The 234,620-nt window shown below is 34.9% G+C and overlaps 4 protein-coding genes across 8 annotated transcripts; all 4 read left to right on the forward strand.

The window, feature by feature from the left end:
• Positions 1-92,228: 92,228 nt before the first annotated feature.
• On the forward strand, positions 92,229-140,085 carry LOC120774434 (proteoglycan 4). 2 transcript variants are annotated; one of them, XM_040104074.1, is made up of 5 exons: positions 92,229-92,407; positions 92,696-92,837; positions 128,139-129,067; positions 131,780-135,642; positions 139,008-140,085. In XM_040104074.1, the coding sequence occupies exons 3-4, from the start codon at positions 128,139-128,141 to the stop codon at positions 135,246-135,248; spliced, it is 4,398 nt and encodes a 1,465-aa protein (XP_039960008.1). In that variant the 5' UTR covers positions 92,229-92,407; positions 92,696-92,837; the 3' UTR covers positions 135,249-135,642; positions 139,008-140,085. The 2 variants fall into 2 exon arrangements, with proteins under 2 accessions (XP_039960008.1, XP_039960009.1); XM_040104075.1 differs by lacking the exon at positions 92,696-92,837.
• Positions 140,086-147,668: 7,583 nt separating this feature from the next.
• LOC120773976 (regulator of G-protein signaling 7) lies at positions 147,669-158,964 on the forward strand. 2 transcript variants are annotated; one of them, XM_040103223.1, is made up of 7 exons: positions 147,669-149,801; positions 155,876-156,147; positions 156,240-156,423; positions 156,484-156,764; positions 156,840-156,953; positions 157,669-157,794; positions 157,864-158,964. In XM_040103223.1, the coding sequence occupies exons 1-7, from the start codon at positions 148,578-148,580 to the stop codon at positions 158,189-158,191; spliced, it is 2,529 nt and encodes an 842-aa protein (XP_039959157.1). In that variant the 5' UTR covers positions 147,669-148,577; the 3' UTR covers positions 158,192-158,964. The 2 variants fall into 2 exon arrangements, with proteins under 2 accessions (XP_039959157.1, XP_039959158.1); XM_040103224.1 differs by having other exon boundaries at positions 147,670-149,801; positions 155,900-156,147.
• A 4,618-nt stretch (positions 158,965-163,582) lies between these two features.
• On the forward strand, positions 163,583-167,032 carry LOC120773811 (flexible cuticle protein 12-like). Its single transcript, XM_040102918.1, has 2 exons — positions 163,583-163,719; positions 166,825-167,032. The coding sequence occupies exons 1-2, from the start codon at positions 163,583-163,585 to the stop codon at positions 167,030-167,032; spliced, it is 345 nt and encodes a 114-aa protein (XP_039958852.1).
• An 11,259-nt stretch (positions 167,033-178,291) lies between these two features.
• Positions 178,292-232,207, forward strand: LOC120773977. 3 transcript variants are annotated; one of them, XM_040103226.1, is made up of 3 exons: positions 178,292-180,998; positions 230,970-231,321; positions 231,418-232,207. In XM_040103226.1, exons 2-3 carry the CDS (start codon positions 230,971-230,973, stop codon positions 231,652-231,654), a joined length of 588 nt encoding a protein of 195 aa, XP_039959160.1. In that variant the 5' UTR covers positions 178,292-180,998; position 230,970; the 3' UTR covers positions 231,655-232,207. The 3 variants fall into 3 exon arrangements, with proteins under 3 accessions (XP_039959160.1, XP_039959159.1, XP_039959161.1); XM_040103225.1 differs by lacking the exon at positions 178,292-180,998 and adding an exon at positions 224,033-224,412; XM_040103227.1 differs by lacking the exon at positions 178,292-180,998 and adding an exon at positions 229,129-229,177.
• Positions 232,208-234,620: the final 2,413 nt, after the last annotated feature.

Consider the following 234,620-nt stretch of genomic DNA (forward strand, 5'->3'; position numbering starts at 1 on the left):
GTTGTCTCCTTTGCTTTACTACTTGCCTACTTCACTATTTTAATTGCATTTCGTAGTTGCACTTGCAAATGGCTTATTTTGTTAGTTGCACTTTTAGCTCATAATGTTCCAGCAGCTGGTTGGATTTTACTTAGACGCTGTTTTTGTTGCACTTTTGTTTATAACAGCAACAAAAAAGTCACAGTTTTGCAATTATTCGCCTAATGGTTAGTATTTTATTCACCACTTTTGCTTCTGAGTACCGTTGCTTTTAGCATTTTCTCTAGTAACTGCCAAAGGCCGTTACTACTGATGGCATCTACAGTTATAGCTGGTTGCTTTTGTTAGTACATTCTTTCAAAAATCAACAGCAATAAATCTAATGCTAGAAAATTTCCATGATTTCCATACTCATTGTATTTTTACTTACTTCTATCCCCAAGCAAGCAATTTGGCAACATACTTTCATACACCCACACACACAAACAGAAATTGCAATTTTTCCATTTTTGTCGATTTTTCACAATTTTTACATAATTGTCTTGATCCTTGTTCGTGTGTTGAGTTATGTGCGCCTGTGGTCTTGTGGTCAGTTGAGCAAACAGTATATAAGCCACTCTAATCGCTCCAATAAAAATAAACTACATGTAAAACAAATGATCTTGTTTTGTGTATGCTTTTGTGGAACTTTTTTTTAAATATTTTTGTTAAGCTTTTTTTTAATAAATTTCTCAAGCTTTTTTTTTAATATTTTTCTTAAGTATTTAAGCCGTTTTGTTAAGCCTTTTGCTACTATAGTTAAGTATTCGTTTTATTTAGTTCACTCTCTCGCTTTGTTTGACGCTTTGCATTGTTTAGTATGTGGCTCAACGGTTTACTAATTAGCGTCGAGTATATTCATTGGTGTTGTTATTATTATTATTGTCGTTGTTGTATGGTTTGTTGTTCATTTTAGCTACCGTATGTAATATTTGGTTAAACTAATGTTTTGTGTGTCTGGCAATTTCTCACTTCTCTGACACTTTTGAAGGTGTTGATATATTGATGAAATATTCGCGAGTGGCATACCTGTAGGCTTGCTTCACTTGTCCGATCAATCTTCGTGACTCGAGCAGAATTTCGAAATACACTTGTGTGTAATTATTTGAGCAAAGACAGTGCTTTGAATTTTATAAGAAAATATTTTTCTTCAATGCTTGTACATATACATATTTGTCATATTTTTTCAAATAGTTCATGTATACATTCAAATTGAGTAGGGCTGTAGTCCTTAAGAATGTTAAAAATTGGGGAAAAAATATTAATAAGATGAAATCCATTGTAAAAGAAAGATAATATGTGTAACAAGGTTGATTTAGCTTAGGCTAAGAGGTCGATCCTACTCGATCAGCTTGGACAGTTTCGTACGCCGTTCTGTGGGGGTACCTAAAAGCTCTTATATAATAGATCACAAGACTCTTACAAATTGACAAAACGCTTTGCGCCTAGCATAAATTTGTTGAGACGACTAAATCGCACGAGGGGTGCATTGGTCGATTGCTGGAACGCAAGATGTCAATGGAGATTAAACTCGGTCCCATTTCGATGTGAGCGGAGCAAGGGTGCCGCCTGTGGGAGTGAATTGTCTTCTTCTCTATGGCAGTAGGCATCGCTTATGTGGTTATAGCCGAAAATTGTCACCTTCCTGAAAGAAGCTGCACATCGTATCCGAACGTCTACCGCTATCTTAAGAGCAGCCACTTCTGCACTTGAAGTTTCTTAGCAAGTGTAGCCTTTTCGCTAATTGACTTGACGAGTTCATGGAGTTTATAGAGTCAAAACATCGTCTGTGGTGAGAGTCCCCACCTTTTCCCTCTAGCTCCTCTACAGCAATACGGTGTAACTGATGCCTTTCTTATCCTCTCCTCAATATTTGATCGTTATGAAAGCTTTCTATCAAGGAAAGAAGGTGTTTCACCTTATCAACAGGGTGAAGACGTGAATCTCCGAAAGACGGAAGAGGCACGTTTAGGATCTTATATCTTCTCTATCTCTTTAAGTATTATCATTTCAGTTTTACTTGGGTCGATGACTAAGCCGCTTTCATTCGTACCCATTGGTAAGGTTGGAAAGTTTGAGGTCGGGAAGTATAAGGGATAAAGAGCCCTTTCACCTTTTTCACATAACTTTAGAGTTTGAACGTATTTGTCTACTCACTTAAGGGAAGATTTTCTATGTGTGTATAGAAGTTCTTGAGTCTGTGAATTGGGATGATGATTGCGATATTGATAAAATTGGGTAATTTTCGGGAAAGAGTAGTTTGTACTATGAGCAAAAAATTGTAAGATTTTGTTCATAAATTTAAAATTTTTAATTTATTCTTCAACATCTATATCGTTCCTCTCAAAGTAATCCCCCCTGGCCCTATGCATTTGAACCTAGAAAAAAAATTACGATGAAGGGATTTCATGCGAAAAGACATTAAAAAGTCTGACTATTTTTTGCCCACAGTAGTAAGTGAATAAGATAACGGTTTAGAACAGAAATTCCGCTTTGGCTTGAGTAGCAGGAGTGATCGCAGCGGTAGACTTTATTTTTCACACCCAGTCAAGTTAGACTTCGTAAACTAGTAATGTCGAAACATAATAAAGTTTGAGTAAAAGAGTAGTATGACTAAGCATTCTGATTGATGCTTTTAATATTACAGTTCCAAGCCAGAAAAAATTCGCTCTAGAAATAAATATTACAAGACACGAATGTATATTTAAACTAATATTTGCTATGCTAATTGTTCTGTAGAACAAGTGTTCAACGTCAGTAGAAATGTACGATTTAATCAGGTGTCAGCTGTTTGTCAGCAGTCTTAAGCCTGAGTTGGCATTTCTATTGTTCATACCAATGTAATTTCTCGGCTATATGCCATTTTGTCGGTTATAAATTCACAGTCATTTATTTGCAGTTTAACAATTCCTAAGAATTGCCATTAAATACAATTTAAACCTTATAAAATTGGTTTGCGTTATAATTGTCGGTGAAATACTTGTGTTTCATAACAGACTTTTTGCTGACTGAATGCATTTGAAATATATGTATATAAAGGCACGTAGAACGAACCCGTTTACGTGAGAAACAAATCTATTGCAATTATATGATTTGTCATATCGAATTCCAAGCTGCATTCAAGTACAATAACTTGTCTATATGTGTCAAAGCAACATACATATGGTATGTTTTCTAAATGCTTGAAAGGTTTGGGCCAAGAAATGGCTATGTTATATAGACTAGAAGTTATTGAAAGTATATAAAAATGAAATTATGTAAATTACTTATAATTTTTTCTAAGTGAATAGGGTGCCTGATTTAAAATTTTACATAATGTATTTTCACTGCAGAAAATTAAGCACACACTATAGCTACATTTCATTTTGGTGAAAGGATAATGATATTATTAGGTTATGTTATTATATACAAATTGGGTTCCAAAGTAAACAGGACTTAAAAAAAAAACAGATCACATGTTTTTTTCAGCAAAATCAATTTATTTTATTCAAAATAGTCTCCTTCTGCTTCAATACAGCTTTTTGCACGGTCCAAAAGCATGTCGAACGAGTTTTTTAGCTCGTTGGCCGGTATGGCCGCCAGTATGCCGGTGCAAGCCTTTTGAATGGCCTCTACGTCTGCATAACGCTTTTCTTTCATGGGCAAATGCATTTATCCGAAAAGGAAGAAGTCCCACGGTCTCATATCAGTTGAAAACGGGGAATGGTTAATGGTTAAAATGTGATTTTTGGTCAAATAATCGTCCTTCGAATGTTGGATTCTGAGCATTTTTTGATCGTCAGTCAATTTGTGCGGAACAAACTGTGCACACAACTTTCGTAAGCCCAAATGTTCGTTCAAAATGCGATAAATCGATGTTTTGGAGATGTTCAATTCTATTTCCATGAATTTCAATGATGATTTCGGCTGATTTTTGATGAATTCACGCACAGTTTCGATGGAATTTCCGGTGATCACGGATTTTGATTGACCCACTTGTTGATCGTCATTTATGGTCTCACGACCACTTTGAAAACGTTGAAACCACTAGCGCACTCTGCTACGGGATAGGCAATCACCGCCATAAACTTGTTTCATCAATTGAAACGTTTCCGTAAAAGTTTTACCAATTTTAAAACACAATTTAATGTTGGCTCTTTGTTCGAAGCTCATTTTCGCACCGATAACACAAACATACTGGCACTTAAAATGCAATAACTTTACTTTCAATTGATAAAATGTCATGAAATTCTCACCGGAAAATCGATAAAAATAGCAGATTCTAACGCACCAGTCGACATATTGATAGCGCCACCCGGGGGCGCTAGATCCAAAAAGTTCTGTTTACTGTGGAACGCACCTTGTATTACGAGTATTAGCTTACTAACTCCCAATTGATTTGCAGTGGAAAGTAAAGTCTAAGGCTTCTGAATCACTTCTTCTGTTCAAAATTGCAAATGTTTTTTGTATTTTTTCAAAAAGATATTTTATTTCTACGTGCGTTGCCTTTATATTTCGGGATTTGGAACACTAGTGTAGCATTCTGGAAACTCACAATTTTGTCATAAATTTTGACATTTTTGATAGTTTGCATACTCAGAATATTATGACTTACGAGCGCTATTTGTGTGGCTTACAATAACTTAAAATGTTCTGCTTTACCAAAAGTTGAATTAAAACTCCACCATTCTCACGCGATTATTTTTTAAAACTTTCGACGTGGATTATCGCATCAAGAGTGCACAGAAGAATTTAATTCCATTTTTGACCATGAAGCACCATCAAGGAACAATGTTTATCGATGGTATCGTGAATTCAATCGAGGTCATAGATAACAGGATTTACGCATTAGAGAGTGGCGAATCGCACTAACTTTACCAGCAATTTTTATAATAAGAAGCTGGTTAAGTTGTTCACAAGGGTAAAAGAGGTACAAAACCGGTTAGAAAAATGGCTAGTATATATATGTATATGTACCCCCACTTTAATAAGACATCCGAATAATCTCTTGTTTCGAAAGCAAACCGTTAACTTTGTTATTGCTTTCACATATAGAATTTTGGGCTTGAGAGCAGCACCTGAGCAGTGAGAGAATAGGCGAATCCAAGACGTCTTATGAATGTAGTAAAATTAATAAATAATATAATAATAATAAATAGTAGAACAATGTTCAATTTTACTGGTAAATAATACATTAAATACAATATTTGATCTAATTTGACACAGGCTGACAAAAGTAAACATTTTCACGTATTTAAAAAATCTTTATTATCTGCTAAATATGCACAAGCATACCAATGCTCAATCCAATTTTTCATACACTCTTTAAAAGCCTCATGGCGTTCCTTGAAGCGAATTTTTCAGTTTCGAAAACAGGAAAACGTCACTGGAAGCCAAATTCTGGCGACTACGGTGCCTTGGCGTTGACTCCTGCTTCGTGTTTGCACAAAAAGTCTGTCGCAATCGATCTAGAATGTGACGGAGCATTCAGGTCTTTTAGTACCACTTTCGCATTGACACGCTTTATACCCAAAACATTAACCAAAAGTTTTGGATCGATTCATAAGTGATGTTACGTTGATATCCTTTGTTATATCTCTGATGCCTTCATGACAATTTTCAAGCACTGTTCTTTTAACTCTTTAAATGTTATTAAAAGAGAAGACATATCGCCCGCATGGTATAAGTTTTCGAAAACACTTCTGCAACATTTTCAACAGTTGCATACTCATAATTTCACCAAAAACACAAAATTTCAGCAAATTCGATTCTAATCTTTTTCCAAGTCTTAAATAAGCAGTTACTAAACAGACACTAATTGTTGATCAATATCAAACTTCTCACGAAAAAAAGATTTTACCAATCTAGAAGAAAGGTTTAATCCGGGTTCTATTTGATCAGCTGGTAGATATTTTTGTAGAAATGAAAGTCAGAAAAAAGTGATCTTAAGAGAAAAACTGTTTCGGGAAATAAATTTTCATGTACTAATAAATACTCTGAGACGCTAATCTTCATTTACTTTCATTTTAAATTTTCGAATAATAATATTTCTTTATTAAAATCTGCCATTTTATATTCTGCCTGAAACATAGATGTCGAACCCATAATCGTCGCACAAATAATGAATTTGCCATACACAAGCACCTGCTGCGTTCAGCTATTCACCTAGAAATGTCTATGTTACTTATTTTTTATTAAAAACAAAAGACAAACATTTGTTATGAAATGCACCCACCCATTTGAATAAATACACACGCTGGATTTTACGTGTCTATTTATTTTCATGCACATTGAGCACGTTGAGCACCTTGAGCTGATGGCAAAAAAAACTAAAAAAAAAATCAAAGAAAAAAATTCGAAAAAAAGAAAATCATTTGCTTGCAATTAATTTGCAGAAAAATAATGTCAATAATGGTTACATATGCATATATATATTAGAAATAAATTGCAAAACAAATGAATAAAAAAAATAATTAATACGAACCAATAAACACAGCATCAATCAAGCGCACCAAGCGTGATGCTCTAATTTGACAAAACGCTCACATTGCTGCACAAGACCCAAGACCCGCTGCCTCGCTAAATATTTATGAGTGTATAAATATGGTTAAGTACACGGCTATAGTTAAGTCTGCATATATGTTGAAGTGTGTGTGCATTTGCGTTGCCACATGCAACCGCAGCCGGGCGATGTATTTCAATGCCAAGCGGCAGCCGCACAGCAGCGCCACCTCAATGGACGAGTCGAGTCATTTGAGTGCTTGGATATTGGTTGCTGCTAAATGCGATCATCAGCGAACGATGTGGTTGGCGGTTAGCGTTTGACGTGCTACTATGCGCAGCGCGTCCTTCGTCGCACTCTTTTGGTCAAAATGCGATAAATCGATGTTTTGGAGATGTTCAATTCCATTTCCATGACTTTCAATGACTAATTTTTGATTAATTCACGCACAGTTTCGAACGAAGTTCCGGTGATCACGGATTTTGATTGGCCCACATGTTGATCGTCATTTACATATGCCCTCACGACCACTTTGAAAACGTTGAAACCACTCGTGCACTTTGTTATGAAATAAGCAATCATCGACATAAACTTGTTTCATGAATTGAAACGTTTCGGTAAAAGTTTTCCAATTTTAAAACAAAATTTAATGTTGGCTTTTTGTTCGAAGCTCGTTTTCGCACCGATAACACAAACATACTGACACTTAAAACGCAATAACTTTACTTTCAATTGATAAAATGTCATGAAATTCTCACCGGACAATCGATAAAGATAGCAGATTCTAACGCACCAGTCGACATATTGATAGCGCCACCCGGGGGCGCTAGATCCAAAAAGTTCTGTTTACTGTGGCACGCACCTTGTATTACGAGTATTAGCTTATGCAATTGATTTGCAGTGGAAAGTAAAGTCTAAGGCTTCTGAATCGCTTCTTCTGTTCAAAATTACAAATGTTTTTTGTATTTTTTGAAAAAGTTATTTGATTTCTACGTACGTCGCCTTTATATTTCGGGATTTGGAACACGAGTGTAGCATTCTGGAAACTCACAATTTTGTCATAAATTTTGACATTTTTGATAGTTTGCATACTCAGAATATTATGACTTACGAGCGCTATTTGTGTGGCTTACAATAACTTAAAATGTTCTGCTTTACCAAAAGTTGAATTAAAACTCCACCATTTTCACGCGATTATTTTTTAAAACTTTCGACGTGGATTATCGCATCAAGAGTGCACAGAAGAATTTAATTCCATTTTTGACCATGAAGCACCATCAAGGAACAATGTTTATCGATGGTATCGTGAATTCAATCGAGGTCATAGATAACAGGATTTACGCATTAGAGAGTGGCGAATCGCACTAACTTTACCAGCAATTTTTATAATAAGAAGCTGGTTAAGTTGTTCACAAGGGTAAAAGAGGTACAAAACCGGTTAGAAAAATTGCTAGTATATATATATATATACCCCTACTTTAATAAGGCATCCGAATAATCTCTTGTTTCGAAAGCAAACCTTTAACTTTGTTATTGCTTTCACGTATAAAATTTTGAGCTTGAGAGCAGCACCTGATCAGTAAGAGAATAGGCGAATCCAAGACGTCTTATTATGAATGTAGTAAAATTAATAAATAATTCAATAATAGTAAATAGTAGAATAATGTTCAATTTTACTGGTAAAGAATACATTAAATACAATATTTGATCTATTTTGACACGGACTGACAAAAGCAAACATTTTCACGTATTTAAAAAATCTTTATTATCTGCTAAATATGCACAAGCATACCAATGCTCAATCCAATTTTTCATACACTCTTTAAAAGCCTCATGGCGTTCCTTGAAGCGAATTTTTCAGTTTCGAAAACAGGAAAACGTCACTGGAAGCCAAATTCTGGCGACTACGGTGCCTTGGCGTTGACTCCTGCTTCGTGTTTGCACAAAAAGTCTGTCGCAATCGATCTAGAATGTGACGGAGCATTCAGGTCTTTTAGTACCACTTTCGCATTGACAAGCTTTATACCCAAAACATTAACCAAAAGTTTTGGATCGATTCATAAGTGATGTTACGTTGATACCCTTTGTTATATCTCTGATGCCTTCATGACAATTTTCAAGCATTGTTCTTTTAACTCTTTAAATATTATTAAAAGAGAAGACATATCGCCCGCATGAGATAAGTTTTCGAAAACACTTCTGCAATATTTTCAACAGTTGCATACTCATAATTTCACCAAAAACACAAAATTTCAGCAAATTCGATTCTAATCTTTTTCCACGCCTTTTTTCGCGTCGTAAATAAGCAGTTACTAAACAGACACTAATTGTTGATCCCCATCAAACTTCTCACGAAAAAAAGATTTTACCAATCTAGAAGAAAGGTTTAGTCCGGGTTCTATTTGATCAGCTGGTAGATATTTTTGTAGAAATGAAAGTCAGAAAAAAGTGATCTTAAGAGAAAAACTGTTTCGGGAAATAAATTTATCATGTACTAATAAATACTCTGAGACGCTAATCTTCATTTTCCTTCATTTTAAATTTTCGAATAATAATATTTCTTTATTAAAATCTGCCATTTTATATTCTACCTGAAACATAGATGTCGAACCCATAATCGTCGTACAAATAATGAATTTGCCATACACAAGCACCTGCTGCGTTCACCTATTCACCTAGAAATGTCTATATTACTTATTTTTTATTAAAAACTAAAGACAAACATTTGTTATGAAATGCACCCACCCATTTGATTCAATTTTACATGTCTATTTATTTTCATGCACATTGAGCACGTTGGGCACCTTGAGATGACGGCAAAAAAAACTAAAAAAAAATCAAAGAAAATAATTCGAAAAAAAGAAAATCATTTGCTTGCAATTAAATTGCAGAAAAATAATGCCAATAATGGTTACATATGCATATATATATTAGAAATAAATTGCAAAACAAATGAATAAAAAAATAATTAATACGAACCAATAAACACAGCATCAATCAAGCGCACCAAGCGTGATGCTCTAATTTGACAAAACGCTCACATTGCTGCACAAGACCCAAGACCCGCTGCCTCGCTATATATTTATGAGTGTATAAATATGGTTAAGTACACGGCTATAGTTAAGTCTGCATATATGTTGATGTGTGTGTGCATTTGCGTTGCCACATGCAACCGCAGCCGGGCGATGTATTTCAATGCCAAGCGGCTAGCCGCACAACAGCGCCATCTCAATGGACGAGTCGAGTCATTTGAGTGCTTGGATATTGGTTGCTGCTAAATGCGATCATCAGCGAACGATGTGGTTGGCGGTTAGCGTTTGACGTGCTACTATGCGCAGCGCGTCCTTCGTCGCACTCTTTTGTCATTAGAGCGCTATAAATATATATATTTTGTACGTATTTTGTATGTTCTTATTTTTGCCAATATACTTTGCGGTGATCTTGGTTTGCTTTGTTGTACTCGATTACGCTGATGCTGATTTGGTCCAGAAATGGTGCAAAGCGTAAAAATAATAGCGTGCAATTATCTGTAACAGATGCATATAGGGAGTGCATCTACATACGTGCGCATTGTGGCATTACAAATGCCTGTCGGAAAGTGCTTTAGTCTAAAACTATAATTCGGATTTAAATCACTAAGCACCGAATACTGCGCGATCAAGCCATTTTCAGTGAAAACAGTTTGCGAATTTAGTTTTGTCATGTTCTAGGAAGTATCAGTTGATACATTCTTTACTTTTCGAACTGGTACTAAGTAGTATATTGTTCCTATTATGTATACCGACTAGCGTGAACATGGGCCAAAATTTGCATGAAATATCGCAAACCGATACTGAATAACATTTTTCGTGTATTATGTATTACTACTAACGTTTGTGATAGTATATAGAATAATACTGTGTAGTCGAAAAAGTCTTTTCGTGTTTCTAATCAAACTTCAACTTACTTTTTTTATAAATATTTATAATGACTTTAATGAACCAAATATATACCATTTTGGTCGACCATTTTTTGCCATTTCATTATTCAATCAGTGCAAAACATTTCTGGTTTCTCGGCGAAAAACTGAGACAAGTAATTTTCACAGTCTTCTCTTGAAGCCAACTTTACTCCATGAAGGGCATTCTGCATAGACCGAAACAAATGGTAGTCCGATGATGCAAGGTCAGTGTTATATGGTGGATGCATCAAAACTTTGCAGCCAAGCTCTCCCAGTTGATACCGAGTCATCAAAGATGTGTGTGGTCTAGTGTTGTCCTAATGGAAGACGAAGCCCTTTAAGTTGATCAGTTGTGGCCGTTTTTCTCGGTTGTTTGCCTAAATCTCATCAGTTGTTGACAGTAAAATGTAGAATCAATCGTTCGACCAGGTTGGAGCAGCTCATAGTGGATCTCTGGATCTTTTTCAATTCCACCGATATGCTGAGACCTTTCGAGGCGTCAATCCTGTCTTTGCGACCATTTATTGAGCTTCACCACGCTTGGACCATGATCTTTTTCGCACGTTATTGTCGTATTTGATCCACTTTTCGTCTCCTGTTACCAATCGCTTCAGAAATTGTTCGATTTCATTTCGTTTCAGCAAAGAATCGCAGATATTAATTCGGTCTATTAAACTTTTCACAGACAATTCATGTGTTACCGAAACATCGAGCTTCTTTTTGCAGCCAGCCTTTTTTATATGGTTCAAGACCGTCTGATGATGAATGTTAAGTTCCTTAGCGATGCCATGCCTACTTATGTGACGGCCCTGGTCAATCTTTTCCATAATATCATCGACTTTTTCAACGATAAGTCGATTAGAGCGAGGTGCATCTTTCACATCGAAATTTCTAGAACGGAAGTGAGTGAATCATTGTTGTGCTACACGAACTGATGCAGTATTGTCTTCGTAAACTTCACAAATTTATGGCATTCTTCCCTTTTTTATACAAAAATTTCAAAATATAGCGGATTTCATTATTTTCACTCGTTTTTGAACAGCTGTAACTTTTTTTCAACTTCCCCGAATTTAATTTTTGGTTAAATGAAGCTTAAAATCTCACCTTTCCAACACTTTATGATATGACACAATGTGATTGGTAGCACTGGGTATATACGACTGTAAGGACATGTATTGACAAAATACGAAAAGACTTGACTACCCAATATATTGGTTACTATATCTGATAGCGATTTTAATTTTTTTTGATGATACGTTATTTTGCATATTAGGTGACAATTTTTTTTTACCAAAGCCAAATCCAACCAAGTAGTCTCTTTAACTACAGAAACTGCACAGAACTACAGAAAATGACCCAAAAACTGCATATTTTCATACATTGAAAGATACTTCACTATTTTTTAGTTTTGTTCGAGATCGAAATCACTTTTTAGAAATACATAACAGCTGCTATTGCGATTTTGTCGCATTTTTCCTATATGAACTGCAAAATAATCTTACCAGTTTCAATTCCAGTAGGGTATGCTCTTCGGTTCAGTTGCTGCTCTGCAAATGTCTTGTGTGTCTACCATCTGGTAAATTTGCGGACGGTTAACGCTTTGCCACCTTTATGGCCAACCAATATGAACGGCACAACGTATGGACTATTCGGCTGCTTAGCCTTGTTGTTGCACTCTTAAAATGCCGAAGACTTTCAGAATATTTATGTTTATTTTTAACAATTCTTTAAAACGTAAATAAATAAATAAGTGCTAAGGAAAAAATAAAAATTAAGAATAGTAAAAATACTTAGTCGCCAGTACCAAAGCCATGTTGTTGGCTTGGTCCAGTGACTCCAACGCCTGTGGCGCGCGGCAAACTTACATTGAACTTAACATTGACTGCATGCGACTCACAGTGAACTCGCATCAAGCTCTACTACACATGCATGCAAACACATATTTTCGTTGTTGTTTTATTATATGTTATATAAATAAATAACTTTGCACACAGAGACAAATAGTTTACTAGTTGTTGCTTTAGTAATTTTATTTTAACTTTAATTTGCTATTTAGTTGCCGTGTGGCAGCCGTACCTATATCGGCACACACATATGTACATGTATACATATAGTACTAGTGCCGTTTGGTCACTGTGTTACGATTCTGTTTAGAATGAGGTCTCGGACATGACATTGTACCTTGAAATTGAAAACGCTTGTCAAATGGAATTGATGTCTGTTTCGTGTTTACTAAAGATACTCAGTAAATATATATAAATATATATGTATAATTCAGTGACATACCTTATTGGCTTGTAACCCTGTACTTGCACAGACTCACATGCTAACTTGTACCTTAAATGGTATTCAACTAATTTTCGTTTTATTTATTTTGCATTTGTTTTTGTATATTGTTGTGTTTCGTAATCTGAAAAGTGGTTTGATTTATGTTGCACGGTATTCTTGGTTCCTTTTTTTGTTTTTTTGCTCTTCTCGTTTCTCTGGTCAACACCCATTTCTTGTGAAAGCCTGTCAGTGTTCTTTTTAAATTAGATATTCATTGGTTGGTGCGGGTGTTGTCAGCAGTGTTTATATGTATTATGTTTATATGTGTTTGAATCGTTTATAATGCGACATATCATTGCCACAATCCGCGCAAGGCACGATTTTCGACTTGAAAAGGAATTTGTTGTTTTTTTTATTCTTTAACACTTAATTCAGATTGTTTAGCAATAATACGAAACAATCATATTGTATCATTAAATAATTCTATTTAGAACAAATGAGCTTTAAGACGCATTGTAGTTGAATTTATGGCAAATTTATGAATAGTGCATAATGTCTGGTCATTTTAATTTATCATTGAATAATAATTATGTGGTGAAACTATTAAGAGCGTATATATGACTTGGGTTCCAAAGATATGAAACTTGGATTTGGAATATTTCAAAGACATGAAAAATTAGATGACTTATGCTACTCGTATACCACCTGATCAAATGTGGCTGATAAAAAACACAAGTTTTCACGTATTTTAATAAAAATTTCTATTATCGCCTACAAAATTAGTTCCTTTTGACAAACTTGTCAAGGATTAATCAAAGTTTCCACACAGTTGTTATATCAAAAGCCTCGGTTGAGATGGCCCTCAGTGCCTTCGGTGAATTTTGTTTTTTTCGGTTTCGCCTCATTTCGGCTAGATTTTTGGACATGACGAGGAAATATTCGTAAGCCCATGTTTCGTGACCAGTAATGAAACGTTTGTTGTCCTCAACTTTGCCGCCTTTTACTCGATGTCTTCCCGATTGCTCCTCTACAACAGTATAAGGCGACCGATGCCTTCGTCAATCTCTTTTCGATGTTTGGGTTCCATGACAGCTTCCTATCAAGGATAGAGACCCCAAGTACTTCGCCCTGATATGTCGGTTGAAGAATAGAGTATCCCAACGAGGGAATAGTATTAACAGGGATTTGGTATCTCCTAGCATTATAAATAAAACTAGTTCAATTTTATTAGGAATTATGGCTAATTCATTTCTTTCTGATCACTTGGATCCCGTAGATTAAATCGTAAACTATGCTCAGAATTTGTTTCTACCAAAAGAGCCACGTCGTCTGCGTAGTCAACCCCCCGGCAGCCTCGTTCCTAAAGTTCCTTCAAAAGCTTGCCTAACCACTAAGGTCCACAGCAAAGAGAAACGGACTCCACCTTGCGGAATGCAGTAACTCCGCCGCAACCATTCTGACGCACAGGGTACAAGAGGTGAATATGCTGAAGATGTGCTTTCACTTCAAACTTTTTAAGAGGTCCAATAATCGGTTCACTCGATATCAAGAAATGTAGGCACTGCTTAGGCTTTATGGTATCTACTCGTATAAGGGCTCCATGACTCAGCCATGACACTACCGAGTGCAAGGCCTGCTGAGCACTTATAGCACGTTCCTTGAAATTCGACCCCTAATGTACACGTCCATGAGACTCTAGCGTTTTTAACAGAAATAAGACTCTAACCTGCCTTCAAGCCACCGAAATGCGACCTAATTTGACGCGGATGGGAGTTAACCAACTGCATGTTACCTTGGTTGCAAGCTGAAGATGTGCATGTATAATGGCGTCAGGTCCCTGAAACCTTAAATGGTTTTAAAGAGTTCATAGCCCATGTGGGGCGACGCTCGTCCAGAAGGTCTAGGAAAACTTTACAGCATTTTGGAAGCTCTCCAAGGGGTACTTCTTCCGTAGATAGGTTTAGCGGAAAGCGTGCTCGCAGCCCAGTTTCCAGACCCTTCTCTCAGATACCTTAATGGGGTAGGATTCTTTACGCCTATACCTAGAGAATTCATGACAGCCCTTCTTCCAAGTAGCTAAGCCATATTGAACAGTCTTGAAGATCTGGTTTCCGATAACTCCGCTTTCAATGGTCGCACTGGAAGACAGCATTTAGTTTCGACCTGTCGCGACCGGAAGAATAGGCGAAGCTTATTTCGTAAAGGTTACGATCTGTGTTACTCCAGTTTCTATAAAGTTTTCTGACCGAACCTGCCCTGTCCAAGTTAAAATAATATACCTCGATCAGAGAAAGAATGGTCTCTATTCAGATATTAAGGTAGCTATTTCCCTTAATGCCGAAGTGAGGTCAAAGACTTCTTCTCTGGCAGCAGTTACAAAAGAAAGGAAGTTTTTGAGAATTACTTCTGCGTATCAATGGTGCTAAACAATCACATTTTACCATCAAATGCGTTCAAAACCAAACCTACTGCGAAAGAAATATTACCAAAATATCATGTTACACTACTTAATCGTTTCTAGCTTCTCTGTACACAATATTTGGGCCATGATATTGTATGGATATCTCATTCAAGTGGCATAATCGCTTACTATTCTATTTCTCTGATATTATACCAGTCTATGTATTGATACCAGTTGTTTGTTCGGTTGGCTCTTAAGGCGGTTCCTTTTCCTGTGAGGTGGGTTCAAGATGTAGGGAGTGATTAATTGAAATATAAAGCTTTATGTGTCTTTTCCATAGAAATGAACTAAACGATGTACTTGGGGATCTTTATAAAATTATTAACTTTTTGTACTCTTCTGTTTTTGCATATTAAATTTTAAACTGTAGTTAATATTACTATTTTACGCAATTGATTTTCTTATATATTTTTACTCCCAACAAATATCTAAGAAAATACTTAAAACCTCATATACTAGAGTATTTAGAGGATATATGTATGTATATGTACATTTACATATCAGTTTTTTTACACACTACTTTGGCATATTGCAGCTTAATATTTGTTTAAATGTTGTTTTCAATTCGTCAACCATTCACTGATTTTGGATTGATGATAAATTTGGCTGCTTCCGCCACGCTCGTTCAAGTGTGAATGCATGTAATGCGCCTTGGCAATGCGCTGAAGAAATAAAAGCGGCAAAAAACATAAACTAATAAACGTACAACAAATAAACACGATTGAACAACAGTTAAAATTGTGAATACAGTTAAATAGCGCTACCGACTATCAACTATCTTTCGATTCAATTGGCCAATCGATCAGTTGCAGTCATGTGACAATTGTTTTAGGTTTTCCTTTTTTCGCTTTGTGGCAGATTTATAACAATATAATAAGCTAACAAACACATGTCATACATATTGTGGCCGATGTCAAGCGATAACTGTACAAGTTGGCATTTTCAAGTGTCCGCAGCAAATCGCATTGCTAAACTGCATAGACACATACATGCATACTAAACAAAGTTTTTAAACTAGATATTCATCACAATCGAAAAGCCTACATATTATTTCCATTTGTCTCGGCGAGTTGTTCTTTTCGCCTTTGTTCGCCGACGGATTGTGTTTTTGAGCTGTCCACTTGCGCTTCAATTGCTTTTTTTAGTTAATTAATCATTTAAAAAAATTGCATTGTGCCTAATAGGCGTAAAATGCTTGAGAATTGTGTAGCATAATCAATAAATGCCAATATTAATACACTTTCGATTATTGGATTGTATTTAGTTGCTCACGCCTTTGTTGGTGTGGTTAAGGCCATGTGAGTATTACGGCCCTTAACTTGAACTACACTGATTTAAAAAAGATCAATAAACATTTTCTATGCACTTCAAAATAAATAATCAAACAGTTATTTATGAGGTAATTGCGTAATGATTAAAAATTACAGTTTACTAACCCCCGTGGGTAGAAATCAAAAGCTGCTAATGGTTTTCTGTGTGTAGCTGTGTGGGCTTTTCTTTCGATCGGTTTAACGATCTAAATGCATTAGCAAACCAACACTGAGCAATAAAATTTACAGAAATTAATTGAATTTGGGCGGAAAATTACAAAGGGGTTATATACAGTTAGAAAGCCGAAAAAACATAATTTTTCAGAAATGAGCCGGGGCGTTTTCGAAGGGCAATTTCCGATCAGCTGCGATGCTTTGCCGGAGCCGATTGACCCTTCTTTGGAGTCTTTTGAGGACTTCCACGTAAAACTGGGTGTTGACGGTTTGTCCAGGAGGAACCAATTCACGGTGGACGATGCCTTTGATGTAAAAAAGACAATGAACATCGTTTTTCCTTTGGATTTGTTCATTCTTCCCTTTTTTGAACGAGGAGACGCCGGCGTGTGCCACTCGGAAGATTACATCTTTGTTTTAGGATCTGGCAAGCCTGCTTGATCATATTAAACGTCTCTGTCGCAGATTTACCGAGTTTCATACAGAATTTAATCACGTACCTCTGCTCTAACGAACACTGCATTTTTGGCAAGTACCACTCAGAGAAACACGTAGCGCGAAAATGTTTGTCCTGAACCTCCAGGTGCTCGGAGACAACTGACCAGCCGCTCGTTCGTTAGCTAGGAACACCCTCTACCGAATCCAGTTAGTGCGCGCACGCTCTGAAGTACAATCGCGGAAGAAGTCCTATTACTTTCCGGACAAGCCCTGTATATTAAAACGAATATTATAAAATATTGATTCCAAAATCGGTTCATGAAAATTGTTGTCTCTTTTTCTTTGGCACTACAATCGTAGGCTGGTCTGGATCGTGAGTACAAAACTACGCCGGTTGTCTCTATACTTTGCTAGTCACGCCAGTTATACATATTAAGACCAAACAGGTCCCTATGCACTTGCTGCTTTCATTAGAAGCGCAGGCGCTTTTGCTTCCGTAGTACACCCAAGGCACTCGAATCGAAGGAGCCTTTCGCTGACCTAAGTTACATGATTTTTATGAACTACATTCGTTTCGCTGTAAATCTCATACAGTTGGTGATCCATCGTCTGCGGTATTCATCGTTAACGCCAATGGCTTCAAAGGCCTTGTGAACAACAGTTCTTTCGAATCATCTAAGGGATTTTCATCTCGATTCATCATCGTACCTGTTTCTGTGCCTCATAATACGTACGTAATATGTACGAGAATATTAACATACTTTTAGAGCGTGATCTTTCAGAAATGGATTTGTTCAATTGCCCACCAATCGCAATGTAGCACCTGTTATCAAGAGTATTCTGTGCTTAATTTCCAGGTTTAGATTGTTGATTGTATTTATGTTGGTTTTGAGGCAGACAAAGTCTTTCACTTTTTCAAGTCTATAGCTGCCAACAATGACGTAGTTCCTAAGATGTGAGAACACTTTGTGTGTGGCCTTTAGCTACTTTATCTTGGTCTTGTTCACAACAAGATTAATCTTTTTCTCTTCGTTTTTTAGGCTAGAAAAGGTTGTGTAGACGGCTCTTTTGTTAAGTATATGGTGTCAATTTGGCACCTATGTAGAAAAAAAGTAGACCACCGGCGTCCATGATTCCAGCAGACTGGCTAACCTTGCAAAAAAAAATGGCATATTAATTTCTATATAGACAGATGGCTATCGCCAGAACTAGAATATTTTACAAATCTTAAAACGTAAAATTTTTTAAATGCTTTTGACCATTAAAACCCACAATTTCGTGATTTTTTGCGACAATTTTTTACGGAAAAAAACGGTTCAATATTTTTCGAAAAGCCTAGGTTGGTCGATAGCCACATGTGTGATAAAGTGTCATTAAAATTTTAAAGAAATCGATAGACCATTTTCTGAGAAATCGTGTATGACAGTTTGAAACTTACCTTACCAGAAAATTCTATGAATGCTTTAGATTGGATTTATGCAAAAATAATCGATTTAAGCCTTCACACGAGATGACCCCTTTTATTAAAGAGGACATTAAAAAATTTTTTTTAAATTGATGCTGGAATAAGTGCTTATTTTTTAATAAATCATTACTCCCCTAATAAACACTGGCAATAAATTAAGTGGAGAAACCCTTTAGAGGTTTTAAAAGTGAATATACCTAAGACATCTTTCTAATTCTTTATAAAAGCCTTGATTTAACTACCTCACGATTTTAAACTAAGGATCATAATTTTTTTACAAATCAGAATAAACACATATACATATATGCCTGTATATGTCTACTTATCGATTTCTGTCACGATATGGCGAGTAGCAATTGTTTACGAATTCCGCAAATGGAAACAAAGGCATGGCAAATGACTCGCTATTAGTTATATGTATTTTTCGCTAATTAATCTGCAATTAAGAAATAACGGCAACAGTGAAAAATTGCTTGTTTATGCCAGTATAACAGTAAAATACATGCAACAAAACGGAATGAGAAAAAATAAATGGCTAAAATTAATTTCATAAATGTCTTAAGACATTATTAATTGGCCGTGTGTTCAAAACGGATTACAATTTTTTCCAATGTTTTATATTTGAAATGCTGAATGGACTTTATTTGTGTAATTAGTTGCTTTGAATTCAGCCAAGAATACATGTACAGGTATGAGAAATATAAAACTCAAAATAATGTGAAATATGTATATTAGACTTATTTTTGTTGTTTTGTGAGGCTAAATAAAAGAACACGAATTTTAATGAATTTCTTAAATTAAAATAATAATAATAACTGTATTTTAATTTTGAAGCGGTAGAAGTCATAACATTATAACTTATTTTTAACATTCTTTGGGCGACTTAAAAGCACAGAAATTCCAAGAATGTGTTTTACAAGCAGATTTTAATATGTTGTATACTATAGCTCATTATATTGAGAAATATGGTTTTGTTTTTTTAAGATTTGATTATTGGCCATAGATGTTTTGCGATATATGTATGTATAGAAATATAAAAATAACTTTTTTTATTAAATCTATTCAGTTTACTTTAATTCGAGATTTTGTCTAAATTGCCGTTTGATGCATCATGATGTTCAAAATAAAAACATGGATTAATTACAATATTATATTATTAGATATTTTATTAAGGGGGTATTCTGGTTTAGAAATCCTAAGAGTATTTTTCGAAATTCAAATTATTTTCCGATTTACAGCTCATTTTGTGACTCCGACTCCGACTGCGCGCGACTAGTTCTCAAACTTTAAACTCGTTTTTCTTATAACTACTAGAAACGGTGTGCATGATATCTCAAGTTCTACTCAACCGATTCACATGCAATTTCGAAATATCGCACTACGAAGAGCTTTCGAAAGATTTTTTTTTTTCCGAACCGCAAAAAAACGGAAAATACGAAACTTTTTTTTCAAACCTCAACCATTTTGTAAAAAAAAATTTTTTCCAAAAACGTTTCTTAATGCGATAACTACACTTTTACTCTTAACGGATTTCGAATAAATTTTCATTTTAGGTCACGGAAAGGATTTATGTATATCCTGCACACCAGGACAAGCCATTGTTTCATCAGTCTCTACTTCGCCGACCTGCAGTTTTTTTTAATTTAATTTTTTTTCTTATATTTTTTATGTTTTGTATTCTTAGAATATCAATAAAAAGCATGTAAAAAAATGGATAGTCAAAATAATTTTTAATTTTTTTTTCTATCGCGTCAAAAAAATACCTAAAATTCGGGCTTTTAAACCAGAATACCCCTTAATTAATTCTGTATACATAATCCCTGGAAGGGCATATTCTTTCACATAACTTCAATATTTCAAAAGACTTAAGACACGAACCCGATCAAGAATTTCTTTGAAATTTATTCATTATCATTTGTTTATTTATATAAGAAGAGTACACAAAATTAGTTAAAATTTTTTTTCATAGCGTTTTATGTTCTTAAAGTATAGGGGGGGAAAAGGACGTGTCCTCATCGCCATGATTGTGGTCATCTGAAAAATAAAGCAGTGATGGATTCTTGTTTAGTCCGAATGTCACTATCTCTAGAAGTTGTGAAACTGAAGAAATATTTTTTTTTTAAATAGCGGTCATAGTTTGATTTTTTCACTAATTTTTTAACTTTGCCGATTTTTTTTAATGTTTAAAATTTTCATTATTTGTTGTTTCATGTAATCTGCTCATTAGAACTTTAGGTATCATCTCTACCACATCAAAAAAAAAAAAAAACAGTTTCGAGAAAAAGGCGTTTTCAGCTTCGTCCACAATTCAAAACTTCAAAAAAATTTGAATTTTGAAAATTTATTTCTTTAAACTTGAACTTATTTCTTTTTATACTTATGCAATTAAATAAATAAATTTGAATGATTTTGGTCGATCATTTTTTGCCATTTTTCCGCAGAGACATTATTCCATCAGTGTGAATTGAAATTTCCATATTTACAGAACGGAAGCGAGCGAACCATTGTTGTGCTACACGAACTGATACAGCATGGTCTCCGTAAACTTCACACAAATTTCATTGGTGGCTTGCGTGGTATTCTTTCCTTTTTTATAAAAAAATTTCAAAATATTTCTTCATTATTTTCACTCATTTTTGAACAGCTGTAACTTTTTTTCAACTTTTGTTAAACAAAGCTTAACATCTCACCTTTCCAACACTATATGGTACGACACAATGTGATTGGTAGACTGCAACGACATCTATTGACAAAATACGAAAAGACTTTTTCGACTACTCAATATTTACAGCTACTTGTTTGTTATACAAAAGAAAATTCTTCATATAGCTTGCATTTTTTTCCAGTACAAACAAAATTTTCCACATTGAACTTGAATTGGTGCTAATCAACCGTCTGAAGCAAATCTTTTACTGACAAAGTGTTTGCAATTTTTTGCCAATGCCATATTATTTTCATTTAGTTTGAATAATGTATAAAACTAATTTAAAAAGTTTCATTCAACAGCATGTAAATTCAGCCACAACTTTGCCGCTATCTAAAGCGTACACCACACTGCTGCTAATGATATTTCTATTGCCCAATTAGTTGCTTAAATGGCAACGCCATAAGTGGCAACAATGACACTGCACACAGTTTGAACTTGGCCTTTGTTCGGCCAGCCAGATGAATGTGCATATAACGGCCTAAACAAAAGTCACGCTGCCTTCTTGCTGCTTACCACTTGTGGCTGAAAGCACCAGCATATCACCTGCCAAGCAGCAAATAATGCTTAGAAGAAGAAAATAAAATAACTGTGCAATGAAAAATTAAACTCAACTTGCAATAATTGCAATTCACTGTGGGTATTTTATGCTAGGGCGCGCCACATACTCGCCTTCCATCGCTGTCACTAATACAATGCGCTTAACCATCACGGTGTATGTAGGCTTGTGTGTATATGCTTATATACAGTTATGCTGCAGCAGCATTGGCAATTCATATATACATCATTATCACCTGTCAGTGAGCGGTTGCCTCGTCACCAGCAACGCTAAAGCTGCCATTTACTTGGTGTTTCACAATTTTTCGTGTGGTTTTTGTTGTTGTTTATAATTCACAATTCATTTGTGCAAATCAATCGCGGGATCTGAGTAATGTTACAATTTGCTCACCTTCCGCACCTTCTACGTACATTCATGTATATAAAAGACACGCCAATTTTTCTGCCTCCGTTCAATGTCTTCGGTGGATTTCATAATGGTTTTAGTGTGAGTGTGAGTTTCTAGTTTGCTTTGCAGCCATTCAATTTGGTTTTAAAGAATTTCAGTCAATCAAAACTAATCAAAATTGTACCGCTTTGTGAGCGGATAGACATACTTGTATATGTATAAATATATATGCTTACCGAAATAACTTTATCTGCTGTTATAGTCTTGCTAATTGTGTTGCTGAGTAATGAAAAGAATGTTAAAAGTAATTTTTGATCAAATTGTGTTTCCATTTATTGCACGCAACAATTTTAATTGGCGCCGCAACAACGACACCTTAGTAAATCACGAATATATAATAATAATGAAAATGCGAAAAAATGTATATGATTTTTTTTACATAAGGTGTTGATTTTTATATAAAAAAATTAAAAAAAAAATTATTTTGTAAACAAAAACAAGAAAAAAATTAACTGAGGCCTATCTCAGCTAAACTAATACTCACAGCTGCATTTTCCTGACATAAAATGTAGGGTAGTCGAAAAAGTCTTTTCGTATTTCTAATCAAACTTCAACTTATTTTTTTTTATATTTATAATGAACTTTAATGAACCAAAAATGTACCATTTTGTCGACCATTTTTTGCCATTTTTCCGCTAGAGACATTATTCCATTAGTGTAAAACTTTTCTGGTTTCTCGGCGAAAAATTGCGAGGCTCACAGGCTTCTTTTGAAGCCAACTTTACTCCATTAAGGGAGTTCTGCATTGACCGAAACAAATGATAGTCCGATGGTGCAAGGTCAGAGCTATATGGCGGTTGCATCAAAACTTCCCAGCCAAGCTCTCCCAGTTTTAGCCGAGTCATCAAAGATGTGTGTGGTCTAGCGTTGTCCTGATGGAAGAAGACGCCTTTTCTGTTGATCAGTTCTGGCCGTTTTTTCCGATTGCTTGCTTCAATCTCATCAGTTGCTGACAGTAAAATGTAGTTCCACCAGGCTGAAGCAGCTCATAGTGGATGATTCCTTTTCAATCCCACCAAACATTCAGTCAGCGTAACCTTTCGAGGCGTCAATCCTGGCTTTACGACCATTTGTTGAACTTCACCACGCTTGGACCATGACCTTTTTGCACATTATTGTCGTATTTGAGTTTTTGTCTTCTGTTACCAATCGCTTTAGAAATGGTTCGATTTCATTTTGTTGTAGCAAAGAATCGCAGATGTTTATTCGGTCCATTAAATTTTTCACAGACAATTCATGTGGTACATAACATCGAGCTTTTTGCAGTCAGCCTTTTTTAAATGATTCAAACCCGTCTGATGATAAATTTTAAGTTCCTTAACGATGTGATGGCTGCATTTGACAGTCCTGGTTAGTCTTTTTCATAATTTCATCGAATTTTTTCAACGTTAGGTCGACCAGAGCGAGGTGCATCTTTCGCGTCGAAATTTCCAGAACGGAAGCGAGCGAACCATTGTCGTGCTACACGAACTAATACAGCATCTTCTCCGTAAACTTCACACAAACTTCATTGATGGCTTGCGTGGCATTCTTCCCTTTTTTATACAAAAATTTCATATTTCAATATAGCGAAATGCATTATTTTCACTCATTTTTAAACAGCTGTAACTTTTTTTCAACTTCCTCGAATTAAATTAATATTAGTTGTTTTGTTAAACAAAGCTTAAAACTTTAGCTTTCCAACACTATATGGTACGACACAATGCGATTGGTAGCACTGGAGATATACTATAAAATCTGACTGACAAAATACGAAAAGACTTTTTCGACTACCCAATATTTTGATAGACCAGTTTGTATGAAAGCTATATGTTAGGGTGATTTGATGTGCACAATCTATAGCAGTACTTTGGAAAATAATCTATGCCAAATTTCGTCCGGATAACTTTTAAAATATAGAATTCCATACAAGGACTTGATTTTGAACGGTGAGCTTGTATGGCAGCTTTGTGCTATAATGATCCGATCTAAACAATTTTATCGGATATTGCAGCATTGCCTCGCATAATATGCCAAATTTCAGGAAGTTATCTTGACAAAAATGAAAGTTTTTTATTATACAATGAATTGAGTTTGATAAATATGTAGATGGTTTGTAGGGTAGCTATATCCTATAGTGCTCTGATAACGTCGATTCTAACAAATGAGCACATTCTTTGAGAGAAAAAGAATTTCCGTTCGATATCTCAAACACTGAGGGAATGTATGTCGTATATACAGACTGACCGACGGACATGGCTACACCGACTTGAGTCTTTACGCACCATTATTTACATATATATACATTATAGAGACTCCGACTTTTCCTTCAGGGTATTACGAACTTCGTGGCAAACTTAATATACCATGTTCAGGGCATAATTATATGTGTAACTTTGGTAGCTTAACTACATATGATACAGTGATGTAAAAGTTTGCGCATGCGCACAGTCGAAAACAATGCAATTTGCGCAATTGTGCAGTCTTTTATGCCTTTCAGGTGTTTTTCCGCAGTGCCTTTCAGCTATTCAGCTGTCGAAATTCGGAAGCAGCTCCCATTGGAATCGCATATTGTGATAACTGTACATTTCTATGGTATTTTCATTGAGAGTGCATAGAGATATGTACACATGTATGTATGCATCGCTTATTGTTATACATTAATATTTTGCGTTTTCATAAATCGATTGGGTAGTTTTCAGTTCATTGCCTTCAGCTTTCGGTTATTGCACTCCAAAGCACTCAAAAATTGAAAGTGTGTACATTTTTTTTGAATAATAGTATATTTGAGATGGTAAATATGAAGCCATAATTTGGTGAAAATAAATTCGGTAATACTTTTTTGGATATTCATGAGTAAGTCATAACAAAAGCTCAACTCTTATGTCTGGCAAGTTAGGCGAAATTTTCTTTTATTCATATAAATTATATGTATTTTTTTGTAACATTTTATGGTAGGCGTTGAATTTCCGTTCAATATTTCTCATCTTAATCTTTTAGTAGTTGAGTTGCCAGCCGCCATTTCGCACATATTATTAATTACTATCAACCCTTTTTACAGTGGGAAACTATGTGAAAATCAGAATCAACTAATCTTGAACAGTAGTCCTACACTATTTTACAAATTTTAGAGTTTAAATACTATGTAAACGGTGATCCATCTCGAGGTTCTCTACTTTTTTAAAGAAAAATCACAAAAACTTCAAATTTAATGAGAAATGCTTATTATCATTCGAAAGAACATTCTTTCGCATTTATTTTTTGAAGATTATATCTTTTAAATGTTGACCGCGGCTACTTCGCAAATGATCCTTCCGTTGAGTCCAATTTTCGATGACTCGTTCGAGTATTTTGACTGGAAACTTGCGAAAGATACAGGTGATGTTTTGCTCCATGCCTGAATTGAAGTTGGATTGTTCGCATAGACTTTAGAAAGTCCATATATAAGTCATATCCCCACAGGAAAAAGTCTAACAGTGCGATATCAGACCATGTTGGTGGTCAATCGATTGGCCCAACATGTGATATTATATTTTCATCGAAGTGTTCTCTCAATAAATCTATTGATTGATGCGATGTGTGGGAACTGGCGCCGTCTTTTTGAAAAAAAAAAATGTCGCCCAGATCACGAGCGTCAATTTCAGACATCAAATAGTCCGTTATCATGGCGCGATAATGATCGCTATTAATGGTTAAGTTCTCACCGGCATCATTTTGAGGAAATATGGATCCATGATTCCACCGGTCCACAAACCATACCAAACCGTTGGTTTTTTTTGATGAAATTGCAGCTCTTGAATCTCTTCAGGTTGTTTGTCGAAATTTGGCTCAAAAATATCAAGTTTACAAAAGCCCATAGAGCGAAGCGCATGGGAAGGTTAAGCGGTTTTAGTTCTTGCACAAGCTGTATTTTTTACGCTTTTCAACTTTTGAAATGAACGATGCAAAATACTGTTATAGTATCTAACTCAGGCTTTTGGCAACTGAAGATCAGTCGGTTTTCGCAATGGGGTTGTAAATGCTTATAGTTTTCAATCGGGAAAATCTGTGCTTTAGCGAACATGATCACTTGTCGTTTTGAGTTTTTAATCTTTTCTATTGATTCAAATGAATTTGACCCTAAATAACAATTGTGTAGTTATGTGTGAGGGTGTACAATTAAGGGTTGTTTATCAATATAAGTGTAATTATAACCTGATTGTGGGTTTTTATTCTCGTTGATATGTGGATGATTTTGCTGCTGTTGTTGTTATAATTCTGCTGATGCTGCTATTCGCCTTTTTGTCCATCCGCGTTCATGATTATTCCTATTTTTTGTAAATTTTTTGTTGAGTTCTCTTTAGTTATGTTGATGTTATTGAATATTTTTTTTCATTGTCCTCTAATTCGTATTTAGATAAGTTCGGAGGACAATGCAGGGATGTGTGTGTATTCTTTGGGTTTAAGTTGCACAAGCACCGGTTAAAGTCCAACTGTTGTCGGGGTCCGGGTTTCATTACTTTTGGGTATACGTCTGCCCCCAGTTCCATCATGATTTTTTCATTCTTGTGGAATATAGGATCGACTAGGACTAAGTAGTCGCCTTTATTAACGATTTCGCCACTTACATCACGATTGTAAGGTCGGCTCGGTAAATCATGCGTTATAAGGCAGTTGACTTCGACATGCCAGTCGGAATAAGTTAATGATCCTATGACGATTTTGCATAAACGATGAGAGTCGGTAACCTCAATCTCTGAACCAGCTCTCTTTTATTGTCATCTTTATTTAGATTTTAATGGCATCGCCTATCGAAATGTGTAAGTTAGTTACGCCATTAAGAAATAATAATCTTATAAAACTTCTAAGTAATCTCTATGCTCTAAAAAATTTATTTTAAAATATTTCTTAAACATTTTTTAACATCATCTGTGAAACAGGATTTCAAGTAGGATTTTTTTGTTTTAAATACCAAATTATATCAGAATTGTTAAATAATAATAAAAAAAATAAAATTGTTTAAGCAAATAAAGTGCAATAATAATTCAACACCGTTCACAGAAATATTTATTTCATTACCGAACATAAGAATCAGTGATTTTCCCACATAAATTCAGTCGACCTCATCCACTTATTGACAGCGAAGTGCAGCATTTTGTTAAACTGTCATTTCAGTCATGACATTGATTGTTTCCCACTAACCAAACGCTTAGCGATTCAATTCAAATTTTTTCACTGCTCTGCATAATTTTCCATATATTTATATTCAACTATAAACGAATATCAGTATATGCATATTAATGTTTATATTTATATATACATACCGAGCAGCGACTTATTATTATACATGCAAACCGATGAAGTTTAAAACAATTAAATCCTATATTAGCAGCAACAAAACGTTCAAAGAAATATTGGGGGCGAAACAGCATGAGAATCCAAAAAAATGGAAACTCATGACAACTGAATGGCATTTGACAGGCGAATAGTTGCTTATAGGCGCGTCCACAGCCACCAGGTGCCAACGAGTAATTTGCAGTTGGGTGTTAACATTGCGTTGCACACTTTTCAAGTTCATATAAATTAAAGAAATATTGTACATATAATACATCATATATACATATACTCTACGGAATTGACTTACAGTACAATAAATATGTATATAAACATTGCTTTCTGGGAGTTGAGATAAAAATGCAATACGTAGTAACAGCGGGGGTCTTGCCAGCATTAATTTAATTAAAAGCATATACATAATCGCATTTAATATGACTTGACTCAACATCATGCTTACTCATATATGTACATAAGTTTGCTTGTATAATTGCACGTATGGATGATTGTATTGTCTGTAATATGCACAATTAAGTACGTACATATATTATTTATTATTTATTCGATTTGACATTCAATTAAAATGCGTGTTTTAATGCTGATCAATGCTGGTATTTACTGAAACACTGCTTCGGTGTGGCATATTATCAAATTAAAGAGTCAGGGTTTGGCCCACGCACTGCGAAAGAAATTTTGCCAATTGTTGTCATTAGTAATAACAATAGAATCCTTGTCGGGAGCACGCATACTAACCTTTACAACGAAAATAGTTTTGATGATGAGTTTGCTGCAAACTGTGACAATTTGTATAAATACAGATATATACTTATATGCATATAACTCGGTGAACGCCGGTTTTTCCCACCGCATATGCGTCATTGTAGTTTTTACAACAAATAGAGAGCAAAAGAAAATTGGATTTTCTATGAATAATTGTGGTTTATTTTTTGCGCGTATGATTTATTTTTATACTCTGGGTTTTCTAAAAATGTTGCATCACATGTGACTAATTTAAGCTAACCTGGTGGTATGAATCGTACTTCGACTATTTTTTTGCATGTCTATGACTATGTTTGTGAAAATTTTTTTTTTTTTTTTATTTAAAGGCCGATCCATTTTGAGGTTGCCTACTTTTTTTTAAAGAAAATATCATTCGAAAGAATTCTTTGCCATTTATTTTTTGTTATTATCTCTTTCAAATTTTGGCCGCGGGTACGTCTCAGATGATCCATCCGTTGTGTCCAATTTTCCTTGACTCGTTCGAGCATTTCGACTGGTAACTGACGAATGACACCGATATCACGAGCTTCAATTTCAAGCATCAAATTGTCGGTTATAATTTCGCGATAACGATCGTGATTGACGAGTACGTTCTCAACGGCATCATTTTGCAAGAAATATGGAATGATGATTTCACCGGCCCACAAACTACACCAAACCGTTGTTCCTTCTGTATGAAATGGCAGCTCTTGAATCTCTTTAGCTTGCTTTTCGTTCCATTGAGCCAGAAATGGGCCACATGGCTGAACAAAATTTAGCTCGAAAATGTCGGATCTTTTTCGAACTTTTCAAGAGCCAATAGAGCGAAGCGATGTCGCTTGGAAAGGTCAAGCGGCTTATTTTATATGCTTTAAAGTTAAAGATCTCTACGTAAAATCAGCCAAGAAGTTCCATGCGTCAGTCCGAGTTGCTGTCAACGGTGCCGATCGACTCTGGACGGTCTTCTTGTAAACTCTCAGCTACGGGTGCTATGTTTTCCTCACTGCGTGTGGACGTGGTCTATTCGGTCGAATATTAATCAATAATGAATACTGGGTCTCAAGATGAGTGATGCTGTTGCGAGTAGTACGCTCAGGAGGCCGAGTTTTCAGTTTAAATGTAAGAAGTTGAAATTTAAGAAGTAACAATTTATTTGAAAGTAGATTTATCGTTATCAGAAATTGAGCAATGCGAACACTAAACAGCGTTTTGTTTTGTTGTAGTCAATGGAGTGCCGCCGCATAACAAGACCTGAGTGCCAAATGCCTCTAGAAGTACAACTAAATCAACGTCGGTGCGCGCTATTTTCAATAGAGCTCTCTACTTTTGCTTGTAGAACACATTGTGTTCATTTGCTGCACTGGTCCCTGCCGTCACTGCCTTGAGCGCCACCATCGACACACAACACCGGCCACAGCATCGGCAACAACGCCTTGCGTGACCCTCTGAACTGCTCTACATTAATCCGCCAGCCTTCTTTGCGGTGTGCGCCTTCAACCTTGCTTCGTTAAGACTATTCGCGTTATTTTTTTCTGTCTTAAACAATATCTTAGATAAAATTAGCTTTGCTTGAATTTATTTATTTCCATTTTCCTACGACTATTTCACATTGTCCGGTTGGGGATAAATATTTCAGTGTGATCGGTGGATACTTTTCGATTAACTTTTTATTTTCTGTTGTTGTTGTTTTTCTTCTTATTGTATTTGTTTGTAGTTGCTATAGTTTGTGTATATATTTGCTTGCCTTGTATGTTTGCTTCTTGCGCAATTCTTTTGTTTGTAGATTGTTTTATAAAATTAAAACAAAAAAGGAAAAATTGATCATAGCGATAAAATCTTAATTTTCTACTCGCATACTATCTTACGGGCCAAATTGTTGCTAGTTAATATTTGACTTACTTTGCTGCGCCTATTTTCTGCAAAACACTTCAAATTTCGGTTGCTTTCAGTTGCCACGTCCATAGGAGATTAAAATATGTTGTAGCTGATCTGTAAAAACAATTTTTTTTTTTTACAAATTACTTTCATTTATTACACGTACATATGTAGGTACAATAGCGTAAGCGAAATTTTATCGATTTTCTTTTCTTTTTTATATAATTATACTTGAAATTTCATAATTGGGATATAGGTCCAGCAAATCTAGAACTGGAAGTAAGAAATATAAATAAAATACCTAAAACCGTAAACGTATGAATATTATTCTGCCGAATGAGCATATAAGGTCTATTAAAAAGAAATCCATTATTTTTGAATTTAGTTGAAGGTTTACTTTAGCATAGGCGGAAATAACCGAAATGGACATCGTTTTGTCCGACAATTTGAAGATAACTTTCCTTTCCATTGGAAAAACTGGGACGGTAAATTTCCACACGCTTCTCTTGGAGCTAATTTTTTTCCAGCACAAACATTCACCACATATGTATAGTAAGAGGTAGTAATATTTGATACCAGATGTAATCTATAAGTTGGATCCATCTCAGCCATCCTTCCGAGCTTTTGCCAAGTCATTATCAATGTAAGTGGGTTGGCATTGTCCTGATGGAACACAATTTCTCTCCTCTTTGTCAAATTTGACCGCATTTGAGCCATTCAGATGGGCCAGTTGTTGACAGTAGAGGTCTGAATAAAGAATACCTCCTGGTCTTTGTAACGGAGTGGCGGTCTTCCTCTTCCTCTGCGTCCCCCGGCAGCTCAGAGCTGGAGTCTTTTCATCTATTCGTGTAATATGACCTATCCAGCGCAGCCTGTTATTCTGTGTTAGATTTTGATGCTGGTTCCAAGGTAGACGAAATTACGACTTCAAAGTTAAGACTGTCAACAGTGACGGGTTAGTCAAGTCGCGAATGCGATGACTTGTCTCGATCACAACCAGACCCGTACGCTTCGCTTCCTTATCCAGTTTGGAGAAAGCAGAACTAACGGAACGGTTTTTTAAGCCAATGATTTCGATGTCATCGGCGTACGCCACTCTTGTAGAAGATTGTACCTTCTCTATTAAACTCTGCAGCTCGAATTATTTTCTCCATAAATATATTGAACAAGCTACCAGATAGGAAATCTCCTTGTTTGAAACCGCATTTGGTATCGAACGGCTCGGAGAGGTCCTTTCTGATCTTGACAGAGTTTTTGGTGTTGCTCAACGTTAGCTTACACAGCCGTATTCGCTTTGCGAGAATACCAAAGAGGAATTTCCCTTTCGTACTGTCGAAAGCGACCTTAAAATCAACGAAGAGGTGGTGAGTGTCGATCCTCTTTTCACGGGTCTTTTCAAAAATTTGGCGCATGGTTAGTATCTGGTGGGCTTTAATCTTTTATACATTACGCTCGATGTTGAGGAGGCTTATCCCACAGTAGTTGCCACAGATTGATGAGTTTCCCTTTTTGTGGATTCAGCAAAGCACACTTAGGTTCCAATCGTCGGACATGCCCTTGTTCGATCATATTCTACAAAGAAGCTGATACATGCTCCTTATAAGTTCTTCGCCGCCGTATTTGAATAGCTCGACCGGCAATCCATCGGCCCCCGCTGCTTTGTTGCTCTTCAGACGGGTAATTGCTATTCGAACTTCTTCATTATTGTGCAATGGAATGTCTGCTCCATTGTCATCGATTAGGTATTCGGGTTTCTGACTTCGTCTCGGTAGCCAAAAAACATCCGTGTGAAGTCAAGCTGAAATAAAACCCCCCTGAGGTTGTGCGCTGGGTTTGGGACCCGCCACCTAAAAAAACACACCCAATAAAAAGGACACAACAGCGGATGAGGGGATCAGCTCAAAGTAGATAATTCCCGACCAATTTCACCATAAAATCCACAAACCTTTCCTGACAGTCAGTTCTGGCTTGATCACCGTTACATATTACTATCTTTTTATATACATATGACTCACCTCAAGACACCATGGGTCAACGTTATTTTTCTTCACTATTGTCACAAAAATTGTTTTTAGCGCTATTCTCACATTCAATTGTCAGTTATCTAATAATAAAAGGGCTAAGTATAGTTTATGTTCACATCAAGCTCATTGACTCAATTTATAATTTAATTTAATTGGGTAATAGACCTGTGCGAACATAGCATTAAATGTTATTATTGTTATTATTATTTTTTTTAATTTAATTTTTATTTTTTTTAAGCTTTCTTTTTTTTGTATGTTCAGAATGCTACAAACTCAAAGCTTTTTTCACAGCTATCTAAAGAAAATTCCTTTGTCAATTTGTTCATAGTATTAGCCATATTAATTAGTGTTCAGACAAAGCTATGTTTACCCCCAAATTAGCCCAATCACCTGTTTTTTTTTTTATTTTACAAAACTGTGTTTGTTTACGTAAACAACTAACTGTAATAAACATTTTGCCAGCCTACTTACATACTTACTTATGTATGTACGTACATACATATATTTAATTACCATACTATTACAACTGTATTAAAGCATAAACAACACATAATGTCTAATAAGTGCTTTCCGAGCATATTTACACACTTTAAATCAAGTGTTTGCTCACCTTCGTTGTGTGAGCCGAAGTGGCATATTACTTCGTTACATTTTTTTGTGTGTAATTGTGATTATGAACGTTTGCAGCTTTATTACTTAATTTACTTAATCATTGCACTTTTACCAGCTATTAGTGCACTTAAGGTTTTTTTATGCTTTGTGAAGTACTGCGTTTATTAAATTTTTATTTTTTTTATTTTTTAGTTTTTTTGTTTTAATGTTTTTCTGTGAGTGACTTTGTATTTTTACAAATGAGCCGCGCGAAAATGACTTTTGAACTGTAACGCGAACGCCATTGTCCACTAGACAGCTGCGGTCTCTATCCCTTTTGTTTAGACGTCAAACCGTTAAATTTTCGGCATTCGGCTTTTCTTATGTGTTTAATTCAAGCGTGCGTTTCGGCTTTGTTTTGTGTGACATTTGAGATTTTAATTTGCTTTTTAAATTTTGTTTTTGTGCACACAACCTTGACATAATTTCTTGCTTTTTCTTTCCGCCATTTCGGTTTGTAGTTTGTTCGCAGTCAGCTGGTTTTTGTTATGTCTAATAGACTTGTACATATATATGCTCTACTACATAATTACATTGGCTGCGGTGTGATAATCGCAAGTGCAGACAATGCATTAGATATGGAATTTCTTAGTTATTAGGACAGTATATTCACATACATATATATATCTAAGTAAAATAATTACATACATATATTAAAAAATTAAATATTTAATATAATTTGTAAAATTATTGTTATCTTTCGTTTCAGGCAATTCATTGGTTGTTTGCTGCATAGTGATTTTGTGCGCAATTAAGTCATGTAAGTCCAAAAAATCTTTTTAAAATTACTGTATTTTCTATCCACCTATGTGTATATCATATCGAAATCTGAGCGATTTACCATGTAACTGTTCTTATCGACATTCTTGATTAGCTCAATTGCCCCCCAGAGAGCATAAATGCTAACTTTCGTTTCAAGAATGAAATCTAAATTGACTTGCATGTTCCGATAAGCATCAGCTCTCAATTCCAATTTAATTTGCCAGCTGCCATTTACATACATAGTTAGTTAGAAAAAACTTTAAATTTAACTGGTTTTGTTGCCTAAAAACAGTTGTTGTAGTGATTTTGTTTCGATTTTGGGCGATAGCCATTGTTGGGTCACTGATTTACAAGATCCTTTTATGTATGAATATTTAAGAGTCTGAAGTGTAGCACTAAATTGAATTAGTGAATGTTTAGCAATACATTCATTTCAATATCAATTAACTAAATTTGAAGTTTTAAAGGAAAAAGATTTGAATATGTATCGTATTGTATATGTATGTATTAAGTATGTATTAAGTAAATTCCAGTCAGATTAAACTATTATTTATTACTCCAAAAAAATGGCATTTTTTATGTAGACTTGTTTTTGTAGCGGCAGAAAATATTCCTAAAATTATTTCGAGGAATGGTGCCGAGTATACAGTCCTTGGCCGGATAAAAATCCGTTCAGGTTACTTAGACCCGACTATCGTGTGAACGATTTCTTGAGAAAATTTGTTTTTCGACACAATAAAACTAATTTGTTAGTTGAAGCCAATAAAAATTACACAATCGCAATTTCGCCTACATGTACTAAGCGTCAGATCCTGTGTAGAACAGTTATCTTTTTCAAGTGATAGATTATCTGACGTTTAGTAGTTCTCAATTTCCCCAATGAGGCTTAAATTATAACCTATCGGTAGAAAAATTATTATTTTTTTATATTCATAAAAGTATTATTAAGTTTAAAACATTATTCAAAATTTCACATCCTTGGCTGTTACGATATTACCAATCTCGGATCCACTTCTCTACCACTTTCCGCTTCTCGGTGATCTAATTAACGGGTTTTTCAATAAGATCGCTATTTTTTTAATAAAACAAAACCGGTTTGAGGTATCAATGAAGTTCTATATCCTTGTGAAAGTACATTCGATGCCATTATGTATGGAACTCGTTTGCTTTTGCATGGCCACCACGGGCCTGCTTGCAGAAGTCCAGACGGTGAACCAAATTTTTAACGGTTTTCAAGCATCAATAATAAGTTCATCAATCGTCACTGACTTGCTGGCATAGACCATATACTTGACGTAGCCCCACAGGAAATAGTCTAACAGTGTCAAATCTCACAACCGAGCGGGTCAATTGACTGAGCCATTTCGTGACATAACATTTTCACCAAACTTGCTTTTCAATAAATCGATTGTGACTTTTGCTGTGTGTGTGACATATTGTCCAAGTTCATATCTTCCAATTCAGCCCAAAAATTTTCGGTTATCATTGAGCGGTAGCGATTTTCGTTTACAGTAACCTGCCGGTCTTGATCATCACGGAAGAAGTACGACCCAATGACGCCGCCGGCCTATAAACCGCACCAAACGGTAGTTTTTTCGGGATGCAATGGTGACTCATGGAGTACGTGTGTGGATTGCCTGACCAAAAACGCATATTTTGCTTATTGACGAAGCCTTTCGCTAGTAACGGGCCTCAACGCTGAAGATGATTTTTCGCTGAAAATCCGGTTTCATTTTCAAGTTGTTTCTAAGTGAACATACGACGATTCGGTGGTCTTACGTCAATTTGATCTTGTAAAGATGTAAGCCAAGATCTTTTCACAAAATTCGCCAAGACGACGTCAGAGAGATGCACAACGCTTGAGAACGACAGGTTTAAGGTCGATAGATAGAAACCCTGGTTCCTATTAGTAAAAACTGTAGCTGTTTATTTTCACGAGCTTCTCTTAAGGCGAATTTTTTACCAGCAAAATCATTTGTCATAGACAAGAACAGGTAATAATCACTTACTTAATATCAGGTCTGTATTTTAAGATGGATGCTTAGGAACCTTCTAACCGATCTCTCGGAGCTTCCGGCGAGTTAAAATCTATAAGTGTTTCTTTCCCCTCGACAAAGCAAGTCCACTTCAGGGCGATTGCTTCATTCAGGTATTTCGCTATACTTCATACATTAAAGAACTCATGCCGAAAGCCAAATAGAATAAAAAAACAATGAATTTGTCATTTTTGTACTAGCAATTTGCACAAAAATTTACATAAAGACTGTAATTGCAGCGAATGCAAATGAAAGCGATTGCATAATTATTAACATTCCAGCGAGGACAGACTCCAACTCCAGCGCACACTAACTTCTATCATAAATTTGTTTTTGTACGCCAATTTTGCTAGTTAAAATAGTCATATATCAACGCCAAAAGCGCCATCGTTTAGCGTCATAGTTTCGACTGTCGTTATTGCAATCCCAGTGGGTGCTGTCCAAATATTTGCAATTGTGTCGAGCATAAACGGAAAATACTATATTTTAAATTGGGCTGCACTTATGCATTCTTACACACACACATATATAAATACATATACAGGTATGCAGAGGTGCATTGATTGGTGCTGTTGAGTGGGCGTAGTTTTTGACTTGGCATGCAGTTTTTGTACATATTTGATGGCAATTTTACTGCTTTACAAGAAATATTATTTTTTCAGTTTTTTTTAGTGGTCTGTTGTTTCAGTCTTTTCTTACGAATTGCACTTTTAACAAAAATTTTGCATAAACCTTAAAACTGATTTGTTTTTATATGTTTTTTGTCTCATTCATTTGCTTGGTCTGACACATTGTCTTGCCATCACCCACGGCTGCCGCGTGCAATATGCACACTTTCCATGTTTGTGCACCTTTTTTGACCAGCATCGATCCGAGAATTTTAACAAATTTTCATTTTATTTTATTTGTGGTCAGTTGCTTGGTGTTATGCCTAAATATTATTTAGTCTAAAGCATGTAAAATGTGTTTGCCGCAGGTGATTTTTTAGTTTATGGAAATTTGTTTCGTATTTTGTGCTTTTTATGGTAGGTGTTTATTGTGCGATTGTTTGACAGGTCACATTAAATATGCATATTGTTTGAGATTTTAAGTGCTGGTTTTTGTAACAACGACAAAAATGGGTGTGATGAATGTGTGGCATCTACAGGTTAGTTTAAGTTTCTATAGCCATTGTGTACTAAAGTTGTATGAAAATCAACCAGTATTAGCTTACTAAAAATATATATATCAGCTGCAGCAGTTCAAAAATGGTTGAGAACTTAAAAAAAGAACTCAGTTATTGGATAATTTTCCACAAATAAAGGAAAACGTTCCACGTAGCATCTAGTAAAGTTGTGGAGGATGGCAAGAGAAGGCTTTATGGGAGCCGGTGTCAAAATTGGCCGAAAGGCCTTTAAGTGTAATCACATATCTTCGGAACTACTCTGCCGAATTCAACCAAATTTGTTGGTAATATTATCCTGACACTTCTATGACACAGTGCGAAAATGGGCTATAAGCTCGTCTGCTTACCACATAAAACTTTAATTCTATTGGATTCTCTCACTTTTCTGTAAACAAATCTGGCACTAATCCGAATAAAACTTTTTAGAAATATCGTCTTGAAGATATGCTATCTCAAGTCAAAAAATTTTCAAACTCGGACCATAACTGGCCAAGCCTCCAGAAACCGAATTGTGGGCCCCATTGCCTATGATTGACTTTTTATCGAAAATACTATAGTGTAAAATTGATCGACGAATTACCTCAGCTCCCATATATTAAGTCTAATGATTTTCCTTATCCTAACAAAATGATATGAATAATTTATCGGTCAGTGTGTGAGTTATATGAGGTATGTTCATAAAAATAACGTTAATTTTGAATTTTCGCGGGATTTGGAGAGTCCAGTTGTCATTTTTTATTATTCTGATACATGCCCTTGAAATCCTAAAGTAAGATACTATTATCAGCTGTATTCATTGCTTAGTTTGCCTATAGCAGCTGCTAAGGTTAGATGTGGTTTTATGAGCTTGGCGATTTTCATTCGTTAAAAGAAATGGATGAAATGGAGACGATTGAGCCTTAGTTTCAAAGTGATATCCATAAGCATATGTTTCGTCACACATTTCAATAATTCTGTATCGTCGTTGACTTATTTTAGTGATTCCTAAGTAACTTCCATTCGCAAAAAAAATTGCTGCCTTGTGTTTTATGTCTACACAATTCGAAAAATTTTCATGGCATGTGCCAATCAATATGCCGAAAACGTCAGGAGCTTCTGTGATTGTTATTCGGCTATTATTCATAACCATTGCTCTCACTTTTTCCACGTTTTCATCGGTTGTTAGTGTGCTAGGGCGTTCGTGGTACTCGTCATCTTTATGTTGGATTTATTTAAAAACTCTATATTCTGATGGTGTAAAAATATATACATATATTACCATAGTAAATTTTCTGAGGAGATGCAAAAAGACCCTAGAACGATTCAAAAGCTTTATATCGTTCCACATTATTTCGTAGAAGCAGCTGTTTAGTGTGGCATTTTTTTGAAATATATATTAAATGTGTATACATGTAGAAGTTCAAACGCTGAACCCAATTTTCGACGGTTTTCAAGCATAAATCGGTCAATACTACTGCAATTTCTCGTGCGATATTCGTACAAAGTTCATTAATCGGCGCTGGCTTGTTGGCATAGACCATAAACGTGACGTAGGTCCATAGGAAATAGTCCATGAGTCCAATTGACTGAGCCATTTCGTGAGATAACACGTTCACCAAACTTGGTTTTCCATAAGTCGTTTGTGAAATTCGTTGTGTGGCGCCTGTTGGAACCACATATTGTCCAAGTTCGTATCATCCAATTTGGGTCAAAAATATTCGGTTATCATTGAACGGTAGCGATTCCAATTCCCAGTAACGTGTAAGCCTTGATCATCGCGGAAGAAATATGGCCCAATGACGCCGCCTGCACATAAACCGCAACAAACCGTAATTTTTTCGTGATGCAATGATGACTCATGGGGTACGCAACGAAGCCATTCAGCCAGAAACGAGCTTCATCGCGGAAGATCATTTTTCGATGAAAATCCAGATCATTTTCAAGTTGTTGCTCAGCCCAATTCACGAATATACGACGATTCTGGTGGTCAAGCGACTTCAGTCAGTTTGATCTTGTAATAATGTAGGTCAAGAACTTTTCGCAAACAACGCCACAACGACATCACAGATATGCCACACGCTTGGGAACGATGTGTGAGTGACTGCTTTGGGTCTTCCTCAACTGATGCGCTAGCGGCAACAATATCTCAACACTACGGGCACTTCTTTGTCTAGCTAGTGAGACAAACATGGTGGGAACATTTTGTACAGTGCCTGTGGATTCAAACTTCCATTAGACGCTCAATTTTTGATCTGTCAGGACGATTATGACGATCATAAATTGGACGTAGGTCTCTTTAAGTTGAGGCCACTGACTCCTAATATCGGTAGTAAATTGGAATACATAATTTTGACTCGTTGTTGGATCGTATATTTTTTAATGATAAAATGGCCAAGCTTGTTGAAGAGAAATATCAAAATAGCGGGAAAAATATGGCGTCGTTTGCTGTCCCTGTCGGTCTACTTTTGTAACGTCCCTATTGAAAACCCCGTTATATGTACAGTTATTTTTGAAATTTTGAAAAATCTCCAAACGAGAAGCGGTAGCCAAAAAAGCAGAGTTTAGATTCTAGTGAAATACAAAATATTAATAGACAAGCATTTTTAGGTTTATAGGGTTGTGAAATTTTTATTTGATGTGTAATAGTTTTATTCGAAGTAGGGTGTCTTATGAGTTTTCTAGTAAACCGCTAAATTTAAACTAAAAACCGAATTGCAATTTTTCACATTAATCTGAATAAGAGTTTTTTTTACCACTTATCTTTTCTAACACTGGGATCTGTTACCACAAAGAAGAAACGCATCGAATGTGTGTTGATTTCAGAAAGTCTTTATCCACTCGGGCAACTGGTTAAAGCAGTGTATTTAAGATGGTTAAAATGGTTAAAGTTTAAATGAACTTTTCTAACATTGTTATTTGGGCTATCTGTAGTGAATTGTGGACCAGTTTACAGAATATAAGACTTCTACTTATAATAGTATCAAGTTCTCTATTTATTTCTTTTTTTTATTTTCAATAAAATATCATAGCTTTTTCTTCTGGTTTTCTTTCTTATGCTTTTTCTGGAATCTAGATCTACTTCAGCTCTTTTAGTTTTTATTCTGCTATAAATCATTGAATGCTTTTCATATTTATATTTATATTTATATTTATATTTCCTTGTTTAAATTGTATCCTTAGGGCTTCATTTAAACCCGTGTTTGCAAACGATCACTTGTCTAACCGCCAAATGCACATGAGATCGCCCGAATGCATTTGCGAATTTTCTATTTTACATGTGTCAATTTATTTGACTGTGAATACACATAGATACTTGTTTATGCATATGTATACACAGGCATGTACACTTGTATGTTGTATGCTTGTGCATTGAAAATCAAATTGACTGCTAAAGCCTTTTTGTTGTCGTAATTAAGTGCTAGTTTATGTTGTCACGCATTTTTACGAATTTTTTGTTTGAATTTCTTAAAACAGTTTTTCTAGCCATTTTTGCGCTGTTGTCAGTGCTTGGCCACATAGCGTTGGAACATTTCAATTTGCAGCAGTGCAACTGAAAAACCATTGCGACAAACAAATGCACACTTGCGTATTTTTATTTTACAGCAATTGTATTTACTTATGTCCGATTGTGTGCTTATATGTGGCAGCCAGTAAACTGTGGCAGGTAATATGCAAATGACAGCGGGCAGCCAACGGGCGCATGTGTGTAAGCCAACAGTAGACGCGATGCCTTTCGTTTTGGCCAAACGCTTGTTGTGAGGTCAAGCGTGCGTACACGAAAATGCGTGTTGAACGGTGTTGCTGCTGTGAGCTACATGCATTTGGAAACATATACACAACATTTACGAATGAATACATAGCATTGCATGCGTGTAACATTTATTGGGTCAAGAAATTTATAAAAATTGCTTAATCGGTAGGGACAATTGTGACATAAGTAATCACAGTAATCACAGAGTGAGACATTTTTCTATACTAAATTTACCCCTATTGCGGAGGGCTACTGAAGCCAGTGTTGTTTGATATTAGAATTTTTTTTAGAATCTGTGTGTATGACAGCTATATGATATAGTAATCCGATCTAAATAATTTCTTCAGATTATGTAGCGTCGCCTTGGAAAATAATTCTCGCCGAAGTTGGTGAAGATATCTCGTAAATTAAAATTGATTGTGTTCGTTTAGTTTGTATGACAGCTATATGTTATAGTAGTTCGAACTGAACCATTTCTTCAGTAATTAAAGCGTTGCTTTAGAAAATAATCCATGTAAAATTTTGTGAGTATGTACATATATTTAAATAAAAAAGTTTTTCATACAGACACTTAATTTTGATAGTTCAGTTTGTATGACAGCTATATGCTATAGTGGTCCGATATCGGCGATTTCGCCAAATAAGAAGCTTCTTGGAGAGAAAAGGGTGCGAGCAAAATTTCAGAGCGATATCTCAAAAATTAAGGGACGATTTCACGTATATACTGATAGACCCGATTCAGGGTTTAAAAGTATGGTATACTTACTTTCCAAAATAGTGCAGGGCTACGGCTAAAGATCAGTTTCCTGATTTTGACATTTTTACTTACTAACAAAAAGAAGTGATAGTAATCGATATTGCATCAAAACTTCCCAGCCAAGTTCTTGCAGTTTTTGCCGAGTCATCAAAAATGTGATCTAGCGTTGTCCTGATGGCGAAGCCTTTTCTGTTGATCAGTCGTGGCCATTTTTTTCGATTGCTTCCTTCTATCTCATCAATTGGTGTAGAACAAATTGTTGGACTAGGCTGGAGCAGCTCATAGTGGACCCACCCAACACTCAGCATAATCTTTCGAGGCCAATCCTGGCTTTGCAACCATTTATTGAGCTTCACCACTCTTGGACCATGATCTTTTTCGTCTCCTGTTTTCATTCGCTTCACAAATAGTTCGATTTCATTTTGTTTCAGCAAAGAATCGCAGATGTTAATTCGGTTCATTAAATTTTCCATAGAAAATCGAGCTTCTTTTGGTAGTCAGCCTTTTTTAAATGGTTCAAAACCGTTTGATGATGAATGTTAAGTTCTTTAGCGATGTCATGGCTGCTTATGTGACGGTCCTGGTCAATCTTTTCCATAATTTCATCGACTTTTTCAACCATAGGTCGACCAGAGCGAGGTGCATCTTGCACATCGAAATTTCCAGAACGGAAGCGATCGAACCATTGTTGTGCTACACAAACTGATACAGTTACGTCTCTGTAAACTTCACAAATTTCATTGGTGGCTTGTGTGTTATTTTTCCCTTTTTTATACAAAAATTTCAAAATATAGCGAATTTCTTCATTATTTTCATTCATTTTGAACACCTGTAACTTTTTTTCAACTTCCCCGAATTTTTTTTTTAATTTTTTTGGTTAAATGAAGCTTAAAATCTCACCTTTCCAACACTATATGGTATTACAGAATGTGATTAGTGCTGAGATATACGACTGCAACGCCACCTATTGACAAAATACGAAAAGACTTTTTCGACTACCCAATATTAAGAGGTGTTGAAGCAAGGGGTATGAATCTATTTTTTCTATCCAACTTTATTAAACATGCCATTGAGCTTACAAAAAAGGCTTATTTCCATTCTGATACAATACAGCAGGTCCTAAGCCATTTTAATAATCGCCTTTTCCAGCAGGCGTCGAAGGGTGAGGATGGTTCTAGAAATTCGTGATTTTTCAAACGAAGGAAAAACGGATTAATTAGTTTTTGGACTCTGAACTGATTTTTTTATATTAATTAACCAGAGATTAGCCTAATACTTACTTATTTCCACTTTAAAATTTTCGAAATTTTTGAAACTTAATTCTTTTATTTATTAATAAAGTTTAATATAAAATTTCAACTGATTATCATTTGGATAAAAATGCCGTAAGAAATAAAAAGTAAATAAACAAGTTTATTGACCCAGTCGGCAAACCAAGGTTGCTAATAATATAACGGTACACAATATTAAAATAAAAAATACATGCGTTTGCGCTTTTTGCCCATATGCTTATGTGTTTTCTATCAAAACTTGAGTTTTGCGTGTATTTTTCTTTCTTTTTCGTTTCATACTAGTTATTTCCTTTTGCTGTCTATTTTTTAACTAATCTAATAAATTATCTATAACCGTTTACGAATAATTAGTTTGTTTCGCACAAAGTTTGATGGAAAGCAAAAATACCGGTGGTAAATATGCATGAATATATAATTTAATAAACATAAATGGAAATCTCGCGGCGAACGACAAGCATTTAATCAGTTGAAGCACGCATGCGCTAAGTTCAAAGCTCTTTCCGGTGTTTCACACGTTTCTCATGCATATTTGCATACTCATTATGAACATATGTTCGCTTGGAAGCAGCTATAGATAGATGAATATTTATATCTGATGACAACAGTAATTTAATTAACACTTTTTGCAATACAAGAAGAGTGATTGATAAACATTTATTTTCAAATTTAAAGTTGACATTTGGTACAGAGTTAGTAGTTAAAATATATGTTTTAGTGGCTCGTTTCTGGTAATTATTATTAGATCCTTAACGCTTGATACAATTTCAATACGCCTCGCTATTATAACAATACTAATATTTTTATGCCCACCTGTATACTTCTAAAATTGTTGTATAACCTAGTCTACTCCTATCATAGGATTTGTTAAAACCTTAAAAAGTTCGGCTTTATGAACAATAACATTTATAAAATATCAATTTTTTAAATATAGAATAGAAATTTAGCTTTTATGATCCTATGTGGATTAAATAATCATTTGCTAGCGAGTATTCTAATTATACTATGTATTAATTTCCTATATCTTCATATCATTTCCTTCTATGTCCTCAATAAACTCATGGCTGAATTCTTTAAATGCAAATTTTTGGTATACGCACCCAATCATTCCTTTTACAACCTTCACACTATATTATGTTTTCGAAGTTCCTGAGGTCATTCGACACATAATAAGGTAAAACGTGTTGAGTCGATCCATACCAGTTTTTGGGAGCCTTTACTATTTCTCTAACTACAACATTATAGTTTTAGGGCACACTTACAGTCCTCGAAACACTTTTTATAAGTACTTTTTGGGACAGCCTTCAACTCGTTCAGCGAATTTTGTTTTATCTCTTCGAGCGACTGAAAATTGGGGCCAAATTTTCTGAATTTGGAGGGTGAACGATGTATTCATTGCGTTTTTACCTTTCGGTCACAAGCGTCGTTCGATGCAATGGTGCATTAGCAAACGCCTAAATGTGTCTAAACTCCTTATTGACCGGAACAAAAACATGGTTCACCAAACCACTAATATCGAAAAAACAATGAGAATCACGTTAATTTTTGAGCGGCTTTGGCGTGGTGTTTTTTTTCGGCTCGTTTTTTCCCTCAATTCCGATGATTGTTGATTTATTTGCTTATCAAACTCACAAGTCTCATCGGCAGTTATAAGTCTCTACATGAATTTGGGATCGGATTTCGCATGATCAAGTATATTCTAAGCGAGCTGTTCACGATACTCTTTTTGAAAAAAGCTTTATTGGAACGAGTCTAGAAAGCACGTGTTTCATACCTAAAATATACACCAAAATCATTCGAATCAAGAGGCCAACTCTTCCTAACTTTGGGTTGCTAAAATCGAAAATGATAGTAAGAATAGATTCCATCAGGAAGATTTTTTATGTTATGACCAAGGGTAACTCACCACCATTTTTACGAAAATGACGAGAATAGCTGTACATGATCGTGGTCAAATTCTTGAACTCAAATGTTTAATCTAGACACGCCACAGACCTGTTTGCACATCAGTCGCAATTTTTTCTAATATTATATTTTTATACTCGCCCGGTGTTTCAAATAGCATTATATAATGGTAGAAGGTAGAATTGAGCTACATAGCTAAGCTCTTCACACATGGAATGAACCTAATTCTTAATTTAGCCAAGCCACAAACCTCATGATTGATGTAATCTTCCTATCATCCCTAGCCTTAAAGCGACATAGATATTCTTTTGCTTTGTCAATAGTGCTTTATGGTAATGCTTAACTGTAAATTGTACAAAACAGGAAAAAACGTTAACTTCGGCTGCACCGAAGCTAATATACCCTTCACAGGTGCATTTCTTTTAGTAACTATATGTTCAGTTTGTAAGGAAGCTATATGCTATAGTAATCCGATCTGAACAATTTTTTCGGAAATTATATTATTACCTTAAGTAATTTAGTAATCCATGCCAAATTTCGGGAAGATACCATGTCAAAAGCAAAAGTTTTCCAACTTGATTCCTATCGTTCAGTTTGTATGGCAGCTATATGCTATAGTTAAGCGATCTCAACAATTTCTTCGTATATTACATTATTTTTCTAGAAAATAATCTGTGCCAACTTTTGTGAAGATACATTGTCAAATGTGAAAGTTTTCCATAAAAGAACTTGATTCCGATCGTTCAGTTTGTATGGTAGCTATATGTTATAGTGATCCGATATCGGCAGTTCCGACAAATGAGCAGCTTCTTGAAGAGAAAATGACGTTTACAAAATTTCATACCGATATCTTAAAAACTGAGGGATTAGTTCGTATATATACAGACAGACGGACAGACAGACAGACAGACAGACGTACATGGCTAAATCGACTCAGCTCAACATACTGATCATTTATATATATACTTTATAGGGTCTGCGACGTTTCCTTCTGGCTGTTACAAACTTCGTGGCAAACTTAATATACCCTGTTCAGGGTATAAAAACGGGCCTGTAATTTATAAACTGCCCCCTCTTAGTGGACTACCTCTAATAGATGTGACGCTTGTTTATAAGACAATAGTTTGCTTTTAAAGGCAAGCTACTGAAATTTCACACGCAAAACAAACGCGTTTTAAATTATATACATACATATATACATATGAAACAACATAATTAGCTACATAAATAGCATTTAAATGCAGAAAAACTCACAATATTAATAAGCATAATTATCCATGCGGCGCTCGTCATGGGTAAAATACCACACGCACTTTGGCTCTTAATGAGAAAGTTCACTCAGGTTGTTGTTGTTTTTGTACTTTTTATGTTAAATCAATAGAAGTCAAGCAACAATTTAACAGTTACATATTTATAAAATTTTATATTTCTCTGTAAGTATGTTTATATGCAATTATTGCCTTCAATTTCCACAATTGTCTTCGCAGGCGATTTTTTCTTTTGTTGTTGCTATTGTTGCACTTTTTTGCTTTCTCAACGATTTTGTTATGCATACGTGCTCATCTTTACATAATAATTCATTATGAATGCAATTTCTGTCGGCAATTTTACACATTTTTCTGGCTACTGCACACGCACACACACATCCACGGGTAATTATATACATATATACATATGTGTGTGTGTACAAACGCTCGTTTATGAGCTTTTGCTTTTGGCACTTGCATTTTCTATTTCTGCTTTACTTTCGTTTTCATTTTATTTTATTTCCATTATCTGTTCGCTTAATTTGCTTCAACGTATGTATGTGTAGGGTTGTGTGTATGGTTTTTTCATTTCATTTTCATTTCACCGGCAACGCTTGCGTTATTTTGCTATGAGTTTTGCGGCGATGTGCACATGTTTGGCATAATTTACCATTTAGTGTGTCTACGTGCAATGTTTACCGTTGCGCCGTTGTTGTTGTTGTTGCCACTGTTACGAGTGCGTACAAATAGTAGCAGCTCATGCGCATGCTCATCTGCTGCTAAGTGCCCAGTGTCACATAACAATGCAGTGCCATGAAATGTTATCAAATATTTTGCAATAATGTGCTTTTTCTTTGGCTTCGTTTTTCCTCGCTTATACACTTTCTTCATAGTCGTGCTTTTTGGCAGGAATGTGCATTTGTAGACACTAGTACTTGTGTTATAGGCAAATGAAGCTTGAAGCTAGGAAAAAATGCTGTGCAAATATGTTTATTTTTTTTTTTTACTCGTTGCTATATAAGTATTTTTTTGTACATTATTTTAACTCTAAATTCTGAAGAAGGTGCGATGAAATATGAAAAATATAATCAATATAGTAGTTAGATGGTAAAATTAGTCATTAGAGCTGCTCACTATACCTACAATGGCAGGGAGTTGACCTCTAAACTCTATTCCAGCTCCCTGAGTAAGTTTCTGTAATAAAGAAGCTTGTCAATATTATCATTGTTTGTTCAGTGTCAGTACCTTGCTTTTGTCGTGTAATCTTATGATGGTCAGCACATATAGAAAACGAATCGCGATCAAATATCTGGAAAGGGTTTCCGTGTATTTTTTCCATATAATCAAGATATGTATAGTAGGGTGTTTTTTTTTTTTTAGAACAATTAATTTTTTTCAGTACCATTATGACATTTCTTTGGAAATACCCAAAAAAAATTCCCTAAAAATTTGAGCCCTTCATATTAACATCTATTATTTCGCGTAGAAAAAAAAGAAACAGAGTACAGTAAAGTTAAAATTTATGTACATAAACTATGTTAATACTCATACAGAACCTCACATAATCTTCTAGGTATAAATTCTGCAAGAGTTTTCTCTTCAGAGTTATTTTGCTTTATTCTTCAATTTTAATTTTTCGGTCAAGGTGCTCCCATAGATGCTCGTTATGATTAAGGCTTGGGGACTGCGGAGAGTGATCCAGGGTTTTTGGACTTGTGTTAAGGATCGTTGTCCTGTTAAAATATCCATTTTCTTGATAATCCAAATATTTTCAAAATGTTAAAATAATCCATTTTGTTCATCGTGGACACAATAAAAACTAAATTCCCAACACTAGATGCTGCCATACAGCCGCAGACCATAACCGATCATCCACCATGTTTTACGGTGTTGGTAACACTTCATCAAAGGCTTAATTTTTGGATCGCCAAGTTTTAGGAGGTTTTTTCGATCCAAATATTTCGAATTTTCTTTCGCCCGTATACAAAATGTCTGATTTATATACTTTTTTTTGCAAATACCAAGCTTTTGTGTTGTTTCGCCTTTCATATATACGGCTTTTGTGTGATACTCGTCCATGGAAACCGGTTTGGTGCAATGTTCGCCTTATTGTACTGGCACTTACGGGTCTACCGGATAATCCTAGAACTTTGACAGTATTCTAGCTAAGGTTATTACTCAAAAGCAATGAGAAATATTTTACGTTTTCATAGATTTTTATGTCTTTATTTTTAATTTGTAAAACCTAAACCTATCTTTCGACTAAGTCATATATTTTTCGGCTCATGGATCATAGTTTAGTTCGACTTCTGGAAAACTTTTTTTTATCTAATACAGGTCCAGATTCAAGACAAAGTTGATTAGATTTCTGATCATTACAGTTATATAAAAATCCATATAAAATTAAACTTTGAAAATAAGTCTTTAAGCCTACTCTGTTAACTCGAATAAAATTCTGTTCTGCTGTTCTTGATGATACACCTAAATCAACGCCTTGTCTAAAGCAATTTACAGCGTGAGTTATAAAAGTAGTGTAGTTATAAAATGTAAATTCTGCCATTATCGCCACTATTATATTTACTCGTAGTAATACCAAAAGTCTTTATAATCACCAGCAAACACTCATGTATCGAACATGCATGCCTCGTACGTTGTGGCAAGCAGCTATGCACCAAAATCGCTCAATTTGCTGTCAATCGATCAAGAGTGCGGAGCAGACAGGCGTGCCGGCGATCAAACAGTTCGGCTTGCATTTTATCACCGTTAGATACATTTATTTACGCTTTAATTAAATCGCCACTTAATTACAATGGCAATTAGCAACGAAAAGTTGTTTGTGCGCGATAGTTACAATGCAAATTTGATACCGTAAAAGAACATATTAGATATGTGTATGTACATATGTATATCTTAAAAAATGTTTAAAAAATGCCAAAATACATCGCCAACTGAATCTCTGGCATTTTACAGCTATTTGTTGATCAAAACGCCCGCGGTCAATGATACAATTTTTTTCGCTCTCCAAAGAGTTGTACTAAATAATCTCCTATAAATTAAAAACAATTGAGAACAATTAAGAAAATACAGTGTTGGTGAAAAAGTTTTAATTTTTCTTTCTGACAAATATTCTAATACATTTTATTTCATAACAATTGGCGTGTTTATATGCAAATTAATTGATCGATTAATTAGTAAATTGTTCAGACACAGCAACTGAAAACTGATATTCTGACACAAGTGCTCAATTGCAATCATTTTTCTTGCTTAACAATATATTTTTGATTATGAATTATTAGATTACTTGCAAATTTTGATCATACGAATGTTAAGGCGACATCTTTTTGTTTGGTAAAAGTGCAATAATCAGAGGAATTCGTATTCATTTTTATTGTTTTTTTTTTAATTTTTTTTTAATATTTTTACATTTTTTTTATTTTTATTACACTTTTATTGTTCACATTAGCAATTATTTTGTCTGGCTGACGAATTCATATTTATTAACTGGTTTGTTAAAGATGATATTGACAAAACAGGTACTGGAATCCAAATTAAAAATTATTATCAGACCCAGTTGTGTATTAAAAGCACGTTCTTGAAATAAACAAAAATATTAATTGTTAAATTGATTTAGAAAAAATTTCGATTTTCAAACTTAAGGCTATTCGTATTGCTAAAAATTAAATACTAAACTTAAGTCTTATTTGTTTATCAATTATCAATATTCTTAATGACAGTACAAGGTACTTTCCAAAGTAAAGAGGACTTTTTTAAGCTAGCGCCCCCAGGTGGCTTAATTTGTATGTTGAACGCTATCTGATATCATTATCGAGTGGCAATTTCATGACATTTCATCGATTGGAGTCGAAGTTATTGCGTTTTAAGTGTCAGTATGTTTGTGTTGCCGTTGCGAAAATGAGCTTCGAACAAAGAGCCAACGTTAAATTTTGTTTTAAAATTGATAAAACTTTTACCGAAACCTTTCAATTGATGAAACGAGTTTATGGTGTTGATTGCCTATCCCGTAGCAGAGTGCATAAGTGGTTTCAACGTTTTCAAAGTGATCGTGAGGACATAAATGACGATCAACATTTGGGCCAATCAAAATCCGTGATCACCGGAAATTCCATCGAAACTGTGCGTGAATTAATCAAAAATCAGCCGAAATCATCATTGAAATTCATGGAAATGGAATTGAACATCTCTAAAACATCGATTTATCGCAATTTGACCGAACATTTGGGCTTACGAAAGGTGTGTGCACGGTATGATGTGTCATACGTTTTAAGAGCGGTAGGGACAAAAAATTCAATATCTTTGGAATGGTATGAATGAATAAACATTTTTTTGCTGATTATTAAAGGTGAATAGTTTCCGCGTTGTGTTACATACTTTTCATTTTCATTTTTTTAGCGTGAAGAACACTTAAAAAATTTCTATTGTTTAAAAAAAAATTATGGAAAATATTATTATTTAAACAATTAGATCATTAAAAAAATATTTATAATATAGCGCAAACATTTTTGTTTGGCCTCTCAAAATTTCATCGATTTATCTCCAGTAGTTTATGAGAAAATAATTTTAAAATTTTATCGTGCTCTAAATTTCAACCATCAATATATTTAACAAGAAAGAGAATATTGACGAAATATTTATACCCCGGGGTATACGTCTGGTCCCCTTCCTTATGAACTGCTAATTTTCAAAATCGGAGATTTTTCGAAATTTTCATGGACCACTTGATGTGGCTTGACCCATAATTTTTTTAATAAATTTATTTTTCAGATAAATTAATTTTTTGGAATTTTTTTTAATGATGTATATGTATATGTGTATAACAAGTGCCAAATTTTTTTCGAAATTATAATTTTTTGTTTGTACATAAAATCTCAGACTATTCGGCCATTGATCAATATCAAGACGAACAGTTTAGTTTCTATTGGTAATGTCGATGCTTCTCGAACTAAATATTTTTGGAGACTGACGACAACTTTGATTGACTTTCAGACGCCCTATCATCTTCAGCCATGAAAACAAGATTATTGCCTTTAAGCCACGCTGGGTAGTTTTTACCTTGTATGGTGGAGGAGTATCTTGCTAGAAGATATAATACTCTCCATACGAGTATTGCTTAACTGCTTTACTACACCTTTTAAAGAATCCACTGCCGCAGTTTTAAACTCTTTTTCACAGAGGTGAAGATTTTTCATACTTTAACAGATTACTCCTGTTGGAGTTTTTCCTATTACATTTATTAAATTTTTTCAAGAGCGAACATTTTTTTTATCTGTAAAAGGGTACTTTCATTCCCGTTGATCGTGTGCCAATGAAGAAATAAGCCATTTGCACCCGTTGAGTCTAATTTGATTCAAGCACGTTGCCAGCGGATGACCAGTTAACCGGTTAGCTTTCATGTTGAGATCATCTAGAATCAGTCTTACATTGATATAGTCGATATATCTTCCAGTTATTCCGCAATCGTAATTTGTGTAAAGGTCTTGCTCGTTTACTATGCGTACTGTAACCCTGTTTTCTGGCACAAAACGTTTTGTTTTTGATGACCTTTTGTGAAAGGCAGCGTCTTCGCTATATAATTATTTTGATTCACATATTACTTTTTTTTTTTAAATCGATAGTTGCGAAAAATAACTGATGTTTTTAATTTTTTTTCGGGATGTTCTCCCAATAATTTTTTTCACAGTTGGAAGTAAAAATCTCTATGATTATTTTATTGCCAAGTTTGTTTTTTTTTTGTGTTGCTTATGTTTAATAGTTTGTTCCCTTAAAATATTTTTTTTTGAAAATTGAGTGAATTATATTTCTGATCAATTTAACCTATTATACATTACACCATTTCTATTGCACTACTTACAAAAAAACTTGATCTATTTGATTTTTTTATGTTTAGCCATTATGTAATGTAATTCATATTGAATAAGTTATTAAGAGTATTTTTGTGGTGCACCAAAGCTAATTAAAAGCACAATATTTAATCGCAAATATGCATATGTAACAAGTTAGTTGTTGCTCAGTTGGTATTTGCAGGGACGGCCTTGCGTATACGTAATATGTAATTCTTTGTAAAAACTTACTTTACTCAGCTCGTAAAAAAATTTGCATGTGTAATTAACAATAGTTGGTCTCGCTTTCGTTGACAAATATTACGTCTATAACTATATGTAAATGCAGCTACTGCAACCAATAATCTGTTTGGCAAATATATTGATGCTTTGCAGATACAAGTACAACGACATGTAATACCTTGGAAGTGCACATAAGTTTAAACGCGTAAAATATTTTAAAGTCGACTCTTTGAGAAAGCGGGACCTAATATGCATTTCTTGAGCTCAGTGATTTTAAAAACTTAATAGAGATATTTTACTTTTTGTCACTTACAATATTTTCATATATTTTTGTGTACTTAATACGTTCAAGACGCTATGCCTAGAGTGCTGATGTATTATTTAAAACTCCTTTTGTTTTGCCTTTTAGTGATTCACTTAGTATTAGAACGTATTATTTGGTTTCTTATGGTTATCTTGCTGCAGATGGCATTTGCGCTTATGACGAACTATATTGTAAGTATATGTTTTTTATATTTCTTAAAAATAGCGAACCGTTGGGTGGGCCTTTAAAGTCACAGGCCTGTACTAATATTTTCCATTCAATGGATTATCTCAAATTCGAAAATCTGACATTTTTATTTCCATCATAAGTGACACTCCGCGAAGAAAAGGACTTTGAGTTGCAAGTAAAAAATTATATAGTACCAAATTTAATTTTCACAGGCTTCCCTTGAAGCCAACTTTATTCCATTAAGGGGGGAGCCTGCTTTAGAGGCTTCAAAAAATCGATTTTTTTTAAGATTTTTTTGGGAGGGAAAGAAATAATTGATTAAAGCAAAATTTCTAAGGTTTATAGTTATATATTTAAACATCATTCACAAATTTTTTGGATACGAAACAGAAAATTCAAAGAGATTCATATTTTCTAATAATTTATCTTCTAGTTAAACTAAAAAAATTCTACAAGAAAATGTAAAACTTTAAAATTTTTTGAAAAATTAAAAAAAAGTGGTTTTTGATAAAAAAAAATGTTACTTTATGTTGTTTAAATATATGTTTAAACTTGACTTTTCTTAGTTTTTTTTTAGTTTAAATAGAAGATAACTTAATGCTAAAGATAATAAACTTTGTCCCAATTCCATACGACTTTTAGTTTTTTTCTATCCTGCCCGCCGAATAAGAAAAATCGTAAAAACGAAAAACCGAGAAATCGCGCATCAAAGTGTTCGCTTTCTTTCGTGTTCGCTTTTGAAGCTTTTAAATCAGGCTCCCCCTTAAGATACGGTATTTTTCTCTGATATAATTTTATTGATAATTTAGTTTTTAAATAAATAAAAATTATTTCTCTTTTATTTGAGTGTGCTAAAGATAGTAAATTCTTTAATCTGAACATTAAAATCCCATAAATATATGTATGTCTCGTTATAGAATTAGTTAATTAAATGTGTACAGAAAACGGTGAAGTGCCACTAATAAAATAATAATAAATTCTTGCTAAATTGAGAGGCCTGGGTAAGCCGTTTTCATTGAAATCATTCTAACCTCATTATAAACTTCATTTAGATAACTGCTCTAGCGCATCGTAAGTTTTCCTCCAAACTCTAACTCTTCCATCGCCACCAAAAATGTTGAATTAAGATTCATCTGTAAATTAAACTTTTTCCCAAAAATCCAACTCCTTTTCTTTATGTTTTTGGCGAGTTTTAAACGAAGTTTTCGTTTGTTTTCAGAAATAAGTGGTTTCTTTCGTGATGTTGTACTGTGGAACCCGTTTTCGTTTAGAGTTATTTGTATTATACTTGGATAAATACCATTTTGTGCTGTATTTGCTATGTGTTCGGCTAATTTTGGAGCATTTACTTTTGGATTTTTGTCTACTTCTTTGTGAGCCAGGTTGACGTCTCTACGAGATAGTTTTTTCGGGCGACCACAGCGCGGTTTATTTTCGGTGGAACCATTATTTTCGAATTTTTTTACAATTGCCTGTAGTATGGCTCGATTCAAGTTTAATTTTTTTTTAATTTCGCCATATAATTTTTATTTTTTTTTCTTTATATTATTACATACTTTCTAAGATCAATTGATATAGTATTTCTTTTCGCGGAGATTTTATAGCTATCCAAGTTTTTAAATCACAAGTTTTGAGTTTTTCTTCCATAAATTTGTTGTTTTAGGTTAAATAATGGATTTTTTTGGTTTATTGTTATTAGAATAAATATTAGAATAAAACTGTATCAATACATTTTCTAAAAACTTTTTGTACTTTCATATATGTACTTATATAGCGGGTGTATGTAGACTTTTCTCCGCCACTGTATATTATTCACGAAACAGTTTTCGCTTTCGATCGATATCATTTGAGTTCTTTTTTTGTTTTTTGTCGATTGCAAATTAGTTCCGATCGCCAATTGTGATAAAAGTAGATATTGCGATTATGTATCTGCATCCGCTATTTAACAAGCATCATCCTTCGCTTGCTATTATCATTACCGCAACAATTGATCGCTGCATTGCACAATTCCGCAGTTCGGTATTTGCAATTAGGCTCAATTAAAATTCCACAGTATGAAAATAAGCAACAACAAGAAGAATTATGAAATTGTTGTGAAGTTGTGCTAATTTTTCCAAACAAATGCATTTGCCAACTGTCAATGTGTGAATATATGTTGTCGCTGCTGTTCGTTGTTGTTGTTGCTGTTGATCACTTTTGCAATTTCTCTGCTCGCGCAACAATAATCGACGCTTGTTGTGTGTGACAAATTGTGATGCACACACACACACACAGAGTCATTAACATAATTATAGCATCAGCAGTAAGAAAATAAATATTTAAATTGCTGCATCTGTATGTAAAGATGCATGTAAGACTATGCAGTTCAGACTTCAATTTACTTAACGCTGACTTCCTGCATTATTTGCTGCTCTTCTACTTTTTCTCCATCTTTATCTGTTTATCTGCTCCAGCGCTTAGCATCACAAACCTTCTTCTCTGTTTATGCATATAAGTATTACACCATTGACTGCTTGCCTCATTGAACTAATTTACTTATACAGTTGTAATTATATGCACTGGCACAATTAAAACGCAGTTGATATGTGAGTTGAAAATGAACGAATTCCTTTGCACTGTGTGCGGTTTGTGGTTTCTTTGGTAGTCATATAAATTGAAATAATTCTTGAAATTTTCAGTAGAAGATAATAATTTTTTGGAATATAAAGAGTATTTATTTCGAGATATATAATTTTTTATTTTCAATTAAATATTATCCTGCCGATAATGCTCTAGGTATCTGTCACTAGATCATCTCTGGGGGTTCTACAAGAGTATGCTCCGGTCTTGAAACCTTCTGTTAGTCGCCGCACCGCTGTCGGTCAGCTTGTCAAGCTCTTCGTATTCACGCATTTCGGTAGCTATATTTTTTTGTCTGCAAATGCGACTCGCTTTCCTCTTCAACCCATCCCATCCGGCTCGTGTTGTGGTCGATTGTAACGTTGCGAGGTAGGCTGTCTGTTTTCTCTTCACTGCGACACGGCACTCCTCATTGCACCAACTGTTCTTTTGCATTTTCCTTAAACCAATGGTTTCGTTTGCAGCTCCCCTATTCCGAGTTGCTGACGAGTGCTCTCAGAGAGCAGGAGTACAAGTGGAGTGGAAAACCGTTCGGCTGTCTGTTGTGATTGCAGCTTGTGCTAACGTGCGTTTTTGCTGCATAAAGGTGGGTGTGTATCTTGGCTGCATATAGTGGACCGAGTCGATGTTACGAGACGTATCTTCCGTCTACCAGAACATGATAGATCTGGTTGATGGCTTTTCGATTCGGAGACAGACGGGTAGCTTGGTGAATTTCCCTATGCTGGAATCTAGTTCTACAGATAACCATATTTCGGGTCCCGGCGAAGACGATCAACATCAACCCATTTGGGGATCATTGAGGCGACCTTTGTGCAAAAGATAATTTCTTTGCCCACCCCAAGCGCTCATAAAAGGCATCTTTGGTCACATCGTCATTCTCTGCATTCTAGGTGTGGGTAAAACAGCAATATGTTGAGAACTTCACTTTGATACGGATTGTGGCTAGACATTCATCCACCGGTGAGAATGCCAGGCCTCGTCGGCGGTGATGTCAGCCTCTAACGGGTCCATCAACTAGCTGGCCAGCGGCACCTTCTCAATTAAGGGACCGGACATGCCCTCAAATCATAATCTTTAACACGTTTGCCATGATCGCCATCAAACTTATCCTAGGCTGTTGCTTCCTTTTCATTGGTAGGGTTTTTTAGGTGGCGGGTCCCAAGCCCAGCACACTACCCTGGGGAGGAAATGTTTCGCATTCTCACTTTAGCTCGCCTTCAAACGGATGTTTTTTCGCTAGACAGAGGATACTTGGTCTAAAACCGGAAGTCATGAGCTGCTTGAGCCATATGTAAAGGAATCGTTTCTGGCTACTCCCAAGTAAATGGCGCTCAGAGAAAAATAAAGAAATTTTTTCCTTATTATCAGATCGAAAAAATCATAACTAGCTTCCAACTAGTTGAAAAATATCCTGATTCATAGTTTTTGTGGCAAGTATTCGTTTATTTTGACCCACCCTGTTCTATACCTTCCAACTTAATCTACGATACATTTTTAAGGCCATTGAAGTCCATCATTGTATAGTTGAAAGCATTTTATATCCACTTCGGTTTATCTTGCACATTAAATTCAGCTAATCAAACTGTTCTGCGACCTTGACTGCCAAGCATAGTCTTTTTCTATAAAAAATTGCTCTAACATTCCTTCCAAACTCCTTTGAAATCACTGCCGGCACAGTTTGTATTCGAACATTTTAGACACTAAAGAATGTGTAAGTTACAATTTAACTACTTCGTGCAACAAATTGTAAAAATGTAGCAATTGTTAATACAACAACAACGTGTGTATGTTTCTACATTTATTTGGTGCTTTTAATTCCAAGTTATATCGAGTAAGTCATTCAAGCTGCCAGTAATCCTAAATTATAATGCTGTTAATGACGCAAAGAATTTGATTTTAATTACCCTGCAGAGCTTATGGAACAAATATTTTTATACACCCGTAATAAACCGCACCTGCAAAATGTTCTAGGTTAACATTTTTGTTTGTATGTACATATACTTGTATGTAAAAGGTAATAACATGACCTTATAATGACTTGCCATTGAAAGTAGATTGCTATATAAAACTAGTGAAATCGGGCCACAAAATATAAAAATCCAGTGCAGCATATTCAGAACTAAATTTAGCGAAATTTTACATTTTTAACATCAAATCCAACGATGTTTCAACTGCTTTTACTTGTCTGATAAAATTTTTCTGAGGTTTGCAAAACTGCCTTAAAGGTGGTAACCTCTTCATATTACTCATATTTTTATACGGCGAGTGATGTTTAAAGTTTGAAAACAAAATGGGATCAAAATGGAGAATACGGTAGATGGGGAAGCAGTCCGAAGACTAATTCGACAGATTTAGTCGAATGGATGTTGGAGTTGGCAGTAGGAGCCGGTGTGTGGTTTTGGAGTAAAAGCTCTTTTTTGTTAAATAGTTTCGATTTTTCTGCATCGAGTCATTTTGCCTTTATCTAGTAGTTGATGTTAACTACACTTTGTGAATTTACTTCCCATTTCCGGTCGATAGCAAACTCTTCACCTACTTCGCAATAGGTTCACCGGGTTCTTTGGTCGCCGAACACTCCTTGTAGTGATTTAAGTCTGTCTGGAGTGAGCAAATGAGACAACCGCCGCACCAACAACGTTTTCATGCCTCTCATGGAGTTTGTAATTCCCTGAAAGTAATGTCGGAAAGTAGCCAAACGAACAAACTATACGAGATGTTCAAACAAGCAGGCAGCGCGTGTGATTACGTCTTCTGACGTATGGCTAAAACAGCATTTTCTCTAAATTTTTTTTCTTAAAAAAAAATATTTTATTAGAATTTTTTTTTTGTTACAAACGTACACTATTAACAAAGAAATTCTGAAATTTTTGAAAAAAACACATCGCCCGTTTCCGGTAACTCCTCGGAAAAAAGATGCATCCGCGTTGGCAGGATAACTCCTTACAGGATCATCTAAAGTGAAGAAAAATATACGTGGGTTAGTTAAAGTCTTAACTTAGAATTTGGACAAAGGAAAAAAAAATCCAAAAAAAAAATCAGTGAAAATTTCGCAAAATTTTTTTTAAATATCTGTAATCGAAACAAAATCCTTAGTCTACAAAAAAGAAAAATTCGATCGGTTGGTCTAGAGAATTTAACGATCCGTTTGTTACCAAATTACTTTTTACTACTTTGGTTAGATCTAAATTGGGATATGGCTCTGTTATATGGAACCCTAGTTACCAAATCTATTCTGCCAAGTTAGAGTCGGTAAAAAAAAACAGTTTCTACTTTTCGCTTTAGGGCATTTCCGGTGGGATTCGTGGTTAAGACTTCCCCTATACACCAGTCGTTTAAAAATTACAAAATAAATGTTTGGTGCTATATTCTTAGCAAATATCTTTTCTCCTGTTTAAAGTGAAATTTAATATCCCGGTTCACTTTTAGAGGCAGTTTAGTCCCTAATTATTAAAATCGTTTTGATAAAAGTTTGAACTTAATGAACCATTCCGTCGCATATGCCATGATCACATTGCTTTCTCTCAGTAAATAAAATCGCAACAATTGTTTATAACGATTTTAAATCTTAGTTGTTGAAATTTTTGTTTCTGTAGCTGAGTAGTTTTAGACCTCGACGCTTAAAGGGTTGACAAGTTTAGTGGATTTGGTCTTGTTAGTTTGTCTCTCCGTCCGTCGGTATATACATATGCTGTATAAAAGCTGTTCATTTGTCGGAGCATATAGTCACTACATAAAGTTCTATTGAATTTTTTTTTCCTAAAAACTATACATTTTTGATATTTTTTGCTAGCTATGTGATATTTACTATATAATAGTTGAAACTATTAACTATAACTGAAAGAATTTCTTGCTCTATATTATTAGCAAAGCAAAAATTTAGTTATCAAATGTACTTACATATGCACTATGTGTATTTGTTTGAACAACTTAATTTAAACCACAATTTATACCAAAAAATTAAAATTCAAGCCAAGTGCTTTCTAAAAAAACAAAATTGCTTCCAACAGCACCTTAATGCTAGAACGTTCCATTTAACGACATGCTAAAGTTAATTTTTAGTAATTTTTTTTTGTTAAGAATATGTAAAACGGCAATCAGTTTTTGATTTATTTGCTCAGCACTTACCGCCGACCATTTAATGCTCCTATTAAGTACAGGCAATAAGTTATGCGATATAGAAAATAAGTTAATTAATAAAAAGCTTCAAGTAGATCTAATAGTTAGAGCAACATATGCTGCTAAATAGCAGCATATAACACTCTGCAGTGTACTATGTTGGCACCTATGTAAGTATGTCAACTAAACAGCCGCTCAAAGGCCTTAGTGAGGCGTGGGCTGCTGTCTTTCAGCCATTGCATAATTGAATTTAACGGAAATTAGCGTTGGTGACAACGGCTACAAATGCGCGCAAGAGCACTGCCACGGCAACATTTAGCATAAGCCATGCACTGCCTAGCGTTTGAAAAAATGAAGTGCACCTGCCAGTCTATCATTTGTGTATGTTGCTCTAAGCGGCTCGCACTCAACCGGTTATCAGTCAAATTGACGTAATTAATCATTCGGAAGTATGTAATCATTTCTAATGAAATTCAAATTAATAAATAAGTTTTTATTTAAATTTTACAACAACAAAACCATATGTCAATCAAGTAGCTATGCATGTATGTATGTAGTTAAACGGTGTCAATGATGCCGCAGTTGGACAATTAAGATCTGTCTTGTTGTTGGTTGTTGCCGCTGCTGGAAGAATAGTCATAAGCATTCTGCAAGAATTGCTTTTCTGCATTTGATAAATTGCTTAATTTCTATTTAAATGCAAAATAAAATTGACACATAATTCTCACATGGTTATTTACGGGCAATTTTTAGCGTTCCTATATGTCTGTGTTTGTGAGTATTTAGTTGGTTTATTGCTTTAACAATGTGTCGCAAATTTGCATATTCTATAATAATGATGCAATCAATTCTTACTTTGTTTGGTATCATATGTACATACATACATATATTAAAACTGCGTTGAGTGTGAATTGTTATCATATTCTTAAAAGGGGTTCTCAATTAATAAAGTAAACTCTCGATTACAGTAAAAATTATAATTTCAATGCTTTAATAAAATTTCGAAATTAATTTTAAATATTCACAGACGGTAATCATTATAAGTTTTATTTAAAAATTACGTAATAATCATTATTCATTGGGTTTACGATTTTCTTCACCGATAATGATTAATAATACCCCGAACTGGGATAAAGTGTATACTATATGTAGGTATTTAGCTAAGCTAAGTCGATTTAGCTAACTCCGTCAGTTTGACCGTTCTTCTGTATTTTTACTAAGTAGTCCCTCGAATTTTGAGATATTGATCCGAAATTTTGCGCCCCTCCTTTTTTCACCAAGAACCTAGTCATTTGTCGGAACGACTTATATCGAACCCCTAAAGCATCTAGCTGCCATACAAACAGAACGATGGGAAAACTTTTTCAATTGACGAGATATCTTCGCGAAATTTGAAAAGGGTTATTGCCTGAAGTAATGATGCAATATTCGCAGAAATTGTTCAGATATAGTCACTATGACATATATGAGCTGCATACAAAACTGGCCGATCTATGTTCTTGTAAAAAAACTTTGTATTTGTGAAGGCGGCACAAAGATACATTGTTATAACACGCTTTGTAGTTTAAATTGAGATATCTCAAATATTGGCCTATTAATGTATGCAGTATAAAGTCATCCGGAAGTTCGAAAATCTTTATATTAGGCAAATTGGGGATCGGAGATACACAGAGATAACATTGCCAGAAAAGGATTATCTCAGAACTTTCATTGTATAACCCATACATTGACCGATATTTTCGGTCAAAAGCCAATAGATACTGGGTTCACATATTCGGTACCTAGGAGCGAGAACACTTTTGGTAAGATGTGAATAATTTTTGGTCGTAAGGTGGAATTTAAAATTGTGCCATATGGGAAGTAGGCGAGGTTGTAGCCCGTTATCGTGCATTGTGATATGAAAATGTGAGAAGAATGTCTCGTACCAAATTAAGTCAAAATCGGGACCCAACCCGAAATATGTGATTTTGCCTAAAAGTAAGCAGTGCCACCTCCATCGTCCAATGTTCACACAGGTTTCCATAAAACCTCCTCGTACTATCCCGGCTGTAAAACTTAATGTCTCGGGATCATTTATTTATGCATTTATCTTGCTTTAAGTACTTTTTAACAGTTTCGTTATATGGGGAGTGAGCCGGGGTATATACTGATTTCAGCCATTTTCACACTATCGACAGGATATCTTATAGTATCTGCGCAAATTTGGTTGTTGTGGCTTTAGCGGCTTAGGAGATATGTACACCAAACTTATAAGAGAGCGGGACAACACCCAATTTTTAACATTTTTTCCCTCAGGTGCCCCTGGCTACTGCAATCCTGTGTACCAAATATGAGTTTTTTAACTTAATTTAGTGCTTAGTTATAGCACTTTATAGGTTTTTCTAAGTCGCTTAGTTTTAGGTGATAAGTACAACCGCTAGGTGAACAAAACTATTATACTCTGTAACAGGTTAGGTTAGATGGCTGACCGAAGGTCGCAAGTGGACTGCTCTATGTAGTGTTTTAGGAAGCCATAGAAAAGAAAAACTCCTGGCTTCTGGTATGGTTCCCAACCTTACAGCATGGATGCCAATAGGGCAATGGTCTGTTTAAAGCCCCATAAGGAGAGAAAGGTTAGCCTTACTGAGGGAATAGAGATAACTAGTTCACCCTAGATCTTTTGCGACAGCGCATGTAAACTTTCGCGATGCCCAGCCATCTAGTAGTAGAACACAAGAGGATACGGGAGCACCGACCCGCTCCCATTCTACCGATAGCTGTTCTAGGGCGCCTTTCCTTGCTAGCTCAGCAGCTTTGCAATTTCCTCCGATTCCAGTACGACCCGACATATATACTATACCTTATGACAAAGACACTGGATGCTATTAATAGCGAGTTTAGGCACTTCTTGATCAACCCTGAACGCATTGTAAATGAGTATCACCGCTCTAACTAGGCATAACCTCATAATTTATTATAACTTAGAAAGAGTTACCGGCAGGATGAGTAAAATTAAATAATATGATTTTTTTTATGAACAGATAATATTCATGCCTATATACATATGTATGTATGTACATATATCCACAATACTTTTAAAACTTTTCAAAATTTTGTCACCATTTAGTACAAGAAAAATAAAAAAAATAATTTAAAATAAATAAATTACCAGACCACTACAAACTAAAAATTGCTGGGTGCTAAATGCTTGTTTTAAATATTTAATATAATGCATTTTAGAGACAATTATTTGTCCATAAAATATTGACATATTACACATTCGCATTGTCACTCATTTGAAATTCAATGGAGCATAAATTATTTTGGCTCGAATGTGTTCGTTCTTGCGGCACGCAAAACCAAACTTTTTATGTTTTAGGTATAATTCATTGGCAGAGCTGCATATTTATGTATACTATCTATAATACATATACATATGTGTATGTATATATAACTATTGAGCAATAATTTGCAACTACGATTCTAATTACTTAATTATTGGTTGTCGATTAACGGTTATCGGTCAGTCGGTTTTGCATGCACACATTTGTATGTTGTATTTTGTATACATGTGTACATACATACTTATATACAATTTGAAAAAAGTAAATACATATTGGCATGCAAAATAATTTTGTGAGCGGAAATACCAACGTACGGTGCTAATTGTATGTCTTTGCTCAATTATGCACTAATACAGCAACCTTCTCGATTGAATTCAATTGTTCTTGGCAAACGCATTTATAGAGATTTTTTTGTGAATATTACAGAACTCAAACTCATGGCTTGCATCGCACTTTTTTTGGAACTCAAAGGCTTATAGTATATATAGGGTAGTCGAAAAAGTCTTTTCGTATTTCTAATCAAACTTCAACTTATTTATTTTTATATTCATAATGAACTTTAATGAACCAAATATGTACCATTTTGTCGACCACTTTTTGCCATTTTTCCGCTAGAGACATTATTCCATAACTTTAAACTTTCTTGGTTTCTCGGCGAAAAATTGCGACAAGTAATTTTCACAAGCTTCTCTTGAAGCCAACTTTACTCCACTAAGGGAGTTCTGCATTGACCGAAACAAATGGTAGTCCGATGGTGCACGGTCAGGACTATATGGTGGATGCAAACTACGGAGACCAGCTCTCCCAGTTTTTGCCGAATTGTCAAAGATGTGTTTGGTCTAGCGTTGTTCTGATGGAAGACGAAGCCCTTTCTGTTTATCAGTTCTGGCCGTTTTTTCGATTGATCAGTTGTTGACAGTAAAATGTCGAATCAATCGTTCGACCAGGCTGGAGCAGCCCATAAAGGTTGATTCCTTTCCAATCCCACCAAACACTCAGCATAACCATGCAAGTCGTTAATCCAGGCTTTGCGACCATTTGTTGAACTTCACCACGGTTGGAGCATGATATTTTTCGCACATTATTTTCGTATTTGATCCACTTCTCGTCTCCTGTTACCATTCGCTTCAGAAATGGTTCGATTTCATTTCGTTTCAGCAAAGAATCACAGATGCTAATTCGGTCCATTAAATTTTTCACATACAATTCATGTGGTACACAAACATCGAGCTTCTTTTGGTAGCCAGTCTTTTTTAAATGATTCAAAACCGTGTGACTATGAAGTTTAAGTTCCTTAGCGATGTGATGGCTGCTTATGTGATGGTTCTGGTCGGTCTTTTCCATAATTTCATCGAACTTTTTCAACGTTAGGTCGGCCAGAGCGAGGTGCACCTTTCACATCGAACTTAATCGACTTCACATAACCTCTCAAAAAATAGTCCAGTGATGTTAAATCACACGATCGCCACGACAAGAATGAATCCGGTCATAATTTCATCGGTCCATAATTTCATCGACTTTTTCAACGATAGGTCAACCAGTGGAAGGTGCATCTTTCACATCGAAATTTCGAGAACGGAAGCGAGCGAACCATTGTTGTGCTACACGAACTGATACAGCATCGTCTCCGTAAACTTCATTGACACAATGTGATTGGAAGCACTGGAGATATGCGACTACAACGACATCTGTTGACAAAATACGAAAAGACTTGTTCGACTGCCCAATATCTTTAATTCATAAGCAATTTTAAATTTAAAATTGTTTAACAACAGAGTAACAGTTAATGCTATTTGATTTGTAAGCAAAATTTGCTTAAGAACGCCCCTCTTATCATAACCGTGTATACGTAAAACCTAAGAATACCCGATTGCTGTGATTTTTAAGGTCGAGCATTTAATATTTACATACATATATCGTATGAATATCTAATATACATATACTTGTATATGTAAATATGTAAATATGCGAGCCATTGTATTCATTATATAACTGCATTTGAAATGTTAATTGCCAGCAATTATTCGCAAAAGTAAAACCGTGCCGCAAGAGCGCTCCTAAAATCTTGTCAAACATATCAATAATATACAGTTATACTTATGTATAAAAAAACATTTAGGAATGAATAGAAAATACAAACAAACAAGAGTCGTAAATAAAAATTTGCACATAAAATATAATTGACCGGCAAATCGTTTATCAAATGCACTCTCACATATAATATACAATAATTGTGCATATGCAACAACAAAAATATTTATTCCTCCACAGTTGACAATAAAAATTATGACGGTCCTATTCTACCTACCGCAGCGTAAACAAATAATAAAAACATAGCCAAAAATAAAATAATTTTGCTCTTGAAAATTACCCAAAAAAAGCAAACATTTTGCAAATCCATATGAAACATACATGTGTATGTACCATATGTAGGTATGTATGTGAGTTAAGAAATAATCTTATAATGACAGAGCACAATAAGAGAATATGTGAAAAAGCGCTGAATGCCAATTTTAATGACCATCTATTCATAAAAGGCAAAGTGGTGAGGCGTGTAAGGACCTTGATGACGCTAACTCCTAGCTTTTCAACTGTGGCACAATGCCAAAATAGCCAAACAATGGTTTACGATTTAGCCAAAAGTCACAGAACAAATTGCAAGCAACAATTGTAATGATACTTATGTGAATTACATATTGAAATGATATTCTCGTATGCATTACACATAAACATTAGAGTGCAGAGGTATGGCTTTTAGTGAGTTAGAGTAACAGCTAAGAGCTCGACTGGGTGAATGAATATGAAATAAAATATTAAGCAAAAAAGCTATAATAAATATTGATAAAAATGGTTGCGTCTTCTTTAGTCGAGTGGATAGGATGAATAATGCCAAAAAGAGACAAATTAAAAATAATTTTTTGGTTGAGCTGTGATTTAATTTTTAGGTGCACAACTTGTTTGAAATTTCAAAAAAAAAAAATATTTTATTTTTGCATATTTTCATAGTCTATACCTTTAAAAATAACACAAACAAATTTTAAATAGATATTTAAGATCATTTTTGAGTTACAGCCTTTTAAAATTTAGTCACTAGCATTAGTCCAATTAGCTCCATCAGTTTTTCTTAAAAGGTGTTTTTCCGAAACTACATTTTTCAAATTGGCTGCGGTTGTAACACATCATCCGATTGCTTTGATCTTCTAGTTTTTCAGTGATATTAAACAGGGTAATTTTGGTCAAAAATGTCTTAATTTTTTGGAAGAATTCGCAATTTTTTTTAAGTTTTTAATTTTTTAAATTAAAATTTGTAACCAACAATCAAAGGCCATTGTATGGAAGTACATTATGTATTAATAATTTCTCCTATTTTAATATTTGTTTAATTCATAATCTATAAAAAAAGGTATACCAAAAATCATATTTTTTTAGGAGTGTCAAAATCTCCGTAAACAAATTTGTCAAAGGGTGTAGAGTGGTACCATGCTATTGAAGGTTTATGTATAAAAATTTTAATCGAATAAAGAGTAATTTTTTAGACATGTGGTTTTCAGGAAGACATAAAATACATACAGTTTAATGTTACGATGAATAATTCAGCTTTATTATATAAATAAGGATTTGTCATTAAAAATTATTTCGGACAAGTCAATCGTCTCGCGCTTATCTGCGTACTTAATCGAATTCACATAACCTCTCAAAAAATAGTCCAGTGATGTTAAATCACACGACCGCCACGACGAGAATGAATCCGGTCACCAACAGTTTTCTACAATAAATTGATGATTTCGTTGACTGTTTGACATGTAGCACCGTCTTATTGGAACCAAAGGTCGTTCACATCGACATCCTCCAATTCAGTCACGAAAAGTCATTAGTAAAGGCTCCATATCACACCAAATTAACTGTAACATTATGATCGGCTTCATTTTTAAATAAATATGAATCACTGTCATTTTGAGGACGTCGTTACATCTCAACTGTGGCTTTTGGCTTATCATCACTCCAAATCCGAGAAAAAAAACCAAAAGTGAGCTTCATCGTTGAAACTTCTTGTGAAAATCGGGATTGGTGTCCATCTCGGGCCCATTCACCGAACCTAGAAGGCGCTTGATTGTCTTTCGGCTTCAATTCGTGCACAAGTTAGATTTTGCAAGCCCATAAATAAATATCCTTCCGAAAATCTGCCATAAAGTGGATGAGCACTGCTCCAATGGCGAATGGACTCGTTCAGGTCTTCAACTGTCAGCTTTCAATTTCGCACTTAATAAGATAGGAATTGACAGAGATAGGAATTGACAGAGGGTGTCAAATCCTATCCCATACAAAGTTTAAAGCACGTGTTTTCTAAAGATTTATAGAAGGTATAGATATTAAGGTATTGAAAATTTGATTGTCATAGTAGTTATACTACTTCAATAAAACAAAATATAACTTGATAAAGTCATAGTTGTACACAGCGGAGCTCTAAGGGCAGAACAGGACGCTTTATCTTGTGAGTTGAGACAGCGATTATGAACGACGTCTATCACTTTTGTCCATGCTAAACATTTGTTTTTGACTTCCAATCGGATGGTTTCTTTTTTCTCTGTCATATCAAGTAAAGATCCCTATACTTTCAGAGATAGGATATTTAATTCATTCGAACCATATTTAGTCGAGCTTATATAGTCCATCGTCAATTCTATGTGAATATTCATCGTCTTCAGAATGTACAAAGGTTCATAAAAGTAATACAGAATAATACGTTCTGTACAGTATAATAGGACGAGTATAATGGGACGTGGGATAAGTATGTATGTCAGGTAGAACATATATGTACTTACATCAAATTATGAACTTACTTCTATAAACCATACTTTTATTTTTAAATAGTATGTATTTTCCTTAAATAATACTTTTTAAACCATCAGGTATGTCCATATTCAGATTTGTATAATTTACTTGGCCTTTTTTTCAAAATTCAATCGGCTGCCTTAAACCGAAATTCCACGAAAACGCCCCACTAACCAGGCGACGGTCTGTTATTATTTTATTGTATTTATTTCAATTTCGGCATATTTATTGTTGCTTTATTTTTCTTCTATTACATTATGGCGGTTGAACATTTTTGTCTGATTTCGCGATTAAACTCGCTCACCAAAAACCACATACAATTTTGTTTTCGTACAATTTATGTGCTACCGTTACAGATTTCGTGACTTGGTGTAATTTTCGAGGCAAATCGAAGAGTGGACAAGTCAAGCACAGCACATACACGTACCATAACATTACTTATATTCATGCATACATACATACCATAGCACATACTGGGAGACGAGAACATTGCTCGTATTGGCATGCATTCGATTGTATTTGACTACAGTTAGACAATGGATTGTTAGCGGAGACTTATGCAGTGCGGTCAATCGCCCCGTTTGCGTGTGCGCCAATGGACATTTTGTTTTAGATTTACTTTCAGCCGGTCATGTAGGGTTCGGTCATGTGGATGAAGTGATTTTCGGAAAGCTAGTTGTGTGTCTTTTGATTCTGCTGATTCTGGCAATGTTCAAATTGAAAAATATTTTACATAAAACTTTATGCGCTGATAATTACACATTTCCATTTGCAATAAATAAGTATTTTTTGTATCAGAGGTAAGCGTGCGCATGCAAATTATGTGTATGTAGTGGTAAAATTTATGAGACTTTGGAATTCCAGAAGTAGTGTAGTTAATGGTTTATGCGAAATTTGTTATTTTTAAGTTGAATTTTACATATTCATATATGCACATATGTCTGTAAGGAAGAAAAGTAATTTTGGTAGTTTTAATGAACTTCAGGTGGTGTATGTCATGATTTTCCAATTGGAAATGGAAATGTACAACCGAGGAAAAGAACTTAGTCTTTTAACGGGTCCCCGGCTAAATTATGTAGCATATTTTTTTAAATTTTTTTCCTTAATTTCCTCTGATTTTTTCATGACTAGATTTGTTCAAAAAATGTGTGTAATAAAATGTAAAGTTATTCCCTGAAATTTCAAGTTTACATAGAATGGCGGATGTGGTCTCGCCCCTTACAAGGTGTAATGGATATATCTCTCAAATCATCCAATTTTATACAGGAAAAATCTCTTTATACCTCTTAGGACTGTGTGAAAATAGGGGAAAAGTGCGATAAATCCTTATAAATACGCCAGACACAGATTATATCTTGAGATGGTAAGAGAGGGCCTTACATGAGCCGATGTCGAACTCGGACAATGTGCGTGGCACCGCCCACATTTAGGTGAAAACCCACATCGCAGTCCCTTCTACCGACTTGAACCAAATTCACTAGGTAACATTATCTGATTTTTTCACTTTCCAAAACAAAAACTTTGGACGAATTGTGACAAAACTTGTCAAATCGGAGAAAAACTATTCCAGCTACCATATTTCGAATAAATAGACTCCAGTTCTTATTGGGAACTTTTTATCGAAAATATCGGTCAATCGGTGAGATATATTATAGAAATTCGGAGAGAATCCACTTCTCATAACAGTATGTCAAAATCGGTTCGAATCGAATCAATATTTCCCTTAGCCCATACATCTAATATACCAGTTGTCGGACTTCCACCTGCCCTTATATCGCATATATCGACAAATATGTGAGATATCGTAATGAAATTGAGGGATTTTTTTTAATCGAGTGAAAAATTACCTAAACTTATAAACCTGAAGTTATTCCCCCGTTCCTTATTTAAGTGTTTCCAAATTATTTTTCTTGCAATGTTTAGTAATAAAAGTAGTGTTTATACGACTATCGGATACGATGATTTCCATTATTTTATCAATATTTTCGACAGTTGGCCCTCCTGACTTCTAAATTCTATATCTATTCATTTTCTGACGCTATTTTCTCTACGCTGAAAAAATACTGCGTCAAGCAATCAGAAACTGTTCGAAACGTTTTTTTGTACGAAATCTTATCGTTCTAACGCCATATAGCATAACCCGTAAAGGCATAAGTAGTATACTGGAAAACTGAAGTGAAAGGAAAATTTGACTTTACCGACTGATAGAGGAAGATTGCTTCATACTCTCGACTGCTTTTTTGTGATTTCCTTGTTTTATGAAATATTTAGTACAATTAATCTTCCTGTCACTGCCCCCCTGAATAAATTTATGAATATTTAAGATTTCTTCTGTCGTCGAGATGATTCTGAAAATTATGTCAAATCATCTGCTTCCCTTGATGAAGTCCCGGAAGTATAGCAATTGCTTAACACATGCCGTTTTATCAGCTAATTTGAGAACTTTTAAGAAACCAATATTTTTTTAAGAATTATAATCCAATTAAAAACCCTTACTTTGCAATATAATTGTTGATAAATGAAGCATTAACAAAGCCTCCTAACGAACGGATTATTTGAGACATCAAATTTTGTATGTATTATGTTATATTCAAAAATTTTATTGAAAAAAAAATGTTAAAAAAAGCAAGAAATATTTGGCACAAAAGGGGCGAAGCCGTCGAAACGATTAACATAACCTGCTCCAAGATAAACACAACAGACAAATGCTAGCCACCAGATGCCAATCACTTGGCAGAAAGGGTTTGGCATTTCTTGACGACAGCTCCACAAAAGCACACACAAACACACACATGTGAACAAAGGTGAAAAATGCGCCGACAATGCGTTGGCAGCACGTAACTAATTCAGGCCATTCAAGCGATTTTCATGCATCGCTGAAACTTCAGATGCAACGTATTACATACACATACATGCAAACTTTTTTTCAACGTCTGCATTCATTAGCAGCATTTTCACGCTGCGGCTTTATCGGTCTCCCTTTTATGCGTTTTTTCTGCACGCGTCTTGTGACTGCGAGATTTTTTGTGGAATTGAAAATGCAATGCAATGCAATTTTATTGCGAAACACACACATTCACGCATTCATAAATGCATGTCACATCGACTGGGCGTGCGTTAATTAATGCGTGGATTTTATAGAGTGACCGCTGTGGTCATCACTTTGCCAGATTGAGCGATTGCGCTCAGTAATGAATTGCTTGTAAATCATTGTGAGTTGACAGCAAGATGAAGAAGCTGTAATGATTCAAATTTATGATTATTTTGAAAAAGATTTTTATGCATTCAAAGGAAAAAAGGAGCACAACTTTTACTGCCTTGTTGAATAACCACTTGAAATATTTTTATAGCAGCTTCTTTGTCCTTAATTTTATTTATGTTTTTTGTTATTATTCTTTTTCTTTTTTAAAGTTGCTTATGACTAATGTAAAATACATTGTATAAAGCAACAAAAGCTGAAGCTAAAAAATTTAAATTAATAATTATTTGCGTGACTATATAGTTGTATTTCGTTTCGCTTTAAATATTATGAAATTTATAAATAAATTTTAAAGCATAGTATTTTGAAAAATATAGAAATCATTTTTTTGGAAGTGTCTTCTTATTTTAAGAATTTTTTATTTGAAATTTTCAACATTTTATTTCAAGAATTTCAGAAAAATATTGAATTATTTTTTTAAATACATACTTGCCAACTCTCTTAAAGATGTACTAAGATTTTTGATATATTCTCAAACCGATATTTTATTAATATACATAAATAGCTGGCAAACAAACTTATAAATGAAGAGTGAAAAAAGGAAAGGTAAAAAACTGAAAATTGGATTTTTGGCAGACATTTTTAACATTAACGCATTCTTAAAATTTTACATACGTATCTCTATGCAAAACATAAGTGTTGAAAGAAGCTAATTTCTGAACTATAACAAAAAAAACTTTGTCAAACAAACAATGTAGCTGTGCCACGCAGATTGATGAATGAGACAGCATGCCAACAACTCCGATAATAAATAAACGCCTCGGTGGACATAAATGTGTACGTGAATACGCACAAGCAGAAGTTTGTGGCACAAAATATCGTCTGAAGTTTTTGCTATTTTATTCAATTTTATTTTCGAATCTCAATAGGGTTAACAAAGACGCCAGGTTAAGCGTGTTCGCATTCTTAAGTTTCATAAACATACTATGTACTCACATATACATATATATGAATGTTTGCAAGTTTCTATATATCTTGCGATTTTTATCAACATTCGGCAAATACAGTTAATAACAGGCAATTAATTGCTGACAAGAATCTCAAAAAAATGCACCCTGCATCTAGCTAAGCCGGATAGCATACTATTCATTCTATGAATGGCCGCAAAGTAGAATCACTAACGGAACTCAGTTATTTGTTGTTGTTGTTACGCAATTTTTTCGCAAAATTAAATGCATGTCACGAAATAGACATCCGCTGTGAGTCACTTTATAACAGTGTGCTGACATTTATTTTAAATTGAGATATAAATTCTTGGCGTTGGATTCAATTCGATAAAAAAAGAGTTGAATGAAAAATTAAATACAAGAAAAAAAAAACAAAAAATTGCATATGTGTAGCATATCAATGGCATAAACTATTAGCGCAATTTGATACTGTTTATTACAGGCAAGACGAAATTTATAGAAATTGTATCAAGATCCAGATTTTCTTTTATATATACATATTCTTCTATCGTCTTTTATAACCTTAGAATATTGCTATATTGCTCGTGTAATATTAGAAAACTTCTGCAACAGTACAGATAGATAGATCCTTCGAATATTATATCGTTATGATTTGGTAACTGCTTCTTTGAAAATATATGCAAATGCAGTACAATGAAAGATTTCTGCTAAGATACCTGAATACTTAGAGGGATGGCACATTATCTCTCAACAAACGGGGGTTTCAATAGGAGCGTTAGAAAATTATATCAATGAAACTCTTTATACCTGTGAAGGAATATGAAATATGGAGGTATGGAACTTGATTTCTTTTGCATGGCCACCACGGGCACGCTTGCATAAGTCCAGACGATGAACCAAATTTTCGATGGTTTTCAAGCATAAATCGGGCTATACTGCTGCAATTTTACGTTCGATATTCATATGCAGTTCATCAATCGTCGCTGACTTCTTGGCGTAGACCATAGACTTGACGTAGTCCCACAAGAAGTAGTGTAACGGAGCCAAATCGCACAACTGAGGCGGTCAATTGACTGGGTCATTTCGTGAGATAACACGTTCACCAAACTTGGTTTTCCATAATTCGCTGTGTGGCTTGTGGTGCCGTCCAGTTGGAACCACATATTGTCCAAGTCCATATCATCCAATTTGGGCCAAAAATATTCGATTATCAGTGAGCGGTAGCGATTCACATTCACAGTAATCTGCCGATCTTGATCATCACGGAAGATCGCCGGTCCATAAACCGCACCAAACTGTAATTTTTTCGCGATACAATGCTGACTCATGGAGGATATGTCGATTGATGCCTGACCAATAACACATATTTCGGTTATTGACGAAGCCATTCAGCCAGAAATGAGCTTCATCGCTGTAGATGATGTTTCAATGAAAATCAGGATCATTTTCAAGTTGTTGCTCAGCCCAATTCACAAAAATACGACGACCCCGGTGGTCAAACAGCTTCAGTTCTTGTGACAGTTTGATCTTGTAAGGATGTAGGCCAAGATCTTTTCACAAAATTCGCCACACCGACGTTACAGAGATGCCCAACACTTGCGAACGACGAGTGTGAGACTGATTTTGGGTCTTTCTCAATTGGGCACACACTATGGGTACTTCTTTGTCTCACTGGCACGGGAACATTTTGTACTGTGCCTGTGGATTGAAGTTTTTCCACTAGACACTCAATTGTTGATCTGACAGGACGGTTATGACGACCATAAATTGGACGTAGCGCTCTTAAAATTGAGGTCACTGATTCCGAATTTCGGTAATAAATTTTAATAATTTCGACTCGTTGGATCGTATGTCTTTTCATGATGAAATGGCAAACCTTGCTGAAGATAAATGTCAAAAGAGCGGGTAAAAAATATGGCGTCGTTTGTTGTCCCTATTATCGGTCTAATTTTGTAGCGTCCCTATGTCCCGTTCGATATAACTCCTTAAGCCACAACTCATAATTCTGTTAAAAAATAAAATTTCATTAATACCTTATTTTATACGGTGATTGGTGTATAGTTGCCGTTCTATTAGCCTGGGCTACTATAATAGAATTTTCTAATTTTTTTTGGTGGCTGAACTCAGCGTCTCAGGGTAGTTGCCTTAGTTTGACATTTTTCGGAATGATAACAACTATAGTAATACACCAAAAATGGCGACTTTTCTTCTCTTATAATCTAATGGTTCGCCTGCAAATAACTGTACATTTAATTGTCAAGTGTGGTGCCCCCTGTGTTTAGCAGTAGTCAAAATGTACCATTACAAAAAATAATTTTCATCAACGCTTTATGTTCATACACATATGTATATTTGTCAGTTAGTTACGCCGACAGCTACTCAGCCTGAAGCAAACACTTAACCATCAACATTTCCTCGAACAGACATACATATGTACCAATAAAATTACGAAGACATCCTATTCCTTTATTCAATTGTGCATTTAGCTCATAAACTATTAACAATTTGTAAAGCCGAAGACTAACAAAATAACAACAATACTAACAAAATAACAACAATACTATATGTCTTAGTAATCACGGTAATAAAAAAAGCGGATTATCATTTAAAAGGTTACAAAAATACAACACGCTTCGGGCTTCCCCGCAAACATATATGAGCATACTCGAATACATAGCTGCGCGTTCATACATGGCAATGCATTTTCATCACATCGCCGTCATCATCGTATTCATAGCCAAGAGCGTGCGAAGAGGAGTCTCAAGTATTTAGCGGTAGCCAGCCGTTTCTGGTATTGAACAATTCAGTTAATGCCGTCTACCATTCCACTTGCCACACGACTTTTCGAACAGTCATTCAGTTTTTGTTTTTGTTTTTGTTATGCACAAATGTCCTGTTTCTTTCTTTCTCTAAGTTTTACTACGTATTGTGCCGGTTATCACTTACAGTGTTTCCCATTTCGCGTCTTCCCATTTAATATTGTGCAATACCGTTTGTTCACTTTTACCACAATGACTTTCAAGCTAGAGGCTCTTAAGTAATTTACAGTTATCCGAATTTGGCGGTGATTGTGTTGCTTTTAGAGTTTCGCGGTTTGGAAATCGTAAAACGGTAGCTCAAGTGCACATCCGTGGTCAGGTGTACAGCTCATTGCTTGTTAATGGTATTTACAGTGTATTGAACTGTCGTTGTTTGGAGGAAAATATAGTTGACTTGTTATTGATTCAGTACTTTATATTAAAATAAAACAATTTTTATTCTTCTTCTTTTTTAAATTTTTACGAATTGGTTATTTTACATACATATGCACATATAATGTTAAAATCCTACAATGATTCAAGTAACAATATACTCACAATCAAATTTGACCCGAATTGGTCCATTTAGACTGCGCACTTCAAGCATATCTTAGAAAATATCTATCTCCTAGATTTGCACAAACTTTTTTGTATTCGTGTGAAGTGTTTGGCAACTGTTTGTTTACGACATGAAAGATTTGTCTGGCGATTTTGATTATACAAAAGCAAATGCTTGAATTTTGTGTTTCAGTCCTTCGCTGTGTAGATTTACAAATTCTGGTTCGCAAAGTTTCTTGAAAACATGTTTCTTTTGCTCTTAAATTCTTAAAATTTCTGTTGACTGACATGATAAGAATCGCCTAGAATATTACCGGCGTTCAATAAGTGGTTTGATGACCAAATTCGATCAATCTCTAACGTCTGACTTAAAAATCATAAATGCGATAGGGAGAAAGCTGGAGGGTATTTTTCTAGACATGTGCTTTTCAGGAAAAAATATAACGCATCAAATTTAATGTTATGGTCAAGAATTAGCTTTATTATAAAGATAAAAATTTGCAATTTTGATTTAAAAATTACTTTGCGCAAGTAACCGCTTTGGCTGACTTGATTAAATCGCAGCTGAGACGCACTGTTAGGAGCTACTTTACATAATCATACAAAAAAAAAAGTCCAAATCACACTATCTTGGGCATTACCAAAAGTTTCCTTCAATAAATTGCATATTTGGTTGAGTGTATGGCATGTAGCGCCGCCTTTTTCGAAACAAAGGTCATCCATATCAACATCCTGCAATTCAGGCTCGAAAAAGCTATCCTTTACTGACAGTAACACTATGGCCAGCATCATTTTATGGGGTTATATACAGTTAGAAGCGAATTTTTAGAATTTTTCTGAGAAAACTATTAAATTTATTGATCCAAAAATTGGTTCTAGATATCATGGTATCTTTTAACTGTGTTTATTTTAAGCTTTAGTACTAGTAAAAATTTTTGTTTGGACAGGAAACACTAGAAACTCTTCTCAAAAAAGACGTTTTGCGGTGACCACTATATCTCTCAACTGAATCCTCTGCAATTAAAAAAATAAACAGATTTCATTAAAGTAATGTTAAAACTAGTTTAAGAATATAAGGAATAAACAAAATAAAAATTTTTGAAAAAATAGAGGTTTCTACAAAAAAAATCGTTTTGGGACCAAAATTTCGGTTTTGTTTCTATTGCTTATAAAAAATATTTATCGGTGAGAAAAAATTTTTGATTAATAACTAAAAAACATATTTCAGAAGCTCGTGTTAAATTGAGACTAAACCGATTAGTCGTTTCCGAGTAATGTTGAGTATTTTGAAAACACCATTTTGAGAAAAACACTTATAAAGTTTGGCATTGAACTTCCAAGCACTCTGAAATGCCTTTTCAAATTTGCGTGTAACTTCGAAAATATTCACCGGAACGATATGAAATTTTCTGTGTGTATTCTTAAATATACATGGGTACATTAAGAAAATAAAATAAAAAATATTAATTTTTTGAAAATTTTAACTGTATATAACCCCTTAAAAGAACATGAATCATCGATTTACTCTATCCATAGAGCACACTAAATAATTAATTTTTGGGAATGTAGCGACGTCGCATCTATGGCTTTTGGATTGGCTTGTTTACGTAACCATTCAACCAAAACTGAGCTTCGTCGTTGAACAAAATTCTCTTTAAAATCGGTGTCGGTGGCCATCTCGCTTTCGGTTCATTCTGGTACGAGTTGGATTTTGTAACCAATTTGTGGCAAATTTTTCATTAAGTGGATGGGCACAGCTCCAATTTCTCCGCGCGTTGGCGAATGGGCACATTCGGGTCTTCTGCGATACCCTGCTCTACAGCTGTGATGACATCTAAACCAGCTTTGTTACAGCTAAGTGCAGATTGCAGTAAAATAATGATCACCTTCGTTGTAAGGGTCCGAAATAGTTTCAACAGATGATGACGTTTGCGATTGTCGCTCGGTGCTCTCGGTTAGAATGGCAGTTGTGAGGTTTGGTAAGGTTTGCTTAGCTGCTTGAATTGCAACCACTTTAAGGTGGAGTTTGAGATTATATTCTTAATATTACTATTCATGCAAAGTGAATGAACCGAAAGAAGCGTTTGTATGGGAAGCTTTTTCATTTGACAAAATTTCTTCACTAAATTTGGCATAAATTATAATCTAAATTCATCATCCGATCTCTAAAGGTGTTTTTTTTCAGATCGGATCACCAAAGCATATGGCTGCCATAAAAACTGAATGGTAGAAATCAAGTTCATGTTTTGCAATTTTTTTAATTTTACAAGATATCTTTAACAAATATGGCACGAATTATTATCCAAGAAACGCTATTATAATCGAAAAAATTTTAGAAATCGGCTAACCATATCATATAGCTGCCATACAAACTGAATAACCAAAATCAAGTTCTGTTAAGGAGTCTTTTGTATTTCTGAAGAGTATTATAATTACCACAGTTTCGTTGCAACTGAAGCTAACGTCTTTTCTGGTTAATAATTACCATTATTTAAACTTTTGTATATGTACCTGTACATTCGTAAAATATAATAATATTTTTTTTTGGGGAAAATTTAACGTCCGATGTACAGCAATGCTGTATTTAAACTCTGGCTGCCGGCAACAGCTTTGAACTTTGTTATTGTAAGCCGTGTATTTATATAATTGTTTTTGTTTTGAAATTTTTTATTATTACAAGTACAGTGATTTGAAAGTGTTCAAAAGTTGTTAGTATTGTTGGCTTGGCTAAAGCACGTTGCACTTGACTGAGAGCAATTGCTTGCTCATTGTTATTATTCTCACTTTCTATACCTTCAAAGCCACTGCAATTTTCCTCATTAAACAAATTAAACCGACGTACGCCCCGTATACGTATGTATGTATACATTGAAATTGTAGCTACATGCCACACAATCACATATTAGCAATATTTTTCTATTTTTATTTACACGCTTGACTAGTCAAAGCGCTCAAGTGGAATTATTTCGGCTTCGATTTGCATTCAATGAATTGACATGCAATATTTTCAAACCATACACTTGCACCCCTTTAGCGGTACAATCGCTCATGTTAGTTGAATGTGTGTGCAAAATAATATATGTATGTATAAGTATGTACTTATTGTTCTTTCGGCTATTGGGCCATTTTTTCCGGTTAGTTTGTCTAGTATTTGGCCTTTGTAGCCGTTATATTGATTTTCACACCGGTTTGCCTCAACTTTTTTCCACCAGCTGTTGTAGCTGTATATACAGCCATTGTGTTTTTTCGCTATTTTTATCGCTAAGACTTGAGTTTATTGTGGGAATATGACATGCAACATGCTGATGTTATGCCTGTCTATAATGCAGCGCCGAGGAAATTGCAACATATAACGATTTCCGTTCACCAAGCATTCACAGTTTAACTGCATTTATATATAAGTACTTGCATACATATATATGCATATACTATACATATGTGTTTATTTTTATAACCTCTTGAACAATATTATGTATAAGTAATTAATATGTAAGTTCACTTTTAAACATTTCGAATTGCTATGAATTCTTACAGATTACTGTAATTTCTATTCATAATTCGCAGACTGATCATTTATGGTTAAGAGGTTAGGCCACTCAAGAGCCTTCGAAAAAGTGTTTGGGAGATAACGAAAATGAAATCCAATGTCCCATATTCAGTCTTTTTTATATATGTAATTGATGGCTACTGATCTAGTTTTCGGTATTAACCTTGTTATTTGGGTCTTTTTGGGCGACGGTGATTTTTCGTCCTCGCGCTATCTGAAACAAACTATGGGCTCTTCATCATCATCGCTGAAGATGATTTTTCAATGAAAATCCTGATCATTTTCAAGTAGTTGCTCAGCCCAATTCACGAACATACAACGAATCTGGTAATCAAGGGGCTTCCGTTGATCTTTTAAGAATGTAGGCCAAGACCTTTTCAAAAAATTCACCACGATGACGTCACAGAGATGCCCAACGCTTCAGAACGACGTGTGAGTCTCTGATTTGGGTCTTCCTCAATTGATGCGCTAGCGGCAGCAATATTCTCGTACCTACGGACATTTCTTTATCTCAGTGGCACGGGGATATTTTGTACTGTGCTTATGGATTTATATTCTTCAACTCGACCCATAAATTGGACGTAGCGGTCTTAAAGTTGAGGCCACTGACTGTGAATTTCGGTAGTAAATTTAAATAATTTCGAGTCGTTGTTGGTTGGTATATCATTCCTTGATGAAATGGGAAACCTTATTGAAGAGAAATATCAAAATTTCGGGAAAAAACATGGTTTTTTTGATTTCCCTATCGGTCTACTTTTGTGGTATGCCTATTGAAAAATCCGCAATATTTTATCGACTCTTCTAAGTTTCTTTGTGAGCATAACTACAAACTTCGTAGCATACTTAATATACCATTCACGGTATAAATTTCCTTTGGTTTTTACTAAATCCGAGATTTGTCTTTTACAATTTGGGATTAGAAATCAAGAAAATGTATTAGTCATCGAAAATCGCTTTATTGTTTTTCAAAATATTACTACTGATTGGATGGGAAATTTTTTTTTTACATATTCTAACAATTCAATAATGTTTTAAGATATTACAGTGTACTTTAGTTAAAACAAAAAAAAAAAACATTTTTTTTTTTGTAAATACTTGTCTGGCCAGTACCTCATGTTAGGTTCGGAAAAGTGCATCCATACACAACGTTTCTCAAAAATAAATTTAATGGTAAGAGTTTGCGTCAAAAAACTGCTGAAATAATTTTTATGACGGTGCCTTTAGAAAAAAAAAGCACAGAAAAGTCGAACCACTAAAAAAAATAAATTGAATCCAGAGCACTTCTATCACATTAAATTAAGTGTTGTACCTTTAATGGAACTAATGCAAAAAATCTAAATCAAATTATGATGAGTCTTTTACTAGCACATAAATTAGTAAATATTTAGAAGGGACTGACATAAATGACTTGACTGCCGTAAACCTCTTTACTAATTTTACTACTCTTATAATATTTCAGCCGTAATTGTAAATGCATTTTGCTCCCAGCTGTCTGAAAGCATGAATTACATTCTGCTTTGGACGAGTTAAAGGCGGCGTTTTTGTACTAAAGTAAAGTGCAATAATTACTATACCTAGCCACGTCTAGTTAAGTTAGTCAAGCCATTTATCATAAGTAATGAAGAGCTAAGTGGCATAAGCTGCTAATGATATGGGGTTAAGAAAATAAAATTTGTTTTACGACACATTATGTGTATGCATGTGTGTGCACTTATAAAGTTATATTATAAAGTTCTGAAAAGAAATACTTATGCGTGTGGGAAACAAAGCAATCTTCATTTGATGAGAAAAAGTGAAAAGATAGAATTATGAAAAAATATAACTCTTTTGACTGTTGAATTTCACTTTGCTATTATCATATAAGTATAATACGCATATATTTTTTATGTTGGGAAAAGTTGTTCCCAAGTATTTAATTATTCAAATATGAGGCATGCCAATGATTATTTTTTATAAATCGCAACTGTTATTGCTAACATTGCTTCTTCGTAGAAAAACTTTTGTGGGTTAAAGGTGGGTTTTTGATTTTTATAACATTTGAGGTGGGTTTTGTATTTTTAATATCGAAGGTCACAGAATAGACAATGTGAAGTCACAGAAATCTATAAAACTCTCCCAAAATATGAAGACCCATTTCGAAAAGATTTTTTGAAGATATTAAATTATTATTAATTATATTAAGTAGTTAGTAAGAAATTAGAAATATAGGCACAATCCTTATCCTATTTCGCTGGTGTAAAATTTTTTCCGATTTCGATTAAAATAATATGATATATGGGATCTACGAACGTTGGATTTTCAAAAAAAAGACATATTTTCTATCAAAAATACTGGCCTGATTTTGATAGAACTTCTTTTAAAGGGTGATCCATTTCCGGGTTCTCCACTGTTTTAAATAAAAAACATAAAAACATGAAAACTTTAAACTTAAATGGGGTATGTTTATTTTCATTCGAAAGAACATTCTTTGGCATTTATTTTTTGAATTTTATGTCTTTCGAATGTTGGCAGCGGCTACGTCTCAGATTGTAAATCTGTTGAGTTCAGCTTTCGATGACTCGTCGAGCATTTCAACTGGTAACTGGTGAATGACACGGCAAATATTTCGCTCCAAAGTCTGAATCGAAACGGGATTATCTGCATAGACTTTAGACTGTATATATGACCACAGGAAAAAGTCTTACGGTGTGATATCACACGATTTTGGTGGCAAATCGATCGGCCCAAAACTTAAAATTATCTGCTCACTGGAGTGATCTTTCAATAAATCTTTTGATTAATGCGATGTAGGGAAGTGACGCCGTTCTGTTGAAACCAAATGTTGCCGAGATCACGGGCTTCAATTTCAGGCATAAAATAGTCGGTTATCATGGCGCGATCGTCATTGACGGATACGTTCTCACCGGCATCATTATTGAAGATATATAGACGAATGATTCCACTGACCCAGAAATCACACCAAATCGTTGTTTTTTTCTGAAAGAAATGGCAACTCTTGAATCTCTTCAGATTGCCCTTAGTCTCAAATGTGGCAATTTTGCTTCTTTACTTCTTTGCAAACGCATTGTGCCTGAAATAGGCCTCATCGCTGAACAAAATTTGGCTCGCAAACGTCGGAAATTTAGTAATATTTTCAGTAAGCTCAGTTTCGAAATTCTGGAAATATATTTCAATTTAGGAGGAAAACTGGATAGATTGCTTTTTTACTTATGACTCAATCTCTCGAGGGACATTATTGAATGCGCTGCTGCCTAAATGGCTTTTATTCCAGAATGAAACATCGGAGACCCTATAAAATATGTACATAAATGATCAGCATGACGAGCTGAGTGATATAACCGTGTCCGTCTATCTGTCCGCTGTTTATATACTATAAATGCGAACTAGCCCCTCAATTTTTGAAATATTGATTTAAAATTTTTTCTCTTCAAGAAGCTGCTCATTTGTTGGAACCACCGATATGAAAGCACTCTAGCATATAGTTGCCATATAAACTCAACGATCAAACTAAAATTATAATATGCAAAAGTTTTGTTTTTCTATAAGCCGTCTCTCGACTCTCGGGAGGCAATAAGCCTAACAAACATATCCGTGAAAAGGCTTCTTTAAAATTCATCCACTATTTCGATTCAACTTCAAATTTGATATATCCATATTTATCTTCCAATATTGCTATGAACGTATGTTATTATTTAAATGTTAATTTTCACGCTTATGGACAATATTATTTACTTATCCGTGCTATTTTCTACAATTAACCGACATTGTTCAATCAAGTTTGTTTCCTAAGTCTTTTGTTCTGAAATTAAAAATGTAAAAGTCATTGTGTTAAAAATATTAAATATACATATGTCACTTATTAGCACGTGCACAAATAATAATGAACCAAGACAGAATTATGTATTAAAAATACAACAACAACAGTGTAGTAGTTCTCTAAATGTCTCAACCTTTGCACCGCACTTGCTTTATAGTTGATTTTATGTAACTACCGAGTAATCGTTAAAATTAAAAATTACCGGCACATCGCTGAAATCTTGTTGCTTTTATTTTTTCCAATAACTAACGTCAGCAATGCAATCAACACTATTTTAATTGCTTAAGTCAGACTGACACGGAGGCAGGCACGGCAAATAATACAACAGCGCTGCCGATGCTGTCAGCCAACCGTGCCCCAAACCCCAAATGATGCAGAACATATTAGTACAATTGTATATACATATGTACATATGTATATTTGCACACGCGCCGAACGTGGCAACCACGAAGGGGCTGGTAGGCAAGTAGGCTGGCAGCCGGACAGGCAGGAAAGTCAGTAGTGAGGGCGTCGTTGATGCCTGTCTGTTACATTTGCAATTTTAATTGAAAATCATTGTAAGACGATTGATCGGTCTCGGAACGTGAGCGCTTTTTGCAATTATCTGGGCGAAAGTAACACCTATGCAATCCCTAGCGTAATGCGAGAAGGATCGTGCAATGATTATCACTTAAAAGGCCAAACACGCATGCGCTTTGATTGGAGAGGCGCGCAATAAATTACACCGCAATGTTTGCTCAACTAGGGTGTTTAGCAAGAACGTGCTTACGTCAACGACAACAGAATTTCTTGAATTTATTCTACTCATTGCTCTTCGCATTCCATCACCTTTGATGAGTACTTGGCTGTATTGTAGTATGAAAGAGTAGGCGTTGATTGATTATTAGCGCGAATAACATTTATTCCAGATTTGGTGACATCGTTGGGTTAGACCGCCCTCAGGCAGCTGGGTGGCAGTGATGTCTTCGATAAAAATTTATTATTGCACAAATCAAGTGCTTCTACGGGCATCCGGCACTGTGATTGAATAAGAAAATATTTAATTGGTGGAATTGTCCGAAGAAACTGAAGTTTAAATTTTAATATAGAGTAATTGTTGTTGGTAAAAATATACCTTTTAGTTAAGTACTATAGCCTCAATATATTTTTGCTTTTCAAACTATAAAAAGTGGAAATAATAAGTAAGGAAGCGCTAAGTACGGATGTAATCGAATATTTTTCACAACTTGCAAGAATCAAAGCCGGAGAAATACTTTTAGGTGTTGACAAAACTTTATATTGTTTATTTATTTACAGTACATTGTAAATTTTTCCGAAATATAAAATTTCATATATGTATAATGGGCGAAGTCAATCGGCAGTTCGATACATATTATGTACACTGGTCGGCATATTTATTTTCACGAAAGAAAATTGTGAATCTTTTCGATTTCAGAAATTATTTCTTTTCTAGTTTTATTTAATAAAACCATTATTTTGCGTTTCAAAAGAGATTGGACGCTTTCAATGTTATTTAAGTTCGGCTTTTGAGGTGACCAGTCCAAAGTGTTAACACCAGCACCTTTCAAAAAATTGAATATCATCCGCGCTTTCTGGCACTAGGCGTTATCCTGTAACTGAATTAAGGCTTCACCAATAAGCCTGTGTGCAGAAATAATGACATTATCATTTAGGATCATCAAATATTGACCTTGGTGCATTGAGCCGTCGATAGGAACCAAGTCACCCAGTCCATTATACACCACACATTCCCAGAGCATGACAGCGCCTCCAGCATGGCTCATTTTTTGACAAACAGGTCATTTATTTTGCCTTAACACCTTTGGCAATATTACAAAAAACTTGCTTTTTTTGATGAGTTATACTCAAAGGAGCTTTCATCTGTCCATAGAACACTTCTCTAGAACTCCTTTGCCTTGTGCAGATGGTCCTTTGCAAAGGCCAGTATTTTAAGGTTGTTTCCCTTCGATATATACGGCACGTCCTTAGCTTAAATTATCCTAAAAGCTCCTTGCTTCAAACGTTTTCGAACAGTGCGCTCACCGATTGGGTTCTTGACCGTCAAATTCCATTGAAATGCCAGGAATAGTTGGTAATTTCGTTGGATCCGCAGTAAGCTGCTGCATATACATACATACAGGTTTTGGTCCAAGTACAGTAGTGCTCTGCGAGAGGAAATAATTTCCTAACTACTATGTTTCCATACATACATATGTATTCATATCTTAAAAACATTTGAAAATGCACTACAGCGTCTCACTATGTCAACTTTATTTGCGTTTTTTGTTTGCTTTTGCAATAGATGCAATTTGACAAACGGCAAATGTGTGCTGGCGTAAAAAAACTAGTAATTATAAATGACTGCAACTGCAACTGCGTTCATGACAAAAGTGAACAAATATTGTTGCAACAAAAGTCATCAACGCGACATACATTTTAATTACTTGTAATGTACACACATTTTACATGCATTCACTGGAAAAACATTTGTCGTTGACAGCAAAAAAAATGTCACTTCAAATTTCCTACATCCGCAGCGGCGAGTTTCCAAATGTAATTGACCAGTAAAAATTGCAACTGACAGCCCGACTAACGGACCGGTACTGCGTCTGGATGAGTGCTTGCAAGTAATATACAAAAAATAACTGTGAGAATTTTAGCAGAGTGACACATTTTGAAATAAGTAAAAAATATATGCGATTTTTTTCTGAGAGGGAAGCTTCATTGAATTATTTTCTGCATGTTCAATGTTTGCAAACAAGTTTTTCGGTAAATTTCTGGAAACGCTGTAAGTTAAATATTTTTCAAAAAACACATTTCTTGCACAATTCTTTGCAAAGAGATATATCGGCAGAAAATCGGTTGTGCAGGAAACAGAGTTAAAATAGTAATTATTGTATAAATAAACTCTGATTTTCTGGATCAGTATGCTTCAGGGTTTTAAACGGTAGCTAGTAGTTCTACTAACTATACTCATTTGCCCACGATATCCGTTCGAGTATGTAATTCTATTATTCGGTAGAACCATAAATCTTCCACAAAACTTTTCTTTCGAACACTCGTAAGAATGACTGATAGGATGATGTCATTGTCCATGCCTCCGCACCATATAGCGGGAGTGGAGGTCTTCCTCTTCCTCTACTTCCCCCGGCGTTGAAGAAGTCCTCGATTCTGACAGAAATTTTGGTATTTCTCAATGTCAGTTTACACAGCCGTATTGTTTTTTTCGGGGATACCAACTTCAGACTTAGCGACAAAAAGCTAACTCCTTTTCGTGCTTTCAAAAGCAGCTTTGAAATCGCCGAAAAGGTGGTGCGCGTCTATTCTCTTTTCACGGGTCTTTTCTAAGATGATGATTTCCCAGGCCTAAAATCACACTGATAAGGTCCAATCAGTTTGTTGGCGGTGGTCTTTAACCTCTCACACAACACGTTCGATAGAACCTTACATCCGATGTTGAGAAGGCTTATCGCATGGTAGTTGGCGCAAACTGTGGGGTTTTCCTTTTTGTGGATTGGGCAAAGCATTACTAAATTCCAGTCGTCGGGTATTCTTCGGTCCGGTTATGAAACCTTTCGTTAGTCGCCGCTGCTTTTCGTAGGATTTTCGAGCATTGTCGGCCAGCTACTCAAACACTTCATATTCGCACATTTCGCCTTTTTTCCTTTTTTGTCTGTATATGCGCCTCTATTCCCTCTTTAACTCTCGGCGTCTATCCCACCGCACTCGTGTTGTGGTCGCTGTCTGGTTTCTTGAGTTTGAAATGCCTTCCCACAGTTTCCTTATACCGAGTTGCTGATGAGTGCTCTTAGACCGCAGGAGTGCAAGTCGAGTAGAAAACTGTTTCGCCGTCGGTGGCAGTAGTAGTTTTTAGACTCGTACCTTCCCTGTGTTTGATGACGGACGTGCTTTGCTGTACAGAGGCGGGTGCCTTTCTTCGCTACAACAACCCTTTTCTTGAATTGTGGTTTAATTTCGATATCTTAATAAGCTCGTCCTGTGTGATCTATCGACTCAAATTTCAAATTCTCATTTATTCATTGTCTTAAATCAAAAACAAAAAAGAGGGTAACAATTTTCGAAACATGTAGAAGCAGTTGGTGCATTAAAATTCCTTTTTCGACAATACTTCTTCATGGACGAAGTAATATTGATCTTCTTTGAAAGTATTTTGTAATTCAGTTAGCATTTTTCTGAAACCAGTATTATTTTTTATATGTATTATTAGGGAAATCTCACTGATATAATTCAAGCGTTTGGGAACAACTCCAAAAATTGTAAATCGTTTCTGTGGATACATTCAAAAAGTGGCTGTCTAGGGATAAATTTTTCACCCAACTCTTTTTCTTTCCCGAAAGCTATCGCTATAAAATTTCAAGGCTGGCAGATATTGCAACACACATGCCAAACCCCTTAAGCGCAAGTAAAACATAATAATAAACAAGAACGTGATTGGCGCCTATTTGAGCAACTGATTTGTCACATTCAATGCGCCATAGTGAAGCTTCTTTGCTACTATTGCGCAAAATTTTTGTAATAACAATTATCTGCATTCATGCTGCAATATCACGCGCAAGCGATCACTAGGATGTGCACGAAAGAAAAGTTTTTTTTTTTGCAAAATCATAAAAAATTAAACATGTTTGATATCTGAAAATTTTTACAATTTTTTGAGCATTTATTTATATTTTTATGTTTTGAAACATTTTTTAGAAGGTGTTGTTTATCATAAGGTTTTCAATGAGGCTATACTTTCTTCGATGTTGATCTGTTTTTTGGTCATATATCAGAAATCAGTATTAAAACATAATGAAAACCCCTCGTATTTATGATAACACTAAATTCTTTGTCATAACATTAAATTTACACAAAAATTTAATGATCTCCTTTTCTCGAAACGTATTCAACTTAGAGGGTCTACTCTAAGCCGCAGTTATGAAAAAGAAGGTGCGCATGCGCACAATGACACACAATTGAATGTCTCAGTAAGTGTTGTCTGCTGTTATTTTACGTTTTTTACCTTACTTACAACAAATTATGACATTCAGAAAATTTCTTGCAACTTGCTGCAACATCAACATTAACACATCGACACCACCAGCGTAAGCTCACTTGCAGTGACAACAGTCATTACGGTGTTAGCGGCAACTGATACAGTCAACCTCAAGTGTCTGGCAAACAATTGTGTGCTTTTATTTATTATTTGCCACTTTTACTGCTGTGGCGGTTGAATTTTGCTCTTAAAGATGTTTTGCTTGTTTTTTGGTCTTTTGGTCACACCGTCTGTTCTCTTTGAAGTCTTACACACATAACTCCATACCGACTTGTATGTGAAGAGCGGCTGCTTGCGTTGTTGCTGAAGTAGAAATTACACCTTTTTATAATCTGTTGTTGACTTGAACTGATTCCCAGCTAAATATCGCAATGGATGCTCTGCTATACATATGGCAAGATATGATTGTTTACTTGAGCGTTATGTTTATTTATGTATGCGAAATTTCGCAAATGTTGAAGAGGTTTTGTTGACTTTGTTGATTGTACGATTGTTTTGTTCAAAGAATTCTCAATGTTATTGACGATAATGCTGTGTCATCAGAAGTGTGCTTGACAATCACTCAGATCTGCATTGCTCTGTTCTGCACCAAAACAGCTGCGATGAATTGCAAGTGTTAATGAGCTGAAAGGATTGATATCAAGTTGTTAGGAATACATAATATAAGTAAAAAGCATAAACTACATTGTTAGCTTAGAGAGAATAAAAAGCATGCAGCTAACAATTAGTCGATATGAAGTTTTAATTTTTTTTCTAATTAAATTTCCACATACAAGTACAAGAATTTAATTAGCTTAATAAAAATATGTAGCTCAATTAAAATTTTTGTTCAACATATTTGTGTATACTGCAGAACAAAAAATAATATCAAATGTAGAGTGACTAGTTTCTCGAACTCGATGTTCCTTGAATTTTAGCTTTGCTATTGGTTTTAAGAAGCTCATTTACTTCAAAATTTCAATAATATTTTTCCCCTATTTCTATAGTTTATGTCTCTAAAAGTAAGATTCTACTTTATAGATTTACGCTCTTTTTTATTTTATTTATTTTCTTTTTTTCCACGGTGAAGGCCGCAAACATAGCAGTATGGAAGAACTATTTTAAGCAACATAGGGAAATTGTTAATAAAATTATCACTAACCCTGCGTTTGATTTTTTTTATTTTGGAAATAAAATAATGTAAGGAATTTTATAATAATAGTGAGTAATTTCGGTGGCAATTGACTTAGTACAGTAACAAATTGTTTAACTAAATACATATTATAATCTCTACAATAGGTTGAGTAATTGGTCAGCTTTCTCCCTAGGTTTTAAACTTCGATTAATCTTCGACTATTAAAACTTGTACCGGTATTTGAACTCTTATTAATTTAAACATTATAGTTAGTTAGCATAGTTAGCTGCGAACATTTGTTGCTCTTTAGCGTGAAATTCTCTTCAAAGGATCTTCTCAGCCTTTTTGATAGATTTAGGAGTGCGTTAGGGGAGAAAATTTGCCTAAAAACTCCGTAGATATAAAAAAAAGTTTATTGCATTGCTAGAAAATGTATTTTTTGTTTCCTGCGTCATCATTGTTTTCAACAAATAGCTGCTCCTTAAGTTAGGTTAGACGACTGTTCCAGTGATCGCACTTGGAAAAAAGAACTCCTGTATGCAATTTTATAAGTCGAAAAAGTGCTTGTTTGTCAGTACGAATTTGTTTAGGCGATTAATTTATATTCCCACCACGTCGGAGGGATATCAGAAAGTATGAGCTCCCACGTGTTTAAGCCTTAATATCGCAAACGTGAGCCAATCAAGAAGGAAATCTTGTAATAATTCCATTTTCTGCCATAGAGCTTCCTCAGCTGAACAGCGATAGAGCAATGATCTGTGAGAAACTGCACATCTAGAGATATTTTACGATCGATTTTGGGTCAAAAGGATCTTGTGACAGCGCATGAACCAATGATAGCCCAGCGCTGGCCAGACTCGCGCGATATCCAGCTATACGGTAGTAAAACACATGAGGACAGCGGAGCACCAAACTGTTCCCATTCTACTAATAGCGGAGCTAGACACCATGATTTTGGTAGATATTTTGAGTTTGAAATGCTTTCTTGTTCGACTCGTACCGATAAAGATGAACTTTAGACATGAGTTTATGGGTTTAACATGCAAAGAAATCAACAATCGTCGGAATGGAGGGAAAAAGAGAGCCTAAACCATCTGAAATCAAAGTGATGCTCATTGTTTTCTTTGACACTTGTGGTTTGGTGCACCACGAATCTATTTTGGAGGGACAGACCGTCAATAGAGATTTCTATTTGGCCGTATTGAGGCATTTTTATGAGAACATCTCTCGAAAACGGCCGAAATTGTGGAAAAATATCGTCGATAAACCACCGTATTCACAAGGTTTAGCTCCGTGTGATTTTTTCTTGTTCCCCAAACTGAAATTGCCGCTCAGTGGAACTCGTTTTCAGTCGATCTGGAAAAATGGTTGGCATAAGTGTATTTTATCTGATGCGGAATACTTTGTTTAAAAATTGTTGAATAATTAAATATTTTGCGTTTCATTATCAATTTCCAGGTACCTTTTTTTGTCACTATATATTTGAGCAGGGTTGCACCACATATGCTGCCCGTTTATTTAAGCCTTTGCTATAGTTTGCTCGTTTCGCTGGAGAGTAATACTTGGCGAATCGAAGACAACTTCTGTAAATTCCAAACTTCGTTTGAGAACACTTTCCATTATAATATGTTCCCACACCACCAATAAACGCGAATTAGTTGTTAGAAAAATCCCCCTAATAGGAACATTACATACATATACTTGTAATGTGGACCATGTATGAACTTTAATTAACATAAAATCTCTTTTTTTTTCGAACTACCGCATATCTAGTTACGTCTATACTGTTAACTTACTCATTATATTGTATGTACTTGTCATAAGTAGCAGCGTAATATGTCTGTAGCCTTCATATGTGGCTATTAATCGGAGTATTAAAGTTAAACTCATTTAATAACGGGGCGATGTGGTTTAATATACTTTAATATACATAAAACACTAGTCTACATGAAATTTATATTTTTTAGTCAACATGATCTTTCCTATATTTAAAAGTAATTAATATCGCAATATAGTAGCGAAAGGATTAAAAAAATATATAAAATGTATTCAGTGTATTGATCGCCAACAGACAAAACATTGACAAAATACGAAAAGACTTTTTCGACTACCTACGTATTTGATCGTCGAAGTAAGCTGAGTCGATTCGTTTCGATTTTCTAATTTTTTACACGTATTTTTCACTCAAAAAAGCTGCTCCTTTTTCAAAATCGTCAATATCGGACAACTATACAACTCTTGCTTGCTGTTGTTAACACCCTCGCTCCAACTAAATAATCGCTGTTACCTAGTATGATAAATTACGAGCTAATTTATTGTTGTTTGCCCCAGAGGCATAGACGATTGTAATTTCATATTTAACTACCGATCATTTCGGTCTCAGATTCATTTCATACGATTATGACTAAGCATTATTTAAATGTTGCTCTAATAGTGCCAATACCAGTAGTGATTAACCGTTACTTTTACATTTTATTTCCTGTAAATGTAGTACTTGAAATTGCTTGAATACCTTAACAAAATTACAGACAAAAGATCATTAGCATTACTGGCAGTATGAATGTATGTGGTCCACCAAATGGGTGTGTTGCGCAGTGGGAAACAAAATGTATGGAACAAAGTAGAAGAAAAAACATTGAAACTTGTTCTTTAATATTAAGTAACTGGATTTTGTTTGAACTTATTTTATATAGTTTGCCACATAATTACCATTTTTTAACTACCTCTTTTTAGATCATTATTGAATAATATCTTTAAGCGGAGTTGTGTTGCAAATTAAATAACACACACACATACTCGCACATATAAATGTATTTATCACTATTTTGTTCTAAACAAAAGGCCAACAACATCGCAAATATGCGGGCATTTTAAAGTGCAAAAAGAGAGTGTTCAGGCTACACCCAGAAATGTCAATCGCCCCATTGACAGTTCACCATTCGCCACACGGACTTTTGCTTTCAATTAATCTTTTCCATAGCCATTGTTATTGCGTGAGCAGCTAATTGCTGATTTGCTATATTTGGCAGTACAAACGTGTTAAGTTTTACTTAAATAAATGTTTTTGTTGTACAACCAAAACATGTATTCGTGCCTTTTGCGAGCGCGTGTATGTTTCTAAAAGAATTCCAATTTAAATTTTTGATATATTTATATTAGTGTATTTTTGTTTTTAAAGTTCTTATATACATTGTGACAAAAAAGCACCTGGAAATTGTAATTAAATTCCGCAGGTAAATGATATTTAAAAAAATGATTTTTTTGATTCAGTATTATCAAAAATACAAGCCTACGAGTGGTCCAAAGCCTACAAAGACGGTCGAGGGATCGTTGAACGACCTTCGCCCTCTTCAACTGATGAAAATATTAAAAAAGTGAAGAATATGGTGCTTGAAAATCGTCAGGAAAATGTTAGAGAGATGGCAAGGGAGCTCGACGCCTCTCGCGAGTCCGTTCAAATGATTTTGGTGGATATTATGGGTATGAAACGCGTTCTTGCTCGACTCGTCCCGATAAAGCTGTTTTTTTTTTTAAAGAGTACGATTGTGACCAAATTTAGAGCCAAAGACGCAATGAATACCATCGATCAACCACTGTATTCACCAGATTTGGCTCGATGTGATTTTCTCTTGTTTCTCAAACTGAAATTGCCACTTTGTGGAACCCGTTTTCAGTCTATCGAAGAGATAAACAAAATCCGCTGAAGGCGCTAAAGGCCATACCACAGGCCAAGTGCATATGAAAACTGTTTCCAGGACTGGAAAAATCGTTGGCATAAGGGTATTACATCTGGTGGAGACTACTTTGAAGGTAACAAAGTAAATATTGATACATAACTCTTTATTTTGAGCTTTATTTTCAATTTCCGGGTACCTTTTTTTCACAATGTATAAATTGGAATTTAAATTGCAAATCATTTCAAATTATATTTTTGTTATTTCGTTTCAGTAAAACTACAACGCGCTACAACACACACACAAAGCAACAACTAAGTGTCGGCAGCATAACTACGAAAACGATAAATTTTCAAGTTTTTAACGAAACGTGCGCGTATAATTTGAAAAAAATAAATATATATAATCGTTTCAACAGCAACATCTGCTATCTTCGACACACTTTTAACCAATATGTAAATATTAGCGGCTGAAAAGTCGTTTCTTCACATCGTTTTTTTAAGTCTCATTTATTCCAAAATTTTAAATATAAAAATAATAAATATTCCAATATTCCATTTCTTTTTCCCACTAAAGAAATTGTAATCAAGTGTTTTAGTATTTTTTTCACAAGCCCGCGTATCGAAATCCCCTACAAATTTCGTTTTCCTCCATTAATCACTCACATAAGTGCAATAATAAACATAAATAAAATCACTAAATAATATAATATTAATTAAAATCATTTAATTTTTTGTGCAAAGTGATGAGTTTTAATACAAAAATTAAATAATATACAAAACGCACCAAGGTGGCATCACATTACAACTTACAACTAATAACAAGCTAACAAAGAAACGTCTTAACTTCATTCATACAACGATTCTGTGATATAAGAACCAAAAGGTGAGTTGAAAAACGAGTTATGTTTTAATTTTAAAGTCTTGATTAATTTACATTTTATTATACATACTATACATACGCACATATAATTATGCTAACATAAATGAAATCGAAAGTTGTTACTAAGGCGACATCTTTCACATGTAAACGAGCGTGACTGGTTGATTATAATTAGTGAGGCATTGTGAGCCTTTGGAATTTATGGTGGAATTTAGTTTGATTCTTAATAAAAATAAAAATATAATAGTAAAGGGCTCAATTTCAAAGCCATGAATTCCTTATTTAATTGATAACTTGAGTTACATTGCAATGCCTTGAAATTTTTTTAGTACATAAGCGCTTGTGTAAGAAGAGAAATATAGAGCAAATCCTTCCAATTTAAATTCGTTGTGTATGAACTTCGTAAAAATACCTTTAATACTTGTATGTAAGAAATTTCGTATAGCCTCGATTACGGAGTGCAAAAGAAGTGGTACTACCATTTTCTTACAATTTTTAATATTTTAATCGAATACCTTTAAGGGGTTACATGGGTTTCCTCGGGTAACATACAACCTTTTATCAAAATTTTTTTTCTCATATAAAAAGAGAAATATTTTATTAGAATTTTTTGTTGTTACAAACATATACTATTAAAAAGAAATTCTGAAAATTTCGAAAAAAAATATTTTACACTCGGCCATTGCGACGCCATTTCCGGTGACCCCTCGGAGAAAAAATCCACCCGCGTTGGCAGTATAACTCTTTACAGGATCATCTAAATTGAAATTAAATAGCTGTTTTAGTTAAAACCTTAACTTAGAACTTGGACGAGGAAAAAACGAAAAATTGGATTCTTGACCGACATTCTTACAAATGAATTGAAAATTTGGCGACTTTTTTTCAAATAGTTGTAACCGAAAAAAATCCTTCGTCCAAGTATTTTGTTATTGTATCTTTAAGACCTGTATAAAATTCCATAAAGATTGGTTGAATAATTCTTGAGAAATCTTACCAACCGACTTCAAAAACACAGTTTCGAGAAAAACGCATTTAAAGACGGCCTCGGCCTGTATCTCCTAAACTATTACTCAGATCAACTTAAAAATTTAGGGCAATATTCTAGAGGGCTGTAGAATTTAATAAGAAAATAAAAAGAATCAAATTTTTCAAACCCGTAAACCCATGTAACCCCTTAAAATGACACCTATGAGTGCATCAGTTTCTTAATTCTAAAAAAATTTGTTTTGGTATTTATTTCGTTTAGTCTTTTTTGGCTTATAAAATTGACGTGTTTAAGTTTTCCTTTATTTTTTTGAATATTTATGGGTTTATTGCGATGATTTTCGGTCCTTTTTCTCCTTTTGTCTTAGCTCTTCAATGTCCTTAGGTTTTGCTTGCGCACACTTTGTTTACCAAATAACCACACAAAAAGAAGTCAATAAAACCTGTAGGTTTATGGTACCCAGTCGTTATTAAATTTTTTGTGACATTAAGCCACTAGGGTATTTCTATTACATAACTTTATTATAATAATTTGATTCGATATCATATTTTGGTAGTTTTGAAATTCAGTTATCTATTTCAAAAAACTTTGAAAAGAATTCTCGTTTTTTATTGATTTCTCATTGTCTCTTTGTAACAATCTAAACCATTTCATGTGTGTTCGTCTACTATATAACGGTTGGACTTAAAACCCTAGACCCTTAAAACAGGAATTTTGCTGTTTAGTTTGATGATTACTTACCGAAAACATTGTTTGCAAGAGGCTTACCTCGCTATTTGACCTAACGGGGATCAGGCTTCATTACCACTTCTGTAGTTATAACCGGTAGACTTTGATCAACTCTTTTATAAATGGAAATGTGACTTTCTTGCTCTCGCCTACTCTGACTTAAATAATTTGCTCGAGTATGTCTCAAGGCCTATAGTAGATGGATATAATAGAATTTAAAGTAAGCGTTCTATTATTGACACATGTTTTTTAGTGCATGGTCCCCATATCGGAGCTGCGTACATAAGTATAGACTGGCTAACTTTAGCTAACAGAGCTTTTCTACTTTGGCTTGGGCCACCAATGTTCGCCATGATTCTCAACAGAAGGGCAGTCACTGTAGCCGTCTTACCATAGGCTCTTTAATGAGCGCCTTGAAATTGAGCTTCGTGTCGATCATAACGCCAAGGTACCTTCTATGAACTGTATGAGAGATACAATATCATTTGTGTGGTGACTTGTGAAGCGGCGATTTCTAATATTCTTCGATTTGGCGATGAGTTCGTCATTTGATTCCCAGATCACCGCTAGCAATCGCCACATTTTTTCTAGAGAAAGTAATAATTTTCTTAAACAAAATTTATGGGGTTTGATATCGTATGTCTATCTAAATGTACCATAGATCCAAGTTCTGTCACCTGACCAATAGACTTCAGACGAACTTTGTTCACTCATTCTTCTCTACCAAGTGATGATTTGAATTTGTTATTTGATTTTTTCATTTTTTAAGGATACAGAGGTTCATTTTTTTCTAAAGAACTCAAAATGTTGTTGCTTTTTGGATTCTATGCATGCTTTCTATGCGTTTTATTGTGCCATAAACAAGTACAGTTACGTACAAAAGACCTGTATAAATTGAAATGACGCTAATGAGAAGCGGAAAATTACTTCTAATATTTCTCCTACTCGAGCAATAAAAACCTGATATTGCGACACGTTTAAACAATGAATTTCCAAACAGTTCCTTTCAATACTTTCACAACTGTGCCCATAAATAGAAAAATCGTAAAATACAAGCAAAAATTCTATGGTTCTCTTTTTGTAGGCGCGCAAAGTGGGCAGATTTACGACCGATCTTTACGATCGATTTATTATAGTTTTCAGATTTTAATTGTCGAGAAACAACGTCGTAGCGACGATAAAATTGCAGCTTTTGCAGCAGGCCTGCTAAGCCATTAGCGAGACATTTAGAACATAAGAGTGGAAAATTATAGGCTATTAAGCGGCACGCACTAACAAAACTCAACAACAACAAATGTGTCGAAAACTGGAAACTTAACTGTCTGGCGCATATAAAAGAATGGCAATATAAGCGCTCAACACTGAAAAAAAGATAAAAAATATGTCAACAAAATAAGAATAATTCCATGCACAAATATTTACCCGCATACCGAGAAGAAAAGAAATACAAAAAATGTCTATGTTGGGTGCAGTTTCTCAGGCCGCTCGTGTTTTGCGTGCATAAAAATCCACTTTGATTAAAAAGCTCATTTATTTATTTATTAGCTAAATCGACTTATTCGCACCGATATAGAGTTTGCGTATAACATTTCACGCCTTGATAATTTACGCAATGACAATGAACTGGCAGGCGCGTTTGCGGCTGCGCACCGCGGTCTTTGTACTAAATATGTGGATTGCGTCTGCGCCTATGCGCTTATAGACGCAATCGAAACCACATTTAGATTTATTGATACCAATGAATACACTCACAAGCGTTGAAATCTTAATTTCACATATTGTATTAATTATTTGTTACTAAATAATGAACATTTGTTTGCCAATATGTCAGACAAAGTACCTGTCGTTGAGGCTAACGATCAAGACCGCAATAAAAAGGCATTAACTACAAGAAATATGAAATAATATACGCATATCTAATATTTACAATATTTACTGATGAAATATTTATGAGTGAATTATTGATTTTTAATGCAAATATTCATAAATATGTATGTGTAGCGTCATGTTTGTGGGTGGTCTGTCTGTCTGTCTCTTTGTCGGCGAAAAATTGCAGCTGTTAAAGCCATCGATAATAATGTCTGCCATATCGACATCCATTCCAATGTTATTAGCCGATCTGTCAGCACGTTGTGCCCGTCATTCTATATAGCGTCTGTCACCCATTTATTATATGGTCAGTTACTTGCAAACGGCGCTTATCTGGTTTAATGAACTGTGAAAGTGTTGCCGCCTACAGCGTTTTTTTTAACAGAACTACATAATAAATGAGGAAAATATGTACTGAATTTATTACGTCGATATTAATTATGCATACCAAGCATAGTGTAATCCCTTTCACTATAATTACCCGACAGTAAAAACTGCACTTTAACTATTCTGGAATGACTTATGTTATTTTTAGTAAAGTTCATTCAGATCTTCATTTGGAATCACGGAACGAAATATTGTTTTAGATATGTCAAGTTTAGATTATGTTGTCAGGTGCATACTTTTGATCGGTATTGTAATATAATTTATGCTGCTGATTTTGATTCTAATATTTTGTAATCTACTACAACTGACCAAGCCAGTATCCTAATTTAACGTGGTTATATAATTTTGTAAGAGTCCAATGATGTCCAGTTTTGTTATCCAAAGAATCCATTATTAATGCAATAACGATTCCTGAAACTATTACTAAAATTCTGGTAAACTTCGTTCAGAAAATGTGTTATCCATGGACTACAATATAACTCTTAGAGAACTTGTTTTTGCCTGGTATCACTCTAAAATTTGAACAATACGAGTATTATGTTCTTTGTCTTAAAAATTCGACTTTTAGTATAAAAAATGTGTATGTGAAAACGCCAGTAAAGCTCTACATTATACCCACTTTTAATCTAATTATATTATTTATGCTAGCGGTTTGTTCGATTCGACACTATCTTGCATGCCAGGCATCAAAAGTATATACAAAGACATACCTATACATTCACGTTACTAACCTCCTAATAACTGTAATGTATTATTATATCCAATATTTATACCCTGAACAGGGTATATTAGGTTAGATTAGGTTAATCTAGTAGGCCAATAAGCCATGCAAAGACCAAGTTTAGTCCTTTGCGATACCAGATGTAGTTCAGTTCCTGGGTCTAAGAGATTCTGTATACTATAGGATGCCTGCGCTTGATGCGAATTTTAACAGACTCTGCGGCCTCACTATCGATACCTCCTAGTCTTGCCAATACGGGACAAGTACACAAGAGATGCTCCGTTGTTTCCCTGGTGCCCTGCTCTAGACATTTCTTGCAGTCTTCTCGATCTGTCAGCCACATTATACGGGCGTGAGTTGCCACCAGACAGTGATCAGTTAGCATTCGCAGCATGTTCCTACAGCCTCTTCTATCGAGTGCTAATAGGAATTTTGTATACTTCCGATCTACCGTTTTGCACATGACTATTACAGGTAGCTCGTTCCATCGAGTTTTGATTTTCTTTACCATGCTTCTGTCGTATAGACAATGCATTAGTTTCCCCTTGTTTATCACGTTTTCGAATGTTAGCCATACACCACTCTTGGCAATCTCGTCCTTCATTTCATTGCTCTCAATGCCTTTGTTACCTGGTACCCAGTAAAATAGTCGTTCCGCCGATTTTGCTTCGCAGTTTGCAGCAAAGAGGTCTATAGGTGGCAGACTTAGTACCACCGTTAAAGTTTGTTCTTAAAGCTCCCGTTATGCACAGCGCAGCGAGCCTCTGAACCCTTTCCATCGGCTTCCGGTAGGTGGATTAACGTACACCTGCCCACCATACTACTACACCTTAGAGCAGACAATAGCTGTGGAGCACCAGTGCTTGAGAGAGCGAGAGAGACCCCAGATTGTGCTGAGCATCTGCCTGCAGACATATAAAGCATTGCTAACTTTCCTCACTCTGTCTTCCATGTTGTGCCCCCACAGCAGTTTGCTGTCCAAGGCTACCCCAAGGTCCTTGAGAGAGAGTTGTGTCCCATTTATCGAAGGGTACCTCCTTAGAGGAATGTTGCGCTTTTAACAGGGTATATTAAGACTGCTACGAAGTTTGTAGCAGTCAAAAGGAATCATCGGATCCCCTATAAAACATAATAAGTAATCAATATGACGAGCTGAGTCGATTTAGCCACGTTCGCCCGTTTGCTCGTCGGTCCGATCGTCTGCTTATATATACGTAAACTAGTCTCTCAGTTTTGAGATATTGATCTGAAAATTTGCACATGTCCGTTTCTCCCCAAGAAGCTGCTCTTTTGTCGTAACCGCCGATATTGGACGACTATAGCTGCCATACAAACTGAACGATCAGAATCAAGATCTTGTTAAGAAATCTTCTTTATTCGACAAGATATCTTCACGAAATTCGTCATATATTATTGTTCAAGGCAATCTTCGAAGAAATTGTTCGGATCGGACCATTTTGTATTCCGATCTTGCGAAGAATTTCACTTTTATGGATTTTCATATCTATGTATGAAATTGCTTGAAACATCCTGTTCGAATTAATCTGTAGAATATCGTCACACATCATTTGAAAATTCTATTTAGAAGACTTGGAAAGATATTCCCTGTGTCAGTACAGCAGCAAGTAGTTAACGATATTTATATTATGTTATGTGAGTCTTCCTTGTCTCAGATCAAAATTTTACCAATCATTTCTACATTTGCTTCGAACATAACCAACTTTCATATTGCCCCAAATTAAGACATCTCGGTTCTCACGTAAGTTCCAAAACGAGGGACATCCCTTTGAATTATTATCTGGTCGACTGATAAGATTGATTGCTAGTCCTCTTTACTTTCCTATCTTTTCCGTATCCAGCCCGTTATCTGCCTCTTTTTTTACATTTGAAATTTATTTAAAGGGTTATATATGTACATTTGCAAGTAAGAAAAAACGTTTTTTGTGAATTATTTTCAAGAGTATTTTATATAGTAAATAAATAAAAGAAGTGAGCGTTTCCAAAATTAAATGTGTTTTAATATTCCATGATTCATTTGGAAACGTTTTGGATTGTCTCGATTCTGTAATGGATCTCCACAATGACTTCCGAAAAAATTTGCCTAGTGATGAGGAATTTTGTTTTGCTTAAAATTACCTCAAATCGAAAAACCAAAAAATGTATTCTGACAGCAAAATCAGAGTGTCTTAAAACTTGTAATCAATAATATTATTCATTGGTTCATAGTCTGATAAATATATCTAAGAATTTCATGATAAAAATATTGTATCTGAGAATTTCATGTCGTACGGTTGAAATTTCAGAAAAATTTTACTCGCCGAGTCTGCAAACAGCGTTCGAGAAAATCGCGTTATAGTTTTGGGAGCCAATTAGTCAGAGAATTTATATAAATATGCACATATCTCCGAAACTATTTGCTGAATCAACTTCAAACTTTCGGGGAACACTTATCAAATAATGTATAATCTATTATTTGATAAGTGTTATTAAACGAATTAAGAACAGAAATGACAATCTGATAATCAATTCACTTGAGTGCAGGGAAAATTGTGTATATTTGACAATTTATGTAAAAAAAAAATCAAGTTTGAAATATGTGCAACATTAAATAAGAAACCAAAATCTCTACAAATCACTTTAAACCAAAATTTCAACACTAGGCTATCGCTGATAATCTAGTACCACCTCTCCAATCCATATTTGCGCTTTTTATATACGACGGATGCAATTTCGTGCTATTATTTTCGTGCGAAATTTAGCTGACAATGAATGGGTTTGCCTCTGTCATTTCATTGTGTTGCACGCAAATAATAAATACCGCGACAACATGCATAGCGGGTGACAATTTATCGCTCACCGTTGCGCCAACAAACTACTGCCACTTGCCACTGAAATGAGTTTCTTCTAAGTCTGTGCCCATATTAAATCCGAAACAACAAATCTTTTTGGACCATGCTGTTGCACACTACAAGTGGCATTTCGCAAATGCCGTGCCAAAGTGCCTGCCATGCCTCCGCTAACGGGCAGCCGCAATGTGTGGCGTTTACTTTTTACGTCGCAGGCGCTGGACAAGAGTGTCTAATGGTCATTTGACGTGGCACGGGAGGGAACGAGGCAACATACTAGTGATTGACACGATTTAACTACTGTACATGGGCTGGTTAAAAATGTGGAAGCTTAGTGACGCTTGAGTGTGGAGAGGAAAACGATTTTATTTTTAGTTTTGTTGGTGTGGTGTGCTTGGTGTCATATTACTTTGGCCCACATTTAAAGATATACAAAGACTTTTTACAATGTTGCGATTATTTATATATTTGTTTAATACAAATAGCTAGCAACACATTTTCGATATTTTGCATATATTTACTTGTATGTGTTGCACTTTTGTGATTTTACTTATCATGTATGCTACGAAAGTTAGCTGTGCTATAGAAAATCCATTATTTGCATGCCAGTGAATTATTGGTGAAATATTTGGACCGTTTAAAGGGTTATATACGTTGTGTTGCGGAAAAATAAGGGAAAATCTGGGAATTTTTTAAGGGATGTAGCGATCATTTTATTGAAAATGCGTTTCGAAAGAACATATTGCGAAGTGAAAAAACACATTTAACCATTCAGAAATAATGAAGAATACCGGAGTTAGTGCGCTTTCCTCAAAATGCGATTTTCTTGAAGATGTTGACGGTGAGCACGATTCCGGTGCAGCAACTCAACTGAAATCATAAAACACAAAAAATTTCGTTTGTATATAGACGTGTGGAGTCCGTGAACGAAGGGTTTTCCTAAAAAAAAATTTTTTTGTGGAAACGAGGATCATTTTTTCAATAAGTCACATTAGTCACAGTCAAAAAATTTATTTAAAAAATCTTAACATTGCAATTTAAATTTATATAAAAAAGGCTTCGTTGACGGACTGCCTATATTAGTTATGAATGTATTAAAAAAAATAAAGAAAATCGGAGATAGATTTTTTGCAATCGTGCTCACGGCAATGGCACTTTGGAAAAAAATGATTTCCAGATAATCACGTTTGAAGATGCATGTGCTAGGCTTTCGTCCCATGACTACGTGCGTTATGTAACGCTATAACTTTGGTTCTAATGCACATATTATTATGAAAATTTGGGAGAACATTCTCTACGACTTATACTTTCACTAAAAATAAAAAAATATTAGATTTTTTGACCGATCGCAACGTACATATATAAGGGGTAAAGCTTACTACCTAAAAAAAAATTTATTTAGCCAAATAATATGCTAAATATATAACATAAAAATAACGAAATTTACAGGGTATAGAAAATATTCGTTCTAGAAGTCAAAATGAAAGTTTTTTTTTTAAATATTTCCAAATGTTGCAAGTGCTGCAATTTGCAATCAAAAAAATAATTCTTAAATATTTTTCTCATGACGCTTGCTGCCAGAGTTTAATTTAATTATTTCAAATGTAGATTTTGAAATCTGATATAGAGATTTTCCTCCCTAATTGAATTTGTTTTCATTAATTTAGTTTTTGTTTTTTAAGCACCGGGCTCGGCTCAAGGAAATTTTTCAACATAGTTACTTGGTTCTCCAAATAATTAGTTAAAAAAATTAATAAGGAAAAATCCACTTAAATGTGCAAAAATAGTTTAAAAATCGGCTTAAGAATGCTACTAGATGCCGTTTCTATATTCGGTTCCTAAGACTTCTTTAAAAAAGATTTAAATTTTTCAAAGTGCCAAGACATTGAATGGACTATAACTTTGAAAATAATTTGAATTTAAACAAGTAAGGAAGACTAATTTCGGGTGTCATCCGGGCGTTCGAAAATCGCAATATTAGTTACATTGGGGCTAGGTCGTGTGTTCGCCCAATCTTATCCATTGCATGTACACTGTTATGAGTAAAACACACTCTAACATAAGACCGATGTATGCGGTATAAAGTCGCTCGGAATTTCGAAAATCTTTATAATAGGTATATGATGTTAAGGGAAATATTGACCGGATCCTACCCATTTTTGACAAGCAGACATACTATTATTAGGAAAGGATTATTTAAGAATTTTAATTATATATCTCACAGATTGACAGATATATGTTAAGTACTGGTGTCCAAATATTCAGCCTTAGGGTTTTCGAAAGTTTCAGGGCGATTTGGACAATTTTTGGTCATAATGTGACAAGCTATTACGTGCAAAGTTTTATCCTATTATATAAATTGGTGCCTTATTTGTATACTAGAAAGTAAAATAAACAAATTGAGCGAATTGTGTTATGTGGGAAGTAGGAGTGGTTGTAGTCCACTTTGGCCATTTCCCACTTTAAAATAAGAATGTCAATATAATATGGTTGAAATCGGTCGAGCTGTTTCCCAGATATGTGATTTTACCTAAAATACGACACACATACATTTTCTTTATAAATTTTCGTTTAATGGCGTTTTGTGGACGTGGTAATGGTCCGATTATGTACATCTACGAACTCGTCCTCTCTTTTTTGCTAACGAACCCGTGTACCAAGTTCCATTACGATTTCAATATTTACTCTAGTTCCAGCTTGTGAAGACAAAGAAGCAGGCAGACAGACGAACGGAAACCAGTCATTCAACTCGTCTCGTCATACTGATCATTGATACATATTTATAAAACCCTTGCTGAAAAAGTATAAAAAATAATTTTAAAGAGATATTTTTTAGTATCTCAATAATCGAAAAAAATATATTTTTTTTTAAATTTCATAATATACTTTTATTTTTTATGTCTGACAAGGAACCTTGAAAAGTTATCCTCTCGTGTGAATATTGGAAATTGGTTCGTTCAACTCGTATTTAAAGTTTCGAAAACAGAAAAAAGTCATGAGGAGCCAAATTTTGCAAACACACTGGATACGGAATGACTCTCGTTTGGTGTTTGTCCAAAAAGTCAGAATCATGCTAAACTCGACGTCGTTTTTGCAAAAGATTCAGGGCTTTTGGTACAAGTTTAGCATTGACACGCTTTATACCCTAAATATTATCCAAAATATTAACCAAAAAATTAGCCAAAATGTGTTCAGTCGGTCCTTAAGAGACATTGAAATTTTCTGCTATTTCTCTAATGCCAACACGACGATTTCGAATCACTATTTCTTTCACTTTTTCGATCAACAAAGGTTGATGGGCAACCATATTTTTGTATTAAAAATTATAAATCGGATTTGAAAATTTAATTTTCATTCCAAAATGTTTGATTTAAAAATTCGCACTTCTGTAGCTACTCGAAAGAAGTAAGTTTTCGTTGACGTCACCACCTTCACTGAATATTTGTGACCCTCAAATAATTGTACCAACCTAAAAAAAAATTAAACAGATCAAATTCGATGTTTCAAATAATAAAAATGCTGATATAATATGTATTCTTTAATATATCTTTATACTATACCAAATAAATTATAAAATCTTCCGTATAAGTATAAAAGCATTAACATAACCTTTCCGGCGGGTCATAACAGTAGAAAGTATTAAAGCAATCATTCAATCAATTTATACTTCTTTTTTTCTGCTTCAATTATATGCAGCATTGCGCACAAATTGTAAACTTACTCCAATATATTACATAACATGGGTGTAGGTGTCATTTTATCATGCTTTGTCAACGTCGCATAGTTGCATAGTAAAAGTAACAATAAACAATCGCCAGCAATCTAAAAGCAATCAATAGAAAGCGTGACATAGCGGCTGTCAAAAGTGTTGTAATGTTTCACACAGCCAGTCGGTCATAGTGTGCGCTCTAAAATTTGCATTTCATGTACATAATTATTTGCCAGTTAAAAAAAAAAAGCAAAAATATAAAAACTCCAGCGAACAAAAAGAAAAAAATATCCAGCGAACATTGTGAGCCCCAGTTAATCACTGGCAGCACCCACCGAGGAACAGATCAAATAGCTGGGCGCTAACACGATCACTTAGGGAAAAAACTAAAAAAAAACATCAAAACGATAACATATAAGACAATAAATGTAAAGCATTTGTCAGGGAGTAACGGTGCGCATGCGCATTCGAAATGAATCAAACGTGGCATGTTGCATTGTATTTAAAATTACATGGATGGGACAACACCCCCATAAATTCAAATATGCATGAACATATGCAAATGCCGTTAGAAAAAATGCAAGAAAAAATGTTAACTTCGGTTGCACTGATACCATGAAGAGTAAGAGCGAAATATGCCTCACACGCGCTTGCTTTTGATTGATCGGTTTGTATGGCAGCTATATACTCTAGTGATTCGATATGAATAGTTGCTGCGATATTTGCATAATAATCCATGCCAAATTTCTTGAAGATATCTCTTAGAATAAATAAGCTTTCCCTACAAGCTCTTGATTTCGATCGTTCTGCTTGTGTGACAGCTATATGTTATAATGATCCGGTAACGTCGGTTCCGACACATGATCAATTTCTTGGAGAAAAAAGAACGTGTACCAAATTTTGGATCAATATCTCAAAAACTAAGCGTCTAGTTCGCATATCAATCTATATCAACTTCGATCTCGACACGCTGATCGTTTATGGTCTACTATATATGTACGCTTTGTAGCGTCTCTAACATTTTCTTCTGGGTGTTGCAAACTTCGTGGCAAACTTAACCTGTTCAGGGTATAAAGTTAAACACAAGTACTGCGCATGTTCGCACGAATGCTTGGCATTGCACGGGGAAAAGCGCCAACACCCGCTGTTTTTCAAATTTAAGCGCTAATGTCTTACCAGCTTGCAAACTTGTCACTCAGCGTCTATTTATTTTTCTACGTTATGTGTGGTGTTACAACGTTTTGATTGTTCGCATCTAATTGGAATCACATTTGCTTTGCCCCTGTCAATCATTTTGCGCTTGCGCTTGTACCCGCTGTGTAGCGGAAACAAAAACCCATTCAAGTTGTCAACATTGGCAAATGAGCGGGCAATGAGGCCAATGTATTATATTCTATTTTTTATCATTAATATTATTATTATTATTATTAATATTATTATTATTATTATTATTTATGTGAGTCTGTATATATTATATGTGCATAAGTGTTTTCAAAGCTGCTTTTTCCTAACGCATTTACTGTTACATATTTTCTACTTACACATTTCCATATATGCACACTATTTTGGCCGCTACTATGTTGCACTTATTACCTTTTATCTACTTACTTATCTGTTTGTTAATTAAAAATCCAATTTAATTGAGTTTGAAAAGTTCGAAGTGCCGATTTTTGACAGCAGCGTAACGCTTTTTAAGTTCACTTATTTCCTATTACTTCATTATCTTTCACTTTTCCAAATATTACGTCGGTTTTATTGTGTGTGAAATTTGTTTTGCAATGTAAACGCAACATGAATGGAAAGAAACAAGTGTTTGAAATTGTAGCGAAAATTGAATTTCTGATGTATTGAATTGGAAGATTAATATTAAAGGGTGAAGCATTTCGATGTTTCCTACTTTTTTAAATAAAAAAACACAGAAACTTCAATTTTAATGGTTAATGTTTATTATCATTCGAAAGAACATTTTATGGCATTTATGTTTTGAAGATTATCTCTTTCAAATATTGGTCTCACCTGCATCTCAGATGGTCTATTCGTTGAGTCCATTTTTTTTTATTGTTTTTTTGTCCGCATAAACTTCAGACTTTACATATACCAACATGAAAAGGTCTAAAGGTGTAACACAGGTCACACTTGGTGGCCAATCGACGGGTCAAAATTGTCAAATTATCTGCTCAACGAAGAGTTTTCACAATAAATCCCTTGATTGATGCGATGTGTAGGAAGTGGCGCCGTCTTGTTCAAACCAAATGTTGTCGAAGTCACGAGGTTCAATTTTAGGTATCAAATAGTTAGTTATCACGGCACAATAACGGTCGCCATTGACGATTATGTTTTCACCTGCATCATTTTTGAAGAAATATGAACCGATAATTCTATCGGCCCACGAACCACAGCAAATCATTGTTTTTTCTGCATGAAATGGCAGCACTTGAATCTAATTATGTTCCTCTTCGAATCCCAAATGAGGCAATTTTGTTTGTTAACATACCCATTTAGCCAGAAATAGGCTTCGCTGAAGAAAATTTGGCTCAAAAACGTCGGATTTTCTTGAAACTTTTAAATGCTCATAGAGCGAAGCGTTATCGCTTGGGAAGGTCGCGTGTTTTTGTACGCTTTCAATTTAAGATATCGACTTGAAATGCGCCAAGTCATTCCATCAGTCAGTACGAGTTGCTGCGAACTGGGCCGAATCGACTCTCCACGGATTTCGTGTACTCTCAGCTACGGCGGCTATATTTTCTTTACTACGATCTACACTTGACCTATTCGGTCGAATATTATCCAATGATAAAGGCTGGGTCTCGACATGGGTAATGGTGTTGCGAATAGTACGCTTTGTAGGCCGATTTTGTTGGCCATAAGTTGAACGAAACACATTCTTTACAGATCATGAATTTTCGTAATAAGGTTGAACGATTTGTAAACGTTGTTCAGGTGTAAGTCTTTAGATAATGAAATGTCAAACTATACTGAAAAAAATGACTTGACAGCTTGACAAGACTCACGTCAGTGTAGGAACTACTTGATAATTTCGTGTCTCGCTAAGTATATCTAATACAATCTCCGCTCGGTATTATTTTTAAAGAAATTGTAAACTTTACGGACTTTTACATATTTCAATCGTCCAAAACGTGTTTGTTTCGATCCAAAAGCGAGGTTTAGTGCCTCTGGTTTCTCTAATGATAATACGACAATTTTTTCTATCAGAAAACAGTGTATTCTTTCTTGTCTTAACAATATTTAATTCAAACAAACGGACAGCACTTGCAGTGCAACCCTGCCCTAACATGTCTTCCGAAGCATGCGCAATTGTATTGCGAATCTTTGTTCGGAAAGAAATTCTTTCCGCATTAAACACGATTTTAGTTATTTAAAAGTGGCATATAAGGAACAAATATTTGCGTTTTAATTTTTGTGAATAGATTTTCATTTGAACAATTCACAATAGTAAATGTGATCTAAAATGGTAAAACTAAACTTATAGTAATACAATTTTAATTAGATATTATAAAAATGGTGAATCGAAGACATCTAATATCTACAAGTAAAATAAATTAAATTTTGTCAAAATATAGAAATCAACACAATAAATTCTTTAAAAATCTCCATGGAAAAACTATTGCTAATAACTTGTATGCGGTTAAATTGCTTCCTCAAAACCATGCCATTAATCAGACGTTCGAAATTGGACTAGTAAGTTGATTTGAAAATAAAGACTATTTCACCAAATATCAAAAAAAAAAAAAAAAAAACTCGAGAAACTGGAACACAAAACGCACGCTCATAATTCACGGCGCGTAACTGGGGCATCACTTGTGCTTTCACGCTGCGCAAAATATCTGCAAAATATCTGCAAAATAATCGACAAATAGCACATCGAAATAGTATGTAAGCAAACGCGCAGCCAGCTAACCGAGTGGCAGATGTGCAAGTCAAACAAAAGTCAGTTGACGTAACAAAACGCAAGCAAAACCAACAATTTTAATTTACCACAAACAGCGCAGATAATCCATCACAATACTGCTATAGTGCTTATATACATATGGTTTTGTATATATTTATGTATAATGTATTAGGGTGGATAAAAAAAAAATATTTTTTTACACTTTGTATGTGAAGAATTTTTTGGTAGAACGTCAGAAAAGTTCGCTTGAAATATGACTTTATTATATTCAAAGGAAGGAAGAGGCTTTTTGATTTTTTTTTAAATCCTTTTTTAATAATTTTTGCACGTTTTTCGTACCCTACGAAAAATTGTAAGTGATAATTCTTGTAGAAAATAGAATTTCTTAAAAATATAAGATACGAGAATTGTTTATCAAGTAATAGATTGTGAGATATGAATTCTTCTTTCCAATATGGGTAGTCGAAAAAGTCTTTTCGTATTTCTAATCAAACTTTAACTTAATTTTTTTTATATTTATATTGAACAAAAATAGTAACATTTTGGTCGACCACTTTTTGCCATTTTTTCGCTAGAGACTTTATTTCATCTTTGTAAAGCTTTCATTAGTGTAAATCGAAATTTCCAGAACGGAAGCGAGTGTACCATTGTTGTGCTACACGAACTGATACAGCATCGTCTCCGTAAACTTCACAAATTTCATTCATTCACAAAACTTCAAAAATTTCAAAATATAGCGAATTTCTTCATCATGTTCACTAATTTTTGAACAGCTGTAACTTTTTTTCAACTTCCCCGAATTTTTTTTTGGTTAAATGAAGCTTAAAATCTCACCTTTCCAACACTATATGATATGACACAATGTGATTGGTAGCACTGGAGATATACGACTGCAAAGAAATCTATTGACAAAATACGAAAAGACGTTTTCGACTACCCAATATATGAGCTCAACGCACTTAAAAATATTCAATAAATTTCAAATTTTCCCAGTATAAAGGGAAAAAATATATTTGGTCTTTTTGACTCACCCTAATACTTATACATATATATATACTACTAAACTAGTATATACCATAGGTACATATGTATATATGAACGCATGTTTTCGAAAAGTTTCTTAACTTTAACGAACGTGTAAGCATCGCGAGGTGGTTAAGCTGTTAACTTATTACATAAAATAAGAATTTTAATGCGTGAAATGAAGTAATTATGCATGAATGATATCTTGTGGAGCCATTATGTTTCAATCACTATCATATATAAAAATCTTTATATTTGAATTTCACTCACTTCACCTACAGTAAGCTTTTTAGTTATGTTAGAAAGTAAGCACACACACACACACATACACTCATGCCTACAATTGTTATGCAATAGACAAATTCTCCACAAATGCCACCAATTTTAAATGCTATACAATTTACACAATTTATTATCGCATACCACACAGAGCAGAGAATGCCAAATGCATGCAACATTTAATGAAATGCACCAAAAACAACAACAACTATAGCAAATAGCAAAAGTTACCACGCTGCGCCAACATACATACTAATGTGCACACATAAACCCAACTACCGCAGCGAAGCGCCGCACAAACGAAAGACTTAAGCAGCGAACCTGCGCGCACCGACAAACAACGCACACACGCGGCGCAAAGTGAAGTAAATGTTCGGTGTTTGGTGCAAATGGACATCGGCAGAATGCCCAATTACTTATTTACCCGCAAACATGTGTATGCTCCCCAATACCTTGCGTTATTGTTCGTTTATCTGCTGGCCATTAGCCATTACAGATTGTTGTGAGCTTTGGCCATCATTGTCGACAGCAGCAATAAAAATAACAAGTGCGCTCAGCTCTGCTTCGGCAGTATTGGCAGCTTCGTGGTCTATTGAAATGTGCTGCTTGTTGACATGTTCGTCTGTCTGCCTGTCGGTTTATTTACTTTTTTACCTGTCTGCACATACCCTTGTGATTGGTTTGTTCAGCGTCACTCTACAACAAAACCAATAACAGCACAGCGGCTACATTACGGAAATATACTCGAACAAATATTCATGCCGTCAGCGACGACGACAAGAAAGGCAAATTAACGGAAACAGTGTGTAGTGATACGTGCGCCTTTGTTAGGCAGGGCAGGTGTTCTACTACTCCGCCAAGTTTGCACCCATTAAAATTGACAAGTGCCGACCACGATAATGTTGTGTTAAATAAAAAAAAAATAAGTAAGGGAGGGTTAAATTCCATGCCAATACTTTTTTAGCTAATTTTCAGTTGCTGAGATGTGATTATAGTATGCTCATTGCAAAGTAAAAAATCATTTATCTTCTATTTTTTCACTTTTTAACAAACTATAGGGAGCATTATTACGAGAAGCAAATGTCTTTGTCTCAACAATAAATTGGTAACGTGATTTGAAGGTCCATTGACTTATTACTATAAATGTGTATCATACTGCCTGCGTTGCTACATTAGAATTAGTGCCATCGATTTCAGCTGCAATTTATAAACTGTTAATTGATAATAAAAGTTTTTCTTTCGAGTTGAAAGATTCGACTTGCAAATGGATCAAAATTGTAGAAAGGTTAAAGCCCTAGGATTTTGTGATAATTTAATTAAAAGTCTGTTTTATTGGATAGACACTTTACTTTTTATTTTGTGTTTCATGGGAATTCTAGAGCAGACTATTAAGGGGTTATACTAGTGTAACCTATGAAAAATTAGATTTCCTGAATTTTTGTTAAAAGAAAGTACTCAAATGAATGTTTCGAAGTTCTTTGGGCAAAATGAAGTATATTTTCAGTTATATTTTAAGATTTTTTTCCAAAAATATTGAAAAATAAAGGAGTTGCCAAAAAAAAATCCCCAACTGCTGACATGATTCCGGCCGAATGAACAGCTGAAACATAAAAAATCAAAAAAATTATTAAAGTTGCATTTCCTATACAATGATCTACGATTTTTGAAAAATATCTCGCTTTTTTTAAGTAAAAAAATTGTCCTTTTTTAATGCCAAATTGACAATTTTCAACCATTCAAGAGATCGTAAGTCATTGTGTAGTAAATATATTGAAGAATACTCAGATTAGAAAGGTCAATTTCTCGTTGAGTTATGCTGTCAGCAATTTTGAAAAATGTCGTTTCGAGAATAACGCGTTTAAAGTTTCAACTATCCTATTTATACTTGCGAGAGGTCGCTCTTTCGAACGCTTCCATTCAAAAACTATTCAAGATATGACTTTGCCGATTTCACAGAATATTTTTGTAAATATAAACTATCGAAAAAGTAAAAACAAATCGATTTTTTGAAAGTGTTACTCTGGTATATCCCCTTAAATTATGTTAGATTGAACGATGAGGACTGGGACGATATTGTGCCGCCTTCTTTTATCAACACCTTACTTAACCCAGTTTAATCAAAGCTCCTGAGTTAATAGTGGTGACATCTTCTCTCACCGGATTAATTTGCCCGATAGCCTGACGCCTTCTCATTGTAATTGCGAGTCAATCAAGGAATATGTGTTATGGTACATCTGCCTACTGGTCGCTGAACCGTAAAATGGACTATACTCTTTAAAGCAATAAAAGCTTTGAAGATGCACCAAACAGCTTTGTATAAATGGTTTTCATTATGTACCTTTCCTCTTAACTTTTTTATAAAGTCAAATCGAGATAGTTTAAAGCTGTGAAGAGTAATCATAGTATATTATATTAGCTGTCTTCGATTCGCCATTTATTTGCTTGTTTAAATTAAATGCAAAAGCAACAACAAATTTATCGAGTTGATTTCATGCGAGAAAGTATGCGCATACCTGATTAAAGTGGTAAAGCCGCTATTAAGTTTTGTTTTGGCTATTTTCATCAGTTTTACTATTCTGAATGATTCAAAAGGCAAATGAAAATACAAATTTGCTTCTGTTCTTGTAATTTTAAATCATTAGAACTAGATTTTTAAAATCAATCAATAAACTTTATCGAAAACCAAAATAAAGGTTTCAGCAACGTTTTTTTTAAATAACTTCTCCACTAAGTAAGAATCATAACACTATTGCGCATGTGTCAGAAGACTTGATAGTGCAAAGTTGCACCACAAGCAATGACCTTTATTTAGAGCATATGATGTAGTTTGTTCGATACCCTGGAGACTAACGTTTTTCGAATCGAATACAGCTAGTCATACTATGTCTATAAAAGTTTTCCTTTATGTATAATCTTAGGCCAATAAGAAAAAGAGAAGAGTTAAGTTTTTAACTGCAGTATTTACACTAAAGCTTAAGTAAACATTGAGGTCATTATATAATATGTTTCGGTGGGATCGACCCAGTTAAGAAGAAGAAGTAGAAAGTTGATTCGTGTTTGATTTAAGTTTTACTCTTAGTGTTACAAAACTATATGAGCTCCAACGGCGACATGGATATATGTAGTTAAGCGTGTAAAATTCCAACAAATGCGCCGATTAGGCCATGTCGTTCGCATGGAAGGTAATATTCCAGTAAAATGCTCCTTCCACTTGACACCCCATAGGTGGACAATTGAAGCAAGGGAATCAAGGGAATGGCCAACGACTTAGGGTCCTTTTAAATATAACATTGTGTAAAGCAGTGGTTGTGACTCCTGACTAGATTTAAAGTTATCAATTATTATTATATTTTTTTGTTAGTTTAAGGGAAAAAAGATATTTTTTACAAATTTATTTCTTTAATATGGATTGAGTAATTTTTTTTCGCCACATTTTAGTTTATAATCACTGAAATCAAGCACGTTTCCGACTTTCAGCACACACCAAAAAATTGTTATTAATTTCCTTGTTTTGTCATAAGGATATTCCTACCTATTTTTCAGCGTATTGTCAGGCTTTCGTACTTTTTTGAGCTGTCATGACTTAGCTATTAAGATAACATGGTTGTTATAAGGAGACAAATCGGTTTATAATCATTAGTTAGTTTGGCACTCTTCCTTTTGAACATTGGATAGGAGCACTAAAATGCAAGGTTACTTTTTCTATATATAAATTTTCAGCTGCCGCTGTCAGATATAACCAATGTATAACCATTTTACATACATATAACCAAAACTCAAATTTAGTTTCAATATGAGTAGTTTCTATTTCAACGTTTTTCCTTCGCCTGTAAACTTATTAAAAGTGATGTTACACTATTTTGCATTTTAGGTGAAGTTATGTATGTATAATAGCTGTATTATTTCAGGATGAAACTTTATATGAAATTACTCCATACATCTAATCTTACTTGTTTAGGAACTTATATGCAATACTTAGCAAAAATGTTTACAACAAGCTCAATTTCGAAGTTCAAATGCAAATCTATATATGTATATGTATGTATATAAGAAAGTTGTGGTAGTTACACCATTTATAACTCAAGAACGGCTGAACCGATTTGGCTGAAAATTGGTGGAGAGGTAGCTTAGAACCAGGGTAAGGACATAGGATACCTTTTATCTCTTTATGTCAAGTCATAAATACAAAAATTATATTTCAAATAATAACCATTTGTTCAAAATTCATTCTTCTAGAAATCATTTGAATATATGCGTACAATTTTAAACAGATTCTTCCTTAAAAATAATACAATTGCTAAGTATTTGTAACAGTAAAAAAGAACTGCAACCAAATACGCAGTGAAGTAGATTATAACTGGCTCAGTAATCTGTCGTTGACGTGCATCCCAAAAGACTGATGTCATAATCTTTCCATCAGACTTTTTCGTCTTTCCACGCTTGAGAACCGGTTCATCGTGTGCAGTCCACTAGAATGACAGTCGATTGGACTCCAGTGGGAAATGATGCAGCTATGTTTCTATTGTCACACACTGACGCAAGAATTCTGTTTTATCACGATTAAAGAGCACTCAAACACTTCTCAGAATCAGTTATTCGTTGTTTTTGTTGGATTATGAACTTGCGAGGCACCCACTTTGCACAGAGCTTTCGCCTCTTTAGAGCATCATTGTCCTCGGTGCTCATACCGCCTGTTTCCAGCTTAGCAAATATTTTTTCAACTGTAGATTTCCCTGAGCCCATATTCAACAGTATTTTCCCCAGAAAGCAATACTTTATTAACACACGAAATGCTATATGATCCATTTTTTTTGTAAACTAACACATGTTGCTTCACAAAAATAATATATCTCATTAACTAATAGTTATAATCCAACTTATAGAAATCATATAGATGGCAGTAGTTGTATTATCTATGTATCAGCCACAGTGAAGCGTGGACGGGTCCACGTAGCATTAAATAAATGCAGGCTAGTATCGAAAACGGAAAAATAATTTTTCATTAAGGATCCGATTTTTGAAGAAAATTGTTTGGTTCAGAAACCATAAAAAAACCATATTTACCTCCTTTAATGGATTTTTTCAACAAGTGTGGGGATAAAATGGCTTTTGTCTAGTTAAAAAACCATTCTATTATCGACGTTGCCGGTTAAATAGAAAATAGCATATTCTTGAAATTGCTGACGTCATACTCGTACAGTGAAGGAAATTCCGCCTCTTTTTTTAATGATCTACTTTTTTTTACTAATTTATTTTCAACATGTAAAGAAAGCTAGTTAATGCAAATTTCTCCTGACACTTATGACACTTGAACTAAGCTTTATCACTTAAGAAAGCCTTTGAAGTGAGAATGTTAATCTTTGCACATTATTTCATGAAAATAAAACGTAATAAAAGCAAGTGAGGCTTGACTGTAGTTCCGGTATGTGGGTGCAAAGCCCGCATATGCGTTGTGAACGCAGCTTCGGAGGTCTTTATATATGTACATATGTATGTTTGCATATACATGTATTCATATGCAAATTTGACACGCATTTCGTAGTTTTTTCTATTGTTGTATTTGTTGCTTGCAAATGAGCGTAATTTTAACGGCATATGTACTCGTACGCGTGTACTTAAAAAATTTCAGTGACTGAATGTCATATAGGGCTTTAGCAAACGCTGCAGTTTGCGCATGGCTGGATGGCGGACTTTCTTTCTGCACACAATTTTAGCAATAAAAAAAATTTAGATATAAAAATTATGTTGACTTTTGTTGTTATTATGATTTTGTTATTATTGTGATTTTTGAATTGTTATCATCGCGTGATTTTAATAAGCGCTCATTCTTTTTTAGAATTTTGGATTTTATGCAATTGAAGTGGGCATTTGCAGCATTGTTGTAGTTTTTATACCCTGAACAGGTTGTATTTAGTTTGCCACGAAGTTTGTAACACCTAGAAGGAAATGTTGGATACTCTATAGCATTTATTTATATAAATGATCACCATTTTGAGCTGAGTCGATTAAGAGATGTTCGTGAGATATTGATCACAAATTTTGTGCATGTCCTTTTTTCACCAAAAACTGCTCATTTGTCGGAACCGGGCTACTATAGCATATATGTATGTAGCTGCCATACAAACTGAACCAACGATATCAGGCATAACTTTTTGATTTGACGAGATATCTTCATGAAATTTGCCATGAATTATTGTTCGAAGAAATGGTATAATCTCCGAAGAAATTATTCAGATCGGCTCACTATAGCATATAGCTGCCATACAAACCGATCAAGACAAATTAAATTATTGTAAGGAAACTTTGTGTTTGTTAAGGGTATAGCTTTACGTTTTTCCCTTTTTTCTTGCTAATTTACATTTATATTTTTGTAAAATATTTACATACTCGCTGTGCGCGGCAAAACTTGATAACTAGAGCATGTAGAAAGCGGTCGTTAACACGCGAGAGTGTTACTACATATGCAATTCAAATATTATTAAATAAAAAATAAAATAAAAAGAAAAATTTAAATTAAAACCAGCGTTCCAACAAAAATTGGGCAAATTCTGACAAGTTCGGTCAGTTTCGTTAATTAGCTTGTGGAGTGCGGTTAGAATTTTAAATAAAATTCGCTAAAAATATTCTAAATATTATTAAACACATATACAGCAATATTTACCCAATATTTCCAGTTACAATTTTCGACAAATTTGTAGTTGTTTTTGTTTTTTGTTGCGATTCAGCCAATCAACTTGCGAAAAGCCAAAACGACAATTCAATTTAAGCGATTACTTTTGCTCAGCGAATTCGTTTGCGCTTTTGACTGTCATCTCGGCTGCTTGCTGCTTGCATTTCGAACGGTAAATGGTGACACTTTATGACAGTTCAGTTTGACTACCACTTTAACTTGTTCATTATAAATATGCACTTTTTGATTTTGCTTCAACAAATTGTTACTGCTTTGGTTAGCGTTTGCGCATGCGCGCGCAGAATCCAGCTTATTGGTTGTTGTTCAGGCGCTTGGTTATGTCAGTGTCAGCGGCGTGATTGTGTAAATTCTCCAGGTTATTTTAGAGCTCGAAGACTGGCACAACTGGTTTGCGCGTTAATAATTTAGAATAACCGTAATTGTAATAGCAATAAAATAAAGGTATGGTAATACTTAATATATGGGTTTAAAATGTCGCGACCACACCCCAATTCCGTTACATAACTAACGGCTAAACGGAAATGCAAACCAGTTCACGGCTTGTGCACTTTTGGTTCTCAGGCACTCATTTCAAGTGCAAATAGTGCAAATACTATGGGTATAAGTCAGGCATTTCTAATTCTGCGCTGACTATAAATTAGAATAACCGATTATGTAAAATTTAATCATCATTTGTCTTGCGTTTAACACACATTGGCTACTTGTATTGTTTACGTAACATGGTTTAGTATTCATTTTATGCAATTGCCCTGTTTATTTTAATATTTAACTATGAGAAATTGCTTTTTGTTGCTGCTTTTCAATATGTGACTCATTACTGCAAGTGTGTGATTAGTATGCATATTCTACAAGTTGATTGCATAAAAAATTCTTTGATATTATTAAATATGTTAAACTATTACGAGGGTGCTTATCGCTGTAGATTAACTACGTACTGTCACTCTAATGAAATGCTTAATAATTGCTTTTATATTTCCGATTTACCACAATTAACTGTGCGGTAACTCATTGTTTGCAAGAAAAACTCGACATTCCATATCAGAAGGCAAACATGTTTGATAAAATGAACGTTAGGAAGTAGTGAACGGTCAGCTCAACAGTACTTGACATAGTGTCGTAAAGGTAAAACTGTGTATGAAAGGAGGTCACACAATTTATTTTAGTTTCGTGAACGAGATTTTTACTTATTTAATTTTCACTAATTTCATAAAGAAACACTTTTTTTGTACACGAAAATATCGAGGCCATAAATTATTGACTTAGAGTAAGTAGTTCTTGAAATCGACTTATACTAGCCGACTTTCGCGTAATGCATATAGTAAACCTACTGGTCCTTAGTAATGCCAGTAGTAATGAAGTATTCGTCATGCAATCAAGTTTTTTTGCAAACATTGAAAGCGATTTCATATCTGTTTTTGATACCTCACCTAGTCCCTTGAACTACGAAGCTCCTAGATACCTGAGACGACTTCTAACATTATTACTTACATATATTGTCTTTCCGGCTGCCATGAGTTGTCAGTAAGTTGTGACCTGTCACTTAGTCTTACAATTCTTTCGAGACCGCGTGAGTTTCGTCGGCGCTCTTGTGTATCATCTTAGCATGTCATTAAGACATTCCATTTCACTTTGATCTCTCTGTTACTCCTTTCGGAAATTTCATTGTGTATCGTTTTTAATGACTTACGTATTTTCTGTACTGGTTCGGTATACGCGAAGTTTGCAACACCTAAAAATTAGCGTTGAAACCACAGCCCTTGGTATTCGACTAATCTATTAACGAGATTAACCGAATAGGGGATTATTCAAATAATAATATTCGGTTTGCAGTATCCGGATAGTCGTAAGTCGTCGACTATTCGATTAACTGCTCATTTTCGTCTATCCGGTTAACCTTTCGTTTTCGACTATTCGAATAGTAAGCGTTCAACTTCTAAAAAATTTACTTAATATATAAGTTTATAGAAATTTTGCTGTACTATTATACGCGCACATTTGGTATTTTCACAAATTTAAAACAAAATCAAATCTTTGTCTTTTTATATATTCGTGAATTACTCCCCCAGTTTTTTAAATTTTTTATTTTTTTTATTTAAAAATATACCTTTACGAAATTCGGCATAAATTATTCTAATAGGCAAGGTTATAATCTTCGAACATACTTGTATTACTCAAATTGAGCTAATTCAGTATATAGCCGCCATACTATCTGACCGATCAAAATCAAGGGTAATCCAGCTTCAGCCAAGTCTCCGAAAATATTAAACAAATTATCATAGATCATTTGGTGCATCACACTTGTAGGATACAAATTAATCTTCACAATACACATGAATTTGCTATGTAGAACATTCTATTCACATGAGCAGCCATGGATTTTAAACATTTGATAAGTGAACAATGTCTTCGATTTTTAATTCCTAAATGGTAATTTCTGTAAAATGTTTTTGATATTCCATTTTCGATATTTAAATATGCATATCGACAATAAAGTTGTAAGTTAGATATATATTTTCCAAAAAAAAATCTAAATATATAAGTGAAGTCTAGTATAGAGAAATCCGTGGTTGTTGCATTAAATTGAAGGTTTTTATTTAGCTTAGTTCGAATGCTCCAATTTGCATCAAGTACGATGCTTCGTTCCTAAAGAAGCTGGCATTGTCATAATAGAACATAATTCCTCTATTGGTCAAAATTGCCTTCGCCTAAGCTTTTTTTCATTTATAGCGCCCCATTATTAACATACGTTACGGAAATGTACTGATTTTGTTGCGATGTAGCAACGATTCCCAGATGGAAATTCGATGATCCAAGAGTTTTTAATTCGTTATCTCGTGTATTACCAATACATAGAGCTACTTTTTGTATTCCGATTTTTGGTTCCAAACTGCTTTTTGTTTAACCTATAACTCTTCTGCAATTTAAAGAGCGCTTATCGATTGATCGAAGTCCTCGATTTCCATTATTTTATCGATATTTTCGATAAATAACCTTTCAAAGCGCTACTAACATTTCCAGACGGTTGATTGCTTCGCGTTTTCATCGTTTTTCGAAGAAAAATCTAAAATCGGGCGTAGTGTTCATCATTGGCACCTGCTCAAACCAAACTGAGTCAAGCAATCACAAAACTGTCTGAAAATCTTCACTTTCTAACACCATATAACATAACCCGAATGCATTTATACAATTATACAAGTTCGTAAAGACTTCTGTTAGAAAAATTATGGTTTTCTTTCTAATACTTGTATACCATATATAATTTTTGTACCGTATAAAGCTTTGTAATACCGCTTGGACGTAGTTATTACAAATTTGCACAGGCGTTTAATTTCAACTCCCGCCAGTTCGGTGGGATGTCTGAAGATATACGCTCCCAAGTGTCTTGACCACCCAAACGTAGGACAGTCAAGAAAGAAGTGTTGAGTTGTTTACACCTCATTTTCCTCCATACAGCTTCTGCAAAAGGCGTCTGGTAAGATTCCCAACCTTACAGCATGGACGTCAATAAGACAATGGCCTATTAAAAGCCCTACAACTAGGCACCTTACTGAGAGCAAAGAGATCACTAGGTCTCCTGCGATCAATCTTGGGCCCGCTCCCGTTCTACCGATAGCGGTTCTGGCACCCTAGCTTGTTAGCTAATCAGCTTTACAATTTCCTGCGATTCCGCTATGACCCGGCACCCATACCAGTCTTATCATAAAGAATATATAAGTTCTAATTTCTTGGTTATTTTTCTTTGAGAAAATGTTAACGGTTGATAGAAAAATATTTACCAACAAGAGAAATAACTGCAATTCAAATCAAGGCCAAAGGCGTAAATCACTCAATTTTCGAATGTGCCACACCAAAATCGAAAATAACCGCTCGTAAATAAAATATAATCTTACAAAGAAAAGGCAGACCGATGGAAATATGCGCCGCGTAGATAACGTCCCACATACATGCATCTCTACACACACACACGTACACACATACCACATATATGTATGTACGCTAGCGCTCATGTAATGTAAATTTGCAACCACTTTTGAACCAATTAGCCGCCGCAAACAATAACAAAGGCTGAAAAAACTACAAAGAATTGTGTAATAAATAAATAAAGCAACGAACTCACATTTGATTAGTAAGCGTAAAAAGAAACAAAATAATTAAACGTCTACTTGCCAATTTATATACATACACATATAGAAAAGAAGCTAAAAAATCCTAAAGCGCGCCAGAAAGAAAAAGTGGAAAAACAACTGGCGTAGTAAACATATTAAATATATATATTTTTTTTTTTGCTAACGGCTTAAACCGGCCAAGAAAAGGTGTCGAGAGGCGCGCAGGCGTACTTACATACATATATGCCTGGCCAAATCGAGTTGGCTAGAACTAGAAGTAACGGCGTACATTCGGTGTGCATTCGGTTACCGAAAGAGTTACTCCAAGCGGTGGCGATAAAACGCCACTAACGGTATCATTAGTAAGCGCTCGCACACTTCGCCGCCACAGCAACAACAACAGCAATCAAGCCAACTAATGGCTGCACTTCGCGGCTACTTTTGGAACATATTTTTTGTTGCCTTCATGCAATGCGCCAACCGGTAAAGGCTGTGCTGCGCTCTGGTGTTTGGGTGTGCGAACACTTTTCCAACGCTTTTTGTTGCCATTGCACTCGCTGGCAATTGAAATTCATTCTTTCGCACTGCATGCAACCAACTCCATTGCCGCGGGTGTGTCACACACCCACTGTGCAACAATTTTATTATTATCCAGATAGTCAGCGCAAAAGAGCCGTTACACGTTACATTAAATACCAACTGGCTTGCAGCATGCACCCGCGTGTGTGTTTGTAACTATATCATATTTATACATATATATATGTAATTTTAATCTGTTTTGTATTCCCATCTGTATTATTATTGTAATTAGTTCTTTTAGCAGATCTAATTAATATTTTTTTAGAATTTTAATTAATTGCCAGCACCGCTTTTAATTAGAAAGGTTTATATCTCATAGTTACTTGTGCTCATTCTATTTTTCCTTCATCATGCATGGAGGTGCAATATTGATTAATTCTGTTATTAATTAACGGCGGTGCTGATATCTATCGCTTGTGTTGAGCAATTATTTGATTTCATTCCACGATAAGTTTTAATTGAAATTCAATATTTAAACGTGTAATTAAGATGTTTGGGTTGGGAATTCAATAATCGGAAAATGTAGCAATGCTTGTAATAGCCAAGACTACATATCCCGTTTTGTATATCAATCTCATATATGTACATATTTTATATATAACATATACATTTATATGTGGTATTAATTAAATATAATCGTAAATCTTGGTATTTAATAAACCTCTTGTCTAATTTGTCGTGCATGTTTTTACTTTAGATATTCCAATAAATTATACCACCGCCCTATTTTATACAAATTCTAGCCAATAGACAATCGTATACTAAAAATTGCATTACAAATAACTACTAATCTTGGGCATCTCTTGTTTTAGTATACAGAAATGTCAACTTCGGGCAACTGGTTTTCAAAGAGAATAATTTACTAAAATCTGCATTACAAAATGGTTGTCCCTTCAATACTACATATGTATATGGAAATATGTATGTTTTCTCACATATTATTTACTTTCTTTCAAAATATATTTGTTATGGGATGTTGTTTAAAAATTTATTAAATTTACATAGGTTTCCTCAGGTAAAAAACAGCCTTTTTTCAACAATTTTTTTCTCATAAAAAAATGAAATATTTTATTAGATTTCTTTTTTTTACAAACATTCACTATTAACAAAATGAATTCTGAAATTTGTGGAATAAGATATTTTAAGGTCAGCCATTGCGACGCCATCTCTGGCGACAGCTCGGAAAAAAGATGCGCCCGCGTTAGCAGAATCCTTACAGGAAATTCTAAAGTGAAAATAATACGTGTTAAACCTTAACTTCAGAACTTGGACGAAGGAAAAAAACTGAAAATTGAATTTTTGGCAGGCATTTTCACAAAAAAATAAAAATTTCAGTGAAAAATCGAAAAAATCCTTCATCCAATTCATTAAAAAATGGTATTTCAAAGACCTATGTAAAATTTCAATGAGATAGGTTGAGTAGGTCTCGAGAAATCTTGCCAACCGGCTTCAAAAACATAGTTTTGTAAGCCTATGTAACCCCTAATAAGATGAAGCTGAATTTCTAAATTTCAACCACGCTTTCGCTCCTTCCTTTTCACGACCCATAGTTATTTTTCCGTGTATTTTTGTTATTTTATCTTTTGTTTCCTACATATAGGTGTTATGCTTTAATTGTCTACCTTGGTCTGTTTATTTTAACCGAACTTTTTGGATATAAAATAAAATTGAAATCATGATCTCTTTGAAAGTTATTATTTAATCAAAGTTTTCACTTGCTCACGTGCTTCTCAATATCAACCTTCCATGTAAGCCAAGAAACATTTGTCTCAAGTTTCATCACAATATCATAATTTTCATCATGTTATCGCTTGCTTCGACAGATGATCAGACAAACGAACTGACAGTTTATCGGAAATCAATTCCATACCACTCATTTTATTGCAGTGTGTTACAAGTAAAGAAAGAAAACACTAGTATGTACATGACCTCAAAAGTCGAGATTCTTCAAAGTACCGATCTTAGTCGCAACGACGTTGAACTTGCACTAATAACCCGCCTGACGATCAAAACAAATTGCACAATGCAACATTCATAGAAAAAATTAATTTTTTCAACACACATACATTTATATATCAACTATTTTATAAGATGTATTGGCCTAGTCATCCCCAAAGTCATCATCGCCTATGATGGCCTCTCTACTATAAGAGTATGTCTGTCTACATGACTGCCAAGCGGATGAATTACAACAATTGCCTTTAAAAATAAATGAATGAATAAGATATGGTCGAAAATAAATATATATATGTATATATAATACAAGTTGTAAGCGTCTGCACGCGCCATCCACTGACGTTTCCACCAATTTTGGTAGCAATCTGATGACTCCAAGTGAGTAACCTCAATTGAAAGCGGCATGAGCTCGACTAAGTAGGTTTGTCGTCTCAGTGAGCTGTTATTTTTGTTGCTAACTGTATATTAGTGCGGACCACAATATGTTGACATAAATCACAAATGTCATGTTTCGCTATGGTTAACAACTTCATTTCAGAGCGGTCAATGGAATTCTTCATCGCCGCGACTTTTTTGTGATTCTACGCAGTGCGGAGGGGGTCACATGTATTTCCTATTGACGAAAATGGCAGTAAAATTGTCAATTTAGCGAATTGAACGTTGTTAACGTTGACGGCGGGCGAATTGACTGACACTGTTGGTTATAAATCAAAGAAAATAATAAAAAAAAAAAAATATGAAAAATAAAAACCAAAAAACAGCAAAATATGAGAATAAGAAACCAAAACTACAATACCCTCCACAGCTAAATTTCGTATAACACAAAAAGGTATACAAAGATCTTTGTCTTGATTTTGATCGATCAGTTTATTTGTGAACTACATATACACTATAGTGATCCGATCTGAACAATATGTTTTGAGATTCTAGGTATACCTAGAGAAATAATATATGCCAATTTCGTGAAGTTGAGTGAATGAGTGTTATTGATCGGTCAATTTGTGTTATGGCTATGTTCTATAGTAGATATTGACAAAAGAGCAGCGTTTTGAGGAGAAAAGAACGTGTGCAAAATTGCAGATCGATATCCACCAAAATCATTCGAACAGATGATGTCGAAATATTAGAAAGATGTCGAGATCTCTTGCCATCTCTCTAGCACTTGCCTGCCTATTTCCAAGCACCACACCCTTCACCTTTTTAATATTTTTATCAGTCGTCCAGAAGGAGACATGGATTCAACGATCGTGGCACACTTAATCTAACCTGTTCAGGGTATAGAATTAATTTTTCTCTAAATCAAGTCCGCTTCGATGAACATTTCTGTTGCTGTTTCACTATTTATAACCGTTATGCTGGTCGTTAGACACCGCAGACATATAAAAAATATACACATACCTACATTCGTTTATACCACTGAGTATATAACTACATTGCAATGTTTATATGTATGGCTTAGTCGAGTACAAGTACAGTTAGCGGGTTCATTGAAATTGCAACGACAGTCAAGTTAGAGTGCCGAATTATTTCAGTTGCTCAAAACCGGTTTCAAATGGAGCAAGTAGAAAAAGTGCACTGGTAGATTTAATTAATTGCATTCGATCTAACTGTTGCATGTTTGTTGCATGCCGCTTATTGTTACAAGCTTTGCAGTCCACCTCGCTGCGGTGCTTTAATTTGCCTGCAGACCGCTCTTTGTTTTACCCTCCACTTTGCTCGCGATTCGAAGGCTTTGCAGCCAGCTACTTGCGGCTAACACAAAATAAATCTAAGCAAATAAAACCGAACTCAAAATACTCACAAAGATTTTTAAAAATGTACATAAAAAAACTGGAGTATTCTGTATGGTCTCACAAAGATTTTTAAAAATGTTCACAGCAAAACTGGAGAATTGCTCTATGGTGTTGGTTTTCCATCAGCGATAAAAAAGTCACACAAAAATGTGTCCAATTTTATTGCATTATGTTCGTTGCTTTAATAATTTTCTTTGCTTTTATTAATGATTCCAGAGTTTGTAACAAAATTTTTAATATCAAACTGAAGCTTTACTATTTTTCTTGACTACGAAACATAGTCTCTGTACTCGTGTACCCTGAAAAGGTTACATTAGGTATAAATATAATTGCATATGACAAGCGGAGTCAATTTGTATATAAGTGAGCTAAGCCTTTAGCTTTTTTAGATATCGATCCGAAAATTTGCAACGATCCTTTTTTTCTGGAAGAAGCTGCTGATTTATCGGTACCGATGATATCGGACCACTATATGATATAGCTGTCATACAAATTGACCGATCAAAATCAAGTTAAAGATGTTTTTTTATTAAATATTTCGACTTGAGGGTCGTTCAAATGAAGTTATACAAAATTTTACTAAGAAATGCACCAATAAAGGGTGTTCTAGTTCCTTGTAGTCGAAAGCAGAAGTTCCTAGCATAATCGATTTGAAAGTGACGATGGCGGATATCAGCCAAGTGTTAATGCGGCGAAGTGTCCAAAAAGAGCGTTCAGAGCTCGCATTCGTCACAGAAAGTGTGTAGAATATGCGAAGAAAGCTATGAATTATGGTGTACAGTTCTACATCGCAGTTCTTCAACGTTTCCAATGCAGTAGGAGGTAACTTATTGTCTTTGACTTTTGCTTCTGTCCCAATGGTAATGTACACTGAGACCCTATAGTATTTTTCGCAATATCCCACGCAGAAATTTTCTCGTTTTGTTTGTCGGCCGCAGATCCTTGGCTTTTCTTCGTCAACTAACTATCAGTTCTGTCATCATATTTTTCATTTCTGTTGGATCGAAAATGTTGCTAAGCTTTTTGTCTTGGATTTTGGAACGTTAGAAGCATTTGATGGATTCTTTCTAAAGAATCACGCTGAGTGAGTGAGTTAGAGATGGAATATCTCATATGCAAAAAATTCCAATTATAAATTAAAATTTTCACATGGCTTCGATGAGTATCGTTGCTTTTCTGGTTACTTTATATTTTTTCAGAGAAGTAAAATTATTAATAAGCCATTTGGCCCTTGTCCGCCATTTCCCCCTCTGAATCTGAGGATAACTCATCAAATCGATGCGTGAGAGCTCGCATCGTCGTGGTGAAGAGGGATCCGTTTTCATTAGTTGGTTTTCCTGATTTCTTGAATGACAATTGGCAACAAGTGGTTATGTCTGGTCTTGTTTGTCTTGGAGTAATATACGACCCCGTTTGAAATCACGATACCATTGATAAACACTGGCTTATAATGGAGCTTCATCGTCAAAAATTTAATTAAGTTCATGGATGCATTTTTGCGGAGTCGAAAGTTTTAAAAAATAATCGCTCGATAATATTTAAAGTTACTGTAAGCAACAAAGTTGCCCTCGTATGTCAAAACGTTCTGAGTATGTATAACATCAAAAACGTCAAGTTTTACAATAAAGTTGTGAGTTGACAAATAATAAAACTAGGAAAGCCAAATCTCGAAATATAAAACTCATCTAAATTGCATTCGTGCGACATCTTGAAAGCAGCAGTTAGCTACTTAATTTAAGTATGTTGTATTCTTATGTCAATGGAAAGGATTGAAGAATATATCGTCACCTGAAATACAAAATAACGTATCATCAAAAAATTCGAAGTTGAGTGTGTTATTGATTACGCTTCACTACTTCAAATTACATACATAATATTACATATGTTCCAACATTTTCAGGTTCTGCGGTCAGATATAAACCAGTTTTAAGCAATACTAAAATTTTGTTTCACTCATGTTCCATTTTATTTCGTGTTTCATTCTTGGCACTGTAAATTTCCGAAAATGTTTTTACGTTATTTTGCATTTCAGGTGACGATATACTTTCCGATTTTGGTCAAGGTCCATTTTAATATAAAACTATTATAATTATTTCATTTTTTTTTAGTAAATAAATAATCGTTCAATCAATTAAAATTTACACACAGAAAATATTTTAAATGTCGGCTGTGCCTACGTCTCAGATGGTCCTACCAATTTTCGATGACTCGTTCAAGCATTTCGACTGGTAAGTGGCGAATGACACGCGTTTTGCTCCAACGCCTAAATCGAAGCGGGATAGTCCGCATAGCATATCAAAAACCACACCAAACCGTTTTTTTCTGAATGAAATGACAGCTCTTGAATCTCTTCAAGTTGCTCTTCGTCCCAAACGCGACAATTTTGCTTGCATACATACCCATTGAGTCAGAAATGAGGCTGAACCAATCGCTGAACAAAATTTGGCTCGAAAATGTTGGATCTTCTTGGAACTTTTCAAGAAACCATAGAGCGAAGCGATCTCCCTTGGGAAGGTCGAGCGGCATTGGTTCTAGCACAAGCTGTATTTTTTATGCTAAGTCGTTCCATATGACAGTCCGAGTTGGGTCGAATCGACTATCCACGGTCTTCATGTACACTCTCAGCTACGGCTGCTACATTTTCTTCACTGCGTGCTCTGGTAGTCAATTCGGTGGAATGTTATCCAATAAAAAATAAACATTGCCACATGACACGACTCACGTCGTGATCTGTCAGAAAGGGTATTGAAATAAGTATCTCTATTTGGATCACCCGTTTTAAAAAAACTCTTTTAAATTATGTATATACTGTGTATTATTTAGTGTTCCGCTTTTCATGCAAAAACTCAATTTTCTGCAATAACTTTTAATAATAATAATGGTTTTATAAAAACAAAACATATTTCAATTTAGGTACATAAATATAGTATATAATTGTGCATATCTAAATCCTTCAAAAGTCAAAACAAAATTTTCGCATAAACTCGGATTTCCTTTATCATGTCATAATTAATAATAACAATTTTTAACACCGTTAACCAAAATAAATGCTCATTCACACAATTTGCAACATAATAAATAAATCTGTATAGTAAACATTGAAATTTATGCCGCACGTGCCATGTACACCAACAAACATGACTCCAAAGGCTAGCCATAAAACGCTGCAGCTTTTGACCGAGCATAAGAGATGAGCAGCAGCGCCAACAGCGCACTGTCTGGCAACTTGAGGCAGACAACCATCAACACAGGCAGACAGCCCCCAGCGCCTATAGATGCCCAAGTGGTTGCATGAATAGTTGAATGGTGGAATCCATTACAGCTAATTACCATAAATCGTTTCGGCGCGCTGCACGATTCGCGCCAATAACGGCTAAGCTAAAGTTGTACACGAAGAGATAGGCAAATAGGATGATATGAGAGGGCGAGTTTGAGGATTTTTTTTCAAATTTTTTAAAGGTGTTGTAAGTGGCGGATTGAAACACGCGCTTAAAATCGGTAGATGTTGTTTGCAGCAAATTTTTGCACGAGCTACATATTATTTACGTTAAACAAAATTACATGCCACATATATAACACACACACACACTTAATGGGTATTATGCACATGAAAAAACCTTAACATTAAATCACTTAATTTATATGATTAAATTCATTATGGAACTTTGCCGTTGCACTTGCACTTCACTCACTTTACTGTTGTTTTTGCAATTGCTTGCAGATGAAGTCGTTGACCTTACAGCTCATCACGTTACTTCCGTTGCTGTTGTTGTTGTTATTACCAACACAACACAGCCAAAATATGGTTGACGCAGCGGCGGAAGGGGAGCAGACAACTTCCGCTCACATCGGTAAGCGTACAACGTCGACAACAACACAACAGCCACCATCGTTGCGTGCGCCGCGACTCATGCGCACACCGCGCCCTACCACGGTGATGACGCATCCGACAGCAAGAACAAAAACAACAACCAACAGACCTGCAACACTCAGCGCGCCGAAGCAACAGCCATTGGCGCAAGCGGCGCGTCGTGCGGCACCCAACTTCAAAGCCGCTGCAGCAACGACACCGCCATCAATACACCGCCCGACACGCGGCGCTGATGAGAGCGCGCCGACAAATGTGCGCCAAAATCGTAGCTTTCTAAGCGCAGCAGCGACGCAGAGCATACAAAATGGCAAAGCAGATGCAGTGGCGCCGGTCGGTAGGAGCGCTGATGCCAGCAAGACAAACAAACAAATTGACAGCCGCCAAATAAAGCGTGTCGCATACAAGAACAACAATGCAGGCCAACAACAACAACAAGGCAGCAGCAACAATAGCCATTATCAAAATGCCAGCGCCGATGTAGCGCGCACGAGCGCTGTGACAAGCGCAGCTAAAGTGCCGGCAACGGCTTCATTGTCGCCATCTGTGACTGCTACAACAACCGTTAGCAGTGGCGCGTCACGTACCACGTCATCAATTGATTCCAAAGCAAGCGTTGCGATGACGAATCATCACCAGCAGCCGCCACTCCAGCGCCAGTCAAAACAAATCGCCAACTTTGCGGCGCGAACCAACGTGCAACGCGAAACGCCGACACTGCAGACAGAAAACAATGGCGCTGGCACGGCGAATTCGACGCGTCTGCCGCAGACACCAAAATCGTGAGTTGCCTTTTTCATACATTTTTATTTTTTGCAAAAACAAACAAGCAGACGTACGAAACTCAAAGTGACTGCCGATTTACGATTCGCATTTTGTGATTTACTGCCAGCTAACGCTAGTGAGCGTTTCACTGTTTTGTTTTTTTGTTGTACACGTGATTTGTAATAATAGTGGGCAGTTGCGGCTATTGCGGGTCAAGCACTATCGTTGTAAACGGGTGAATGCGAATTTAACGCTTTAATAATCAGCTCCAGTTCCGGGGCCTTAAAGGAAAATAAATCGACCATTTCAAACCTAAGCTTAATAAGCGGGGCGTTGCCCAAGTACTTAAAGTGAAATTAGATTTCATCTGAAATTAAGTAATTACCCCAACGAATGCGATAAGCAACTCTGCCCCCTTAGGTATACCAGGCTATTGAAGGCTTTTAATAGTTGCTTGTGGGAGCCTTAAGTAGTCGTAGTTATATAATAGTCTAAAAATACTACTATGACCAAAAATAAAGTTGAATTTTTTTTTATAAAATGTAAATTTTAATTTTTTGCGCTTTTCCACCATTTTTCGAGTCCTCAAAACAGTAGGAGGTCTTGTTCAGGTATAGCCTTCAAGATCTTCTTCGAATCGTTTTTTATCGCTTTAATCGTGCCAAAACGGAAGTTTCACGTTGTTAAATTAGACGAATACGGTAATGACGGTACCATATGAGCCGAGTTTTATGCAAAAAGTGGTGAAGAACCAAGGCAGCATGGAATGCTGCATTGTCCTGATTTTAGCACCAATCGGGAATTGACGCGTTTTAGACACAAATTATTCTACAAAAGGTTTGTGCTCAGAAAATTATATTCCAATCCTATCAGCGAGGTCTCTAATTGTCAATCTACGATTTTTAAGACGTCCGGTAGTTGTATATGGCAAAGACACCTTAATTCTTGATCATCTCTTGATCAGATCTCTTTATCAAAACACCGTTAATGTCGGTACGAATTAAGTCGTGTCTCTACATTCCCTACTTTCGCACCGTATAACGGATATCTGAAGTAATCACAGCTCCTGAAAACCTACACAATTCATGTGTCATACGTTCATTTCGTCCATAAAATGCCCATATTATCAAAAATTTTCCATGTGAAGATTTCAAGTCGATCGGTTCAGCTGTTATAGAAAGATATTTTTAATATATACATTCGATATATAAGCAAACAAATCGAAATTTGAAATTCATAAGTGGATTAGGGGCTATACCAGTGTAACCCATGAACAAATTTTTAAAAAATAAAAGTACTCAATCGACTGTTTCGGTTGGTTTTTTGGTTTTCAACTATGTATATTTGAAGATTTTTTATTACAAAAATATTGAAAAATAACGGAGTTATGTGCTGTGTTCGGAGGTCCAAAAAAAAGATCCCCAACTGCTGACATGATTCCGGCCGAATGAGTTGCTAAAACAAAAAAAAATCAAACGGTATTAAAGATAAAGGTACCAGGTTGTTCAATAAGTTTTTTTGTTTGATAAGAATTTTAAGATTCAAGATACACTTTATTATTCAGTACAATCTCCCTGAATATTAATACACTTGCTCCAACGATCCTCCAATCTGTGGATCCCATTCCTGAAGTGAGAATCCGGAAGGTCTGCAAAATATGCGTCAACAGCCGTTATGACCTCTTCGTTTGATGAAAAACGCTTGCCACGCATACATTTTTTGAGTTTTAGAAACAAATGGAAGTCGCGGGGGCCAAAGCTGGTGAATGCGGTAGATGTTCTAACAATTCGAACTTTAATTCAAGGATTTTAGCCATAATCAAAATGTTCTTGTGACACGGTACATTGTCCTGATGAAAAATAATTTTTTTCTTCTGCAAACCGGGTCTTTTTTCACGAAGTTTTTCCTTCAACTGGTCCAAAAGGTTGCAATAATATTCAGAACTAATTGTTTTACCAGTTTGCAAGTAAACCACAAACAAAATACCTCTCGCATCCGAAAAAAATTGTGCCATAACCTTCTTGGCCAATTTCTGGACACGAACTCCTTTCGAAGCCGACCAACCAGGTTCACACCACTCTTTAGCCTCTTGTTTTGATTCAGGATCATGGTGATAGACCCAAGTCTCATCCATAGTGATGAATCGACGCACAAAATCCATTTTATCCTTTTTAAAACGCTCCAACTGTTGCTGAGAAAGTCGCATTCGAATGTGTTTTTGTTCTGTTGTAATTATTCGTAATTTTCGCTTCGCATGAATCAAATTTTTGGTATATTTTTATATTTAAACATAACAATTAAAAGTTTCGGAGCTAGGAGAAGTCAATCAGCCACATTCTCAGCTTCCTGGATTGGAGGAACACAAGATATTAAAGAGTTGCATGAATTTTCTTTATTTTTTTTTTGTTTTGAGAGCATTACTTTCGTGCTGAGCAGTTGCTCCGATGCAGACTACATTTATGTATGAGTATAAATGTAGTCTGCATCTGATCGGTCAAACTTTACCGACTTCACATTTTATTATATCCTTATATCAAGGCTCCACAAAAATTTGTTCCCTTTCAATCATAACTTAAGTCTCTACATAGGCTGGATACTACATTTAAAAGAACTATTATCCACGCAGATGTGGAGTACATATAGATCCACCTTTTCGACAATTATTGAAAATTTTGATTTCCTTTTATGTTAAGCATTATTTTTCTGTTACTATTCGTTGTTCATTTCAGACCACGCATGATCCATCGTCTTGTAGCGGGACACATTCAAAATGCGGAAGGATGTTCCACCTATCAGGTTTCGGCCATCACAGCCAACAGCACAACTAGTAATTCAACAACTCAGAAACCCGCATATCAATATGTGCGCACCAAAGGAGGACAACTGGCCATGAGCAGTACATATCGTTTGACAAAAGTGAGCACAACTGCTGTCACACCAACGCATACTGTTACAACTATAACGGCGGTTCCATTTCATATGAAAGCCGAACGCAAAGACACCACATTGAATGATGATGATAATGCAGATGATGAAGCGTTGTTGGAAGATGACGGCGATTTCGATAATTGGGATAACGGTATATTGCGTCTGAGTGCCGGTTCAGGCAAAGAGAACACCGTTAAGTCGAAAAAAATTAAGGACGAATCAAAGAAGACACTTTCTGATCAAGTACGTGATGGCAAGTATGGGCTAATAGAAAAGGAAATATTTCGACGACCGCCCAAAAGACCTGGTGTTATTAGTTATTTACCGAATAAGGAGACGCCCATAGATAATGAACGCACATTTGGTGGTCTCAATGAAGAGGACATTTGGCTGGCTGAGGATCATTTGCTTGTAATCAAGGGTGGTAATCTCAATGAGGGCGAACCGGATGAACCGTGGCCTCCCATCGATGATTACGATGCACCCGGTCGACAAATCAAAATACCACCGAATCCGAAAGTCCCGCCACCATTTCCCGTCCAGCTCGAGGAGAATGGGCCGCTACAGTTTATCGGAAATAATAAATTCACGGTCGTCTATCCGATCGCTAACGAATCGATACCAGTTTATCCCGCCGGCGCGGAAGCCAACTACCCATCAACCGAAAGTGACAGTGACAACGAGAAAAATCTTCTTACCCGGCCGGGATCGACTCAAGATACTGCGCAAGGCGAACCGGGTTACAACTACCCGGCACCCTCGCCGCCGTGGCTATATCACAACCAAACATTCGTGAATCCCTTCTTGAATAATGCACGACCCATTACATTCCCAAATTTGGGTCCATTCACTTTTGCACACAACGGTTCATTGGATAATTCGAATGGTACCGATTACTTCGATGAAGATGATCCTTCATTGTATTACCCGCCCGCATATACTTTTATCTATAAAAGTAACTACACAAATCCAGTGCCGCCGGGTCCATTAGTGCCAGGAATTGTGCTACCGCCACCCGCCAATCAATTTAGTCGTTTGGAGAAACCAGAAAAAGTCCATACGCCATCAAGACATCGCGGTTATGGTACACCTGTACCCACTACGAGTACAACAACCACCACCACAAGTACTACTACTACTTCAACAACTACGACCTCAACCACAACTGAGGCGCCGCATCGACCAAAAGTTATCACGAAAATACATCAGTATTCTCCCAAAACGATTATCATTACACCAGAGCCACCACATGCCGTACAACATGTGCAACCGAGCAAACAACCGCCACCCCCACCAGCACCAACACCGACCGCGTCGCCACCAGAAATCATTCAGGCTATCCCTGTTCCAGTGGCTGTTCACATACCCATCTTTCCGTCTCACAAATATCCACAATCGCGTCCGAATGCCATCGCTTATGAACCGACCACCCCGCGTAATAACCAAGAACCACTTTCGAAATCCAACCCCATATACTACGAATACTTCGAGGCTAAGCGTCAACCTAACGGTGTTACTACAAATGTTATCGATGATTTCCTCTCCACTACCGAAAAGCCGGTACTGGCTAAACCAATAAAATTGTATGCAACCAGCAAACGACCCTTTAAATCTCAGCCTCAAAACCAACGCAACTTCTTGCCACCACAGCTGCAGCCACAACGTCCGTACCTGCCACAAGATGTGGTCTACATCACACCCAAACCAGAAGCGGTGCGTTACAAGCGACCACCACAAGTGCCGATCGAGCCTACCGTCTACAAACCACGTCCCCTAGAGAACTTTGAAGAGGAGGTGAATGCGATACGCGAAACACTGCGCTATTACCAAAATCAACAGTTGCGTGACAACAACATACCGCGCACACCAAAAGCCAAACCTATATATGAATTCAATTTCGATGCGTCAAAGAATTTGGAGCCGGCACAACCTACAGCGGCCGCTGAAGACTTCCAACCACCAGCCGAATATGATGAAGCACCCTTCAAACCAATGGTCACCTATAGTCCACCCGTAGATGATGAGAATTCTTTCCAAGCCATTAATGTAGAGAAGGCGAATGCGCGCCTGCAGCAGCAACAACAACAAGAAGAGCAATACTCACAACAACAACAGCAACAAGCGCGTTATCAGTCGACCACCACACTCGTGCCAATACAACCAGATACGCCTTACCAACAAATACCGCCTCTACCGCAAGGGCGTTCGAAGAAGCTGCGCTTAGGCGCCAAATATCTACAACAAACACCACTGCTACCCGAATACCGCTCAGTAGAACCAGAGCCGCGTCAATACCAAGGTAACCAGCGCACACATGTCACCACGCAGGCGCCTTGGGTCTCATTGAATCAACAACAAGAGCTGAATGAGTATTCCCAACCGCCGCAGTACCAACGCATTGAACGGCCACCGGTAGCTTTCGCACCCAAACAACGCGGTTTCAATGGCTACTACTACGGTGGTCCGGCGCTGCATGCACGTCAAAACAACCGCTTCTACGAGGAGCCATTCCAACAGCGGCGCGTCATCAACTATCGCCAACCACCGCCGCCGCCACAGCCTAATTATCAGCAACCACAGCAACAACCGCAAACACTGTGGAGCTTGGAGAACGATACATATGTGAATTATGCACCAAATCGGCCACCGCTCAATCCGGACGCGGAATACATTAATCCCTATCAACCGGCATTACCGCAAAGTCCTTTTCCGCCGCAATTACAACGCTATACAGCGCCACAACAATCGGCAGGTCCAGCACTATCACACCAAGCGCAATACTATGCGCCACCACAACTACAACCACAGCAGCGACAGCAACAACAACAACAACTGCCGCCACCACGTCAATATCAACCGCAAATTCCGCTGCATCGTGACATTTTGGTCAACTACCGGCAGCCATTGCCGCCCATCAACCCGGACAGTGAATACATCTCACATCCGCAAGTGGTGCGACCACAAGCCTATTCACCGTTATATCGAGCGAACGGCTTTCAGCGTCTGCCGCCGCAACTGACCGCGACGGGCGAACAGGACGGTCTCTATTACATAGCGCCAAAATTTCGACGCTCCAATAATAGCAACGGCAGTGGCAGAAGTAACAACGAAAATAACAGCAACAATAACAACAGTAACAACGACAACAAAAATAACAATGACGACAGCAGCAACGACAGCCAAAGTCGTGGTGACGAGGGCGGCAAAACGAATGCCGCCACAAATACGAAAACGCCAACGCGCAGCAATAACGGTAATGTTAATCACTAAACAAAAAGTGGCGGTGATAGGAAAAGCAGCAAAGCCTTTTTGTAGCTATGTTTGATTTGTGGTGTAAGTGTCAGCGTACGGCCACGCAGCGCGGGTGTGTCTGGCTGAGTGACTGTTTGATGGAGTGCTTGAATGATTGAATGAGCACTTGTGCGTTGCTGTGCGTATAGCTGTGCTTTAACAAATGCCTACCTTAACAGCTTGCGTTGCACCACCTGTATTTATTTGCCTGCCAACCTGCCAATCCATGAATCGCTCATTAGTATTAAGCGCGCTGCTTGTACTTCACCAACTAACAGCCGCGGCAAAGTCTCGCGGAGCGTAAGCCAAATTATAAGCGTTTCAAGTTGCCACAGCGTCGTTGTCTGTTTTTTGTGGACCACGTAGGTAGTGGGTAAGTGTAGCAATATTATTAACAAATAATATTGACACATTTATTTTTATTTGAATTTAGCTGCAACACATACTTTGGTGATTAAATATGAGTGCTCTTATGCTAGTATATATTAAGCGCTTATGTTAGCGTAAATTTTTTCTGGAAGTATAGCTGTATTTCAATGACAGTTGCACTCATAATCACTGAATTCTAAATCCAGACAAATAGAAAAAAAGACACAACAGAAAAAAATTTGAAAAAAAATTGAAATAATTAGTCAAAATTTTTAAAAATTTGTTAATGAATAAAAAATTCACCCACACTTATCCTAGCAAAATTCTCCTTAGTTAATATATTATGCGTTGTGTCTTAATTATGCTTGTCTGCATTTGGAATTTATCGATTTCAACTCTCTGTATTGAATTCTAAACTCTGAAATTATAATTGTATAGTCTGCCTCAGTCTCATCATCATCATCTTCATTCCAAATTATTGATAATTTTTTTTTTACCATATGGATCAAAAATTAATTTTTTTGAAAGCTTAAGTAAAATTTTCCAAAATTTTGAGTGATCCATTTTTTATTGTTTAACTATTTCATTTTCGAAAATTTTGCCAGAAAAATAACATCATATGTTATAACCATTTATTTACACAAGTTTTGAACAAATATTATGAATACTCACATCACCTTTTATAGTGCGTTCCAGCTTTCATGACATTTACCTTTTCAATACTATTTTCTATGAGTTAAACTTTCATATCTGATAGCAAGTACTATATACATAAATTTAGAGAGAGGTAAGGGTTTTAAGGTAAAAAAATACTTTTTTTGCGAATTTATTTCTTAAATATGGATTGAGTAATTTATTCGGACCATTTGTACATTATTGAGCACACTTTTGACAAAATAAGGTAATTCATGCAGAAATATTGAAGCATAAGCCGGTCTTGGAAAAAAAAACAATTTGCGGTGTTCACTGTAACTCGGCTGGAAATTGTCCGAAAATAAAAAAACCAAGAAAATTATTCAAATTTGAATCAAATCTTCCCCCCATCGTTTTCTGATAATTTTTTTTTTCATTAAAAAAGTTTTGGCTGCCATTTAAAGTGAAAACTTCCACTAAAAAATTTCGCCATTTTGTGGGTGGAAAACACCCTTAATGTAAAAAAAAATACTAAACGTTGAGGGGCTGTATTTTATATGTCAAAAATCTGTACAGAATGTGAAATGAATCGGTCAAGTAGTTTTAAATTACAGTGAACACGGACTTTGGAAAAGTAAAATTTATAAACTAAAAAAGTGACGAAAAAATTACTCTATATTGTCCAAAGCATACTCAGTAATGTACAAAAGGTCCGAACAAAATTACTTAATCCATATTTAAGAAATAAATTTGCGAAAAATGTCATTTTTTTTACCATGAAATCCTTACCCCCTACCCCCCCTTAATATGTTTTTCCATTCACACCCACGGAGAAAAAAGAGATTTTGTTTGTTAAATCAATAATCTCTACCAGGCTTCCAAAATTGTTCAGCTAGTAACCGCGAAAAGCTTTTTATCCCGCCAACCGGTATCGAAAATAATTTTGAGAAACTGCATGACCAGCACCAACGTTCGAACAAAATTCCTTCTGCAGCGGTTTTGATGCAATTATATCAATAACCAATCCTTTTTATAAGTAATTCGACTCTGAAGGATAATTTTTATAATTAATTCGATTCTGAATAACTTATTAGCTACTTAGGTTTTATCAGAACCACTCCAAGTTTTTCTTATGCTGCGAAATCTTATGATTTAGGCTGTGGACTTCTTTCTTTCTTAAAACATTCCGATCAGCTGCAACTGGTATGCCAGAAAATTCGTCCATTCCAACTATTACAAAATGTTTGCTTTCAAAAAAATTGTGAAAAAAAATGTAAAAGGCTGTGTGATTAGGTAAAAAAAGAAAACAAAAATTAAATACTTACTTAAAAAAAAAAATAGAAAATAATTTTCTATGTTAAGAAAATTCTAAATTCTCTTTTTTTTTCTCCAAAAAATTGTAAATCCATTTTTTTTTTTTAATTTTAAATACAAATTTTTTTTAATATTTTTTTTATTTTTTTTAAATACAAAAATTAAATACTTACATTAAAAATAGAAAATAATTTTCTATGTTAAGAAAATTCTAAATTAAAAATAGAAAATATTTTTTTTTTTTTCAAAAATTTTTAAACCAGATTTTTTAATTTTTAAATACAAATTTTTTTTTTATAATTTTTTTAATTTTTTAATACAAAATATTTTTATTAATAATAATTTTTTAATTTTTTTTTAAATTTAACTTAGAAAAAATTTAAATTAAGAAAAGAAAATATTTTTTTTTAAGTTTTTAACTTCAAGATATTTTTTTTAAGTTTCTAAATTCCAAAAATTTTTCTTAATTTTTGTTTTTAATTCAATTTTTTTTAATTTTTTTATTCAAAAGATCTAAATTAAAAAATAGAAAATAATTTTTTAAATATCAAAAATTAATTTTAAACTTTTTACTAGTTTGTTAGTGGAAATCTAATAAGTAAGATTTGTCTCAACTATTAATTCCAAAATCTTTAGTAATAATAGTTTTGTGAAATGTTGTAAAAAAAAGAAAAAAAAACTCTTCAAACCAACTCTTTGTTTCCGCTCTTTTCAGTAACACATAATTCGCGAAAAGTAACGAATTATCACAAAAGTGTGTTTTTGTAACAGAACAATCGCACAGCACTTTGATATTTCGGCAGAGAAGAAAAAATAAATATATCTAAAAGAACTTTCAATTGAAGTCTCATTTAAGTACGTAGAACGCCTTTCGAACGCCTTTTTTAAAAATCTTAGCAAAGAAAAGTAACACATTTAGATTTGTCTGCCATAAATTTTTTTATTTGAAAATATTATTTTACTTCGGCCGAAGATTTTGAATACTCCTATATTAAAAAAAAAGCTTTTTGCTTATGATTTAGATATTTTGCTTACCACCCTAATATAGTCGTTTGTAACCAACTTATAAGCACCTAATTTAATTTATTTTTGATAAACCACATACCTTATGTAAAAATATAAGTCACAAAGAGAAGGTAGGGTTAGGGTGGTATTCAAAAATTGTAGATTACATCAGAAACCAAACGATTTTTTACAATTATAAAACAATTGGTGATTTGATCTAGAAATTTTGAGTATTAACCAAACATCTAATTGTTACCATACTCTGAGCTTCTACTTTCCCTTTTTCACTTATTCTATTTACTATTTTTACATAGGATTTATGGTTTATAAAAAATAAATTAAATAGTATTTACCTTCCATTCACGAGCAATTAGTGAGTGGTGAAACGAACGAGTAAAAATTGTATTCATTTGGCAGCATTGGAAACAAACTCGGTAGCATTGCCGCATGGAATTATTGCCCAAATCAAAAGCGAACAATAAGTTGTGCTGTAGTTTATAGGAGAGATGGAGTATTTGCTGGCATATTCTTGATTAAAATTGCTCAAAGAAGATACATAGAAGACAGAAGCTTGAAAAAGTTATATAGTCTAAAATCGATGGCAACAAGCAATTGTTAAATGTTGTGATATATCAATCGTTCTTCGAATATACTATTCTACATATCTACACAACAAAATATCAGATTTTCACAGATTTACTGAAACAAAACGAGCGGTGCCTTGGAAGAAAACCAGCCTTATTTATTAAAGATGCTTGTATGTAACCATAAATGTACGTCAAGAATATATCCAGCACTGCAAAGCTAAGAAATCTGGTTTGACAAAATCTATCCAGTAATAAATGAAAGGAAAAAACATTGTAACATATCTACTTATTAGTGATATTTTAGCTAACTTCAACTTAATTTTTAAATACTCGTACTCTTCACTTCTATTACGTTTCATAGTTTGTTGCTTCACTAAAAGCTTGTACTAAAAATATTGATTCACTAGATTAGGTTGTAAGCAAAAATAAATAAATTAATTAAGCAAAATAATTGAATGGATTCGATAAAGTATTTTCACTCTAAACAAAAACAAAAACAAGAATTTATTAAGCATATACATACATATATTTAAATATTTATACAACAGCAACTACTTTTAGTTAGAATAAGTCAGTAGTGATAAGAAAAAAATCACTTTAAAATATACACATAATAATGTAAAACATCCATGCCATGATTGTGAGAAATGGCAGTTTTGAGTTGATAAATAAAAAGATAATGAAAGATAATGGTTATATATGAAATGCATATGTCTAAAACGATAAAAATATAATTAAACAATAACTATATTCTTCACATACTACTTAGAAATTTAGCTTTAAGCAAATGCATGTCTAAAAGCCTAAAAACCATCTGCTTAAATGTCATATTATAACATATTTTAATATTAAGTTAATTTATATAAAAACGAGCGATTTATAAAAGAAATGCGTGTATATTATCATCAACATGCTTGAAAGTTACTTAAATAAATATTTAATAGTTTAATTATAACTAATTAAAAGTAGATTTTCTAATTGCTGCAAGAAGAAAGGATGTAGGCGTAAGTATAACCATTAAACAAAAAACACTCATAGGTACTCATGATATATGTTCATATGTATATAGATAAAACACCTGCAAAAAACTCGGTTGAGATTTGCCGAAATTATGAAAAAATGACTTTTTCTCCGTTCCTTTCAATTTTCCAAAACTTCGTTCAAACCCCTTTAATTTGACACCAAAATCATCAAAATCAGTTAAGATTTGCCGGAATTACGAAAAATCCCTATTTTCTTTCAATTTTCCAAAACTTCTTTCAAACCCCTTTAATTTGACACCAAAATCTTCAAAATCGGTTAAGAATTGCCGATTCTACGAAAATCAGCTATTTTCTTTCAATTTTCCTAAATTTTACAAGCTCCTCTTCAATCCCATCAATTTGACACCAAAATCATCAAAATTGGCAAAGAATTGCCGAATTTACAAAAAAAATGTTATTTTCTTCATTTCTTCCAATTTTCCAAAACTCCTCTCGAATCCCTTCAATTTGACACCAAAATCATCAAAATCGGTTAAGATTTGCCGAAATTACGAAAAATCCGTATTTTCTTTCAATTTTCCAAAACTTCTTTCAAACCCCTTTAATTTGATACCAAAATCATCAAAATCGGTTAAGATTTGCCGAATTTACTAAAAAAAATGTTATTTTCTTCATTTCTTCCAATTTTCCGAAACTCCTCTCGAATCCCTTCAATTTGATACCAAAATCATCAAAATTGGTTAAGATTTGCCGAAATTACGAAAAAATTCCAATCTGGTCACCCCAGTCACACGGCGGCGCAAACAAAAAATTTCATTTCCCAAATCGCCAATTTGCACCAGGCACCCAGAATCGCCCAGTAGGTAGCTGCCGCGAAAAATAATTTTTTCGTGTAGCATACCTCAAAGGCGCACTTTGAACTGCGTTACCAGCACATGCAGAACAACCGGAACTGAAGGCTGATGCCACGTTTACTTGAATAACTTTCATAATTCAGCACCGATTTCGATCGTTCAACCACCAAATGAAAGGGCAAGCGTGCAGCTACACGATCAAGTACAAAAAAATTATAACAAACTACAAATATAAGATATTTTTTGATGCAAATGTCTCTAAGCAACTGTACGATAAAAAAATTAGAATTTCACATTAATAAAGTAAAATGAAAGGATATTCCTGCTACAAATCACTAGAAATACACTTCTTAAGTATATTCTGTTAACGGCAACATTTCAACTTCAATACATTCTTAATTAATGCATGTTTTTGAATAGCTTCTTTCTAGCTGAATTGCTATACTTACGTAACACATGAAAGTAAGTGCACAATGCTAATGTTTTCTAGAAGCGATCACTTTTCATTTGCCACCAAAATCACTGAAATCGGCTGGGTTTTATCAAAATGCTTATCGCGCACGGAACTACAGGAAATGGTGGATAATGCAGTAATAATGCAGAATATGCGATCGATAATGTATATTCGCTATAACTTTGGCAAAACTGAACGGATTTCAATGAGTTTGGTGGCAAACGAAAGGTAATCGCTTTGAAAATATAATTTTATAGCGCACTTTATTTCATCTTTTATGGAAACACTACAATTCAGTGCGAAAGAAGCGCTTCTAAAAATATCAATACAATGGAATGTTGTGAATTTGAAATGATGCTATTTCGCAGACTATACATATTAAAGTATCTCAATCTACTAGTAGCACAAAGATATCTTCATCTTGTTTTATAAATACAAAATTCGAGTTTTTCATCACAGTGTTGCTTGCTCGCATGTTCCTGCAAAAATGTCTTCTTATTCTGATTTGTTAATGTTTATTTGTTGTTGGTTGTATTGCTGCGGGTTTGCCCTTTCATTTGGTACCTGAATGCACAAAATCAGTGGCGAATTATAGAAGTTATTCGTGTTAACGTGGCAGCAGCCCTTTCTTCCGGCTGTCCTGCAGATGTGGCTAAGGCAGTTTTACTTGCGCCTTTGGGGTAGGCTACACGAAAAAATTATTTTTCGCGGCAGCTACCTACTGGGCGATTCTGGGTGCCTGGTGCAAATTGGCGATTTGGGAAATGAAATTTTTTGTTTGCGCCGCCGTGTGGCTGGGGTGACCAGATTGGAATTTTTTCGTAATTTCGGCAAATCTTAACCGATTTTGATGATTTTGGTGTCAAATTGAAGGGATTCGAGAGGAGTTTTGGAAAATTTAGGAAAATTGAAAGAAAATAGCTGATTTTTGTAGAATCGGCAATTCTTAACCTATTTTGAAGATTTTGGTGTCAAATTAAAGGGGTTTGAAAGAAGTTTTGGAAAATTGAAAGAAAATAGGGATTTTTCGTAATTTCGGCAAATCTTAACCGATTTTGATGATTTTTGTATCAAATTGAAGGGGTTTGAAAGGAGTTTTGGAAAATTGAAGGAAATAGGGATTTTTCGTAATTCCGGCAAATCCCAACCGAGTTTGATGATTTTGGTGTCAAATCAAAGGGATTTTAAAGGAGTTTTGAAAAATTGAAGGAAAATAGGGATTTTTCGTAATTCCGGCAAATCTTAACCGATTTTGATGATTTTGGTGTCAAATTGACGGGATTGAAGAGGAGTTTGTAAAATTTTTAAGAAATTTGCATTTTTTCCTAATTTTGATGCGATTTTGATGATTTTAGTGTCAAATGAAAGGTAAATGAGAGGAATTTCGAAAAATTTATAGAAATTGTATAATTTAAAAATATTAAAAAATTATATGGAAAAAATAGAAGGAAATTTGTCATAATAAAATTGTGTGCATACTCACTGTCGTCTTCAGTTAAAAATAATTAAGTAAGACATATTATCGCATCTATTACTTTGATAATCACTATTTTGGCATATACCTTTATTTTTTACTAAAAAAATATACATACATACATATACATTTAAATAATAATAATATATACATGGAGATTTGTACCGGGTGCGCAGAACCGACTAGTAGGGGTACCGTCGCTCATCTGATAACTCCCGAATTTATAGACCGATCGGGATCGTTAAGGTGTCATGTGAAAATTTAACATTTTCTGCTTTCAGCTTTAAAGTATGAGATGTTAACTTGTTCACACTCGGTGTTGCTGATGTGCTATGTTCCTAGCTGAGAGCGAAATTTGTACCAGACGCCCAGAACCGAATAGTAGAAGTACTGTCGATCATTTTCGTAGAATAACTCCCACATTTGTAAACCGATCGGGTCTGGTAAGGTATCTAATGAAAAGGTCACGCCAACTATCTGTCGTTTCTGGTTACCGTTATGCGTTCCCATTATGTCTGTAAAATATAAATTTGTCTTAATTTATCTCGAAAACCGCTTGGGCTCGACTGCAAGAAAGGAGACGGCCATTAAAACAAAAGTATTCCAGCCTGCCTTTTCAAAAAATAAAATACAGTATTTTTAGTCAGAAAGAAATATATATTATATCACATTTATAAATCTACCTAAAAGTAGTTAATAACTTTGTTGATACCACAAAAGTACATAAAATACAAAATTTTGTACTAATTGGGTAAAGGGGTATAGTGACATTATTATATTTGAAGTACTTAAAATCCTCACGCCCAAAAATATCTGCCCACACAGAAACCACTACTTAATATTAACAAAAACATATTTGTAGTCATGTGCTTATCAAACATTAGCACACCCAGCGGTGTTCGGTGCGGCCAACCATTTGCAGTCACTCGAACTTAACATCAGCGACACAACCAACGAAGCGGTAATCAGTCATCCACTTGACCATTCTTTCATTCCGCTTCAATTAATCAGTTAGTCATTTAGTCATCCTTTCATGCCAATTATGCTATTTTTGTCCTAGGCCCACCGAATGACGCATGCGCACCACTCGTTTGCTTGCTCAACGCTCTCCGCGTCAATGAACGTGTGGAAGAGAGCGTAAAATTCAATTCAAACCAGAAACGGTAATTTTTTGGCACATACTCACATCAATGAGAATCATATGCAACGGCAGTTGTTGCCAGATTACGTTTTCCAAATATTAATAAAATTAGAAAACTAAATTTGTCTTTTTATTATTGATTAATATTTCCAAATTATTTCAGTATGCAAAAGCATTAACTCAAATTAAAAATATATTTTTAAACTCATTTCCAAATCACTGATTAATTGTATTAATCAATCCTCTGCATAGGTCTAAAGTTCAGATTACTTCAAATTCGAATCAGAGAAAAACTACTTTTATTTTTATTTTAGCATTTTAAGTATACCTTTGAGACATAAATAGCAGCTCACTTGAAGTTGGCAGCTTTTGCTATCTCCAGAGAGATAGTTCGTTGCTTGTGATATAGTCAAGAAACTTCTTCAAAGGAATCCATAGTATTTAAGTTCGTTCTCAATTTAACCACAAATCTAAACACTAATTGGACGTGTACCAGAAAACTACAGTAATGAGCAGATTTTAATTTATTTAAACTTTGTAACGACTTTTTCAATCAGAGCGCGTTTTGAGATAAAAATGAAATTCTTATGGAACTCGATTGCTTTTACATAACCACAATGGGCACATTTGCAGAAGTCCAGACGCTGAACCAAATTTCCAATGGCTTTCAAGTATAAATCGGCCGATACTGCTGCAATTTCTCGTTCGATATTCGTACGGAGTTCATCAATCGTCGCTAGCTTGTTGGCATAGACCATAGAATTGACATAGCCCCACAGGAAATAGTCTAACGGCGTCAAATTGGATGACCGATGGACTGGTCCATTTCGTGTGATATCACCTTTACCAAACTTGGTTTTCAATAAATCGTTTGTGACATTCGCTGTGTGGCATGTGGCGCCATCCTGTTGGAACTACATATTAACCAAGTCCATATCATCCAATTTAGGTCAAAAATATTCGGTAATCATTGAGCGGTAGAGATTCCGATTCACAGTAACTTGCCGGTCTTGATCATCACGGAAGAAGTATGGCCCAATGACGCCGCCGGCCCATAAACCGCACCAAACAGTAATTTTTTCGGGACGCAAAGGTGATGAAGTACGTGTGGATTGCTGCCTGACCAATAACGCATATTGTGTTAATTGACGAAGCCATTAAGCTAGAAATTAGCTTCATCACTGAAGATGATTTTTCGATGAAAATCCGGATCAACATACGACCATTCTGGTGATCAAGCGACTTCATAATCTTGCGTCCATTTGATCTTGTTAGGATGTACGCCAAGATCTAATCGCAAAATTCGCCACAACGGCATCACAGGGATGTCCAACGCTTGAAAACGACGTGTGAGAGACTGATTTTGGTCTTCTTCAATTGATGCGCTAGCGGTATAAATATTCTCGACACTACGTGCATATCTTTGTCTCACTTTCACGCGAACATTTTGTACTATGCCTGTGAATTCAAATTTTTCCACTAGACGCTCAAATTTTGCTCCGACAGCACGCTTACGACGACCATAAATTGGACGCAGCACTCTTAAAGTCGACATACAACAGGTGATCCAAGTGGAGGTACTTTTTTCAATAGCAGCCGTTGCTAAGAGTGTACACGAAGACTGTGAAGAGTCGATTCGCGCCGCTCGCAAACACTCGGACTGACGTGTGGAACGATTTGGCGCATTGTACGTCAAGATTTTAAATTTAAAGCGAACAAATTACATCTTGTGCAAGAACTGAAGCCGCTCGAACTTTCAAAGGGACATCGCTTCGCTCTATAGGATCGTGAAAAGTTCCAAGAAAATCCGACATTTTCGTGACAAATTTTGTTAAGCGATGAGGCCCATTTCTGGCTTAATGGGTATATAAACAAGCACAATTGACGCATTTAGAACGTAGAGCAACCAGAAGAAATTCAAAAGCTGTCATTTCATCTAGAAAAAACAACGGTTTGGTGTGGTTTGTGAGACGGTGGAACCATCGGTCCATATTTCTTCAAAAATGATGCCGTTGAGAAGGAAATCGTCAATAGCGACCGTTATCGGGCCATGATAACCGACTATTTGATGCCTGAAATTGAAACTCGTGATCTCGACGACATTTAGTTTCAACAAAACAGCACCAAATCTCACACATCGCATCAATCATTGGATTTATAAAGAGATCAGTTCGGTCAGCAGATAATTTCCGGTTTTGGGTCGATCGATTGGCCACCAAGATCGTATGATATCGCACCATTGGACTTTTTCTGTGGGGATATGTAAAATCTAAAGTCTATACGGACAATGCCGCTTCGATTCAGGCCTTGGAGCAAAACATCAAGCGTGTCCTTCGCCTGTTAATAGTTAAAATGCTCGAACGAGTCACCGAAAATTGGGCTTAACGGATAGAATATCTGAGACGTAGCCGCGGCCAAAATTTGAAAGAGATAATCTTAAAAAAATAAAAGCGAAAGTATGTTCTTTCGAATGTTAATATACATTCCACATTAAATTTGAAGTTGCTGAGTTTTTTTTTTTTTTTGGTTAAAAATTATTTACTCAATCGTCTACATTAAAGTCGTCGCTTTCAGAATATTTCCTTTTGATATTATGGACTTGTGCCAGTGCTTTTTCCAATGGTCGAACCCATTTACAGCTATTGGTCCATTTTTCGACCAGCAACTTTGAAAAATCACCAAGTCGAAAATGAACGAGATATGTCGTGAAATCAATATTCGTATGCGATTTTGCATCTTTCTGATTCCGTGGCTAAACGGCTCAATGTAACAATCTCAAAAAAAATTTTAAGCATCGAGTTTTTATTTTTATTATAAGCAAAATAAAAAGTTGAAATGAAATCAATGCAGCGGATCTAGGTGCCGCCGGAAATGGGTTAACTCTTGTTTTGGCCAGCAATTCCCAGACGACAGACAAAGGTAGTACTTGTTACAAATGCAGTAAGCAAGTATTTCAATGGCATGTATAACAATCAAATAAACGAAACTGACAATTGGACTCTCCAAACCCACGAAATTTTATATTCTGAAAAGTAACCACAACCTATACAAAACATGAAAACATCAAAACTTGTAGCAGAAATTCACATAAGTGTATATAATATATAGATATTTTAGGTAAAGACTTTTCTTGAAGATTCATTACAAATTAAACAGTGACTAACTCGCTCGACACAAAAGTTGTCTATAACTTTTAATAAATGTATTTGAATTACAAATTAACTCACAAATGACAGCTAGTGGCAACACTATTAACGTTGCTAACGGTGAAACAGAGAGCCGACGCTCAAATGGGAACCGAAAGTAGTAGAGCAGAGAACATGAAAGTTGGCAGAGAGCAAGCCATTGAAGCAAGACACTTGAAAGAAGCACACACCATAAAATTGACAGCAACAACAAAGGAAAACTACAAAAATAACTTTATCGGCATTAATAAACGATGAACAAATTGTCACGAACAACTGACACGAAAGGAGCGCCACCAACGAGCTAACGAATGCCAACCGAAGCGATTAAACGAGTAAGCTGAGCGCACGAGTAGTGGCGGTATGCCATTGCCAGTACCAGTGTCAAGCAGCTTCGAGTGGCAAAGTGACATTTGGAATTTATGTGTGGCGTGCAAAGGAGGAAATATCTAACGGTGCAACATATTAATACATAACTCTGGAAATTTCGGTACAACTGACAGTTTTTGTGTATTAAAATGTGAAATAATGTTGAAATCAAAACGCAATACTAAATAATAAATTAAAAGTTAACAATTTGAAAGTGTTAATACGGTTGAGTTAATATAAATTCGTCTGCAGATAATTTGCTATACGGAAAAATTTGTACGAGTGCGTAAAGAAAAAGGAAGAAAATATATGTATATATGTATATATATGAACAGCGCCGAGTGAAAGGTAGCTGGCGCAGAGAGCACAGCAATTACTCGCGACCCAACCCCGTTGTTTTGAACAGCAACAACAACAACAAATGCAACAGCAGCGGCCATAAAAATAAATATCAAATAAAAAATGGCTTAAGTGTGCGCACTCAGAGAGTGTATCTACATATGTGCGTGCGTATGTATGTGGGTGCGTGTAGGTAGGTAAGTGTGCGTGTAAGTTCGAGTGCTACAACTCCGATAACGGCAGTTCGGTCTGACCTTTTTAGCTTTTACTGCCCTCTGTGCACCTTGTAGCGACAGTCGGTCGGTCGGTCGGTCGGTCGGTCGGTTAGTGGCGGGGTGTTCTTACTGTCATTTGGCGTATAACCGTTATCGAAGCGTGTATTTCGTACAAACCAAAGCGCTGCAAATCGGTAAATGTCTTCGTGTAGACTTGTCAAACGAAACACAAATGGAAAGTGATTTTAACGGTGATAAGTAATTGAAAGGAATTGAAGTTTTTTCATATGTATATATGTATGCATGATACCTGTACATAGATAACTAGCTTGTATACTTGTGCGGCGGCGAAATCTCAAGCACCATAACTCCTAATCAATGAAAAAATGGTAACGATGACTTCAGAGGTGGACAAAACGCAAACTTCAATCGTCTTGGCTGCCAAGTCGGCAGCCGAAAGCGCCGCCAGTGCAAACAGTTCAATTGGGGGCGAGGAAATGGGCCACCGCCACCGCATAGCGCTTGAGGGTGGTGACAATGGTGAGGATGCGGCGCAAACGCTTGCAGCAAGCAAAGTAACGAGCGGCGATAATTGTAATGAAGTGTCGGAAAAAATCGCAATCACAACAACAACTACAACAAATATGAAGCCATTAGAGTTGTCAAATGTGACAATTTCGATTGAATTGGCGAGCGAGGATGACTCCTCAGCAGCTGCGACGCCTGCCACGGTCGCTGAAGCAGCTATATCTACAACAATAACACCGGTAACGCCAACCACACCGCAAGGAGCAACGCCCAAAACGGTAGTTACGCCTGTCGTTGCGCCACCGCCTGCCACATCTACGAATACAGCTAATATATCAGCAACAATACCAACAGCAACAGCTGTAGAAGCGCCATCACCAACAACTGCTACAACAACAAAAACAAAAACAGAGAAAACAACTGCAGGCGTTGAGGCGGCGACAGCCACCAAGTGTAACGAAAAAACTACCATTACAGACACCACTAGTTTCACAATAAATGAAAATGTTGTTGTCAAAAGCGAAAACAGCAGCAACAACCATAAGACAACAACAAGCATCACAACAACAAGCATCACAACAGCAAACGTTACAACAACTGTCACCGTTGCAACTACCGCCACAGTTGCAAGCGGCAAAACAATACTATCCACCAGCACCACCACTACATCATCACCAATATCATCATCGTCAGCGCCAAAGGTGAATTTCAACATGAACAGCGCCAACAGCACCACAAGCAATAGCACATGCACCTCGAGTACAAACAGCACCAGCAGTGTGACCAGCATGTCTACACCGGCTGCCGTGGGTGGCATCACTGGCAACGGCAGTGGCAATAGTGCCGCCAGTACCGGTTTGGGTGTGAGCAACAGTCACTATCATCATCAACATCATCAACAGCAGCAGCAACCAGGCGCTCAACATGGGAAATCGTCGGCCAGCAGTGGCAGTGGTGGCGGCGCGGACGGCTCCCATACTGCGCTGCCTGGTGCGAAGCCTTCACTCACTACTGGCGCCATTCTAAATCACCCACAACAGCGTCGCAACGAAGATGCGCCCAATATTCTGGTGTACAAAAAGGTAATCAAAAAACAACATTACAAAAAGTCGCAAATATTTTATTAAACAGTTGGTGGTAGTCTTTAAGCGGATATTAGCTGCGTATGTTTAGTTTTTGTAGTGTATATTTATACTAAGCAACAGTTTTATCAAAACCCATTCCAATTCACCAAATGAAATTGTTGTATGTACAAACATACAGGCATGCAGTGTCTCCTAACTGAAATTATATCAACAGAAAACGAGATGAGTTCGTATGGCACAATAAATAGTAGAAAGGAGTTTCGGTGCTTAATATGCCCAGTCACACACAGTAAACACTTAAAATAAACATGTGTTTTCTTTTTGTAAAAGGAATTCCTTCTTCTGGCAAAAAAGTACCCGGAAATTGTAAATAAAACGCAAAATATTGAATCATTCATCAATATCTATTTTATCGCCTTCAGTGTAATCCCTACCATATGTAATACACTTGTGCCACTAAATTTTACGAAAGACTTTTAATAAGCACTTTTTGGGATGGCCTTCCCTGCTTCAGAGAATTTTGTTTCCTCACTTCGATCGACTAAAATCGGCTTCCACGGAGCGGCAATTTCAGTTTGGGGAACAAGAAAAAATCACACGGAGCTAAATCTGGTGAATACGGTGGTTGATTTTTTTCTTCCACAACTCCGGCCGTTTTCGACAGATGTTCTCACGGAAACGCCTCAATATGGACAAATAGAACTCCTTATTGACCGTCTGTCCCTCCGGAATAATTTCATAGTGCACCAAATCATCAATTTACCAATCACGAATATCGATAAAAACAATGAGCATCATCTTAATTTTTGGCGGCTGTGGCGTGACTTTTTTTTTGGTTTCGACTCGTTTTTTTCCTCCATTCCGATGCTTGTTGACTTGATTCCATGCCATAAACCCATGTCTCATCAGCAGTTATAATGCTCTCCATGAATGTGGGATCGGAATTCCAAAGAGTCCTGTCCTCTTTTTGAAAAACAATCAGCTTTATTGGGATGAGTCGATAAAGAACTTGTTTCATACCCAAAACATCCATCAAAATCATTCGAACGGACTCGCGAGAGATGTCGCTCTCTCTTGACATCTCCCTAACTATTGCCTGACGAGTTTCAAGCACCATATCCTTAATTTTTTTAATATTTTGATCAGTTGAAGAGGTCGAAGATAGTCCAGAACGAGGCATGTCTTCAACGATCTCTCGACCGTTTTTGAAGGCTCCGTACTACGCTTGTGATTTTGGATCACCGTTTTCCAACATTCGCAACGACTCCGTAAACGAAATTTGGTTAGAAATACAAATTTGAGACGAATTCGACGAAGCATTACTGAGGTTTACAGCTTCTGTAAACAAACAGCACCTCGTGCTCAAATTTGGCATAGTAATTAAGGACAGTCCTGCTAACTTAGCTAAATACATTTTTTTGAAATATCATTTACTCGGGAAATTTAAATTTCAGGGAGTGTTTTGTGCCAATGTATATTCTCCACTTTATCTAATACCTTTTGCCATTTTTCGGGCAAAAGATTGATTCCACGCTCATAAAATGTTTGATCCTTGCAAGCAAAAAACTGGTTCCAGTGGTTTTTGACGTCTTGATTTGAGATGAAGCTTCTCTCAGAGACCGAAACAAGTAAAAGTCCGAAGGTGCCAAGTCTAGAGAATATGAAGGGTGTGGCAGCACATCTCATTCAAGCTGCAACAGCTTTCGGCGAGTCATCAAACTTGTATGAACTCTCGCATTATCCTGGTGAAAGCAATACACCTTTTATATTTGTCAATTCTGGCCTCTTCGGTTTGAGTGCATCACTCAATTTGTCCAACTGATCAGAACACATTTCAGAATTAATTGTATTTTCTTTTTTTGGAAACAATCGACCTTCGAAATGCTTTCAGCTGGTTCATCCTTTTTAGGCAATGATCGGTTGCGCTTTTTAAGATAAACAAATCACAGTCTTTAATTCGACGAAACAAATATCGTTATGTAAGAACATAAGGAACCCATATGTAAAGCTTCGAATTTAATATCTTCCCAGACGTTTCATGTGCTTGTGGCGTTGTACCAAAAATTAAACTTTCAGCAGTCACTTAAGTTGTTGTTCGACGATTTGCACCGATCAACGACTTTGTTTTATCCATATCGGTTTTAATAGTCCTTCCAGGACATGGTGCATCCTCAACATCAAAATTGCCGGAAAGAAACTTTACAAGTCACTCCCGATATAGGCGTTAGGTTAACACATCTTCTCCGTGCATATATCATAATTTTCGCCTTGCTTGAACTGCATAGAGTAAAAATGGATTATAGTAAAAACTGTATAATATTCCAGAAATGCCGCTTTCGTTCTTTCATCATCCATGAATCAAAAATTCTAAGGCAATAATTTTTTTTTTCTTTCCATTGAGTACAGAGTGTGCTCCAATGTTCCGGATCATTATCTTCTTGAAGTATCCAAAAATGGTTATATTTTGCTAAAATTGTTTCAGCTGACTTCAGGTTTGCTTAACATTCTTTTAAATATATGTTTTGTTCTATTCTTAGCAAAATACTGCTTTAGGTTAGGTTAATCTGGTAGGCCAATGAGCCACGCATAGACCAGTTTTGGTCTTTTGTGATACCAGATGAAGTTCATTTACTAAGTCCATGAGGAGTAGTCATTCTTTAGGGTGCCTGCGCCTGACGCGAATTTGAACAGTTTCTATGGCCTCACTACCGATATCTCCTTTATTGTACCTTACCGTTGGTACCCCAGATGCTTACAGCGTTTCCACCACAGAGTAAACAGTTAGTATTCCGATTATGTTTCTAAAGTCTCTTCTATTGAGTGTCAATAAGAATTTTGTTTACTTCCGATCTACCGTTTAGCACATAATTGTTGCAGTTTTGCACGCAGGTAGTTCGTTACATCCGGATTTGATTTTCTTTACCATACTTCTATCCAGATCAGCGTATATGGGTTTCTCAATGTTGATCACGCTTTCGGGCGTTAGCCGTACACCATTCTTGGCAATCTCGTTCACTATTTCATTCCTTTCGATGCCTTTGTGGCCTGACACCTAGTAGAATTGAAGTTGGTTTCCTTAGTTCCGCAGACACTTCTGGCCGATATGCGATACGAGTTTATTGCCTTGATTGCTACTTGGCTGTCTACGTAGATGTTGGCTTTGGAATTGCCTGCAGGTGCATTAGAGGCCAGCTCTGCTCGTGACCTTTAGATGTCACAAGATTCCTTACTCTTTTTGGCCTGTCACCTACGCTTCCAGTTTCTGCATAATAGTCGGGACCTCCTTTCACAATTATACTAATACTTTGCAGTTTTTTAAAACTCCTTAGGGACTTTTATCGATAGAAAGGCTGCTTCAAACGTTTTTTTTTACTGAGCACTAACTTTTCTTATTTCACGGCACGATGTAACACATTCAGAAAATCAAAAAAAACTTTGACGAATTATACGCGCCAAACTTAAACACATTGAACATGCGTTAATTTGCAAAAAAAAACTTATTGATCAATTGATTAAATTAATTGATTTCATTGGAATAGATCACCACATTTGGGTCACCATTTTTGGTGTTTCTTCATTAGTACTTGTATACTATTTTTATCAAAGTCCAAAGCAATACACAGCTTTAGCCGAATATTCAATTAAAAGTAAAGAACATAATTTCAATAACTTAACCAAGGAAATAGTGAATATGCCATTTTTAACACATATGTAATTTTCCTTATAATTTCATCTGCTTAAACAAAACTATTATCCCTTTTTTCACTACTGGTTTCCAAAAAGTATCACTAATTTTTAAAACGTGGCACCGGCTTTGTTTCTTGTGGAATAAGATAGATGGTGAAACGCAGCTTAGAAACCTATTTCCCGCATCGAAAAACATTGTCAAATGCTATACTTTAAAATACGTCAAGTTCAAACATTTTTAACTATTCTGAGAGATTTCTACATGTTAATTGGAGTAGTAACCCCATATGTACATATATACTTAACACTAAAGCGAATGTTTAAAATAGTCTAATATAACGCTACGATTTTTAATTTTTCTGGTTTTTATAAAGCATCTGCTGGATGACTTCAATATTGGAACATTACTCATACGCCACGTTGGTTTTCAATTAAATATATTTTATCAACGTTTAACTTTGCCTATTGTAAAGTATTTACTTGAAGTTCACTTAGCAAAATAGCTAATTTGATGCTAACTCCATTACATTTCTTATAGAACATGTAATATATAGCCGCTGACAACTACATAATTAGAAACGCTCCCTTTTTTGTAGGTGGCTAATGAGTATAACCATATAAATATTTGATATACCGTTATTCATATTCCTAAAAGGCTTTCATTGTTCGTGTTACTCTATTTACTACTAAATTCAATCAGTTTTGTAATTGTAAATTTAAAGTTCTTTTCATTTTTTCCCAAATAGTAAATTTCCCAAGGTGTTAATTTTTATTAATAATATTATTGATTTCAGGTAAGGGTGTGTTTCAAAGTAGTGGTTTAAAATATTCAAGTTTTTTAATGAGGAATAGCTGCAGCTGTACACCTCCCCTTTGCAGCTATATTTTTGACCTTCGTCGGTTTGGAAAGATGTGCAAAGAAATTTCGTATAAGGTCAAATGCTCAAAAAAATTGTTTTGAATGTCCTTAAGCATATACAGAATTTTAAAACTATTTTCAAAATTGCACACAAAGAAAAAAACCAAAAACTGCTAAAGAAATAGACCGCAGGATTAATACTATCTCGCGAAGAGACCCAAAAATGAGTTCCACTGACATTCTATATGAAATTCAAGGCGAATACAATGTCTAAATATCCAAGAGAACAATAGCCCGGCGTTTGGTCGAATCTAGACTTCACGGCAGGGCAGCACGCAGGAACCACTTCTGACTAAAATTCGTAGAAACGACGCGTAGACTTTGCCAACTCTTATTGGTCTAAAACAAAAAATCAACGGCGGTATGTCGTTTGGAACGATATAACAAAAATTAATCGCTTAGGTCTTGATGATCAAAGATATGTTCGCGTCCAATAATTCAAGAAATTGATTCTCGCTATGTTCCACGCGTAGTTGAGTATGGTGGAGGATCAATCATGGTGTGGGGATGTTTAATCTGAAATGGTGTTGATCCACTCCATAAGATTGATGGAATTTTAAACACGGAGAAATACGTCGACATCTTGAAAAATGTCATGTTGCCATGGGCTAAGGAAAATTTGCCTGTTATAAGAAAGATAACAATTCAAAACATACGTCTGAGTTGCCACAAAAGTTTTTTAATAAAAATTCTATCAATGTTTTGGAGTGAGAATTGTCCAGCCCAGACTTAAATCCTATAAAACAGCTCTGAGTGATGTTAAAAGAGCTACATGTACCAAAAAAATCCCAAATATGATGTTCTTTGTGACGAAATTGACGGCATTGAAAGCTACACCATTGCCGCGTTGTTAGAGTCTTATAACGTCAATTCTGAGTTGATTTGACGCATTAATAAAGCAAAAGAGATAACCAACGTATTTCTAATTGAAAGTAAGCAAGTTTTTGTAATATCATTACTTTTTGTTGATCAAATATTTTCGTTTCTAATTAAGTTTATCATAGGTTCAATAAAATAAGTGACAATACAATAAATATACGTGATTTATTGGAAAATAGTATCATTTACTTCAAAATAGGTGTCGTTACTAATTAGTTGTCAACGGCTGTATATACATACCTATATACGTATATATGAGCAATAGCTTTTATTGAGGACAACGGGTGGTATGAGTAATTTATACAATGCCAAATTTTACTGCTCCCTATCGCTTAGTACCGACGAATGCTAAAATTTCCTTCATTAAAATATTTATGTGAACTTGTTAGAGTAAACATAAACAAATGCGGTATTCAATTTGTAAAATTTTTCGGTATGCCCGAGGACATCTTTAGATGAAGCAGATATACATAACAGATATAATTTCTAATATTTTACTGCTTCATTATGTTATATAAAATCCATATTAATTTCAAATTAAGCAGGTAAATTCGCATTACTAAAAAAATTATAACATAATCTGTAGTATGGCTTTCTTGCAAACCCACAGATGGAAGCAATTATTGAGAAGATGCAAGCGGAATCTACGGGTGTGGCGGTGCGCACTGTCAAAGCGTTTATGAGCAAAGTGCCGTCGGTCTTTACCGGTGCCGACTTAGTCGCTTGGATACTAAAGAACTTAGATGTTGAAGATGTGACTGAAGCATTGCACTTTGCGCATTTGCTTGCATCACATGGCTACATTTTCCCCATCGATGATCATCAGTTGACTGTGAAAAACGATGGCACTTTTTATAGGTGAGTAGGATTTGGATTTTATTGAATGTATGTGAATATAAAAAATATGTAAATGTGAACTTGTATATTAAAATTCGTTCAATTTCACATAGATTTCAAACACCCTACTTCTGGCCATCAAATTGTTGGGAGCCTGAGAACACAGATTATGCCGTGTATCTGTGCAAACGCACGATGCAGAACAAAACCCGACTGGAATTGGCCGATTACGAGGCGGAAAATTTAGCCAAACTACAGAAGATGTTCTCACGCAAATGGGAATTCATATTCATGCAGGTTGGTAGCACACACAAATGTAACATTTCCTTTGAATAACTACTATTAACTTCATAACAGGCGGAGTCACAAAGCAAAGTGGCCAAAAAACGTGATAAGCTCGAGCGCAAAGTATTGGACTCACAGGAGCGCGCCTTCTGGGATGTGCACCGACCAATGCCAGGTTGTGTAAATACAACCGAAATCGACATTAAGAAAGCATATCGACGTGGCGGTCACGGTTGCGGCACATCCGGCGGTGCTGTGGCCAAGAATCCTGTCGAACAGGTGACGCGTGTGATTGGTTTGCGCAAACAAAAGCTCGAGCGGCGCACAATAAAGGTGTCAAAGGCAGCCGAAGCGTAAGTCAAATTGGAATATTCAATTCAGATATAGTTTGGTGCTCATTTATAATGGTGCTATCATTTATAACACAGTTTGGTTGCCTACTACGAGCAATACAATGAATTTGATTACTTTATAACATCACCCGAGTTGCCAAATCCTTGGCAAACGGACAGCACTGAAATGTGGGATGCGGAACGTAACTCGTAAGTAGCATACCTATAGAATTAAGGATGTTGAGATAAATGGTTGTGGTATTACAAGTATAGTTAGGTATTAAGGCTTATTAGAAATGGTTAGTTTAGTTCGCAAGTAATCAATATTCTTTTCATATCGGTATTAGAGGGAATATGGACCACTTTCAACATTTTCAAGAAAACACGTTAACTTCGGCTCCATTGAAACTATAATACACTTCATAGGCCTTTTTTTTATTGCACAAAAGGGTATAAAATATCTTTAACTTGATTTTGATCGATAAGTTTGTATGGCAGCTATATCCAATACATGTCCGATTTCTTCAGAGATTATAACGGTGCTTTGGAAAATGATTTCTGCCAAATTTTGCGAAGATATTTTGTCAAATAAAAAAGTTTTCTATACAAGGACTTGATTTTGATCGGTCAATTCGTATGACAGCTATATCTAGTCGTTAACCGATCTCCATAATGTCTTCAGAGAACACCTATACAGTTCTGGAAAATAACCTTTGCCAAATTTCGTTAAGATATCTTCTCAAGTAAAAAAGTTGTCTCAGTTGTCAGTTCGTATGGCAGCTGTATCCAATAGTTGTCCGTTCCTAACCATTTCTTCGAAGATTGTAGCGGAGTTTTGGAAAATAGCCTCTGCCGAATTTCGTGAAGACATCTTCCCAAATATTACAACAAAAATTAAAAAAAAAAAATAATTTCTCACCTACAGAAAAGAAGTACCTTTGCGTCATGTAAAACGTTGGGGCTTCAGTTTACGTGAGCTACTAAACGATCCCGTTGGACGTGAGCAATTCACGAAATTTCTCGAAAAGGAATACAGTGGCGAGAATTTAAAGTAAGTAAACAGTAATAAATTGCCAAAAAAAATATTACTACTAATAATATGCGCTCTTCTATCGTACAGGTTTTGGGAGTCGGTGCAACAGATGAAAACACTACCACAATCTGAAATCAAAGAAGCAATACACAAAATCTGGCAAGAGTTTCTCGCACCCGATGCACCCTGTCCGGTGAATGTGGACTCGAAATCAGTGGAATTGGCACGTGAGGCCGTCAACGCCGTGAATGGGCCGAATCGCTGGTGTTTCGATGTGGCCGCTGCGCATGTCTATCACCTCATGAAGAGTGATTCGTATTCCCGTTATTTGCGCTCGGATATGTATAAAGATTATTTGAACTGTTCGCGTAAGAAAATCAAATCAATACCAAATTTATTCGGTGTGAAGCGTTAGGCTGAGCATAGAAAGAGCTCTACGGTGAGTGAGGGCGTGATTTATTGTCGCAGTAAATGAAATTGTTTAACTACTAATGTACTTTATACCGTCACACAGCTTGTTATTTTTAAGTATGCAGCTTAAAAGCTTCGGATTATTGAGAAAAGGAATTGAATAGATTGTTTATGGTTAAGCATATTTTTTTTGTTGTTAACAATTAACTATTTATATTTTTATAGACTTAATATTTATATTCGCAGCAGAAACTATTAAATTTTAGTTATTTTTATAATATGTGGCATTAACCGGTTCAAGCGCTTATTACAACAAATATTTTTGTTATAGAGCTTTCGACTCCCTTTAGTATAGTTTTTCAATGAAAAAAAAAAGAATTAATAGGCACATTTGTTAAACTAATAAAGAAGTAAATGTAAACTAATTTAGGCAAATTGTAATAACTTCTGGAAATCGCATACGTAAATATCTGGTGCATTTCTTGGAGTAATATTATCACAAAGGCAAAATAGCTGAATTGGTGTAGACGCATGTCGCATGAATACATACATATACTATACATATTACATGATTACTTGTTTGCAGATGAACACACTAAGTACATAAGTTTGTACATACATAAAAATAAAATATGAAAATACATAGAGTTATAGCATATATGTCTAAATGTTAATTGTACTATGGTATGTAATTGAAAACAGCATACATATACATACATATTAAAAATGTTCAATGTTTTGAGCATTTTCAAGAATAAACTGCCAATGCTTATTTAATTTGTTTGTATGTATGTATATAAGCGGTAAAATTCATGGATAACATATTAAGGTAAACCACAATTTTTATTGCTAATATTCAGGGTTGCAATTAATACATTAAACAAGTAAAAAAAAAGTGCTAGGTTCCGGACGTTACCGAAGATTTCATACCCTAGCAACTAGCTGCAATGAAAGCCTGGGAAATATTGAGTAGTCGAAAAAGTCTTTTCGTATTTCGTCAATAGATGTCGTTGCACTCGTTTGTATATCTCCAGTCGTACCAATCACATTGTGTCATACCATATAGTGTTGGAAGGGTGAGATTTTAAGCTTACCCAAAAATAAATAAAACTCGGGGAAGTTGAAAAAAAGTTACAACTGTTCAAAAATTAGTGAAAATAATGAAAAAACTCGCTATGAAGAAGAATGCTACGCAAGCCACCAATGAAATTTGTGAAGTTTACGGAGACGATGACATATCAGTTCGTCTAGCCCAACAATGATTCGCTCGCTTCCCTTCTGGAAATTTCGATTTACACTGATTAAAGTTTTATACTGATGGAATAATATTTCTAGCGGAAAAATGGCAAAAAGTGCTAGAAAAAAAATATACATATTTGTATAAATTAAAAAAGAAAAATAAGTTTAAGTTTGATTAGAAATGCGAAAGTACTTTTTCGACTCACCAATATGTTTTGGTGGTGGCAAAACTTTATTTTAAAAATCTTGTGAAAGAATTCAACATTCCTTGTTCGACAAAATCTCACATACTGGCCTAGCGATCCTCGAAAAAGACCAGTGCTGCTGGATTTTGTCGTGTATAAAGGCATATCACAACATCAACTTCACATTAAGGAGAGCTTTGACTTAAACTTTGATCACTCGCCAATAAGAGTAACGTTTGGGACTACTGTGTCGAGTACGGAAAAACCATACAAAACTAATACACAAAATACTGATACAGCAGCATTCCGAAATCGAGCTAGTTTGAATATACTACTCGTAAATACTAGCCATGATATTTACTAAGCAGTTGAAAAGCTTATAATTGCTATCCATTAAGCGGGATTTCTTTTCACTGCACAATCAAGTGCTCATGAATTCAAAAAAATTTAACTTTCCATTGAATTAAGACGGCTGATCAGCGAAGAGAAGAGAATACTCAAGAAAAAGTGGCGAAAGTAGTTCGAAGTCCTCTTAACAAACGAATTTTAAACAAGATAATTAACGATTTGAAGTGCAAATTGCGGAAAGTAAAATACCAAGAAACAGCAGAATATCTAAGAAATCTGTGGAAGGCAACCAAATATTTAAAGAGGCCTACCAGAAAAAACACAATTATTGAAAATAGTTATGGTGTCAGATGCAGAGATAATCAAGAGAAAGCCGAAGCATTTGCACTCCATTTGCATTCAGTTTTTCGACCGAACGTTATTCCTGATAATGAAAGCACTGCTGAAGTACAAAACTTTCTAGAACCGCTTTGACAAATGAGTTTGGAGAGAACATTTTTAACATCATTCTCTATCGCACTATGGAAGCTTTTTTGTTTTTATTTTTAAATCATCCTATTTTTTTTCTACGAGAACTGTGAAAAAAGTTCCGAAGTCGATAATTTTTGTTCAAACCGCCGCCATTTTTACAAATTAAAAAAAAAAACACAAAAAAAAGCTCCCATAGCGCGATAGCGACTTTTTTACAGATTAATAATCTTTTTGAAATTTTTGCTTTATATCAAAATTACGACCGCAATCTTGGACATCGTACAGGACCATTTTTACCTGTCATTTAACTATTATACACCCAATAAATAAACATTAAATCCTCATACATACCTCACTCACATTAAATCGTATTCGTCATTAAGGTATTTATTTAAAAAAAAATCTTCAAATCAGTGATTTTTCGGAGGGTTACACCCAGACGATTTCTTAAGCGCTAAGCCCCATATTTTGTCAGAACGCTTGCTCCCTTAATTTTACTAAAATATCGCACATTTTGACCAATCCAAACGGACTAAAGACAAGTGGGATGTCGAAAATCACTATATAAAGAATATTGGGGCAGAAAAAGCCTGTGCTGATTGCACAATTTTTTGACATTACTCAGGTGTACTCGAGAACACTATTTCACGCAAATTTATCAACATACACGGTATAAACTCGATTTTTCCAAAATTCTTTACTGACTTAAGCACTTAATAACCGTTTATTTATCCACATCAAGAAGAACTAAAACAAATTCAATATTAACCGTTCGTTCATTCGATAGACGTAAAGCTTTCTGAAAGGCTACTGAATGAATTGTTTAGTGTTGGACAACACGTTTTGAGCTTTTGTTGATTTCGTGCAAACCGGAAAGAGAGGAATTCGACACTGTTATTAGAAAGCCAAATTACTAATAGTACATACATACATATCCAGAGAATTTAAAGTGTAATTAAGAGAAAAAAGAGGAATAAAATCATAATTTCATAAATGAAAATATACAAAGAAACTAGAGAGAGGTTCCATAAAAAGCACCAACGCTTCATTCAAAATATCTACAACTGAAAAAGTTTTTTCACCTTTTCTGGTGCATCAAATAAAGCTAGACGTATTCCAACGGTATGTAATTATAAATTGTTCAAATGGGTAAGTCTACAAATTAATAAACTGGTAAATGGTTGCTTGACAAATTAAAAGCTAAAGCTACGCAAGATGGCGCAAAATTCATTAAGGTCGAAAACTTAAATAGCGAATTGCTCCAATAAAAGTTTAGATTATAAGTAATAAATATGTCCACCTCTTCCACAACTGTAACGGGTTTTACTGTTCAATGGATAAATGTGTACGTCAAATAAATTTTCTAAAATATATCTTCTAAAATAATAAACTACAAGTGAGTTTCCCACACCCATCGGATGCATTTTACTTTCCTGTCTTCAAATATGGTTATGACTTTTTATATATGGTATGTGTAGGTATATGTAAATATGAGATGTATAGTATATATATTAGAACAAGTTTTTTTCCCATAGCGTTGAATTTAACGTTTATGGCGTATTTCGTGAAATATTTATCACTTCTGTCGTATTTTCGAACATAACTGTTATATGGAGAGTGTTCGTATTGAAGAAAACAACAGCGATGAATCCACTTGGTTTCTCTGAAGTAGATTTACTAGTTCTGTTTGCAAAAAATAGTAAGACTTTTTAATTTAAATTTCGGCCGATAACCCATTCGCCAAAATATTTCCATGTCAAATGTCACATCAAAATAATCATTAGTCTTTAGTATACGCTAATCTTTCTGAAGTACATAAAGTTCATTTGGCGATTTTTACGATGAGTGAAAGTATTCAACAAATTTTTGTGCGGAATCAGATTTCTGATGCCGAAACGTTCAGAATGTTGCAAAAGGCCTTCGGCGATAATTGCTTGTGGCAAGCAAGTGTTTTTCATTGGTATAAAATATTGAAAGAGGGTCGAGAACGCGTTGACGACGAGCCATGGCCAGGAGGTCATCAACATGAACTGACGATCAACACGTCAATAAAATAAAGGAACTGGTAATAGATAATCGACGATTAACAGTCAGAGATCTTACTGGAAGTGTTGGAATATCGGAAGGATCACTGAAAACCATTTTGAAAGATCATTTAGACCTTATAAAAGTGAAAGCACGTTTGTTTCCAGAATCATTCAAGTTTTATGAAAACCAGCGGGGCGTTGACGTCTGTGAAACGATGTCTTCCGAATACCAGGATTATTACTGGCGGTGAGTGTTGAATCTATGCTTACGACCTGAAAACAAATGTTCCATCGGTCGAATATCGTGGAAAAGATGAGCCGAAACCGAAAAAACCTCATCAAAGTTATGTTGGCAGTTTTATTCGATTATCGACGTGTGGTGCGCTGGTGGTGGACACAAATTGTCAAAGCAGCACTTCTCTGCTTTTATGATCTTTTTTGATACTAGCCGCCTCAATACATTTTGGTCAAGCGCAAAGCACATTATCGATATGCTTCGGTCTATTTAATCCATACTTAGGAGTTTTTAATTAATTCTTAGGAGTTCTGGTCATAACAAGGACTCAGAATTTCCGGTTGTTCAAGTTGGATCATTCATGACTTCACGAATTATAAGCCGAATACCTAACATTGACCCACATTAAAAGAGTAAATATATGTAGCGTGTACACATGTACAAACAATATATACATATGTATACAAAATATCTATCTCGTTATGAACATAACTGCATTAAAATATAATTAATTGGCCAACTTGTTTTCAAATCTCAGATTGTTTCCAAATTCATTTTATGCATTCTTTTACCTAACAACTGGCGTTTTCTGATGCTAATTTAGCTCTCATCTCTTTCATACCACATTTTTTCTCAACTCGTGGCGTTAAAATGGCAAACTGTGTATTTATACAAGTTTTTCGGGCACTCTATTAGGTTACTTAAATATACCGATTGCGATTTTATTTCTTATTTTCTGCGCTTTAATTTATGCATATAAAAAGCAAACAGCATAAGAAAAAATAGTGCATTAGTTAGAAACCGCAAAAGAGAACACTACGAGCTCGGACTTAACGGATGTTTTGTATAAATTTCAATAGAAACAGAAATATACAATAACAAAATATAAAATGAAGTTTGCATTAAGTGTCCTGACGATCTGTGGATTAATTGCTCTCGGCTGTGCAGCACCGCTTGACGACTCGGCGAATGCACGACTGTTGCGTTACGATTTTGACAATATCGGAGTAGATGGTTATGATTTTAGGTAACAAAGTAAAAACAGAAAATACACTACACAGAAAAAGTGAATCAAATGCAATCGGCAATGCAACGAGTAGTGAATCTCGGATGAACACGAAACAAAAGGCAAAAAAAATATACAAAAATTATTTCAATATTCAGCAATGATAATCAGATGTGTCGGATCAAATTTATTTCCTCAGTTGTTTTTTAACGATACAGCAGAGTGCTGGTTAAGACAGATAAGGCAAGAGATCAAAAATTCGAAGCTGTGACTTCATGGTGCTAAAAAATGCTGTTCTATTCGCCGGGAACTTGTTTAAGGGGGTGTAAGGTTAATTCGTGCAAATACGCATATTTTGTGATTTTTTATGATAACACAGTTAAAATCTCTTTATTAAAATCAACGGTATATTAAATTATAATTTTCGAAGAAAAAAAATTTTCACGATGCTATAATTAAATGATGATTAAATATTTTTCGAACACTTTGAAGAAAAAAAAGCGATTTGAAAATAAATCGGAAAATTTGTTATTGTGAAAGAAAAATTATTATTAACCTATATGGAAATTTCTCCGGGTTTCACTCGTGAATTATGTGTTGAAATAGTGTTCAAAGTTTCAAAAGGCTCGGTGCAATAGTTTTAAACGCATACAGCTCACGGACTTTGAAAATGTTAGTTGTGCGGAAGATGGGTTTGAACGTAGAAGCAGTTTTGGAGTCAACAAGATAAAATGCTTGTAAAATTCTTCTTGGTAATTTACCAGCCTTGCTCCAATTGACTTGAATTTTTACATAAGATTCTTAAGATATTAAATTTTGCCAAAATATTTTCGAAATACTATTATATATTCAACGAAAATATTTAAAAAAAATTATAATCTTACTCCCCCCGTAAGTGTTATGCTATAACACACATTTGTACCGTGTTTGTGCAAATTTTCTGGTTATACTATTTCATATTGAAATAAATAATTTCACTTAAAAAAGTAGCAAAAGATTATGTTATGCAATGCTTGACTAATTAAACCAAACCCGTTCCCAATGTGTGAGAACGTTCCTAAACTTTCTCATACTTAAAGAAAGTAATAAATTTTTTTGCAAATACTTTGTTTCATTATAGAACTAGTTTTCAACTTTAAGCTGCATTTAAATATTCCTGGAACATTTTCAAGAATTGTTCAAAAAATGGTAAAAAAAAGATTTGTTCAATAAAATTTTAATAAGGAAATATAATGTGTTAAACGACATTTTTGGAGGTCAATGAGCCTTATAATAATAGATATAATTGAAGAGAATTAATCTCTTTTTAAGTAAGGGTAAAAACGTACTGACACTAGAACAAATTTTTGCAGTAATTCAATGAGTTCATCCTCCGGTATTTGTAGTGAAAATAACTTTTCTACATGTTGATCAAAGTGCTCCAATTTTTATCCACCTCACACTTAATGTGTGTGCCCATGGAATATAAAAAAATAAATCTCCTAGTCACAGAAATTTCAGGATCAGAAATCAATTACGAATTAACATACATATGTGTTCCCGACACAAATTTGCCAGTGTCGAATAATTTAGCTCAGATCTCTTTTCACCTTTACATAAAAGGGGGTGTAGGCCAGTACTCTTGTATATCCCCCCGATGTGATCTATTATCTAGCATCAGTGCTAGAGCATACTCTTCAGCCTGCTGAATGGCAATGAAGGCATAACATCAGGAGATGCCGAAACCAATTCCCCAATCGATTCCTACAAAGCGGCGGGGCCGATGGATTGCCGGTGGCGTAGAACTGATAAGATGCATGCATCGGCTTTTTTGTAGAATATGGTCGGACGAAAAGATTTCCGACGATTAGAATTTAAGTGTCCTTTGCCCAATCCACAAAAAGGCAGACCCCACAATCTGCGCGAACTACAGTGGGATAACTATTATTGGTTGGGTCTTATCAGGACGAAAATATTGTCTGACTTTGCTATTCCCGCAAAAACTAATACGGGTGTGTAAACTGTCGTTGAGCAAAACCAAAAGCTCTGTCAGGATCGGGATGGACCTCTCCGAGCCGTGCAATATCAAACGATGTTTCAGACAACACGCTTTTCCCTTTTGAGTGACTTCTTCAATCTACTCTTGAAGAAAATAACTCGAGCTGCACAACTAAATAGTGAAGGAACCATCTTCTATAAGAGTGTGCAGCTGCTGACGTACGCCGGATGATATTGATAGCACTGGCATCAACAACCACGCCGTTAGTTCTGCTTTCTTCAGACTGGACAAGGAAGCAAAGCAAATGGTTCTGGTGGTGAACGTTACTGTTGGCAGTCATAACTTCGAAGTCGTAGATGATTTCGTCTTTCTTAGAACCAGCACCAACACCAACAACAACGTTAACCTCGAAATCCAACGCAGAATATCTCTTGCCAAGTGCTACTTCGGACTAAGTAGGCAACTAAGAAGTAACTTAACGAAGAAAAACAAAACTCTATTATTCTCATCCTGCTATTTAATGCAGAGGCATGGACGATGACAACAAGATAAGTAAACGTTACGAGTTTTCAAGAGAAAGGTTCTGCGGAAGATTTATGGTCTTTTGCGAGTTGGCCAAGGCGAATATGGCATTCGATGGAACGATGACATAGTTCAGCAAATTAAAAGTCAGTGGCTACTCTGGCTAGGTCATGTGGTCCAAATGGACGAAAACACTCCAGCTCTGGCTAGCGCTGTTGTTAACTCGGCTACAACCGCGTAAGCAGTTTCTACGCCAGTAAAGCAGAAGAAGAAGACGTATTATTAACAGAAAAAGAAACAGTTTCATTAGGGTACCTCACATATCATCACCAGTATTTAAGGAATAAAGTCCACAGGATGTTTGAATATCTTGATTTTAGTTATATGGGGCCTAAGCCAAGTTTTCACAATATTTTAACCATTTTAAGAACAAAAGTACATTATTATTAGAAGATAACTCACATACCGATGTATGCGAAGAGCGGAAGGGGAGAAGGGTGGTTGAATATTTAAGGACTAAAACCGGTTTATCTCGATATCCGCCAAAAATACGAGTATAAATATATTATTACTATTAAAAAAAATAAATATAATAATATATAATATTTATTTTTTTATACTTTCAGTTTTGAAACTAGTGACGGTACCGAACGCAAGGAGAGTGCAGAACTTAAGGATTTTGGCGGAGATACTAAAGCGCTCATAGTAGACGGCTTTTCGACATGGATAGCACCCGATGGCCAAAAATACACACTGCATTATCTTGCTGATGAGACAGGCTTCCATCCATGGGGCGACCATTTGCCACAATTTAAGCCAAAATATAAATCTTAAACTAAAGATATTTTTCAATTTCTGTACACACTAATAATTTAAACTAACACTAAAATGTCAACTATGTCCACTATGAATTAATATAATAATAATAAACAACTTTACAGTATTAAGCGGAAAAACTCAATTTTGTAAAATATCTGATATAGACAGAAAAAATATCTTTTGCGGGAACGTAGCTTATAACAAAAAAAAAATTATATAATACTCACTAATCTGCAAGAGAATACAATTTTTACTCTCCCCCCTCTCTCTCTCTCACTTCTATTAGAAATCTAAAGTACAGGTTTTTATATCACAAGATCAGTGATAACCAGCGATCTTTGCATGATCGTGAATATACATACATGCCAATAGCTATGCAAAAAGCATTTAAAAATGCTTTTGAGCAGATTTTTGAATTTTTATTTCCGAATAAATAAATGCAAAAAATGTTGTTGCGGAAGATCCAATAATCATTTTGCAAATTCTGTTTGGCGTATATCCTTTTTTAGCAAGGCCTTAATCGCCAAGTTGCTTAGCCATTAAAACTTTAAATTAACGTTTATGACTTAATGTTGTTCAAATTTTAATGACAAAAACTGGTGTTTTTGCATAATTAAATCAAAGCATTCTGGATTACTGCAGCCAGTCCATACAAACCATTTGTTAACATATAAATTGCACACGAGCATTATTAAGTGTAGTTGAGTATGTATGCATATTTGGATGCCGCAAACGAGTTGTTAGTTGAATGACTTCAAAAACGGTTGCGTAGTTTTATTGGGCCAATTATTATGGAGACGAAAATTTCGCACATCTTATTGCTATAGTGCATCAAAACAAACGATATTATTTAAGTTGAAAAACTAGTTGTGGAAATGAGATTTCGCTGAACGAAAATGTGCAATAAGGAAGTAGTTATTCATACCAAAGATATGAATCCTAAAATTATAATTGTAGAGAATGGAATTTGTTATTTATATTCACCACATAATTTGGAGTGATTTGAAGGTTTTTTATTGTAGTTTAAGGAAAACATGATCATTCAGAATTTTTTTATATAAAACTGTTCATTATTTTACTATATCAAGCGTTTCCGATACAGTGCGTTCAAAAATAACGTTATTTCTTTCTGTGATCAAATCTCGGAAAACTCATTTGATTTTTTCGAAAATTAATTAAAATTATTAATTAATTTGATTCCGCGCGCATTTCGGTCCGTTAACGGGTTTTTCAATAGGGACACTACAAAAGTAGTAGAACCGAAATTATTAAAATTTACTGGCGAAATTCGGAGTCAGTTGCCTCTACTTTAAGAGCGTCCAATTTATGGTCTCCATAATCGTCCTGTCAGATTAACAATGGAGCGTTCAGTAGAAAAATCCACAAGCATAGTACAAAATGTTCCCGTCGAAAACATTGCTGCCGCTAGCACATCAGTTGAGGAAGACCTAATTCAGTCTCTCACTCGTCGTTCTCAAGCGTGGGGCACCTTTGTGACGACGTTGTGGCGAAGTTTGCGAAAAGATTTTGGCCTACATCCTTAAAAGACTAAATTGACGCAATAACTGATGACTACCAGAATCGTCGTATGTAACTGAATTGAGCTGAGCAACAACTTGAAAATGATCCGGATTTTCATCGAAAAATCATCTTCAGCGATGACCCTCATTTCTGGCTGAATGGCTTCATCAAAAAGTAAAATATGCGCCATTGGTTAAGCAGCAATCCACACGTACTCCATGAGTCACCATTGCATCCTGAAAAAAATACGGTTTGGAGCGGTTTATGGGTCGGCGACGTCATTGAACCGTACTTCTTCCCCGTGATGATCAAGACCGACACGTTACCGCTCAATGATAACTGAATATTTTTGGACCGAATTGGATGATATGGACTTGGTTAATATGTAGTTCCAACAGGATGGCGCCACAAGCCACACAGCGAATGTCACAAACGATTTATTGAAAACCAAGTTTGGTAAACGTGTTGTCTCACGAAATGGCTCAGTCAATTGGCCTGTGGGCCTAGTCAGCCCCGATTGATGAACTTCGTACGAATATCGAACGTAGAATTGCAGCAGTATCGGCCGATTTATGCTTGAAAACCGTCGAAAATTGGATTCAGCGTCTGGACTTCAGCAAGCGTGCCCGTGGTGGCCATGCGAAAGAAATCGAGAGTCATATATAATGGCAACGAATGTACTTTCACAGGAATAAAAAATGTCATTGATATCCCAAACCATTTGCAAACTTATTGAAAAAGCCGTTGTTTCTGATCTTCTTAGTGCGTCAGGTAGTACCATAAAAAAAGTAAAATGAGTGCAGAGTATAAGAAACATTTTGAAGCAAGCTTTCTAACAACTCGTCCCAAAGGACCCAAATGTACTATTAAAAAAATTGAAAAAATTTTAAATGCGAGTTATACATTTGTGAAGAGGTGGTCTGACCATTATGGAGAAACCAGAAACGTAGCAGAGGACAACATCTACCGTTATTTGAGCAATGTGATATTTTCAGATAATCAACTTTTCTATTTCTCAATCTCTTGCGACATGTTTGGTTAAGAAAATCCTGAGCATCTTACTGAAGTCAGCTGAAATGTCTTACGCAAAAAATAACCATGATTGGATAATAACTACATACAAGAAAACCATGATCCGAAACATAGAACTAGACTCGGTACTCAATGGAAGCAAGAAAATCATATTGTTACTTTAAATTAGTCATCACAGGCACCAGAGGTCAATCTAATAGCGAATGTTTGGCCTTTCATATACGGAAAATTTAGTTTTAAGTTATAAAGTAAATATGGCAGGCTATAATAAACAACCCGTGAGATTGAAGCAAGTTTTGAATAAACATCAGCTATAACAAAACAATATTTTTTCTATATTCACAACATCTTTCCTAATAAGCGCTACACTACACCGACCCACCTTCACTTTGGAAACGAAAACGTTATTTTTTGAACGCAATGTATAAATTTTATAGTGTCTTCGACGTTTCCTTCTGGGCATTTCACAAGACAACATGCATAAAATTTAGCTTTACTGCAACCATTTTAATTTGATGGTTCAACTTCGTCCTGATGATGAGGAATATCTCTTCAAATACACATTGAAATTTAATTGTAATAATATTTGTTTGGAAGATTGATATTTGTTTGTGAATTATTTTTATAGCACAATTTTAAATTCCATATGAACACAAATCAAGCGCTAATCACATATTCGAACAAGACTTTGCACAAATAGTGAGTTTTTGAATTGACTTTATACAACGTATATCAGTCAATGTGGGAGTTATTTTAATGAAATTGAGAGAGCATAAATAACAACAATGTATCGTTGTATTCGTAATGGATAAAATTGGGTGAAAACTAGCCCTATATGGATGTATTTCCCAGACTCTGGTCCTGGCAAATTTCAAGAGTATCTAAATATTCGATTACACCCAAACTTAGCCCTTCCTTACTTGTTTTTAAATTACTTATTATCATGAGTCATCTGAGTTGTTAAAGAGTGAATAAACTAATATTCAATTTGAACTTATAAAATAGATTTTATGGCACTGCGCTTGTTGTCGGAAGCGATGGCCTCACGAATGCAATTGTTAAAAAATGCCATATTTGAAAAACTAGTCCACAACTCACAGTATAGAATATTCCTTTTGTTGTACGCAACACCAAGTGAGGAAACTGGTGTGGTTTGCTCTCCTCTCAAGTTTTGTTTAGCATGATTAATAACTCAGCTAATAATTGAAATATGCGTAAACATCACTTCAAAGACTTGTTTTGCTGGACTCATTATTTTTTAAGCACACGTCAAGGATGGACACCTGCCATATTTGACAGTTTCTTCATCGATAAAGGCAAACGCAAGCCAAGCGGCTAGGAGTGTTTATAACTTAACTGTTTAACTGTGATACTATAACAGAAAGAGATGTGGAATTTTGGTTTCAAATCCGATCATTTTGATGTCAAAGGAAGACCGATTGTGGAAAATATCGATGAAATAATGTACCTTTAAACAGAGCTGAATACAAAGGAAGCACGGTCTATGGGTTTTACACGATTTAACAAAAAACCGACGTAAGGAGGGAATTTCCATTTTCGAATCGCTGCTGAACTGAAACAAAATCGAACGGATCGCGCCAAACTTTAAATTTCAAAGGATGTGGACAGCTTTGGCCAATAGAAGAGAAATTGTGATTCGTCGAAAACTCAAAATTTTGGTTGGAAGGTTCCTGTGCATTCACAAATTATAGCCAAGTGATTACTACCTGTTCCATCCTAAGGCGAATAATTTTGCTGTAAAAAATTCACCTCAAGAAAAGCTTGTGAAAATCAATGGTGTCCGTTTTTTTACCATTATGAACGGGGCTTTCTATGAGAGCAGCATAAATTATTTCCAAAATGGCAACGGGCTTCGAACAAAACAGTGCACATCTCACTTAAATCGGATAATTTTAACTATGCTCAAAAAAATTAAATTTAACGCACAAATAATAAATTTATTTTTAATATATAGCACTTAATATAATATACTCATATTTGTTTACCAAATTTTGGGAAATCGGCCATGCATCTAAGTTTATTTAGAATTTCCTTCGACGGTGTGAATAGTTTGACAAGATATAGATTTCAACAAGTAAGAAAGAGGGTATAACCGAACATACTTACATACGTAGTAAGGAAGAGCTAAGTTCGGATATAACTGAAGATTTCATACTCTTGCAACTTGTAAGGATCAAAGCCAGAAAAGTACTTTCAGGAACATAAGGTCGGTGTGTTATATGGGATCTAGTGTGGATTTGGACGATGTACACGTCATATAGTCACCCAGAAGTTCAGAAATCTTTGTATTAGGTATATGGGGGACCCGATTCAACAGATTTGTAGCACACAGACATACTACTATTAGGAAAGGATTCTCTCCGAATTTCAATTATAAATCTGACATTTGTTCCTTTTATACAGTGTCGGTAGGAGTTCTTATAATATTTGGGCTCAGCGAATTTGGTCTTTGTAGCTTTAGAGGTTTAGGAGACATATCATCGTCACCTAAAATGCAAAATAACGTATCATCAAAAAAATCGAAATTGAGTATCCTATTGATTACGTTTCACTACTTCAAATAACATACATAATATTACATATGTCCAACATTTTCAAGTTCTGCCCTCATATATGAACCATTTTTAATTATTAGAGGGCGAGACCAAACCCACTTTATAAAATATTTCTACCCACAGGTGCTACCTGCTACTGCAATCCCCTATGCGAAATTAGAGCTTTAGTATATCTTAAGGCGTTTCAGAGTGCTTGGAAGTGCAAGGACAAACTTCGTAGTGTTTTTCTCAAAATGGTGTCTTCAAAGCCGGTGACCAACATTACTCGGAAGCGGTTAAACCGATTAGTATCAAATTTTAACACGAGCTACTTAAATATATTGTTTAGCAATTAAATAAAATTTTTTTCTGACCGATAAATATTTTTTTATAAACAATTTGCCAATAATTTTGGTCAAAAATTTATTTTTTTTTAGAAACCACCATTTTGTAAAAAAATGTATTTTGCTTTACTAGATTTAACATTCCTTTAACGAAATCGATTCGGTTTTTTTAATTTTAAAGAATCCAGTTCAGAGATATAGTGGTCACCGCAAAACGTATCTTTTGAGAGGTGCTTCCAGAGATCAGCTGTAGTTCCTTTCCAAATAAATCGTTTTACTAATACTAAGTCTTATAATATAGTCAAGAGATACCATAATATGTGTACAAAATTTTGAATCAAAAGATTTAAAAGTTTTTCGCTTTTTTCAGCTTTTTAACTGTAACCCCTTAATTCACGGTTAATGGCGTCAACGAAGCTATTAAACTCTGTAGCAACATGCTGCAAGAGTATAAATCTGTAGCAACATGTTGCAAGAGTATAAAAACAGCTTTCAGAATTTCTTTGAATCTTTCAAAGCGCAGTTTACGCACAAGAATAAATTCTTTTCAAAAACAATATTTTGACAAAAACAAATCAGCTGATTCACCCTATTGCGATAGTTGTCGATTGTTTCACACGGATCGTGTGGATTGGCTGAATAAAGCTTTACAAGAATAATTCTAGACTTCACTGACGATTATTTTACGAGAAAACTCGATTCTCGAGTAGAATCCGAATCGAGTTTACCATCCCAACTGGCAGCCATCGCGTGCACATATAATAACCTCCGCCGAATAACTACCACAAAAAAACGATTTTTTTTCCATGTAATTTATATGGAAAACAGAAAATTTGAAAGAGGCACCTCTTAATATTAATATTAAGAGCTCATCTTTTGAGTGACTTTTTTTTTACACATTTCGAAAGTTTTGAGCCTGTTTTTCAGTTGAAAAAAAAGGTTGCCTCAAAATGGCACTCCCTAATGACCACCATATTAAGCGGATTAGTATTCAGAACAGATTTAAAACATCTAAAGACATCAGAAGCGAAGTTCAGGAATTAAATGGAACCGAGATCAGTACGCGAACAGTACGACGGCGCCTCCAAGAAGCCAGACTAACTGCCTGTCGACCTGCCAAAATCCACTATTGGCGGTAAAAATGCGACAAAAACTCCTCCAATGGGCGAAACTGCACAAAACCTGGACCAAGAAAGATTGAAGAGAAGTCATATTTTCAGATGAGTCCAAAATTAATATCTTACTGGAAAACCTGGTCCCTTCAATTGAAGATCACTTTTCCTATATGGACAACATAATTTTTCAGGATGGATGATTTCAGGATCTGCGCCATGCCATCGAGCCAAATCGGTAAGTAACATTTTTTTATATTGCATATCCTTATTAATATTTCATTTTTATAAAGACATGGTTAATACACATACACAAAATTGGGTGTTTTATCAATTGACTGGCCTGGGAACAGTCCTGATATAAACCCCATAGAAAACCTTTGGAACATCATGAAAGCGCGGATAACCAAGAAGAGACTTGGACATTGCCAGACCTTGGCCGAATAATTGAAGAGATTTGTTATAACGGTATACCGGCATAAATTTTACAGTCGTTAGTTGAACGAACGAATAAAAACCGTGATAAAAAACAAATGAGGCGCCATGAAATATTGAATGAAGACATTTTGATGTCTCCATTATTATTACTAAGTTATTTAAAAAAAAATCGAGTTTTTATTGTATCGCGTTTAGTTTTGAGTACATTTTTTATAAGTATCTTAGTAGCAATTAAAATATCGGAAATATTTTGTTTCGGCTTCTAATAAAAAGTATAAATATTTATTTTGAATTGAATTATTTATTTTTGTTTCGAATACTTAAATGAATCAAGTTTCATGAAATTTTTTTTATAAAAGTCCAAATAAAATCAAATAATCACACATTTCTAAGGTGCCCTCTTTTTTTTTGTCCGCTACTGTATTTTAGATGGTGCAATCTCCAGACATATATATGTTTGTCTGCAGTTATGCTTGAAAACATGAGATCAGTTAAAAATATTATAGTTTCCATTAAGCTTATCTACGAAACGACGAGAGAAGTAGAGAGAGAGAGAGAGTACGGAAAATTTCAACATATTTAAGACATACATACATATAAGAAATTATAGCCCTGACAGACGACAGCGCTAATTTGCATTAGCGGGCTTAATTTACATTTACTTCCGCATTTGGCCCGTGTTAATGCAAATTTGTAATATACAAGAATTTCGTGCATTTAGCTGAATTTACCAAATTTGTGTAAGCAACACTCGTTAAAAATGTCTGATTTTTGCTATTGTTTGACAGATGTCGCATCAGAGGTTAGCAGTTTTTATATTGCTACTTAAATTATGTGCAAGTGTATTAACAAACACAAATTTTAATATTTTTAGATGGCAGAAAGCAAACAACGCACAGTTTGCCATCCATTTCTCCAATATTCTTAACCTTTTCGCACACTTTTTTCGCATTACAATCAATTATTGCTTTTAATATCACTCTATTATCTTTTAACGAAGTTATTAATAAACGAATTTTTTCATTAAATTTATATTGATTTTCCAAAAATACCAAAATTTCCATTAATAATTTCTTTTATTTATTTTTATTTCACTTTTTTTTTAATAATTAAACAAATTTCACAATCAGCTGTCTAAATGCACAAGTCTGCCGTCTGTCACCATAAAATTTCAATGCGCATTAGCGTTGGTTAATGGGCATTAATTTTGCTCGTCTGTCAGGGCTATTAATGGGTGTTAATACTTAGATATACTAACTCAAGGATAGGCAAATTTTTAGCCCGCAAAGTTAGCGAAGTGCGAACGAGGGCTAGATGAGGGCATTTTTTTAAACATATTGCAGTTCGATTTAATGAAAATGCTTACATAAAAATATATGATTTGTGATATTTTTCAGTTTGGTTATTTTACCAAAATATACAAAGAATTGAGATTTTTTTTCTATAATTGTTTTATTAAATTTTATTAAGTTGTTCCAAATATGGTATTATCGGGAATATTGTACTTTTAGGAGTGTTCTGTTGATAGTAACGGTGCAATCTATGTTAGCTACGCGATTGCACTTCAAATGATTTTAGGTAACCACTCATTTTTCGATGGAGATTTCATTAAAGAATGCATTTTGGAAGCAGCTGGAACTTCAACCAAAGAACATCTTCAGAAATATTTATTATACTTTTTATCATTTGTCTACCATTTTATAAATTTATGGTAGTTATAAAGAAACTTAAAATTGTTAGACAATTTTACAATTGTTACCCATAGTGCAACTACTCATACATTTATATACGCGCGCTCACATTTTTAAACAAGGAGTGGTAAAATGCGTGCTCTCATTTCCCTCTTCATGTTTGCAAGAGATGATCACCTCATCTAGCCCTCAAAATGTGCACGCGTGCTCGAACGGCGCAAAATGCCACTGAGGGCTCATATGCCCACCTCTGTATTAACTCAATTACACCAAAAGTTTCCTTCAAGAAAGTTATTGTTTCCTTGGTTGTATGACATGTAGCGCCGTATACCTCAACATCCTTAAATTCAGATTTGAAGAAGTCATTTATCGACAATATAGCGTTCCCCATTGACAGTTTCAGCTTTGATAATAAAAAGGTCAAATTAGAACCAATGATTCCCTCTGCTCATAGAGCACAACAAACAGTGACTTTTTGAGGATATAACAGTAGCTTGAGAATTATCGGCACTCCAAATGCTACAGTTTTGTTTATTAACCTACCCATTCAAGCAAAATTTAGCTTCATCGTATAGTGGACACAGCGCGAGATGCGTCATTCAAAATGAATCATTATTCTGGTATTAAATTTGCACAGTTTCCAAATTTTGACTCAGAGCAATGTGGAGTTAAAGGAAGATTAAGAGAAAATTGGTAATATCTAACCTAATTAAGTAATCTTGTGAAAAAAAAGAAATCCGCCAGATCACTTAGTAAATTTTGTGTTTCCAATTTTCTGCCTTTTATCAAGAAGGCATCTAATGTTCGTTTAGAAGTTGTTGATAAGTGGATACAGCATGTGAACTCCTATCAAAATTTCGATAATTTTCAATAAGTTGGTCCAAAAGTAAAACTCCTTTTTAAAAGCACGACCGAAAGTTTTCTTGCTCTTCTTTGAAATCACTACTGTCAATATTCTTGTTTTCTTCTTCCTCTGCTATCTGCGTAAGCTCATTATGAGAAAGACTAGCCACTCTTTTTTGCACTATTTCTTCGACATCTTCCACATTTACTTTATTTAAACCGGTTTGTTTTGCTAATTCCACTATTTCATCTATACACATCGACAGAATGTCCAAAGTCTGCGCTCTTACTTAAATCAGGCCAAATGTTCTTCCATAATCTTTTTAAATATCCTTCTGTTAACTAGTTTCAAGAAAGGTTTATCTTTTATGCAGCATTTATGATATAGTTTTCCAAAATTCACTTATTGATTCCTTCTCAGCTAATTTTTTTTTAAACGTCTGCTATATGCAGACAGGACTTCAGTTGTCTGACAGTGAGCTCAAGGCTAGACAAGGAGTGCAAGACTTCACTAGCAGAATCTTACGGAATCGTCGGAAATTATAAAACCGATGAGCTTGCAAGAAAAGGCCCCAATACCCAAATTCCATCTAAATAGGAATAAGCAGGGATTCCGCTGCCTTCGTGCATTCAAGCACTGGATCTATGGGTTACGTGGGAGCTCAGCAAGCGTTGGCCAAAAACCAGTAGTTGTGGGCTTGTGAAAGGTCTATTGAACCGTTAACTCTTAGCAAGACTCACATCACCACAATTTCTTCTCCACTAACCACCTTTCGCCAAAATAAGGTTGAAGCATCTCGGCCATAATTTTTACGAACCCGACGAATTGTCTGGATTTGATATTCTCAATAAATTTTTGGCAGGCTCTAGGCATTTTGTCGAGATTTGATGGTTTTTTTCATTCATACCTAGGAAATTTGGGCATCACAACGGAGAAGCGTATTTAACTATTCAAGTGAAATTATATGTGGCCTCACGAGAAATCAACTTCTTTACCTCACCTAACCTGAGTAATTGTCATGACCCAAAGTTAGGTATATAAAGTACTATAAATGTGTACTCATTTGACCAAAATGCTCACAAAGCGTTATAGATATATTTGAAGAGAAATTGTGATTTTTAACTCTTTAGTAAGATGAAGTGGCATAAGTATGTATAGTCTACTTTTTAGTTAAATATAATCTATCTCTTTAACTATATCTCTTAAAAGTTTTAGTAACAACAATAATAAATTTTCACATTGGAAAAAAGCTTTTAAACTGTAAAATTGGTTTACAAGAAAACTTGTGTTCTCCATTTCCTTAATTAACAATTGGCAGTGTTTATTTCAATTAATTTTAAATTAAACATTATTTGCTTTTTCTGTTTAAAAAACTTTGAAAGCAAAGCACAAATTTAGCAGAAAGCTTAAAGCTGTAATTTTCACGACTTTCGCTAAAGTTTTGCTGTTAAAAAGCTTGGCAAGATCAACTTGTGATGTTGATATCACGTAATCACATCACAACAGCACAAAGTAGCTGTTTGCATGGTATTTATATCAACCGCAAGTCACAGCAACACACATACACACTTGCAAGCATGCATAGCTACAAACTCGTAATATAACATACGTGTGAATATGTGTGAGCATACAAACAAAGTGAGGCGCAAAAGCACGGCGCTATACAAAGCAGCAGCCCACAGAATAGTGTATCGCTTCAAATAGAATCGCCTCAGTTGGTATTCAGAGCTGTTTGAGAATTGTTGTGAAGATCGGTGAACGCGCAAATAAAAGGTCTACGAAAAAATTTCGTACCAAAGACAAATGAAAAGCAAACAATATATTAGTAGCCATAAGATCTAAATGAACGCACACAAAGTCGATAAATTCATAAGAGCTGGCTGAAGAAATGCTAAACAAACGCAAATAAAAGCATTTGATTCAATTTGTATGTATGTAGGTGTATGTATGTACTTACTACTATATGTATAGCATGTACATAATGTAAAGTTATTTATGTGAATGCGAATAAGACGACACTAAGAGGCGGTAAACGAAACAAAGTGTTCATTCGAAAGGCAAACGCCAGCAGACAGACGAGCAAGGAAATAAAAAAAAAAAAAAACAGTAAAAACTGTGGAAAGCTATCTTGCAGATGCGGCAATCGGGTTTAAGAACTGCTGCAGTTTTCTACTTTATTTTTGAATTTAAACGCGCTTGCGCTCGTTAATACCGGTATTTCGGCGTAAATGAGAGAAAATGTAAGCAAAAATAAATGGAAGAAAATATAAATAATACAAAATAAGTGTAATGCAATCGAAGTATGCAGATATTTCAACTGAAATTCGCAACTTATTAATACACAAGGCGGCATAAAGTAGGACGAAGCGCTGTTGAGCAGACGTATACGCCGGAACTTTCAACTTTAACTGCAAGTTTTTACACATAAAAAGTAAAGTAATCGTTTTGAAAAGTAAAGTAATTGTTACTAAAAGTAAAGTAATCGTTTTCAAAAGCAAAGTAATCGTTTTCAAAAGCAAAGTAATCATTATTGCACAGCAACTTTTGAAATTGGCTAACCGAAACACAAATTGAAGGTATCACTAGCAGCACGTGCTCTATGCATACATTATTTAAATTGCAAACGGTAAACACGAGTTTGACGCGAGTACACAAACGTATGACTAAAGGTCACGTGATTGCGGTTAATTATTGTTGCAAGTGAAAAGCAGCGCTCATTTAAGCAATTCACAGCCAATTTTCGATAGTGTGAATTTCGCATAGCATTTCACTTTCAATTTTTCTTTAATTGAAGAAGCGGCAATTTTCCAACGCAACCATATGTTGAACTACTGAGGGCAAAGCAAAAAAGCAAAAATCACGCAGCCTTTTAATTGAAAAAAATTCAAATAAAATAAAAGCAAGGAAAATAGAAAAATAGAAATAAGTGGGAGTAGACAGCAAAGTGCGCGCAGCAATAGTATTGAGTGATAGAAGGAAACAGACGAAAACAGCAATAACCGCAGCTACGAGAGACGGGTCTATTGGTGACTGTAGTGTAATGGTGAAACCGTTGTTGGTTTACTTTTATCAATACGTTTTTGACTGGCTGGATTATTGGCGATTTCAGTGCAGCGGCAATTGCAGTCGAAACAGCAACAACAACTACAGCAACAAATACAATTTGTGGCGATCATTTGCAAGGCAAGCAATTGCAATAAGAATACTACACGTCACACCGTAGCCGGGAGGCATATATGGACTCTGCATAAATTGCATTGCTAAATTTAAAGTGAAGAACGTCAGAAGCGCCAACATTCATAATAATTAAGAATTAAGCGAAACGAGCAATGACTACAACAACACAAGCCGCGGCTGAAGCTGACTGAGCAGCTTTTGTGAACGAACGCAGCTATATTTGCTTGCAAGAAGAATATTTTAAAGAAAACGCGCACAGTTAATGCATGAAAGCAAATTTCGAGAGCCAAATCGAGCAGAGCAAAAATAAGGTGCATTCAAAATACACACACACACACACACATAAACACTTAAACTTGCAAAGTGTAAAAATAGACACATTCCCGATAAGCGAAGACGAAATTAAAAAAATAATAATATATACATAATAATTAATGCAACTAAATAACTGAAAATTATATAAATATAATAAAGATAGCATAGCCAAAACTCACCAGCAACACTGAACATTTTAGCGGCGTTTTGAGTCCAAGAAAAAATTTATTTTTATTTGCATTTAATTTGCGTGCCTCAACTAAGCAACGTAGCACCGATAATCGCCTTGCACTCGTTTTTTCTGCTTCTTCTTCTTATCGTTGCACACAGCACACGTGCCAAAGGACATTAACCTGCAAAAGTCGACACAAAAAATAGGAAATAAAATTATTATTGAAAAGTAAATCGCGCAGCTTTCGCACGCAATTGCAGCAATTAGCAAAGAATTTGAAATTCTCGAACATTTTCAGCGAAAATTTAAAAAACAGAACAAACGAGTATTTTCAATTTGGTTGCGGAAATTTCACATTAAATATTTCGGTGTTTGATCTCGAAACCCGCGCAACTCGCACACTGACCTAGCCTAACGTGTACCAGCGCCTTCAAAAAACGGCAAACACACAGCAAATACAAGAAAAAATAGTGTCTTTGTAGCAAAAAATAAAAAAAAGAAATAAAAAAACAAAAAACAAACTTATCGAAATAACAAAGCATAAAAAAAACAAAACGTACCAAGTGGCACCAAATTTAGTAAGCAAAATTTGTTAGTAAAAATAAATACTGTGATTTTGGAAAAAAGTGTAACTTAAAAATTATTCAAAGTAAAACGTGATTGTTTTTATATAATCCAACGCATTTATAATAAAAAAAGACGACTTTTCTGATCGCGTGTAATATCGATACCTTTTCACTCACCACAAAAAGCAGAGCAAAGTTCCTAAACAACGATTAAGTGAGTAAATTATATCATAAGCATGTCTTTTTTATACCTTATAAGCTTTTTTTTATATAAATTAATATAAGTTCTACAAGTCAATGGATATCATATGTATGTAATATGTAGCAAAGAGTACTATTACGTTTGACAATGTTTGTAAAGTCGCTCATGAATTTATAAGTGGATTTTTTTTTTTACTTTTAGAAGCGTTATTTTTATAAAGTACAAAAAGCCATACAGAGCGGAAACATTTTTCTTATAAACTATGAAACTGTTCTAAGGTGACGTGTTATACAATGAAGTAATAACCTTTTTATATATTTAATATATGCAGAAACATATGTGCAGATGTATATTGAGATAAATTTGAAGATAATCCAACACTTTAAAACCCATTCAGCTCTATTCCTGAGCCTTACTAGTTACATATACTGCATTACCCCGCACCGGCATTCTTGCTTTCGCTGATGTTTTCAAATTTCTTGGCAAAGTAAAAAGCCTGAACAGGATATAAGTATTAAGTTTGCCACCATAAGGCAAATATTAATCAGCGAAAATCGATCTTTTTTCAAAATATTCTGCATCTCTATACACTTTTTTAAGCGTTTGAACCAATTTTCGAATCACTTTTGTCACTCTGATTGAGGTATCTCGCAAACATGCGTTTTGGCGATGTGTGAGAGATCGCATTGTTTTGGTGAGAGTGGTTCATTTTCAACAGTTTTCCCCCTTTCTTGAAAGACAAATGGTTATGTACCTTTTAGAATTAACATTTTAAGTTACTTTAAACAACACAAAAAACGCTCGTGTGTCAAAACGTTCTGAGCATGTATGACATCAAAAATGTCAAAATTTACATTAAAGTTGTGAGTTGCCAAATTGCAACACTAGGGTTGTCAAATCCCGAAATGTAATAGTTGGCTTTTTCTATGGAAAACTTTTTTATTTGACATATTATGCTCAGTAATCATTGAAGTAATTTTCGTAATGTCATCAAATACTGTGTAAAAAGCCTTCTCTGCACCACATGTTTTGAATAAAGTGAGACAACCTTTAGATGTGTACAACAGCTACTAAAGACTTTTCTTTATTATTGTTTAGTATTTCTCAAGTTAATGTTATGAAATTTCTTGAAATAAAAAGTTGGTATGTATGAAAGAAGGTAACGAAGGCTAAATGTGGGTACAACCGAACATTTCATACTCTTGCAAATCAAAGACCGGAGAATTCCTTCGGGTGCTGGCAACCGATTTTAACTATTTTTGTCAATACCACAATGTTTTGAGTGTTACATACTAAAAACAGGCTGCTGAGTTTCATAAAGTACTTCACATACAAGCACATATTGAGTAAACACCGGCTTATCGAAATTCCTGATATTAGTTATAAGGGGACTAGATCAAACTTTTTCAAGCCCAATTTTTTTTATTTTAGACACAAAGATACACTGCTACATATGAGTGAAACACGCCTCTCTCATTTTCATTGAGATAACCACATATTGACCGATCGAGGAGTTCGAAAATCTTTATATTAAGAATATGGGGGGCTCAGGAAAGTATTGATCCGATTCCACCCATTTGTGATACACAGAGCAACTATTATAAGGAAAAAATTCTCTCTGAATTTCAATTATATGTATATCCATACACTGACTTCAAAGGTCTTATTCGTACAAAGTTTTATTTCGCTATATTAATTTATTCTTGATTTATGTACTAGAAAGTGAAAGAATAAAATAGAATTTAAAATTGGAAATATAGTATATATATGTATATTAGGGTGGATCAAAAAAAAATTTTTTTTTTTCGTTTGGTACTATGAAAAATAGGTTCCTAGACACCTCTAAGAAAGCCTTTCCAAAAATCTATTCATATTAATTTTTTTTCATTGAGTTATAAAATTCATAAGAAATAAAAAATGTTTCCAAAAATAATCAAACTTTAACTGTTAATATCTTTTAAACGTTTGGGTTTACGAAAAAATCATAATAGACCTTTTTTGTAGAGCATTCAATTTCCTACAAAATCTAAGGAACAATATATTTTTTTAAGTAGTCGGAAGCGAGATATAAATTTTTCTATCTGATAATAAGAAAAAATAGAAAATTGTATGTTGGCGGACCTTCCCGTTACAAGTAAAAACTCATGTTTGGAGAGGCTTTCTTAGAGGTGTCTAGGAACCTATTTTTCCGAGTACCAAACGAAAAAAAAAAAATTTTTTTTTGAATCACTCTAATGTATATGGTTGCAATATGAAATAGGAATGCGAAATTGGAACTGATAGAAAAACATGTGTACCAGTTACATCAAGATATATTAATTTTTTACAAGCTTGCGCGAATGGACGTTCGGACGGCCAGATAGACAGTCTCCCGGATTTCAACTCGTCACTCTGATCATTTACATATGTATATCTATACAATCCTACATCTGTCTCGACTAGTTTCAGGTGATATATGTATATAAACGTTAGGTAAACAAAACTATAATTCTCTGCAGCAACATGTTGCAAGAGAAAAAATATAAAACTAATAAAAGAAAAAAACATGAATATCTAAAGAATACTATTCCCTCAGACACGAAATGCCTAACAAATTTCGAGGGCTACTTAGTAGTACTCAATGAATGAAGCAAGATCACACAAATACATTTTATGTGTATTTTGAAAACTGCCACGCGTGGCATTGTTTATCGGGTATTTTAGCCGCGGAATAAAACGTTTCAGTTTTATATGTATAAATATCTATATACATACGTATATACAAAATATATACATCCGTATTTTTTAGTACGAAAATGTTTTTCTAGTTTTTTTCCATTATCTAAAAATGTATCGAGTCCGTTGGTCCATTCCGTTCATAGCAACTCAAATACTTTAACGAAATATGAAAATTTGTATAAGCGCGTATTTTTGGCAAAATTTTTCATTTAAATATGTTTTCAAACACTTATTCAAAACATTTTGAAAACATATTCGGAATTCTAGCATAACATATGGCTGCTTGAAAAACGGAACTTTAAACCTTATTTTCGATACAGCATGATATGTTTTTAATTTCTCACGCAAAGTACATATTTTCATATTTTCTTAGTATAAAATATTGAATAATAGGAAAACAGCGGAATCTTATAAAGCTTTTATCCTGATGAATGTCGAAAGCCTTAAAGAGACTGGCTTTTTCTTTCATCATCGCTTGTGCCTAATACTGTCCAGTAGCATGATTATGAGCTTTATATATATTGGGTAGTCGAAAAAGTATTTTCGTATTTCTAATCAACATTTAACTTATTTTTTTATCTTTATAATGCATTTTAATGAACCAAATATGTACCATTTTGGGCAACCACTTTTTGCCATTTTCCGCTAGAGACAACATTCTATCAGCTTAAAACTTTACTCCATTAAGGGAGTTCAGCATTGACCGAAACAAATGGTAGTCCGATCGTGCAAGGTCAAGGCTATATGGTGGATGCATAAAAAACTTTCCAGCCAAGCTCTCCCAGTTTTTGCCGAGTCATCAAAGATGTGTGTGGTCTAGCGTTGTCCTAATGGAAGACGAAGCCCTTTCAGTTCATCAGTTCTGGCCGTTTTTTTCGATTGCTTGCTTCAATCTCATCAGTTGTTGACAGTGAAATGTAGAATCAATCGTTCGACCAGGCGGGAGCACTTTATAGTGGATGATTCCTTTTCAATCCCACCAAACACTCAGCTTAACCTTACGAGGCGTTTATCCTGGCTTTGCGACCATTTGTTGAGCTTCACCATGCTGGGACCATGATCTTTTTCGCACATTATTGCCGTATTTGATCCGTCCTTTCGTCACCGGTTACCGTTCTCTTCTGAAATGATTCGAATTCATTTCGTTTCAGCAAAGAATCGCAGATGTTAATTCGGTCCATTAAATTTTTCTCAGTCAATTCATGTGGTACCCAATCATCGAGCTTTTTTTTTGTAGACAGCCTCTTTTAAATGGCTCAAAACCGTTTGGTGATGAATGTTAAGTCCCTTAGCGATGTCATGGCTGCTTATGTGACGGTCCTGGTCAATCGTTTCCATAATTCATTGACTTTTTCAAAGATAGGTCGACCATTGTCGGTCTATAGTGGCCCCATATCAGTGATTCCGAGATTATTGAAGCGAAAAATACGTGGAAAAATGTCAGATCAAATCCAAGCATCAACACCTCTGAGGAAACTTTTTCGCATATACACAGATGGACATATGTATGAACAGACAGACGGGCATGGCTAAATCAACTAAGCTCGTCACGCTGATCATTTCTATTGTACATATATGTACATATGTATGTATATACTTTAAAGGATCTCCAACGTACACTTCTGGGTATTACTACAAATTTCGTTTAGAATATAAAAAGTGCTGCTAAAAGCGTGTAAAAGTTTTATTTTTAAGAGAGAATCTACATTGCATGAATCATAAGATTATGACTGGTATTTGCAAGCACATAAATTTCAAAAACTTGTGTGAAATATTATTCAAAATGCTTCGCTCTCTAAACTCACGTAGTAAATTGCGTGACTTGGTTGGAAGAATCAATTCCCATCTAACTTTCAATGGAATTTCCCTTTCAATATAGCAAATTTTATTTTCATTTTCCTGATAAGATGCGCGGCTTCTGTAACGTTTCTATGGAACTACCTGTGTATGTACTTTGTTGTAATGTATTTTTAGCATTGCTGCATAGGCGTTATCTCACAGCTCACAGTGATTATCTCTTCCAGCTAAAAGTCACAAGTTAAAAGTCACTACTTTTGTATAGTATATAAATCAATCATCAATTCATCTGTTATGAAAGTACAGTTTTTCTGCGAAATGAATGAATATTGTTTTTAAATCAAATACTGGTAATTACCCTCCAAGCTAACACTGATCAGGTGTAAGCATTATTTCGCAAAAATACATTAAACTTACAGAAAAGTAATGTAAATTGTTTTCCATGCTATTTTTCTGCTTAAAATGAACAAATTAATAGTTCCAAGTATATAAAACACAAGATAAATAACAAAAACAAAAACTCTCAAAATTTACAAACAGACAAGAGTATTTACATAAGTATGCAAATAGCATAACTTGAAAATGCTTATAAATTTACATGCATATGTACATAGGTACGTGTGTATGTATATCTGTATGCATGGTGTGAATGCTTGTTTGCTGAAATTTTAAAAGCTTTAAAGATTTTCTGCGTAACTACAGCTGTTTTATACAAGTTTCTTATAAACAAAAATAATATTTAAAAGTCGTTTTACTTAAAGGCCGTGTGGGACGCTATTCTATGTAAAATCGATTATGTGTGTACGTTAGCAAAGGTGTTGCTGTTTTTAAAAAAAAATTAGAAGATAACGAGGGGTTTCTTATAACATTTAAGACTTTCTTCCCAAAGAGCTAATAGACTATTAGATATAACGACTTAAAGCTTTAGTATGGTATGTTTAAAAGTATGTACTATCAAAATACATATGTAAAAAATATAAACATTTAGTTACATGAGTTTACGGGTTTCAAAAAATCGATCTTTTTATTGTCTTATTAAGTTCTACAACACCTATAGAATATTGTCCTAAATTCAAGTTGATCCAAATAATAGTTTCGGCGATACAGCTTTGAGAACTTGTGCACTCGAGACTATGTATGTAGCTAGATTAAGTGGCCTGTCTTTAAACGCGTTTTTTCTCGAAACTGTGTTTTTGAAGTCGGTTGGCAAGATTTCTCGAGAACTACTCATCCTATCTTCATGAAATTTTACACAGTTCTTTCAGATACAATTCTTAAAGACTTGGAAGAAGACTTCGATTACAATTATTTGAAATTTGATATCGCGAAATTTTCACTGAATTTTTCATATTTTTGTAAAAAAGTGTGCCAAAAATTCTATTTTCAGTTTTTTTCTTCGTCCAAGTTCTGAGTTAAGGTTTTAACTAAAACACGTATTTCTTTCTCACTTTCTTCCGAGGAATCACCGGAAATGGTGTCGCAATAGCCGAGTTTAAAATATTTTTTTCCAAAAATTTCAGTTTTTTTGTTAATAGTGTATGTTTGTAACAATAAAAAATTGTAATAAAATATTTCATTTTCTATATAAGAAAATATATTGTTGAAAAAAGGCTGTTTTTACCCGAGGGACCCAATGTAACCCCTTAAACATGCAGCCAATTGCTGTCTACTTATCCACACAAATTTACACTAATACTTCTACCTAAATAATTGAAAACTTAATCTAACAGATTATTAATGTCAACACACTTTTAGCCACTCACTTACGGCATTTAGCTAAGCATTTAAGTATTGTATTTAAATGTCAGAATGTCGTTTGCCGTCATTTTATAAAATCATTAACTGTCACAAAATTAACACAAATAATTATGACAATCAATATTCGGAATGAATGCGTATTTTATCATAATTATCCGCAATAAATTATTTTATGTACGTAGTATATTTTAAGCAGTCAATCTAAGCAGTGCACAACATAAGGAAATCATAGTTATATTGTCATAACATATCAATTCGTCCGCATGGCAATACACCAAGTACGCAAAGAACGCTATGCGGCATGTTAATGTGTTCAACGTTTTCAACGTCACCAACAGAACGCGTGAAGTGCCCATAAAAGCACGTTCGTGTGTGTGTTTGCATAAATTAACTCATGTAGATAAAATGATAGTTTGAACATAATATATATGTTGCCACGTACGTAAACACAATACACATTTGTGTACGCGCAAAATGTAGTGTTATATCCAAAGGTCATGAAACATATGTTCATTAGGGTTGTCCAGTTGACGAATCATTGTTTGAGTTATACTAGTCCCGGTCTTAGACGTGATACTCACGAAGTAATCGGTTCCTTGGTAAAACAAAGTAAGCAACTGCCACGCCCATATAACGACATTAATCGAAAATCTATAAAATGTCATAACTGAGCACGAAATTATGATCTGTGGGCTAAAAATGCTGCAAAAATGCTTCGTCCTACAGAAGCTTTAATGTAAATATCTCTTAAGCCACTAGAGCTATAGCAACCAAATTCGCTTAGGAAAAATCCCTTAAGGACCCCGCCTACTCCCCATTTAACGGTTTCATTAAAATCTACTAAAAGCGTGATAAATCAATAAATAATTTCTTCAGAGACATAAAATTTTACACCCAATATGATAGAGGAGAGTTTTATAAGAGCTGACCCCGCTTATATTGGACCATTTCTGGATTGGGCCGGGTTCAACTAAATTCGGTAATATTAACTTGATATTCCCAATTACGGTGTGAAAATGGGCGTAATCAGACTATCAGATGATTTGTTATCACTGTGCAGTATACAAAGGGCCTTTAAAGGTGCTCTTAAGCTATTTCATCTTACGGCCAAAAATCGGACTACGACTCTTTAAGATCCCAGACACCAAACATGTGGACCCCAGTTCGTATCTTTGACTTTTAGTCGAAAATATCGGCCATACTGTGAGATATATCATTCAAATTCTTTAAAAAAAAATATACCCTTGGGTCAAAAAAGATTGAATTTGATCAATAATTCCCTTATATCGACCAAGCTAGTACTTTTATTAAGATTATGTAATATCACATTTGAGTTAACTATTTCGACTTTAGTATACATTTCGTTTGGGTTCACCTTAATACCAATATTTATATGATCTGATATGTTCCTTAGTATTCTGTCACGTAGTCAACAAAGTTTCGAACAAGACGCGTCTGTCCTAACCGTCTCGAACATATGTAAATACCCGCACTAAATTGAAAAGCTTTGCCCACATATATGCTTGTGCACATATTTACATATGCATTCATATATGTATGTAAGTACGTATACTGATGAGGCTGCGAATCAAAATGCGAGCGAACGAACACCTCAGATGAATATGAAAATTCGCCAATTTGCTTATCGCAGCTATTGCGTTGTTTTTGGTTGTTGCTTTTCATGAACTGTTTATTTTATTTGACTGAATGACGTGACAGTGATTGCCAAAATGAAATTCGTATACATATAAACATGAATATGATAATATATTCTATTTTGTGTGTATTTGATATTGCTTCTTGATTGAGAATAAGTATTTATTCGAAATTTCTTAATATAGATGTATAAACATACGTATCGTCACCTAAAATGAAAAATAGCGTAACATCACTCTTCATAAGTGTACACGCGAAGGAAAAACAATCCAATAGAAACCACTCATATTTAAAAAAACTTTTAGTTTTGGTTATAAAATGGTTATGTATTGGTTATATCTGACAGCGGAACCTGAAAACCTTATGCTACGCAATAAAAAATTAGATTTTTTTTTATGATATGTTATTGACAATATATGTATGTACTTACATATGTAATATAAAATAAAACTAATCTAAAAAATATATATTGGTAGTCGAAAAAGTCTTTTCGTATTTCTAATCCAACTTCAACTTGTTTTTTATATTTATACTAATAAATACATATATAAATAAGTATGCACCATCTTGGTCGATTTCTTTTTGCCATTTTTTCGCTAGAGACTTTATTCCATCATTGTAAACCTTTCATTAGTGTAAATCGAAATGTCAAAATTTCCAGAACGGAAGCGAGCGAACCATTGTTGTGCTACACGAACTGATACAGCATCGTCTTCGTAAACTTCACAAATTTCATTGGTGGCTTGAGTGGCATTCTTCCCTTTTTTTACAAAAATTTCAAAATATCGCGAATTTCTTCATTATTTGCACTCATTTTTGAATAGCTGTACATTTTTCAGCTACCCCGAATTTAATTTTGTTTTTGGTTAAATGAAGCTTAAAATCTCACCTTTCCAACACTAAATGATATGACACAATGTGATTGGTAGCACTGGAGATACATATACGACTGCGCCGACATCTACTGAGAAAATACGAAATTACTTTTTCGCCTACACAATATTTTCATTTTATTTTATTTAACTAATATTTTTGTTTTTCATATTTATGATGCATATCGTCACCTAAAATGTAAAATAACGTATCATCAAAAAAATCGAAATTGAGTATCCTATTGATTACGATTCACTACTTCAATTACATACATAATATTACAAATGTATGTATGTATATGAACCAGTTTTAACCAATATTAATTTTTTTTTCTTTCTTGTTCCATTTTATTTCATGTTTCATTCATGCCACTGTTAATTTTAGAAAATGTTGTTACGTTATTTTGCATTTTAGGTGACGATATATACTATATGCTTCTTTTGTGTTAATTTAAATACTCCTATTATTAATACCGTTAGCTTGGATGGCTCCAAAGATTAGAATTAAAAATAGAAAACAATTCATTAACTTTTGAGCTAAGTCATAATTTCGCGTATACAAAACAAAAATATGTACATAAATACAAAATAAATTAATAAGCATTTAGCATAACAAACAAACTTAGCATTTATGTACATGTATACATACATACTTATGTATGTACATATGCATGTATGCATACAGCGCGCTACTGTCGAGTTTTTCTATGTACCCGTATAACTGTATATACATACATTTACATTTATCTAAAAGCGAACGGGAATATCGTTGCCGAGGGGCCAAAACGAGGTTTAAATAGGTTTGTAGGTCACAAATGATTGGTGCATCAGTTTGAAGTCTACAAACGCATATACATACTTATGTATGTATATGTGTGGATATGTACATACAAGTTCGTATCCAAGTATATTTGTGTACTTATATTTACTATATGTACACATAAGTTTGTATGATCATAACGTTTTTTATGCGCCTTTTTAGCGCTTGCCGCAGCAGCTAATATTGCTGTAGTGGCAATTTTTTTACTTTGAAGTGAAGTTTTTGCAATATATGTATGTATGTACATACACACAGACACATAAAAAGGTACATTATTTTTCTTATTTGTTGAATATAACTTATACATACATACTATATACATACATTTGTACATATAAAGAAAAAGTTTTTTTCTTTACCGAACGGATTTTTTAATTATTTCGGCCGAGTTCAACCAAAGACGGTTAAAGGGCGCAAATTATCTTTTAACTATACAAAAAATATGGTTATTTAGGCATTTCTCGATTTTCTAACGAAATTAATTCTTATCTCTCGAATTGGCTCGATATACGGTCTGAAAAATTGTGAGTGAGTTGTTTCAGTAGAGAGTTGGATCTCAGCTTAGTAATACTCGTCGTGCCATTCTTCGCTGAATAAAGTATATTAAGTTTGCCATGAAGTTTGTAACATTCAGAAAGAAACGTCAGAATCCATATGAGGTAAAAAGTGTTTTGTTTAGACATGCGATTTTCAAGAAGAAATGAAGCGAACATAATTTAATGCAATGACCAAGAATTTATCTTTATTATTAAGATAAGGGTTTGCCATTATACTTTAAAAATGATTTCAGGCAAGTGACTACAATACCTACATAACTCAAATAAATTCCAGACGAGAGGCCTAATTTTCCAACACTATTTGCGAAAATAGTCCAGCGGAAGGAAAAATAGTATTGGCAACACACGACGCAAGTTTTCTTCAATAAATTGATTGTTTCGTTGGTTGAATGAAATGTAGTGTCATCTTGTTGGAACCAAGTATTGTCCATAGCAACATACTCCGATTCAGGCATGAAAAATTCATTAATAATTACTATATAGCCTTCTCCTTTGACTTTATAATTCTGTCTAGCTCAATTTTTGAAGAAATATGGACCAATGATTCCCTCTGCCCATAGACGGCGTTTCAATAATGGTTTGTGGATTATCAGAACTCCTAATGCCATTTAACCAAAAAACTCATTTTTGACCCGCTGATACCGCTGAAATTCTATTGAAAATCAGGATCGTACACCATTCACCGAACGTACGACGCGCTTGAAAGCTTTTTGGATTTGAAGTTTGTATACTTGGAACGATCTTCCGCAAAATCTTCCATAAAGTGGACTGATCTAATTGTAGCACACTTCTCTACTTTAATACGCTGTTCCACAGCAGCAATTAGTTTGGTAATAAATTTGAACGATTTGCAAACGTTATTCTGGAGTAAGTCTGATTATTTTGAAATGACAAACCAAACTCAGTTTAAATTAAGTAACAACTGTCGAAAATATAACTCCGAAAAGACCACAAATCTAATAAAACAAATATAATCATAGTGACGAGCATAGTCAATCATATATCGATTTAAACGGAACCGCCGATTTCGAACCATTATCGGATATAGCAATACAGGGTTTGTCCGGAAAGTAATAGGACTGAATTGATTTAAAACAATTTATTGAACCAATCGTTACAATTCTTTAAAAACTTTCGAAATAGGGTCCTGCTGCGTCGATGTATCGCGCCAGCGCGATTTCGAAACATTGAAGGCGTCACAGAAGGAATTCTCCGGAATAACCTTGAGAACGGAGGTGCATGTTGCTTAATCGGCTTTTTTAGGCCAGGAAACAAAAAAGTCCGGGGGGGCCACATCTGGGCTGTAGGGCGGCTGCGGAAGCGTTGGGATACCGACCTTGGGTAGGTAACTGTTCACAAGAAAGGCGGTGTTAGCCGGGGCGTGTGCAACTTCGGCTGCGATGTCTTGTCGGACCCGATTGACCCTTTGTTTAAGTCTCTTTAGGACTTCCACGTAAAACTTGGCGTTAACGGTTTGCCCAATAGGAACAAATTCATGGTGGAAATGCCTTTGATGTCAAAAAAAAAGGAGTATCGTTTTCACTTTGGATTTGCTCATTCTTTTCTTTTTTGGGCGAGGAGACGCCGGCGGGTACCACTCGGAAGATTGCCTCTTTGTCTCAGTATCATACTCAAAGATCCATGACTCGTCACCTGTTCTTGATGATATCAAACGTCTCTGTCGCAGATTTACCGAATTTCACACAGAATTTAATAGCGAACCTCTGCTCTAACGAACGCTGCATTTTCAGCTTGCACAACTCACAGAAACATGTCGAGCGAAAATGTTTGTCCTAACTCTCCAGGTGCTCAAAGACAACTGACCCGCCGCTCGTTCGTTAGCTAAGTAGGTACGCCCTCTACCAAATCCAGTGGGTACAGTCGTGGCGGAAGAAAAACAGTCCTATTACTTTCCGGACAAACCCTGTATATTTATAGTATGTTGGATTCAGAGTGGTTAGCATCTACTGCCCTCCCTGCTACTTACATAAAATATAACAGCGGCTTATAACCTAAAATTGATAATTTGAGCTCATTCTGCGAATGAGTCAGTTAGTTAAAACGCTTTCTCTAGCATTTTTATAGTGATTTTTGGAAAATTTGCGAAAGACAAAAGGCTTTTTTTAAGTAAAATATTTTCTAATAAATTCACATTGTAATAGTTTATTTATATTTTTATACCCTGAACAGGGTATATTAAGTTTGTCACGATCTTTGTAACACCCAGAAAGAAGCGTCGGAGACCCTATAAAGTATATATATAAATGATCAGTATGTTGAGCTGAGTCGATTTAACTATGTCCGTCTGTCTGTCAGTCCGTCCGTCCGTCTGTATATATAAGAACTAGTCCCTCAGTTTTTAAGATATCGTTTTGAAATTTTGCAAACGTCATTTTCTCTTCAAAAAGCTGAACGGCCGATATCGGACCACTATATGCGATAAACTGAACGATCGGAATCAAGTTTTTGTATGAAAAACTTTCACATTTGACAATGTATCTTCACCAAATTTGGTATAGATTATTTTCTAAGGCAACAATATGATCTTCGAAGAAATTGGTCAGATCGGTTAACTATAGCATATAGCTTCCATACAAACTGAACACATAGTTACTAAAAGAAATGCACCTGTTAAGGGTATAAAAGCTTCGGTGCAGCCGAAGTTAACATTTTTTCTTGTTGTATGTATTTTCGTATATATTAAGTAACTTTATCTCTTTTACAAACAAAATAATATTACCCCTTTTCGAAGAACGACTTATTTACATTTTTATATGCATTGCATATGAAATTAATATTTAATGAACAACAGGGTAATCATTACTTCTTTGATTACACACATAGATTAATCACACAGTGGAAGCCTGTTGAACTAGCCACGCACTAGTCAAGCTAACTGAATAAAACCTTAATATACTGAATTTTGCATACATTTTTATTCCGGTTTTGTGGGAGTAACTATGATCAATATGTTCTCAGCACACTTTTAATTAAATACCAGACTTTTTCTATATTTAATAATTGAGTCATAAGTGGTTAAATATACCCAAACATACACATGTACATAAATGAATTTGGGTGCAATACAGGTATTATGTATATGTATATGTATACATATACAGTAACTCAAGTATTCGTTATTATTTCCAAAACGGCTTCTTGCTTCTTCTTACCTCATTAAAAATGTGTAAAAATACTGACTGGAATGATTCTCATATTAACATCTTAGTATCAAATTAAAAATATATAAAAAAAAACTTGTTAAAAAGTTGGAAAAAGTTGTTCAAGTTTTAGCACATTTTAGATGTCTGACTACAAAAAAATTTAATTTCTACTACATCTACATACATATATATGTATGTAGATGTGTTTCTTACGACATGAGTTCTGTGCATTAATGATCAAATTATATTATCTTCAAAGGAACTGCGTTAAATAGAAAACACAGCTACTTAGTGGTCAAGTGTCGTGGGTAAATTACTTAAAGGTATTAAAGAGCAGAAATTCTCACAACCAAAAACTTTATGAGCAAGTACACATACATACATACGTAAGTCGTCTACATTGTAGTAATTTTCAAGCAAACACACAAGAAAGATATATATGTAAATTATACTTTAAGTACACATGTACAACAAAAAAGCTTTAAAAAAAACCAACAATTCATGTAAAACAGACTTCAGTGCAAACACAAGAAGCGCCGAAGCTACTTTACCAGCTTTATACCGAATTATTTTTAGAATAAAGAGTTCAATGGCATATCTACGCAGACTTGTGAAAAGAAATGGCATGAAGAGAATTGCAAGTAACGAAATTCAGTTTGAAAAATCAACGTTCTTGGAAATTTTTATGAAAGCAAACACTAAAAATAATTTCATCTCTGATACTGAGCTGTGAAAGAAGTACACTCCCAAAATGTAAAGAGAAAGATGAGTTACTTTTGCTTAATACTAATGAGTTTAGTCGCATTACATATTTTCAACTGATAATAATTTTCTCTGAATCCGTTATCAAGAATACAATTTGCGCAAATGAAATTGAATTGTGTTTTGGTTGAAGTTCTACTTCAAATACGCCTCGATTTTGTTATTCACCCGTGCCTAACCACATGGAGCGGTTATAGGTACCAAAAATATTAAATTATATCGAAAACGTTTGCGATTCAACATTTCGCCAAGCTTGAACCTTGTTCTCGTACATGTGAAATCAATAACAACAATATTTAATATATATATAATTCAAACACAAGAGAATACTTATGCAGATACCTCATTAAAGAGACTTAGCCGCAATGTGGTGTCGACAGGTGCATTGCTGCGAAGATTGCGCTAGGACTCAGCAGAACTGAATATAGAAGGGGTCCAAACAGGACACGCTGAAATTCTCTCCTCCTTCAAACGCGACTCTGAATACTTGAAAATTCTCTCCTCCTTCAACTGCGCCTCTAAATACTTGGACCACTGCCTCCCAAAAGTTACTCCTGGTGACTTTATCTCTGCTCACTTACAGACTAGGGATATGCGGACAGGAAGAAGAGGCGCTGTAAAGGATCGCAACTAGGAGGAAATGTTGAAGGGACAGGTTTTTGTAAGGAGCTCGCGGTCATGCTTATCATAGGACTACCGGGCTACTGTACTGTTTTTCAGACAAAAGTAGCTGTAATTATGGTGGCAGTAGGCGAACTGCTTCGTCCTATGGCCTCATTCAGGAAGGCGAACATTCACTCTAACAGCAAAGCGACAATATTAGCGCCGAACTCACTAACTGTGCGCTCCAAGTTTCGCCCTGAAACCCACGTTGGGGTATCTGGTCATAGTGAAATCGCTGGTAACTGCACATTCGAAGATGATGATGGAACAGGTGGCACCTTCACAACAGAATGGGAACGGGTTGAGTCTACCTTTTCATCTTGAATTGACTAGCTTCTGTGCGACTGTAAGATCCTTTGTAGAGTAGATCTACAGAAATACTTGCCCTTAGAAAAGTTCCACTTGCCGCAATCGTAGAAGCTCTTTCTGAATATTGTCTAAAAGGCATTAGACGCCTCAACATATTTTTAAAGGCTCAAAGCACTTTGTCGTTTTATAAGGAACTTATTATTATTTATGCTAGTGTGATCAAATTGAAAGGTGAATTTTGTCCAATACACTTATTCCAACGAATTTTCCAGTCATCATAGCGCTTGGAAAAATCCTCCGTCGAGATGGCCATCAGAGCCTTCTTCGATTCAGCTTTTATATCCTCAATTGAGTCAAAACGGTGTCATCGGAGTTGTCATGTGAATTTGCTGAATAGCCAGAAGTTACACGAAGGTAATTCAGGCGAATGCGGTGCTTGCGGCACGATATTAGTTGAAAATGTGGCGAAAGATCGCGAATATCCAAAGCAGTATGAGATGGTGCATTATCGCACATCTTTGTTCAATAAATTCAGACATAGGAAAAATCGAAGAATTCACTTTTAGAGCCTCACAAAACGACACGTATCTCAAATACTAATGAATAATTTGACGTGAAATTTAGCATACTAACAATACTACCAACTTACAGAAAAAGAAATTTACCGATTCGAAAAATACGCGAAGTATAAATTAAAAATTCACCTTTCAATTTGATCATAGAAGTACACTATATATTCGAAAGATAGGGGCTGACTTTTCTTCATATATAGTACTTTGTATATTTTTCTATAATAACTATTGTAATATATTAGCTGACACCTGAAACTTTAATATGCAGCTTACAACCAATTATCGAGCTAGTTGCAAAGGTGAACTCAAACTAAATTCAACGCATTATCTTGAAATTGTAAATTTGTGTGGGTTGTTTTCCCACGAAAGAAATGTGAATTGTCGTCGATTGTTTTTAGACATAATAACTTCAAAAAACAATCATATATTCCGACCAACTAAATAAATACTGTGCAATGGATAAAAGAAGAATGGGCGAGAATTATTATCTTCTGCGTCATATACTGGAATACTGAATCGAATAAGTAATCGAACAGCTGTGCAGGGCAACAAATGGACAATCAAGAAGATAAACTACTTTTGTATAAACACAACATGTGGTCAGCACCGAGACAACCGATAAATACATACATATGTACATATGTACTAAACACAAAAGCAGCAAACAAAAAGCACAATGCGGTTGAACAGCTGGTGAATAGTTGAATTGTTGTTATGAATTTCTTCACCACCTCTCACACTCACTCTGCATCCATTGGTCGGTCATTCGTTTAGTGCGCGAGAGATTGACACCTTCTACAGCCGGTTTTTGTGGGGCCGGGCAAGCCAGAAGTCGGCAAGTGTCACTTGTTTGGGTTACTAGAATTCATGGCAAGGCTAAGCGGTAGCACTTCATAATTGCTTTGGAACGAACTTTTGTTAGTTTCAATAAAAACAAACAAACTTAAACTGCACTTAAATGTGTGGTCGGTCGTTGATGGCAGTCATTTCCTGCTTTGCACTTGTAATCTATGCGATATGCAAGTATTAATTGTATTGCTAGGCGGTAGCTATAAATAAACGAGCTCAGCGTCTTACAAGGCTGCCGAGTGGACTTACAAGAGACAACGTCGCGCCAACCTGTTTGATAGTGAAGGCCAAGTGTTATGGAACATTAAAAAAAAATCTATCAAATAAGACAATGGCATGTTAATAAATACTAAAAGTAATGTACTTAATGTAAATTTATACATGAAGTAGAGCATTGCAATATCACATCGCCGGTTCGAGTAAGACCTAAACAATTAGTATTGAATAATTTAAAGATCATGGCCCTTTGAACTGTTGTGCGTGGTATTGTGGACTGTAAAGGAATGAGTAGACATGAGCAAATCTTATATTCAGCGACACCAAAGCTATAATAGCCTACAGAGGTGCACTTCCTACAGCTTGAAATTGTATAAAAAAAAAAATTTATTTTTGATCAGTCAGTTTGTATGGCGGCCATATGCTAACGTGACCTAAAGTCTTTCTGGAGATTAGCGGATTCCATTTCAAAAGAACTGCGCGGGCTGGATGTCTTCATGAGCCCAGCGTTCCCTCTAAATGGTTTCACCCAGTCTAAGAAGCTCATAATACCGCACGTCCTCCTGAGTCTATCAAAACCTTGGCGTCAGGGATATTCGGCTTTGCCGTTGATTGACTGGTGGGCCAGGTTTCCCATATAATTATATTAGTTTAGGATTGAAGTAATGACTACAGTAATCAAACCAGTTACAGTTATAGTCCAGTTATAACCCGCTTTTCAACGACTATTGACTTCAACTCATGTCGCAGCTATATTCCTTCCTATGGATATCTTCTTTTTCTTTATTGACGTAAACAACGCTTACCCGGTTATAGCCGAGTTTACAACAGCGCAGTCGTTCTTCCTTTTTACCGTTTGGCGCCATTTGGATATTCCAAGTGTAGCCCGGTCCTTCCCCACCTGGTATTTCCAACGCCGCTGTCTTTTAATACGCTAAACTTTGTCAATGTCGTCGTATATCTCGTACAGCTCATCTTTCCATCGAATACGATATTCGCCCTGGCCAACGCGCAAAGGACCATAAATCTTTCGCAGAACTTTTCTCTCGAAAACTTTTAACGTCGACTCATCAGATGCTGTTATCGTACATACCTCTGCGCCATATAGCAGGACGGGAATAATGAGTGATTTGTAGAGTTTGGCCTTTGTTCGTCGAGAGAAGACTTTACTTCTCAATTGCCTACTCAGTCCGAGATAGCTCCTGTTGGCAAGAGTTAATCTGCTGGCATTGTTGTTGGTGTTATTACTGGTTCCTTTGGATATATCGGGCTGCATTTAAACGTTCACAATTAGATGCTTGGTTGCCTCCCAAAGGTTCTGCGAGCTGTTCGCCGTCTTTCAAGCCAAAATCATCACTTTTAAATTAAAAAAGTAATGAAGAAAAACTCCCTGCAAAAACACTTTTGTTGGACATATTTGAGCGTCGTTTACACTTCAAAAGAATAACATAAAGAATATTGGAACAATTGAATTATAATCAAGTTACGCCATATCTTGACATATAGTTTAGTTACATTTAAAGTTTTTCGAATCATTAAGAATTCAAGTATTTTTCCGTTTCCCATTCCTTGTAACAGTCTATTTCGAGAAAATCAGTATATATTTCTCAAATAGGACTTATAAACAGATCATAAATCTGAACAGAAGATCAACTGAATATTTACCAAAGGTGTAAGCTACTATTTATAATATAGAACTATATTTCTATTTTAAAACTTATTTACTTTTACAGTTGATTTATGTAACGTAAATACTTAAGTGAATACTTATCTTAATATAGACTTAATTAGTTCGTTTTACTGCATAGTTAATAAGTTAAGTGTTTTAAATTTAGATTAGTGTAAATTTAATGCACACTCTTGCCCATATGCATATATTGTTATCTCAACACCATGTGACACGTTATTCATCCCGCTCTCCTGTGGTAATCCTCAGTATCTACACGCGCTATCTGATCGGATGAGAAATGCTACGCTTATCTCTATCTTTATCCCACAAATGTATGCGCATTTATTTTAATACTGCATTCGTACTTTTATAATTTATGGTGGGACTAATGCCTATAATGTGACCTTGTGGGTACACTGGGATTTTATAAGTATATTATGTGCATTTGCATCACAAGGTTAAGTGAACCCTTTGTTGCATTTTTATTTTTAATTTGTTTAGGAGTGGCCGATTTTAAATTATCTAAAGATTTCAGGATTTTATAGCAAATGCATAAGGTGCACTATATACATAGGTTCTAATAATGGCTCAAGTTCGACCGCTTACTTTCAGGCGTTTTTTTTTACCAACTTACAAAAAGATACTTAACTCTGCCATTTATATACAGATTAATCAGAAATTTATCAAGCATTTTTTTCAAAGAAAACTACCTAGAGGAAAAGAGAGTTATTTTGTATGTAATCATAGCATCGTTCTCAAATTTTTTTGTCATTTTTACCAGAATAAGGAATATACCATAAGGTTGTCATGAAGCTTGTAACAACCAGAAAGAAACGTTGGATACAATATATGAGCAACATGACGATCTGACGATCGACTTACCCATATTCGTCTGTTTTAAAGCGGACTAGTCCCACAGTTTTTAAGACATTTTGCACATGTTCCCTTATCCCCAATAAGCTACTCATTTGTCAGAACCGCCGATATTGAATCACTAAGGATATAATGTAGCCTCCATACAAACTGATCGATCCAGCTCAGGTCATTGAATTACAAATTTTTCATTTCAAATGATATCTTCGAAAAATTTGGCTTGAATTATTGTCCAGGGAAACGGTATACTCTTCGAGCATATTTATCAGATCAGATCACTATAGCATACGTATAACTGCAAATCAAGTCAACCGATCAAAAACAACAAAGAACAAGTAAGGAAGGGCTAAGTTCGGGTGCAACCGAACAAGAATCAAAGCCAGGGAAATACTTTAAGGTGTAAAACGTCAATCAGGGGAACGAAAGCCAAACAATTTTAAATATACATATGTATTCTATATATAACTCATACACTGACATAAATATAAGGCTTGTTAAAAAAACGAAAATCATTATATGTAGTATATGGGAGTTGGGGTAGTATCAACCCGATTTTAGCTTTTTTCCCAATACCATATACTATTACCTTGCCCCATACTAAAAAACCAATCATACTGAGTAAAATCAGCCGGATGTTCGAAAATCCTGATATTAGTCATATATGGACTAAGTCAAGTTTTCGTTCAAATTTATCTATTTTAAGCACAAATATACACCGTTATAAGCAAAACACGCTCTCTCATTTTCATTGAGATAACTCACATATTAGACGATATATGCGGTACAAAGTCACCCGTAAGTTCGATTACCTTTATATATAGGTATATGAGGACTAAGGGAAGTATTTGTCCGTTTCAACCCTTTTTTGACATACAGACATATCATTATCAGAGAAGGAATATCCCGGGATTTCAATTATAAATCTCACATATTGACCGATTTCCGATCAAAAGTCAAACATAGGCACTGGGACCAAATAATCGGCACCTAGGCTTTTGCTGGATTTGAGCAATTTTTGGTGGCACACACTAAAGACGTTATTCGTGCATAGTTATATCCCGTTATATTAATTGCTTCTTGATTTGTGTACTGGAAAGTCAAAGAATCAAGTGAAATCCCAAAAGTGGACGGTGCCACGCCCATCGTCCCTCTCATACCATCTCGACGCCGTTAAGGAGGTAAAAACCAAATAGACGAAGGTCTCGAAGGCTATATAGCCAAAAGACTATTCTAACTGTTTCAATGGCTAGAATTACTTTGAAGCGGATGAAATTCATTTGGAAAATTTTAAATAATTTACATTTTGTAAACGAATTCACCATACTTTTAGAAATTAAATACAAGCAGTTTTTTTTTTAATTTTCTCAGTAGAAAATTAACCGTTATGTTATAATTTTCTACTGAGAAAATTAAAAAAAAAATTTTGTATTTAATTTCAAATATTGCCTATAACCGCATATTGAAGAGTAAAAAATATATAATACTAGACGTTAAATATGAAACCAATTTTTTTTTTTAAATAAAATACTTAAAACGATTTACCACAAAATAATTGCATAGCGGATATTTTTTAAAAATAATTTGAATGATGTCACTGAACTTCTTAATTGTTCGTAATTTATTTGTGCTCATAATATGTTTACTTATAATTTTTTATTAAATTAGCGTCATCACTCGCAATCAAAAAATGTTTAATCACCTGATGAAGGCAAGAAATATATGTAGGTTTTTTTGTGAATTGTTTGTCTGCATTGCCAAAACAACAACTACAAAAATTACTATTATTTTTATTTAATCTTATTGCACGTCAACCTCAGCAGAGTTCAAAACACATATCGCTTTATGTCGCAATTTAATGAGCATTTAATAAATTTATAGCAGCAATTTTTGCAATGTGCAAAAGAATTTAATAAAAATAAATATTTATAGTAACATAGGTCTTCCAGAATTATCAAAATCAAATAAATCAATCAACACAATGCGAAATATCTACTTTTTTGAACTTTCGCTAAGAACGAAGAATCAAAAGTGCAACATAACTGGTGGACATGCGCGATAGCATGTCGGCGCCACAAAACTTGTCGCTAGAAATAATAATTTCTTGAAATACATACAGATTTTTGCGAGAAATGAGCAACCAGCGACACAATCAGAGCGCACATGTTGCAAGCACAAGATCAGAAACTTGACAAGATTAGACAATCACACAAACATACATACATATACATATGTACATATAAGAAGCAGCTTCAGCTTTATATGAGACGTTATAAAGTAATTTGAGCGCATGTCGCACATTTATCCTACATTTACCCTCGTCACCGCAGACACACTTCCTGAGCCAGTGATATGGATACGGAATAATGTGAAGTCATTGTCGGCTGCTGACTGCAGTATTAGCAAATTTATCTTTACTGCTGGCGAGAATAAATACCATAAAATATTGTGCGCGATTTTTATATCTTAACCTTATTTGAATGTGAAGCGTTATTGCCTTGTTTCATACTCCTCTGCCTTTCTACTTTCTGCCTATACAAAGCCTTATATATATGTACATATACGTATATATATATATATATATATATATATATATATGTATATACAAATATGCATTAGGAATATGTATACTACATACATATACATATATGTATTAGGTATCAGGTATGCGGTATAACTGGTTGCTCCTCATTTCTATCCTTCTGCAGATCGTTGTTATATTTCGTTGCCGTCATTCAACTTTTTATTAACTGCTCACATTGATAAACGGTTTATTTTTAATTGCGCTCACGCGTTTTTCTATACATTTTATTCATTTTACAATTGTCATAATGAGTTTTATCCGCAAATCGCAATTTTATTCCTTACTATTTTCTTTGAAAGTATAGCGTCCAAGCTTATCTATTCTCCAACATCCTCGGTGCGTGTGTTGGCATTTAGTCACTCGATTCATATATGGAAACACGCTAAGCAACCAGTTCTTTGGGAAGTCTAGGCTTAAGAGCGAAGATCTTGACATATTTAAGTAGGCACATACATGTCTGCTGTCAACATACATATGTATGTGGAAGTATATGTTATACATAATGTGTGTATAATGTAGTCGCATAAAACTTATGTTCTGTTTGTTTTTTTTTGTGCGCAAACTAATTAAGTACATATCTTAAGAAGTCTTGTTTTGTGATCTGATTAGATTATCACACCAATTTGTTGAAACGCTTTATCAACAATGCGTTTGTTTGTATGTGAACTTTACCATAATGCTGTTAATTAAAAGCGATATTTACAAAACTTGAAAAAGTGCTAATTAAATATTTGCACTTTTTAGCAGAACATGTGTGAGAAAATGAGATTACAACGTTTTGTTAATCAAATTAAGGGGTATGAGAAATTTTGTGTTTTTGTGTGTTTTTCAATATGAACTATGTTTTAAGAAACGCAAGCACTTAATTTATTCTTCAAAATCCATGAACGTCTCATCCAAGTAAACCCCCTTGTTCATAATAGAATTGTGGCAACGTTTTCTTTTCAAACCTCGAAACAGTTTTTAAAGTCAATTACCGAAATTACCTTCAATGCGCTTAGCGATTCACGTTTTATGTCTTCAATTGACTTAGAACGGTTTCCTCGGAGCCTTCGTTTGAGTTTGCTGAATAGCCAGAAGTCACACGGAGCTAAATCAGGCAAATCAGGTTGTAGTGCGATATTGGTTGAAAATTTGGCGAAAAACTCACGACGAATCAATGCAGTATGCGACGGTGCATTATCGTGGAGCAAAAAACAAGAGTTGTGGGCCCATAATTCCGGCCATTTTTACGATTAGCTTCACGAAAACAACACATAACGCTCAAATAGTATGCGTCGTATTTCGAAAAAATTGAGTGATTTTGCAACCAATCGTGATTTCATTTTCCTAAGACCCAATAATCTTTCAAAATGGTTTTCACTGATCCTTTTGATATTCCAACGACTCTGACTGTTAATTCTGAATACCCTCATTGGATTCGCTTCATTTTATTAACGTGTAGATCATCAGTGCATTTCTGTTAGTAACTATGTGTTCAGTTTATATGGAAGCTATATGCTATAGTTAACCGATCTGAACATTTTCTTCGGAGATTACATTTTTGCTTTAGGAAATAATATATACCAAATTTCGTGAATATATCTTGTCAAATGTGAAAGTTTTCCATACAAGAACTTGATTCCGATCGTTCAGGTTGTATGGCAGCTATATGTTATAGTGGTCCGATATCGGCCGTTCCGACAAATGAGCAGCTTCTTGAAGTGAAAATGACGTTTGCAAAATTTCAAAACGATATCTTAAAAACTGAGGGACTAGTTCGTATATATACAGACAGACAGATGGACGGACAGACAGACGGACATGGCTAAATCGACTCAGCTCGACATACTGATCATTTATATATATATACTTTATAGGGTCTCCGACGATTCCTTCTGGGTGTTACAAACTTCGTGACAAACTTAATATACCCTGTTCAGGGTATAAAAAAAATATTTTAAAGTCAATCACGCCTTATCACGATGCGCTAATATTATCATAAATGATCCGGACTGACAAAAATGCCCCTTTTCACGTATTTTAATACAAATCTATATCTTATATTGCAAACTTCATACCCTACATATTAACGAAAATGTGTTCAGTCGACTCATAAGAGATATTAATTTCGTCTGTGATTTCTCTGATGCCAACACAGCGATTTGCAATCACTGTTTTATTTTAACTTTTTCGATGTTATCGTCATTAGCAGAGATGGTTGGGCGACTCACATGAGGGAAGTTTTCGATGATTTCACGATCTTCACTGAATGATTTTTGCGTCCCAAATTCTTCTAATCGTGATAAAATATATTACAAAAGTACTGCTCAACATTCATAATTTTTTATTGCGTAGCTGTGATTCCAATGGAAGTACAAAATTCGTTCAATTCTTTTTCATGGTGAAATTCACCTGACTTTTCGCGTTATAAACAAACAGCTGCTTAACACACACTTATTGACATATGGAGTTCACACGAACACAAAAAAAATGTACAAATCTAGTATCGATTCGGTTTCTATAAATGAACCAGTCCGGATCAAATTTGATTACTTGGTAAGAGGGGGAAGAAATTGGACTATTGTTTCAGAATTTAAGGCCACACACCGTACTAACATCTTTTCCTTATCTACATAAAAAAACTGCACATCGAAATATTTTGCTCTATTTCTAGATAAGCTATAATTGACGTCGTGGATTTATTCTGATTCTGAATAAAAAAATCACTAAATCATTAATTCGAATGGCTTGAGAAATAATGTGATTTTGTTTGATTAAAATTTGGTTAATTAATTTTGAAGCATTATTTAAAAATCTGCCCAATTAATCTGGCAGGCCACGTGATAATATTTTCATTATCATTCATTATCCAACTTATCTCAGGTTGATATGCAAAAGTAACAGTAAATGCGCATTTTTTAATTCAAACTGAATAAATATTATTCCACATGACACATGATGGGATTTCTCGAACCTTAAGTGTTAAAATACATCACCTTTAGAACAAATATCGTCAAACTGCGACGAGTGCTATAAATTATAATGAGGAATTACAAAATGCAGTCGTCATTCCTAAAGCAAATTAAAGAGAGATTTTTTTAAAGTATGCACTTGCTGCAGGTAATGGATTTAATCATAAAATCAACAATGGAATGGATTTTTTTATCTACCAACAATTAAGATAATACGACTGGTTGTCGCCTAAAGGTAGGCAAAATTTTTTAAGAATAGAGTGATTGTAAAGAATTTACTCTTGCACAATTTAAGATGACAAACTGATATCCAATATGCAATACATTTAATAATGTAACTTAAATTATTTAGCGTTTCTTAACGAAAGTTGACTTCTTTTATAATTATTTTTAGATTATGGCTACTATTGGAGAATTGTGTGCTATTCTTATAACTTATTGTTGCCTACTTATGAGGGCAAACGCGCTTCAAAATATGTTCTTTTTTTAATTTTTTTTTAATTTGCATAATAACATTAATTTTAACAAGTTCGAAATATGATTTCATAACTTTTGGTAACTCAACATATAAGAATCATGTTGGTATACTTAAGCGAGTCAAGTTTAAATTAAAAGCAATTATGGCAGTAATCTAAAGCAAATAAGTAAAACAAAAAATTCGTTTTCCTGTCATACATTTTAAACGAATCTTTCTGCGATTATATCATGGCAAGTTAACTTAATTTAATAGCTTCCATCGCAAATAAATAAACCACATGAAGATCACATCAGTAAAATCTTGAATGCTTTCAACTAAAGCTCAAGCCGACATTCAACTTCCTTTCGAGTTGGGTATATTACTTACATATATGTATATGTATATAGAAATATAGAAACAAAACGCAACTTTGGTAGTTCAACGCTCCAGCTAATTTCTATCTGACAACACAACAACAACAGCTGTGTTTCGAAGTTATTACGCGCGCTATTGCCAATTGTAGTGATATATACATATGTATATGTATGTACATACAAATTCCCACACATACCTACTTATACATATATATGTATGTATGTGTAGAAACTTAATGAGCCTTTGTTCCCGCTTTCATGCAGAACGAACAGGTTTACTAATTTTTTATGGTACTTATTATTGTTCTTAATATTTTTTACTTATTTCTATTCACATTCTAATTGTTCTTTTCCGACCAGCAATAAAAATCAAATTTGAAATAGCAACAAAGAATTTTTTGCACCAAAATTATTGTGAACCAGAACTTCACTTGCTTTTTGATTTTGTCTACCCCTTGCAATCACTGAGGCTTAACCACAAAATTTTGTGAGATTAGATGCTTGTGCGCTTTGGAGGTTAGTCAACTATGAAAGAGTAGTAATTACTGAGACACAGAAAAAACTATAAGTTTTACACCTGCCAAAGTTTAAGATATACAAGAATAAAATTATTGATTATATCTTAAACTTTCGCTGGTGTAAAAGTCTGATTGACGGTTGTATAATTTAAACTTGCGCTTCATTGTAATTTTGAGCATCAAACTAGCAACGACTCCGCCTACTTTTGGAGCACAGTAAGGCTATTGCACAACTTATTTTCATAATAATTAGATTGATATCGCTAATTTGAGAATAAAAGATCCTAATAATTTTCTGTTGTTTATAAAATTATATATCAATACAATTTTTCATACCTAGTATTTACTATTAATAAAAAAGACTGATATATATTCTCACGAGTATTTTCATATCTATGCCTTGAACACAAGCAGCGAAATCAGAACTTAGATTGAGGAAGTCCTCCCTATTACTCGTTTGTAATAAAAGGCATACAAAAATTTTTCGTAAGTTCCCATTTCTAACCGATAACATGGACTTTCGATATCATGTTGAATTAAATTTAAATTCGGACCCCAAAATTGCATTCACTTCCAGAGAACACTTCACTTCCACCTGAATACCTTCAGGAATACAAGAATTACAAAACTAGAATCGCCTTCCTTCTACCAGACCACAGCAGCGTCCTCCAAGCACCGATCATAGCAATTAAAGAAAGCCTTCTTGTTCTGACAAAGAGTGCGCTCACAACAAGAAATATAATTTTGAATATACTTGTATGTAAGCGGCTTTGAAATCACTCTCTCTCTCTCTCTCTCTCTCTCTCTCTCTCTCTCTCTCTCTCTCTCTCTTTCTCTCTCTTATGGTTTCGACACATACAGTGAAAGAATGTCTTGATCTCTTAATAGATCTAATATTCTATTTTATGATAAACCTACAATGGGTTCCAGTATATAGTGATATTTCTGGTAACTGTGAAGCAAATAACTTAGAAAGAGCAGTTACCACCCTACAACTAGAGTAGACCCCTGACTTGCTCAAAAAGTAGGCAAATGTAGCATGAATAGAATATGGGTGGCACATGACGACTATTAAAATTCAAAAAGAATGACATTAGATCTCTTGTGGAAGGGCTAACAGGTTACTGTCTAATTGGCAGACATGTCAGCAGACTGGGAATACTATACAATAACAATTGTAGAAGCTGACAGGAGGAAGAATAAAAGAACACTATATATCACATCTTCTATGTGAAAGCACAGATAAAACTATTTCTATGGATGAACTTCTTCCCAAGCACAGGATAGAGGACATAATAGAATGAGGGTCCAAACAATCTGAACGATAATATAATAAATTTCTTGTATGAATAATTTTTGATTACACATCTTTACAAATTTTGATATGGTTATAATATTTGTTTATTATATTAAATAAAGTTCATTAGGCGATTTGTACGATGAGTGAAATTATTTAGAAAAGATGTTCCATTAAATTTTGTGTGCGGAATCAAATTTCTTGGTCCGAAAGGTTCAGAGTGTTGGAAGAGGCCTTCGGTGATTCATTGTTTGTGATGAGCAAGAGTTTTTGATTGGTACAAATTATTTGAAGAGAATCGAGAATGCGTCCCGGATGGCCATCAACATCAACTGATGATCAACACGTCAATAAAATAGAGGAATTGGTGCTTGAGAATCGACGACTAACAGTCAGAGATCTTACTGAGTGAAAACAATTTTGAAAGATCATTTGGGCCTGAGAAAAGTGAAAACATAATTGGTTTCAAAATCACAAGATTTTTTTGAAAAATAGCATCGCGTTAACGTCTGTGAAACAATTATTTCCGACTACCAGGATGTCATGAAAAGTATTACTGCTGGCGATGAATGTTGTATTTATGTTTATAACCCGGAAACAGACGATCAGTTGGCCGAATATAGGGGCAAAGATGAGCCGAAACAGAAAAAACTGTGTCAAAGCATTCGATTATCAGGGTGTGGTGCACTCTGAATTAATTGCGGGCGACCAAAATGTCAACAAGGAATATTATTTGGGTGTTATGCGTCGTTTGCCCGAAGCTAATTATGAACCGACAATTCTTGGTTTTTGCATCACGATAATTCACCGTCGCATACTGCATTAGTTCTTCGTGAGTTTCTCGCCAAATTTTGAACCAATATCGTTCCGCAATCACGGTATTCGGCTGATTTAGCTACGTGTGGCTGCACCACCGCTCCGGCAAAACCGTTTTGAGTCAATCAAAGACATTAAAGGTCAATCGCTACGCGTATCGAAGGCTATTCCGGAATTTGACTTTAAGAACTGTTCCGAGGATTGGAAAACACGTTGGCACAAGAGCATTGGGGCCAAGGGCGATTACTTTGGTGGGGACAATATAGGTTTTGAAGAAAAAATTAAGAATTTTAAAATTATGAACAAAGTCTTACTATTTTTTGCCCACATTATAAAAAAATGCACTTGTAAGGGATATTATGGTTAAGAATTTTTCTTATTTTTAATAAATTAATGTTAAGAAGAGGAGCAACAGCAGCCAAACTTTTCAAGAGATGCTTAAAAAGATAATGTTCACTTAAAAAAAAGCTTTATTATAAACTTATATGCGAGTACTTATATTTGAAACAACGGTACCACGCCCTTAAAGATACCAATTTCCAGTTGCGTAATTTTTATATCTCATTTGGATGATAAATTTTTAGCTGGTGAGGAACAACATAGCAGTAACTGGTTGAACTTCTTATAAATTGAGCTCTGCGAGTAGTGTGTGACATTTTCAACGAAATACATGAATCACGTAAAAAGAACCCACGCAGAAGGTTAAATAATGTGTAATGTGAAATAATACGAACTTATTCGCAAATTTACATATTATAAATACGTAGATATGTATATACACATATATTCCGTATGAGTGTATGACAAGTGAGATTTTCGAAGTTAGTTTACTGGACGCAAGCAATTGAAAAACATGTTTCTGTATATAGTATTTGGCAGAAAATAAAAAACAAAATTAAATAGGTGTGTCCGCCGCAGACAAGTATTTCATTTAAATTCGCGCAGATAAGCGCCAAAAAAATCCACATCTGCCCGAGCTAATTACTTTATAGGGAAATTAAATATACTTGCAGGTTATATTTAAATGAATATTTTATGAATATGTTATGGCGCAAGCTATGCAGCTTAAGTAGGTGTGTAACAAAGTAACGTGCGACAGGTGCGTTTATAAAAGGTTCAATATAAGTACAGCTATTGTTACAAATTTTCAACACTTAATATATAAAGCCCTCGAATGGGTTTTTTTACAGCAATAATCTCTTCATGGTTCATTCCGTGCAGCTTATCACAGACAAAAAAAGTTACAAGAAAAATAATATTGTGCAGAAAGTGGTTCTTCGATGATTTTGTAATGGATTCCACCTCTGTGGTGAATTTTATTTGTGCACTCTCAGAAAAAGCATTTATTTTTTGGTACAATTTTCTTTGATTTTATGCTACAATGAGTTTTCTCGGTCTAAAGACTATCTTTGAATGCTTTGTATTGCAAGTATACTTCCGCTCTAAATAATGCTGACTTCCAGAAAGTCCATTTCAGGGAATCCATTCCGGTAACCTCAATGAGAGCATAACCTTCAGAAACCAATTTTTTTCTATGGTAAAAATTGTTACACTGCTTGAGTTTTATATACATATATGTTAGCTATAGTACTTCAGAACAATGCGACCCTCAGTTCGTTAAAAAATTGTATCTTTCATAGATTTGACTAGTGACAGGTGACAAAATTCATGGATCTTTAAAATTTAGCTTAATTTGAATAATATTAAGCGTAAATATGGTAGTCGAAGAAGTCTTTTCGTATTTCTATTCAACTTATTTTTGTTTATATTTACCAGTTTTTGCCATTTTCCCCCTAGAGACATTATTCAATCAGTGTAAAACTTTCATCAGTGTAAATCAAAATTTCGAAACTTCAAGAACGGAAGCGAGCGAATTATTGTTGTACTACACAAACTGATACAGTATCGTCTCCGTAAACTTCACAAATTTCTATTGACAAAATATGAAAATATTTTTTCGAATATCCAATGTTACCCTTAGTCACCAATTGAACTTCTTTAGAGGGTTTGAGGGGCAGACCCAGCGTAACAGTCTAAAAAATGCGATTTTGGGGACTTAAAAAAAAATTATTGTATCAATAGTTTTAAATATTATGAAGTACATAGGTTGTCAAAAAAGTCTTGCGGTATTTTCGCTAGTTGACGCTCAAAGCGCGTAGTTCTAGTTTTATTCGTCGCATCGGGTTATGCTATACCTTTTTGGAAAGCTCATTTCACGCGCTAACACGTGTTTGATTGATTGTCGTTTCTTTTAAGTCATTCGTGAGTTATAGCGTCGCAAACATGGAGCAAATTAAAGAGAAAATACGGCATATTTTACAGTACTACTATGATAAAGGCAAAAATGCATCTCAAGCCGCCAATAAAATTTGTGCAGTTTATGGACCCGATACAGTTTCCATTTCCACCGCACAACGATGGTTGCAACGTTTTCGTTCTGGTGTAGAGGTGGTCGAAGATGCACCAGGCTCCGGAAGGCCTGTCGTTGAAAATTGCGATAAAATCGATGAATTGGTCGAAAGAGACCGGCATAGTAGCAGCCGTAGCATCAGTCAAGAGCTGGGCATGAGTCATCAAAAATTCCTTTCAATGTCAATAAAAAAAAAAAAATTCAATAAAAATACTGCAAGACTTTTTTGACAACCATTATTATCTTAAGAATACACAGTAAAAATCTCTTGAGAAAACACTAAATATTTTTCGAGTTACACGCGATTACTGATGCCGCTAAAAAAAAGGTCATCCCCTGCTACAGTTATTCCTACCTTTTCCGTAAATGATACACAAAAAAATTCTTTACTAGAAGATATGGTTCGTACAGTGACCTATGTATGGTCTGTGGAAAAAAAATTCTTGACTAAAAGATATTGGCTGTACAATGAGTCGAAATTATTAAAATTTACTAATGAAATTCGGAGTCAGTGGCATCAACTTTAAGAGCGTTACGTCCAATCTATGGTCGTCATAATCGTTCTGTCAGATCAACAAGTGAGAGTCTAGTGGAAAAATTTGCAGCCATAGGTACAGAACAAAATGTTCCCGTGCCAGTGAGACAAAGAAGTACACGTAGTGTCGAGAATATTGCTGAGACTAGCGAATCAATTGAAGATGACGACCCAAATCAGTCTCTCACACGTCGTTCTCAAGCGTTGGGCATCTTGACCTACACCCTTACAAGATCAAATTGACGCCAGAACTAAAGCCGCTTGACCAGCGGAATCGTGGTGTGCTCGTGAATTGTGCTGAGCAACAACTTGAAAATGATCCGGAATTTCATTGAAGAATCATCTTCAGCGATTAGGCTCATTTCTGGCTGAATTTCTTCGTCAATGAGCTAAATATGCGTTATTGCTCAGGCAGAAATCCTCACGTACTCCATGAGTCACCATTGCATCCCAAAAAAAAGTATTTCTTCCATAATGATCAAGACCTGCACGTTACTGTGAATGAGAATCGCTACCGCTCAATGAAATCCGAATATTTTTGGCTTGAATTGAATGATATGGACTTGGACAATATGTGGTTTCAACAGGATGACGCCACAAGCCACACAGCGAATGTGCCAATCGAATTTGGTGAACATATTATCTCACGAAAGGCCGCCTCGGTCGTGCGATTTGACGCCGTTAGACTTTTACCTGTGGGGCTACATTAAGTCTATGGTCTTTGGCAACAAACTCGCGACGATTGATGAACTTCGTACGAATGGGGAACGTGAAATTGCAATAGTATCGGACGATTTATGCTTGGAAACCGTGAAAATTGGGTTCAGGGTGTAGACTTGCAGAAGTCCAGCGTGCCCGTGGTGACCATGCAATAGAAATGAAGTCCATGCATAATGGCATCGAATGTACTTTCACAAGAATAAAGAATTTCATTGATATCTCAAACCGTTTTTGTTTTACATTTGTAGGGCTCTTATTGAAAAACCGTTTATAACCTATCGAAATAGGTAAGAAAAATCACACTTCTTAGTTGTGCCCCATAAAGTATTATAGCATTTAGAAGATTTCTAACAATCATTCTGTCGCAGAATAATATAAAATTAAAATTCTTAAAGCAAATAATGATGTCTTACAAACACAAGTATTTCCTCCTTTTTTGCTAGAGTAAAAAATTTCATGCGAAAAACGCAAATATTTACACCGGCTACACACGCCAGTCGCCCACAACAACATTTTGAGGTTAATGGATCCTCTAGTAAAGCGGCAATTTCACAAACGTGTCTATGTGGTATGTATTTGTGTAACGGGGCAGTGACAAGCTGTTTGCAGAAGCGTTATTCGAACCAACAAGAAATTGTTTATGAAAGCCTTTCACCTTTCAAAGGCGCTCGAAATGCAATTGCACTTGTATTTTTTTCTATTTTTTTATGGCAAGTGAAATTTTAAACACTTACCTCTGTCCGTGTTTTTGTGTTGTGTTAGAGTACTTTTTAGTGCGCTCCAATGACGTTTGGTCGCCTCGTTATTTGCTGTGTGTGTAATTTCAGTAGAATAGTTTGTTTAATTTACGGTTTTTTTGTTGCTTGATAATTGAGCTGCCACCTTGCAACACAGCAAATAATGTGGGTATGTGTATATGTGTTCGTGTATTTGCAATATCTAGAATAAACAAATGCATTGTTGTTTGCGTAAAGTGTAATTAAATACAGTCAATTCTAAGATAACGTGTAATGTGACTTACTTTTGTGCAGCAACATGCGCGTCATTGGTTCGTGGAGTAGTTAGCGAAATGGTTACCGAACTGGTTAGCGAACTGGTTACTGTGCTGGGCGCTTACTTATATTATATGAATCGATGGTTCATTATCACGTGAAAAGCATTGCTGTTGTTGCTTTTTTACTTAAAATTTCTTTGTTCTGATGCATGCAAATTTGCTTGGCTTATCGCTTTTCATTGCACCGATGGTCACAGTGACACCTTCTCATTCCTGAAGTTTTTGCTGTAACGTTCTTAAACAGCAGTGTATCTTTTCGCCGATTGTTGCTACATTTTTTGCAACGTCTGCAACAATATATACTTATACACATATGCATAAGCAGATATGTGTCCAGGTTCTCAACTTAATAAATATTTTTTATTTACTTTTTCCCATTGGTTTACATTTCGGTTAGTAACTTTTTCACATTTTTGTTTTGTTGCATACTGCTTTTATTTCTTCTTTTTTGCGTCAGCGCAAGCTACTCCCATCCTCTCCTATTCGAAAGGAGTGCTGCCCAGTTTTACTTCATTTTTTTTTGTTGCTGTTACTATGAAGTTTAACAATTTCATTCGCATTGTTACCCTTTATATTCGTATTTCAGTGGATCGAGCACATTTGTATGGTACGGTTCAATTCTGACACGTTTTAGTGTTAAATTAGCGCAATTGTCTCAAAAAACTAAAGCTCGCATATGTGTGAATGAGTGTACACAGAGAATAAGTGAAATCATTGCGAAATGTACTGCGATCTTGAGCAGCGATCACTAGAAATCTATAAACAAAAAATAAAAAGAAAAATAAAATTAATGTTTCGTTAAGCTGTTGAGCTGAGCTGTAGTGAAAATTAGTGAATTGAAAGCGTGAGAATTAGGTCTAAGAAATAGAATATATTCATATGTATATAGTTCAAAGATCAGCCGCCTAGTAAGCAATATCGTAATTTGTGTTTAAATTCTGTTTCTAAAATATATGTTGTATAAAAGTTATTGATTAAACGTTCTCTATGAATCATGAAAATAAACAATTAACTAGTGATGAAAGAGTGCTAATTACCGCTCTCAATCAGCCACATAGCCAAATCATAATTCGGTTCACTAATAAAACGATCAGTGATCTTTGAACCGCAGCAACTTTAGGCATGTTTACACTCAAAGCAACACCAGCAGGTGAATGCGCCGGATATTTTTCTCTTTTTCTTTGCTAAAATAATCATTTATTTTTTGGCGGGTTTTCTGTGAGTAATCGAAAAACAATTTAGAAAAAGTTGGCGTTATTCCTAATAAAAATAGAAAAAATAAGATGAAATGCAAAACATTCCAAAGAATCGTTAAACCATTCGTTCAAGTTCATTTGCACCGATTTCAATATTAAACAAGTTTATATCTCATCAACATATAACAATCACCCTTAATTCGAACAGTGCTTACCTCAACGTGTTAATAACAAAAGCAAATACATATAGAAATGAATATTAACGTTTATTTAAATAATATTTGCAGCAAATAGCAAGTGCTAAATGCTATTTATTGTTAGTAAAAATGAATGTTAATCAAGTTAGTGATGGGAATGTGGTTTGGGAAGAGTGCCTGAAATGGCTGAGTTGTACTTATAGGAGAACTCTATAGCCACATGATTTCCGGCTCATTTACTAATTGTTGTTTAAATATAAACAAACAAAAAGTCAAATTCGGTAGCATCGATACTACAATACCCTTCACAAGTACCAACAATTTCTTACAGGAACTTAATTCCGATCGCTTAGTTTGTATGAGAGCTATAAGCATTAATTATAAAGATTTGAATAACTTCTTCGGAGATTACACCATTGCCTCGGACAATAATGCATGTCAAGGTTTCCGAAGTCATCTCGTCAAAGAAAAAGTTTTCCATACTAACAATTGCTTCCGATTATTGAGTTTGTATGGCAGATACATATATGCTTTAGTGGTCTCGGAATACTTTTTTCGGAGATTGCACTGTTGCCTTAGACAATAATAATTGCCAAATGAAAGTATCTTATCAAAAGAAAAGACTTTCCATACAATACTCGATTCCCATCGTTCAGTTTGTATGGCAAATATGTTCCAATAATCCGATAACCCCGATTCCGACAAGTGAGCAGCTTCTTGGGAAGAAAAAGAAGTGAGCAAAATTTCAGATTGATATCTCGAAAACTGATGGACTAGTTCACGTATACACAGATAGGGGGGGATATGAACGGTCGATCGGACGATCGGATCTCGTCATGGTCATAGTGTATTTATTTTTATTGGGTCTCAGCTCGTCATGCTGATCATTTAAATATATATCTATACATCTTCTTCTTTATTGGTACAGACAGCGCTTACACGGTTATAGCTGAGTTAACAACAGCGCGCCAGTCGTTTCTTCCTTTTGCTAATAGGCGCGAGTTCGAGTTTCTAAGTGCAGCCAGGTCCTTCTTCACCTGATCTCTCCAACGGATGGAGGTCTTCCTCTTCCTCTGCTTTCACCAGCAGGTATTGAATCGAAAACCTTCAAAGCTGAAGTGTTCTCTTTCATTCGAACAACATGACCGAGCCAGCGCAGCCGCTGTCTCTGGATTCGCTGAACTATGCTCATCGTTCCATCGAATGCGATGTTCGCCGTTGTCAAAGCGCAAAGGATCATAAATCTTCCGCAGAACCTTAATCTCGAAAAGTCGTAACTCATCAGATGTTGTCATCGTGTATGCCTCGCCAGCATATAGCAAGACAAAATACGTTCGATAGAATCTTATATGCGACGTTGAGGAGGCTTATTCTACGGTAGTTGACGCAGATTGTGGCGTCTTCCTTTTTGTTGATTGGGCAGAGCATACTTAAGCTTAGAAGCTGATGGATGCTTCTTATCAGTTCCTCGCCGCCGTGTTTGAATAGCTCGGCCGGCAATCTATCGGCCCCAGCCGTTTTGTTGTTCTTCAGACGGGTAACTACTATTCGGACTTCTTCATGGTCGGGCAATGGAACGTCTGTTCTATCGTCATCGCCCCTTCCTGATATTATGCCTTCACTGCCATTCAGCAGACTGGAGAAGTGTTCCCTCCATAATTTTATTATGGTTTGAGTATCGGTTATTAGATCACTTTTGGAGGTTCTACGAGAGTATGCTCCGGTCTTGAAACCTTTTGTTAGTCGCCGCATCTTTTCGTAGAATTTTCGAGCATTTCCCTTGTCAACCTCTTCATACTCACGTATTTCGGCCTTTCTCTTTTTTGTCTGCAAACGCGTCTCGCTTCCCTCTTCAGGTTTTGTTTGCCATGGTCGTCATGAAAAGGGAGGTCTCTCATCCGAGGCTATCGATTGGTTTCCATGGGGGGCGTTTTACCCTGACTAGGGATGGTTCGCCTTGGTATAATACCAGAAGTCGTGAGCTGCTTGAGCCATATGTAAAAGAATCGTTTCTGGTCACTCCCATGTGAATGGCGATCAGAGAACCTTTCTCACTTTCGTTAGCTCCATTCACTTGGGAGTGGCCAGAAACGATTCTTTTACATAAAAATCAAACAGCTCAGGGCTTCCGGTTTGAGACCAAGTACAAAGTTGCATAGTTTTAAAAACTTAATTCACACTGTTCTGCGTATAATTAAAGATATAATTGCAATAGCTCCTTTAAATCTCAATTAGTTGTTGAGATATTTATGCAAATACGAATATTTCTATAAAATGAAACTTTATTTTAAATTTAATCTATGTATAAATAGTTGAAATATTTAGCTTAGATTCAAATTGGAGCCTTTTGCAGAACTTTCAACCCAATTTTGTAGCTTTGTAATCTAATTTCTGAAGCATTTTTCTTTTATTTCCTAGTGAAAGAAGTGCCTGCAACAAATTGTGAAAGAACAAACATTTTGTGCAACTCTTCCTTTACTTGTTAAATTAAGTGTATTTTATTTGAAGAATCAGGCAATAAACACAATTCACACGACTTTCTATAAGTGCTGTTGGTAATTAACATTAATTAAGTATATTTGTAATACACACATACCTGAAGATAAACAATTTTATTGCCACGCTTTTTCACACTCGTTGAATCAACGAAGCAATGTTAATTTGCAAAATAATTAAAACGCGTTTAATTAATGTCAAAATTAACTAATTCAAGTGTAAATGTTAATTACTTGGAGTATGTAATTACGAGTACATATGTATGTATATGCACGTGTGTGAAACGAATTTAGAATGTAAGAAATCAAGCGTGTCGAACTGATATGATAAGGAATTCGACATATCTCATTACTAAGTACAAGCATGACATTGCATAAAGACAAGCTATTTTGTAGAAATCGAGTTAATGATTGGTGATAAAAACAGCATCTTAATGTTCGTACTCTTCAAAATAATTTAAATATCTAATGATACTGTTCTATTAGCTTATTTTACTTCACTATTTCACTGAAAATCGCACTTGTTTTTTAGTCATGTGACTACAGCGCTCATTTTACACGACACCTCGCCTTCACCCAATTCTCACTCAATTTGATTTGTGATAAGAAAAGGAAGATTTAAAATCAATAAAGCGAAAAGAATTATAAAAAAAATAAACAAAAAAATGTAATTAAATACAAATGTAAGTAAATGATGCCTATACAGTAGTCAACATAAATGTGTGTACAATTTGATAAAATGTACACAAATATGCGTTTGCAGCGAAATATACAATAAAAAGTGATGCTTAATTGAATGATGCTAATATTAGTCACCTCAGCATACATATTTACATATATAAATAGTTTTGCACGAATCTCTTGCAACTCGCACGCACTCACTGTAGCGATAGTGTTAGTCGCTACACCACAAATGATAATCTAATGACCTTTACTGTTATCACACGCCCGGCTGCGCTGATCAGTCGGCAGACAAACAACAGCAACCAGTGATAGGTGAAACTGCGTTCACACACAGGCTTTTTGCTCTCTCATTATCAGCAAATTCACTTTTGGTGTCGCTCATTGCAAACTGTGGGCAAAAAATAATAAGACTTTTTAATTTAATTTTCGCGCGAAAACCTATTCGTTGAAATATTTTTTTTCTAGGTTGGTATGACTGCAAAATTTCACATCAAAATAATCATTCGTGTTTAGTACATGCTTCTCTTTCTGAAGTGCATAAAGTGCATTCAGTGATTTTTACGATGAGTGAAATTATTCAACAAAGAAGTTTCATTTTAAACACATTTCTGGTGCCGAAACGTTCAAAATGGAGGAAATCGGTGATAACTGTTTGTCGCGTTTTTGATTAGTTCAAAATATTCAAAAAAAAAAAACGCGTTGACGACGAACTAGGATTGACGAGTTCAGTTTTCTTTGATTAACGAGGTGTTTCCGGCCGGCCAAACTGTCAACAGAGAATACTATTGCAGTGTTACGAAATTGACTTTAAGAACTGTTTCGAGAATTGGAAAAACCTTGGCATAAGTGCCTCACCTTAAAAAAAACGGGATTTGTGACAAAACAATCAGTGTGTGAACGCAGTCCAAGAGCGTAAAAATGGAAAAATATTAAAAAAAAAAACAAAAACATTAATAATGTCAATCAATTGAAGTGATATTTGGTGACAATAAAAAATACACTTGCACATACACACCTCTGTACATATAAACATATGTACGCGCAAACAGCATTATAATGTGTAACAAGAAAGGCGACAATTGGACGCGGGCTCACTCGTGACGAGTACAATTGCACTTTTCTTGGGATAGACGAGTTCATAAATATATACACATATGTATATGAGACGATATACTGTAATATAGTACTAGGATGTCACTTAGGCGAATTAATTTGAAAAAATCATATTGTTTTGCAAATTATAAATAATATTTAAAAGTTTTTGAGTTACGTTCTTCCAAAATTTAAATTTTCCAAATTGACTTCAGTTTGACCTCTAAAATAAATAATGCAATCAATTTGACTTATTTCTGTTTATTTTTTTAATATTTCTGCTTGACCTTCTTGCTTTTTAATTATATGAAAAATGTAATATTGGCGAGCCAAAAATCAACTCGTTTCTGAGCAAATTTCGACTACATTTTTTAAAGTCTGCCATTTTTTTTAAATTTAACGGGTTACATGGTTACCTGGGTAAATAACAGCTCCTTTTCAAATTTTTTTTTCTCATATAAAAAATTAAATATTTTTTTAGAATATTTTATTGTTACTAACCTACTCTATCAACCCTGGACTTGCTTTGTTAGCTCGACTAACAATCATCGTGTTTTGCTATCAGAGGCAAAGTAACGAAGCCCCTTCAGGGTTAGTAAGGAAATTTGGAAAAAAATATTTCCCATATCCAGTGACCCCTCGGAAAAAAGATGCGCCCGAGTTGGCAGGATAACTCTTTTTGGGATCATCTAAAGTGAAAAAATACCAATTTTTGTTAAAACCTTAACTTAGAATTTGGACGAAGAAAAAAAACCGAAAATTGGATTTTTACAGACATCTTTACAAAAAAATTAAAATTTTAGTGAAATTTTGCGATATTTCAACCAAATCTTTAAGAATTGTATCTCAAAGACCTGTGTGAAATGTCAAGAAGATCGGTTGAGTAGTTCTCGAGAAATCTTGCCAATCGACTTCAAAAACACAGTTTCGAGAAAAACGCATTTAAATACGGCGCACTTATCCTAGCTAGCCTCGAGCGCACAAGTTCTCAAAGCTGTATCTCCGAAACTATTGCTCGGATCAACTTGAAAATTTAGGACAATATTCTAGAGGCGTTGTATAATTTAATAAGACAATTAAAAGAAAAAAATTCTTGAAACCAGCAAAGCCATGTAACCTCTTAAATGTCCTTAACAATTGTAGATCATTGTGAAGGCAATAATTTACAGATTTATAATATTTTTCTCTTTCAAGCGCGGTAAAGGCCGCTATCATTGCATATTTTTTTTAGTAACAAAGGAAGTAGCGTAAAATTAAATTACATTTTACATTACCGAATATAAACAAATTTTGAATATAATTATATATATTCAAAATCTTAAAACATTTCATAAAGAACTTTCGCATTCAAAAAGCACCTTTCTTAGGAGATCACTCTAGATGTTCCCCTTTTATTTAGGGTATTTTATAACATGCATAAGAAATATTTACAAAAATTATTCGTTAAGATTGAAAAAATAACGACTTTGCATGTGAGAACTAGCCCACCGGTAATGCATGGCTCCGCGACCGGATGACCTACTGTAAATTTGGAAAAAAAAGTTGCTTTTTGGACGAAAAATATGGACAGAAGTTTTATAAAAATTGTATTTTCTTCAATAGAAGAAATATTATTTGTCTTCCATGGACATATTTTTTTAAAATTCATAATTTGCCTGCCTTGTTCAGGTTCATGTTTAAAAATCTGACGAATAAAATACTTTTTAAATCATAATTAATGTTGCTTTTAAGTAGATTGTAATCAAAAGGTCGATTTTCGAAAATTCCTGGGTGATGTGAAGTACACAATTTCTATTTCTCTATTTCAATTTTTCAATGTTATCTAAATAGACCTAGCAACGCTGTATTTAAGGTTTTAAGTAACGGCACATGTTTTTCGCTAATTTATGCTTCATATCGTCTAATTTAAATGTTTGAAAAATACGCGCTACAAATTTATGCAAAATAATATTATCTCTCAATTTTTTTTCTATTGTTCTATATTTTGTACCAATATTCTACATTCCGTTCCAATTTATATTTATGGCGTCACGTTTCTCTTATCTATCATTAAATATGTTAAATTGAGAAGGTTGACCGAAAAAATTAGACACGTTTTCAGAACACGCGTTTAGCCGCGTTTTTACTCAATTAATTACAATTACATTTTTATTTCATTAATGTAAATATTATTAATGAGAGCTAGCAATTACAGATTCAGATTGTTCATTAAATATAATTTTGACTGTGAGTTTCCATTGTTCCCATATTAATAATGTATTTGGATCACATTAATGTCTGCACATCACCCACATCCATACATAACTGTTCCAGTAAACGAGAGCTGCGAGCAGACCCCCACCAGTACGGCTAATCAGTGAGAAACTCATGGATTTATAAGCCATTTGTAACCACCACTAGTTATTTATCAGATTAGCGGCAATGCTGTTTGTTGACTCACAAGGAAATGTCTTCGTAATTCCGAATTCGAATTCGAAAAAAAATTCTAGGTTTTTTAGGGTTTTTTTAGGGGGTAACGGACCGTCGTCCAAGTGAAGGTCCTTCTTAAGCACAACTTTTTAACCTAACCTAACCTACGTTTTCAACAACAGAGATTAAACAGTAACATTTGCTTTACCGTTGTAATTTTCTCAAATTGGCATTTACTGCTTATTTTTCGCACGACTTTTATTGAGAGCTATTATTCATGATCTCTTGACTCTTATTATGTTATTTCTTCACATAACCCACTGATCCTCAGGGTTACCTCACTGTCATGAGTTCACTAGTTACTTTTAAGATGAAAACTCACTAGTATAACGGCATTAATTATTAACAGCCGTACAGGCGAGCTGTAATTACTTGATTGCGCTTTTTTATTGCTACAAGCTTCGTTATCAACAACAACACTATGCTAAACTAGTTTACCAGCTGTTGACAGCTCACGTGAATTCTTCACACACACATATACATAAGCACTTAAACAGTAAATAGTGACTTCATACTTGCTCTTACTAACTGATAAGCGTCTTTTATAGACTAATAAACTAATTTCAATAAAACAAGTGATCTAAGTGTTAAGATTTTATGCTAACATTTATAATATACCCGAACATAATATACGTCATGAAGTTTGTAACACCCAGAAAATATATATGTCATATATATATATAAATATATATTAATGATCAGCGTGGCGAGCTGAGTCGATTTATCTATGTACATATGTCCAACTGTCCGTTTATCTGTATAAAAGCGAACTAGTCCCTCAGTTTTTCAGACATAGATCTAAAATTTTGCACACATTTTTTTCTCTTCAAAATGCTCCTCATTTATCAAAATCGCTGATATCGAACCACTATAGCATATATCTGCCATATAAACTGTTTGATAAAAATCAAGTCCTTGTACGAAAAACTTTTTTATATGAGAAGAAATCATTTCGAAATTTGATATATAATGTTCTTCAAGGTCACCTTACAATATGCGAACATATTGTGCAGATCGGACTGCTATAGCATATAGCTGTCATACTAACTGACCGTTCAATATCGAGGTCTTGTATAGAAAACTTTTTTATATGAGAAGATATCTTCACGAAATTCGGCATAGATTATTCTTCAAGGTCACCTTATAATATGCGAACATATTGTGCAGATAGCATATAGCTGTCATACCAACTGACCGATCAATACCGAGTTCTTGTATGGAAAATTTATTTATATGAGAAGATATCTTTGAAAAATTTGATAAAGATCTTTTTATACCCTTTAATGGTATAAAAAATGCACTTTGAGGGGTATAATAGCTTCGTTGCAACCGAAGTACCGTTTTTCCCTATTATTATTATTTTTTTTTGTGGTCATAAAATTTATGCATATTTTGCGCATTCCAGATTTGAAACACTTATCTCATATACTATTTAATTAAAGTTATTGTTGCACACACACAGGGCACTGATAAGCGTTCACACATTGAGTCTACTAATATTCTCAATGCGTGCGTGCCGGGCGTATGATTAACATTTTGCGCTGCACGTTGATCTCGCCCGCTTTGTGAAATGTACTAAAATCCACCCTTATAGCGGCTCAGCTCAGTTGGCTAAGAGAGCTGCCGTTGAGCAGTTCAGTAAACGCGAAAAACACGTTAATCGACTTTTATCAGCTAAATGTGAAATTTTGCATGTTATTTAATATGTAAAAAGTATTAAAAGTTTAAGTGACTTTGAAAGCATTACGAGAAATTGCTTAAGTAACAAAAAATATCAAAAGCAATAAAAAATTGCTAAAAAAAAGTGATAGAAAAATATTGAAAATTTTAATAAAAAAAAGAAGGATTGATAAAAATTCGCAGTGTGTTGGAAAAAAGCTAAAAAGTTATACACGAAAATGAAATGCAAAATATTTTTGCTCAAATATAAATATAAAATTGTGTTAAGCCCTTAAGGAAAATTAAAAAACAATAAAATTTATTAGCTGAAAGCAACAATTAAACAATTGTAATTAAAAACGGAACATAATAACATAATAGTAACGAAAATCTGAATGTCAAACTAAAGTCAGTCACTCTGATAAAAGCAAAAACAATAACTCAGCTGCATACTACATTGCACAGATTGAAAGGAAATATTGCATATTTATGACAAAAACAAAACAACCGTAACTAAATGATCGAAATCAATTAATATCGACACACAACAAACATTTACAAAGCTCATTTCGAAACCACAGCAGCAACCGCAAAAAAAAAAACACGCTTTGAGATGCGTATTAGTTTGCCCGCCGATCTGCTGAGCACAGCATTTGAAGCAAGGTATGACAATAGATTTTATAATGAAACATGTCGTGAGTGTAGAAAAAATTTGATTTCACAATTCTACTGAAAAAGTATGCTATTAGACATAGAGTCAACAAATCTTGAAATTATTTGCTGGGTTTAATATTCAATTTTATATAAATAAAAATTATACTGTATTCGAAACAATAACTACTAACAATAACTATTTGCTGTTATAACACCAAAACAAACTAATCCGAATTAAAATGTATAAATTATATATAAATACCGATTATCCAACTATCTGGTAGCGTATCAGAATGTTATCACTTTAATTTTTGACCTTGCAGGATCACACCTTGTATAATATGGAACAGTAATTTTCGATTTAAGCAGTGCATAATTTATTTTTTATTGTACGGAGAGAAGAATTAGATATGAATTAAGGATTTTCAACTCTTTCAAGAAAAGGTGAATGCTTTTATGATCGTGAACTCACACGATTTATCTACATATTCCACGATAAAAGAATCACAACCAGGCGATAACATTGTTTGGCATTTTTTGTCGGCGGTTTATTAGTATAAATGTAAAATGTATTCTGTATATGTTATCTTTAAATAACTCAATTAAGTCTATCAAGTTGTAAAGTATAAGACCTTGCTTAGTATACATAACCTCAATTTAATTTAAGCAATTAGTTTTTAATGGACGAACATTTTGACTGTGGTAAAGAAAGAAATTTATAATTAGCCTATAGGAGACAGTATCATCTGATCAAAATTGACCCGGTGTGACAAATAAAAATTTGGTAGTCGAAAAGTCTTTTCGTATTCCTAATCAAATTTTAACTCGTTTATTTTTTAAAGAAAAAACACAGAAATCAAATTAAATGGAGAATGTTTATTATCATCCAAAAGAACATTCTTTGGCATTTATTTTTTGAAGATTATCTCTTTAAAATGTTGGCTGCAGATGGTCCATACGTTGAGTTTAATTTTTGATGACCCCTTCGAGCACTTCGATTGGTAACAAGGCCTGAATCAAGGCGGAATCGCCCGCATAGACTTTATACCTTACAGATCCCCACAAGAAAAAGTCTGACGGTGTGATATCACACGATCTTGGTGGAAAATAGACCGACACAAAACGTGAAATTATCTGTTTACTGAGGTGTTCTCTTAATAAATGCATTAATTCATGCGATGTGTGGGAAGTAGCGCCGTCTTGTTGAAACCATATGTCGCCGAGATCACGAGATACTATTTGAGGCATCGAATAGTCGGTTTTTGATGAAATATGGACCTATGATACCACCGCCCCAAAAACCACACCAAACCGTGTTTTTCCTGGATGAAATGGCAGCTCTTGAATCCTTCAGGTTGAAAATGCAGCAATTTTGCTTGTTTATACATATACCCATTGAGCCAGAATAGGCCCTATCACTGAAACAAACCGTTGGACAATTTTGAAATCATATCTATAAATCCACGCCTCATCAGCAGTAATGATGCGTTTAATAAATGTAGGGTCCTTAGCTATGTTGGCCAGTATCTCTTATGCTTCCTCTACTCAACGTCGTTTTTCAAAAGATTCCGGTCTAATGGTTCAAGTCTAGCTTTTAACCGCTTCATAACCAAAACATTAAATACATTGTATTGAAAATGTATCCACAAGCGATCTTGAGATCCTCTTGCTGTTTCTAGGATGATGTTCTAGCACTGTTTCTTTAGCTTTTTCAATGTTTGCGGCATTTAAAGAGGTGATTATGCCCGGCTCGAATGAGGCAAATTTTCGACGACATCACGGCCTTCACGGAATGTTTTGTGCCACCCAAATACTTGTAATCATAATAAAATAGACTTCCCTTCAACAACATTTTCAAAATAAAATTTGAAGCAAACTCGTTGTTAAATTTTTCCATGGTAAAAATGGCGAGACAAACTTTTCGCATCCTAACCAGACAGTTGGAAAACGCACACAAATTCACATATGAGGATCAAACAACACGAAACACGAAAGTTAAACAGTTTAGAAAAATATTTTTTATGGATTTTTTTGGGCGCGGCTTGAATCGATCAGTCCGGTTCATATCTGATCTTATGGTACATATTATATATTGAGTTATTTGTTTTTATTTTTTGAAATCTAGGTTAACCACACAAAAAGAGGTATATTATATTCTTTTCTAAGGAATACAACATTTTCGTGAACATAAGCACTCAGAAACAATTATTTGGTTTACTGGGTTATCATATACACAGTGCTTATGCACTCACTTACACCACTGCAATATACAAAACAAAAGAAAAAATGAGCTTTGTATATTATATCTACAAATATATCTTTATTATCATTTGATATAAAAATTCCAAATGAAATTATTTTCAAATGTTTTCGAAAACAAGGTGAAATGTGAAAAATGCAAATACAAGACCTTCATTGACATAACAAGTCATTGTGCATGTACACTACAAATATGTGCAGCTGCATCAATATATGTTTATATGTATACACCCACAAACATATATAAATACAAATGTGCATGCAAATATTGCCTGTGTACACTTGATTATTGTTTATCTGATTATTTTCTCAAAATAACAATTCTCACGCAAATTGCGAAAAAATGCACCTCACACTCGCATTATCTTACACCTAAGCACATATACAGATTTGTGTGTGTGTGTGTATGTGCAAGCGAATGTCTCACTTTTACATATTCATATCAAACAATTGACTTAAATACCTGTTAATTGCAATTAAAGCAAAGGTGAATGACTTGAATTTACATTCAATTAGAGCGCTTCTATATATTTTTTTCTTTTTGTTGTTGGTGTATTTAGTTAAAGACTCGATAGACATTGCAGTACACAACTATAACACATCCCACTCCGAAGCTAATGTTGTAAAAGAAGCCAATGTTTCTTGTAGTTTCTATATGGCTAACCTAAAAGGTAACCGAAAAAGCTACCCAAAAGGGCTACCCTAAACGGCTACCCTAAAGGCTGATCAAACCGACAAAAAAAATCTTTTCACGAATTTCCATAAGAATCTTCAAAATGTTTTACTTTTGAGTCGATATAAGCATTCCAATGCTTCATCCAATTTGCCACTGACTTTTAATGTTTTCAATGGACTCACGACGCTTTCCTCGAAACGGATTTTGAAATTTCGAAAACAAAAAAGTCAAAGGGAGTCAAACCTGGCGAATACTGTGGCCGAGCGATTCCGTTCGTGTTTGACCAAATATTCCGTCGCAATCATGCTAGAATGTGTTGTGGAGCATTCAGGTTTTTTGGTACCAGTCCAGCTTTGACACGCTTCATACCCAAAACACTAACTAAAATGTGTTGAGTCGATCAATAAGAATTTTTGACATTCTCTGTTAATTCTCTGATGCCATTACTATGGTTTTCTAGCACTTTTTCTTTAATTTTTTCGATGGCATCGTCAGAGCTCGCTAGACGACTAATAAGAGGTAATTTTTTCATAACTTGATGACTGAGTAAACTGAGTTTTTTGTGTCACTCAAATACTGGAGTTTGGTAAAGTAGACTCCCCAAAAGACGCCTTCACCATTTTAACAATACCATAGTCTTGATTGCATTGGAAACACAAAATTTCAAGCAAACTTATTGTCCGCAAACATAAAAAAAAATGTTGCAACAATCTAAGAAACAAATTTCAATTCGGTGTGTTTGAGCGCCAGTCCGAGTCAAATTTGATCAGTTGGTATGTGAATCCACTTCAGAGAGTGAATCTAAGTTAAAGTCATTCGAAATGCGCAATAAAAGGATATATGCGGCTCTTCTTATCTAAAACTAAACCGACCACTAAACTTATGCAATAAAATATAAGATAAAAATACCATTATATCACACAAAAAACTATAACTACGCAATAGCCAAACAACTAAGGTGCTAGAAAGATTAACAAATTTTACAATGTCACGTGTGCGGCACTAGAGGTGCATTACTTAAGATTTCTATTATAATACCTACAGGTCACCACAACTCAAAACAAACATTTATTGCGAACAATATTTTGCCAACTTATTTCAAGCACTTATTTGTAATATTTTGTAACAAGTTTTTAATTGCACTACGCTAAGAAAACAATAATAGGTGTGGGGAAGCATACAAATAAAACTAATGAAGGAAGGAAATGACACTGTGGCGTATAAGTAACCTCAAGTATGCACCGTAGATAAGGTTGGACAAATAAAGACTTAGCAATATTAACGGCACATTTGAGTTGGCTTTTGCCGTAAACAAACAAGTTTATTGTTTTTTAGCAGATAAAAATGAAATGCTTCAAAAAAGCACCTCACAAGTGCCAAGTCATTTGAAAAATGTACAAAGATACACAGATACACAGATAAACAGAAAAACACTGCATCAACCACTACAATGGGCACGAGTTATAAGTACTCGGAATGGAAAATAATAATAGTATAAATTTAAGGCAAAAAGTGTCAATAAAACGTGCAAAGTGCAGTGGGAAAATAAGCACAAGTTGTTTGTTTTTGCTAAATATTATATAAAACTCTATGATGTTAGAAGTATATAATTATTTACCGTTACTAAATATAACTGGTTATAACTTGATTGCTGTAAAGTATAAATAACTTTAAGCTAAATATGTAAGAATCTAATTCACTGCATTATTGAATAGCTAATAAGTGGGTCCGGAAGTTTTTGTCATACGTTGAGAAGCTTTTCCTTAAGGGATTGTCTCAGTGTGAAATTTTCGAAAATTCGATTTTTTTTTTTTGCTGCATTATCGGATGGTATAAACGGTAATAAACATTATCATAAATTTTGAAATCGATATTTAAATTATTACGGTCGCTACAGCGTTTCTTGTAGTAAGGCAACAGAGTGGGAAACGGAGTGAGACAATCTATAAACGCGTTTTTCTCAGAATGCTGTTTATCAAAACGGTTTCCACTCTCCAAGGAAGAGTTTTGAAGATATCTGGATCCAATTTGGAGAGAGATTAAGCCGCATAAACAAGTGTTTCTCAATGAAAAACAGCGTCGCGTTAACGTCTGTGAAACAATGCGACTACCAGGATGTCATGAAACGTATTTTTACTAGCGATTAGTCTTGGATCTCTGCTCAGTCGACCGAATATCATGGCAAAGGTGAGCCGAAGCCGAAAAAAACACATCAAAGCAGGTCAAAATCAAGGCTATGTTGACCGTTTTCTTCGATTATTGACAGGCCAAACTGGCAATAAGGAATACTATTTAAGTGTTATGCGTCGTTTGGGTAAAGCTATTCGTAAAAAGAGGCTGGAATTTGGACCGACAACTGCATTGATTCTTCGTGAGAATTTCGCCAAATTTTCAAGCAATATCGCACTACAACCTGATGTAGCTCCATGTGACTTCTGGCTATTCAGAAAACTCAAACGACCGCTAAGGGAAACCGTTTTGGATTGAAGAAAATTGAAAATAGACTTTAACAACTGTTTCAAGTGTATTGAGACCAAGGGGAATTACTTTGAGTGGGACGACATAGACTTTGAAAAATTAATTGAGAATTTTAAAATTATGAACAAAGTCTGACTATTCTAGCTAAGCAGTTTTATGAGGTCTCCGACTTTATTTTGTTATTATTGTTCCGGGTAGAATAATTTATCGACGATTTACATAGATCCGGAAGTGGAAAGAAGGGGTGTGTTTGACTTTTTAAGGATTAAAAACAATTTTTCTCGATTTCCGGCAAAAGTGTAAGTCCTATTAAAAAGGCTAAAAATCAGTGATCATAAAAAGATCGACAAATTTTATGTTACAATTTCTTTTAAAACATAACGTCAAAACTTATGCAAAAAATTCAAATAACCAAGTGTTTGGTATTTTATTTTTAACTTTTACAAACATTTTTTAGTTTCGAAATTTGGGGTAAACTAATCTTTTTTGTCCTAAATACACCAACATTTTTTAATTCGAAATATTTATTTTTTTTACCTTAATTTGAAATAATAAATTTTCAAGCGAAAATTTTTTTTCGTGGTAATCTTTGTTTTTTGCAGATTTATAAAATTGCTATGTTTTTTTAGAAAGTGCAAAACTCAACTCAAAACTGTTTTTTTTTTCGTCTACCTTATTTTTCGATAGCTTTTCCCATAAATTTTGCGGTTATGTGAAAAAGATGTTAAAAGCATAATAGGGACTGTAGATCACAGATTGTAATGACTTCACCTCACTTTCAGCATAATTATTTATTTCTGAAGATGAAAGAAAAACTCGGGCTAAAACTTTTGACAACGTTCTTTAGGGATCTCAAGTCTGAATCTCAAGGATGAATCAAAATTCGATTGAAACTACGCAGAAAATGCCAGCATATAATATATATTATTGAATAGGTACTCAACTGGTTATAAAACTTCTTGATCTAGCAGTCAGAAGATGAATCAACATTGTTTGGATTCCTTTCTTACTGACTTCTTGTAGTCAATATCATATGACCATAATCAAATGAGCTTTTATAAAATCTATTACTATTTTTCATATTCCTAAATTAAATCTATATTTTAAATATTGGTATGATAACTAAATTTACTTTACTTTGCTTTATTTCCAGAATGGCTTTGCACGCACACAGCATCAACACGGTGCGCTCGACCACCAGCTTGAGCAACATGATCAACAGCAACAGCAATGATCTGGCCAATGGCAACAACGACCGACGTCATATTGTTGACATTCTGGTTGGTGTTGTTGCGGTGCCGGTGCTAATACTTTTTGCACTGCAGTTGGAAAAGAATTTACAAAATATGACCAACAGTCCATGGTTGGTATTTGTGCTGGGCGTGGGCCTACTAATGGTAATCATGATCATTATCGGTTATGTAACACATCGCTTGAGCGTCTGCTGTTGGACGGGACCGATCGATGAGTTGGGCAATCGCACGGATGGACGCGGCATGCCACATGTGAGTAGCAGTTGGAATTTTTTTTTAAGAAAATAAACTTTACTCTCATTCTGTCTCTGTCTCTGTCTCTATCTCTTTCTCTCTCTCTCTCTACAGATCAACACACAAAATGATATATTGCGCATCTTGGACAGCCTGCCGCCCAGTTATGATACGGTGGTGAAGCATGAAATTCCGCCACCACCCTACGATTGTGTCATTGTCAATATGGAGCAGAGCAAGGAGCAGCAAGCCCAACAGACTGTGAACACCGTTGCAACTACAAGCAACTCTGCCCCAGAGGCTGGTGCCAAACCGACAACAGCAACTAACGCGACTGTGCTACATATTTAAGTAGAGTTGGCAGTTCTCCAAGTTTTTTGAAAAATATGGCGCTCTTGCAGAACGGCTAGCAATTAGCTTTATGGAGAGAGAAATCAAAGAGATCGACACCTTTGCAGCAAAATTGAAATAAGAAGACAATACAAGTAGTAGTAAATAAATTTAATAGAAGGGGGTCCATCACCAGAAACATAACGTGTACTGCCAGCATGTTTTTCAAATTTCCAATTGAGCACTTTATAATTCTAAATGAAACGCTTTCCACTACCGTTCATTTGCGCAAAAGGCAGGCTTTGCAAAGGATTCACAAACACACACACACGCTTTTCGGGCTGCTTGGTAATATTTTCTTAACTTGTATTAAACTGTGGCCTTTTGAATGCAATATTTTTCCATCGCACCGGTTTTTGAAGAATCTGCAACTGATGCGTATGTAAACTGTACTTCGGACGTTAAACTTAGTTGAGCTATGCAATATGAAATATTGCAATAACTTGTAATCAAATACCTATTTACAGTATAATAAATATAAGGTTATAGTTTTTTTATACAAAATAAACTGGTTTTCAAAGAAAACTTACAGTTTATATTTTTCATAAAATTTTGTCTGAAAATTTTTAATTTACCACTTAAAAATATTTCAAAACTTAAATTAACAAGAAAAAACATTAGGCTAAGTTCATTGCGCTTCATTGTAAATATCCCTCAACAGCATCTAGTCGGAAGTACTACTTATTTATCTTTAAACCATTTGCTAATAAATAATTTTAAGCAACGAAAACCAGCATTTAAAATGTAATGATGATTTATCAGCGCAGGAGATATACGAGTAGTAAATAAGTATAAGCTAATTTGTAAAACGATAAAAGTATAATGAGAAATACACATTAAGTGAAGAAAATAAAATAAAGCAATCGAAAATATAAATAAATTAAATATCAAAAAATATATTACTGAATTCTTTTGTTTTTACGCTAAACTCAGGGTGGCTGTCTCTTGCGAGAGCGAAGATGGTTAATGGATATGCTGATATTTTATTTATTACGGTTTTGGATATACATATGTACATACATTGTGACAAAAAAGTACGGAAATTGTAAATAAAACGCAAAATATTGAATCGTTCATCAATATTTACTTTAACGCCTTCGAAGTAATCCTTACCAGATGTAATACACTTATGCCAACGATTTTTCCAGTCCTTGGAACACTTTTCATAGACATCTCCTTCCGTGAATTTTGTTTTATCTCTTCGATCGACGCAAAACAGGTTCCACGGAGCGGCAATTTCAGTTTGGGGAACAAGTAAAAATCACACGAAGCAAAATCCGGTGAATCGGTGACTGAACGATGGTATTCGTTGCGTTTTTGACTTTAAATTTAGTCACCATGTCATCATGTCTCGATGCGATGGTGCACTATCATTGTGTAAAATCCATTAATTGTTCTTCCACAATTCCAACCGTTTTCGATATTCTCACGCAAACGTCTCTATACGACCAAATAGAACTCCTTCTGTCCCTCCGAACAGATTCGTAATGCACCAAACCATGACTATCGGAAAAAATAATGAGCATCACCTTGATTTTTAAGCGGCTTTGGTTTCTTTGGTATCGGCTCGTTTTTTTCTTCCATTCCGATGATTATTGACTTGTTTGTATGGCAAACTCATAAACCCATGTCTCATCCGCTATTTAAATGCTCTCGATGAATGTGGAATCGGAACTGTCTTTATCGATTTTCCAGTGAGAATTTCAGGACATAAATGACGATCAACATGTGGGCCAATCAAAATTCGTGATCCGTAAATTCCATCGAAACTGTGCGTGAATTCATCAAAAATCAGGCGAAATCATCATTGAAATTCATGGAAATGGAATTGAACATCTCCAAAACATCGATTTATCGCATTTTGACCGAACATTTGGGCTTACGAAAAATTTGTGCACGGATTGTTCCGCATGAAAATCCGTCTCATCGTATGACGCTTGTGACCGATTATTTGACCATTAACCACTCCCTGTATTCACCTGACATGGCACCGTGCGACTTCTTTCTTTTCGGAAAAATGCATTTGCCTATGAAATGAAAGCGTTATGCAGACGTAGAGGCCATTCAAAAGGCTTGCACCGGCATACTGGCAGCCATACCGGCCAACGAACTAAAACACTCATTCGACATGCTTTGGACCGTGCAAAAAGCTGTATTGAAGCAGAAGGCGACTATTTTGAATAAAATAAATTGATTTTGCCGAAAAACCATTTGTTCGTTTTAACATTAAACAGTAATTCTGTAATCAAACTACATATGTATTTCGAAGACGAAATGAAGATTTGCTTCATAAAATCAAGGCGAAAGGTATTAGAATATTGTAAAAGAACATACATATGTATGAACATGAGTGTAAAGTCTATTCTTAAACAATATTTCAGAGACATTGATACAAAACTCCACATGGTTTCTGTTCACTAAAAAAAAAACATGTTTTCCCCTAGATTGCTTCATTTTAGTCGTGGGATATAATTACCTAGTTATCTTCTAGAATAAGCCTCTGAATGGTAGAAAAGCGTTTGAACAACAGAGTTCATGAATTTCTGAGGGACTAATCTTTAAATATCCAAACGAAAAATTATTTCTACTTTAGATAAGGAGAAACGTTAAATATGATGGCGGTAAAGGTATTAGAATTGCAAACTAAAGGTCTAGTAAAAAAAACTCGTATTATTTTTCTAATAGAGATGACGTTAAAAAGACAGGTGAAGAATTGATAGGGATGTAGTCCACAAATTCTCAGAAAGATTGGAAAATGTGATAACTTCGAGGAATATCGGGAGTATTTATCAGTGAAGACCATTTTGAAAGACCATTAGGGCCTAAGAAACGTGAAAGCACGATTGGTTCCAAAATCACTAAACTTCGAAAAACAGCGTCGCGTTAAGGTTAGTGAAACAATGCACAACCCTTGGTTTTTGCACCAC

This window comes from Bactrocera tryoni, chromosome 4 (genome assembly GCF_016617805.1).
Source record: "Bactrocera tryoni isolate S06 chromosome 4, CSIRO_BtryS06_freeze2, whole genome shotgun sequence".
Lineage (NCBI taxonomy): Eukaryota > Metazoa > Arthropoda > Insecta > Diptera > Tephritidae > Bactrocera > Bactrocera tryoni.

Bases quoted from the DNA above. Each gene is read 5' to 3' on its own strand.
- LOC120774434 (XM_040104074.1), top strand. From the start codon at position 128,139: ATGAAGTCGTTGACCTTACAGCTCATCACGTTACTTCCGTTGCTGTTG. The intron at 129,068-131,779 runs GTGAGTTGCCTT...TGTTCATTTCAG, and splicing joins CTGCCGCAGACACCAAAATC to ACCACGCATGATCCATCGTC.
- LOC120773976 (XM_040103223.1), top strand. From the start codon at position 148,578: ATGGTAACGATGACTTCAGAGGTGGACAAAACGCAAACTTCAATCGTC. The intron at 149,802-155,875 runs GTAATCAAAAAA...CATAATCTGTAG, and splicing joins ATATTCTGGTGTACAAAAAG to TATGGCTTTCTTGCAAACCC. The intron at 156,954-157,668 runs GTAAGTAGCATA...TCTCACCTACAG, and splicing joins TGGGATGCGGAACGTAACTC to AAAAGAAGTACCTTTGCGTC.
- LOC120773811 (XM_040102918.1), top strand. From the start codon at position 163,583: ATGAAGTTTGCATTAAGTGTCCTGACGATCTGTGGATTAATTGCTCTC. The intron at 163,720-166,824 runs GTAACAAAGTAA...TTATACTTTCAG, and splicing joins GTAGATGGTTATGATTTTAG to TTTTGAAACTAGTGACGGTA.
- LOC120773977 (XM_040103225.1), top strand. From the start codon at position 224,363: ATGCGTATTAGTTTGCCCGCCGATCTGCTGAGCACAGCATTTGAAGCA. The intron at 224,413-230,969 runs GTATGACAATAG...CTTTATTTCCAG, and splicing joins AGCACAGCATTTGAAGCAAG to AATGGCTTTGCACGCACACA. The intron at 231,322-231,417 runs GTGAGTAGCAGT...CTCTCTCTACAG, and splicing joins ATGGACGCGGCATGCCACAT to ATCAACACACAAAATGATAT.